Source organism: Copadichromis virginalis, linkage group LG5 (assembly GCF_057382275.1).
Source record: "Copadichromis virginalis isolate Kocher_CV1m ecotype Utaka linkage group LG5, C_Virginalis_male_GT1.1, whole genome shotgun sequence".
Classification (NCBI taxonomy): Eukaryota; Metazoa; Chordata; class Actinopteri; order Cichliformes; family Cichlidae; genus Copadichromis; species Copadichromis virginalis.
In genome coordinates, this window is record NC_140622.1 from 26,234,200 (window position 1) to 26,500,394 (window position 266,195).

Sequence of the window (266,195 nt, forward strand, 5' to 3'; positions counted from 1 at the left end):
AGCAAAGGGCTGCACAGTACATGCTTTTGTTATGGTAGTGTACGTTCTTCATCTTTACATTGTATTTTGCTAAAATATAATTTCATTTTAGGTTATTTTGTATATCGTGGAGCATAAAGATTGTTTTGCTGCATAAAATGTGACATTTGAGCAAACGTATTACATAATATGCAGTAAACATTTCATACAATTTCCCCCTTCGTAATAACTTGGTATGTGGGAAATCCTGATAGCTGTCACATTATATTACTGTTAGTCTACATTTGGTAGATTAAGCAAAACAGAAAAGTTGTCAAGCTGCACACATTAAAGAAAGCAAATTAGGAGTACAAATAAAGACCTACTGCTTTGTTTTCGGAACACAAAAGGGCAACGGAGGCTTTGACTCCACATTTGTACAGATGTTTCTGCAGAGTGGCGATGAAAACTGTATTTTTAAAAAAGTGTTTCTGTAGTATTATTATTATTATTTTAATTGCCAGGCAAAAATGAGTGTAAAATAAACCAAAAAACCCCCCCCCAAAAACACCTGATGTTTTTGTTTCCAAGTAACAAAATCAGGTTTACACTTAACTATGTGGATTTGTAAGTTTAATTGTATCTACTTTACCTGCTGGTTGTTAAGATACGGGTGCAAAAACAAACGATTAATTCTTCCAGTTAGGCAAGTTATGGCCCTAAACTAAGCATAAAGTAAAAGGCATGACTGCTCTTGCACACGTGATAGGATGTTGGCTCCCTCCTGCTGTATCTGTTGTTTGTCACACTGATTACAGCTCCTCACGCTCCCTGTTCTCAGAGTAGCTGGTATGCCAGCACATCATGCAATCCTCTACAGGCACTGAACCACCACTGTAGGTCTTAGTTAAACTCAATAAAAGGAGAGATGGTGATGTTCTGGGTTCTGCAAATTGCAAACATTAAAACTACAATCAAGACTTACTGTAATGAATAAAACAATTTGTCAAAGCTGGTCTTCACCAGCATCCATAATTAGAAATATACACATCCACTTGAGACCTTCGGCTGTCTTCAAGTTGGTGAAGACATCAAACGCATTCTTACTTGATTCAATTATCTCACACCAACATATAACACGGCATCACACTGCCACCTAGTGGTCAGGAGATGTGTGTGCAGCGGACATGAACCTCAACAGACACAGAAACACGAGGTCAATTTCTTTCTTTTGTTTTTTACTTAAAATATGCACATATATAATAATTTTAACCATTCAAATTAGAGTGTAAAAAAAATCGTTCATTTTAAAGACAAAACCGTCGCCATAGTGACATTTCTTTAAAAGGGCAGGGAGAGAAAAAGACAATCTAGACACATTCACAAATATACATACAGACCACAAAAACAACAAACAAAAAAAAAAAGTGGGGGGAAAAGGGCAAAAAGTATTCAAATAAACTGTATTAACACTTCATATACAAAATTCATAAAGTTTTTTGTGTGGGGTTTTAAGCTCAATTGCAGCCTTGCAATGTATTTTTAAGATCTCATTATCTGTCAGTGTTCAGTGTACAAAAATGTGTAATAATACACATTTACTACACAGTAATAATGTCCAAAGGCATTTGTACAGATCTCTCATGCCATGGCATGTTTTTAACATTTCACATATCAAACAGAAGATGTGTTCAGATGAGATCACTCAAGTTCCTTGAACCGTGCAAACATGGCCTTGCGTACTGCTTGTTTGTAGGTGGCATGGTCCCAAACGACAGGCTCCTTCTTCTTCCTTGGCTAGAAAAGAAAAAAAAACTCAATAAGATGTCCAGATAACAAAAACCTTTCATAATGCTAAAATCAATCAAATGAAACCCCGCACTTACCGCGACAGGTTCCGCCCCTAAACCAGGCCTCTCGCTGACTTTATTCATTTCCCTAAACACAGGAAACACTGTTAGGCAAATATGACCAGAAGCATGCTTTAAATTTATTTATTTTTACAATTCTCGTAATATTTACTTTGTTTCCCATTTTAGTCACAATAAACACATTTTGTTAATGCCTCTTACCTGGAGCTCCCAGCCCAGGTGTTTTGATGCTGTGGTTGTGAGTGATGGTGTTTTCTTCTTTTCTGTTCTGGTGATTTGGGTGCTTCTTTGGCACTCAGCTGTAGAGGATGCAATCACTTTTACTTAGACTACTGAATTATCCACGCAATACCCTCCTCTGCAAACGTTCCCACTCCACGCATGTCCACTTACTTGTCTTTCCTGGTTCTCCAGTGCCTCCAATTCCTTCTTTGACCTCTTAATTTTAAGGTGGATCTCCATATTTTGCTGTGGAAATAACAATGCAAGTTTTAGAAGCTAAATTTGTAGTATCAGTGCCAATAACTGATGATAGACAAGTCAGAGGGTAGTACTTTGTGCAGATCAGAAAGCTGTTGGTGACGGATAAGAGCATCCTTGTTGGGGAACTGCCTTCTACACAACAGACACGCCATCTTCTTCCAGTCAGTCAGTTTGTCGTCCTTTTCTTTTGACTGGCCGCTCTGAGCGGTTTTAACCGTCTCATCCTCCTTTTCTTCCTCCACCTCTTCATCGCTTCCGGCTCCATAGTCTGATGCCAGCATACCCAGGGATCCCATTGGACGCTGAAAACGGAAGCAGATGAAGATTAAACTGAGAATAACCAAAACACCAAAAATATGACCCAGGAGGAAATCTTACTTTTGACTTCTCGTCTTTCTTAGCAGGAGCAAGGGGCTTCTTAAAAAGATCATCTCCACCTGCAATCTGCAGATGACAGAATAGAAGGAAAAATGATTACAAAACAAAAGAAAGCAATAGCTGTTACTCCTGCATGTGAAATCGAGTCGACTCAATTATGATGTTTGGGGGTCCCTAACCTTCCTTTCAAATACAGCGAAACCAGCATCGGCCGATTTAGACTGCCTCTTATCGTCGTCTGTTCCGGTCTTCAGCAGAGGAGATGGAGCACGCACAGTTTCCTTTTGACGATTCTGGATCTTCGCCCAGCGCTCCATATCTTTCATTATCTGCAAATAGGAAAAAAAACATTTCTCATGTATTTGCCCCCTGCACACATTTATTTAACATTATGCACAGCAGATTTGCTACATAACTGATACCTTGACAGCAGCTAGGCTTCTTGGCTTCTCCTCCTTATCCTTCTCTTTGTCCTTTTTAGCAGAGTCGTCACCTTCTTTGTCCGGAGCAGCACCAGAAACTGAGCCGGGCTCCTGAGCTGAGCTGGCAGCTGAAACTGGAGCTGGAACCGTTGAAGCCTGAAGTGACACTGACGGCTTCTTCATTTCTAGAGGAGCATCTGCTGCTGGGTTTGAAAGAATGGCCTGGTCTTCAGCCGTCATGGTAACAGGTTGGTTATCTGCAGAGTTACTTCCTGGGACTGGGACATAGGTCTTTGACACAGCATCCCAGTACAAGTACTCCTGGGCTTGAGCATTATAGAAATACTACACACACACACACACACACACACACACAAAAAATTAAAACCTCTATTCAAATTCCCTTTGGGGTTGCTTAAAAATCTGCTAAATTAAATCAAAGCATCTTCTTATTACTTAATGATTGGGTCATAATTTTTAATCACATAAACAATCCATCTTCTCAAAAAGAAGTTGGAGGTACTGGGTAGATGTTTTAATTATGCAGTGAAATCTACAACATACAAACTCGTATTCACATTCTTCACAGCAATCATTAATCTCACTGACTAATCTCACTGATTAATCTCACTTTGCACTTTTTTAGGCAGTGTGGAGGCTCACCCTGGAGTTCGGATCGTAGTATAGCGTTGTCTCCGGATCGTAATAGAAGCCTGACGTGGCATCATACAAGTAGCTAGACGTGTCTGGAATTTCAGCTCCTGGAGTAAGCATAGCAAATGAATAAACATAAATACATTGGATGTAGGGGTGGGCGGTATAAACTGTATACGGTAGAAACGATATAAATTTGGCCAACGGTAGAGCTTTTGACTATACCACTCTCCCGCTCTAGGGCACAGCAGTATCATCTGCAAATTATGCCGGGCAACAGTAATAACTACGAGACGAAGCACTTTTGGAATATGGGAAAAGCCAAAAATGGCGCTTCCCCCACTTCCAAACCATTGATTCATTAATGCTGAATTCTCTCGCAGCTGCTCTATTCCCATGTTATTGCAGTATATTAATCACCAACCTCGTATTGTGGATGGATTATCTCAGTTGTTCTCCTGACTGAAGTTTGGTCCGTTTATAGCATCCTTCCATGCGATTGCATGTGTCCCTAACCACCAGAAACCCTCACGTTAACTTTTATCCAGTGGAAAAAGGTTAGCGTTCATCCTTCAGCTTCACTATGCTAATGTTATGCTAACGTAGCTGTTTTGCTAGCAATCATGTAGTACATCATTATATACCCGCTAGTCCAACTTCAGTAACCCTACAAACGTCACTGCTGTTTAGTTTTCTCTCTTCATTTATGTTGGAAGTGATAGCAGAGCTGTACGTTTTAATTTTTTCAAAAATCTCTCAGTCAGAACATGGTATATCATGTTTAAGTGGAAACTAGCGAGCTAACTTCCTGCTAACTTCGAACTCCGATGAATTTAATAAATTCTGTTTTCATGGATGCATGGATCTTAAACTTAATTGTTACACCTGGTAAAGCAGCAACGCTGATCATTTTATTAAATATGAAAGAATTTAGACAGTTTTAACTCTCAGTGTTGCCGCAGTGTTTGTTTGACTTTGGGACCTGGGCCGTGTACTACATAAAATCGGTTCGAAGTCAGTAAGCACAACCAGAATTCATACATAAGGTACACTGTTGATTTTTGAGAAAATTAAAGGATTTTAAGTGTGCCTTATAGTGTGTAAAATACGTTATACAGAAGAAAAGAATATATCGCGATATATACATTTACCATACATGCTTCAAATTATACCTTGATATGGATTTTAGGCCATATCGCCCAGCCCTAATTGGATGGTAGATGATCCTAAAAAAAGACCCATTTAAACCGTCTAACCATAAATGTAGGCCTGTGATCCGTCTGTGGTAGCTGCCATCCCAGAAGACTCTGTGGTCACATGAGTTCCAGCCAACTGGTATGATGGATCCACAGTTGGAGGTGCAAGATAGCCGATTCCCTTTGAGGGGTTGAAAAATAAAGACAGTTATATGGTCACATTTCAGACAGCATATTTGCAACTTTGCTCTTTTGGTATGCAACCTACCAGGGTACCGCTGGGGTCTAATGGCGGCGCAGCATTAGACATCGCAACACCTGAGGAGAAACAATAGTTTTTAAATTACAAAAAAAAAAAAAAAGAATTATAACCAACAGGAGAGACACACTAGACTGTATCTGAGAAAGAGTCACCTTGCATTCCAGTAAGAGCACCAGTAGGTGGCTGCAAGAACTGTGGAGGTTGTGGAAACTGCTGCTGCTAAAACACAGAAAGAAAATAGATCATCTGAGTTTGCATCATTCACTTCAGCTTCAGTAATTAGAGAGCACTGCACATTTAATAATGCTGACTCTTATTACTTAGATATTTGTTTTTGAAACCCCAGAACTACTACCACCTCGATAAAGATGCAGAACAGCAGTCAATACCTGTTCACATACTTTTGCATAACACCTAAACATCAATAGTCAATGTAACTCATTGCTGACAAATCATGATGCATGGCAGCACTTGTCAATTAGTGATGCTTTTCATTTTACTTTATTTATTTTTTTAAATACCACAAGATATACAAATATAATAGGGAGCTTTTTTAAATATATGACTTTATAATTTACTGTAAAGCTGATGAGCACACAGCCTTTGGTCATGTGTCTTCACCCAGACATCATGCAGAGATGTTCAAACAAGTTCATTCATAATGCACGCCCCCCACGCTGCTTTTGGATGTTCTCACTACAGACATGCCCAAACAAACAACAGTCTTTAGTCCTGGTTTGTATCCGTAGCTCCTCCTTCCTTCTAGCCTCTTTATCCATCTTATTCAGTAAGTCTGCCCCAGGGCAGCTGTGGCTACAACTGTACCTTGCCTCCACCAGTGTATGAATGTGAGAGTGAATGAATAGTGGAATTGTAAAGCGCTTTGAGGGAACCCAAAAGACGCTATATAAATGCAATCCATTATTATTATTATTATTATTATTATTATTATTATTATTCACTTTCAATCATTCCCTTCTCTCATTCCACTTTTCTTCACCTCCCTTCTCATCCTCACATCCTCCCCCACTGTCATTATCCAACTACTTTACCTTCATATAACTTTCACCCTCCTGTTAGCCCTTTATTTTTCCCACCTTGCTTCTTCGCTTTTTAACAGTAGCTGCCCTTTACAGCACAGCATGGTAGCTCAGTGACGAGTAATGCAGTCTAACAGACAAACTACATCACCTCAACCTGGGCGACCAGGTGTTTGTTTGGAGTTCTGTGTTCTCCTTAGTCATTAACATCATTAGAAATCAAAGCTCTGGAGTTTAGTAGTATTTGTACAGAACTAATATTATAAACCCTTTTAAGCTGTTATGATCTTAATGAAATTATGCACTTAAATTCACTTTGCCTACTGAACTGAGGAAGGGGTCACTGCTTGGAGCTCCCAATAAAAACAAAAAACCAAAAAGAAAACCCTTCATGAGTTTAACATTCAAAGATGCAAGTTTCTATAATTTTTTTTATAATTACCACAACTTACCCCGATTATGCTGCTGTCAGGTGGAAACCCAAGGATAGAAGTGTTTGATTTCTCAACATCTTTTTTGACACTGAAGGAAAACCAAAAAGAAAAAAAAAGAAAAAAAAAAAAAAAAAGGTAAAGATTTTATAGTGAACATGTCTGATTTGAAAATCTTTGCAACACAGTTACTTACTTTTGGTTCTTCAGGGGTTTTGCAACCTCAGCATATACTCTGACTCCATCGATATAAAGGGGCCTGGGTTTAGTGAGGAGTTCAACCAGACGTGTCACTTGCTACAAAAGAAGAAACAATGGTATGTTTCGGATACTGAACAAATAACCCCATTACAAACTCAACAAGAATGGAAAAGTAGCGATATCTGGCAGTACCTCATGGGAGTCCATGTCAACAAAGCAGAAGCACTTTGATCCAGGTGGTTTGCCTTTCACTAGACGAACATTTCTCTCATCCAAATAAGCAAAGGGATCCAAGGCTTTCAGGATAGTCTCAACTGTTGTTGTGGACTTCACATTTTTTATTATCATGGCTGTAACAGTGACAACAATTTTTTACTTTAACTGTATTAGCACATAACTGAATAAACATATTCATCCATATCAAGATACAAAGGACAACAAACTGAAGTTCGCATACTCTTGCTGTCTTTAAATACGGAGTCAGACTGTTGTGAGGGGTGATGAGGAAGGTTGCGGTTGTTCCAAGACTCTGCCTGTTGCTCCGTATCATGCTGTTGAAGCCGCTGGTCCACCTGCTGCTGCCAGGCCTCTGGAGTGAGGTCAGAGCTACGCTGCCACTGACTATGAGAAAAGGTCTCAATCGGATCCTTTGGTCTGGACCCATTCAGGTTCATCTTCAGCTCTTCCAAAGGTTCATCTGATATGGGCAATTGGGGCTCCTGGATTTGAGGTACTTTGTGATCTGATTCCTGTAGCAAGAGAAAATGCGAGCCATAAATTTTAAAAAGCATTTTTTCACGTCATCTTTTACTTAGATATTAGCTTTATTTTATTTACAAAGTCATCTTGCTCCTATAAGCTAGTACAAGTTACTATTGTTGCTGTTTTCTATTAATGTAAGCCCAATAATCAATGTGTTCTGATAATTCAGAAGAAACTGTTTTTTGAACTGAAGAACTAAAGATTCTTTATTCACTCACATGAACACGTCTTTCACACTCTTCTGGCTGGATATACTTAATTGAAGTAGTTCTAGTGCCAACCTTTATAGACCCCTGAAAGAAGAACAGAAAATACCAGTCAACACTAAACTTCCCAGTTACTCATATCTAAAATACCAGTGACACCCAACATGCACTGTGGCAGGTTTAGCCCTCCTCTCTTCTATGAGGACAAAATGGGCCATCACTAATGAAAAAGTGCAAAGCCCATGTCCATGACCCATGCTACACATGGGTCATTAGTCCCCGAAAAAACAGCTAGTTGAAAGGGGACCACAAATAAGCGCTGTCTATGGATTATATTCATTACTACTCTATCAATAGATAAAATTATCATGTGGGCCATTATAATCTCACATTTCTTGAGCCAAAGTAACATGCTGAAATGTATTTTTTGCCCAACCAAAACCCAAAGCTATGCAACTCACTATTAAACAAGAAAAGGACAGGGAACCCCGAACTGAAGAGCTAAAATAGGCAATGTTTTTCTTTCTTTTCTTTTTTGTCAAAAATAACAGATCATGCCAATTTTTTTCCCCTCTCAATCCACCAGCCTTATTAAACAGTCAGCACATGAAGTCTGAGAAGTGTCATTAGAATCAGATTATCTACAGTTGTCCCTTTCTCACATGGAGCACGCAGTAGATATGTCCACATTTGATGCATTGTCAATACTAAAAACACTCCAGAGAGTTGCATAGTCAGAGCGGGTAGGAGGCTGGACACATGGCGCCCACTGCTCCTTGCGAAGTCACCAAAACTGCACTAGTCTCACATTTGCAGAATCAGATATAACGCAGACTTAGATATAGAGAGCTGGTCCAGACATTAGAAATTTCACTCTTGGTCTACAAGACAGCCATCCACGGAAGAATAAAGGTCACTCTAAAGTTCTAGATGAGAACCAAATTCTGAGCAGATGAGTTGTACAAACCAAACATTGCCACTGTAAATAACCCATTTCCAACACCAGGCTGTATCTGCATGAGATGTATCCAAGCAAAACCTACAGTACGTATAAATGTTTTTACAAATTTTGAACCATTTATCATCCATAACACTGTGGAAGTCAAAAATGCATCTGAATGTGGCCAGTGTGTCTTCATTCCAGAGCCATTATTTTACCCCCCAAAAACTAGAGCCATCCTTTTCCTCTCCCAGGAGTTTCAAGGTGGATATTCAAATATTTGTCATTAAAACCTGACAACTGATTCCATTGGCGTATGTTTTTTTGAACGAGCCGATCACAAGCTGCTGAACATGTACAAAAATAAATAAGTTATTGGTGTAATAAAGGTGAAAAGCAAAACAGTCAACTTGAGCCAAAACAGCTACACATTTCAGCAAAAATCCAACTGGCCAAGATAAGTCAAGATCAAAGTTGCTCCAAGCAATCCAAAGGCCGATATCGAAAACCACAAAAACAAATAAATAACTGATGAGTTCAAGAGGCCAGCAAGAATTTGCAAGACTTGCATTCTGAGAAAACGTTGAAGATAAATGAAATTGAACCAAAAATATAAGACATACTGCAGAAACCTGAAGACAAGACTGTTTGCAACTGTGTCTTGAAGCTTTGTGAATCTGTATTCCCCACTTTCAGGCATTCCATGAAAATTTGTGCAGTCAGAGAATCCATCCAATAAATGTTGTGGCATAGCAGCAAAAACAGAAATGTCAACATAATGAATGACCCTAAAGGAACAGTCAGCGGCTCGATCACAAATCAAACAGCTTCATTACGAGGAAACGCCAAAATAACTTTCTTGGCGATTCAACAACAGCTGAAATAATATAGTCAAGATATCGTCCACTTATTTCAGTTTGCACCAAAGTCGTGAAGCAACAAACTACAGCGCCAAGCTGCAAGCACAGCTAAAAGCTCTCGAATGCAAAGTAGTTACAGACATTATAGATAAGTGGGTATTCACTATAATGCTTTACCTGTCCTAAAATTACAACTGGAAAAGGTTTCAATCAAGACCCCAAAATAATAATTTGAATGAAGACAGTCAGCAACACAGCTTACAGCCACCACACACAACTCCTACAAAACAAATACGGTCAACTGGTGAAAAGTGACATCTTTCAGCTACTTCAATCAATCAGTTACATTTCAGCTACAATACTGTTTTTCAACCCCAAGCCTCAAGATGAACCGACTATCACCTTCTGATATGCCTTCAAACTCTATTCCTCAAACTTGGAATCTTTCAAAGGGTGCCGGTACAGAAAACGAGCACCAATCAGCCTCCTTTTCCCCCCCATTTTATGGGAAATCCCGTGAAAATTGCTGTGTAAAATGTTAAAACTTGCAGCTGCTTACTTGAAAACAAAATGCCACCACAAGACATAAAGGCACCCATTTGTCGCAAGCAGCAAAAAATTTCCTTTGGTCTTCATAACCAAATAGAGTAAACGTTCGAGTTTAAAAAGAATAAATGTTAAAAATCATTGATTCATTGTAGATAATGAGACTAGCTTTTCATCAAACGTTAAACCATGCAAGAACTATATTTATAGTTTCTGGTTAAATACGTAGTGTTACTCGTTTGGCACATCATGGCTGAAATCTGAAAAGTTAGGACTAGTAATCAATAAAAGGAAAACCAGTTACTGTCTGTACATACTGTTTTAAAGTCGTATTTTTTCTAGATCGACTTAATAGGTTATCTGTGGCATTATTATGGCTGTGTGGATAAGCACTGATATGTTAATAAAAGAGATTAGGACCACCTATTAAAATATATATGTGTATATATATATATATATATATATATATATATATAAAATAAGAAAAAAAAGATCTTTTAAACTGTCGACATCTGACATCATCTCCTCAGCCAAGATGACTTCACTAAGAATTAAAGCAATCCCTTCCATGGTTCTCTTCCTCCCCATTTAATAAATGCCCCCTCAACCCCTAGTAATCCTGATGGAAGAGATGGCCTTCGTAGAGTGACGAGGATGGGCCACCTTGTTGGACTCCATGAAGTGGACTGCATCCTCGAGGTTTAAAAACTCCACATAGGCCGTATCGTAGCTGTAACCTGGGGACAGCATTTGAAATACAGATGGGTTTTTGTTAGTCAATGCCAGTAATGATAGTCACCCAGTGAAACATTACAAGAATGCATTTGTGAATACATCGAGACAAAGCGAGCGAATTTTCACACCTTTACCGACACCCATACCTTTTCAGGAAAACTTTTAGTTTATGCCTTTTTTTTTTCTTAATCAGTCTTCAGATGACTGACGACATTTCAGACTCGTCATGAAAGGCTTTGATAAGCCAAGCCTTGACAAACCACTGGCAAGTGAGTGTTTGAGTAGAGAGCACCATGGAGACAGAAAAATTTACAATTTGTGTTCATATCTAATCAAAAACGAAAAAAAGGCACCCATTTCTGTGAGGTGTTTTGATACATTTGACATGATCTTCACAAAAAAGCTCAGCATCATGAAGGCACTGCGTGTACAGCGACCCACTGAGGAAAACTTTCACACTAAAGCAGATGTTTAAATCAGGAAGATGAACAAAGCGCCAGCAGCGGGCTTTCCATTTCAGATTGGCAGACATCTTTTCCCCCCTGATCAGAGTACTTGGATAGCGTCCCCGAAGGACACATTCAGCAAGTCACATGCCACACGTCTTTTTTCTGACGGGTCACCAAATATCACTCTCCAAAAGCTGCTAATATTTAATCTTGCTAAGTCTTTTTAAGCGCTGGCAAAGACCCCAGGTCCTCAAACATGAAAAAGGATTGCAGAAACACCCCACCCCCCTGCTTCTTTTCACTGAGCAAGTTACCAGAGACAACCAACAAGAAAAGCAACCAAGAATGTAAAGAAATAAAGAATGCGGAGGTTCGAATGTCGTAAAAGCGAATCGTCAGGACAGACTAGCGAGAAACTGTCCCAAACAGTTCCACAAAGAAATTTCATTCTTACCTGGCACAACCTTCTTGATTTTCATCCCCTGCATTGGCACACCATCACGAGCTGCAAAAGCACCAAGAATCTGCAAAACATTTCAAAATGAGTAAGCTATGTCATGTCTGTCTATGCCAATTAAAAACACAGTATGGTTTAAAAATAGATAATGTAAAAGACAAGGTTGCATTTCTATTTCAATTACCTGCTCCATTGTGGCAGTCTTAGGAATACCAGTTACAGATATAGTATTGGAAACGTTGTCTTCCATTGATGCACTCCTGTAATCTTGATCCTTTCAGGCAGCAGCCATTAAAATATTCAAATATTATTAATACAATATATTGTTAAACAAATACTAGTGAGGAAAAACAAATTACACATACCTTGGAACCAGAATCGCTAAACTTTGAAGGTGAGATTGGTTTAGACTCTTTAAGGAGTTTCTCTGGAGCTTGAAGTTCTTCATGTTTGTAGTCAAAAACCCCTCCAGAGCCTGTTCTGTAATCAATGTCCCTATAGTCCTGATCTCTTGCCTGTATAGTGCTGCTGCTTGGGAAGTCCTGTTCGGGCCCTAGCTTACCCCTTCCAGGTCCTTGATTTGGTGGGATATCCTTCATCTCTTTAAAGCGATCAGTTGGCTCCTGAATTTCGTGTAAAGGATGATTCTTCTCCAAAGGCGGTCTTTCATCACAATTTGATTTATTGTGAATATGCTTTGGGTCTCTTTCTCCAAGCCAATGTTTACCCTCATTTTCTCTTCCTTGAGGGCCAGTAAGGGGACTTATTTGTGGAAGCGGAAGATCTTGTGGGCCTTTGCTTCCAATTGGTGGTAGACCCATGGGAGGAAAGCGATCACCACGAGGAAAGCCAAGATCCTTCCGTGGAAAGTCAACAGATGGTCTATCCCGCTCATTAAAGCCTGGTGGATCCCTAATATTCACATCTCGGCCAAAACCTACAGGTAAGCTGGGTTCAGGTACACCACCCATACCTTTGTTGAAGAAAGAGTTGCTATCCTTTCGACGGTTCTTCCATTCTTCTGCAAGTGTCATCTCTTCACCACTCCGATAATCCATAAGGGGACTGTTACTCTGCTCAGAATATTCTCTCTTTCTGATAGTGTCTACTGCACCCATAAAGTCTGACCTAGGAGGACCGACATCTGGAGGTATGTCTGGTCTTCCTCTGTTTTGTGGAGGGACATCATTATTTCCGAATCTTAAAGGAGATCGATCTCTACCTCTAAATTCAGCTGAAGGTCCGGGACGATTTCTGAAATCCATATCAGAATCAAAGCCACCCCTTGCATTGAAAGGCGGCCCTCCTCTCCTGTCAGTGTCCATCATTCTCCTGTCACGTGCAGCCATGTCCATATCATAGCGACCTGCCTCTCCCATTGGTGGTCTGTCATGCATGTCTATAAATCCATCCTTTCGCTCCATTTGATCCATGGGGAACCCTCTTCTTCCATCAACATTGGGATTGCTAAACCGTGGCATATCGTAATGGAATGGTTCCCTCTCCCTCATATCCATAAACCTGTTTGTTTCTTGAGGCGGCATACCCCTGCCTCCCATATCTACGGAGTTCCTGCCGGGCCCAGGGAGACCTGAAGAATTCATAAGTTTGTCTCTAATGGAATTTTCATAGTGCCGCCGAAGACTGAAATCAGGCTTTTCTCCAGGTCTGAAGAACTCTCTGTTTGGCTCCCTTCCTCGCATATCATGTTGGTCCATATCACGCCCCCTCATGGGTGGCCCATCCATCCTCCTCATTTCCATAGGCGGCAGATCAAGGGGTCTTGGGCCCATATGACCTATATTCATCCCATCTCTACCTCTATAGTCAGGCATGGGACGATCTCTGCCCCCAAACATTTCTCCACGGTGATCACCACTGGAATATATTAATATTTATTAAAATATTATTTAAAACAAAAAACAGGTGCAAGCATGGTAGAACTAAGTGACATCCAATGATTCAGTTTAATTGAATTCACTGAGGCTTTATTAGCATGGGTTTCATGAAACAATAGTGCAAAAGCATCAGAATTTATCAAGCTATTTGGATAGTACATCATGACAATAATCTGTACATTAATACAGTTTTATGCTTTATGTTGACAACATGAAAATACAATGTATCACATGCATAGGTAATTTAAAGTCCTTAAGTTGTGGCATGTTAATTAAGAATAGGTATTCTTTGAAAGAATATGTATTATGTAGATTTTGTAAACTTAAATATACAAAATCTGAGGATTTACTTTGTTAAAGCAACTTTTACATTTCAGAAAATGAATGTCTGTCTTAACCTCACTTGCTTAACAGTTATCACTGACCACATATAACCTTCATATCATCTTAAGATGTTTATTCTTTTCCATTTTCAAAATAGGACTGATTACATTTTTATACCACCAGCTGTATAGTTTTACACCAACTGGTGTTGGGCTAGGAGTGGGAACTGTATCGTTTCTGAGAAGGACCAGTTAGTCCCAGCACCAAATGACACAGCAGCTGTTGTGTGTGGGGAGATTTAGCATGCAGGTTTTTATAGGTTTGGAAAAACATTTGAGTGAGAATATTTAGTAGAGGTCTGTGTGCTTATCTACATGTATTTGTTTGTGGTTCTTTGTCTACATGAGAAATGCCTTTACAGACTTTTGCTAATAAAGGTTCTGACATGTCCCCCATTGTGTAGTGCTGAGTGGACCTCATTCTTCACTACTCTATAGCAATATGGATAATCTTAAGCCAGATTTGACAGTGAGCGGATATGTTTATCCAGATCAATACAAACATTCGATGGTTCAAGGTAGGTAGCAAAATGTATTGCATAACTTTTTCAAATTAATGATAGTGCCAAATCACATCAGCAGTCGCTTAAATGCGCTATAAGTTGTAAGGCAAAGACCCTACAATAATTATATAATAATCTTTCAAATATGCAAATACATTTCCTACTGCTTGCAAATAGCATTACAGATAAAAACATGTGAAATTGGGCAGAAATAAATACACAATAGCACATCTTAAAGTCAGTATGCGCTTATGACTAAATGATGCTCGTTTACCGAAAGGGTGGTCCTCCCCGTGGTCCTTGCCCTGGTCCATCCCACATTCTTATAAGTCAGTATCCTATCTGCAGAGTAAAAAAAACCCAATTTGCGTTATTATCCACACCATCTAAGCTACCTATGGTACATCGGTCATTTAATAATAAAGATGATAACTACTGGGCTTTGACAGAAAAAAAAACCAATAGGACTGATCAGAAATCTTTGAATGCACAGTCACGTGAAAGTGTCCATTTATATGTCAGGAAGAGCGCTATTAGGCCGAAACAAAGATGATTTTCAAAAGATGGCTGCACGGGATAAACATGCAGTGTGGCGTGAGTGCTAATGGTTGCCCACAAAAGAACGGCTCGCTAATTATAGCCATAGGTAGGCCTCACAAAACTACGCCACAACATAGACAAACAATGATGTCCTACTAATTGAACTGCGAAGGATTTCAACGACACGATCGAATCATTTCATCAGCGACAGTGTTTTAACTTGTAAGACCGTTGTAACAAAAGTCAGTCTACCGTAAGTGATGAGTGACGCTATCGAAGCTAACGTAACTTGGCTAACGATTAAAGGACGTTTTCGTTTTCCAAGCTTCCAACTGCGCAGCACCTTCACCAAGGCTTATTTTTTTACAGTATTATTACGTGTATATTCAGTGTATGGAACCCACCTCGGTTGCTCCTCGAGCTGAGAGTTGATACTGCGAGAATTTGTCGCTCAGACCGTCGATGGCTTGAACGAAGTGCCGAAAAATGGAGGCGTGTGCTCTTCTTCTACAGCTGCTGCAGCGCAGACTCGTCTTCTTCGTTTTTGTTATACTATACCTATGCAGGGAGAATTGCTGCCACCCAGCGGTTATTAAATACAATAATAACAAGAAGAAGAAGATGATGATGATCTCCTCCCACTGCACCCCAAAACTTTCTCTGTGGTCTTTCTCTTTTACCTCCTGTCTGGAAGTTCCATGTTCCACTGCCTTTGTCCAGTAGATCCATTATCCTTCCTCTGCACATGTCCAAACCATTTCAGCCATCCCTCTCTAATTTTACCTCTATGACGTGCTTTCTAATTTCTAATCCTGTCCTTTCTGGTCCCTCAAATGAAAATTTAAGCATCTTCCACTCTGCCACCTACAGTTCCTCCTCTCCTTTTTGTTAGTGCCTCATAATAATAATAATAATAATAATAATAATAATAATAATAATAATAATAATAATAATAATAATAATAATAATAATAATATGTTTCATATTGGGTGTCCAATTGAGTTTAGTTTTCAAAAATCACTGAAAATCCAATTTACCACAGACAATTATAGAAGCCCCATGCTAAAGTCTAAAGCTTAAAGGCACAATAAACAATATAAATATTGGCTGGGACATTTTATGAACATGCATGTGTTTGCATATGTTGCATCTATTGTTTGTTTTCTGTGTCAGCAATTATCACAGTTTTTAATTAAATACACTTTCTTGGTATAATATTACTGGAATTGCTGATCTGGTCTGACATTGGGCAAAAGGCATGGATTCTTATACTAATTGAGAAACAAAGCAAAACATAACAACACAATCAAATATCAAATACTGTATCATGTAAGTGAAGGGCAACTTCAGAAGAATGTCAGCTTGTTTCAGCAACAGGAGTATTGCTCATTTTATTCATTCACAAGCATTGTAGCAACTTGTTAGCTCAGCTAAAGGTTGCCAAATACACACAATTAAAAAAAATACACATGTATACACATACAATTCAAATATACATAGTCGTACAGAATATGGACTCTGCCATAAACTCTGAGTTTTACTAGCTACGAGTTACAACACAATAACAACTAAAACATCACTCCACACAGAATGCTCTACATCTAGTTTTCAGTGTTTTAAATGAAGTGTCAAAGAGGACGGAACACAATTATCAATACAGCGGCTAAAGACTCTAAACGGAGGCGCAAATAAAACAGCTAAAACATTTCAATGAACTTAGTAAGCATATGTAATCAAGTTGTTCCTCTTGAAACATATTCGTACATGACTGCAACAAATATTAAGGCACTTTAACTTAAAACATATGCTTTCTTATGCCTTAAAATTCTAAGTTGTCAAAAGTTGCCCGGTAGTAGTCATGGTGTCAAATTGAATCCACTGTATTTTATAAAATATTTGAATACCACTCATATTGTACAAGTTTGAAATCTTTAAGACGGCTGAAAAATAATTATTTGGACTTTTAGTTTTATATTCAATTACTTGTGAGATGGTGTGTTGCTGTCTATTTTGGAGAGACTTTTAAATACAACTCTATATATTTATTTTGAAATAAACCTTAGTATCGTTAAATTACCAACTCATAATTTTAGGCCACAAGATATAAACTCAGGATTTTAAGTTCTGAAGCTAAAGTAGCAATTTGCCAAAACAAAGACAAATATATCTATATACAGTGGCAGGTTGAATAAAGTTGAGTTAATTTCACTAAACTACGCTGTTAGTTTTTTTATAGTTCTCAAGGAAAACAAACACAACAGAAGACCTACTTTGCAACAAAACAAGGGAGAGTGGCGAACACTATTGAAAAGACTAGTCATTACATAATGCAAAAGGATGAAAGTGAGTTGTTGTGGATTAATTCTGCAAACTGGGGGTAAACTTAGACGGCAAAGACACAATATCATGATGCCAGATTTATTGGCTGTACTGCACATGGGATTGTTGCTCCTCCTTACGTGTTTGACTGAGGCCTAGTCTCCTTTTCTCTGTGGCAACATTTGAGGAACATCACCATTGCACCTTGCCTGCTCTTCCTGTCTGGCCGCACTGAGCAGGGAGAGTGCAGTCTGTGTTTCCGGAGCCTTTTCGCTGCAACCACCTTTCATGTTGGCGGCAACGCCGTCGCTGCCACCTGCTGGAGGAGCAGGAGCACCGCTTGGTGCGTTGGGGTCAGCTGGAGCCCCCGTGGCCCCAGAATCGCCCTGCTCAGATGCTCGAAGTCTCTTCATGAGAGTAGTCACTCTAACAGCTTTCTGTGAGTAACGAAAATGTAGTTCATATAAGATGATTACATACAAGGAAATACATTAGTCCATCTTTTCACTTGTGCTCATCATTGGCAACTTCACTAGCCACTTCATTAGGCACAACTGTTCAACTACTCATTAATGCAAAAATCAATCACATGACAGTATCTTCATGTATTTAGACATGTAGGCAATATCCTTTTGTGCATTGTGCTCTACCTACATACAAGATGTATTCTAATATCTGTAGGTACTTTATATATATTTATATTGTGTGTATTTATAATACAATATAAGATATAATATATAATCATGTAATATAAATCATATAAAACATATAATCTATATTGTATTCTATTTGTCGAACCCTTTTTTTGGACCATGACACCAAAAAATATCCCTAATTTGTGTACAAACTTTGGAATAAATGCCATTCTGATTCTGATCCACTGAGCAATACTGGGAACCAGTAACTCAAGTCTTGAATGCACATCAAAACTTGAACGACATGGGCTACAGAGCAGCTGAAGACCACACCATGTGCCACGCCGCTCAGCTAAAAACAGGAAACCGAGGATACATTTTTCACAAGGCTTATCAACATTGGACAATAGAAGATTAGGAAAAAGTGGCCTGTTTGATTGTAGGTTCATAATTTTGTGTAAACAACATTAAAGCATTCTTCCTTGTGTAAACAATTCAGGTTGCCGTTGGTGGTTTAACAGTCTGCGGTAATTTTCTTGGCACTTTGGGCCCCTTGGTACCAACTGAGCATTATTTAAATGCTACAACCAACAGTTTGAAAGCAAGCAGGTACCATCAAAGTGTGTCTATTCTAAGAAACAGAGTCAAATAAGAGTCATTTTATGGATAAAGAAATATGTTTTAGACAATTTATACAACTAGATATAGCCTGCTAGTTGGATCCTGGGCCACAACTGAATATAACGTATGTATGTAATACACTAAACATTACATTAATTATGTAATTACATTACAGCATTAATTTAATGATGTATACTTCATATGAAGGACTACCTTCCACTTGGCTTTGGCAAAGTTCTTTTCAATTTGTGCACAAACGCCATCCTTGATGTTCTTATCTGAGGCAGCATTGCCAGAAATCCTGAAAAAGAGTAACAAAAGAGAGATTTTCCTCCAGTGCCAATCTATTCATCAACTTCATAATTTAACTTGTATTCATGGTACTGTTTACATTTGATTTTGGTTCTTTACCATTCATGGGCTATGGCTTCTTGTGCCGTCAATCGCTGATCTTGGTCCACTTCCATTAAAGATGCCACTAAGCTTTTGGCTGTAAAAAATACAAATAAAATAAACAAACAAACAAGAAATAATATAAAAAAATATTTATACCTTGGACACATCATTTGCAATCTGCCTATTGCAGACACACATACATGCAACCTTGTTTCCAAAAAAGATAAGGAGTTGTGTGAATTCATATGGTTTACATATCACTTGAGTGCAGATGACCTGAACATCTCAACTCAGGATGTGTTTTAGAGAGACCAGCCGGATGTAGCAGTTTGAGACAGCTGTAGTAAACTAGTCTGATTCGAGTCATGTGATTGCTACTGACTCTTTTAGTACAGAGTCACACTGCTGGATTCTGTCCATTGTCTAACATCTTTATGGCAGTATGTTCAAAAATATTTAGACAGTGCTGAGTTTTGAGGTTTGCATATACAGTGGGGCAAAAAAGTATTTAGTCAGCCACCGATTGTGCAAGTTCCCCCACCTAAAATGATGACAGAGGTCAGTAATTTGCACCAGAGGTACACTTCAACTGTGAGAATCAGAATGTGAAAAAAAAAAAATCCATGAATCCACATGGTAGGATTTGTAAAGAATTTATTCGTAAATCAGGGTGGAAAATAAGTGTTTGGTCAATAACAAAAATACAACTCAATACTTTGTAACATAACCTTTGTTGGCAATAACAGAGGTCAAACGTTTACTATAGGTCTTTACCAGGTTTGCACACACAGTATCTGGTATTTTGGCCCATTCCTCCATGCAGATCTTCTCGAGAGCAGTGATGTTTTGGGGCTGTCGCCGAGCAACACGGACTTTCAACTCCCGCCACAGATTTTCTATGGGGTTGAGGTCTGGAGACTGGCTAGGCCACTCCAGGACTTTCAAATGCTTCTTACGGAGCCACTCCTTTGTTGCCCGGGCGGTGTGTTTTGGATCATTGTCATGTTGGAAGACCCAGCCTCGTTTCATCTTCAAAGTTCTCACTGATGGAAGGAGGTTTTGGCTCAAAATCTCACGATACATGGCCCCATTCATTCTGTCCTTAACACGGATCAGTCGTCCTGTCCCCTTGGCAGAAAAACAGCCCCATAGCATGATGTTTCCACCCCCATGCTTCACAGTAGGTATGGTGTTCTTGGGATGCAACTCTGTATTCTTCTTCCTCCAAACACGACGAGTTGAGTTTATACCAAAAAGTTCTACTTTGGTTTCATCTGACCACATGACATTCTCCCAATCCTCTGCTGTATCATCCATGTGCTCTCTGGCAAACTTCAGACGGGCCTGGACATGCACTGGCTTCAGCAGCGGGACACGTCTGGCACTGCGGGATTTGATTCCCTGCCGTTGTAGTGTGTTACTGATGGTGACCTTTGTTACTTTGGTCCCAGCTCTCTGCAGGTCATTCACCAGGTCCCCCCGTGTGGTTCTGGGATCTTTGCTCACCGTTCTCATGATCATTTTGACCCCACGGGATGAGATCTTGCGTGGAGCCCCAGATCGAGGGAGATTATCAGTGGTCTTGTATGTCTTCCATTTTCTGATGATTGCTCCCACAGTTGATTTTTTCACACCAAGCTGCTTGCCTATTGTAGATTCACTCTTCCCAGTCTGGTGCAGGTCTACAATACTTTTCCTGGTGTCCTTCGAAAGCTCTTTGGTCTTGGCCATGGCGGAGTTTGGAGTCTGACTGTTTGAGGCTGTGGACAGGTGTCTTTTATACAGATGATGGGTTCAAACAGGTGCCATTCATACAGGTAATGAGTGGGGGACAGAAAAGCTTCTTACAGAAGACGTTACAGGTCTGTGAGAGCCAGAGATTTTCCTTGTTTGAGGTGACCAAATACTTATTTTCCACCCTGATTTACGAATAAATTCTTTACAAATCCTACCATGTGGATTCATGGATTTTTTTTTTCACATTCTGTCTCTCACAGTTGAAGTGTACCTCTGGTGCAAATTACTGACCTCTGTCATCATTTTAAGTGGGGGAACTTGCACAATCGGTGGCTGACTAAATACTTTTTTGCCCCACTGTATATGCCTGCTGCTGTCTGAGGCTGAGGTAAATAATGGTCCTGATCCCTAAGTGAGAACATACAGGATTTTTTGTTTGGTTTTTTGTTTGCATTCTGTTTTTTTTCCTACATTTTACACAGCATCTCAACTTTTTTTAAAAAATTTTATAAACAAGGTTGTACAGTCAAATACATTGAGTGTCTCTTACCAGAGTCTGAAATATCATCCCAGTATGGGGAATCAAATTCATAATCCCCTGACAAAATCTTTAGGAAAAGATTCTTATCACGATTATCAGAGTCATCTTCTTCAGCATCATCATAAAAAGGAGGGTTCCCAGACAAACTAATGAGGTAGAAAAATGAGGATAAAAGAATAAGACTTTCTTCCACAAAACTCTAACTTAAGAAAACAAAACAAAACTTGTAATACAAGATACTCTAAGCACATTATGAGCCACTTACAGTATATACATGATCACACCTATGGCCCAGCAGTCCACAGGTCTTCCATATCTCTGTCTCGCCACCACTTCAGGGGCTAGCAGCAAAAACAGGTTTTAAGTATTTTGGCAGGTTTGCACTTTATAGTTAAAAACTAAAGCAGTACAAGATGAATTTTATTGATCTGAACTGATTTTACTCACCAAGATATTCAGGAGTCCCACATGGATCTTTAATGAGTCCATTTTCCAGTTTTGCCAACTGGAAGTCGCTGATAACAATTTTGGAGTGCTTCAAGCGATTAAAGTAGACCAAGTTCTCCAGCTGGTTAAGGAAATGAAAGTTTGTTTGTATCATAGAAAGCATATGATCTTAATGAATGCAACCTTATTACAAGGTGGTCCCTGCATACAGTAATTTATTTGGCCAGTGATGACATGCTGTCGTTTTTCACTAGGTGTCAGCAGTGCAGTACCTTAAGGTTTCTGTGGACGATTTTCAGAGAGTGCAGGTAAGCTACAGCTTCCAACACCTGCCTCATAACATTGCTGGTGTCCCTCTCTGAGTAGTAGCCTTGATCTAAGATCCAGTCAAAGACCTCTCTGCCTGTAGCACTGGCAAAAAAGGACACCTAGATTTAGTACGTCACTTTTTGATAATACTCTAAAACATTTCACAGATTCAATAAATCGTTTCTTTTGTGAGAGTTGAAGAGGTACAGTGAGCAACAAATGCCCCAAAACTACTCACAGCTCCAGGAAAATAAAGTACTCTTTCTTTGTTTCGAAGGCGTCAACCAGCTGAAGGATGTTGTGATGTTTTACCCTTTGAAGGGAACAGGAGAAAGATGCAGTGACGTAGGTGAGGTTACATGAGAAATAACTGAGTCAGAAAGGATAACAAAATCTCAGTGGTACTCTGTGAAACAAGAGCATAAAACAAGGTAAAGCTGTGTAACTGCAACAGGCAGTTTTTTCCATTACGTCAAAAACTGCCAGCATGGCATCACCACGGTCTAGCTCATCAGAGGGTGAATTTTTAGAACACCAACTAAAACAGTGCAGGCCTTAGTCAAGCAATGACAAATCACCACAATAATATGTCAGTTCTGGGTTCATAAATAATCAACATCTAATGAATTCCTTATTAAACTGATTTGGGACCAAGTATGCTGATTGTTATTATAATTTCTTGTCAGTTGCTGGTATGTTGACCTTTATTATGTATTATTTTTCATGCAAATGTGACAATTGAGTCCTTAGACATCACAATAGGCCCACCGAATGTTACGTGTCATAGAATCTCAGGCTTTTAAAAATAACGTTTTACAGGATAAGAATGGTGGGAGACCCAATGAAAAAATCCTGACCAAAAATGTTTTTAGTTCTAATTTTGTCAGGTCCAATACCCATTTGTCACTAATGAAGACCTCATCTTAAAGCACAGCTAACACACTACTTTTATTTTATTTTTTTAAAGTGATGAGCAGTAGTTTTGTTTTTTTACTCATCAGTAAACACTAGATTTAAGCTGCACCTCTTGTGCTCTAATAAACATTTACGAAAGCAGTCCATGTGGGATAAACCCATGTTTATGGTAATGCCATGCCATCTACTGCAATAGTTATGCTCACTGATCTCTCTTTTTCTTCTTCTTCTTCTTTTTCTTTTCTTTTTTTTTTTTTAGCAGATTTTCAATATGTTAAAAAGGCATAAGTCATAATTTGGCTGCAAAATAAATATATATTAAAAGGATAAATTAAGGAGTTTACTTCTCAGCTTGGTAGATGGTAAGTAAATTTTGAACATCACCGGACTTATCCTTTAAGCAAAAACAAATATGTATGAAACTTGCAATCTGACTTTACTTGACTTTACTCTGTTTGTCACTTTTGCAATATACCAAACTTGAATATTTTGGCTTTTTCACCACAATGCCCCCTTTTTGGTATTTTTGGCTGAACTCAGAGATAAATGGTCATTTCACATCAGCTTTGCTTCACTGCCAGGTGGCTTCCACACCCCTAAAGCTCTGAAATGAGCAGCGCCATACTTTACTTACATCTTCAAGATCTTAATCTCATTCTTGGCAGCTTTCCTGACTTTCCTTCCATCCTTTTTGTGGAACTTTTTGCATGTGTACATCTTTAAGGTGTTCCGGTCCTTCGCCCGGAATATCTCACAAAACTCCTCTCTGTGTCAATATGGAAAAAAAGCAAACATATATCATATTATGAGTCAAATTCCTCAGAAGTCTGTACTAGAGATGGCATGATACCACTTTTTTATGTCCGATACAGATACCGATATCATAAATTTGGATATCTGCCGATACTGATATGAATCCGATACAGTGTATTTTTTTAATGAATAAAACTGTTTGTGGGCCAAAAACAAACAAGAGAGACGGACTCGCGACAGAAAAGCTGATCAGCTGATCATTGATCAGTTTCATGATTGAAGTAGCAACAGGAGAGGGAGGGGAGAGAAGAGGCAGTCGCTCCAAATATCGGTTGTTAAGCTTAACGTGGGAATGCTTTACAAACATTCAGAGATGAACTTACACACTTGCTTTACTTCTCTCTGGGATAACTTTCTTGGAGATGAAATGCCGGTTTGGCAGCACGTAGCGAGGCTCCAAATGCTCAATCAGACCGCCGACAGGTCTCGCACGCCACAGCCGCTCTATCACGTGAGGCATACTGCTCCGACGTGCTAAGGTTCTGAGCTGAGTTATGCCATGTCGCAAATTTTGTGAGGTGCTTTTGTGATATTTAATGGATCAGATTACATTTTTTATTTCTCTCCGATATCCGATCCAGTAATTTACGTCAGTATCGGAGCGATACCGATACGCGATATCGGATCGGTCCATCCCTACTATGTACACACTTGTCAGCATTCAGATAGGGAAAAATTTACTCACGATTTAACAATTTGTCCGAGGTCATACTTGTCGGTCACCTCTGAGGGACTGTTGTAATCCTTCTTCTCCCCGAGTGTCAAACAGCCAAATGGCATGGCAGCTCGTGCCCTAGCCGGGGAATATCTTGCCAACACAACCTGCCAACGATGGGTAATAAGTGAAGAGATAACATATGAGTATAGCTTTGTTTTGAAAGATAACGGCATAGTACATAGTATTTGCTAAATACTGTAAACAACATTATTGCACACGAGTTTTAAAAGCTGTGCTAAAAATTACTTGAGAACGAAATAAACTGTTTCATTAATGACCCTAAAAGAAATAGGGGGAATGGTTTCTCAGCGATGCGTTTAGCATTAAATGAGTAAATGCAGTAAATCAGTGCACACATTTGCAGGAAGCAAAACTCTCTTTCTCTGGAATCTTTTTGGTTGTACATCTGAGACTAGGCAGGCATAATTGAGCTTGTGGGAGCAAATTATTTCAAATTACCACAAGAGAAACACAACATAAAAATTTAAAATTTCAGTAATCTTCTTCGGGGAACTCAGTGAGACCGGCAAGTGTGCTTCTTTCCATCCTGCAGTGAGTCAGCCCTGTACTGCAGGAGCAGCAGCTTTCATTTGTCTGTTTTCTGCAGTAAAGAATATTCAGGTGGATCTGACCTTGTGCAACAGCTGACATTTTTTCTGCTTTTGTATATGCTAAACTGCTTAAAATTTGGAAAAGCTGTTGCCCTGTTGGCTTTGAAATAACAAGAGAAAACACCACAATATTAACATATAAACCCGTACATGTTCACTGTCAACCAGTAGGAAGAATTCAATTATAAGAATTAAGAAAATATACGAGAAAATCTATTAGAGAATAATATTATTGTCCAAGTACTGTACTACAACAAAATAAGTGGTAGTTTATGATCACAAAACTAATGAATAACATGCAGTGTAAGCCACATGGCTTCCCAAAAAGAAGTTCAGTGCCTTCGTTCGAATACGTAACTGTGTGTCAGACAAATATTATAATGCTGGAAAATGTGAAATCACATAGGATAATTTATTAAATGCTTATCTTTTTTGGTCAATCTTCCCAAGGACACCAACAGAGTAATGTAAAACAATTTAGACTCTAATAATATAGTCTGTGATTTATACAGTGATTTTATGGTTTGAGTCAAAACACTGACAGGTTCCAACAATGTGTATTAGTTCTCCATGTTCCGTGAACAACAGCTTCCACACACATCATGTATGTGATCCATCCATCCATGCATGGGTGGCGATTGACTGATTGGAGCCCATCAGAGATGTTACAGGACGAAAGAGTGAAAAGCTGAAATCCTGGGTACAGCCTGGACAGGTTGCCAGTGTATTTTCATGCAGGTTTTATTTAACTCAGTTCTGCAGAAATCCCAGGTTCTGAACCACCAATTAATTTTCTATAACACAAATCTCGATATGTTGTAAGATAAACAACATAAATATGAGAATTTTCAGTATATGGGAAAAAACTTTTACTAAATATGTCAATCATACATCATAAATAACCTACAGCTTTCATAAATACAAAACACTTTGAGTGCACTGGTCTCTCTAATGACCAAAATAACAGAGCTTACAAATACATAACAACATAAATCCTTAACTGTAGGATAAATGACTGCATGCAGGATGACATTTCCAACTGTATGCCACAAAAAGCCCAATAAATTAAATTCACCCACATGAATTCCTCTAACAGGTTTCTATGCCAATTTCACAGCCTGGCTACATAACCCCGCTGCTTTTTTTTCATCATGAAAATTGGAGCACTTTTATGGACACAGAGTGATCTAACACTGGATCATTTGCTATAACGTGTTCTCAGAGCAACGGCATTTTGTGTCTCGCCTTTGCTTTGAATTAGTTATCTACTTTGCTTAGAGACTTTCTGTCTTGTGAGATCAGTGCAAGCAGCTGGTGGTCAAAGTGTTTACCAGCTGGGCTTCTGGTTTCAATTCTAGGTTAGAACTCAAACTTTGCTTTGAAATTACACATAACTTTAAATTCTGATAACCTGAGCTGATGCGGCTGAACAAGTCCACAACTGCCAGCTAAAATTACTGATGACATAGGATCTGTGTGTGGATAACAGACTATTTTTTTGGCAGGCCTTACAATGGAAGTAGCAGCCAGTGCAGAAGAGTGGGAGTACAAAAATTCTGACTGAGGTGTTGAGTGATAGCCTCAGTCAAGACCAGAGATAAAGATTTCTCCCGGCTGCTGCATCCAGTAATATCTGTAGTACAGCAAGGTGTAACATATTTTAAGAAGATGTTCTTTCAGTGCACTTTTTAACAATGTATTGCTTAAGAGTAATTGTGAATCAAGATAGCACCCTCGAGTCGAAGACACTGGGATGGTATAGGTGACCAAATGTTCTCAAGGAGACTCTCCAAAGACATCTATGGGAGATAGTGACGCTGCAGTATCTGAACGCCTTATCTTTTCTAGCGATATTCCAAATTTTAGCTTCTTTTTAAGCAATCTAAGAAATGACACAAGTCAGGTTAATATGTCACCATAAGGCTATTTAGTGGTTTAGTGGAAAGACACAGTTTCCAACTTCTTTATCGCTTGGATTTTGTGTTTGCAAAGTGCTCTTTCAGTAAACAAATTGATAACAATTCTAAAATGCAGCATCCTTTATTAGACTTCAGCAGATGACCTTTATTGCATTTTTTACACATCTTCTATCTCTACCTGTATGTACTGTAAAATCTTTGACGCATGAGGTTCATATCATTAGTACTAGGGTAAGCAATGCAGTAGGTAGTTACAGTACAACTATTATTAATTTAAGAGCTATGTAATTGTGTGTGAATAGGAATGCGGACACATTATGCAAGTTACCAGCATTTCTAAGTCACTGTTACTTATGTGGTAAAAAGTAATCCACCCACTCTTTGACTACAAACAGGCCACTTTTATTTTGAGCACGCTAAAGTGAAGGTGGGGGTCAACTTGGAGTAGCCAAAGGGATCAAGTCTCTTCTTTTCAGCCATTACTTTTTTGTTATTTAAGTCCATCCCAGACTTTACTCAAGGTTGTGTTTTTTCTTCAGTGTGCACAAGCAGGAGATGTTTCCTGGGGGCTGAGTGAAAGACCGAGTGTGCTGCAAACTAAAAGCACGCGATCCATCTCCTCCTGCAGAGCTCTAGCCTAAACAATTCCATACTTCAGTTTACCATTTGCCTGGTGAAAATGCAGAACACAACAGCGTGGCTCTCCTCTGTCCTAAAGGGGCGAGCTTTCACTTCTAGAGTATGGGAGCGTTTGAAAGATATGCCCAAGCTAAATCACATCCTCTGCATCAATCTGACAAGAATAATACCCAGACTCACCATTAGCATTTTCTCTCACTCAGATTGATACAACTCTGTTGTCTGGGTATCAGAATAATTTCTTTTCATTATACATACACCAGTCCTGTAAGGCTCATTTAGACCAACGGAAGAAAACATACTACGTACGTGAGGACACAAACGCACACATTTTGCTTTCATTGTTTGTGTTTATTCAACCAGAATTCATGATCTTATTTACCCTCACTTATAAAAGGGCTTGAACAAAAACTAGGCCGCAAGCATATTTAGTAAGGTCTGACCAGAGTTTTAAGAAACACGCATTTTATCTCATGGCCTCTGTTTCTCACCACACAGACAATAGCTATCGCAGAAAGACAGACAATATCATGAATGCCAAGCAGAATTAGAAGGTAAGGCGGATGTCAGACCAGTTAATACAATTATCAGACCTCACAATGAATCACAGATCCCTACACCTGTTCTCATAAGCTTGAGTCACAGGACGGCTCAGCAAACAATAAACAGAAATATGGCAAGTTGGGTAGAATTTTGTGTGCACATGTTTTTCCCCTTTCAAAGCAATCTTTGAGATAAGAAGCAGTTCTTCAGCAGAAGACAGAAAAAAAAAGATAGAAGACACTTGACTATTGCTGAGTCAGGGGTCTTTTATCTATGCTTTTTGAAAGAGCTGAATGAAGTGCTCTTCAGTAATGGGGATGTAAATTATGTCTCAAATTAAGTCGCTGAGCTCAACTTAAAAAAAGAAAAATATAACTAGCGACACCCTTGGTGAATAATGACAAAGGCAGAACGGTGTGATTAGAAAACAAATTAATAAAAAATAAAAAAAAAGATGTCACTGTCCAGCTGCTGATTGGTAGCATAAAGTAGTAGCTCAGGTTATTTTGTTTTCAGTAATAACAACTTTAATATACAGCCTACAAAGCTGACAGTCGTGATGCGTGGGGTTTGAATAGACATCTTTTTTTTTACAGAGGTTTTGCAACATTAAAAACCAAACACAAAAAACTCCCATTTCTATGCTGAAATTGGATTTAAACAAAAGTGAACAAAAAGGTCAAAAATGTATAAAGAAAAAGAAAAAATGATCCCCCTGAACTTGAATGTGATGTATAATATCTGACAAGAAACCAAGAAGCAATTTGTGTTTAGGTCTTTTCATTGACTTTGTTGTTGTTATTCACTAGCTGGAGTTGCATTTGTTTTATTGATAGTGACAGTGGGATGAAATGTATGTATGTTACAAAAATGAAACTGTGAGTACACTGAGCCATAGAGCTGCAGTCGCATAATGCTCCCACTGACCCTTTATTAAGGAAAATAAATTACATACATCTGGAACACATTACCAACTGGACATGGTCCTGCCACAAAGGGTACTAAAATATAAGCCTTTGTCTGTAAATATCATCCTAGGGCACATCTCAGCTGCCTACCACCGGTCTAATTTTGAAGAATAAGATTAATGAGGATGGATGGCACTTTTTCACATTGCGTTCCAGCAGTTGCACAACACTGCCTAACCTTAGGGGACTATTATGATTCAAAATAAAATCTTTGAGGGATGAGGCATGTCTGCGTTTTTGTTCTGCTCATGCTGATGTGAGTTTGAGAAGAAAAAAAAGCCTGGAAATTTGCATTATGCATTATATTCTAGCAGTTAAAAATGACAGCAATGTATCAGAATTTTAAAATAATCAGTGTTTTTAAGCAGTCTCACCTAGGCTGCAGTGCCTGAATGGCATGAACGTGTTAAGTTTAAATATGGCTAAAAATAATAACCATCATCTGCATTCAGTAAGTAAAAAAAAGTATGACTGTGGAGCTGGGTGGAAAAGATTTGGATATTTTATTTTATGTGTTAAAATACTGAGTTCAACACAATGCCAGAAGTTTATAAATTTTAATTTTAAAAACATCCTAAATAAAAATTAGATTTCATGAATTTACTGATTTCAGCTTGCAATTGTCTTTTTTTTTTGTAATTTAATGAATTGGCATCATGAATATGTACATGAAGTAATTTCATGTGTTTTTATGCTTCACTCATTTTGCTTTATTAAATAAACTATTATCTAATAAACCCTAAAATACTAAGACATTATATGTTCAATGTTCCTGCAGTGACATTGTATTTATAATCCATCTTATAACTGCATGTTGTTTCACTGTAATAAAGCTTTGTCTCTTTTGGTTTTCTAAGCAGCATAATTGATATGCTGAGTCATGTTGAACAACTGTGATGGAAACTGGATGATGCGTACCGATTTTCCCCAAAGCAGACGTTCATTTTATGGATACTATTTACTGTCGTTGCCTTGTTTACTTGTTTTATGTTCTAGTAGACCACTAGTACGCATACTTCACAATGTAATGGGTGTGTTTGTGTAGGAGGTAACAACTGACAACCTCTGAAGGCAGTTTGGAAGAACATAAACCTTTTTTTGGGGGGGTCTGGAGAACATTTTTTTTCTTTTACTGTGCTTTTGTTGTTAGGTTTGCCCGTGACATTTTACAGACATGACTACAAGCGTCCTTATTTATTCCTTATTTATTTATATATTCATTTTTAAATAAATGTTTCTTGCTGCTATTTTGGAATTGGATTGTTTGTCAAAGCCATGTGAGACAGTGGCAGCAGGCCAGAGCTGTGGATTTGGCCACAGCTGAGGCTCTTCAAAGGAAACTGCTTGGTGACAGGGGGCAGATGGCAGTGATAATATCTGAGCCAAATTTTATAGCTTGTAATGCTTCATTTATGATAAAAATGTCCCTCTTGCTAGCTGTGAATGCAAAGCACACATTTAAATTTTTCATTTTCCGACACATTAAGGCAGAAATGAACACAGGCGAAAGAAAAGTGTTTGTTTTGTCCCAACCCACCCAACCCCACCCCTCCTCGAACGGCAGGTCCAGTGAGGTGGAGAAAATTGTTGAGTATGAATCAGTCCTTTTTTGTGCTTGCTTGTGCAATGCACTGACTCGTACCATTCAACTCTTTTCTGAAGCATCACTGGCTCATCTTACCACTTTCTTCTGATGTTGTTTTGTTGCCATGGTTTCCAAGAGCTACAGTATGCATTGTGGCACCGTCTGTACAGAACAGCTCTCTGTGCTCTCACTGGCATTACTCCCCAAAACCACTGCCACTTCATGTGACCGAAACTCTATTAAAAGAGTTTACAGAACGAAACTTCAAAAATATTAACCGAGGTAATTAATCGAGAAAGATACTGAAGCTTATTCACCACAATACTCTGACACTATACCAGAGCGGTGTATGACCCAGTTATCAGACAGCTACTTTAACCTACTGGAATGCACCACTGCATAGAAATATTAAATTCAGTGTATAGCTTGCTACATGAACTGAAAACCACAGCTCTCTTCAGGTAAGCCCTTTCCACACTCTTCTCAGTGATGAATCTTTTACTGTTTCTTGGAAAGAAGAACCACCAAAGCAGAGTGTGGTGTGTCTACATCTCTGTTTGTAAATATATGTAAATACTGGATATTCATACATGCACATTCTAATATGCATTTCCAAATTATGCATTTAAACACAGCATCTCTTATCACTGTATCATTGTATCAAGTCTCTTGTTTTCTGCACCAGGTTTTCCAAACTTCTGTGCGCTAATTACAAATTCCCACTCCTTTAATGCTGTGTAATTGATCCAAATCCGTAATGACTAAAATGACACGTCACTGCAATCCTTTCAAGAGCCACTACAGGTATACAAGGGCACCCTTATGGCTTTCTTTTTTAAAAATGGTTTATTCTAGGAGACAGTCACTTGGACTGTTGTGCTTCTTCTGGGAAAGTGTTCAAAACGTCAAAGCACTCTCCCTCCTTCTGGGGTGTAAGAAGTGGTGGCCAAAGTAAGTGGGGATTGTAAGCTCGCTGGCTGTGAAAAGATGACAAATAATGACAAGGAGGCATGGACACCGCGAGACTGTTAAAATGTGAACTGAAGAAGTACTGCAGTCTGAGTGCAGGGAGAAGACGCCTTATGTAAATCTGGAGCGCAGTTTGAGCAAGTCTATGAACTACCGCTTCAAAATTTTAGATTTTGAATTAAGTTATGATAATGAAGAGTATATGCAAACTTGCCATCGGCAGCAAAACCGATTTCACCGTTATTAGTCTTCCTATAGGAATACACTGACAGCCCAGTAGCTCATGCAGGTTTAACAGTTTATGCATAGCTCAAAAAATGCGCTTAGCACAGGTTCGTCCGATGTCACCGATCCTGCTGTTTTCTGAAATCACGTGAGAATGTCTGCTATTCCTACCAAAATGTTTAATTCCTCCAAAAGTTTTCAAAACATCTCGGCTGTGTTGTGTTTTGGTATCAAAGACGGTCATTCGCGTTACTGAATAAATAAACCTCGGAGAACATCCCTCAACAATTTCACTTATCGTTTTTGTTTTCAGTGTTTTGCAGTCTCATGACACTAATCCAAATTACGAAAACTGTACTCACTTACCTTCAACGAAGTCAACTGGTACTCGGTAATCCAAGTCTTTGCGTAATATTCGAGTATTTGACTGCGGCTTCACTTTTCTTTGGATGCATCCACTGATGTCCCAGCGTGCTATCACAGAGATATAAGATACTCGAGCGTTTCCAACAAGTCAGCGTATTCACGGGAGTATTACGTGAACGTTTGATGGTAACCGCGGACTATGATGCAGAAAGGAGGGGAAGCGTGTGTGCGCGCGAGTGCGACCCACTGTGTAGCAGTGTTTGGAGCACTATATACGTGCACCACTGCATCAATTATGTTTTGAAAGCAAAGTATATTTAGGGAGATGTCTCAAAATGGGGCTTGGAGGAACAGGAAAAAAAAAGCTTCTTTTTTAATAGAACGAAAATCTCGTTGCTACTTCCACGAGGAAGACTGGAAGTAATTCCATTTTAAATGGCCATTTCCTTTCATTAGATTTCTTTCATCCCTGAAGAAAGAAGGGTGCAGCCTACCTTTAGGGTGAACTTTCAGTACACCTTGTGGTTAACCAAATAACAGCATATTTAGTCATGAAATTAGAGTTGCAGGAAGATACATAGATAAAGTACCATCATCAAAGATCAAGTAATCCTGCAAGATGTTTGACTGGAAAACATCTCAAACACAAGCAGCACAATTCCATCATGTATCAACGAGACTAGGGCAGTACCTTCAACTTCACAAAAACTGCAAGCTGTCTATGATATATTTTCCAATATATTTTCCAGAGTATAGCCTATACTCATGTTAAAAACAACCCGTTCTCCACCTGCTATGTTAAGCAACTGACTAGGAGGCAACATGCTTTCTCCTTTATTTCTCCACAGAGCGCATTCATATCCATTTTTACCAACTTATTAAAGTGTATTGATTTCTGATGCCTTTTAATTTGCTGTGATGAACTGGATTGAAGGTTTATGTCCATGCAGCTCGATTGTCAGATCAAACCGAAAGCCAGGGAGTACAAGAATGCCAGTCCAAAGTATCTTTGGGAAACAACTGGCAGTAAAGTGAGTAACACAAGATTAGTTTAGTACATTAACTGTATCCCTTATCCAGAGCTGCTACACAACATAAAAATTAACCTGTGCAAGAAAAAAAAAGGATCACCAAGCACAGTTTTGTTTTTCATCTCTTCAGCTGATACTGGTACAGGGCTCACTCAAGCCTCTGAAGAGGTGATTACATGAGGTAGAAATAACATTAACAACACACTTCTGGAGCAGGTGCTATCCTCAACCTCTTCACAGACCGTGTGGGTGCTGTGTGTCATGGTGAAATTGCTGAAAATGCGCAGGTTTGAAAATAAACATCTATTACGTGGTTCTTTCCGCTCATATTTTTAATGCATATAAAGTTTAGTTAGTTTAGACAACAGAAATCTGTCATTTTTAGAGCTCGCTGAGTGCAGTGAAAACAGATATCACCATAAGTAACTTTGCAATTATGTACAGGTATGCAGAGGATCTGCAGGGATTTTAGATTGTAGGCAGACTCTGTAGCACTGCCTTATATAACAGGAGTGTCTCTCCTTTCCGAAAATGAGTAATGCCGCTAAAAGGCCATTGGGATAACTGGAAAGAGTGTGGTGGAGCATCTTTAACCTGCTCCCCACCTACCCACAAAACCACCTACTCTCTCTTTTCTGACTCCCTGTAATATATGGCTCTCCAGAATTCTGGTTGTCTTAGGAGTACAAGTTGTGCTGTATCACAAATCTGAATCCTGAAATTTTATATACTGTTGTCAAAATTTATAAACTACTATAGGTTTAAAATCCTCTCTCCAGCCATCCATTAAATTTTAAAGTGGAAAATCAAGCATTTAAAGCCAAAAGAGCTCAGAAATACAGCTCCCACTAAAAGTGCTGCAAAAGAAGCACCTTTTCTAATGAAAATTAACAAGACTGCATGGAGTTTTCATCAAAAGTGAGGCCTCTGTATTTCCTGAAAACCAATATTATTAGATAAAAGATATTTGGAGAGTGTCCAGGGTGCTTGAGACACTGTCTAGAACAGTTATAAAGAATCTAGTGTGACAGCCTTGAGACGTGATACTTCCCTGTGCTTTGAGTGGTCAGCAAGTCCAAAAAAGTGTTATATAAATCTAATTCATTGTCAAAGGAGCTGAAGGACAGCAGGTCATTTTAGATATGTATAATGAAGGATTGCAACATGTGTAGAATATGTATTTACTCCACACCCGTGTTTACATTTGAATATTTGTATGTCCACATGCTCGATGCAACTGCAAGATTGGCTCTGACATCAATGTTGTCCGTGTGCTGTCACCATAGTAACAGCCTCTTAGGGACAAGGATTTTGCAGTGTGGTGCCATTTGATAGAAGAAACTGTAGTGCAAGTCATTTTGCACTAACAAATCTCACAACAGGTATCTTTAAAACAACCATGAGCATCATTTCCAGATCTAAGAGACTCTGGGGTTGGTTGTAATTTAATTCTTGCTGCTGAATTTAAATTAAAATCCAATGATTTTAGCGCCTCGAAAGTTTAGACAAACATTTTTCACATTTATTGAGTCTCGTCGGCCTGAAGACCCTCGTATCTCTGAGCTTTGGTTCACTGTGCACACTTCACTCTTATTTTACTCTTATTTAATGTTGGATATTTATTAGTTACATGTCTAATTCATTGCGTCACGATGAGAAACTTGCACAGACAGCCATTTCAAAGTGAATCACATTAATGTGGATTTCGACCTTCAGCAGTCATTGCAAATTTGGTTAACGGCAACAGACTGTATCATTTTTATGAATGCGGAATTCAGAATTAATAACTACCCATTGTTAAAGCTATTTTGCCTTGTGCATTTGAAAGAATGTTAAATATGTTTTATCTAATAAAGAGAAACACTCTCTACTTAGTTCTTTCCTGAACAAAACATGCACTATATCCCCCTAATGTGATTTATATCATTCGTAATTAACCACAGGCTTTTTAGTCGGTCATACAGTAAAAGCATACGCAAAAGTGGAATCTGCGTCATTAAGCTCGCAGGCACTATCTCACTGTGCTTCTCAGAAACTACTCAATGCTCTGCTCATCCTTATGTTACCATGGCTGCATGTAGTTAATCCAGCATTTGTAAGTCTGTGAATGGACTCAAATGGCTCCCTGCTTAACAGGTCCAAGATGTTTGTCTTTTTGTCTGTGTCTGAAATCAGTTCCTTCAGTGAAGGATTTCAAATACAGAGTGGGTTTTGTTAATACCACACCAGACATGACAAGAATTTATCCCAGTACATTATGTTACACCTTCTAGATCTTGAGAAAAGACAGAAAAAAGTTATTCCAGCAGATCAAACAATGTTGTTAAATCAGCACAATTTCTTCACTGTTTTATTGAAAAGAAAAAAAATGTATTTATTTATTTTTTCACTTCTTTGCAGAAAAGGCTTTGCTCTTAAATCCTTTTCTGACCAAAATATTTTTTTTCTTCACAATGCTGTACTCATGTTTGTAAAAAGATGAGTCAACTTATATTTTAACTTAGTTGCCATAGAAACCAAAACCAATAGTCATGGGGTCTGTGATGAAAACCTTTGAAGGACTGAAGGCATGCTTCTCAAGCATCAGTGGAGACCTTGACAGCTATTACAGCAGTCTCTTAAGACATAAAGAAAGACTTCATGTGAACACATTCCCATTTATTCAATGTAACATATAAACACTGCGGCAAAATGCAAATAGTAGTCCAGCGGGAAGGTTAATGCAGAAGACCAATGTTAAAATTAAAATAATAATGTGGAGTAAGGCAGAAAGGGTTCTAAATGAGAAGACCTTTAAATAATTTAAAAAGGACATCTTTAACTCGATTACATTACAATAATATGTTTAGTCTTGGTGCATTACACAGAATTACTCTTGTAATGATTAGAGCATACAACATGATAGTGTATGTATTCACTGTCATTTATCCATTCATACAAAATGCAGTGTTTTACATTTAAAAGTAAAACCACAAGTAAATGTTAGTTTTTAATGTTGTTTTAGGTGCTTAACACTGCCACCTCACAGAAAGAAGGCCCTGAGTTCGTATCCAAGTCAGGGTCTTTCTCTGTAATGTTTGCATGTTCTTCCTGTGCTTGTGTGGGTTCTTTCCAGGTACTCTGGCTTCCTCCGACAGTCCAAAGACATGAATGTTAACCACAGGTGTGAATGGTTATCTACCTCTATGTTAATCCAGGGTGTGCATCGCCTATTGCCCTACAACAGCTGGGGTAGGCTCCAGCCCCAACTATGATTTGTATAAGCTGAAGAAAATGGATGGACGTAAAATAATATTCAAGCTAGTCAACAAATCCAAGTTACAATAATGTTTCAATTAATACTCTAGTATCATGCATTTATTCTCCATTTATTATACTGGAGCTTTGACCTGTTCAAGTAAGAATCAGCAGCAATGTATCCCTCCCTGTGTTGTGTCCTTAGCGTTCTGATAAAACTGAATCTCAGTGAGCAAATTCAACTGGACCTCTCCATGATGTTTTAGTAATTGCGATCATTTGTGAGTTTGTTGTTTGTGTTTGTTGTTTTGACATTTAGGTAAATTGACCCTCAAGAGTAATCAGCCATAAACAGTTGGAGAAGTCATTTGAAATTTGATTGGTTTTTGCCTCCTTACAGGAAAGCAGACTCAGTGTCACAGATGATACCCTCACACTTCAAGCAGAACATTTGGTGCTCTTTGAGGTTACCATAGCTACCCAACACAGTGAGACTGGATGTCCATGATGTTGGTCAGCTGATAACTAGTGATGCATGCATGTATTCTGTGTCAAAGCAAACAGCCCATAATAATCTACCGCATCATGTGTCGAAGTGAGCTAAGCGGGAAAAATATCAGGTCATGTAACATGCTCCTAAATTTTAGTAAAGAGAGGGAAATTTGGGGGAGCAAACTTTAGTTTGGTGCACTACATTGTTTGGCACTGTTCGTGGAACAAAGCAACAACAATGAACAAATTAGCGAATTTTAAAGGTTTCATATCCTAATAAGTACTGAAGTCTCTGTGCTTGTGTTGAAAGGCAATTTATCTCTGAGTTCTCTTGCGCTAATTCACAGTTTATGAGGCTTGCCTTTGGGTCTTCACCAGCAGTTAACCACTTTCATAAACAGTGGGACTCTTTCCTAATTGCTGCAGGCTATGGTGGATGCAGAAATATTACACTTGATACACTGTTATAGTTTAAAAAAAAAAAAGGGGGGGGGGGGGGGGGTGAGCAGATTAAGTCTACAAAAAAAAGATATTGGATGTGTCTTTTATGAAACTTCAGTGTTGATGATTAATATTACAGATTCTACTTCTGCAACCCACAAAAGAATGTTACACCTATAAAGAGAAACATATAATCTGTCTACATTTCAGTTGAATGAGCTGACCTTTAATCAAATAAATATGTTCCTTGCAGGTACTGGGTGGTACCAAGAGAGAGATATAGGTCACTACAACATCCGCATAATGAAGATGATATATATATATATATATATATATATATATATATATATATATATATATATATATAGATATATATAGATATATATATATATATCATCTTCAGAGTATTCCCAGTGATGTATTCACTTTGGGAAATGCAGTATAATAATCCTTCTAATTAATCATGGGATGGAAAATAACCGTTAGTTACTCAATACTTGAATGGGTGTTATTCTCTCACATATGTATATTTGTGTTCCAGTCTGATTTTATTTATTCCCTCGACAAAACAGTCATACGTGAAAATTATGAATAGATTATAAAACATGCATAAAGCCGTTTGCTAATTTTCAACCATATCTCTCTGCCTTCCTACACACCTCTGGTATCAAATGATGGTTGTCATGGCAACAGGCTCACAAGCAACAACAGGGCTTTTGGAAGACAAATACATATCAGCATAACAGAAAATCTCTCTTATCCACATTTTCTGTCTACAAACCTGTCTGAACTCTGGTAACGAATGCTAACATGGTTCACGTGGTTCATTTTTCCCCTGTCATGAACAAATTTCCATGTAAACTCTGTAAATGTGGGCAAATTGGTGGGTTTTGGCCACTGAAAATACGTGACATTTAAAGAACACATGGAAAGTGTCTTATTGGTGTTCGGTACAGCAGGACAGGCGTATGTAATGAATGTAATGAGGAAAGCTGGCGCCTTTCTGTTTGAAGTTTATGATCAGTGTGAACTCCTTGGACTGCTCTGGTGTTTCCTTTGGGTATAAGGAGAAATTTGAGTATTTCATACTTGAAAAACAAATATAACTCAAATAATATAATTTTAATATTGAAATATAAGTAGAATTTAAATGAGCCTTTAAGATTTTTATGCTTGATAGCAGTTATGACATAGTTCTTAATTGTTATTGTTGTCGACTTGACCATAAGCTTAGCACAAGAAAGTCTGTTTAAAACATCTACTATATTGGACAAGGTATACAGCACATATACCAATGGTTTTGTCCATTCATTCCAAATTCTTTCAAGGAATTTAAATATATCACATACTGTAAAATTGCTTCCAAAACTGGGACATGGTGTGAAATTTAAAAGTTGACACATTCTCAGCAAATGTTAAGTGTGACTTTTACAGGCTGACGGAGCCAAAACTATTGCTACATTGTTCCTGGGCAGGAAACTAGCAAAGCAGGAAATTCTTCCAACACTTGTTAACAGCCTTGAAGGTAGGGGACTGGTCAGCCAGGTTATCAGCCAATCCCAGACTTTTTCAATGAAACATTTTTGCTAGTTTATACATACTTTATATTTTGTTTATGCAACTAAGACAGCAAATATTATAGCCGAATAGATAAATATGACCATTTAGAATATTTGCTATTGTACGGAAGAGGATTAGGGCCACAGGAAAAAAAAAAAAAAGAATTCTGACTTTAATCTCAGAATTCTGAGAATAAAGTCAGAATTCTGACTTTATTCTCAGAATTCTGAGATTAAAGTCAGAATTCTGAGAAAAAAAGTCAGAATTCTGAGAATAAAGTCAGAATTCTGACTTTAATCTCAGAATTCTGACTTTTTTCTCAGAATTCTGACTTTATTCTCAGAATTCTGACTTTTTTCTCAGAATTCTGACTTTAATCTCAGAATTCTGACTTTTTTCTCAGAATTCTGACTTTATTCTCAGAATTCTGAGATTAAAGTCAGAATTCTGACTTTAATCTCAGAATTTTGAGGTGGGCACCTGCAGGCTTCCAGCTTCGGTGACAGCGATGTGTCCAGTTTGGCAGGTGGAGAACTAATTCACTAAATATGGTGGATATAAGTGACTTTTTGCGTGGCCGAGGGGTCCCCGAAGATGCTATTTTATTAATGGAAGAGCAGAAGGTGAGTAACAAAAAAGAGAAATAGTTTGGTGTCTCCTATTTTTACAGGAAAACAGTTACGGTTAGCTGTTAGCATGCTTGTTAGCTTATAATGTTATATAGGAATGAACGTGTTTCACGATGTTACAGTATACTAGGTGAATTGACGTTTTAACTGTTGTTGATCGCAGGATCATCCCAGATGGGTTCGTTGCATTTTATTTTATTGTTCTACTATTTCAGAGTTTTTCAAGGCAGTTAAGCGGAGCTGTGTTACAGATGCTAGCCGCCTGCCAATATCACTGATATATTTGATGTGTACAAGTAAGTTACACTTAGTACAGCGGAGGAGAGAAGCTGTAATGAATGTTTATGCGGATATTTCACTCAGAAAAATGGGTGGCGTTCATACACAGCCACCGACACAGCCCCGGTTGTTGTTCTGACGGTGGCCGACTGACGATCCCCTCACAACATGTTAGCTAACACAAACTAATGTAGTGCATGTAACTGTGTATACGTTAGTGGTACAGTGTCGGAAGAAATGAGCAAACTGTTTATAATGTCAGAATGACATCATCTTTCTCCTATATATAAAAGTGCTGGCTGAGGAGCGCTGCCGGGTTGAACTTTGACCTCGGAGTGACGTGACGTTTGTTCGCACAACCAATAGAAGTGCAGAAAGTCGCAAATCAGGCATATTGTTCGCATAAACACAAAAATAAATAACGAAATAATCCCGATATTGTGCCAAAGACTGATTTACAATGTTACTTTGTGTTCTATGTGTAATACCTTTGCTTAAATGACTAAATGGACTGTGTATTTATGACTCTGCGTTATAGTCTTACATACATAAGTAACAGTCATATGTACAGATAAAAATGTACAGAGCTATGTACACAAGCGTGTACACAAAAGTCTACTGCTGATCGAGCTGCTCAGTGGTCGTACAGTCTCATGCAGAGAGCGTGGAGGTGTTGTCCATGGTGGATGTTAGCTTAGACAACATCCCCTCCTCCCCAGTCTGCTCAGTGGACTTTAGCAGACCGCTAAAGCTGGCCCTCCCGACCAGTTTGTTAAGTTTCCCCCTGTCCCTCTCTGCCATTCCACCACTCCAGCAGACCACAACATAAAAGACAGCAGACGCCACCACAGTGTCGTAGAACATCCTTAGAAGACGTACTACCTACATCATAACCAATCAAGTCCCGCTTTTTTTTAAATACAGAAGAGGATTTATTATTTACTGAAAGGCTATGCCTTAGTTTGCTTCTTTCATTATTGTGTTTCGCCCTGCATAAAATAGATAGCTTTTCTGATAACTACAGTCAATACTCTCCTACTGGCATTAGCGGTGACCTAAGAGGCTTAACTGTAATATTGCTTTGCAGTGTAAATGTTGCAGAAAATGACTGTCTTTTCTTTCTTCCTGTGTGCAGATTGACTGTGACGTCATAGCGCTGATGGATGACGCAACTTTGGCAAACTACATTCCCTCGTACGGAGACCGAATTGCCGTCTTCATTTTCTGCAAAAGCAAGCAACCACTGTCAAAAAGAAAACTAGGACTTCTGCAAAAAGTTCACCTCTCAAAGTGAGAGAAACAGTGGCTGACATGTCAGATTTGGATGACTTAATAAGACTGTATTTCAGACTTTCTTTCAGTAACAAAGAAATACTTTCAATTTTAGCACATAGTCATCAGACAATTATAAGTGTTCGAACTCTAAAGAGAATTTGTAAAAGACTTGGGCTTTTTAGAAGGAAGAATCAATCAAACTTGGAGGAAGTGCTAGCCTTTGTCCAACAAGAGATCATGACAAATGGACAGATGCAAGGTTATCGTTGGCTACATCTACGTGCAATTCAACATGGATTTGTGGTGTCACAAGATACTGTAAGATGCATAATCAAATTGCTTGACCCTCAAGGTGTGGAACTGAGACGAGCTCGACGGTTGAGAAGACGACAGTACAGCTGCAGAGGGCCAAATGCTCTCTGGCACATGGATGGCTATGACAAGTTGAAACCATATGGTATTGCTATCAGTGGCTGCATAGATGGTTTTAGCCGCTATGTTTTATGGATGGAGGCTTATACTACAAACAGTGACCCTAAATTGATTGCAAGTTATTTTCTGAAAACAGTTTCATGCATCAGCGGATGTCCAGAAAGGTTACGTGCTGACCGAGGTACCGAAAATGGTTGTGTCGAACAAATGCAGATGTTTTTACGGAGAAACCACACAGACAGTTTTGCAGGTGAGAAAAGTTTCCTTTACGGAAGAAGTACGGCCAACCAACGTATAGAAGGATGGTGGGCTACCCTACGCAAACAGAGTGCACAATTTTGGATGAACTTATTTCAAACTTTTCAGGATGATGGCCACTTCACAGGGGATTTTTTGGACAAAAGTCTTATCCAGTTCTGCTTTCTCAATCTTATTCAGGTAAAAGCATGTGCTCATGCTATGTAATGTCTTAGCTGCATAAATAGAAAATATAAATATGGTTAGAACATTTTTTTTCTTTAAATTAAATATGAATTTTATTTCCATTTTAATATGTCTTGATGCATGCTCAATCAGCCAGGTAAGGAATGTTTTTTGACAGAACATTTCTCACACTGAAAACGCTACATCCAGATGAACAGAATCAACTTTTTGGGATTCCATTTTAATACTTTGATGGAATTGTATTCATGTTATCAGTGGAAGTAACTGCACCTTTCTCAGCACAGGTGCATGGAGCATTTTTTTTTTTTTTTATTGCCACATGGTTTAAATTACTATGGAGTCTGTTACCTAGTGGTCCTTTGGGCACGGTTTCAGAAAGCAATCCTATCATTTGGTTAATTCTCTATTGAAAATTTATTGTAGAATCATTGCACACTGAGTATAAAGTGTTGGGCTATCTATTCAACAGCAGAATCATGCAGCACCATTCTGTGTCCATGTGCTGTTTAGTGAAAGTGCTCTTTTGTTGTTGCTGCTTGGTTTTACATTAATTAGAGGTCAGTTTCTATGTCTGTTGATTAATGAGTTAATAAGCCTCAACTTTGGCTAAATCTACTGGTACATGGTCTGTTTCATATACCGGTACTTATATTGTGTTGTTTTTCATGTAGGATGAACTTGATGAAGTTGTGAACACATGGAACTCGCACAAAATCCGGCCAAGTGGTAGTGCAGCATCGGGTCGACCAGTAGTAATGTACTCATTTCCAGAGCTGCACAGTGCTGAGGATAGACTGAAGCCTATTTCTATGGAGGATATCACTTTGTGTATGGAAGAGTGTAGCCCAAAAGGTCAACACCCCTGTGATGAAACAGTCTTTGAACTGTGTTGTCTGCTTATGGTAGAAAATGAATGGGATGCCCCAGGAGATCCACTTGGTGCTGCGGATCTGTACATTAGGTTAAGAGAAGAAATACTGCAAAGTATTTAAGGAACTTCAGTGTGTAAATGTACAAATAAATACAAAATATTTCTCTTTATCTTGATAACGTGATTTGATAGTAGGTGCCATGTCTTACAGGTACCTTTTATGCAGGTATTTCTGCACTGCATTAAATGAAAAATGTTTTTCTACATTCACACTACCATTAAACAGAAATGTTTATATATTACTTGAAAAAGCTGAATATTGTGATATTATCAATCAGTTATGAAACACATGTCAATCCTTTTAAAAGGCCATACATTAAACTGCATTTACAAATGTTATATTTTTGATTGAATCATAAGTGGTGTAAACCTGCCTACCAGTAAATTGCAATATAAATTTCTGTGTTTTGTTGCCAGACATGTGCATAGTATATAAAATATAAACTGACCAGCTCCCTGCTCATTGTTTTCTGTATCAACCTTTACTCTTAATATTCATGGCTGGAAACCCAGGCACCAGCATATGATATGCTAAGTGCCCGGGTTATCTGTGGTATGTTTCAGCAAACCATAGTAGCATTAACAATTCTAGGTCTTGACAACAGCATGTTTCTATAAACGTATCATTGTTAATATTTAAAGTCGTTATGCCTTTTGGGGAGCTTTTAGTGCAATTATATTAAAGCAAAGCTATTATAATCATTTACCCATATGAAGATCCATCACTTAATTATTAATGTATTTCACTTCTGTTAGTTGTAAGATATTTTAGCTGGTTTTTCATGTAAAATGACCACGAATCATTGCTATACTGATTCAGTGTTAGCTGTTGTATACAAGGCTCCTTCATGATATGAATCCTAAAATTATAAGAAACATACCAAAAATATTTTGACTTTTATTTGTAGTATCCCAGCAACAATGCAACAAAACAGTTCCTGCAAGTGGAACCAAGTTATTGTCCCATTAAGTGCAACATGTTTTACATTTATATTTGTGTATCTTTATGAAATATTTGAAATTAAAAATAAATGGTATTCTTCCATGTTACTGAGCTCATGTGTGGCAGTCTCTTGAATTCTGGCATGTTCAAATAGATATGGAGTTTGATGAACATATTCAAAACAACAATACAAATGTACTGTGTACAGTAACATTTTATTGGAAAAAGTTTACAAGAAACCTGTTCTTTCCAATGCCAATAACATGGCTAAAACTCATAACCGTATAAGCTGCCCTGTAACAAGAATGACTCAACTTTTAAAACAAACTTATAGATCTCATATAGTCTTGTTATGCATCAGTATACATCAGTGACTTACTGTAAAGACCATGAACACTGGCTATTGTGGTATCACATATTCCTTCAGTGTCATCTATGGTATAGAAATAAAAACAAGTGTGAATGACTGAGAACATACATGCATACAAATAAAAATGCATAATTTCTGGCAGTAACAAGACATTTTTTCAGGTGTTAAGATTAATACTATATCTGAGAACATGACAATTTGGCATTACAAAAGGATGCCTGAATAATCACAGTACTTGACCACTGCACTGAAGTGTACAGTGTTTATTTATGATCTCAGTAATCAATAACCATCTTCAAAACAGACTGAATCCTTTAAGCAGCTTGAATCAATTTGATGGATGAATAACAGGTATGCTTAGAAACAATATGACATTAAGAAAATACTGGAATTTAAAAAAATATTTTCACCAACTTTATATGGAACCTTTGTAATCAACAACAAATGCCAAACTTTGATACCTTAACCTACCTTAACTAAAAATTGCATATACTGTAAAGCAAAATGTTTTCAGACATGACAAATGCTAAAGTATAAAATTGTACTTATTCCTTTTACAATACAGTGTTGCATAACAGCATTACTTTTGCGTTATAACTATGTTCAGTTTTAGCCCTGACCTAATAAGAAAATACCATCTGAATGAATTAGTCTTTCTACTAATTACTTACAAAAGTATTTGACTGTGCTGAGCTCTCACACCACACATGGTGCATTAAAGAACGTTTAAGAGCAGTTTAATTATAGTTTATAGATCTTAAGTAATCTTTCTTCATGCTTTTGCTGAAGGTTTCTGTCTTACAGCTGGAAAGCTTGGATTTGGTGAAGACAGCTCTGGATATGGTAGTAAACAGTGTACCTGTTCGTTTTGTTTTGTGACTGTATTATGTAAAACTCAAAATGATAAAAGAAAATGAAATATTAGCCAAAACTAGACTTCTAACAGAGATGAGAAACTTCTCTCTAATTAAAAAAAGTATACTGTATAAGTTCAAAATACATAAAAATACATATTCCTAACATCTCTTTACAGTTATGCTCTAGTGTGCATGAGCAGTTCAAATGTAGCGCATTGCTGTGAGAGTCTAAACAATGTCCATCACCCAGACATTACTTTCAAGAACTGCATTAAATTCAGAACGAAAATCTGGGAAGTTTTCATAGCTGTTAGCTAGCTGCAGAACATTCCCACACGTGCGTCCGACTGGTCTTCTTGTAAACTCTGTCATATCTTGAAATTCCACATAAATACTGTTTGTTACTATAAGGTCAGATCCGGTGCAGAAACGCATAAATTTCTGAAGTTTAATGTTATCCAGCTCTCTGATGAATCTTTTGAGATGATTTTTCACTTCTTTTTGTTGTGGAGTCAAATCCACAGCAAATTTCAGCAGCTGGCACACTTTTTTTGAAGTTGGTTGCAGTTCAGAGAATAACTTGGTCAGTCCCTCCGGACTGAGGGAGATATGGGGGTCGATGATCTCCCGCCAGCAGTCAATAACAAACATTGGTTTTTGGACAAGCTCTTTGTGTGCTATTTCATCAAGGATTGTAGGTAGAGTCTCAGCAGTGATTCTTTTTCTACAGCCATAACTGTCAAGAATTTCCACAAGATCATCCAAGTCAACTGCAGAGAAATCTTTTACTGCTTCCATCAAAACATCACATTCTTGGCTGCTGACAAACTGTAGAAAGTGTGCTTTAAGATCACTGTAAACACCACTGAAAAGCACTTGTTCCATAAAAGGGATTGCAAGTTTATTTGGAAAATACTGACATTCTTGGTAACCTTTCAGGAGTATTCGCCCAACTGCCTTCCATTTTTCAGCAGGAAAATCATGGCGAATGAATGGCACTTTAATGGTTGCACCTAGGGTGCATCGCTCATAAAATTCATGCCAGAAGCATGTGAGTACATCTCTTAGTATTCCTGATCCAGTGCCTGGTTCTTCTGTGTTGTCTGGAAGTATGCGCTTCACATTCAGTGTTTTGGTCAAAATCTCCTCATCAGAGAAAGCAGTAATCATGTCATGTAAAGTGTCAGTATGACGTATGGTGATTGTTATTATGTTCTCTGAATTAGGTGGACTGAGGGGTACAAGAAAACCCTCATAGACTAATGTGTCTTCTGTATCTTCTTCAGCATCAAAAATTGGACCAAAAGTAATTTCTGGATCATCTAAAATTTCTGAACCAGCGATGACTTCATCAAAATTACCCCTGACTTCCCCCACTTGCAATGGATTAATATCACTGCCACTGCTTTCTGAGACAAACACCACTTCAGATGTCTCGCTGGCATCTTCTTCAGGATCTTTTGGTTTTGTTGCAATGTAGAAGCGTAACATTGTCAGTCTCGCTGCCTCATACATATTGCCAATAGACTGGCAGGTATCATCAGTAAGGTGGTTCTGTTTAAAGTCCCAAACCTCAAACTCAAAATCTGTTTCACATCCCTTAGGAGATATGCCATTAGGAAAAAAAAGTTTCTTTCCTTCCTGAAGAATATCTTTTAATCCAGCATCAGTGGCCATTTGAATTTTTCTAGTGCCACCTCCCTGCTTCGCTCTCACCTGTTTGGCTATTTTTCCATCACAATGTATCCATCCTATCTCAACATTGCGTGTTGCTTTTTGCTTCTTTGTCTGTCTTATTCCTGCATCTGTATGTGAAGTGTTCTCCTTTGGACTTTCTTTTCTGGTTTTCATTTTCTCACGAAGTTTTTGCAGAAGTCCTAGTTTTCTTTTTGACAGTGGTTGCTTGCTTTTGCAGAAATTGAAGACGGCAATTCGGTCTCCGTACGAGGGAATGTAGTTTGCCAAAGTTGCGTCATCCATCAGCGCTATGACGTCACAGTCAATCTGCACACAGGAAGAAAGAAAAGACAGTCATTTTCTGCAACATTTACACTGCAAAGCAATATTACAGTTAAGCCTCTTAGGTCACCGCTAATGCCAGTAGGAGAGTATTGACTGTAGTTATCAGAAAAGCTATCTATTTTATGCAGGGCGAAACACAATAATGAAAGAAGCAAACTAAGGCATAGCCTTTCAGTAAATAATAAATCCTCTTCTGTATTTAAAAAAAAAGCGGGACTTGATTGGTTATGATGTAGGTAGTACGTCTTCTAAGGATGTTCTACGACACTGTGGTGGCGTCTGCTGTCTTTTATGTTGTGGTCTGCTGGAGTGGTGGAATGGCAGAGAGGGACAGGGGGAAACTTAACAAACTGGTCGGGAGGGCCAGCTTTAGCGGTCTGCTAAAGTCCACTGAGCAGACTGGGGAGGAGAGGATGTTGTCTAAGCTAACATCCACCATGGACAACACCTCCACGCTCTCTGCATGAGACTGTACGACCACTGAGCAGCTCGATCAGCAGTAGACTTTTGTGTACACGCTTGTGTACATAGCTCTGTACATTTTTATCTGTACATATGAATGTTACTTATGTATGTAAGACTATAACGCAGAGTCATAAATACACAGTCCATTTAGTCATTTAAGCAAAGGTATTACACATAGAACACAAAGTAACATTGTAAATCAGTCTTTGGCACAATATCGGGATTATTTCGTTATTTATTTTTGTGTTTATGCGAACAATATGCCTGATTTGCGACTTTCTGCACTTCTATTGGTTGTGCGAACAAACGTCACGTCACTCCGAGGTCAAAGTTCAACCCGGCAGCGCTCCTCAGCCAGCACTTTTATATATAGGAGAAAGATGATGTCATTCTGACATTATAAACAGTTTGCTCATTTCTTCCGACACTGTACCACTAACGTATACACAGTTACATGCACTACATTAGTTTGTGTTAGCTAACATGTTGTGAGGGGATCGTCAGTCGGCCACCGTCAGAACAACAACCGGGGCTGTGTCGGTGGCTGTGTATGAACGCCACCCATTTTTCTGAGTGAAATATCCGCATAAACATTCATTACAGCTTCTCTCCTCCGCTGTACTAAGTGTAACTTACTTGTACACATCAAATATATCAGTGATATTGGCAGGCGGCTAGCATCTGTAACACACTGGTTGCATGCCAAATATCCTTGGGCAAGATACTAACCCCGTGTTTGCCTACTGGTGGTGGTCAGAGGGCCCGGTGGCGCCTGTGTCCGGCAGCCTCGCCTCTGTCAGTGCGCCCCAGGGCAGCTGTGGCTACAATGTAGCTTGCTATCGCCAGTGTGTGAATGTGTGTGTGAATGGGTGGATGACTGAATGTAGTGTAAAGCGCTTTGGGGTCCTATGGACTAGAAAAGCGCTATACAAATGCAGGCCATTTACAGCTCCGCTTAACTGCCTTGAAAAACTCTGAAATAGTAGAACAATAAAATAAAATGCAACGAACCCATCTGGGATGATCCTGCGATCAACAACAGTTAAAACGTCAATTCACCTAGTATACTGTAACATTGTGAAACACGTTCATTCCTATATAACATTATAAGCTAACAAGCATGCTAACAGCTAACCGTAACTGTACCGTAACTGTTTTCCTGTAAAAATAGGAGACACCAAACTATTTCTCTTTTTTGTTACTCACCTTCTGCTCTTCCATTAATAAAATAGCATCTTCGGGGACCCCTCGGCCACGCAAAAAGTCACTTATATCCACCATATTTAGTGAATTAGTTCTCCACCTGCCAAACTGGACACATCGCTGTCACCGAAGCTGGAAGCCTGCAGGTGCCCACCTCAAAATTCTGAGATTAAAGTCAGAATTCTGACTTTAATCTCAGAATTCTGAGAATAAAGTCAGAATTCTGAGAAAAAAGTCAGAATTCTGAGATTAAAGTCAGAATTCTGAGAAAAAAGTCAGAATTCTGAGAATAAAGTCAGAATTCTGAGAAAAAAGTCAGAATTCTGAGATTAAAGTCAGAATTCTGAGAAAAAAGTCAGAATTCTGAGAATAAAGTCAGAATTCTGAGATTAAAGTCAGAATTCTGAGAAAAAAGTCAGAATTCTGAGAAAAAAGTCAGAATTCTGAGATTAAAGTCAGAATTCTTTTTTTTTTTTCCTGTGGCCCTAATCCTCTTCCGTACTATTGAGATAAGACACTCACATATACTTTAATTAAAATGAAAAACTGATCAAATCAAATGCCTATTAATATATGTATATTGATATTTCTGCATTGTATATATGCATTATTTATGTAAATACGTGTATTAACCCATTAGTAATTAAATTAAATTAAATTAAAATCTAAATTTTGCTACCCCATCTTTCCTGTCCAACCATGGTCCAAATATTTACAGGTTTATGTAAACAATTCAGGCTGCTCCATAACAGAGTGAAAAAGAAGCTGTGTAACAATTCTGTATACATATACAAAGCATACAGTAGACCAGGTGTGAGCAATTAAGATTCCTGGGGGCCATGTGAGAAACTGGGACTGTTGTGGAGGATTGCACCAATAAGCTAAACACAGTTCTGCTCAATATTAATTTGATCTCTTTATGAACTGTTACTGGTAAGAGTGGATGTTGCAATTAAGCCCTAATTGTGGCCCGCTGGGAAAAATCAATTGCTCTGCCCTGCAGATGAACAAAGATGTATACAAGAGTAAGTACTGAGACTACATGTAAGAAGTTCCCTTTAGTGTTGGATACACTATAGGGGCTAACTTAGCTTCTTATTTCTTCTTATTTATAAACACAAAGAAAGCCTCAGATTGATCTATGTTTGTAAGAAATTTGGTTAAGGTCCATCATGTATTAGGTTTGCCCTAATAACTGGGGAGGTTGGTTTGATGGAGTTTATACTCTCTGTTGTACAACCTTGATGAACAACAGTAATGACTCAGTGTTCTTCTTGCAATAGACCCTTTTAATAACAGCCAATCTGGACTGAAAAAGTAGTTAATAACACCACAGGTGTTACTAATTAAACTAATTATGACACCGTAAAGAGAACAAAAGACACATTGCATTAATGTAATTAGGAACAACTTTGTCTAACTGTCATGTAATGTCACAATGATTGAAGTGTTAAGAGTTTATTTCAGCTCAATCTGGATGTTTAAGGTTTGTCTTATGGGTTGTATTACTGTCTGATTGTTCCATATTTAAGTTTAAATAGAAAGGAAAGCCATTAGCATGCCATGAGTTCAGGATTTTATTCTGTCACCTGAAAACACCATGGGCCAAAGATGTATCCATAAATAACCAAACTCAGTGTGGAGAAGCATAGCATAGCACAGAACAGCACAGTGCCAAGTAGGTCACATCATTCAGAATAAGAATGCTGAATAAGAACTTGTTTTTATTGTAATTATGAGCAACTAATGTACATTATTAAATCATTGTACTAAGGTAATGACGCGTTTCCTTCACTCTGTGTTATTATATTTTTAATAGGACATTAAAGGACAACATTGTGTTTTTCCCTTTGTTGGTGCATCAACGGTTAGCCTGTTCAATAATAATAAAGTCAGTAATAAGATATAATGCATGCACAAAGCACATATCCAGCATGAAAGAAGTGCATGCCCATGAATACCTATAAATCACACACAGGTTTGCAAGGTGAATCACATTAATCGCGTTTTAAACCCATTAAATGATGGTAAACTTGATGGTAAAATAAAAACAAACATAATTTATTTTATTGACAGTATTTTATCACACATTCACATTAAAGAAAGTATTTATCAGCTAAAAGGAATTCTCCATTATTTTAGTTATATAATAACATATTTGGCATATACATAAAAAATACCTTCTAGCTGTCACTATGGAAGCTAATTCTAACCAGGAATTCACAGTAGGCACAACTTTGTGAGCCTATCCACTGAAATAGAAGGAGGATAAAAGGAGTCAGGGACAATGAATCTGTGTGACTGAAGTTAAAACTGTAGGAACGTACGCATGATGTTCAGAGTTTCTATGTGCATATACATTTTCATGGTTACCCGTGCCACTGAGTCATCAGAGTGCATGAGTTTTGATGGCAAAGACTGGATATGGTATTAGAATGCATTCAATATTTAATCACATTTAATTAGATTTGTTTTGTTATCATAATAACACATTCAGCATGTGGATGAATACTGTAATCCACATGTGCGTTTTGTAAGCCAGAAAATGCATTAGCGCACTGATGACGGCTAATGAAAAACTCCAAATGGGGGGAAAAAACAAGAACAGTTAACTGTGTACATGGCCTTGTGGTTCTAAAGCACTTTCATTGCTCTGCAAATTTGTGTTTGCTTTTCAATATAATCCCATCTGTGGAGACATTCACTCAGAGAGCAGAGACAGGAACAAACAGAACACTTCTCTCCATCTGTGACCTCCCAACTCCTCATCCTCCCTCTGAATGCATTGCAACAATGGAGAAGCGCAAGGGAGAGGGAGGAAGACTGCCTCGCTATTCAGGTAGCTACTGATGGTACACAAGCTCAAGGATAGAGGACTGAGTTCAGAGAACAGACGTGCGAAAGCGTGCAACATGTATGCAAGATATTCTGAAAATAAAAGAGGGATTTTTAACATGCAAAGGACTCAGTTACATTAGTCCATTACTTAGGAACAATTTCAATAGTATCATGAAAATACCAGATCACCTATGATGTATGATTTTGCAATTAAATAAAAATGAAGCACTTTAGAGCACTGTGAAATTCATTCCTTTTGACTGCATAATATGCTGTAATTTGAAATATTGAGTAAATATTATGTCATACAGAAGACTTTAAATTTGATTTATTAAATGTTACATGAATGTATACAAAGGTAAACAAGAAGAAAGCTGATGACCCTTATGCAAACTTATTAGTAAGTAATTAAGCTTGCACAGTCTTGTTATAGAGTCATATTTCCTTTCTCTGTCTCTCTCAGCCCAGTTTTTTTCTATTTTCTGAGCAACATCTTGAAAAATAGGGAGACCTTGATCAATGATGAAAACCTCAGACTGCGAATTGCATGCACAGCCCAAACAGCTGCAGGGAGTAGCTCAACAACTGTGAATCAGGTAAGTTTCTTTTATTTTCTCTCACTTCCCCGGCCTTTTTTATACCAAGTGATGTAATGCAGATCACTTGCAACTTCACTAAATCACCATACAGTATCATTACCATTATATCAGTCACAGACAAACCGCAGGAAGCTTGTTCTGCAGAAGTTTGTTGCATCTCTGGAGTTTGAAGATCAGTCTCCAAATGCAGTTCTTTTTAATTCACTCTTGTTTATCTGTATATTAAAAAACTCAGAGGAGTGTGTCTGATCAGATACCTCCAACATAAAAAGCAAATGCTGAACATGTCACTCAGCTCATCATCATCAGCCAAAATAAACTGGCAACTGCATCCGTGACATTACAAACAGTGGAACATTTAGAATTTGGCACCTTATCCGTTCCTTCAGCTTCTAATTTTAAACAAAAATGTCTCTATTCATGTGCAGTTATTCTGGAAGATTCTACAGTGAACTTGCATTGCATATCTATGAAACTATTTAATTTATACTAAATTATCATTATTTTATTTTAGCTATGAAACTGAATACACAAAGTAAGCGTGCAAATTATGTTTGTTATGTGTTTAGATCCACTGAAATCTTAAAGTTTGTTACTTCTCTGGTCCAGTTTGCCACAGATCACACAACAGCTGCTGTATGATACTTGCAGATTTCAACCAACTCTGCTCCAAAACCGGGGCAGTGTGAAATAAAAGTTTAAATTATTTATAAATATATACTGTTCTAGACAACAAAAGGAATTTTAGACCAGACACTTTAGGGGTCTGCTCTCTGTTCAGTTGAGCTATTCCCCATCACTGTGGTTTTGGATAGGAAGGTGCTTGTGTGGCTGTGTGTGCAAAGAGAAGGAGGAACATTCAGTATTTAGTGGTTCTGAATAAACAGACCAGCTGAAATGATGTGCTTATGCTGAGGGTTGCTTTGAAATTGTATTGTTAGTTATACAATAATATTCGTTAATGATTGCCCCTCCATCATTTAACTTCTTTTCCTCCTAATTATTAATATGTATTATACGTACTACATGTACTATATTTACTGTTTATAAGGTTGGGGAAACTCAAAACATAATATCCACAACTTTTTGACATTTACTTACCTGGATGGCTGAGCATGCATCAAGAAGCTCCTGTTGGAAAAAATACCAATGTCTGCTATTGTTCTGTCCTCAGGCTTAAACTGGTATGGACTAATGCCACGTTTACATTTACATTTGGAGTTGCTGGTTGCAAACAGCATTCATTTCAACTTTAAAGTCATTATGACATCAGGAAACAGAGGTTTCCCTGATGTTTGGTATATCTGATTTGAAAAGTAAGTCAGAAATTTATTAGATTGCTTTGTTCGTGTGTGTGCGTGTATGTGTGTGAAAAACAAACAAACATGGGTACGTTCTAAAGAAAATACATTCACGTTGCATAATTTGGATTATGGGATTATGTGTTTGAGGAACATCAACATCAATCTCGGAAATATTAGGAGCATTTTATTTAAAATCCTTCTGCAAGGCCACCAATTACACAAAATTCAGTAACAGATCACAGGGCAACCCATTTTAAGCTATGTAGATGTCCTAGTGGTAGTGCCGGTCATCAGTTTCTTTAGTTTCAGTAAGCAACAAATGAGTCAACTGTGGCTTCAACTGAAGTCCATTAAGAGATCTGTTTATTCACACATAGTCGGCCGAGCACATTTACTTTCACTTTTTCCAACATACTTCACATTTGTAGTGTCTTTTTGTTGCTCAGCACATCTGCCGAAATCAACACGCAAAGAGAAATTTTGTCACAGGAGAAGAAAAAATCACTCTGATTTCCATATCATAAGAAAAACAATGTAAAAAAAAACGTTTTCGTTCCCAAAATTGATTTCACTTTTTATTTAAAATCCATGCTATGTCACAAATCTATATTTTTTGTAAAGACTGATGGTTTATAGCGCTTGTCTAAAAAAGCTTAACCCTGAGTCTGAGGAACAGTTAAGCTACGTGCTGTGTCTTTCTACTGCTTTAGGTTCATTGAGTTGAAGCTTTGAGTGCTTACTGCATGAGCTCGTGCTCATCACATACTGTCTAAAAATACATTTTTAAAATGATCTGAATAGAAAAGGTTGATAACAAAACCATTTTTTAAATTCCTGTAGGTCATTAGTAGCATACAATCAAAATAGATCCTATGCATGCTTCAGCATGACTTAAATAAAGGCATCTTACACAATGTTCATAGGGGGGAAAAAACAGATTCTCTTTAGTCTTTAGGCCAGCTCATTAGATTTTTTCCCCCCAATATCTGGACCTGAGTGTAACCAGAGCTTGTCATTATTGCTACCACCTTTACAGTACCTAAAGGCAAGGGATGGAAAAAGAAAATCTTTATTTAGATCCATAAATTATTCATAGAGTATTACAAATGCTAGATACACAGATTAGGTAGAGGCATGCAGTTTTCACTCTGGTTGAGCTAACATTATTCAGACTCAAACAGTTTGTGTTTTTCCTCTCATCTACCTGGCAGAGAACAAGCGCTGCACTGCCTCAGACCTGTGTCAATGCACTCAGCATCATTTTCATCTTTGGCTTTGATGATCCACTTTCATGAAGAACTTTTGTACTTGCTGCGGTGCTCTGAATAAAATTTTAAATTGATTTTTTAAAAAGCTGGAATGTTCCTGTTTGCCCATCTGCTGTAGGTTTTTTCATACTGTTTATTCACAATAAGTCTTTTTGGAGAAGATTATATGGAATCAAGCATTTTGTATAAAACCCCGCTTGACTGTGGAAGCTACTGAAAAGATCCGATCGGTCTTTGGTTCAACAAAAATAAATGGAGCAATAACAAAACTCAACTATCTTTGAACTGAATTCATTGCTCTTGGTGGAAAGCTAGTCCGTGAAAATAAACTATCAGTTTGAAACCACATTACAGCGTCAGTATAGAAGATTAAAATCAGTGCCCATATAATAAATGACCTTCAAATGTCCTATGTACTATGGAGATTATTTTAATTAAAAGCAAAAGACACAGAAATTCATCAAAATGCTATGCAGGTTACATTTTGCTGATTGAAATGAAAAGACCGTAATGTGTTACATTCACTCAGTGAAACTGTGAATCTGGTTCTCTGAGGTTTAGTTAAATATAGTTGTACCGATTGTGCGGCACCTTTGTGTGGAGACGACTGCTGTAGTGCAGAACATCACTGCACCAGCAACTCGAGTTTTCTTCAGAATAAGGCATTTGTTGCCCTCTAGTGATAATTACAAGCATGGATGTGTTTCCACACAGGACAAAAAGCTCACTTTCATAACTCTGGGCCCAGAGCTTTTTTTGTATGAGCGGCTCCAAATTTGTGTCGACTGAGTTATTTTACATGTGTGATGTAAGATGCACACGTGTATTCTTTTTAAATCTACATGCTACAGACCTAAATAAAACAATTTAAGTTAGCCCATATGGCAAAACAATTGTGGTGCAAATATGAAAACTGTTAACCCCTGAGCACAAGTCACTGTTCATATGCCCCCAAAGTTTAAGGTACTGATTTAGAGACATTTAGAGACACGTACTATATGTGTGAATAACACCATGTACGTACCACTCAACCCTGTTCTGCAAGTCTAAGAACAAGGCTCTATTTTACATTCATTTTGTCTCATTCACGCTCGTGTTATAGAAAATAAGTCAGCATGCTGCTTCTATTTTGTCACAAAAAAAATTTAGTAACCAGTATGAATCTTCCAGTGGGGTTTTTCCCTCCAGTTAGAGTTTATAATGCCTACAGTGTCAAATAAATCAGTAGCAAAATGTTCAGCGTGCTCGGGTTTATACACATAAACATTTTTATAAGCTGTCCTTTTCTCTTGTATGTTTTCCAACTCTGGATGCCGTGATCCTGCCAAAGAGCTTTGTGTCATTGCACCTTCAGCTGCTACCATTAGAGTCTGTGTCCAAGTCTGAGGTTGTGGCTTCACTTCCAACTAGGGAGGGGTAAGGCCTTGGCTGGTCTAAGTTGACGTAGGTAACCTTCAAACTGATGTAGTGCTCTCCTTTCAGATTGGACAGGATGCGCTGCACTTCGGTAGCCAAGCTATGGAAGGTAGGTCTACACTCAGGCTCCGGGTCCCAACACGCCAGCATGATTACATAGCTGTGGAATGAATAATTGCGTAAATTATTGAATGAAAAGCTGAGTAAGTAAAAGAGTAAGCAGGTGAAGACACTACTGAATAACGGGCATTGTTTTTTCTCAAATACAAAGTAGCATAGGATTAAATCCCTGTGATTTAGAGGTATGCAGGGTGGAATTGAGGCCACTAAAGACATCAACGTTACATAATGCCGACGTAGGACAGTTTTCCAATTTCATTGCACTATTGTACTATGTATGACTGTGCAATGACAATAAAGAGTTATCTTATCTAATAATGCCCATATGCTACGGGATAGTGAAAGGGTGCTAATTCTTACAGGGTGTCTGGGCAATACTGTGGCTGCAGAAGCCGACGTCCCTTCAACAAGTACTGCGTGATGTCATAGGGGTCCACCTCTGGATACGGGCTAGCACCTCTGGTTAACAGCTCCCACAGTAAGATGCCATATGACCACTGTGAAACAGATAAAGAATAATATATTGTATGTATATTGATTGATTGATTGGTTGAGTGATTGATTTAAAACAGGGCTGCCCAATCCCAGTCCTCGAGAGCTACTATCCTGCAGCTTTTAGATGCATCCCTACTCCAACACAGCTGAATCAAATGGCTTGATTACCTCTTCAGCATGCCATCATGTTTGGCAAAGGCCTGATAACAAGCCATTCATTTGATTCGGGTGTGTGGGAACAAGGATGCATCTAAAAGCTGCAGGATGGTAGCTCTCGAGGACCGGGATTGGGCACCCCTGATTTAAAATGATCTTCATTGGCTTGATTAATTAGGCACACTTACAACATCAGACTTGGTTGTGAACTTCTGTGTTTGCAGGCTTTCGATGGCCATCCACTTTACAGGGAGCTTCACCCTTTTGTGATCTTGAATGCTGTAGTACTCCTTGGCATAGACGTCTCTTGCCATACCAAAGTCAGCAACCTTTACTGTGAAGTTTTCATCCAGCCTGTCAAGACAAAACATCTTAAGAATGGACTATCTAGTTCAAATAACATATTTCTACTTTACATTTCTAACATGTAGACTAGCACGTGTACAACGAGTGTCAGTGAATATCAACCATGTTCTCTATGATGAGATCTAATGGTGTAAGCTTATACATGTTGAGTAAGCTATGTGTTTAACATCTAAACCAGCGGTCCCAACCTCCAGGCCAGTCCGTGAGTCGTTTGGTACCGGGCCGTGAGAGTTAAGGTTCGGGTGTGAAATTTATGGTTTTCGGGCTTTTTAGCGTTTTTTATTATTTATTTTATTTTTCCCGTGTGTTATGAATAAATTTTCCTTTTTTTAGTATCGGTACTTGTTTTATTTTGTTGTATTCATCTGCAACACCTTAAAGGCCAGTACATGAAAAAATTGTCGGACATAAACTGGTCTGTGATGCAAAAACGGCTGGGGACCTCTGATCTAAACTATCTTTCATGTAGAAAAAAGAATCTAAAATAAAAATGATTTTTTTTTTCAAAATCATGTTAATGTACATTTGTCACTTTTATCTAATACTTTTTTTTAACATTGCAGAAAATAACTAATAATTTTAAAAGATGCCTGAAAGCTGATGAATTTATTAACAAGCTTTGCAATGAACATCAAATTATTTTCATGAAATAATTTCATTTTGCTATATACAACTGACTACAACAATGTGTTCACAAATTTAAAACGGCTAAAACTGCAGAATTATTTCCCCTTATGGCCAACAACAAATACGTTTGCTTGTAGTGAGTCAAAGTCTTTCATATCAAGGCCAGTAATCAGTGCATGAGTCACACTCACATGCAGTTACGCGCAGCCAGGTCTCTGTGAACAAATTTCTTTTGGGCTAAGTACTCCATTCCCCTGGCAACCTGAAGACCAAACCCAATCAGGTCTTTCACTGTTGGATTCTGTAAAGGACAAAGAGTTTGTAAAAACAAAAAAAGAGAGATCTAAGGACAAAACTTGTAATGGCGTGAATAGAGCATCTTCACAGTCCCCACAGTTTAATTTACCCTGTTCTTAGAACGGATGAAATGGCGCAGATCTCCATGCTTCATATATGGCAGAACCACCAGGGGGAGCCCTTCTTTGGGCAGCATGATACCCAACAGTGACAGTATGTTAGGGTGGTTAAAGCCTTTCATAATGATCCCCTCTCTGAGGAACTGGTCTACTTCCTGGAAATCTGTTATCCCTGTTAATAAAACACATATAATAAAATACTTTAATCTACCAGCCAGCAGCTCACAAAACACCAATTTCTTTTATGAAATAAACTGATATTCACTTACTGTTCAGTGATTTAATAGCACAGTGGATTTCTTTCTTGTTGCTGTCTAACAGGTATCCATGATAAACTGTCCCAAAGTGACCTATATTAGAAGAAAATTGCCTTATAGGAATTCTGTGCTAAATTGGCAAATTAGTAATAACAATTGTACAATACTGAGGTTCACCTTTGCCAATAATCTGACTATCCTCAATTGAGAGCATCTCAGGTGGGATTAGCACATCTTTGACCTCTTCAAGAATATTGGAATTCAGGCTAACCATTGAGATATTGTCTCGTGGCATCAAAGGAACAGATAGATGATCAGAGCTGGCACTGTACAATAAACCCTGGAAAGCCAGTCCTGCTGAACCTGAAGTTTGATAGTAAAGATCTATTGTAATGCATTAGAGAAAAAACATAAACAGGCAAATAAATAACTGATAAAATCTGAGTACATGCGAAGAATGAAAAGCATGAAAGTATTTAATGGACTGGGATAAAAAAAAAAAGATTATCTATGCTCAAGTTTATATAATGTTCCTCAATAATAATAAATGTTCCTAAATAACTTTATTAGTCAGGTTGTTCTTTGACACATTAAACTGAATCAGTTCATGGCTTGAATCTCTCACCCTGTCTGTAGTCATCTGTTGGAGAAGAAGAATTATTGTTGCTCAGGCGTAGATTATGTGACATCATCGCTGATAAGCGATTCTCTATGGTGGCTGGAGGGGAGAATTCAATCAATCAAAATCAGTTAACAAAGAAAAATCATAGAGAGAGACAGGACAAAATACATTCTGAAGGTGTGCATATAAATTTAAAATAATAGCATGGTCATTTTTATAACAGTTTTTAGAATACACAGTTACAAGGTGCTTCATGCCACCTGCTAGAATATGATCTCAGTGGATTAGCTGAAACCTTATGTCATGAGCTTGGCCATGTAGAGCTTTTTATATATAACTTTTTTTACTAAATTGTGAATGACACAAGGGAAGAATCCACTGAGGATAATGTGTGAAGCACCGGTGAGCCGAAGGTCGGCTAAGAACGACTGACAGATGCATGTAATTAAAATTTGTTGCAAGATTGCTTAGTAAAGTATGTCAGTTTATTGAAATGCATCACAAAATAGCAAAGTCTTTCTCACCTCTCTTTTTTTTCCTTAAATTAATCATAACAATTAATGCAAGGGCAGCTCCTACTACCAGTGCGGCAATGATGCCCAGGACAATGCCTGCAATCGCATTGTTGTTGAAGCTGTCATCAAAGAGCACTGTACCCATATCATAAACGTCATGGTTCACAAACACCTGCAGCAGTGGAAAATATGATCCCTCTTGTTAAATACATTTATTTAAATATGAGTCTCCATAAGTGATTTAGGATGGCTTAAACAGATGATTCTTACCCTAACAGGCAGCCCGTTGCTGGGAACAACCAGGCCTTTAGGAATCCTGCAGGTCAGCTCATTTTGCAAAACCTGCGCTTTGCAGACCGCATCACCAATGGTCATTGTGATCTTCATACATGTTTGTACTGCATCCAATTTTTTATGCTGTTACAAATTGAAAAAGGGTTTAAATATTAAAACACAAGCAGTAATTGTTGTCTTGTGAAGAATGCAACTACTGTTCCTGAGGTTTTTGTACAAACAGCCAAACAAATGACAGAGCAGGAAAAACTGCACATGAGTGTGTGAACATACATGCAGTGAAACCTCGTCCTCTCCTGGTTTTAGAAGTAATATACTGTCATCGTTTTCAAAGGGAATGACTTGGGCATTAGGGTAGTAGGAAAAGTTACTTTTCCAGGCGTCATTTTCCCCATCTATGTGAATAGAAAGCACTCCAGTTTTAAAAATGGTATCTGGAATTTGTTCTGGAAAAGCAGGAACCCAGCACTCCATGTGTGTGGCATTTCTTGTGCCACTGCAAACCTGAGGTAAAACAAAAAAATAATATGCTGTTTGCAATCAAGTTAAAATTAATTAACTGAAAAATGTAACTGCATTAGAAAAAAATCCCAGTAAAGTTTTACAAAACCTTACTTACCCGTTGAAGACGCTCACTGAAGTGAGATTTCAGAGTGTACTCAACCACAATTTTGTTAGCAACATCAAGATTCTGACCTTCTATCACCAGCTTGGAGCCTCTGTAAGGCAATATAAATTAGCATGCCTGCTAGTTTTGATGAGGAACTTGGTGGTAAGCCTATTAGTTAGACCAGTTTAGTGTCATACCTTTGGAAACTGCAATTCGGAAACACAGAGTTTATAACAGGATTATTCTTGTAGGAAAACATCTTAGTGTCATTCACTTGAAGGCTGTCAATAATGACTTTCACAGGTAGTTCCCCAACAGCCTCAGCAGCTTCTGTGTGGCAGACGATTGAAGACAAAGTCCCCTTTCCTTCAGAAACACTGAAAGCAATAGAAATTCAAATAACCAACTATACATAACTAAGGCTACCTGCTTAAATGCACAGCAAAACCAATGTGTTGTAGCGTCTATGTTACTCACTTTTGAATGGTGCAGTTTTTATCTCCAATTTTGACATTTCTTGTTACTCCTGTGTTAAGATATCTGCCTGTTAATGTAACCACTGTTCCTCCAAACAAGGGCCCGTAATCAGGCTTGATTTCTGTTATGCTGGGTGTCTAATAAGAAACACACAAAGTAAATCACATCGTGATTCCAAAATGCATTACAGAAATTATTTCTGATAATTAGAAAACAGAGAGTTTATAACAGGGTGGTGCCATTTAAAAATTGATCTCACCACAAATGACAAGCCAGAAATCTGAGCTGTGCCTTCAACTGAGAAAATGCCCTCCACCTCTCCCTCATTCACTTCCAGAGTGATGTTGAGTCCCTGGTTTGGTGTCTCTTCCCTGATTTTGCACACCAGTCTGTATTAGAGACACAGGGAATGGCATGTCTGTTAGTTCTATGAGAGAATATGAGCCATCTGATGTTTCCCATAAAGGGATAACAAACGACTAACAGAATAAAAGACAAATCATGTGAGAGAGAAGATAAAAGTTAATGACATGCAAGAGCGTCATATTTACGAGTGGCGACTGAAAAGAGGGTCGTCAAGGTTAAGTGCTCAGAGCATTATGAGAACTCCCCGAGCTGTTTTGCGTATAGCAGCATACAAGACTATGGTCGATGATCAGCCCTTATTAAAGCTATGAAAAGTTTCATTCAGGAAAACTTATATATCTAATCTGCCTCCTGAAACCAAACTAGAACTGAGTCCACAGGAGCAGGCCTAATAGCTCAAGGCTCTACCTTCTACTCTACTTTTGGAAACTCTAGGAAAAAAAATAAGCCTGTACTCTGAGACCCAAGAGGACAACTAAATTCAATAAGGACGAACTGTAATCACTCGACCGTGGCTCAGGGGGTTGGGAATCGCATCTGTAACCGGAAGGTCGCCGGTTCGATCCCTGGGCTCTCTGTCCAGGTCGTTGTGTCCCTGGGCAAGACACTTTACCCTACTTGCCTACTGGTGTTGGCCAGAGGGGCCGATGGCACGATATGGCAGCCTCGCTTCTGTCAGTCTGCCCCAGGGCATCTGTGGCTACAACTGTAGCTGCCTCCACCAGTGTATGAATGTGAGAGTGAATGAATAGTGGTATTGTAAAGCGCTTTGGGTGCCTTGAAAAGCGCTATACAAATCCAATCCATTACTCATCTGCCTGTTTTCCTTAGTGTTGCTTTTCTGTTCTTGACATCACTACGCTGTCAGTCTCAACGCTGTTATTGTCATTCTTGTCCAATAATCTTTTTCCCTGCCTCCTCTGAGCCAATCAGCCCCAAATTATTGTTTTGCACAAAAATTTGACCAAAGATGTCACTGAGATGTTAAGAACAGAAGTTTATATGTCTGAAATAATACATCAGTTATATAACCAATAAAGAGCTCAATACCATCATTTTTTAATTAAGTCTGAGCAGCACATTGAGCAGCACTTCCAACACGAGGAAATGGACTACACGTGGGATTGAACTACTCACCTGTTACTATTGCTCTTTTCAGGCAGGACATCACACACGGTCCCCGAGCCCACAGTAACGATGTGGGTTTTGCCACTGATGATGGGCGGCCGCAGAACAGACTGAAATTCTGATCCGCACAGCGTCACTTCAGTCACACCACCAGCAGGGACCATTTTAGGAAAAAACTGGAAAAATAAAATTACCAACATAAATCAGTAGCTAATTATGTGTATGTATAATCAGTGTGACTGGAGGAACTTTATGACTCATTTTGTTTAACCATGCAATGGCTTATCACAGAGTCACACAGAGTGACAGATCTACCTCTGTTATGATGGGTCCGCAAGACTTTTTGTTCCACTGTGAGCTACACTCCTCCTGCCTTGAGCAGATTCCCGAACACCAGCCACAGTTCATGAAAAACGGAGCGTTCAAACACATGGGGCACGTCTTAAAATGTGCACACCCTGGTCCTGTAGAAGGCACCCTGAACATCTTGATCGTGGAGAGAGTAAGATGAGGGTGTTATAAAAGACATACAAGAGAAAATTCATCAAGAGATAAGCAGTACCTGTGGCAGGTATTACGAGTGTTACCTTATTTCCAACCACAAAGAGAAGTGAATCCTCAGAGTACACAGCTGCGTTCCTCAAAACTGCAGTCTCTCCCAGTGAATAGTTGGCAAAAATAATATGGTTATAGGAACTTAGAATCACCTAAACATGTGAAACAGAGAGGTAATGTCGCGAGGATTCATGGAAATCATAGCAAAAACATCTACATTCAGTACTTTATAATGCATTCAAACTTCAGCGTACTCTCCAGCCCAACACCATGTTATTACCTGGAGTATCCTCCCATCTGACGTGCCAAAATGGCCCACCGTATGAGTCTCAATCGTGTTCACCAGAACTGAAGTAAACAGTACATTTCTCATCTCACTGTTGAAGAGATCGACTCTGTAGTATGGCTTTGACACCAGAGTGGGCTTATCAGTGCATCTGCTATCAGAGTTCTGTACAAGCAGAAAAAACATGTTTACACATGGACAGCTCAAGGAGTTTCATCTTCAGCATATCTGCCTCTATCAGCACTGGGCTCATTCTAGAATAAGTACCGGTACATGAAGACGTGTTTGTGTGACAAGAAAAAGGGATGGAAAAAAATTCTTAATTGTATTCATTTATAGAGGAAGTGCTGTAGTTTCCTCCAGTCATGGTAACAAGCCGTGAGTGGAAAGTCATAAAACAGCAGTGACCTCAGCGTTGTTGACTTGGTGACTGTTTCTCAGAGTAGTTTCTGTCTTCTGCTGAAACTAAACATTTGCATGGTGGGCGTGCAAAACATGAGTTAGACTGGTTTAAAAAAAAGGTCAGCAACCAGAAAAAAAGCAGGATTTGCAAGACTGGTGAGGTAATTAAGCTGACCTGCCCCAGCATGCCCATATTTGAGTTCTCACTTCAATGTCCAATTTTTACACCATTTGAGCTTCTCAGACTTTAATGCTTAAATAGAAATGCAGTTCACTGTATTGAACACACCAGATTCAATAAGTAAAAATCTTGCCCCTCACTTCTTTCATATTCATCCTATTTCCTACTCAAATAGAGATGAGTACAGTCCAACACTGACCCTCCCCTTGAAGTTCCACATTTTTATCAGCAGGATTTATAGCTTGTGTTTCTTGGCACACATTCCCGTAGGTGTACATGCCTGTGGGAGCTCAAAGGACACAGACTGAGCGCCATAAAAGGAAAGACCACACCTTTATTTTATTTTGACGTGAGGAACCATAGCTACATTCAAGGTGTTTCAAGAGAGAGGTGTGCATGTTCTTATAAGGCTGAACCTGCCTTTACCGTCCAGTACCTTTCTCTTCTGTATTGGTTTGTGTATTTGGAAGTTGGGGAGGAAATATTCCACAGTGAAATCCACTGACCTGCTAGGACTGGAAGGACACGTGTGCTGCCCTGAGGCAGTTTGTGTCCTCTCAGTTATTTGTTTTAAAATGAAAAGAAACTGCAACTGTTTTTTTTACCAAAGCCTTGTACTACAAACAGTTCACACCTTTTCATTGAGAAAGACTGAAACTTACTGAGCAGTGACTGAAACAGAACAGAGTAATGGTGTCGCAACATGCAGGTCACACCAGTGACTCATCCATCCCTCCCTGTTCTCTCTCTCTCACACACACTCACCTTCATCAGATTTACCGCAGGCAAACATCATTTTCATTTTCAAGATTTATGGACTAACTTTAGTTTTACTTTGAATATACAATCCTTTATTGCTCAAGAAAATAATAATACTGTACTGTAGACCACTTTGCTCTCATCACAAATGACTTAATAATACAATGCTTGTCTGGACAAACCATTTCCTGTATGGGCATATAGTGATATTCTGATGACACTCGAGCATAAAAAAAAGAGTTACTCACTTCATGTGGGCAGTTCTCACATGGCTGGAAGTGGCAGAGACCTCTGGATAGCTGCTCTGTACTTGACTTACAGCAGGCCTCCTCACCAGCCTCGATTTCTTGGTTTATTTTAGTTAAAGGAAACGCACAGAGGGCTGAGTTCTTCTGAGGCTGGCCATGCTTGTTTACCTCCGCGAACACCCCATACAAAACATTTTCTCCCTCAGCTACCCTCAGCTCATCAGCCAAGTCCTTCCCAACTTGCCCGAAATGTGCTGCCTGTAATCCATTATAAACAGTACCCTTGAAAGTCCCTCTCCTTCTTCTCCTGCGCTTTGGCTCGTACCGACACTCCAAAATAAGCTCTCTGTACATCCACATCTCTGGATTAGAAATAGACAGTCGTCCCAGACGAGTCTGAAAAGCTGAATCGTTTTTGTAGGGATTTTCCCTCTGCAAGGAAAGAAAGTAGACATAATCCTTGGCAGAGAAACTGTAGATGTAGTTAATGCTGTAAGAGTCACGTAGTCCAGGAAGCACTGTCACGTTTGTGACCATGTCAAAGCCATCTTCAGTTGAAAGTGGCCTCAGCACTGATAATGACCTCCTTGGGTACGTCTGTGTTATTCTGTCATTGACAGAGGCTGCAACAAAGAAGTATGATGTCTGCCCATCTTCAGCGATCATGGCCTTGGTACCAAATGGGCTGGCCACACAGTCACGACAGTAGGTTGGAGAGTTCCTTTTTTTTGTGTATAAACATTGAGGTGCAGGAGCTTCAAGGGTAATGTCAGTAAAGTAACAGATCCCATACCGAGTACTTCCACAAATGTACAAGTATGGAACTAGATTTAGAGCAGGATCCAAAAGCAGAATCTCGTTGTCTGTATCCACTGGGTCCTCGGGTTGAACTTCTACATCGCATGCCAGACAGGTTTCACAATCAGGACTGCCTATAGGTCCAGTTTTCACCTCCCATATTTTATTCATAGAACTGTTGACTCCCACTACCGCATTCTGATATCCAATGTAAACTTGTTCATTATCCGGGTTCACTGCAATGTTCTGTATTGGTTTCTGGGTTTGGAAGTGGGGGAGGGAATATGTTACAGTGAAATCTATGGAACTCTGAGGTGTAGAAGGACATGTGTGCTGCCCCAAGGCAGTTTGTGATAGCATCCATATCCATACTGTCAACAAGGCAGTCAAACTGACCATTTCCACTTTATGGTCTGCTGTGAATAAATGCTACCTATAAGACAGTTTTCTCAAAGAAAACATTCTGGAGAACCAGCGGGAGCTCTGCAAGAAAAAGCAGAGAAGGAATGTTGAGATTTACCAGACAGGGAGCTGTACCACTGGATTCTCACATTCAGCCGAGATTCTCCACTTCATACTGTAAACATTTTAGTTTACTTAATCTGAGACACAGCTGGAGAACTGAGGAAGGAGGAAAGTATCAGCTGCTTTTTTTCTTTTTCTTTTTGAGGCTCTTGATTAAGCATTTCCTTATCTTCAGCTGCAAATGCCTCATTTTAAAAGGTAGTATTACCTAATATACGCAGTCACGACATGTAAAACCCAACAAGAATTTGCGAGGATAACGATACAATCTAAAGCGGACAAGAAACAACGCGTTGTAACATGTGGAGAAACCATGGGAGCGTTCAGCCCACCAAAACTACACAAAATACATACAGAGTAACAACTACATTACATGTGTCAAATACACAAAAGTAATAGTTATTATCAGTGCAAAACGGTCATGGAGGCTTATAAAGGACTACGTTACTGTAAATTTCATATTACGATATGACATAACTTCTAATGAAAACCATGATACTACTACAGTTAGAATCATTTGTATTAACTCGAACTGTTTGGATAGGAATCATTAACATGGACCAATAGCTGAAAGTTCTCCGGAACCAATAAAATTTAAGAAATCTTTAACAACTTCTTTAACAAATTTGAATCCCTCAGAGATACGTATGCTAGTGAAGTTCCACTCACCTGACAGCGACTGAATACCTCTATCAATGAGTTTACACTGGCACTGAATTCCCCCATTCCTTTAAGATCTCACGTCAAAAAAAAAAAACCCAAAAACAAAACAAAACAGGAAGTTACTAACCCTTCACAATAAAAGCATTCCAGGCCAGCGGTCTTGTGTCTAAAGGGTGATTTTAAAAAAAACAAATCAGGTCATCAGACCTACAGAGAGATTTGCATTTTTACAGTTGTATGGCACTGTATCGACGGGAGATCTGGATAAATTATAAGTCAAATTTCATTGAAAAAATAAATACTGTGGAAATTAATATCCTTAAATCCCGCCATTATCGTGCCAAGGTACATCTAAATGTCTGGAACAATATTCATTTGGTTATTATTACAAAACAAACGATAATTCGTGGCGTTTTTGTGCTGTAAAAATGAGAATGACACTGCCCGTTCAAACAAGTTTTCTAATATGATTCAATGTTTAATTTTTTAAACTGTTAAAGACCGGAAATGCCATCATCATTCTGACTCGCTTGACTGTGGACTGTGATATTCCCTAAGCGGGTTCTGCCCTACCAAGCCGCGCCTGCAACGAGGAAGTACGAAGTAGTTGCTAAATTTGACCATCCGCATAATTTCTTCTCCAAGAGAGCTTTGTCATATTTCATCCTGAAACATATTTCCAGTCAGACTTAAATTTTTGTGGAAAAAAATCTTGGCTTATGAAAGCAGTCTGTAGCTTATATCAGCGCCTGAGGGACATTTGCCAAAAATACATTGCTTTTGGATGAGGAACAGTTTCTCCTCAGCAGCCAGAAAGTTATGGGAAGAATGTATTCCATTCTCCTGACAGATCACCTAAAAATGTATTAGTGATATAAAACACACATGGAAAAACCTCAACTTTGCTCTGTTGGATGATGGTACATGGAGGCTGTAAAAGTTGAGGCCAAAATGACCATCACTGTCATCAGTGTGCCAACAGAAATGCTATAATGTGGATTTATACTCCGAAGTTAAACATCTACTACTGAATCCAAAGTTCAAAGTAAACATATGCTGCAGTGTCACTCAGCAGGCTTTCACTTCCAGACCTAAAACCATAAAAATCCACAAGCAACCATTACTTCTAATGTCATAGAAAAAGTCTGAGGTAGTGCAGGAGCAAAAAAAAGAAAAGAAGGTTTTTCCTTTCTTTCTTTCTTTCTTTTTTTTTTTTTTTTTAGTCAGAGTGAGAAACTAATCAAACAATCTGCCAAAAACAATAGCTGTAAGGCCATCATGTTTGCTCCTCAGCTTACATCTGTGTATCTGACAACCTGACTCATAAGACATGGGCCAAGCAAACAGACTTAGAGCTCACTGCAGTTTAGATTTTGATTTGGCCCGATATTAAATCCCCAGAAGACTGTTTAAAGTAAGGGTATTCAAACTTTTTATTATTTTTATTATTATTATTATTATTATTATTATTATTATTATTATTATTATTATTATACCATTTTGGAAGTGGAAGTGAAACTGTACCATCTGAAATGTTGTGTTGTCTATGAATTTCATCTATAACTTCAAAAATTTGGACATCCTAACAACTTTTTAAAAAAAATTATTATTTGCTAATCTTGTGTGTTCCCCAGTCACACCATACTTACCCTGGTAGCCTGTTTATTTCTCTGTCTGATGATAATAATGAGTCACTTTTGGTCCATCCTACACATACAGTACTACATTCAGTAGTTGGTTTTTTTTCTTTGACTGCTAGACTGAGATTATAGATTATTTTATTGATGCATGAGGGGATTCTGTGAGTTTCATTAAGGACTTGAACGTTTATGTATTAAATCCTGCTTTTAGACAAACATTTGATATTCAGATTTAAGGTGAGCACAGAGAAACTAGAGCTAAAGAGAAATTCAGCCAGAGAATCATAAATAATTCACCTGCACTTTCCTACTCGCAGGAGAAAACATGAAAAAGTGAGAAACGTTTATTGTTACCCAACACTAAGCTGTTACAGAGGAGACAAAGGTTACAAAGTTTCGAGTCGCCCTCTAGTGGTTACAGAAAGCGTTTGTTAGTGGGACCTTGCAGAGACTGAATCGAAACTGAAATACTTTCCTGAAAACGGCTACGTTTGTTTTTTTCTTTTTGTCACAACCGGTTTACATTAAGTTCCGGGTTTTGACTGGACAGTTCTTTCTCTAAGCTCTCTCAGATTTGCCTTCAACTGCTTTTACAAAATGTCAGAAATCTCTGAAATCGATGAAGGATTCTACTCCCGACAACTGTAAGTACCAGCGATGTTGTGCCAAAAAGTGCACACCTGCCAAAAAGTGACCGGCGGTATCGTCTAAAAAAATGAATGATTGCTGGTATTTAAATTGTTTTAAATGACTTATGACACTGTGTGTTCTTTAATCTGCACAGTTATGTTCTGGGCCACGAGGCGATGCACCGAATGGGCTCAGCCAAGGTCCTCATAGCAGGAATGAAAGGTCTGGGAGTAGAAATTGCCAAGAATGTGGTCCTGTCCGGAGTTAAACATGTCACTGTCCAGGACGAAGGAATGACAACATGGAGCGACCTGTCATCTCAGGTATCCAAGAGGGATGCGTTTGAGCTGATTGCATAAACACATAAATATACAACAAACTTTAGGAAGCCTGTGTGATGAAGGGTTACTAAACCGAGCTGATTGTGATCCTGGTAATGGGAGTTTTGTTTTTTCAAACCTGTTTTTCTTTTCAAATGTTATCAGACTTTAGGATGAAACTGTGGCACTGATATTATTCCATGATTAAATAAATCCTCAATATTTCAATGTTAAGTGATCAAATGATTGTGCACATTTAGTTTTGCTTTTCCTTTCACGACTGAGGACACCCGCCTTCTTTATCATGCGCTGGGAAACACCTGATACATTTTGAGATTTCTCTTTCACTCTTGAGCCTTGACACAGGCAAAACAACAAATTCAAACAAATTCATTTATTTTCTTTCATTGATACAATTCAGAGTCATGGGGGGATGAGTGGAAGAGAATGGATGGATAGATGGATGGATGGATGGTCAAACGTAATACAGCAGGTGGACCTTGGGTTGAGATTGTTTTGTCTTCAATTTTAATTGTTCCCAACAGTTTTTCCTGAAGGAGTCTCATCTTGGTCAGAACCGGGCTGCATGCTCGGTACAACAGTTGGCAGTTTTAAACCCGCATGTGGTTGTGGAACAATATACTGGACCACTAGATGAAAACCTTCTTCTGCAATATCAGGTATTTTAATCTTTTTCCCAACAATACTGTGCTGATGTCCACTAAGGTTAAAATAATATTTTTTTTAAATTTCTGGAACCAAGAAACTTTCTGCCCTTCATTAAATTAATATTCAATTCATCAAGGCCAAATCACAGTGCACATCAAGCAAAAAACACCTTTCTGAGTAGGGGTGCTATGTTTTTACAGGTAGTGGTCCTCACTGACTCCTCATTGGAGGATCAGAAGCGTTTTGGGGAGCTGTGTCATTCACATGGAATTAAGTTCATTGTAGCAGACACCAAGGGACTCTGTGGGTAAGATAAACTCTGGAACATGTACTAAATCAACATTATGGAACAATCAAGAGAAAACTCTCAATTGCAGTCAGCTGTTCTGTGACTTTGGGGAGAAATTTGAGGTCTTGGACCGGGATGGAGAGATGCCTGCATCAGTGATGATACAATCTATTTCTAAGGTAAAACTTTCCATTTTATTTTGTGCTAAAGCTAAATTGCAGATCCAGCCATACATTTTGAAATCCTGGTACTTCATTTATTTCTGTGTAATGTATATAACAGATCGTATGAGAGGAACCCTAAGTGAATCCAAGATATGCTTTCAAACTCTGACCATTTTAATGACTAACAAAGTGTTGCAAATAGGTTTACTTAACAGGCTTAAGAATTGACAGTTAGCATGTCTTTATTTTAGGATAATCCTGGAGTGGTGATCTGCACAGATGACCAGAAGCACGGACTCTCAGATGGCGATAACGTTATTTTTTCTGAAGTGCAAGGCATGACAGAACTAAACAATATGGCCCCCGTGGGAATTAAAGTCCGGGGTCAGTGTTGGCAATTTCTTTCCTCAAGTTTTCTTTTCATGACATTTTTAACCTCTATGACGATCACTACTCTACACTAGAGATTTTTTCTTTTTCTTCTTTATCATCTGCAGTCATTATAGTTTTATATTTTCAGCATTGGGTTTGTATTATTTTTCATTAAATTTACTTTTAACTTTTTTAATTTCAATTTACCATAAAAACCTTCGTCATTTGTCATCTCAATCATTAGGCCCGTATTCCTTCAGCATTGGTGACACTTCAGCCTTTTCTGAGTATGAACGGGGTGGAGTGGTGAATGAGGCTAAACAGCCAGTCCTGCTAAATTTTGTAGGTGCAAGCGTTTTGTTTCTACTTTAGCTTTTAAACAATAAATCCATTGTTAATGAAACAATCTCATTTTAATTGCAGAAACCACTGAGTGAGGCTTTACAGGACCATGATCTGCTGGTAATGAACGACTATGGAAAAATATCTCGGCATCAGACCCTGCACTTGGCTTTCCAAGCACTCCATAGCTTTGTGAAGAAAGAAAAGCGACTCCCTGGTCTCTGGTCCCAGGTCTGTAAATCCAGCTACGGTGTTGTAGTTTAACCATTAAAGCAATTTACAGGACTGTTTCCACTCACTTGTTGGTGCTTCTACAGTCCGATGCGGATTACCTGCTAACCATAGTGAGAGAGCTAAATGAAGTCGCACAACTGGAAGAGCTAGATGAGGTCACAGTACAAAGCCTGTCGTACACAGCCCAGGGGGATTTAGCTCCCATCAATGCTTTCATAGGAGGCTTGGCTGCTCAGGAAGTCATTAAGGTGAGGTCTGAAGAAAATGCCTGAAAATGTTCATCTTTTGGGAGGGGGGAGGGGGGGTTCACTCATCATAAACTATCACTGTTTACACTGTATAATAAATAACATTTGTATTTAGCTGAGTTGACCAAGTATTGTGTGTCTTTTGTAATATTCCTGCAGGCATGCAGTAGGAAATTCACACCTCTTCAGCAGTGGCTATATTTTGATGCACTGGAGTGCCTGCCTGAGGATCAGCCGACAGAATGCTCATTTGTGATGGTATACCTTTAAAATATAGATTCCCGGGCTATCAAACAAGCTCTCCATTTGACTGATATGAACAGCATTAAGGCGCATTTAATCTGTCTCTTTTCCTTTTCATAGAACGGCACAAGGTATGATGGACAGATTGCTGTGTTTGGCTCCGCGTTCCAGGAGAAGCTTCAACGGCAGAAGTATTTCCTGGTGAGGACTGATTTGACATTTGTCCAACAGAGGGCACACTCTGCACTGTAATGCAGAAACTCCATGTGTGTTTTTCTTTGATCTTGTCTGGTGTAAATGATGGCACATTCAGGAAAAAGCTGTGATTCAGGTGGCATTTCCTGGCATCTTTGTAAAGGGGCTCTTTAACAGTACTTGGCACTTTCCCTGTTTCCTTTAAAAGTGTGATTTTGTGCTGGGTTAACATTTTTAAGGGAGACAGTGTATGCATTTCTTTTATCTTTGTCGCAAAGTCTGCAAGACATCAGGAAGTACAGGAGCTACTGAATGCCTAATCTCTATGTAGTGATGAGCAACAACAGATGAATGACTTTCTGCAACATTGTAAAACACATCTGACAATTTCATTTTTTTCCTGTTACTTTCAAGGTTGGAGCTGGTGCTATCGGCTGTGAGCTTCTTAAAAACTTTGCCCTTATGGGGCTTGGTGCAGGAGATGATGGACACATCACCATAACAGACATGGACTCAATAGAAAGATCCAACTTGAACCGCCAATTCCTGTTCAGGACTCATGATGTCGGGGTGAGAAGCCACACAGTATATTGTATCACAATTCTGTAGTGAAAAATGTAAAAAAGTATCATAGCACATCTCTGCAAGTTAACAGGGCTTTACTTACAGGAGAGGCTTGTGATGAAGGTATTATTACAGCCTGAGATGGCTTGTTTTAGTTAGTTTCCTAAGCGGCTCTATCAAAACAAAGCTAGATATTCATCTTGAATTGATTAGCTCTTTATTATCATTTTGTTTTTAATACATTTTCTTGTTCACATACGTTATGTCACAGACTAACTTTTCCATTTTTGTGCGTTTGTCAATTGGCAGAAACCTAAATCAAAAGTTGCAGCCAGAGCTGCGTGTGACATAAACCCACAGATGAGAATCACAGCGCACCAGAATCGCCTTGATGCTGACAGTGAAGGCGTATACAACTACTGCTTCTTCATGGGCCTCGATGGAGTGGCTGCAGCCCTTGACAACGTGGAAGCCAGTGAGGACACTTAAGTCATCTTTATTGTTAATATCGCCATAGGTTCGGGACATACCCACATACCCATGGTGTGCAAAAGAAGACTAATTATGAATAAGAAAAGAGATGTAAAAATATGGGGCATGGGTATTTAAAAAATGAGGTATTGGTGTAAAAATAACGAATTATACAAATGTTATTATAGCCTATATACAGTATTTCAGTCTACATATAAGATGTCAAGTATAAAAATTATTTTGCAGTCTATAGAAATGATATAAAAACATTCACAGTTTATATTTACAGTAAGTATAAGGACTGTACATGTACATTTCTAAGCTTTAACCCACTGTTTCTGATGGTCAGGGGTCTATCTCGATGGACGCTGTGTGCAACACCAGAAGCCAATGCTGGAGGGGGGCACTCTAGGGACCAAAGGTCACACCCTGGTGGTGGTTCCTCACCTGACGGAGTCTTATGGACCGGCTAAATCAAGTTCTAGCAATGCTATCCCGCTGTGTACTCTCAAGAACTTCCCCCACCGCATTGAGCACACATTGCAGGTATAAAATCAAGTTGTTCAACTTTGTGTTCACTTTTGTTGTAACGGGAATTTATTGCATCTAATACCAGATGACCAGTGAATACAATAGTCACTACGGTATGTATTATTGGTATATAGTTTAGTAATTAGCACAAAGAACTGGGATTGTTCTGTGTGATATTAAAAAGTGTCACTAGTGCTAGATAAAATCAGGGTATCACCAAAATTAGTGCAATGCAGACTCCACCCAAGACCTGCTGAGGTAATGCTGTTAAAATTCATATTAGCTCTTAAACATAACAATGACCAAAACATTTGAAATGACTGCAGACTTTCTTTTGCACAGTGCTCTGCAAAAGAAAGTCTTTTTTATTGTGTTATTAATTCTTTTTTCACTAATCTGGTCTTGTAATTGTTTCAGTGGGCGAGGGACCAGTTTGAAGGACTGTTCAAACAGACACCTGAAAATGTAAATTTCTTCTTGAGGTAAGATACGATGATACCATCCTCGTGCGATTTTTTTGTGTTGGCGCCAAAAGCGAGACGGTGTCTTCACCAGTCTGGTGTTACTTAGCGTGGTCATTTTACGATGCTTTTCCACTTTCTTACAAAGCATTCCAGCGCACCTACAAAACAGCTAATGAAGTGGTTCAAGCTCGTTATTTAGTTTTATTAACAGGAAAACATTTGGTTGGCTTTCAGCAGTAAAGCCCTTGTAAGAAATTACATAAACAGTCTGTCTTGCCAAGTCTCCTCTCTGTAATGTATAATCCACAGCAGTTTTCTACTAATAATAGATGCATTCTTTGATAATTAGAGGCTTTGTGGTTTAGGAACCATCCATCAAATTTTAAAAAAGAGATTAGATGACAGGAAAGAGTGCTATATGATGTGAAATGGATGAATCAGTGAATCTGCTGGATTTTAATTGTGAGATTTAAGTACATGGCTAATCTTTAAAAATTAATAACCACTGTATCAAGCTTTACATAATGCGTTGACCTAATTATAACACACAGAAGTGTCATCAAAGGCAGATTTAAGCTTCCAGGTCGAAACTATGTCTGAGTACTGAGGCTCGGAGCCATCCTAATCCAGCCATGTTTTGAGATTTGTCTCTGTTTGTTTTAGTGAGATTAACTTAATCTGCCACGACAGTAAAAGCATTTACTCTCTTTCTTGTTTCTATATGGAAGCAAAAACTGGGCCTAGAGCAAAAATGGTGCTTGTGAGTTGAAACAACCATTCAAATTTTTCATATTGCACAGTTTTTTAGAGATAAGGGCGCTTGTCTACTAAGATAACCAGTTTTTCCCGGCCCTCCTTCTAGCGCAATCCTGGAAAAGTTTTCTGGGCATTTTTATGAGACAGATCAGCTACATGTCATAGTCCAGCAAATATTAAGTCATGGTTCATGAGGTTATGGAAAGGAGGTTTTTTTTGTTGCTGCTGTTTTAATGCCACACCCATACAGTTCTGTGTACAGCTATGAGTATGCATGTTCCTGTTCAGGCATGTTTTTTGTTTCCTGAGCGAGCGCATATTAATGGCGCAAGAACTACCCATGTGTGGGTTTAGAGTTGTACTGACCAGCACCTGATAAAGTTACTCAACACTGTCTTCTCCTGCCTATGAGTCGAAACACTCAGAGAAATCCCCCCTTTGAGTCACTTTCGAGACAACACTCAAAAGATTTTTAGTCATTCTCTTCTGTGACACAGGTATAAACAGTTTTGGGGGGTTTCCAGTAAGGCTTTAGTCAGGTTGACGTTGCAGGTCATGTATGCCACGTGTGTTGTTTTTAAAGTTTACTTTCAGCCAAGTCATGTTGCAAATAAAAGTTGAATCTTTTATTGTGAAGGTTCAACCCACAGAATGCATCAAACATATTATTATTACCTTTCGATAGCCTGCGCTTTGTCTTTCTGCTCAGCCAATGATTATTATTATTATTATTTGCTCTGTCACTGAATACAACTATTGCTGCTCTATTTTCCACAGGGATACGGCATTTATTAAGCGAACTCTAGATCTTGGTGACACTGAGGCCTTGGAGATTCTCGGAGGAGTGTGGAGCAGCCTGCATGACACGGAAGCTGGAGGACAGCGTCCAAAGTCCTGGGAAGACTGTGTGCGCTGGGCACGTTGCAAGTGGGAGACCCTGTTTAACAACGAAATCCGTCAGCTTCTGCACTGTTTCCCTCCCGATGAGGTAAAAAAGCAACTATCCTGGTGCCAAAAATGTAACATGTGTAATTTGTCTCCATGAACACACAGGGGCACTGTTGTGCAGGTAAGATATTTGCATTCCAAACAGTGAAACACTAAAGTGAGATATTTGAACAATAGGAATTGCATTTTTCACATTTCACTTCATGGAGTACTGCAGCATATTTCCCCAAGAGTAGATGGCAACATTAGCCCTGCTGAAAACCTGAAAAGCACTACTGATAAACAGGGTCTCTTGAGGGTCTCTGAGGGGTTTTTAGTCTGTTGAAACGTGCAGACAGAGCGGTGTCACATGTTGCTGTCATACCTTTGGTGTAGGAGGGTGCACAGATCAGTATCAACCTAAACAAACCCTCACTAACCCAAGACTTAGAACACTAACAAGCTGTTTTCTAACAGAGCTCCAGCAGTGTTTTGCAATGTTTTAATATTTATTAATGCAGCTTTTGGTATGGCATTTTTTTATTATTAAATATAAATATTCTCTTGTCTAATCATCACAGCACATGATACAGAAACTCTGCGTCATTTGTGGTTTTGGCTTTGGTTCTCTCTCTTTTTTCCCCTCCATACTTCTCTTTGTCCTAGTTACGTAAAAAGAGTTATAGTTTTATTGTTCTCGTTGAAAGTCAATTTTTACCACAGACCTTCTGGGGGAACTATGATAAGGAAGCTAATGTCAGTTAAAAGTCAAAAGCTAAACTGACCAAAGCTGGTACACGGGCAACACTGATGACTGCACGGCTACTGTGCTCTATGTTGCCACAGCATCTCAAGTTGGAAAAGCAGAAAATACAAGAAGTGACGGGTGAGAGAAGTGGATTGACTGACTGCTTTATTTTAAACAAAGCAGTCAGTCAATCCACTGACTGTAGCTGAGGTGGCAGAGCAGGTCAGCCACTAATCAGAAGGTCGGTGGTTCAATCCCAGGCTGCCTCCTGGCTGCATGCCAAATATCCTTGGGCAAAATACTAACCCCGTGTTTGCCTACTGGTGGTTGTCAGAGGGCCCGGTGGCGCCAGTGTCCGGCAGCCTCGCCTCTGTCAGTGCGCCCCAGGGCAGCTGTGGCTACAATGTAGCTTGCCAGTGTGTGAATGTGTGTGTGTGTGTGCTTTAAGCTTTGATACAATTTTTTATTTATATTTTATTTTTCCTCTAAGAGATGGGGTGAATTTATGTGAGAAGGAAAAACCAGTTTTATTTTAGTTGAAATAAGTGTGCATGACCAGGGTTGAAGGCGATCGTGGCTCTAGAGTTGGCAGTTCGTCTTGTAATCGGAAGGTTGCCGGTCCGAGCCCCGGCTCGGACAGCCTTGGTCGTTGTGTCCTTGGGCCTCCTGATGGTGGTTAGAGGGCCCGGTGGTGCCAGTATCTGGCAGCCTCGCCTCTGTCAGTGCGCCCCAGGGCAGCTATGTACAATGTAGTTTGCCATCACCAGTGTGTGAATGGGTGGATGACTGAATGTAGTGTAAAGCGCTTTGGGGTCCTTAGGGACTAGAAAAGCGCTATATAAATGCAGGCCATTTACCATTTACTCTCTAAATAACAACAAAATAGCGAAAAATAAACTGAGTTTCTACCATATCTCTCTATACCACACAATTTATATGTTTAAAAGGGTTTCTACACTCATCTGATCTAACCCTGCTTAATACTATTTAATAATTTACAACTCACTCTTCATCGGTACATAACCTGACAGTATACATGTATGACTATTGAATGAGTGTAGATGAAATGACAAGAGATTTAAAGGTATCCTGTCATAGAATTTGCTGTATTAGTGAGATAAATGATATTCAGCTCTTAAACTGCTTAATTAACAGCAATTAATTGAATTGTTGATAAATTTGGCCATGTAGTTATTTGGTTCAACTCTCTTTTTCTTAACAACCAGAACAAAGTTGATTTCAAGTAGAAATTTCCATTATTAAAGTCACCTTTATTCTTAAGTCTCTACAAGAAAAAAGAACAATTGGTCAAAGAACCTTAGGAGGCCCCAAAAAGTCTTAAATGAAAGTGTCATCCTTCTTTTTAAGGACAAATCACTGTTTTGGCCCCCTCTGACCCTGAAGAGAAAGCCAACAACATGCCTGTTTCTGAAAAGGACAATGTTGTTGGTGCCTTTTGGCTGCTATACAATGCCCCCCCTGCAGTGAAAACTGGCACCACCAGTAGGAGACTCTCTCTTTCTCGGCATATGGACCATTTGGAAACATCAAAGCTCTCAAGTCCCTTTGTTCCTTTATCAGACATACAAATTGTGTAGTCAACACACAGCTGATAACAATATTAGTGTGACTGCACCAAAGGAAGGTAGTTGACTTGCTTTGTTAGAATAGTAAAGTAGTTGTCAGGCTTTATCCAGTAAATCACTAATGCACTGGAGTCGTCATGCATTAAATATCATATAAGCTGAAAATGTAAAACCTAATCTGTTTTCTTGTGCGTTTTTGTTTGGAATATAGCGTCACCTTCATTATATGTAAGGCAAAGATCTCACCATGACAGTCATAGGTTTACTCACCAAGTTACACTTATATTTATATAAATGTTTTTAAAGAATAAAAGTGAAATGATTTTACATCTGTTACTCGCTGCAATAAAGGGATTTTCTTCTGCCTCTGTTTAGAAGACCACTCATGGCTTGCCGTTCTGGTCTGGATCCAAGAGATGCCCTCACCCCCTGACGTTTGATCCTAGCATTGTGAGTAGTGTCTGGTCCAGTTCTTCATCCAGTAGCAATCATATACATAGTAGATGGTAATGAGAAAACATACCACAGTATACTGATAACCACTCACATTCCTTCTTTATCTTGTCTGATAATGGCTCTTCCTCACTCTGACCATATAATTGAGTCTTATCTCAGGTACACACGGGCAATAAAAGAGAGATAATAATCTGCTTTCTAGACACATTCAATTCATGTTATTCTCCTTATCAGTGAATTGAAAGCAGCATTGCAGAGAAGTGAAATAATGGAACTGTACTGTGCTTGTTTGCTAAGTAGAAGTTACTGCCACTCTATGCACAATATAGATGCGCATTTTTGGGAACACTGGAGAAATTATTGCAGCTATATATTCCATTAAGGGAAGTAATTGGTATTACTTTAACATTGTTCTGACTCTATTCTCCTTTTATAATACGTTGCTTTCCACAGTTTCACCATGATGGCAGTGCTTCTGTAATAGACCGTGTTTAACTAGAATGTTAAATGTATTTTCCAAAACATTATATTTTCTTCTTCATCAAGACTATGTGATTGTTGTGTTGTAGACTACTCATATTGAGTACGTGATGGCTGGAGCTAATCTGTATGGGCAAATCTATGGGATCAAAGGGACAAGGGACTTGACCTCCATCAGAGGAATCTTAGAAAATGTCCGTGTGCCAGCTTTCACTCCCAAGTCCTCCGTGAAGATTCATGTTACTGACAAGGAGATGGAGGAGGAGAAAACACGTGAATGCGATGATGCGGGTCAGTTAGTTCAATTTTTTTTATTGTTACCAACTCGCTTTCTTCCAGCACGTCTTATCTTTACATATTTTTCTCTTTCTCTGCCACAGAAAAGGTCAGACTTGAGGAGTTGAAAGGAAAGTTGGCCTCGCCCTCTCTGAAGAGCTCAGCTCAGATGTACCCTATCGACTTTGAGAAGGTAGGGCAATAGGACAATGACACCTCTGCCTCAGACTTCAGAGAAGCTGCAGATAGTGACATCTTGATCTGAGCTGATTCAACAGTGGTTTTAGCAGGGTAGAGTTATATATTTTTAAACTGTCCCTCCTGCTTTCAAAAATTGTAGCAATATAATGATTATTGAGTCAGACAACTCAGATATAAAATGTGTACTTTTATGTGAGAACTGGTTTGCGGACTGTCAAACAGCATACACAGACTCCTGAAGGCAGACTTCCCTTAATAAAACATTGTCACTCTAGACATTAAGTTACGTTTTGCACTTGGCTGGCATTGTAAATATTCATAAAAGTTCATCTAATCTAGAAAGTTATTTAGGAGTGTAGACTAGATATAATCCCCAGTTCCCTAAGCAATCGTTTCCTTCCAATGTATTTCCTAAAAGTCAGTCACACCTTGGAGTAAAGCGATTTTCTTAATAGGACAGCACTTTCCCAGTGACAGTATCCCTAACACTCTATATTCTTCCTTGATATCCTCTGGGAAACATGGCCACAAAACACATTCAAATGAGGCAACCTCATGGTTTAAGATGCCAGCCATACACTTTGTTCCATTTGTTTTCTCCATTTCCTCTCGTCTTTCTGTACTTGTAAACTTTTGAATGCCAGGTAAAAATAATTTCAATAGTTTAGCTTTAACTACAAATGCATGATAAGTTAAAAAATTAAGCAAACATTGGTGTTGCTGCGCATTGGCCAACTTGAAAAACAAAGTAGAACATCTTGGGTCCAGTTTCAAGTTTTGACTCCAGTTAGTAGCTTAATTAATAAATGATAAAATAAATGGAAAAAAAAGAACAGGCTCTAAATCAACTATAAATCTATATCCTCCAAGACTTAGTGTAACTATTAACTCAAAATCTGTTCAAATAAAAATTAACAGTTGTAAGCATAAAAATTTTTTGCAGTAAATGAGCCATTTCCTTATAGCGCCATTATATTTGTTCAATTATTCCTCCCTACTGGAACTTTTTTCCTCAGCATCTGACATGTCCTGTTGGACAGGACTGGATCCTGTAATAAATGTAATAGCCAACATCTGGACACTGGGCATAACAAAGTCTTTTCTAAACGAGTTTACAATAAACTCTGCCCACAAAGTAGCTGTACCATATTACCCCATGAATAAGATACTGTTGCTCAACAAAAGGTAAAAGCAGGTCAAGATGCCGCTGCTGAGTGATAGAGATTGTTATTAAAAGAATTTAGAGAAGGTAAATGACTTTAAATGAGATTCTGATAACACATGCAATCAACCAAGAGAGGCTCTAATGAAGGTGCATGAGGTAAGTCAGCTAAATATCAAATGTTGTCTTGAATAAGAACAAGACTCCCAAACCCACTTCTCTTCATCTTTATCCCTCTGTGCCCTGGTCAGGCTGTGGATAGATGGAATGTGTGTAGGAGGGTTTCAAAGGCATCAGGTTGCCAGCTTGGAGCTTCCTCACAACCCCTAAAGCAAACCTGGAGTGACAGTCACCTCCTAGCTTTTGTAGAGCCGCACTAGCAGAGGCATGACCTCACTGGCCACGTCGATCACAACAGGAATCTGATTTCCACTGCTTTCTGACAGGGTACTAAGTCATATATCAGAGTGACTGAAGCGACATAACAACAAAGCAGGCAAAGCTCAAAGAGGGCACAGAGAATGACATCACTGAGTATGTCACTGGACGTGGACGTGGCTTTGAACTGTCCCACTAGCAATTTATAATGTTGTTAATACTGTTAAGCTGCCCTTCTGTTTTTTGTCATTATATGTAATTGCTGTTCATGGGTATTAAGCTTCATAGTGTTATATCTTAATTAAAAAATATTTAATGTTCCTACTCATACAGGATGATGACAGCAATTTCCACATGGACTACATTGTTGCTGCATCTAACCTGAGAGCAGAAAACTATGACATCCCTGCAGCTGATCGTCACAAGGTCAGTAATTGTATGTATACATAGTAAAAATAAAAGAAAAATATGGACAAAGATCTAAGAGATGAAGCTGAGCCGAGGGGCGAATGAGACAAAACAGACCTGCCGACTGCTCCCCCTCCCTGTAGGTCATGTTTTTCCTAGGTGCTGCACACACCTGCCCTAAAGCCACAAAAACAGACCCATCACCTATTGTTCACAGAGCAGAACTAATCACGGCACTTTACCTGTCGCCTGGGAGGTGACACCTGAGCCAGGCCTTGTACCAGCTGCCACAGTGACATACACAGCCAAGACATGAACATGGATGGGGGGGGAGTTACCCCTAGGAGATGGGGGACAAAACAGAGTTTGCCTTGTGTAATCAGACATTTCCACATTTTGCGTCTTCTTTGGAAATAACTTCTCCTTTAGTCACAATTTAACCAGTACATAATAAACATACAGTATATCAGTAATGCAAGACCACATGAGGGCTAGACTCTAATATATTTGTAACTGTCAAAGGTAAAAATACTCATCATGCAACATCATCAGTATATTGTATATATGTATGTATATACAGCTAGGTCCATGTTTTGTTGGACCAAGACACAATTTTTGTTGCTTTGTCCACTCAGTTCTGGAAAAATGTGACTAAATCTGAGCAGAGAGTAAAGACCAGTACATTTCAGAAATCATCCTGCTGCTTCTGTCAGCAGTCACATCATTAATCATCAATAGTGGCCCGGATCCACTGGCATCCATCCCTACCCATGAAATAACCTAGCCTCCATCATGTGTGACAGATTAGGTGGCATGCTCTGAATCATGAGCTGTTTCTCTCCTTCTCTATACTTTTGCCCTCCCATCACTCTGGAACAAGTTCATCTTTATGTCCATGTTTTTTTTTTTCAGAACTGTGCAGGTTCTTTTAGATATTTTCTGGCAAAGTTTAATCTGGTTTCTTGTACAACCTTGTACATTATAACGTTTTCCTTTAAAATTTGTGATTGGTATATTTTTCTTTCTATTCAATTCAATTTTATTTATACAGCGCCAAATCACAACAACAGTAGCCTCAAGGCGCTTTATATTGTAAGGTAAAGACCCAACAATAATGCAATAAAGTGCCTCATATTAAAGTTGAAGTGAAAAGCTATAAAATACAAATTCAGCACTTTGAATCAACTTCAGATGTTATATCTGATTTATATGTCCATACGTAACAAGGGGACAGGTCTTAATTGACTGATAAGCCATGAAATTACTTGTAAACATACCTGTAACTAAAATAAAAGACAACTTCTAGTACTTCAGAACTAACAGAGTAAACAAATTAAGTTTCTTTCTACCAGTGAAATGTTGTAAAACACGAGTTTATATTTGTTGGATCACGTTAGGATTGTACTGAAAGTGACTGAAGATAACTGAAATATTTTCTTGCCACTACATGACACTGCGATGTGAAACTGAACGTTCCACTGTCACCTTTGCAGAGTAAGCGCATTGCCGGAAGGATCATCCCTGCCATAGCCACCACGACAGCCGCGGTGGCAGGCCTCATGTGCTTGGAGCTGTATAAGCTGGTTCAGGGTCACCAAAAGATCAGCTCTTACCGCACGGCTTACATCAACCTGGCCGTCCAGTACTTTGTCATGTCCCAGCCGAGCCGGCCTCAGCAGTTTGAAGTGAGTAACAGCTCCATATGACCACAGCTTTATTTTAGTTATAGTGGTTTTAGGGAAGAGATCAATAAAGCTTTCAGTCACATATAGGACCTGAGTAAGGCACTTCATAAAGTCTGACAGACCCTTACTGTGTAACGTACTTTCATAATTTAAACCTGTCTATTTTGAGGATAAATCTGGTGGGTTCTTTGTAGATTCATGTCCTTCCTTTTTTAGTGGAAAGCATTAAGCCATGAATGAGTGCTCTCAGAGTAAAAACCCACTTTTGGCCCTCAGTATCTTGAATATACTGTAAGCCCATTCTTTAACTAGCTCAGTATAATCCTTAGCATATTTCAGTGCAGGCAAGACATAAAACAGATCCATGCATGTTTGGACAAATTAAGTGAATTCAAAGCAACCCTATTCCCTGAAGCCAGTGTCCTTCTGGGCTCAGTACCACATGCTAGACACATTTAAGGTCAGGTTTGAGAGAATATCATGCCAATTAATTTTACAGCACTCTTACATCTCACTGTAGGTCATCTCTGGAGGTAATCAAATACTAGACTGGAATGCTCCAGCTTTCCCACTCAGGGCACTAAACCTCTGACAGGGTCAGTAGTTGGGGTAACTGTGTCCTGTGGGGCTTGAGGGTACTCTGAGACATTGTGGGTCTGGTTTCAGCTTTGGTTACAGGGGAAAATTCAGCCTCTGCATAAAACGCTGTCATGATGACAGAAGCAGTTGTGACTTTTGGAGGTTTGGAGGTTCCAGACGTGCCTTCTTCCTCTCTCCGTTCTTACAGTTGTTGCCTGTAAATTTGTTGATGTTTGCATATACTTTTCTATTTTTTCATGCCTTCTGAAATTTTCTTAGATGTATTAACATTTCCAAAGCAGCACGGGACACTGGATAGAGTCAGTCATTAAAATAATCAGTCACAGTGACAGAGTAGCTGACATTATCCCAGCCAGAAGGTTTATTCAAGTATTCAAGTACTGAATTGGACAGATGGGCAGACATTAAATTTTTCAGACGCAGGCTCTTTCTTCATGGGTTGAGGCTCTGGGTTTTAAGCTTTTGTTTATTCAACAGAGGACCCAAAGGAGACAGGACACCCACAGCCAGAACAGCATTTTTAGAGTTAAAGATAAATCCTAAAGTAATACCGGAAGACATTCATATATCAGGAACACACATGCAATTATATGAGAAACAGAGAATGAGGGTTAGCTGCCAAACCTTCAGCCATATAATGTGGGACATAGTGCCAAAGAAAACATTTTGGTTTTTGTGATTACTTTAAATTCATAATTTATACCAAGCTTTGTAATTGATAGTCTCTCTTTATTTGTTTGTATTTACTCTTTCAATATGGCATCAATTCTAGTTTCTCATCCGTCTATTTATTGTAAAAATAGTTTGAATGTGCACATGTCATTATCATGAGTATATCAGCAACAACATATATTTTGACTAGTGGAAATAAATTAGATAATTTTATTTATGAGATTGTAATTGGCAAAGTTTTTATTAACCTTTTTAAGGGATCCTTATCACAACTGTTTATGTTATGGATTCATGAAAAGCCAATAATAATTTAACCTAAATATTGACACAGATTTTGGCCTCAGATATCCAGTATGAGACTAACTTAATCACCCGGGGTCAAAGGTCCAGGGTGTCTATTCCTTTGTTGATATATAGATATTTTTTAACAAATTGATTCCCTGTAAACATCCCCTATGCATGAATGTGGTGTAGATATTATGTGACTAGTTAAAGAGATCACATAACATAAGATTTCTGAGTCCTGCAATCCTTGATTAACGCATTCATGTGCTGAAATAAATTAGTGTGGAAATATACATAAATGGTGTACATATAAATGATTTTAGATATTATAAATTAGACAACGACACAGAAGGCAAAGCCATTTCTTTTATATTCTCTTATCTCTCTAATCTAAGATTAGAGTTTTTGGGAGACAGCCTTTGAAGCAACTGCAGGCATGCAGCTGTTAAAAATCACTGATCAGACATGCAGTATTAAGGTCTCAGTTTACTTTTGCAATGGCTAAGACCTCTCCCCTTATGAGATCAGTCTCAGTTCATTAATATCAAGTAACAACAGTCACATCTTGCTGGTTGTGCAGGTGGGCCACCCAGTGTTGTTCCAAAGTGAGTTTAATGACATTACTCCATTGCTAGATTCTGGGCAGTCATCATAACTTTACCTGTAGTGCCACAGTTCTGATCGCCTAAGTGCTTATGGAAAATGTGTTTTTAATGTGGTCATACACAGCTGTCACTAAATAACCCTTTAACTTAGCTCTTAAACTAAAATAAATGACTCCCAATGCCCCCATTGTCTTAATAATTTTCCAGGATTTCTTGCAGCTGTTTGGCGAAATATGAAAATGTCCTGGTATTTCCCTGCTGCTGTGCTCTGTATAGAGGTAGAGATATGTAAACAAGAGGTTTGTCCTTGTCTGCTCAACACTCTTTTGCGTAGAATTCCTCCCTATCTTATGTTTTTCAGTTGGGGAGACAAGGCCCAGACATCAAAGGCAGACCTAGAGTAACAAGTTCCTAAAACCTCTTTTACTAAAGGATCATAATATAATACAGCCATAGACTGCTGACTGTAATTAAAAGGTGCACATAGCCAACCATTAGTCCCATAAGTCCCACTGTGAAACCTCGAGCCAAGCATTTTGTGCATCGACAAAATGTATTGACATTTTTTTTAAACCAGACATGATGAGCAGCAGCAAGGTAGTTTTCACAAAGACTTCCATACAAGGAGACATTTTTGCAACCAAAGTAGTCTCTTTTTAGAGAAGCAGAAACATGTTTTTTATACTGTAAAAAATATGAGTTTTTCCATCTGTGTTCTGGTCCTAAAGCTGGCAGTGAACATGCCTGGTAAACACAAAATGTTTGCAGTTCCACAAAAATGGCAGAGTTGCTCACTAAAAAGGTCCCACTTTAGGTTCAGTCCTCCACCCAAGGACACTTGGCACACAGAGGAGCCAGGGATTGAAGGGCAAATACTCACACAACCCTTTCCACCAACTGAGCGACAGTTGTCCCATATAGTATAATCCATGCCAGCTCTCTCATTCAGTCAAATGTTGAATCAGCTCTGTGACTACCTCAGCTGCAAGTTTAAGGCCGCAGCAACAATGTCCTCTCTGTGCCCTTCACACAGAACAGTCAGCTGCAGCTGCAGACTATTTTCAAACATGCAGGGCCTGTTTTTTTTTTAAATTTTACAAACCAAAGCCACCTTTACGTTTCACCTTCAAGGTTACAGTGGGGAGAGTTTTAGGGGCCAAAAAAACCAACAGTGATTAACTGGCTGTACTCTACCAACTCAGTGCCTCGCAAGTGGAGCATTAAGAGATCAGTACTTCCCTTAATAGTTGGTGAGGCCAAAACAGATTTACTTGAACAAAACTTTAAAAAAAATCATGTTGTCCAATGCATTGTTTGTAAACATATCAAACATAGTAAGTATATTTGAATAATCAGTAGTGATAATAATTCTGCTTCCTAGGGACAAAAAAAAAAATCTAATTAAAACTATGTACTCTTTGTTTCTAGTTGGACTCATTTTCTGAGATTTTCTGGTACTAAGTCATTAAAGGACATTTCAAGAGCAGCAAAGATTGATGAGTGCCGCTGTAACTGAGCTGCAGCCTCACTAAAATGCAGAGAAACATCACCTGAGGCAGGCAGAGGAGGACATGTTTCAGCTGTGTGTTAAATATCTCAATCTTCAACCCCTGTAGCACCTTGCCAACGCTCTATCAGAGTACGCTGTCTTTACTTGTCTGCTAGGATGCCTGGTAGTTGTGTTCCATGGAAATACTCCGTCTTACATGCCTGTGCACACATCCTCCACACTCTACTCCTAACTTTGTGCCCTTTCACGCTTCCTCGGTGCCCCACTTCCCCACTTTGCCCTTTCAGTCTCTAATTGAATTAGCAGAGTTGGAGGCAAGACTCTGGAGGCGCTCGTCGGTCAATGGTCACACCGCTTCTTTGTTAATTACCTGCAGAAATGATGGTTATTTCCTGCCTTCACAGGAAGCAGTGCATTGAAACCAGATTTCCCAAAGAACTCTATGTAATCTTGCTGTCGGCAGAGAATCAGGAGGAGGCAAGGATTTTATGTCCATCTGCTCCAGTCTCTGTTTCTAATAAACCTTTTAGTCACAACTTACTTCTTTGTTTGGATTTAAAAATCTGAAAAAAGGAAGACTGTTTAAATTTGCTGAGTAGACATTGTGTCTGTTTATTTTTTTTATTTTTTTTTAATGTAGAAAAGAAAACCCACGGCCAACTGATTTGTGATTTGAGCGTAATTGAAGGTCACACATCTGTCACACAAATAACAGGGAATGGCTTAAAGACAGAACAAGAACAACAAAGGAGGAGATTTGCCTCACATGTGGTTAAATATGTGTTGGTCTCCTTGGACTGTGCCAGTAAAGAAATGGGGTGAATATGATCCAAGGCCTTCTGGATTCCCAGAGGAGTGCAGAGGCCATTGTGCAGTTTGTAACTCAAGACCCAGACATGAATAGTGCTTGTGGGATAATGAGTAATCTGTGATCAACATATGCGGCTTGTGCCTTCTGTTGTTTTCCACGGTTTATTTGGAGGCAGTATTGTTTTGGTAGAATGCTGTTAAGTCAGATGTTTTCTCTACTGCATTGTACTGTTATTGTTGTGCGTTAGTTGCCCATCTATCTTCTCTTTCCCTTTTTGTGTCATCAACAACGATATTGTGTCTTTGCACTGGTTGTTTATTTATGTAGCAACAGACGCAGATCAGATCAGACTGGATATAGCAGATCCAGAACATTGTTAAACACAGACCGTAGGAGGCAATAAAAGTCGCTACCCAGATCTTTTATTTAGCACAGTGTGCGATACATCTCAAAACTCACAAAACTCCATTTATTCAAACTGATAAGCCACCAGTGCTCGATCTAGCTAAATTATCCTCAGTAGTATTTTTCTCTTCCATACATTTTTAATACAGGGGCAATATGGCAGCTGCAATTCAACTAATTGTGTTCAAGTGTGTGTCGAAACTGCTGCGTCACTGGCCTTGATCTCCACCTTTCCTGTAGGATTTCAAAAACTCAGAATCTTTGAAAAGGTTGTGAATTGCTCATTGTCCACTCAAACTCTTCTGTGCAAATATTAAATTGTTTTGGATTTTAAATTGCAAATGTAGAGGACAGAATGCATGACTTTCTACGTGAAATGGGGCATAGAATTGTCTTCTTGCGATTTTTGCAGATATTTGAAGATGATACAATCATTTTAGGATGAAAGAACTTTAGCTGTTTATACCTACATTCATTTCTACTTTTGAACTATTTCAGACTCGAATTTATAGATGAAATTATTTTATTAATAAACAGGAAAGATTTACTTTTCAACACAATTGTACAATCAATTAAATTAGTCATAGCTTTATTTATGAAGCACCTTTCAAGGATGTTGCTGCAGTTTAAAGTGCTTCACATATGAGTGATAAGCTGTTAATTAGACATAACACAGTTTAATAAAACAAGTTTCTGGGTTCAAATCCAGGCTTGGGGCTCTCTGTGTGGATTTTACGTGTTCTCCCTGTGCTTTAGTGGGTTCTGTCCAGGTGCTCTTGTTCCAAAACATGCATGAGTTAGGTTAACTAGAGATTCTAAATTGGGCGTGATTTTGAGAATGGGTGCTTGTCTGTCTCTCTGTGTTAGCCCTTCAACAATTTGATGATCTGTCAAGCTGCCTCTACAAGCATTTTGTGTCCTGCATGTCAGAACTATCAGCAGATTCATGCTGGAGGACCTGAGGGGCTACATTAGGTAATGCACAGTGAGACTTATATACTGGGGTAAGATCACGAAGTTCTTTTAAAACAAGTAAGATTATTTTAAATATGGAAACTGACAGGCAGCCAGTTTAAAGACTACTACGGTGTAATGTGCTTTCTCTTTCGGGTCCTAGTAAGCAGTTTGGCTGCCAAGTTCTGAATAGCAGATACTAGAATACATTGTATTGTATACAATACATTGTTTGATATAGAGAGATCAAATACCATTAGAGTAATCAGGCATACTAGATATAAAAGCATACCAGATTTGAAAGCGTATGAACGTGTATCAGTTTCTCTGCATCACTCAGAGAGAGAAAAGGACGTAATTTAGCAGCAATGCTCAGAAAAACTGCAAAAAAAACATCAAGAAAAAAACCAAGACCTAAATATCAGACTTTACAGGCCTCACTTGGTCATTTTTATATTTCACAACAGTGCAACTAGAAGAAGATGAAAACAGTATGGTTTGTTTGGAAGGGTTGCCAGAAGAAAGCATCTTCTCTCTTAAAAGAACATGGCATTACGACTAAGGTTTGCAAAGTTGCATCTGAACAAACTCCAAGACATCTGGAACAATGTACTTTTGATAGACACGACCAAAGTGGATATGCTTGGTCATAATGCACAGTCCCATGTTTGGCAAGAACCAACTGTCAAGCATATCAGCACAAACACCTCAAACCAAATGTCAAGCATATCAGCACAAACACCTCAAACCAAATGTCAAGCACGGTGGTGGAGGTGTGATGATTTGGGGTTGTGTTGCAGCCACAGGATGTGGGCACCTTGCTGTCATTGAGTCAACCATGAACTCCTCTATATAACAAAGTGCTCTAGAGTCAAATCTGAGACCATCTGTCTGACAGCTAAAGCTTGGCTGAAACTGGGTCATGAAAGCCATCTATAAATGAATGCCTGCAAACCTCAAAGAACTGAAGTAATGTTGTAAAGATGAGTGGGTTAATATTCCTTCAACGAAATGTGTGAGACCGATAAAGTCATATAGAAAACAGTTGCTTGTGCTGCTAAAAGTGATTCTACACCTATTGAGTCCTCTGAAAACTGGAAAACTTCACGTGAGTGTAAATGTTAAAAAGTAGCAGCCTGAAAATCGATCCCTGAGGCGCCCCACTGTTTTCATTTATACGTTTGAGCAATATTAATATATATTCTCACAAATTATTTTATACAAAGATCCATCATGAAAACAGAAAAATATTACAGTATTTGTCTTAATCCCTTTCTCCCATACTTCTTGGTAATTCATTTTTCCCATGTTCCAACTTCTGTTGGAAACTCTTTAAAGCACCAATACTGGTTGGAAATGACTCAAGATGAGTGCAGGTTTCTACACTTTTCATGAGGTTGTGAGTTTTTAAAATTTACCCATCAATTCACATCCTTCTTTTTCTTTCTTTACCTTAATTAAACACAAGAAACCTCAAGAAAAAGCTAAGTTTAACTTAGATAACACTGAATGAGACCATATCCCACGTTTCCCACGTAAGTAGTGGGTGTCTGCATGGCCCATTATCTGTAACATTTTGAAACCAGTGATTTGACATTTAAACCCACTTTTTCATGCATCTTCCAGTGTAGCCATTCAGAACGACTATAAACACATCTGAATTCTAACATGGTCAGACAGCATGTCTTGAGTACTTATTACTAAGCCATTCCCTCTTATTACGTCATAAACAAAATGTTATAGTAAGGTCACAGGTGGCACATAAGTGGTTTTCCAAATTTTCACCTACTAATGATATCACGTACTACCTACTAATGAAAATAAGAAGTGTCTGATTGATTCAGATCATGATTACTCAGTTGAAAGCTAACTAAAATAGATGAAAGAGGCTGTGTAATGGCCTAGTCTTCCAGTTGGTCGGGGATTACCAAAATGGTTATAATTCATACTACAAAGGAGTAAATGTCTATACCAAAAATTAGGAAATCCATCCAGCATTTGATTTAAAAACATACATGACAAACACCTGACAGTTTGAGAAGAATTAGGATTAAGACTCAAAGGACATTGCATGTGATATTGGAGCCAGTGGGGCTTACAGGATTGAGCAAATTACCAATATTCTAAAAGGAAATTACTGGTGCCGTGGGTTCAATTCCAACATCGGATAAGAGGGAGACGCTGATTTAATGTCATCAAGAGCTGAATGTCATATTGATCTATAAATATCAATACCTTGTTCCAGTAGCCAATACATGAAAACGTTGCATCATTACATACAGCATCACATCATGTAACCAAAGAGCATGACCTTTGATTTCTAAAGCTCAGATCAATGTTACAAATAAATACGTAGCAACAAAGGGCATGTTGATCACAGAGCCCAGGGCTGTATGCTGTTATTGAACTGATCCCTGTGATTTGCAGAGAGCTGTGTCCCATTACATGCCTCATACCAATAGTAAACATCGTGTTAGTTACCATATTATTCACAGAGTACGTTCATACATGTGTCTGTGCCTGTATGTTCATAGTAGGTAATGCAGTATTAAGTGCAAGCCATCAAGAAATGGCAAAACTGAAATGTGCAGAAAGAAATTTGCACTTATTCCAAATGGAAGAAAATTATAATGCAAATGCATGTCTCACAATCAGATGCATCCCTGTAAGGCATTTTAATTATAATCCATTGCTTTATAAGTGGGAATCCATCAAACATCTGGTGTTTGAGTGTGTGTACAGGCTCCAGCACGTCAGTGGCCCATTTGTAAGGGTTTTATTGACTTAGTGCTTCTGCCCCAGGTCATTTTCAGTCAGGTGGAGTGCTGTTATCTTCTCATTGAAAGACAGTCACATTGAGATTCTGTTTGCTGTTTTACACGTCAATGGAAGCCTTTTCAAAGCTTCTCACTGCTTTTAGTCTGTGTGTCAAACTCTGCACTCTCCTGAGAAGAGTCTGATCGCTGCTCCTACCCCCGCTCTGCCTTCACCGCCTTCACCATTTGTACCTCACAAGTTAGCTGTCAAAAAGGGACCTAAATTTAAAATAAAAAGGATCTTTAATACTAATGGAGCTTTAAAAAAATTGCATGGGAATTGCATCAGGCTGGCATCCTTGTCTTCTCTCTGGGGTATGATAATTGCAGAGGGTTGGATAGAACAGTTGGAGGTCCCAGCCATCTGCTTCTTCACTGCAGCCTAAAGAAGAGTGGTGATCAATAGTGGTCAAGTAGCAGATGACACTTCCAATCGAACAAAGGGCATATTTTACATAACAGTACTGTTGTCCCACTAAGGAAAACAGGAAAACAAACAAAACTGTTTCTGATGTAACATTTTTTTAAAGTTACTCTTTCAGTTTACACTAAATCTGGAACCATGTGGCATTACAGTGATCATGGACTGTTTGGCCTTGATTAGATAGCACACCAAAGGCTTATCTTTCAGTCTTAAATGCTAAAATGGACCGAAGGACTCAGTGTCACCAAAACGATGTTAACTGGGAGATTGGTTTTCTGGTTTCATAGAAACATTGTATAAACAAGCCTTAGTGGAAGAATTTCCACTTTACAACTGAGTTTTTAGTTTTTAATGTTATTATATGATTGGTCATGTGTCATTTCAGTCATTTGGTCATTTGGTTTTGTGCTATAAGAATAACCTACTGAAAGATGCTGCCTATTTTCACTATTTTAAGTCTCACTGGTCATACAATAATGACTGTATGTTTGTATTTATGTTTGTGTCTCATCCTGGATGAATGGACCAATCTCGTTGAAACTTTCTATAGTGAGCATCAACATCTATATGGCGTATACAGATATTTTATAAAAAATACTACAGTCCCATGTATTTGTACATTTGACAGTTCAATTGAGCATTTGTGTTTAGTAATTTAGTGCCGTTTGTTTAGTTTGTGCACATTCTTAGTTTGATACGATATGTATTTTAACGGTCAGCGAAACTTTTCAAGCATCATCAAAGTAGGCCACTATAAAAACGTAAAGTCTAGAAAAAAGTGCTGCAGAGCAAACAACAACAATGTAGAGATAAGAAAAGGAAGTCTGAATGATCATCATCATGTCAAGAGACAGTTTATGAAGCAACACATTGGATATTAGTTGATCTTTAATAAAATACTATATATTGATATGATATTAATATTTATATTGTTCAATATATGACATTTAAGAAAATTGCTATATTATTACAGTCAGGATTGTTCTGGTAAATTTACCAGTATATATATCTGAGCTAACACCAAAGCCCCGCATGTAGCGCTGGGTGTTAGCTAGCATCACTGAATGATTTTTACATTTTCAAGAAAATGCATTTTACCTAATCTTAAAATTTAACTTCCAGTCTACCAGAAAAGACCTATGATATGACTAGGGATGGGTATCGTTTAGGTTTTATCCGATACCAGTACCAAACCGGTACTTTTGAAACGGTGCTGGTGCTTAAATGGTGCTCAAACCGGTGCTCGAACCGGTGCTTAAAGAATGGAGAACACACACTTTGTCCAAAAACCTCTCAAGTTTAGCTGTTTTTTTGTAAAAAAGGTAACAATGTTAGCCTTTTCTGCAGCTATAGGGGATTTATGGCATCACTCTTGGCTGGAAGCAGTGCTTAAACAATGGAAAAAACTCAAACTTTGTCCAAAAACCTCTCATGTTTAACTGTTTTCCACTTTTTCTTGGGTCATTTTAGCCTTTTTGGCCAGGATGAAGGGAGTATCTGCCATCAAACAAGAAGACAGCCGCATGTAACTACGACGGCGTTTGCTAGTTCACCTTACATGCATTAATGTAATAACGTGGTTAGCCTACTCAACGTAAATTACACACGAACAACATGAAGCTACTCATGCAGAGAAGAACGGCTGCTGCTGCCATCATCATCATCCGTCATCATTTCTGCTACACTGGCAGGGCTAGGGACCAGGACTCTCCTTTTCGGATTTTTGGGGGATGTTGCTAATTCCACGTCCGATAACAGGCACCACACCCACAGTAGATGTGTGAGGTCTCGCAGCAAGCTATCAAATACGGCGCATTTCTCGGCTTTTAACAAAATGCTATACGTCACCAGGTGTTTCATCAGATTCGAGGTGTTACCTCTTTTGGACAGTATCACCTTAAAGCACTTGTTGCAGGCTGCTGAGTTTGCATCTTTTGCTGTGAAGTACAGCCAGACTTTTGACCACTTCGCCTTGGGCATTTTTAATCTGTAGCTCTGCTCTAAAAGAACGTAAGTACCTGGGCCCGCCTACTACGCTTGCAAAGGTAAAATGATTGGCTAGAATCCAAAGTGTATGACATCTCAGGGAAAAAATCACCGAAATAAAGCACCGAAATGTGTGCTGCTTTTCAGTCTGGTTACTACCATTTGTGTCAGAACCGGTGCCATTATGGCTAAATAATGGTTATTATGAATTTCATATAGCTGAAATCTTCTTATTTCAGCTGGTCCCTTTAGCTAAGGACACAGCAGATTTTATCCCTAGCATCCTCCTATGTTACACTAAACCTCTATATTGCTTCCTTCACTGCATCTATAAACCTTCTCTGAAATCTTCCTCTTTCCTTCCTGCCTGGCAACTCCATCTTCAACATCTTTTGTCCAACATATCCACTATCCCTCCTCTGCACATGCCCAAACCATCTCAGTTTTGCCCCTTTAGGCTTTTTCCAAACTGCTTAGCCTGAGCTATCCCTATATCCTATGATTTCTAATTCAATTCCAATAAAAGTCTTAGCATCTTCACCTCCACCTCTCCAGACCATACATCATAGAAGACCTCAATACCATCTTGTAAACCTTACCCTTCACCCTTCTTGCTATCCTTTTGTCACAAATCACCCTTGACAAAAACAAAAAAACAAATATATGCTTAAACTGCAGTCAATATCACATTCAGTAATCATCAGCAGTGGAGAGCAATTTGACCTTCAGGTTCATTTAAGAATGTATCTAGCAGAGGTGTGGACTCGAGTCACATGACTTGGACTCGAGTCAGACTCGAGTCATTAATTTTATGACTTTAGACTTGACTTGAAAAAATGTTCTAAGACTTGTGACTTGACTTGGACTTTTACACCAATGACTTGGGACTTGAATTGGACTTGAACCGGTTTACTTGAAAAGACTTGATATTTTACCCCAAATATAAAATTTAACATGCATATTATATGGAGATTGAAAATGTGACGTCATTCACGGGTAGAACCGCAAAGGATTCTGGGAACTCGTGGCAAGCGGTACTAGCGCACGCAGGCTTTCAATTAAAATCAGTCACACAGCGATAAAAAGAAACACAAAAATGTCAAGAAGCTGTTGTATTATTAACTGCAATAGCCGGTCGCATGACAGCCACGGGAAGCCGACGGGTAAAGAGATCGGTTGTTATCGGATTACGACGTTGAAGAGAAATTGTTCGAGCCATGTTTCCGAAGTAACAAAGAGGCGACTGGATTGCAGCCATTCAAAGATCAAATATAACGTCCTAGAACACTCCAGCTCACAGGTTAGTCTGCTCCAAGCATTTACACAAAGGTCAGTCTGCTGTTGTAGTTAATGCGTCATTTTTCTTAACATAATTGGTGATATAGGTTACAAGCAAGTCTGGCGCTGAACAGAAATTGTCGCGCTATGCTCCTTTGTTTATTGTGCATAAATAGTAAATTATCCTGACACAATATTGCGTTTCGCTTCTGTTATTATGGTACACTGACAAAAACACATACTTTTATTCACAGGATAAAACAGGTTTTTTGTATCACTAATTGTCCAGTACGATTACAGCATACAATATTATTGTCACTGCTACATTTCTGTGATGCTACCAGAAATTATTTCCACTACTAATTAATTACCGTTGAGCTCAAAGGTTATATTAATAAACGGTTAACGAATGTGTATTTATGAAGACGATTTGTGAGACTGGTAAACTTATGATACGTACGATGGTCTTTCGTTCTACACGGTGCATTTCAAGGTCCTGCACCCATCCGTCGGTAAACTGTACCTGGGCTTGTTGCAGTGACCGGAAGTTACTAAACTTCATGAGTGTATGCACTCACTCCAAGAACCGTATAATTATAAATATGCATATAAATATGCTAAGATGAGATAGCTGACTTCATCTAACTAGCAAATGTTTTCCAGGCTACGTTGGTGATACAGTTTTTTTTAATGTGTATGATATTTTTGTCATGCGATTTTAAAGCTGGTCCTACAAGCGCATCCAAGAATAACATGCAGCTTATCTCAGAACTGTCGGTGAAAATTATTCTTGGAGCTAGGTTTAATTGAACTGCATTTTATAGAGGTGCAATTTCACAATTTGTGTATATTTTCTAAGTTCACTATTTTGTATGTGTTGAGAAAAACACAGATTTTAAAATTACATGGTCTAATATTTACATTTAGCATAACTGCAACATTATTTTTTCGTTTGTTTTTTTTAAAGACTCGAAAGGACTTGAAATTCAAAGTTTCAGACTTGTGACTTGACTCGGACTTTTACACCAGTGACTTGAGACTCGACTCTGACTTGCCTGACATTACTTGAGACTTGACTTGAGACTTGAGGATAAAGACTTGAGACTTACTTGAGACTTGCAAAACAATGACTTGGTCCCACCTCTGGTATCTAGAACATTGGATCTTATTGAAATGCTACCAGAATGTCTGTAAAAGGAAAGCTACAAGAAGCTTAAAGAGATCAAGATGAAAATGTGATCTAAAGAGACCACACAGATCCTCCATCTGCCTCCTCTAAAGCTCTCTTTGAGGGCTTCTAAAGGAAAATAGATGCCTTTGAAGAAACAGGCCTCAAGCCTCAATGGGTTGTAAAAATATTTCCACTGTTGGGATTCTTGCCAGCAAGTGAAGCTGAGACAGGAGCGTGCCTGTGCAGAAGTGGTTCTTGTGCAGGCTGAAAGTAGGAGGGCTTATCAAAGTTTTCATACTGGTCTCTGGTCGCTTCCTGTCTCCGAAAGTGCTCATTGTCTCAAAGGGCAAGATTGAAATATACATTATGAACAACACATTATGATATTTCTTCAAATGCTTGGTTCTGTTCACAATAACCAGCAAAAATGGGCTTCAGTTAGATTGGGATTCATTTTACCTCCTTATCAGGTTCATGAGCTAAACTTCCTCAGACTGCACTCCTGCTCTCATATCTGTAGATGGAGGCATCTATTTTTGGGCTCCATCAATCAATTGCATATGTTATCACAAAAGACTGTATTGTGTATCATGTCATATGTTGTTAACAGCCCTGTTAACAGTGACTAAAACCAAAACATGTAATCTAGAAAACAAGCAAACAAAATAGAAAAAGAAAACTCTCATTTTTGTTTAGTGATATTAAGCCTTTGATTGTTGGGTCAGATTTTGGCAATCTTGGTCTACTTTTGTATTTTTTTGTCCTTTTTAAAGAGTCTAATACTGTGCTGACTCACTTGAAATAACACTTTGTGAGCCAGGTCCTTCTGACCTTTTCATGTCAGTCTGCAAAGTGTACGCACAGAAAAGTAGCTCCCATTCACTTTGAGATGGCTTTTAATTTCCCACTTGCTTACATGTATTGCTAAAAGGTCATTTTTGTCTGTAGGCCATATTGATGTCAGTACTCACCTATGTTTATGTGATAATACACATTTATATCTTATGGAATCAGCTGATTACATTTAATATTATTAAGGGGTGAGGATTTATATATTGTGTGTGTTTTTTTAATCCCACGTTCAGTGTGTGTATGATTTTGGCACTGTATGTGGCCTGTTTTCACATAGATAAAATACTGTCTGTCAGGAAGAGAAGGGGGGATCACTGGGCTTCCTGTCAACAAGAGGAAGCAGCCTGCACGTTTGGCTGTTAATGTCAGATGTTGGGGAACTTCATATCTAAATGCGCACGGAGAGAGAATTTACATCATGCATTGTAGTTAATTATGGAGAAGTCACAAACACGGAGTATTTGAGAAAAGCTTCATTTCATTAAACCAAAAAAACCCTCACAGACTGTTTGAAGGGCTCTGTAGAGTGAGAATGAAAAGCAGGGGGAGGACAGATCAGAGCCAGAAATATTACACATGAAGCAAGTCTGGTTTTGTTCTGGAAAAAATGCTTCTTTCAAGTTTTATGGGGAGGTTTGAAGCTCTTTATAATAAAAAGACTATAGAGCAGATGAAAAAAAATTATATACTGTATTTTCACCATATTTTCATCAATTTGAATTTATGTCCCTCAGGCTGATAAAATAGCTATTTGCTTCATTCTCATCTTCTGAAGTTAGACTGTACACAACAGCTTAATTTGTACCACATACAACAATAGACACACAGCAGTAAACCTAAGAGCACACTTATAGCCAGTATTGAATCCTTAATAAAGTGGTTTTTGAGGTTCGACAACCTGATACTCAACTACAAGTCTCAACTGAATATGTGCAGCTGTGATAAACCACCAAGCAACACTTGGGAGGAATTTGTCATTTGCACTATTCTCAACATAACAGGAGGGCTGTCAGACAGTAATTCTAAACTCTAACCTCAAGACGACCTTTCCCAGCTTTTATAGTATATACACTATCCACTATAAGTGCATGCAGTTTAATTATAACCACTTCAGAAGTGCAGCTAAAAGTCTCTTAACAGTGTCCCCAGTCTGGCAGTTCAGTTTAAGACAAAAACAATTACTTTCTGATCCACATTTCGTTTGGTTCCCCAGAAAGAACTGTTTTGTGGGGGCATTTTTGTTTTTATTGCGGAAGTTCCATGACAGAAAGATACTGCATTTGTGCTTGTGGGAAACCGTTTGTAATTGTTTCCAGCGGCCTGTTAGTTTCCAGCATTCTCGTTTATTTTTTCACTCCTGTTGTACTGTGAATAGTTGACGTCACCATGGTAGCTGATTGGCTTTTAGTTCCCCCCCAGAGTTGGGTGACAGACTTGCGAGAGAGGAAAGGAGGAGTGGGAATGAAAATAGACTGCATGCCTGCTTTGCATTGTGTATAAAGAGCAACTGCACACAAAAGCATAGGTACACTGAAAACACACGATCTACTTTACAGTCCAACAGTGATGTTGCATGTGCAAGGTCATAAAAGAATCCTCTTTTTTTAGATGTGTTCAGGTTCTAGTTCTTGTTCTTTCCGTGGATAGTTTAGGATTGTACTAACAATTGATGCTAGTCACACGTTAACATAAGCTGACATGTCCACCCTTATGATGCACATCTTGCAAACGAAATGCAAGAAAGCATTTTAACTGCTCAAATAGAGTAGAAAAGTATTTAACTATTAGTCCATTTACAAAAGTGTGCTTTGTCTGAAAACTGGGACAAAGGACATCGACATCACGTCCAGTGAGACTTGGGTAAAAGTATGTCTCGAGTGTGTCTCCATAGCCTCAAACCTCATAAGTGGTGGGAGTTGTAAGGGCTAGTCAAAAAGTTCCCCTTGGCTGCTGAAGCAGAGATAATTGGACCCAGGTTCAGCCAGAGTTTTGGTATTCTCAGCTCGAGCCAACTTTTGATCTTCACAACTTCTCCTAGCAGACAGCGTCTGTATGTGAGCAGAGTCGACTGACTACGTGACATGTTTAGACTTAATTTCTGCACGTGAGGATTTCTGATCCATTTCCACCAAGTGATGTCTTTTTTCCCCTTAGATCTTGCATATGTGGATTATCATGTTTAGGGTACGCATATAGCGCCAAGTGATGAACATTAGGTCCAGTGGCAAATGCATTGTTTATGCTTACAAGGGTTTAATTAATCTGTCTCAATGTGCAAAGTCAAAGATTAATCCTATTGACCTTATAAATAACTTAATTTACAATCTGATCCCATGAGAAAGCGAGGGGTTTGAAGGCAGTGCCTTTTGTTTTTGGCCTCTGTTGTATTGTAGGCTGTAAAATTAAAATCAGATCAATCATTTCACTTTGGCCACTGCTCAATATAATGATATAATACCAGCAAAACTATTAAAATTCCAATTTGTTTTAGTTTATTGTCTTAAGTGCCAATTAACTCAACCTTAATGTGGCCATTTAAGGACATTTGGAAAGGTTGCCGATCAAATTGTGCAAATATACCTTGAATATCCTTAAGGCACGGTCCTTACAGTGGAAATAAGAAGAGTTCAAATAATGGATGTCTTTATACTTAGACTCAAAAACTTCAGGAAATTGAGAAAGAAAATAGTCCCTCAGATTTAAAATGTCAACAAAGTGAAGTACAATCTGGCAGTCTGTGGAGAAATTCCCATGTTGTTTCTCTTGCAACACATTTATATTCACACAGATTTTTTAGATTTATTTTTTTACTTTTATAAAGATGCAAACACACAACATCACATGGATGAATGTAGATTCTACTGGTGCAGATCATAAACTGTGAAGTTTCAAAGATGTAACTTGAGAAAAGTGCCCTTCATCGTATATGAGGAAGAAGCTTCTTGACCTTAGTGTGGCCGGTTCTAGAGTGCTGATTGTTCTCAGCTGCTCTACCAATGAAAAATGCAGTCTCTCTGTCTTTGAGCATGCAGGACTCTTGTTATGGACTTAACCATTTTCTGCACATCCCTCACAGCAAGCAGTACTTTGTCTGTCATCTTTGTCCGTGTGAGTGTTGCTGTATGTAATATGTCTATCATCAGGTTGCAGGAAAGAAATTCAGCCTGTGGGATGACTTCCTCGTTGAGGGCAGAAGAAGTGGTCAGCAGGAAATGACCTTGGAGGATCTGTTCCAGTGTATCAGGGTATGGCCTTCTTATTTCTTTCAGCAAGGAAACACACTTTCTTCACAGCGGGTGCTGCTGAGTACACGCATGATTTTTTTTTATTAACCTTTCCACCCCTCTACACAACGTCCATTATATATCCAGTATAACCTGACTTGCTATTTTACACTTACCCTCTCAGAGAAATTAAAATTACAGTGAATAAGCATTAGAGAATAAAAATCTTCTTGCTGTTGAAATTTGTAGTGGGTTAAAGACTGGCTTTGATAAGTAAACAGGTAATTGCTCCTTTTATTACTAAAACAATACTTTTGAAAATAAGATCTACAAATTCATGCAGTGAACAGTTTAACTGAAAAGCTTGTCATAACTGTTGCATTTTCCTGTTTCTGCACTGTTTTTGTCACAGTTTTTGTACCTTTTAAGTCCTCTCAGCAGTTCAGATTAGAGCTGTGCTTTGGTTGAAGGCAACTTTGACACTGTTGTACTTTAACCACGGTCTGGGTTGTCCATCTTATCACCAGTGACAAAAGACAAGAGCAGCACATGATACTGAATTCAGTCCTCTACTGTGAGGAATGGCAAGCCGTTTAATTTCAGGATGTCACTTCCATCCCAGATAGAGTGGTACAGCTGACTGTTGACCTGAATGTCGTATCCTAGAATGCAGTGATGGAAAACCCATCCTTAACATCACATTGTAACTCTTCCTGTTTTTAGTGCGATCTTTATTACTTTTCTACACTGTACATTTGATCTCTGAGTCACTGTCTTCATCATACGTATGAGATATGTTTGTTTCAACCAGAACATCTGAGCACAGCACAACCAGCCTATTTGTTAGGTGCTTGCAATCTTGCTCTGAACAGACATTTGGTTTATTGATGGTGTTGAATTTATTTTTTCTGAGGAAGCAAAGAGAAAATAAATTGGCACGTCTTCTCAGTGCTCCAGTTGTTTCTTTTAACCTTTTAACTACTGGGTTTCCTTAGTTTGCTTGTGGAGTTTTCTGAACTGCTGCAGACTTACAGCTCTGCAGACTGGTGTCCTTGCAGAAGGACATCAGTCTTTGTTACTGCGTGCACTCTATCTGTGTTTACTGTCATGGCTTATTGTGCTTATTATACTGTACTACAGATTTAATCTTGACTATTTGTCTTTGTGCAGGAAAAGTGCAACTTGAATGTCTGCAGTCTTTTCTATGGGAATTCTGTCTTATTCAATGGACACAAAGAGAGGCTGAAGAAGAGGTATGTCTTAAAACACAGATACAGTACAAACTGCCCATCACTACCTTTACGTGACCTTTGCTGCACATATAAACAGTCACAATAAGCAACAGTCTCCTGTTTGTTTAGAGGCTAATGAGGTGTTTCCTCCTAGCCGGTGAGGAGAGAGCATGTTGACACACTAACACGCATCACTAAACACAGATGACTGAAACTCCTCCTCGGGTTTCCTTCTGTTTGTTGAGGAAAGACGTTAAAGAATAAAATGAGCGTGACATTCTTTTTCTGCGTTTTAGAAGAAGCTATGGTATTTGACCCATTCAATGCTGCAGCAAATTAAAGGCATGTTTCATTAGCTCCAGGGTGTTTGAAATAAATCAGATGACTCGTGCTGCAAACTCTCCTTATCAGTTAAATAAAGACCCTGCAGGATTTTTCGATTCCTTGAAGAGAGTAGGAGGGAAATGTAATAAATCACTTTTCACCTCCAAACTTTATAGGCAATGGCTCACTGGGTAAACTGAAACATTCGATTATTAGTCCCGTCTGCCAAAATAATATTGTGAGTACTGGAAGCTCAAGTCTCTGGGGAGCTGGTGTTGTTGTTATGATTAGGTTAACCCACAGGGAGAGAGAGGTGCAGACTGCGGGCCATGTGGACAGCAGACCATACAAGATAAATGTCCTCTGGAGTATTCACTTCCTGTGCAGTCACCCTGTCCAGAGCTTGGACCAGTGAAAAGGGAACATAAAAACTTGGACAATGCATTTGTTATTGGGGTTAATTTTCTTCTATCTGCTAGTTATTAGTTATGTTTAAGATTTTTCATGCAATGTAAAGCCATGTGGAGATATATACTACAAAAGAGGTATTAGTAGGAGCACCTGATTAATAGTGAGAATATGTAGTTGTTCAACACAAACTTTGATTTCCACATTATTATTTAGAATAGCTTATGATTTTTTTTTTTTTTTTTTTTGCAGGGTGTCTGATGTAGTGAAGGAGGTAACAAAGGAAGACATCCCTCCACATAAGAAGATGCTGGAATTAATCCCGTCATTTTCTGAAGACGAGGACTGCGAGTCAGTCCCAACGATCAGATACCTTTACTTGTGATACCATCGGCACAGTTTCAGTAAATATGAGTTTCATGGATCTGCTGCTGTGTAACAAGGGGACTTCTCAGGATCTAACATTTAAAAATGAACAGATTTTATTACCCGAGCTTGATATTTGAATGATTTTCTTCTACGTTTTTATTCCTCGTGTTTTTAAATTATTGAAATGGCATGATTTTTGTTAGACTGCATTCTTTGTTGTGTTAATGATCTATGTTTAAAAAACACTGATATATCGATTTATAAATCATTTTACGGAAAATGAGGAATCTTGGCAAACTGCACTCTTTTACCTAAAGTTTTGAGAAGTTGTGAAGTTGCAAAGACATACATGATAGATCTCGCACTACTGGGCCAGTGTTGGTAATTTGGCTTAAGTTAAGGTCATGCTGTGCACAGTGTTTATGGATACGGAAGATATACTGCCATATGTTCAGAGTGGAGAAGCCAAAGTCATTTAGCAGGATTTCATCTGTCCTCAGCATGCTTCTGTACATTCCCCGCCCCTTTCTGCAGCCTCAATGTTTCACTCCACACCCTCGCATTAACAGGCTGACATTATTAGCACGCTCTTGATGCTCTTGTCTGAATTTGATTTATATAAAGTGAATCAGCTCTGTAATTTTCTCTGCAACTACTTAATATATGTCTTCAACTTTACCTTGTAATTTGCATGATGATGCAATTTGCGATTACATTCAGTTGGAACAATAAAATGCCTCTTTGAGGAACAAGTTATTTCTGTGTATTTCATGAACAGACTTCAGTTCCCCATCATTTAAAATGTTCTTTCTCTGCTGGTATTGTGCATGCAGTACTGTGCAAGTCTCTTGAGCCACCTCGCATTTCTTTATATATATTGTTTCCGAGGAGCCAGATGTTCTCCAAATTTTCAAAGTTGCCTTGAGTAATAGTTCTTCAGGCTTTCTGAAGAGTTTTTAATTGGACATTGGATGCCTTTAACTCATTTTTAATTTTGTCCTTGACTGTTTTAATCCACATTACACTAATATATGACCTATTTCAGCGTAAAAAGGCACCTAACTCAATGGATAAACTAGTGTAGTGCCTACATATAACTGACAACTTAGCAAAGAAACAATTTCAATTGTATCTTTAGGCACTTTAGATACTAGCAGATTGTTGCAAACACAAAAAACATTTTGGTGTTTTTTGAATCTATGAAACAATGCCAACAATCATTCATTTGACATTAATGAAATTTTGCCCCAGCAAGCAGATTCCTGAAGAGCGTCTTGATGCATTCTCAGTCATCCAGGTAAGTAACTCAAAAGTTGATTCTGTTCATCTGGACGTAGCGATTTCAGTGGGAGAAACATTTCGTCACTCATCTAAGTCACTTGGATGAGTGACGAAATGTTTCTCCCACTGAAAACGCTACGTCCAGATGAACAGAATCACCTTTTGGAGATTCCTGAAGAGAAATTAGCTGAAATGTGGCATATCTCTGCAAGATGTGCAGTGTGGGCTTCAAAGGAAATTGGACAAGTGGAGGACAAAAGAAAAAGTGACAGACGTACGAAAACTATCTACAGCAGATGAACAACATCTGAAAGTCCAGCAATAACTTGACACAATACCTGAGACATGTCTGGCTCTTCAGTTGATCTACCTTCTGTTTGCTGTGAAGAAGCCTTCTTAAGAAAGGGAAACAGGCAGAAAATGCTAAGGTATGCTAAATTACACAAGAACTGGACTTATAATTATTGGAAACAGGTTTAATGAACTGTCATGGTTTGGGGCTGGATTTCAGAGAGTGGTCAAAAGTGATGGAATTATGAACCCAGAAATGTATCGTCAGAAGTTGATCCACCATGCAATACCATCTGAAAAGCATCCGATTAGCTATAGATTCTTTTTATTTATTTTTTACCATGAGAGTGATGCCAAACACACTGCCAGTGTTGTAAAAGCATACCTGGATAGAAACACACATAATCCAGCAGTCACGAACCTGCCTCTCCACAGTTGCCTTATATAATGTATTTCCATATGCACGTGTTTCAATAAACTGGATCTAGTTTAGGCTTTCCTAGGAAAACATAAAGAAATGAGAAGAGGATCAAGACTTTTGAACTACACTGTGCAAGTTTTGATGCACACCACTCCCTTTTCTTAATCTGGTACAAACTCTGTGCCCTTTACACAGCTCCTAAACCTTGTTTTGTATTTGTTTTCTGTTTGTTTTTAACTAATTGATGTGATACAATAATTATATCAACGCATTTCAGTCGTTTTATGTCTGCTAAAAGTTGACACAAAATACTGCTGTGATGATGAAGCTTTAGGATGATTAAAATTATTTGAATGCAAAACATTGATTGTTTTTTGTACATTTTTAATATTCTTGTAGCATTTAGCACTGCTCAGACAAACAGGGACAGACAAATTTGCATTAAATAATAATACTAATAATAAAAATAATAATAATCAGTTTTTATTCCAAAAATATAAACACTGAAAAAACAATAGTTCTTTTGAAACGGGTGTCTGTAGGTACAGTCTTCAGATGTAGCCAATGATGTCATTGCATATGATGGGCTGCCGGCTCCCTGTCTTCATGAGAGCGGTGAACTGGTAAAAATCAGTGTCCAGTGTATGTAGACCTGTGTGGGACTGGTGAAAGAAAGGTTTGAGTCCTTGGAGTCCCACGGGACAGGACATTCGTTTAGAAGCCTCTGCACTCCTGCAGCCCTTGGTGGAGTCTCCTGGCCTCTGCCTCATCTCCACACCTTTGGACACCCCTGCAAGTTTTCGGCGCATGTTAACCAGAATGTCTTTGGCAAGACGTCGGCCTGCATTTGGTTTTTGTTCTGCTGGCTCAGGAAGCTCCGGTAGGTCCATCCAATTCTTTATTAGGTCAGCAAAACTGTTGTCACCCAGAACCAAGGGCTGTCTGTTCCTGCTGCGGCTCAGCAGCATTGTCGTCCAGTCCTGTTGCTCACTGGCCTCGAATGATGTCCAGCGCTCCAGACAGGCGTCTGATGTTGATTTGGGTCGGATACGACCAGAAGGTCCTCTGTTTGTGCGGAGACAGGCAGAAGAAGAAACTCGTATGTTTCTGGTCCTCCTCAGCACCACGCCTTCATCAGGCCAAGAAGCTTCAGAGTAACCTGAGTCAAAGTCCACACTCTTCTCACTGCTGGGAGAGCCCTGTTTCAGCCTTTCATGCTCCTGTTGCTCTTCCTCCTCTTCCAGTGGGCTGGCCAGGCAGCAGGCAGAGTCATAGGTGCTGGCTTCACTGGCATCAGAAGCACGCAGTCGAGTGAGTCGCTCTTGCTGTGCCCTCTGTTTGTATAACCGAGTGACAGCGAAAGACTGAACACATGGTTCGCTAAGTGGCCTCGGCCTGCTTATCTGCTTCAAATCCTGCAGGGATCTCCTCATGTACTGCATGTGGTCCCGGAGGCAGTCAGAAGAATCTCCTAAACACAGCTGCACAACAGGAGAGGCAGACAAACAGTTAGTGGTGCAAGGAGATTTTAAATAAAGTCTATTCCACCAAAACTACTTAAGTAAAGACAAGCTATGTTCATTCGTTGCAACAGCCAAGAGAGCTCCTAGGCCGCTTTCCAACATATCCCATCATCCCCTGGCCATTCTAGCTATATCTTGAACAGTTCAGTGTGTTATTTCCAGGACTCGGCCAGTAAGATTTTTACCAGCTGAGATCACTGTGCTCTCTGGCCTTATAAGAACTCAAGCATTCCTGAAAAACCTCAGCTTTATGGAGACCATCCCATGCAATATAAGTCCAGAAAATGAATTAAAAGCACAGGATGCACATTTCATACTGGGGAAAACTCTCCCTGCCTCCTAAATTTAGAGCGGAAGTTGAACAAAGTAGAGCTTAGTCTGGAGTGGAGTGTGAAGGCTCACATATCCTCTCTGGATTCCCCTAGTTCACAGGATGTGGACTGGCATGTATTATAAAACAGGAAGTGACAGCAACATTTTGGAATTGCACAAAGATCATGTGCTCAGTGTTAATTAAACCATCTTCGAGTAGGCAGTATAATTATATTGATGAAAAAATCCTTTAAATTTTAATCTGCACTTTGATCATTACAAAAATGAAGAAAAAACTACAATTTACTAAGAGTTTCTGGGTCAGGGAGTTGCAAAAATGCCTCCAGTCTAATCCGTAATGCTATTGTTTAGTTTTCAGGTTCTTACAATATTTGGCTTGCTGAGCTTCTAACTCCTGTCACTGTTTGTCTTGGAGTACTAAAGGTGCCACAATGCCATGATGTTATCACAGCTGTGGGTGCTGAACCATTTGGCCTCTGGGGGAGACTTCATCTGACATGCAGAGACATCCACTGTGAGATTCTGTGGTCAGTCTGCCACTTTTAAAATGCCCTGTTCTTCTTGGCTGCTTTCACACAATGGGCTAGAAGTGATTCACCCAGCTGTGTGCTTTTGGCAAAGGCAATTCCGGTTTGAATTAACAGTGACTTGGTGGATTAAAGCACTATAAAGAGAAGTTGGTCAAGAAATAAAATAAAAACAAAACAGAAAATAAATGCCAAAAAACTAGGATAAGCCAGTGTCTTAAGAAAGCTTCACATAGTGGGTTTACCAAGGGGTTTGGGGCATTTGTACTCTTAATGAAACTAATGCAGCACCTAAAACACAAGTAAACTAAAGAAAAAATAAACTTACCATTGCTTCTGAGAAAGTGAAGTTCAAAGCCTGTGTTTTTTTTTTCTGCAAAAGAAAAGAGAGTAGTGGATTAAGTTTTGAGCGTGTGGCAACTACCACCCTTCCTAAAAACACAGCGGTTTGCCAATACTCACCTCTGTATGTGGCTCCAAATGAATCGCAGCACAATCAACAACAACTCCTCAGACGAACAGCTGATCGGAGGTTTGTTCGCTCTTTGTGGGTCCTCTCTCCTCTGAACCAAATGAAGCTCCGTCGGCGGACTTTGTCGATGCTGAGCTTTTTGTCGCAGCGAATCAGCACAGCCCATTAAAAAACCAGCCAATAGTGAGTCGCCTGAAATAAGATGCCCCCTGGAGTCATTTCAGTAGTTCCCGCTGTGCGTTTCACACCACACTGTTGGGACTCCACATCTGGAGCTCTTTAAATTAGACACCTGAGAATACTCAAGTCGTCCAATTGCTATTTTGAATTTTTTGAGCACTATACATTTCCAGCAGAGTTATTATAGTTTTTATAATCTCATTTTGACTGTTTGTTTTTTTATCCGTTTAGTTTCCAGAGTAGTGCTGCTCGTTTCGGTTTAGTTGTTAGTGTTTGGAAATGTTTTTGCTATTTTCAGTGTTAATATTAGTCTTTTATTGTATGGAGGAAATATGCCAGAGACAAGATTTAGGAAGATTAGTATTAGCAACAAAAAATAACTCTGAGTTTTCAGACAAGTTAGAATAAACATGCCCGTTAAATACTCATGAGCTAAGTTATGATACAGTTTATTAGATTAACAAATACTAAAACTAAGGACATTACCTCTATATCCCCCCCCCCCCCCCCCCAACTTTACAAATAATTTCAGTTAGTTTAAACCTTTACTAAAAGTCTATTTTTTTTATTTTAGTTAAATAAAATGTTTTTTCTTCCACGTGCAGTTTTAGTTATTAATTTAGTTATAATATATATAATGAAAAAATAATGAAAAATTGTGATTTCAGTTGATAAACAAGCATTTAAAATACATTTTTTAATTCTCTCCAGAATCGTGCAGGCTACTAAAGGCCTAAAGTCCCAGGTATGTATTGATAGAAATAAATCTACATGTCGCCACCTTGTGGATCTTTTCCACAAAGCTTCTTCAGCAATGCGTATTCACTATTCTATTCTAATGGTCCTTTTGAAACGCAAAATACCTTCTGGCATGACTACCGCGCGTCATTATCTCACCTCTTTATATGCTGACAACACTCTGTATTGTAATTCAGCAAAGTTTAGGTTGCAGTCGCACTCATTTCTTTGCTTTAAGTACCTATTACATGCTCAGTTGCAAGAACTAACGTGTAAAGGATGTATTAAAATAAAAGAAAACAAGTTTGGCTTATAGCTGCAGTTTGTCCGAATGGTATTTATATAGTCTTGTTTTACCAAAATACTTTTTAGTTTAGTTGTATGATTGTCCTTTTCTTCTCAGTTTTTTGTTGATGTCTTTTTAATCAGCAAAGTGCTTATTCTATATTTTAAAGTTGCTCAATTCATTGTCTTTAGTGTCCTTCTGCTAGTGAACTGGTTAAAAAAATGAAGAAACAAAATAAAGTATTCTGAATTTTCCCTTAACACATCACACAGCAGAATAAAAGATCATGTGACCAAACCTTTATTTACATTTAACAAGTGAATGACTTTTAATGTTAACAAACAACTATCATCCATTTGTCTTGGTATTGTGGTGCATCCTAAATGACAGATTTTGTGAACTGAAGTGGAGTAGAAATAGCCCTAGTTCACACTATGAAGATAGCATGTCTCTAAAGAACAAGTGTAAACAGATATCAAGGCACAAACATATGTAAAAAGACTTGGATTGAAATAAAAAGTACAGAACGATCCATGTTAGGAACAGACATAACCACTTAAAAATTTTGCAGATATCTTAAAAGTGACACATAACCATTTATGTTTTGTTTCTTTTAAGAAGTTACTTAAGGAATGTTAATCAGTTTGTGGGGAATACAAGCTAATCTATGGACAAGTCATGCAGAACAATGCACTATAGTACAAGAGTGAATATTGATTCTGTGTAAACATTGTACAAAAAACATTTTCCCTTCATCCATTTTCATTCTCCATGCTTGTTGGTTTTCTTCTAAAAAATAAGTTCTGTTTACAGTCAAAAGGTTCATAAAATGCCAGTTAACATAAGTTAATAGAATTTTTATAAAAAAAAGGTTCATTTGACTTTATCCTTTTATTAAAATGCAAAAGTAAAAGGCAAAGTAAAATGTAAACCTAAAAGGAAAACACAATAAGAGATCCAAATATAAAAGAACGCTCAATAAGTCAAATAAATACCAAGAGGTTCCCCAACTGGTCCACGAAAATGGAAAACATGTTTTTTGTTTGTTTTTTTCCCCCAGTGTTTTGATTTAGTCATTTGGTATAATGAGATTGCAGGTCTTAATTGTGTCAAACTTTACTCTTACAACAATCATTTATTGAAGGCCAGTTACACAGTTTCCAAATGCAATTAAAAAAGCAGATCTTTTCATGTAAGTGCCTTAATTGTTATTTGATTGCTTTTGTCAAATTAGAAAGTTCTCGGTCATATATGTGTACAAGTAACCCCTGATAAGGAGCAGTAAGCTATACAGTATATAAAAACAATAACAACAGATCAGACAGATAACGTGATGGTTGCAAAACAGTGATTGTTAAAGTTCTTTCAGGTTCCCCCTCTAGGAATCAGTTCTCTTATGGTTTTCATTATGAAAAGCAGTAATCATTCATGGCTATTGCAGTCACTCATGCAGTCTGTGTGCGTCGGGTTTTGTCCTGCATGAAAAGACAAACAAGTATACATTCTTTAGACAAGTTAATGTACATAAAATAAAATGAAGAAAAAGAAGCTCCTGTTTCACGTTTGACTTTCTGATTTCTAGTGTTGATTGCAAATTAAATTTTTAGTGAAAAAAATTGCACAGATCTTGAGAAGTTAAAAAAATGCAATGTAAAAAGTAATTTCACTCAATTTAAATCACATTCAAATAAGTCACTATACAAATTCATGCTGAAAAACTCAAAGTTCCCAAGTTCTGTCTTCCCTTTAATTTTCTTTTCAGCAGACATGAACTTAATTTTGTATCACAGCAATGACATTTGTCTTACTCTGGATAATCCACTGTTTACTATTGCCGAACAACAAGGCAACCCACTTGATGCGCTCAAGCTAAATGATTTTTGCCAGCTTTTCTTACACATTACTTAAGCGATGAAGCATTAAATTAAAATGTTGCCAATTTATTTCTTCACAGTGATAAATTATTACAGCTCTAGACTGAATATTAAGTTGTGCCAGTACAGACAATACATAGCTGATGAGATCATTAATAAGCCACCTAAATGACAACCCAAATGAAAATACAATGAATAACAGCCCATTAGACTTTACGGTAACATTTCTACCCACTCTGAAGCATACCTTTAGAAAAGACCACAGTCTTTTAGGTTGTTCTTAATAATAACGTCAGTGACAGCATCGAAGACAAACTGCACGTTCTTGGTGTCAGTGGCACAGGTGAAGTGGGTGTAGATCTCCTTGGTGTCCTTTTTCTTGTTCAGGTCCTCAAACTTGGTCTGGATATAGCTGGCAGCCTCATCAAACTTGTTGGCGCCTGTAAAATATGATTTAAGAGACAAGGAAGCAGTTTATTATCAAGTTGAACTTTCTGCAGAGAATGATCACAGATGCAGTATCATTCCTGATGCTCCGCTGTGTACCTCCGTACTCGGGGAAGCAGATGGTAAGAGGGCTGCGGGTAATCTTCTCCTCAAAAAGATCCTTCTTGTTGAGGAAGAGGATGATGGAGGTTTCGGTGAACCATTTGTTGTTGCAGATGGAGTCAAAAAGCTTCATGCTCTCATGCATTCGGTTCTAAAGAGAATCAAAACTGGTCATGGCTCATGACTTTCACTACAGTGTAACAGTTCATCAGCGCTGCCACCAGGGGACAATGTTCTTCTATATTATAAAAGTGAGGACAAATATTTCAGGTACTTCACAGCATCTCTTGGCCAAATGTCTCCTGAGCACTTTCTTTAAGCAATTCAAGAAATTGGGGTTAAATAGTTCATGTGCTATAACTTGAACAAATAGCTATTACGTCTTTTATTGCATAATTACACTTCACAGTGAAGCTCAATGAGCTAATTTTACAACATGGAGCTGACTATCATTCAGCCATTATAAGGAGGGATGGGAAATGGTACATTCCTTGCAGTGCAATATAATGTAATGTATCACATACTGAAAATGAGCCTGAAAGCAGATTTATGAAGCTAGTAAAGTGATATCATCCATACAGAAAGAGGCTCACATACAAGTACACATACACACAAGCATAAGAGGGTGGACTTTTCCTTACCATCTCCTCGTCCTCTGCCAGCACCAGGTCATAAGCACTCAGTGCAACACAAAAGATAATGGCTGTTACTCCTTCAAAACAATGAATCCACTTCTTTCTCTCTGAGCGCTGGCCTCCCACATCAAACATTCTGCCAGAGAGATCAAACAAAGGAGGTAAATTGTGTGTTTGTGTGTCTATATTTGGGGAAGGAGGTCACAATAAAAAAAAAGGAGTAATGTGAACCTAACAGGGGAAAAAACTGCTATTTCAGGAAAAGTGCTGTGAATGAAGGAAGGGCAAACTTAGAGTGACATTCAATGCCAGGAAATAAATTGGCTTTCATGTTGTTTGGGGACCAAAAATGGTGAGGAGGTGGAGAGACGTCTGTCACATAATTTATCTGATAAAAGACTGCAGGGTCAGTGCAGGATAGAAGAGGCAGACAGGGTCCATATTCAGAGTAAAGCTTCAGTTAATGGAGATGCTGAGACTTGATTAAAACTCGCAGAAGAGAGGTGTGAGAAAAGCCTACGGAAAGATGAAAACAGTTCACCAGGACAACTACTGTATACATATATAATACTGGAACCCAAAATGAAGTTTCGACCAGACACAACGTGATCTAAAGCCAGCCACTGTCAATGGTGACAGCATCGGCTTCATTAAGGTGAATAGAGCAGAAACAGCACAAACGTGGCTTTTTTTGTATTGATCGCTTTCATGCATTATTTAGCTCAAATACTGAGGCTGTAACACAAAGCAAATATCAGAGATTATCAGGAAGCAGGTCACACCAAAGCCAAGTGGATACAGTTGCCTTTTTATTACCGTACCCATAACCTCTTAATATGTATTAAAAAGTGCATTAAAATGTGTTGAGACCCAAAAAGACAAAGAAATCTGCAAAAAACCCCAAAAATATAGCTCATCTTTTTTATCTACCTGCCACTCTCTTTCTCCATTTATACCCTTTGCACATTTATATAACATACTTTACATATTCACTTTACATATCTATGCATGCATTACTATCCCACACATAAGTGCTTGGGCTGGGTTAGAGCACATTTTATGTAAGACCAACAGTACTAGTTCTGTGCCATGTCAGACAAACATGTTTTATTACTAAATAATGCTCTGGTTTTATTAAGGAGGAGCACTGTGGGAAGGATCTAATTTATTAGTCAGCTCTTAGCGCAATCACAGTAATTAAGCTTTTAATTGCTGGTATAATTTGTCTTCTGATGTTTTAACATATTTCAAGCCAGGAGGGTCACTTGCCTCTTAACGCTATAAAGATTGAGATCAAAATCAAGTGTAGATTTTTTGTGGTAAACTAGAACCACGTTAACCCATGAACTCTGGAAAATGTAGAGAAAATCAGGTCCTCTCTTGCCCTTTTCACAGTCAACATGGTTCATTTCCCTCATAAATCCCCATGAACTGCTGATGAGACACCAAACACGTAAAACAGAGCAAGAAATAGTTTCCTTTAGGCACGTTTTCATGGTTGAAAATAATCCTGTGCAGAAGGCACTAACAGTGAACTCTACAGATTGATACTGCTCTATTCTTAGATGTGCAGATATCAGACATGAACTACTGTGGAGCTGGCAGGTTAAAGACAGTTTTCATGTTTGATCAGACTGAGCAGTACAGTTTCCACAGCTTTGCAAGGTGTGGTCGAGAAAGGTTCAGGGCTGCAGCTCACATCTTTCGCCTGTCTTCACACAAGGAAGGTCATACGACTCTAGAACAGGTATCTTGATATGCCGCTGTCTACACTAATTAAATGACAACATGCCCATATCTAATATTCAAGTGACATTTTTGCCTTACTGCTTTTCCCAAATTATGTTCGGCATCCCACTAAAAGTCAAATATGTGTGTCAGATTGGTGACCTATGACCTATGGTACCCTGCCTCTTGCCTATGGGGAGGGGGCTCAACTTTCAAGTGAGGGTCCCAGAACTCTCACAAAACAATGCAAATGGCTAAAGAAGTTTAAACGTGAAAAAAAACAACAACCCAATTGTGACAAAGTGAAATTATAATATATTTTTTTCATCTATATATTTATTTTGTTTAAAAAATATGTCACTTTTAATTGACAGGTTATTGATATTGAACCTTACTTGAAGTGGAGTTCCTTGAAAGTGAAGTGAGTCTCAACAATGCCGGTTGTCTTAACCCGAGTTCGTAGCACATCTTGCTGGGTCGGAATGTAATCTGTTTTAGCTATCCTCTCCAGGTCATTCAGGTAACTTAAGACAGAAAGAGAGAGAGCAAGGTTTCAAAATGACTTTACAATCTGCAACAAATGAGAGACAAAAACAACAACAGGAAGGCGTGTGGCTGCTGAGGCACTACCCAAAACTGCAATTTTTGAGTCACTTGAATAGCTTTAAACTTTTGATTTCTGAAGTGCTTTTAAAGGAAGTGTGTAAATCAGGTCCTACAGTAAAGTTATAGTCAAATGCAATGTGCATCTTTCACTCTAGCCAGTTTAGAGTTGCAGAACTACAACAGAAAAATAAAGTTTCATTATTTCTGGCTTTTTTTTATTGCTCAGCTTTGCTATCAGTTTGTTTCACTTGCCACTCAACAAAAACATCTTGTGGCCCATTTCCTCATAAATCACCACTATAAAACTGCTGACCAGCTACAAACAAAATTGATTATTATTCTCTGTAATGCGAGTTATTATATCCACAAACATTTCATATTTGCTATCTTTTCATGTGGCCTAAAAACGGCTTTTCTAGGTGTGTAACATCATGCTGATATTTAATATTCCCTCTCAGTAGATACAATGCTAGAAGTATATCACTGTGTTTCATCAACAGATTAAAACCTGCAGCTACATCTACTCAGTATTCACTCAGTGCAGAACTCATGGCTGAGTTTGTATATGTGAAATTGGTTTTGCAGCATATTTTCCTCTTGATTGATTCTGTTGTTGTAAGATTTTTGTGCTATAGCGCCTCCGGCCAACGAGTTTCCTGCAGATGGTAACACTGAATATTGGTTGTGACTCTGCCTCGGCCGCACTCATTACTAAAATTGAGCTTGTCAGAGACCAACAGCTACACTGAATACTAGTTATCTGTTGGCTTAATTCTGCCTAAGATCTCTCTAGAAGTTATTTGTCTGCTTGAGAAAACACGTCTGCACATTTACTTTGCTGACCTTAATCATTTATAATTTGCTGCAGTACGCTGCTGCATCTCAGATGTCTTTTTCTCTTTGTCCATTTCAGTTTACCAGCTGTGCATCTCCTGCAATAGAAGTGTGTAATACTGCACAAGCTGTAAGGCTCTGTATTAAATGCATTTTTTTTTTTGGGGGGGGGGGGGGGGGGGGGCGATGACACATTTTTCATCATCACTCCAATTTGCCATGGTACTTGTGGTGTGATGCTTGATTTATATTACACCTGGGGCAGGGATAGCTCAGTAGGTAAAGTGGTCGCCCCATGATCGGAAGGTCGGCGGTTCGAATCCACTTAACGGCTACCCTGAGGTACCCCGAGCAAGGTACCGTCCCTACACACTGCTCCCCGGGCGCCTGCTTAGTGGGCTGCCCACTGCTTCACTGAGTGAATGGGTCAAATGCAGAGAAAAACAAGTAATTTCCCCATGGGGGATCAATAAAGTATCCATTATTATTACCTTTAATTTTTGCTCTTATGTTCCTGGGTGATTTTTCCTTTTCCACATCCCTTCTGTATTTCCTGTCTGTGTCCTCTGCTTGCCTGTGTGAGTCCTTTGTCCTTTTCAACTCCTCATGATGCTTTTGTTGCATTTGTTTCCCTGTTTTGTTCCTTTTGCCTCCCTCATTTTGTTTTTTATCTGTGTCTTATTATCCATCGCTCCTGATGTGGATATAGTCTGCTTGTTTTCCCCCAGTCTTTGTCAGGTCATTACCCTCATCTCTGACTAGTTCCAGTGTTTTCCTCAGTTTCTTGTGCAAGCTCCTCACAGTTGGTTTGCTTGCACTGCTTTATGGATTTTATTGTATTTTTTTTCTCCAGCTACCTCAGTGCCTTGCAAAGTTCATACTAAAGATCTCTTTATTTTACTGCTTGCCTTCAGTCTCCCACGATGCCATCAACTGGGTTAAAAAAATAAAATCTGATACCAACGTAACACAATCTCTACAATGTTAAGCTGGTATAGGCCTTTGGAGTAAAATGACATCATAGCATGCAGAACAAACCCCATCTCTATACCCATTATCACATGATAAGAAATACAGTCATACTCTCCATCATATTATTCTGTTTTTTAAAGACATGTTGCCTTTAAGAGCAGTATTCAATATGAAAAGCATGTGGGGGAAAGGAAACATTATAAAGACTATCCAAGAAAGAAGGTAATTTCTTTTGTTTTTGTTTTTTATGTCAAAATTTACAACTCATATTTCTCACTTCCCCTCAGTCCTTTTTGCATTTTCTCTGCTATCTGACAGACTGCTGGTCAGTAGGGGAGTGTGAAAGCACCATGTTTGACACTGCCTGGCTTACACAAGCATTGCATCATCATCCGAGGCCAACTGGGAGCTTTACTTGCCCAGCCAGCCCACACTTCACAGAGAAACTGAGATATATATCCACCATTTCAATCGGGCTGATCAAACCATTCATGCATACTTAAAATGTTACAGAATAATTAATGAGTTAACAAAACCTATAACTATAACAAATGACTACAATTTTTGTTTTGTCTCACAGCACAGCAGCCATTACAATAGATTTTTTAAATGGCATGACAGAGTTGTTGCGGAAATATCACATAAAGCAACATTTCATACTTTTACATAGCGCTGCCACAAAATTAATCAGCATGTTCCAATAAAAAATGACCACTTGAGGGTGTTATAAGAACTATCAATTCTCAAAGTTTACTTCTAAGCTAATTTTCCTTGAAGTAAACACATTTTTTTTTAAATCTAATTTTTTCACTCCCCCAAGACAAATTATTCGGTGCTCTGCTTATCGGGTTATAGTATTAAAGAATCAAACCCAGAGAGGGAGAAATAATCACTAAATGAAAGTTAGTGAACAATCCTTCCTGTCTCTATGACTCCCAGGAGAAGTCACAAACAGGTTCAAAGCTCCCACATATGACCGAGGCTGAAGGGACTGCACATCCCTTCCAAAAAATAAATTTAAAAAAATCTCAAACTATAACTCTCTCGACCTTTATGCCTTTTGAAATAGCAAATGTAGTGATTTAGTTCTTAAACAAATCTTCATCTGTATATGAAAACAACTGATAAATTTCCCAATTAGTCACATTTCCATTTGTAGAGGATTAATATAGCGTCTGGTGTAAACAGAATGCATACTGACTGACGTACGAGCAGGAGAAGATGCTCATGGTGGAAACCTGAGACTATGCACAGTAAAAATCAGTAAATTTGCATTTAATTAACAGATCACAGCAGAAAAATATCCGCCCACAAATTCACACTCACTATGCCGCCGAGTCATTCAGCTGGTATTCTCGCGATCTTGCAAAGCAGCTCTGTATGCCGCTGTCACTCCACAGTCGCCTGATCACGTTAGCCAAGTCATCAGGGAGAATGCCCTGTTCCTCAGCAGCTGCAGCCAGGGCAAAGAGCTGCTGGGCATCGTCCTGCAGGGGGCAATAAGGACACAGGAGTGGGTTGTTAAGAACACTGCAACTAAAACCAAGGCGACAGCTGCTATCCTTGACACAATCAAACATGATCAAAGATCCAGTTGGTTCTTAAAGACAAAGAGTTACATGCTCTTATGTACAGGACATTAAAGAGTAACCGCTGTTACTTCCCCTTCTATAATGGCTGGGAGGGAAGTCGTTCCTGAAGCAAATTTCATATAACTGATCAAATGACAAAAACCCTAGTTGTATTTCTCTGGTAACTTTTTTTTAAAAATTTCAGCTAAAGCTAAGGAATAAGGTTAAGAAATATCTAACAATGGCATTTAGAAATAGAAAGGATATTTCTTCTGCCAGTACAATCAAGAGGAAAAATTACAATGGCAATTAGCTGGCAAACATGTTCTGATAGTTCTTGAATTCCTGCAAAATGGCACCACTGGAAACCAAAACATATTCTTCAGCTATGGAAATATTTAGAAACAAGCTAACCTGTGTAACATGTTAGAGAAATTTCAACAGGCAGTTACAATCGGATTTTGATTTAAATACTAGGGGTGCAACGATACACAAAATTCACGGTTCGGTTCGGTTCGATACTTTGGTGTCACGGTTCGATATTTTTTCGATACAAAAAAATGTTCATGCCTTTTTAATTTGTCATTTATTAAAATTATAAATATATATTTTAACTCAAAAGTACAGTTTTTAAATTTAACCCTAACCCTTGTGCGTGTTTTTTATTTTGACAGCGAATGCGCACCTGCGGACCACTTATGTGCAGCCCTGGTTATATAGCTCATATTGCAGCCACAGAAATTATTTTGTCCATGAAACCATAAAGCTGCACTTTCTTTTTGCCTTATAGTCTGATTTGTCATAACTTCTCCGTTTTGTGGTAAGCTTTTCTTTGGCTGTCACTTCTTCACCCTGACCTGTCTTATTTGGCTCAGCAGAACTGAAATGCTTTTACACACTCACTCACATAAGCTCAGCGATTCTCTGCGCGATCAACCTCTCACATGTTTAAGCTGCGGGAGATTTCACTTGTCATGTTTGCGTAGTAAGCTAACAATTAATAAGACGATGTCAGAGGAATTGGTGCACAAATTATCATCACTCACAGATCAGTGCTGTCGCTCTCTATACACAGTTCGCACGATTGCAAAGTGAAAGCAAAAAAACAAGCGCAAATTCAAACGCGACTTCAATATGTCACATATTGACAGTGGCTCACCGATGCCACTGACATAATTACCCAGCTACATTTCTGAAAGAATGCAAAAGCATTGACATATATTTTTCCTTCCTACAATAGCCCGACGGGCAGGGAAGAGATAGATTTTGGTAGCCCGACTGAAAAAATCGCTAGCCCCAGGACTATGGAACGCCAGGACTGCCATAATGAATTAATTAAATACGCCATTAAATAATTAATTAAATGTGGCAATAATTAATTAAAATTGGAATTAATTAATTAAATAAATAGTTATGACACATGTAATTAATTAATTATTGACACATTTAATTAATTATTTATGTATTTCACATTTTAATTAATTATTGACACATTTAATTAATTAATTATTGACACATTTAATTAATTATTTATGTATTTCACATTTTAATTAATTATTGACACATTTAATTAATTATTGACACATTTAATTAATTATTTAATGATATATTTATTTATTTCATTTTGGCAGTCCTGACGCCTGGCTCTCGTCATGAAATAATTTTATCTGTCAGCCTCACCCATCAAACTCAGGGGGCGGGGTTAACGCTGCCCATGCAGCTTCTCTAACATTTGATTGGTTGCCGTGCAAAGTAAGTCAAAACAGGTCGATCCTAGAAAATCGATTGCTTGTGTAGACTTGGGGCAGCCAGTTATCCCAGAATGCAGATCAAATCACAAGCAGCAATGGTGGTGGTGTAGTTTTAAAATACCCCGTTTTTCTGTCACCAGCTACACTTTTAACAGTGTTTTAGCCGCGAGTGTCGCGCCGTATGTCTGGTCAGGTTGTCAACATAGAACATGTTTGCAAAAGTGCTCAGATGTTTTCAGAGATTTCACTAGCTCTGCTAACAGTTAGCATGCAGAGTGCACCGAGGGGGTTACGTTAACCGGTTTGTTTACATATTCCACTCTGGACCTGGAACTCCTGTGAATCTGCGAATGCAACATGTGGAACACCACATGTTGCATTCGCAGATTCTCATTTTCACCGAACGATCGTCTCTTTCCGCCTGGTCTTGTGTCTCTGTGCTTCTGTAACATAAAGAACGAGCTGACATTTTTCTCACGAAACCAGCGATCAGCTCAACAGACCCTCAGTTTACCTGCATGCATCCTCCTCCTCATCTGTCAGCTGTTTAACACCTGCTGCTAATTCAAGAAACACGCCTAGTTACCTGGTGATAGTCACAGTTTAACTGGGCAGCCGGTGCTCGATATAACGCAATGTCAGCGCATTTTTCTGCACAAGATAAGTAAATATAGTGTTTTCCCCGAGCGCAGAGCTGCTGGAGCTCGTTTCCTTACAGAGCACTTTATAGGCGAACAGCTTTATCAGCGGCTGATGTCCAATCACCGGCACACAGCTTTCAAACCTCAGCTGAGTTTTAGCTCTCAGTGGTTAAACGCTGGACTTCATTCACTCAGGTTCTGTCTGTCGGGTCACGTTTACTTCGCTGTTTTATTTACAACTGAGCAAATCGGTTTGGCTGAGGTTAAAGTTACGTTTCATAACTGCATAGTTTCACAGACGTTTAATGGTTCACTGGCACATGTGTTAGACTGAACTATCATCTAAATATCATCTGTTTTTTAATAGTTATTCAACTGTATTCTAAGCACCAGCTGTCTGTTAGAATGTGATTTTTTTTCTCTCTCTGTTGGCAGAGGTATAAAAATGCGCAGGAAAATCTGACATGCATGGCGAACTTCACCGACGATATTTAGGGAGGAATAAACACACATCAAACATAAATGAACCATTTGTCTGTCTCCATAATTGAGAGAATTTTCTCTTCTTATGTCAACACTCTCTCTCTTTTTTTTTCTTTTTTTTTGCTTTTTCGGTCATGTTATGTTTACCTGTCAAAGGCTTGTTACAAACTATGAAACACATTGTGCAGACTTCTGGATGTTAGAAGAAAACTAATACTGCTCATGAATGAGACTAAAGGCAGGAAGGTGTCCTTTAAAACTAAACATGTTAATAGGACCTCCCTGTTTATATCATAGTTCATGATATAGCACGTGTATTTCAGTAATAGCTGAGGCCACTATACGTGCTGGCCTCATATCAAATGTGAAGGCAGACTGAGTCTATGTTTGACGTTTTTTATATCTAATCTTCCTTTTCAAACATTTAAACAGCAGCGAGTCTGCAGCTGAGGGAATACAAATTCAAATTGTCGGAACAGGTTTGCTCGTTTCTTGGATTCATTTGGTGATTTATTAAATGTATAACTGTTATTCTAATCTGCTGCTGAGTCTCTTACACTTTTCTTTATGCTGTATATTTTCACGTCTCTGGAATAGTTGGCAGTTAGATAGTCAGCTGGGAAACTTTGTGTTAACTCATGGAGCTGAGGATATCGTGGATATGCTGACCTCGCTGCGTGGTGTACAGAGCGAGGTCAGCATGATTAATATTCACAATAAAAATATTAGCCGAACATCATGAAGTCTGTATGTGTTTCATAGTGTCGAACAACCTTTGTACAGTTAAAGCCAGCAGTTACTACATGACGGAAACACCAACGTTATCTCTTTTATGTGTTTATACACAGGTCACGCTGATTACTGAACAAAAACCCAAAGATCAGATGTTAAACAGATTTATTTGCTCTCTCTCCTCCTTAAACATGTTTTTAATGTTAGTTATAATTCAGAATTGGTGACTGAAACACGTAGGACACATAAGAACATCAGGAAATAAAACCGATAAATATAACCTCAGTAAAAGAAGTCAGCGGGGGTTACTACAGCTGTGTACCGGGGCCTGCGCTTTGTCGGTGGGATTGCTTGTGAGGCGAGCGGGTCTATCCCACGCTTTGCCGTGAGACTGGGCAGACATCTCCGAAATCATCGAAACACTTTTGCAAAGAGGCTGTATCTTGACAAACCGACCAGACACATGAAGATTAAACCACTACATTCTCGGCTAAAAAAATATTAAAACGGTATTTGGTAACACACAAACAGGGTTTTTCAAAGCTCAGTTCTGTTAGCTTCCACATGCCGGTTGTTGTGTGCTAGAAACAATGGCCACCAGGCCAAAGCAATGGTTTTGACTCGATCAGCGTTAACCCCGCCCCCTGAGTTTGATGGGTGAGGCTGACAGATAAAATTATTTCATGATGAGAGCCAGGCGCCAGGACTGCCAAAATGAAATAAATAAATATATCATTAAATAATTAATTAAATGTGTCAATAATTAATGAAATGTGTCAATAATTAATTAAAATGTGAAATACATAAATAATTAATTAAATGTGTCAATAATTAATTAATTAAATGTGTCAATAATTAATTAAAATGTGAAATACATAAATAATTAATTAAATGTGTCAATAATTAATTAATTACATGTGTCATAACTATTTATTTAATTAATTAATTCCAATTTTAATTAATTATTGCCACATTTAATTAATTATTTAATGGCGTATTTAATTAATTCATTATGGCAGTCCTGGCGTTCCATACAGGACGTCGGGCTAGCGATATTGCAAGCCCTGTATCTGATTGAGGAATCACTCATCTTTGGAAAAGAGAGTTTATTACAGAGAAATGTCTCTTTCCAAAATAAAAGCTATACTATCCGCTTCTTCTGGGCTATATTCTCAGCAGCATATTAAACATATCAGGTCCCCATAAGGAGAATCATGTGCTAACAGCTGTCTAAATGACTCGGCTAAAGGTAGTAGCATGCTTGTTGTTTTGGTCTTTGCACTAGGATGATGTCGGCGTAAATGTGCAGTCATATTCGTTGTGTTCCCACTAGTGCTTTCAGGTTAATCTCGTTGAAATGACCTTAACGCCACAACACGGCAAATCTCCGTTAACGAGCTACCGCTGATCGCCCGTGCATGGGGCTAGACGGCCAACACGTTAACGAGCTAACTGCGCTAACACGCCAGCTCCCACCCATGTAATTGAGCATTGCATGGCACATCCAACATACTGTTTTACTTTAGTCCATGACGCGCTTACCTTCAGGGTCATACGTCACATGAAAACCAAAATAATTCCAAACGCCAGATCTGAATGGGGGGGGGGGGGGTCCATGTTGCAAGGAGACCTTAACTTCTGTCTCGCTAGCTTGCCCTGCGCTCTTCCTTCTGACTATGCTGTCTGTGTTGAGCGCTCAGTGGATCTGCGCTCAACAGTGCAGCCTAGGCGGAGTAGTCGAACGCAGATTCACTGAGCGCTCAACACAGACAGCATCGTCAGAAGGAAAGTTGATAAAATAAATTACAAATGTTGTATTGTTCCATACATATGCCTACCGAACCGAAAGCACTGTTTCGAACGGTTCAATATCAATACGAATAACGTTGCACCCCTATTAAATACTTATTGATAATCTTAATACAACAGTATGGACCAATGTGAGCGATATCTCTATAGAACTGGCACAAAGAGAGGAAATATTTTAAAGTAAAGTGATTATAATATCATTACAACATGTGATAAAGCAATGTGGCAGCCAATTTGGGCTGACCACATGTAAGATATATGAGATAGGTCTGTATGACTCAAAGTAACAGCATGCAGGGCTGCTTCAACAGACTGTGGTTTGATTTCCTGCTGTTTGCCACCTTGCTTGTTTCTCTCAGTTCACCATCTTCCTGTTGGCACAATGTTAATTATTTCTCTCTGACCTTTATTCTCAAGGATAGAAATTCTAAGAGTAATAAATAAACCTTGGTTTTCTCTGCACATTTGTATGTGTAACTAACTTAATGCAACTGCAGTCAGGATTTTCTAGAGTTCTGAATATGTATGGCATCATCAAAATACACAAATGGTTCATAATGAAACATTTCGTAATTGTGAATGGAAACAAACTGGACTGAGTAGAAATCTATTACTATCTCTACCTGCCATTGTCATCCAGTCAGTATACAATCATGGTCACTTTATTAGGTACACGTATTCAACTGCTCCTTAACAAAAATGTCAAATCAGCCACATGCCAAAAACCCAGTTTAGATCTAGACATGCCAACATAATCAAGACAACTCTCTGGGATTCAAACCGACAATCAGAATGAGGACGAAAGATGATTTAAGTAAGATGCTGCAAGGGCTGGTCTCAGTATTTCAGAAAATGCGCATCTACTGGGATTTTCCCACACAACCATCTCTAGTGTTTACAGATAATGTTCTGAAAAAGAGAAAATATCCAGTGAGCAGCAGTTCAAATGCCTTGTTGAAGTCAGAGGTCAGAGGAGAATAACCAGACTGCTTCAAGCTGAGAAGAAGACAGCAGTATTTCAACAAATCTCTTGCTACAACCACGTTACGCAGAAGACCATCTCTGAATGCACAACACATTGAACCTGTAACTATATGGGATAGAGCAGCAGAAGACCACACCAGGTACTACCTCCTGTCAGCTAAGAACAGGAAGCTGAGGCTAAAATTCACAACGGTTCACAAAAGTTGGACAACAGAAAACACCACAAAAGCCTGGATTCATCCTGCAGGGCGGTGTAATTGCGTGAAGGTTATTTTTATTTTTTTTTTAAATTGTTTGGGCTATTTAGTAGTGACTGAGCATCATTTCTGAATACTGTTCCTGACCCTGTCCACAAATTTATGAACATAGTGTGCCCATCTTCTGATGGATGCTTCCAACACACCTAGTTTCTTGAAACTGACAATGAGTTCACTGTGTTCAAATGACCTCCACAGTCACCAGATATTAGTTCAACAGAGCACCTCTGGGATGTTGTGGAATGGGAGATTTACATCATGGATCTGCAGCCTAAAATCTGCAGGAATTCTAGGATGCTATTGCATCAATAATAACCAAAATCTCAGAGTTATGTTTTCACCACCTTGTTAAATCTATGCAGTGAAGAATTAAGGCGAATTTGAAGGCAGAAGGGAGTCCAGTACTAACAAAGCAGCCGGTGAATGTACGTCTGTGCCTATTAGATGGTGATGTTTACGTTGGTTAAATGGCCAGCTTACTGAATTTGTGTATGTCCTTTATTATTGGTCCAGTCAATGTCTTGACTGGACCAATAGCATTACTGTTCTTTTGAAATGTGTTTATTTAGTGGTGCGTCACTATGAGTGATGCGCTCACATGCTGCCAATGAAATTGATGTTTACGATGGCTCTCTGGGAATGTGACACATTTACTAAAACTCTTTCTGCTCTTTTTAACACAGCTACAAGTTGCAGACTGCAGAATATTAGACTCACACACACTCGCCTTATCCTTCTCCTCTTTGTCATTCACTTACAAATTTGCAGGCTCCGACTGCACTTGCAGCTGCAATGAATCACCATGAAACTGCAAACACTGACTTGAGTTTCATGTTTACTTCTATACAGCAGCATAATGTGTCTGTTAATGATCCTTATCACATGCAGATCAGCTGCTACAATCAGCTCAACTGAAATCCAATATGGGGCATAATTAAAGAATAGTATGAAAGCCATAAGCGTGTGTCAATTTCTACAGGGCTGCTGCGCAAGTATGGGCAGGCTAGCACACTAATTGCTATGTGTGGGAGTGCGAGAGTAGCATCACGTACACCCAGCCATTTGACAGATCTATGGGTGAGAAAAAAAACGTCACCACAGCAGAGTCCTTAATCCTTCTATTACAGCTTCACTTACAGGATACACACACGGCCACTGTCAGACCTCACCGGCAGCTTGTTTGAAAGTTGATAAGTGTTCACAGGGTGCAGGAGACTGCAACTCAGCATCTCTTGTCTTCTGTCTGCAGGTTTAAGTATAAAAGTTTCACGGATGCCCTGTTGTGTTTAACTTAGTGTGTGTTTGTATGAGCTGCACCTAATTATTTAGTGTGTTCATTAAGTACTTCTGATATGCTCGAATTGTGCAGTCATAATAATGAAGTTCGTTAATCACCTAATTAAAGATCTGAATTAACTGAATCCAAATGCACATCTCGCCCTCACAATCACATCACATCTCTGTCCAAAATCCCATAGATATTAAATTTGCTGTTGGATGAACTACACAGACAACTTCCACATCCGCACATCAGAGAAATCATTAAATATCTTTTACGTGTCAGCCTTTGAAATTCTTGTATGGTGACACAGTACTTAGCTTAAATGTGGCATTCTTTGCAAATCCTTACTTTTAAACAGAGGTACATTTTTTTCCCCCCGAAAGCAACTGTTAATTTTTTCTACTCAGATGACAACTGTTGCTGGCAGATTTTATCAGCTGTAGCTATGGCTAATTAAATTATTTTTAGATCCATGACTTGCACGTCAAAAATCGTCTCTGGCTGCCTCTCAAATATTTCACTCTGCCTCGTTCTAAAATGAGAATGATGATGAACTGTGAAGTAGTGGATTGGATGACTTAACAAAGACCTAGAGCTTGTAAAGCTCAATAAAGCTGATTATAGAGACAGATTTACTTGATAATTCTGTGGATTTTAGCACTAAAAACAACTGTTTTCACTTCATCACTTTTTTTTTAACACTTATACATAATAAACAGCTTTAACGATGTAAGCGTTTGCCTCACTGTTTGAAATTTTGAACACATTTAATATGAACGTGTTATGTCCAGATCATTTAGAACATACCAAGAAATGGAGATCCTCAGAGAAACAATTTTTCCTGGGTCAATATTTTTTTTAACAACAAGTCAACACAAAGGCGGTTCAAGGAGAACTGATAAGCAGGTGCTTACCTAAAACCAAATATGGCTTAAACTAGGTGTTACTGCAGCACACCCAAGCGAAATCAAATGAAAACCAAGTTAGCGACCTGAAAGGCAAGAGCCTTCCAGAAGAAGAGACAGCCAGGGAGGAAACTGGTTTCTATAGAGTTCCCAAGCATTCCCAAGCCATTTCCTGATTAGGATCTGAAATAGAGCACGTAAAAGGCAGGCCTGCCAAAGAACATAAACACAAGACCTAGAGCTGTCACAAGCATGCGCTACTGTAACTCTTTATATATGACAGAAAATAAATAAATGCATAATCAATCATCTTTAATATGTGGAGTAATTTAAAGACTGACAAGCCTGTTTTCATTAGCTAGCCAGTTATAAAACCATTAGTTTGGGAGTGATTAGGTTTAGCAAACACTAACATGCAAAGCAAACATAAATGATGGGTAACAATTGTTACAAAACACCTCCAGACAAATGGGTTAGCAACAAGATCTTCCTTTTACAGTTGGGTATTCTTCAAAATAAGAAATTAGTTTGTGTTGCTGCTGAGGCTGCAGAAACCAGCCTCTGCAGTGCTGTTCAAACGTGCCCTGCTAGCAGCACTGAATTAATCCAATCTGCACCAGAGCTCTCAGTGGCTGCTGTTGCTCCTGCAGCAGGTATACTTTCAGACTCCTCTCTGTCTAGTACAACTTTAAGGAGACAGCAGATCAAAGATGGACCAGATGGAGTCAGTAAGACAAGTGCTATTTCCCTGCAGGTTGCAAAGACATATCAGGAAAGGATTATACTGTGCTCCAGTTCTGTGTAACACCTACTACATAAATCTTACTGCTGATAAAAAAAAAAAGGCTGCTGTGAACAGATGCATGTTGGAAATCACATGATACCATGTTTGTTTAAAACACTGGCACAGCCCGACAGTGGTATTGACTGAAAAAGAACTGCCAAGAACAGGAAACATGTAAGAAAGAGTCATAGTAGCCTTTAAATAATCCTATTTTACCGTGTTATACATGTCTTAGTAATGACACATACGTGTATATGTATGTATGTAAGCAACTGGGTTATTTAGCCTCTTTATATTGAGAAAAAGGACCAAGTAAATAGGGCACAGTGACTGGAAACAATGGAAAACTTGTGATTTCAATTCTGGGAAAGCACAATGTAACTCTTAAGTACTGTGCCAGATACACAGTTGCAAGATGCTGTTGATAAAGCAGGCTTTGTTTTGTTTAGCCCCAAGCGACATCCTGGTAAGTCAATGGTTAGTAAGGCCAAATTAAATTCAGCATTCTCACATAACAATGGTTTTTAGCCTTTGGTCTGGATCTTGCTCCTGAGTCTTTATTGCTCTTACACATCCCATGCTTACCAACAGATAAAGCATTTTGTAAAGATCAAGTAAAAAAGCATTTAGAGTGATTATTTTGTACACAAACGCCATGCTTTAGAAAATACATTGTGTTTGGGAGTGTTTGTGCATCTTACCACTCTGGTGGGATTGCTGTAGTCTATCTTCAGACTGGCCATGGCTTTAACAATGGCCATTATAGATTGGATGGTATTACTATAAACCACTGCTCTGTACTGCTTACACTCATCTTCTGAGTAGCCATCTTCATGGATGATCCTGAGAATATCAAGAGACATTCAAGTTTTATTTAAGTGCACATTAAAACATTGCCCACAGTATTCTCAAATGTGTGATGCAATTATGCTTGCTGAAATCATTTCTACTGTTTACCCTGTCAATTAAAAAACTCTTCTGGTGCACTTCAAGTGTAAATAATGACACATTTTTGCTTTTTGCACATAATGTGAAATTCATTTAACAGCAGACACACATCAGGATGGAATTAGTTCATGGCCGATAAGAACAGGATGACAGATTAGCAACACTTGGTTCGATGTACATGAGGGGGAATCAATTATTGTTTTAATGAAGTCTTCAAAAACTACTTCTTATGCTTCACTATGTGCACTACAAGCTCATTTGGAGTGTTCTCCAGCATCCTTGCTATAAAAATAAAGAAAAAAACAGCTTAAAGTATATAAAATGAAGCAACTTGTGAATTCTTACTGTCAGCAGGTATCCCAAAAAGTCATGCTGGAGCTCAGTGGTACAGATGACATGGATGGATGTGGGTGGCAACACAGAGTAAGGAATAGCACAGAATCTGACCTATTTATAACCTATTTATTACCTACTGCCTTTATTACCTATTTGTCACCTGTTTGACCTTATTTCTTTTAATAAATCAATGTAAAGTTGTCTGAAATTCTCTTAAAGAAACATACATGTTGATTATTACTGAATTATTTTTAAGAAGACATATTCCCAAATGCAGTTACATAGTTAAGCTGCCAGGCTCAGATTTAAGTCAAACTGCTAAACTAAACAGCTTCTTTCACACAGAAAATCAGACTAGCTCAAATTCTGTTACTGGCTAGTTAATGATTAACATCATTAATGTCTTTGTACTGTATAGTTTAAATCATTTTCTTTACAATCATTGTTACACATTAATGATTACATTAAGAGTTTTGGCTGTGTTTAAACTCAAAATATTTTTGAAGCTAAAAGCTGATTTTGTTTTGTCTGTGTTGCTATCTAGTCTATAAAAAATCATACTGAATACTCAGTGTAACATTTATCATGTCAGCATGCTGTGTAGGATGATGTGTAGCAAACGGGGTTAACACACAGTGGGACTGCCTCAACACTGCAGCATTCAGCTGATGCAGTATCCTAACTTTACCTCTTGCAGTATTATTACCCTGACTGCGACGGAACTAAGTGTTTGTGCATGCACAAGTGTGCAGCCCATCATGAGGTGCAATCACCCAGATTTCATCAGGCTGCAGAACAAAGTGCAGAGAGAGCGAAGTGAGACAGCCCCACAGTAATTCTAAAGTGGGTCTGCCCCCTGCTTTTAACAGCCTACCGATGTTAATGTTAATGAACAGTAATAATTTAGAAAACAGCTGCCTTCTTTTTGAGCTGTTCTAAGAACGTTGAATTAGCTAACTTTTCTTACTGTAAGACATGTTTACACCGCACAATGTCATCATACATGACATTATTTAATGTCATGTATGACATTAAATAAAAGGTCAGAGTCATGATTGCTTCTGTCTTCATGCTGATAAATCGATACCTCTGTACAAGTTTATAAATTAGCTTCAAAAGCAACAGACTGTTCTTGGTCCAAACTCATAAAAAATGGATTCAATGCCTGGTTAGCCCAGAGGAATGTGAATAATTAAGGCATTTAGTGTCCTCTGTGTTTATCCATTAGTGTGTGAGTATCTGTGTCATTGTGTATCCTGATTGGTGCACAAGCTTTACAAAAAGAAAGAAAGAAAAGAAAGAAATGAAAAGCCTTTGTTTTATAGACAGCATAAAAGATGGACCTAGCTACCCTGACATCATCCCCTGGTTTATGAAGTCTCGTTTTGAAGCCTCAAAATGAGTGTTTTTACCATCGTCATTTTGATTTCAAAATAGCTATATGACATGGAGGGGTCTAGCTTTAAAATTACTTGCGCACTGGACCTCCATTCTGAAACACAGGACTCCCAAGATTTACAAAAGGCTTTTTTATTCAGTATGACCCAAGACTGAGAGACTGAGCCCAGAAACCTATCAGGAAAGTGTTTGCAGAGGTCAAGATGGAGGGACATTTTCCCATAGACTCCTATTGGTCTCAGAAGCCAAGTCTATGTGTTAAGTACTTTCCAATAACCCTATACGTTCTCACATGTACAAAAAAATTCTAAACACCTGTGACCACAACATCACCTGGGAACCAACTTGAAATAACTCCACTGTATTGTATCTAAAACTGAAACGATTTAACTGTAAACTGCTCAAGTTCTCTGACTGAAACACATAAAATAAGAACAGTGAACTGTGACCGGAAGTTAACAGGGTTTCCCCTTACGGCAGTCAGTCAATACTTATTGAGGCATACCATTACAACAACCTATGCAGCACACCCCACTGTAAGTTGGAAATATTATATCAACATGATGGATAAAGTTGTGCCTATTAACCTTAGAACATGGCATCCTCATGCACTGACATTTTAATAAAGCCAATAACTTACCTCTCTAAATGTCTTGGATTTTATGAGCGTCTTAGAATTAAACAGACTGTCAGAAATCGATTATATGTATTCTTCTGCACACTTTTGTAACTGAAGAATTAAGCAGTGATAGCAATATCAGTTTACACATTCAAACTGCCAGATTTTCTTGCAGTCTCTAGCTAAAACAAATGTGTTGCTTTTAGCTTGTATTATATTTTAAATTTATTATATTTATTTAGGATTATCTCTTGTTCTTCTTTAAATATGCAGCTCTAGACCTGTCCATTTTTGGAAATGGGTCATCTGGTGTCAGCACTGCCCCCTCTTATGTAAACACACTCATTGCTAAAGTCAGAAAATCTGGGTTGACTTCCTGGGGTGTTAACCGGCATCGTGTGACCACTTATAATATGACTGTGGTTATTAGGCTCAGTGACACAATATAATTAAAGTTTATTGTGATTATAAAAAAATTTCTTAATTTGTGAGGTTTTTAAAAGACATTTACAAATACTGGCAGTGGCCAATGGTACCCCTCAGCCTCCTAGTAGAGGCACCTATCGTATGAATTTAAAAATCCCACGTCACCTTATTCTCAAACTATCGTATTCACAAGCTTTTCAGATCAATTGACCTTGGACTTCTATGCTTGAGGTCGAGGTCTATGAGATTCGAACTCTTCTGAGACCTTGAGTAGATACACCTATGGTATCAATTTAAATGTCACTCCGTTCTCGAGTCATCACGTTCACAAACTTGTCCCCCACCTGTTGGCATGGTGATGGCAATATACCACATTATACATATGTACATCCTTTCACAGCTGAGGGGTAAAAATCTAAATGGACTATCTTAAAGGGCAACATTTACTTCCACACACAGACATAAGAACTACTTTGGTTGCTTTTGTTAAACAAGGAAACAACTATTTGACCAACAGATCATAGAAAAAATGAGTAATGGGCATATAGCATTAGAGCTAATATTAGTTTGTAGCTTTTAATGGTTTTGTGATTACCAACCAAATTCCAGTGACGTGAAAAAGCTTTTGTGTTACACAGAATTTAAAAAAGGTGGAATAAACATTCCTTTTGCAACTTACTTCATCTGCTTTACAATGGTGCTCTTTCCAGACTCCCCAGCACCTGTTGGAACATTAACATGAAAGAGTTACAAAGGATCTCTGCGCACATAACAAGAATAAACTTAAACTTTAGTTGTGGCTGTTCCTGCTTTGAAAATAAGAGCAACACACAGTGATGACCTACTGCTAACATCACATTCATCCTCTGGGTTGCCTGGTTTATTTATGTTTCCGTTTGTGAGAACACGATGTACAGATATGCATGAATACTTCCCATATTCATTTCAGTGTTTATTTTTCACTCCAGAAGAAGTGGCTTTTGACTATTAAATAGTTCACAACAATAAGCCACTTATTATGATGAGAAAAAAGATCATTTAAAGGTGGCTTTGCGGCACACAACATTTTATCAGGGATGTCATATTTAGCTAGTTGGCTAATTAGACAAACTACACAGCAGAAGTTTGTGTTGGCTCTTAGTCATCCAGTTCATGGTAGTCTTAGGAGCTTGAAAAAGAAGGCAACTGGACTTCCTTAAGTTTATGAAAACATTTCACCGCTCATCCAAGAAGCTTCTTGAGTTATAGAAACAAAGTGGACACTCCCAAGTATCCTTTGGAGGTGGTCGTTGACCCACTATTGATAATGTGCATCATCACATAAGCCAAGATGTGAAAAAAGTCAATGGTCATTACCATCAGCAGGGGTAAAGGGCGAAACCACTGTGAGACTTTGCCCCATCATGTGACCTACCCCAATCTAACCTGAGGCAAGGTGTGTGTGTCCGGGATCTAAGGACCTAAAGACTGCATTGTAGGTGGCTGACAAATGGTGTGGTAAGCCACCACCTCTGTTCAATGATGTTTGTTCACAGCGACCATCTGTCTTCACTGTCCAAAGAGTGACCTTTGTCCTTCAGGTGAATGAGTGTACAGGTGAGTGTTGTCCTGTTGAGGTGTAACTCTATGTTCTGTCATGCATTTGTGGAATGATTGTTCAGTTTCTCCTATGTACAGGTCTGACCTCTCCTCACTGAAGTGCACATAGTGTATATGTTGTTTAGCTTGTGTTTAGAAAGTTTTTTCCTAGGGATGACCAAGTCAATAGTAGATCAATGTCCACTTCAAAGGGAACAACCTCCACTAGAGGTTAAATATCTGGGACTCCATACCTTTTGTTTTTAGAAATAAAGAAGCCCAGTTCTAAAGAAGCCCAGTTCTTTGATGCACGAGATTTATAAAATGTGTCACATTTATATTAGAGTTTCTATTTGCCCACACAGATGTGGAAGGGCCTACGTGACACCAACATGCTTGAGTAGAGAAAACTGTGTGCACAAATGAAACATTAGAATTTCATGGTCTTTTATGCCAAATTATATTAGAAACCCTTTGGTTTGGACTGGAAACTCTCATGTTACTTTATTATTATTATGAGTGACGATATGGAGCAATGTTAACTCCGTTCGCTTGTTTGTAGTTTGATCCTATTCCAGTATTTCAGTTAATGTCAACTGACAGCAATTTCAAAATTCCTCAGGAAAAGTTAATAAAAGCAAGAGGAAAACAACAAGCTAGTCAAGCATAAAAGTAAACAATAGATTTTGAAATAGTGAAGAGAATTCAATGCATTGCAGAGCACAGTACAGGGCACACATTGGATTTAGTGCTGAAACCACCATCTTGGTTACGCTGCTGTAAAAGCAAGAAACGCTACACCATCGGGACAGTAAAATTCCTATTCCTCTGGATCAAAAGTAAAGAACTAAAGATCCATTAAGAATTTAAAACTTAATTCTGAGTCAGCCAAGCAAAAACTGTATGTTCCTTACACAAGCAAAATCATCACGCACACAGTTCACAAGTCAGCGCTTTACTGCCTTTTGTTTCATAGCCTGTAAACCTACTTCCATAAGTTCTGAATACAGTGAGTAACACAATGAATGAATACAATGTTTCCGGACAATTGTTATCATGTTGAAATGAGGAGACACGAGCTCTTGCCATTTCTGCGCCACCATAAACTGTCCCTTCACGCCACCTGACCCAGCCCTGCCAACAGACATTAGCTTAGCCTTGGGCTGACGGACCAACTGGGACAAGCAGTGTTGCCCATTCACGCTGTCAACACACATCGTTTTCGCACACATCAAGTACTTTTCTGAGAAAAAGAAGGGAACGCAAAGGGAGAAGTGTAAAAAGCCAAGTCTTAGGTTACATTTGCTGTGCTGCAAGCTGTCAGAGAGCTGGATGGATCTCTAGGTGATTTGTGTATTTATAAAATATATATATATATATATATATATATATATATTTTATGCAACAACCCAGCAGACAAAAGAATGTGTGTTTTTTTTAAAACATGAAAAATGATCTTCTCAGTTTTCTCTTTTGAATTACTAATGCCCGCTTCTTGTTGTAGAAACCTCTAATCAAGACAAAACTGTGTAAGGAGCTGCTTCTTTTTTTCAACACCATATCTCTTAAGAACACATTGTTTTATTGCAAGGGCCTTGTCAAATCTCCTCTTTTGAACTGCCATCTACTTATATCTGGAACATTAAAGCTTCCTTTCAGATGCACAAGCATGAACAAATAACATAAATACAGCCTCTGATTTACAAGTGCTTATATAAAAAAATGTCCTGGTTAAAAATATAAGGTAGGTGGTAGAAAGTGTGATATCCACCTCTCTGTGGACACACATGTGTATGAAGGGCACCTTTCTGATTCCAGAATAAAACTCATCCATTAATATTTCAGACCTAAAGGGAGGTGGACGCTTGTGAGCAGCAGAGAAAAAGAAAAGAGCCTCCCAATTCTTCAGGCACACGGTATTACAGGAAAACCGGGGACTGCTCTTATTCTGCTTCAGGGGAAAACTTTTGAACTGATGTTGTATTTACAGGAAAATATCACTATTCCTGCAACCTAAGGGAATAGACAGTGCAAGACAAACACAAATATTTTTAATCCATCTTCAGTGTGGAATTGATTGTGAACCATTAGAAAGAAAAGCAGTCTGAATGATTTGTGTTTCCTTGTTTTATAATGAAAAATATAAAAATGCACTGTAGCCAGCAGAAGATTTTTCAGGCAGATACCAAATACAGATTTCAAGTACAGATTTCAAAAGCACACATTAAAGGTGTGATATTTGAATCTTGGTAAAGGTTCAAAAGTGTTCTAATTAAATATTTCCTGAGTAGAGTATTTTATTATTAAATATGTTCATTTATCTCTCGTGCAGGGATAGCACCTTGCTAAGATCATGGAGTGTTGTATTTCCTCCGCAGATATAAGGTAGTAGCATAAATCTTATTAAGGAGTGAAAAAAAAGTGTTACACAATGCTTATTTCAAAAGCTCAAATTATTATTTTTAATTAGCATGCGTTGCGTCTACACAAAACAGCAAAAGTAGACTAACCATTTAAGGTGGGAACAGACACTTTTTTATTGATAACTGTTTTTTAAGTAAATGTACACTACCAGTGAAAACTTTGGACACACCTTTTCATTTAATGGTTTTTCTTTATATATACCACTCTCTACATTGCAGATACATACTGAAGACATCAAATATATGAAGCAAGATATGTGGAATTATAGAAAAAATGTGTAACTCTAAATATGTTAATATTTTAGATTCCTCAAAGTAGCCACTCTTTGCTTTGCTGACAGCACTGCAAACAAGCAAGGGTTCATTTGTGGAATTTCTTGTCTTCTTAATGGGGTTGGGACCATCTGATGTGTTGTGCAGAAGTCAGGTTGGTACACAGCTGACTGCCCTATTTGACAACTGTTAGAATTCATATTCTCTGGGAACTCCTTCAAGACTGTTGAAAAACCATTTCAGGTGACAAACCTCCCCATATGGAAAAGATATATATAAATCTTATAAAGTTTGTATCTGTCTGGTGTGAAACTTGTATGAAATGCATATAAGAGTGAAAACAGATATAAGATCCCTTGAAAACTTATATAATGAAACTTGTATGTTTTGGATACTTACTAAAACAATATATGAAAGTAATGAGAAAGTGGCCACTTTCATGAGTAATCACATATAAGTTTTTACTATTTCTTTTCCATATGGGTCATGAAGCTCATCGAGGGAATGCCAAGAGTGTGCAAGCAGTGATCAAAGGGTGGATAGTTTGAAGAATCTAAAATGTAAAACATGTTTTGAGATATTTCAGACTCTGAGATACTTCAGACTAACTCCATATGTGTTCATTCATAGTTTTAATCCCTTCAGTGAGTCTACAATGTAAATAGTCATGAAAATACAGAAAAAAAAACATTGAAATGAGAAGGTGTGTCCAAACTTACATCACTGGCACTCAAAACAGTGTTTGCAAGGGTAAAAAGAGCTACTTTTGTCGTGGTCTGGGTGGTTTTCCACAGCATCAGCTCCTCCCCACTGGGTGGAGTCTTTGTTGTTCCTCACCTGATGGCAATCGTACCAGCAGTATTTATGACAGGCGCACTCAACTGGTCTTCGCCAGATTATCTGCCAACTTTAGTCAGTTCTCGGCCTCACGTCCGTTCCTTGGTGACTAATCGTGTGTATTGACCGTATCTCTGTTTTTCTCGTCAGCCTCTGAAACCCACCTACCAAGCTCTCCTGGATACCAGTTTGCTGCCGCCGGTAATCCCCAGAGGTGTGGACTCGAGTCACATGACTTGGACTCGAGTCAGACTCGAGTCATTAATTTTATGACTTTAGACTTGACTTGAAAAAATGTTCTAAGACTTGTGACTTGACTTGGACTTTTACACCAATGACTTGGGACTTGAATTGGACTTGAACCGGTTTACTTGAAAAGACTTGATATTTCACCCCAAATATAAAATTTAACATGCATATTATATAGAGATTGAAAATGTGACGTCATTCAGGGGTAAACCGCAAAGAATTCTGGGAACTCGTGGCAAGAGGTACTAGCGCACGCAGGCTTTCAATTGAAATCAGTCACACAGCGATAAAAAGAAACACAAAAATGTCGAGAAGCTGTTGTATTATTAACTGCAATAGCCGGTCACATGACAGCCACGGGAAGCCGACGGGTAAAGAGATCGGTTGTTATCGGATTACGTCGTTGAAGAGAAATTGTTCGAGCCATGTTTCCGAAGTAACAAAGAGGCGACGGATGGCCTGGATTGCAGCCATTCAAAGATCAAATATAACGTCCCAGAACACTCCAGCTCACAGGTTAGTCTGCTCCAAGCATTTCCACAAAGGTCAGTCTGCTGTTGTAGTTAATACGTCATTTTCATAACATAATTGGTGATATAGGTTACAAGCAAGTCTGGCGCTGAACAGAAATTGTCGTACTATGCTCCTTTGTTTATTGTGCATAAATAGTGAATTGTCCTGACACAATATTGCGTTTCGCTTCTGTTATTATGGTACATTGACAAAAACATATACTTTTATTCACAGGATAAAACAGGTTTTTTGTATCACTAATTGCCCAGTACGATTACAGCATACAGTATTATTGTCACTGCTACATTTCTGTGACGGGTACCAGAAATTATTTCCACTACTAATTAATTACCGTTGAGCTCAAAGGTCCTATTAATAAATGGTTAACGAATGTGTATTTATGAAGACGATTTGTGAGACTAGTAAACTTATGATACGTACGATGGTCTTTCGTTCTACACGTGCGTTTCAAGGTCCTGCACCCATCCGTCGGTAAACTGTACCTGGGCTTGTTGCAGTGACCTGAAGTTACTAAACTTCATGAGTGTATGCACTCACTCCAAGAACCGTATGATTATAAATATGCATATAAATATGCTACGATGAGATAGCTGACTTCATCTAACTAGCAAATGTTGTCCAGGCTACGTTGGTGATGCAGTTTTTTTTAATGTGTATGATATTTTTGTCATGCGATTTTAAAGCCGGTCCTACAACCGCATCCAAGAATAACATGCAGCTTATCTCAGAACTGTGAAAATTATTCTAGGAGCTAGGTTTAATTGAGCTGCATTTTAAAGAGGTGCAATTTCACAATTTGTGTATATTTTCTACGTTCACTATTTTGTCATGTGTTGAGAAAAACACAGATTTTAAAATTACATGGTCTAATATTTACATTTAGCATAACTACAACATGCTTTTTTCATTTTTTTTTTAAAGACTCGAAAGGACTTGAAATTCAAAATTTCAGACTTGTGACTTGACTCGGACTTTTACACCAGTGACTTGAGACTCGACTCTGACTTGCCTGACATTACTTGAGACTTGACTTGAGACTTGAGGATAAAGACTTGAGACTTACTTGAGACTTGCAAAACAATGACTTGGTCCCACCTCTGGTAATCCCTCTCCGTTTTGGAGCTGCCATTCTCTCCTGCCTGCCTCCCTGCATTGCATGCAGCACCCGCCTGGACCTCTCCTGCCTCCCCCCTCCACGCAACCCCCACCTGCAAGCTTGTAAGACAGCTCAGTGTACTATCCTTAGATTCACTCGCAACCCTCTGTGGGATTCCCCTGACTGCTCTGTCCTCTGTTTCAGTGCCCTGGCCCGCCACAGTTTCCCCTGCCCAGTACCTGCACCCAGTTATCCCTGCCATCTAGTTATCATCACAGTATTTTTCTCTCGCCTCAGACATCTAGTTTAAGTTCATTGATTCTAGTCTGCGCTTTCTGTTAGCCTCTGAGCATTGTAAAATAAAATCTCTTTTCGTTACACCTCACCCCTGGCCTCCGGTTTTGAATCTGCACTTGAGTCCATCCCATGTCCACGGGCCACTGCGCCTGACAACTTTACATGAATCAATTGCCATTGAGAAGGATATTAACACAGTTTTATATGTCAATAAAATGTCTGATTGCACAATTGATTTCAGCAACTTTCCCACATGGAGCTAAAACAGTTACACAAGCCCCTGCAGAGTACATCAAATAGTGGTACTAAAAGCAGTCAATTCTGTTGCTACTGACAAATCTAAAGAATATTCTAAATCTCTATCCAACTTCAATCCAGCCCACAGCATGACTTTGGAAAATGTGAAGGAGGGCATAAAATTGGGAAAAAAAAGAAAAAAACGTTGTTGTGAATTAACCAAAATCTTTAGTTTTATAATTACAAGAGTCTGGTCAGGGAGCTACCTGAACCTTTTCTCCAATTTTGCACATTTATTACTTATGACTAGAACCCAAAGTGTCATGCTGACAGATCTTTTTATTATTACATTATTAGCTTTTCTTTATAACGTTTTCATATGGTTACATCTCAGTTGTGATTTGGCACTATATAAACCTAAACCCACTAAAGATGAAAGCTGGCTGTATGTGGTCCACAATGTATACTGAGTATTTGGCATCCCTGTTCTAAATAAAGACTTGTATCCACTGCTTCAGGGCTAGTGCAGCAATGAGGGTGAACCAGCATTACAAAGATCCATCTATGCTTTGTGCCAGCAGGTGCGAAAGCCCATTCAGTCAAATAGGCTCAGAATCACTTTCTGCCAATTAGAAGAAAATCGCCCGCCCCCCGTACTTTCTGCTTCTTTAACCTCAACTATTCATAGCTGTTCCAGAGTTGTTTTTCAGTGAGTACCAGAACATGCAGCAATGGTAACAACGTGATTTGTAGCATGAGGATCATAAGTAGCCAGGCTACAAAAAATACAGCCATTTTTCTCAACACATCCAGTACCCTCACAGACCCACTTACATTTATAAAAAACTTGGCAGTTGCCTCAGTCACCCACTGCTGATGACACAAAGTGTCCATTCATGGTGTGATGAGATATTCTGAACCGGGCAAACACACAAACATCCACACATAATGTCACAGCAGAAAAGGTCAGTCATCAGTCAAAAAGCTTTTACGATACCAATCTACATCTGGCATTTTCTCGAGGGTGTTTACAGCACTGCTTGATTAAAAGATAAGGCAGCTAACGGCAAATTAATTGCTACAATTTTTATCATTATTTATACAGCATGAATGCCAAAAATTTACTGCTGTTTAGTATGACTGTAAACCATTTGCTTTTGGACTCTTAGTCAAACAGGCCAACTAAAGATTTTTGCCATGAGGAAGAGCAGTTATTCTCTAAATGTCACAGTTTTTAAAATGTTTGTTTCTGACATTTTTGAAGGCACTGTCTATAAAGCTGAGGCCCACATTTCAGATGAAAGTAGCTTTTAGTTGTTGGGGAAATAAAACTAAAAACCAGCACTGTTTTTTATTTACTATTACACTGTAACTTTTACTCAATAAAGTTACAGTTTTATATAGTTGGTTTTTTTTTTTACTTTATAATTACTAAAAATGTTCAAAATATAAAAAGCACCATCTCTGACATGCAGTTACTGTTGATTTCTATCTGCTGCTTAGACTTGTGAAAATGAGTGTTGGATCTGTCAGGGAAAGTGGGAAGCTCAGAGTGATGCTGCTTGTCTTCGGGCAAAAAGAAATCACTGGTGTGACTCAATGTCTATCAGAGGATGGCTACATTGTGCCTGGTGAAGCACTTAGACTAATGCAGAAACGAGAGGGGAGTTGTTTTTGACATACGTAGGTGTTAAAACATATGAAAAAACTGACCAAAAAAATCATAATACACAACTGACGTCTTATGGTCTTTATTTGAGTCACATCTTTTAATTAAAATTCTGAGGCTGAGGTAAGCTGCATTATAAATTGGCTCAGAATAGCTGCGTACAACAGGGAGGAGATAAGAACTCGCAGAGTCCCTTTGGAAGGGCTGGCACAGGACCTTATAAGTGTATGGTGTGGGGATTCTGAGCAGAGGTGAACCCGTTTCTATCCAACATTATTAAGAACGTAAAACAGAATTTAAAACAGAATGAGTGAGGACAATGGGGAGGAAGAAAAAGTACTGTAATTAAAAGGCTGTTAACAAAGACAGGATAGATAGGTGGTACTGGGAGTAGAGTTGGACAGTGTGAACAAGAGTGACAAATGAGCAAGAAGTGGAGGAGGTGGATGACAATGCAGAGTAAAGTGTGTGAGAGGACTGAACACACTAGGAAATGGTTAGGAGAAAAGATAGTGGGATGAGAGAACTAGCATGAGTGCTTGATTTAAAAAAAAGTAATGAATATTCATAACAGGTTATCTGCCAACTCATAGATAAATGCAGAGCTCAGGTATAAGGTGATGTTGGAATGAGAAACACGTAAGAGTGAGCTGTAAAGCACTCAGCAGCAAAAATCACTTGTTTTCTTCCTACTGCCAGCGTTGTTTCAGCAAATTAGTGTTTAGCTAAGGCCCCAGTCACACAGGCTTAAAGGACAATCAGCAACCATCTGGAATAAAATGGTCATGAATGAAAATGTGCACGCTCTGACCAGTTGCCAAGTGATTGCTGGCATTGAAACATCAAATTGCTATAGCATCATTCACTCAAGCCTAAAGACTGGTCAGTGACGCCCCATGCAACTGCCATTTCCTAGGGAAAAGTATGTATTCTGCAACCGGTTAGCGAGTAGTTGCTGGAGGTTGCTGGTTGTTACAGATATAAAGCACTGCACTGAAAACCTTTGCAGTTCCTTAGTTTGCTAGCAAATTATTGCAGTGGCCAGTATTTTGCATGGTAGGGGCAAACTATTTAATTGAGTACCTGTATTACTAGCTAACATTTGATAGGTCATTAAAAAATGTACACTGTGGTTGTAGTGTATGTTTTCTTCTTTCTGTATATTTTCTATTTTATTGTATTCAGTAAAGTTCTTTGTCCCTATGTTTTAAAAAAGTCCTATACAAATAACAATTTATTATTGTATTATTATTTTGGTTTTTGACATTATTGACTGTAATTAACAATACTTGCAAGCATAAAATTGATCTAGAAAAATGCAAAATCAAGCTAACAAGGATATAAACTACTAAAGGACTTGGTTAATTAATCACTCTGTTAAAAAGAAGTGTACCTTCAATGGATCATGCTGATGAAATGTGAGAATCCTCTTAATTTTTACATGGGGAACTGGCCTTTTGTGGCGTTTCATCAAATAACTGCTGAATTATTTCACATTCAGAAATGACACTTCAGTAATTTTCCTAGAGGAAAGGTCAAGAAATTACTAGATTACTGGATTCATTTTCCCTGGAATATAAATGCTGGTACTAAATTTCATGGGAATGCATCAAACAATTATTTGAGTCTGGATTTAGTGAAATTGACATACACTACAAACAAATACACTTCCTAGAAACAGGGAGAATAAAAAATCCATTCTGCCCTTTCAGCACAGTGTCTCAGCATCCTAACGAGGCCTATAACCACAAACACTGTTTCACATCTCTGTGCCACTCAGCCCACTGCCTTTGCATTTCTTTTGTGGAGACATGTAACACATCTCAGCATATGCCAGCGCTATAGGCCATCTATTGTTTAAACGTCTGCCATGGGAGAATGAGTCACTGGCTCAGCTGTGACACGATTCCTCCTGCTTTTTCATCCGGCCCACTGCCCCCAACCGTTGGTGTCACGACTGCTTCATAGCTTTTACAGCCAATTAAAAGTTCTTTTTTATGTGTTAATAGCATCAAGAAGGATCCTCAACAAGAGACTATTTTTTATATACAGCTCTGTCTCAATGTACTGGGTACTGGTGTGATGTTCTGTGCCATAGTACATACATACATACATAGGATTGATTCCCGGAGGATTTTCTTGAATAGAATTTGAACAGTAACATATGAACAAAACTTGTTAATGTTAACTTGTTAAGTATCATTTCTTTCTGAATTTGTAGCACTATCATTTGTATTTCTTATTGAGTCTAATTCCTGTCAACAAAATACTGCTTTTAGCATGGAATAGCTCGACCCTTCAGTGGACTGAAAATAACTGCTGACACATTGTCCAAACTCAATATCTGTTCCCAAATTATGCAAATTGGCTTAATTCAGTCTTAAGATTTGCTGCAGATTTGCTTGTTTGGTTTACTTTTACCACCTTCATAGGCATCATCTGTAGTAGAAGCAGGCTGTTGGAGCTAAGTATTGAGGCCTAAAAGAGAGAGTGAAAACAGGAGTTTATAGTGGAATCTCTGGTTGCTCAGCATGAGTATGGTTATTTATGGGAATTTATTTGTGCAAGAGAGAAACTCAATTCAAGACAATTAATCTGTTTCCTTTTTACCACAGACTTGCTTCAGCTACACTGCCCTCTGTTAGCAGGCTATTATTAAGAAACCCCGAATTTTTCTGCAGGTCTTAAGTCAATATGCTGCAGCCTATGAGTAATTTCTTGCAGACACCCCAAAGAAATAAAGACCTATATAAGCTTACTGTGTCACAATAAGCAGGTTCTAGTGGTGACTGCTGGACAAGCAGAGTTGGTAGCGCAGGTGTTCCAGCCAACCAAGCAGCTAACTCCCCACCACCACCACCCAAACCCCATTCACATGCAGAGTAGAGAGCAATGGAGGAATTTTACAAGGCTGAATGCAGTACAGTATGTTATCGCTTGAAGTGAGAAAGTAGGTCATCAGCCTTGCACGGAGCAATGGAGCTTCGCTGCTTTGCTCTGCAGAGTAGGATGCTGGCTGCACTCTGAATGTATACCCAGTGTTAAATCGCACCAATGAAAGCAGAGTGAATATAAGAAGAGAACAGATGTATATCATTTAAAGAGGATCAGGTTGGAAGCTTCTTCTGATACAAACAAATTCACAGCACATGGAGAACATGAGACAAAAAAACAAACAAACAATGGCTGCTGTAACATGACATGCAAATGTATGCAGTGCAATCAATCAATGGTGCCTGAGGAAGTGTGCTGAGCTTATAAGTGTATAGCAGACACCCACTTCATTACTGTCTCCTTATAACAGAAGCACTTCTTCACTTTTAATCCTTTTAGAACACAATGCATGCTTCAGCACCTTTAACATCCTGTTTTAAATTAATGCCTGTAAGCAGCTGGGAGGTGTCTCCAGTACTGTTCTTGATTGTTTCACACATTTCTGTGGTGACAACCTTCTCAGTCACCACTGACAAAACATCAAACTAGGGCCTAATTAGGAAAGACAATACATGCCCTTCTTTTTCTAATCTACTTCTTTTTACATGTTCCTCCCATAACAATGTAAACCACAAGGAACATGCATAATAATGCACTCTTAAAAGCAAATGACCCAGCAATTCTTGACAATTTAAGAAGGTGACTTTATTGTATCAAGTACTGGATTTTTCAAAGCCTATTACATCCCGGCAATTTAAAGTCTCAAGTAATAGTTCTCCATTTCCAGCACAGAGGTCTATCTGCCAACATTAGACCATTTGTGGGTGTTTTTCACAGTAATATGACTTTTCAGGATGAGGTTATGAATGTAGCTCTGTCCTGTTTTTTTACACCTGCAATACAGTATATATATATATATATATATATATATATATATATATATATATATATATATATATATATATATATACATATCACTGCATGTTCTGCATGCAGAAAAGAAAATGCACTAAAGAAACCAAGTCAGAGCACTGCACCTAGTCCTTTTAACTTTTTATGGGGTAGCACGCTAACATTTGCTATTAAATAACTCCCTGTAGAGTTCTCGTTTCAGCTATTTGTCAGTCCATTAAGACCTTGTTTTGGGTCATCTGTTTAAATGGAAAAATCAGCTTATCCTACCGTAGCTTATGTTTTGAATTACATAGAGATAATAGATTCTGTGACAGACTTTAAATCCCATCTTGAGGCCAATTTCTAGGAAAAGATATTTGTTTCTTATCTATGGATACATAAATTGGAATATTATTTCAGTAAGGACTGATTAATAACAACACATACGTAACTGTCTTTATGTTTTGTGTGTGTGGAAGAAAGAAATATCTGTCGATCATTTTAAGTCACCAAATATAAGTATTAGTCTTAAAAAATCTTTTTGGGCAGGCTCTACAAAATACAGTGTAAAATTTTCCAAAAATGGAATGAATGATTTCGATCTGATCCATTGCCTTGTTTCTGCATCTATTCATTTATTTCACTTCCACATTACAACGGTTTTCAGTTCATTTAATTTAATTTTATTATCACTACTCCGATCATCTTCATGAGAGCCAGTCAGCATTTCTCAATTCTTGATCCCTGTTTTTCAACACATTGTTCTGCCTTTCAGACCAGCATTCATGCCACACTACTCCTCCTCATCCCATCTCCTCCCCCGTCCAGAGAATCTCTTTCAAGGCCTCAATCAGCCATCTGCTAACTCTGCTCTAGTACCAGAATCTAGACTCCGGGGTCCCGTCCTATTTCTTACCTTCGCTTGGGAAACCTTTCTAATATGACATTTCATCAGAGTACTTGCAAAGTACTTCTGTGTATCATTAAGTATTGTTCTTTAGGCTTTAGCACAAAGAGTGGTATGAGTGATAATTTAACAGTAAGTTTTGAGACAACAAAACGCCCCCTCCAAAAAAAAAACATCTACACATTGTCATTTATTGTTAACAGTCATATCTCAAGGCTAAATTCATTTACATTTACATTTCTCTATTCTTGGTCATTTCTGATGATGAGCCACAAACATCAGCCCTTTAATACCTCATATATAACTCTGCAGGCTGGAGTGAATAAGAATGAGCTACTAAGACAGTTTGATATGGAAACAGTTGGAGGGCTTTAGACTTGGGTAGCTTCCTGACACTGATCTGGTCATTATGTAAATCCTTGGCGGAGAGAAAAGGTTTTCTCTAATGTAGTTTAAACTGACACTCAACCATATATCTGACCAAGAACAATACGTATAAAACACAAAGTTTGTAGCAAAGAGAAGGCTGTTTCTTTTGCTCTCAAATCAATCTGCTGCACCCGGAAAGTGATTGCTCATATAACAAACCACCACAACTGGTATTAGGCAGTCTGCTTACTCTACCATCTCCCTATGTTTCTGCAGACCATTATGTTAGGTTATACTCTTTAGTTAGACACACACATCAGCAATCAAATGAGGCATCTGGAGGTAAACTGTTCTACTATTTGAGGGACCATAAAATCATGCAGTATTCTCTTGTTACACCAGATTGCTGGGATACGTAAGGACACACAGTACAGTTTTAGTGCCCTGACACTCTCATGAAACCTTTTAAAAGGCAAGCAAACTCTGACAATGCAACCCCCCCCCCCCACACACACACACAAAAACCCTCTGTTGCATATAAAGATGCTATGATATCTAGATGAAAAGATGATGAAAGGTAGCTGGAGTGCAATAGAAATGGTGAGAATGTGTGAGCCACACAGCTTTACCACTTCATGTCCAGTCATGCTGCATATTATTATCATTATGTATAAAATCAGACTGTACACACCTGACAGCTCATTTCCGACTTAAATCAGAATATTTTTTTCACATTGCGATGTGCCTGTAAGATGCTTATGTTGCAGCAGCTGTTTCGTTACTGTTGACCCAATGCCTGAGAGAAATGAGACCGAGTACAGCCTCCGCCTGGAAAACACATCTAAATGTCGGCCCTGGCAGAGCTGCCCGTGGAATGATGGGTTGCCTTGCTTGTGCTGGCATTCGATTAGTTGCCATGGTTACGACACTACAGTCTCCTCCCCAAAACAAAATCCTTAACAACAAATTCACGCGTTTTCATGTTCTGAAAGTAGAAAAGATCTTTTTCCAACAGTAGAAAAATATTTGTTTAAGCGAAGGCTGACTGGGTCACAGATTCATAGCACAAACAAGGCAACAGCAGGGACTTTTCTCATTTAAGTGAACTTTTAAAATGCCTATCAGTTCAACTGCCTATGCATACAACATACATACAACAATTATGTCGACATATGTAAAAAACAAACAAAAGAGAAAAATAAAGTGTGGTATAATGGCACATGTTTTCAGGACCTCAGTATTGATAATCATTGATGAACAGTGAACTGGCCTGTTGAGAATGGAGGTGTGATGCATGTGTGGATGTATACCAATGATTGATCCCACTTTACTTCAATCAAAACATCAAGAATTAACGACAACTCAACAAAACATCACACATCTTAACAGACCTGTTTGCTGTTAAAATAACATCTATAGCTACCTCTGTCTTTCACAGAGTGGTTGTAGTTCAAGTTTCGAGTATAGTTCATTTAAATAGCTTGTTAATAGCATTCGGATCTTTTGCAGTCTGCCTCCTTCACTGCATAGTAATGAATAACTGCCAAATTAATGGCCCATTAATTTAGACTTGAGCCAAGAAAAATTAGGTCTCTGCCTTCTTCTCTCTCCCCACATCATCTAGTTGATGTCAGAGTACATCTTACACAGTAATATTATTCAGTGTAAGACAAAGTATCTTGTTTCAGACCAGCTGTGGACATCTTAATCAGTGAGCGACAATGCTGGAGTTACTATTGTCCAGCATAATGTAAACTTTCTGTTTATTATTCGTAGTAGCATACTGTGGACAGAAATTTCACTTTATAAACAAGCATAAACATTTATGTCACTCGCCATCATCAGCTAAACAGAAACAGCTATGAGGCGACCTTAATTAATAGAGCATTTCAAATCATCTCGTTAACTTCACACTGTTATACATTCTTGCCCAGTGTATGCAACAATTTGTAAGACTTGACTGAGGAATGTTAATGGCATGAAGTAATGCGATCACAGATGAACTGTACAAAGTAATGTTTTTTTTTTTATTCGATTGTTTGTGAGTGTATCTGGTGTCTTAACCCAGCATCACAGCAAAACGTGTAATAGACCCGGTGGTCCACCGTGTCCAATTCATGCTTTGCCTCTCCAAAATGTGACATACACATTAAATTACTGCATGCAGAAACTGCATTACCAGCAGGGAGAGATAATATATTTAAAGCCACAAAGTCGGTAGTGAGTAAAAAACCTATAATATAATACAATATAGATATCAGGGTCTCAGCTGTTTGTAGACAGTTTATTTGTCTTTACCTTGGAAAAGCACTAGGCTATAATGCTTCATTGTGGTTACTGTGCCTGTATTTCTACAGATCATACCTCAGTGCTACTCCTAAAATGCTATTATTACCTCGGAGTAGGAACAAGCTGTATATTACCTTCCTGAAGACCAGTGCATCATCATAAACTCTACTGAGACGTTCCCTTTTCAGCTTCTGTATGATCTACACCCTAACTGTATTATTAATGAACATTTTCATTACTACACATAAATTGTATCAGCCCTCCAAGTGGGTTCTCTGTGATCCATGGAGGTTTGTTCCAAAGGTTAACCTTTAAATTTACCTTTCTAACTTAAGAGTATGTGAAAAGTTTAACCTATAAAGCTGCTCATTACAAAAAAGACTTCCACTTGATGGTCGTTAAGTAACATCCCGAGGCAATAATTTGGGGTAATTTAACTGCATGACTTGTGTCAGGGGGGGTAGCAATACGAGTGGCTAAATATGCTTCCCTGTCTGGCAGTTACCCAGACAGCTGACTGGGGTACAAGTAGAACATGTGTCAAACAACAACAATCTCTGGCATTCAGTCTCCTGTGGATTTCTATTCCGGATTCTTTAAGTCTCTCCGTGTCAGTGCTCTGGCATCAACATTTATATGAATGAATATGGGGATGGTTTCTGATGGCTATTCCAGGAATCAGCTGGCAGACAGATCGATGGGTGAACTTTGATATAGAGCTTTAACTTGATGGACTCTACATCAGGCCCACTGATTGTAAATATTACTGAAGGTATTCAATTTAGACCGCTGCTGAGCAGACATTTTGCACACAAAAGCTACAGAGTTGATGCCCTCCAATTGGTAGAGTCCTAAGCCCTACAGCAGCTAATAAAATGGTTATCTGTGAAGAGCTTACACGCTCTGACTATATTCTTTAATATGAATGCATGCAGGCATATTTTGCTGTTGTTCAATATTCAAAATTTTAATTAGAATTTTAATTAAATTCTTTAAAGCCTCCTTTTTTTTACTCATGTTCCATATCTTGCCATAATTTTTGTCTCAAGTGTTGAGGCTGTGTAGTTAGAGTGTTATCCACTGCTCAGAACGTCAGTGGTCTGACCCCCAGCTCTCCTGGTGACCTTGGGCAAGATACTGAAACTCATATTGTCACTTATACATATGGTTGCTTTGAGATGTCACAAAGATAAAAAATAAATAAAATCATATGTGCAATGGCAGCCTTTTGTTGAAAATCTCTATATTGATCTTACATTTTTACACTTTTTTTGCTACTTTTTATGCAAGATATTGTTACAGTGCTACCCAATGTGAGTCACTGCCACATGTGAATAGCACAGGTATTATTTATTAACCGTTTTACTCCACATATGTTCTAGCTGCCTGTCGTGTCTGTCACTGTCTATGTAGGTTGGACATTTGCGAGTTACGGACACAGTGATGGTTAACGTATCTCAGCTGTAGCTCTGAAACACAGACTTGTCTCTCACACTCCACTCGTATGCCTTTTATATTGTTGCACTGTCACTGTCATCACTGCCAATGTTGGCTTATCTTCTAATGGGGACGCTTGGAACTGAGGACTTGGTAACAAAGTTGGCTCATGTACACTGCATCTGTCTAACAGTTTATAATCAGTGTGTTTCATCTGTGTCTACTACATCTGCAAAATAAAGGAATCTGACTTCATGATCGAATCTTGCACATTCAGGAATGTTCGACTGATCTGTTACTTTCCTTTGCTGATGACTGCATTTCATAAGTTAAATCTGATCACAGTTATATTTCATGTGGCCCAGTGCGCTTTAAAGTGCTCTTACACCTTTTCCAACAGTGATTACTTTCTCGCCTATTTAGAGGTGGAGCAGAAAATCATCTCCAGGGGGAAAACCAATTTAAAAGATCTGCAGAGGCCCTGTTTCCCAAGCACTGCAGCTTCCATATAAGGGATACTTAGAGTCATATCAATAAAGTTAGTATACAACTATATTACCAAAAATATGATTTTTATAGTAAAGTTTAATATAATTACCTTCAGTTACGTCAGACCTACTGAAATGACATTACTTAGTTGAAAGCAGCTGTTTAACCTTTCAGTGGTTATTAAGGAAAGATGCAAAACAATCACGGGATCCACTCACAACAATCTGAAGACGTCTTACATTTTGGGTCTCTGTGATAAGCAGCTGTGTAAGATTCAATATTTTCTTTCAGTGTAGACTACAGATCAGTGGCCAAAATAAAATAAAATAAAGATGTTGTGGTGCACAATTTGTACAATGTCTAGTATTTTCTATGTAAAATTGATTTTTTATATTTAAGGTTTGGATCTTCTCAGTCTGAATTATAAAAGAGAACTTTTAATATTTGAATTCAGGTTTCCCCTTTTTCCCCATGTGACAGCAGTTCCTTCATGTCGTGATTGCAAACCCTTGTTTTTCCAAGTATTCTGGACCTCAACTGTCTACATTATTTCTATCTCCCATCCTTTATCTCCTTCGCTGTCTCTAACTTAAGCTTTTTAAGTGTTCTTGCAAAAGGTCAAGGTCCTTCCACGTTGCATGCAGCACCTAAATAAACTGTCTCTGGAGTCGAGTGTAAGATGATATAGACAGAATATATCATCTGTCTATATCATCTTACACTGATATAGACAGATGGTGATGATTTCTGGTCATTCCGCAAGACTTTGCTGCTTGCTGAGGCATGTTTGCACTCTTACACCACTGTATGAGAGGGGATGAGTGTAATATGAAAAGATGAGGAGTGAAAGCGATAAAAGAAGTTACCTAAATTATGGATGGGGCTGAAAATAGAAAACGTGATTGAAAAATGAATTATGGGCAAGGATCTGCTGTGTCATCTGCACCAAATAGAAGATGAAGACTGATAAAGCTTCAAATTTTGTATTTGTGTGCTGTGATAAAAAAAAGTAGGTTAAATTAATGTAGCTCTTCTCTAAAACGTTCATTCATTACAACTTTACAGTGTTTGCTGGGTATCAACCACAACATTTGGTAAAAAACACAAAGGGTCAAGGGTTCTACCTTAATTCATTCTCCTCCTTAAATCCAGCCTTAGCTGAAACTGTGGGGAATTTAAAATGTATTGACCTCTGCAGATACTACACAAATTGTGAGCTCGTTTTAAAATGAGCCACAAAAGAGGGATTTTCTTTAACTGAAAACGACAGCTTTGCTCTAAATTCTGCTTTTCCAAACAATATCCGTTTTCCACACTAAGCTATAAACGTACACCCGTGGTTAAAACAGATTACTAACAGCTTTCATTATAATGCAGGGAATTACCTCTATAATAAAATGAAGTGGAGTTGTCACTTTTGGAACAACATCAACAATACCAGGAACTGTGGTATTATGGAGGAATTTATTGTAGAATTCACATAGCAAGCAGACTGCAACTCAGCTCGCTAAAATGTTGGGGAACTCTAAATGCATTTCAGAGAAAACATCATTTCTAGGGTTGTACAGAACTTGTTCTGTGGGATAATTGACAAATAATGTTGGACAGGAAAATTTGCTTTATTACTCTGCCACAAAATTGCACTATAGTGGTCTAGTAAATAATCACCCTTCCGTTTATCCACCTCTCTCACTTAATAAGCATGTCTGCTATTTCAAAGAATCATCAAAACAATTGTGGTGGTTTTTAATTTTATGTACCGTGCAGTGTGGATGAGCACCACCATATAAAGATTTAAACAGCTATTTAACATTTCAAGCATTTTCTCAGGCTGAGAAACAGCCCTGTGCTCTAAACACTGCACGGCTATTAAAATCCTTTTTCCTGTGGGTGTTCTGTTTGGTGAATCCAGCACCAAATCCTATTCCCACCACCATGGTAGGCAAGTTAGCAGTTAGCTACTGAATAAAGCCAAACATCTTGTAAGGCTTAGATATTGTCATAATATGAACACACTGCTCCAGTCTTGGCCTCTCTGCATTTTGTTCCTTATCCATTTTAGAATTCAGTTACGATTTTGTCAACTGTTTTTAAGGCTTTTAATGGGCAGGCTCCAAATTTGATCATCAACCTAATTTGCTTACATTCCCACCTTTAGGTCTGATCTGCTGGCAAAGCTTTCTTACATATCCCAAGTCCACAGAAAATAAAATGACAGAGCCTTTGCTGTTGCTGCACCTCATTTGTGGAAATAGTTACCACTTGAAATAAAAAGTTCTCTCTTCATCCCTGCTTTTAAGTGTAGGCGCAAAACCTACCTTTATTCTCTGGCCTTCCAGCTGTATCTCTGCTTGTCCCCTGCTGTGGGTTTTTGTTGTTGCTCGTATGTGTAGTCTATGTTGTAACTCCTTGATCCCAGCTTTATACATTTATAAGGTTATCATATGTGAAAGCTGTGCATTTATTTGCTTGGATTCAAGTTCAGCTACCTTATAGTCACTAAGATGGATTTAAGTAAACTTAGTCAGCTTTTAAGTAAACAAGGAGAGAAAGATATTCGTGTGATAGGCAGGAGGTTCACTGACCTTTTACTTAGTAAATGCTGGAGCAGGCAGAAGGGGCCCTAAATAAGGAGGCAATAACTGCTTAAAAACAAACAAACATGCCACCGGGAATAGCTTTATTCCACACTAATGCCTCAATTAGCTAACTTTTTTTTTAATTAACTTATACTATAAAGCCCACAAATCTCAGACTTGCAAAATAAAAAAATATAAGAATGAAAGTCTTTAGGAGACGGATGTCAGATTTGGGCAGGCGACAACTGTCATAAACACACTGGTCTGAATATGAGTGGTATGCTCACTCCCACAGATACCGAATTTAACACTCTCACAGGGTGTCATAAACCACCATCCTGCCTCAGGAAACAGCCACAACACACATCTCACTTTATCAAGCAAAGCAGACACATGGATGAACTGTCTCAGACATTATCTCATTCATAGGCCCAAAATCAAGCACGCACATACATGAAATCTGGAAGATCTGCTGTTCGACTGCTCATCGTGACTCGGAGTGAAAAAGCCTCATTAAGAAAAACTATTTGTTTGTTCAAAATACATTTTTACTTCTGAGCACAAAAAACTGTCAGCTCACTACTAAATACATACAAAAATAAATAGCATTTAAAAAATAAAACTAAAAACCAACTGCAGTATATTACATTTTTAAAAATGTGGATTTTTTGGTTTTCTTTAAGCAGAAAAACTCACCAATAGTCACTGCCTGGTGCAAAATCTACATTAAAGTAAAAACTGCATCCTAAGCGTGACTGTAGGAAGGATTCATTTCTTGCTAGATCAGCACATACAGTAAACTCGCGGAGATTTAATGAGGACTTAGTGGTGTTCGTCAGAGACATGACTAACAGTACTAAGTATATTCTTTGAACATGTGTGTAATTGTAAAGTTGTCATCTCCGGATGGGCAGCCTCACCCAGAGCTATTCTCTCCATCATGAGAATTGAGTAATGTCTGTGAAGAACTATTATTACTGTCTCCTGAGGGAGGGAATTAGAGATAAGCTGCAGTGGGTTCTGATTTCAACGAGGTTCAAGGGAACAAAGACGGTTAAAAATAGTCTCACATTTTTGGGTGAAAATAGGGAAACAGAATCTGCCTATTAGAGTAGGGAGTATCTTGCATATTAAAGTCAGCACTCATAAATCACTAATGACTTATAACGGTGTAGTTTCTGACGGTGATGATGTTTCCTTCTCATTTTTCAAAATCTTCTCTTGTCCGTTTACAGTTTCAGTTTAACTTGCTCCCTAATCCTTTTAATAGCATTTCAGATGTGTTACTATATTTTACCAGCAGCAATGGGTGCTTGTCTGCCTTCATCTAACCTTGGATTTTCACTCTCAATCTACAGAGCCAATCAGTTACTCTCAAAATTACTTGAGAGTAACTGTCATGGAAAAGTCATGGAAATAAATTGTTTACTATTCTCAAGTATTACACATTCTTTTAAATAGCTTTAAATGGTTAAAAAAAACATGAGGCCAACTCTCCATAACATTTCTGATAAGAGATATAAGAGAAATGTTTCAGTGTTTATCAGTACTGAAATGACAATTTGAAAGTGTATACATGTGACGAAGTGATGACCTTGCTTCACGAGAAGCCGTCTTATACATTTATGTAACATTGGTTTTTATTCCCAGTTCCTGCTCATATAAAGACATTCCATCTACTTACTCAATACAGAGAGGGCATGGTGCAACATGGTGAAATAAGTGTTTTCTCACCCTTAAAACCCATGAAAACTGATATGAGAAGAGTTTTCTATGGACTTTATAGTCTTTTAAGCTTCTTACTTTACGGCTCATTCTCAGGCCATCAAGTAAAAGGACATTTGTTAGTTGTGTTTTGAAACATGAGAGTTTGAATGCAACATGGCTGTTTGTGCCAGACAAGCTGATCTGAGAACAGAAACTGCTGATCTACTAGGATTTTCACACTCGCTACAACCATTGCATGCAGAACAGCATCTCTGACTGCACAATATGTCACATCTTGAAGCAGATGAGCAACAGCAGTACACACTGCACCAGGTGCCACTCTCTCAGGAAACTGAGGTTACAGTTTGCGCAGGTCACTAAAACCCAACAATAGAAAACCAAAGCAAAATAGAAAAAGTCGCGGTGGTGTCAAATGTCAGGACAGCCTACATGAGAATTTTTGCTGACAATGTCAGTACAGTGCACCTATCTTCTGATAACTACTTCCACCAGGACAACATACCATGTCACAAAAGCTTAAATTGTCTCAAACTGGTTTCTTGAACATGAGAGTGAGTACTGTACTAAAATGGGCTGCCAACAAATCTGCAGCAGTGAGTGATGCTATCATGTCACTATGGATCAAAATCTCTGAGGAACGTTTCCAACACTGTTAAATTTATGCCACAAAGCACTAAAGCTAAACTGAGTCCAACCTGGTACTAGCAAGGTGTATCTAGAAAAGTGTCAGGTGAGTGTACATAATTGTTTAGTTGGTTGGGAATTTTATTTCATGAACAGTATTTTTGGAATTAAGATACTCAGTTTGCAAAGAACAGCTGCCCCGTTCCCCTGACAGTTTGGTACTCACTCCTTCATGCTTCAGTGATTTCTATCAAGTGACTCATCTTCTCTTTGCCAAAAGAAGATGATTTTTTTTCTAAACACAAATTGGACAAATACAACCATTAGGTTTACTGCAATATGCGCTCAGTCAAGAAATCAAAAAGCAGTAAGCTCCTGCGTGTTCTCAGTGCTTTCAGTAAATTGCCACTCAAGAATATTTTTATTATTTTAACTTAGTGATGTTGCTGACATCCTGAGGAACTGATATCAAGACAGACGATAAAAGACGATACAGTGCGGCTGTGTAGAATTACAAAACAGTGATTATATGGTCAACTGAGGATTCCTTGTCAAATCATGAGGTAACAAAGAAGGAATGCTGTTCAAAATACTTGATCTCATCATGAAAAAAAAAAATTCACTCAGCATCCACAAAAGTGACATCGATTAAAAGGGTTTAACAGTGTTTTTAAAAAAAATTAAACTGGAAAGATACCCTTTTTTAAACTGAAAAGTGTCATAGTTTGTATTTTGTGATTTAGTTAATTACTGTAATTGTCGGGCTATAAGCCGCTTCTTTTTGCACAAGCTTTGGACCCTGCGGCTTTTAGTCAGGTGCGACTTTTCTATGGATTGTCCATGATTTTTGTCATATCATAAGACGATTTGTTTTGTTTGTTCCGCTGTTGTACGGCACTACGTTGCCTGGCGGAAGGGCATGTGATCAGACACACAGTATCGGGGTTCAAGAGTGGTATGTTGGTCACATGTCCATCCGCCAGGCAACATAGTGCCGTACAAGTAGCGCGAAAAACAAACTTCAAAGTAGCGCTATGCGTTCAGCGGGAGGCGTGGATGACAAGCGGCGATAAACTTGCGAAAAGCAAGTTATGCTCAACTCCACCGGTGGAATCTGACAGCGTGGAAAAGTGTGAAAATATCCACGATCACCAACGGATTTTGAAGGGCTGGACTGCTGCATGATGGAGAGGAGGACACCGCCACGGCCCTTCAGAGGGTGTTCGACTCTGACACTGACAGCGAGGATTTCTTTGGTTTTGAAAGTGACAACGAAGAGTGGATGACGTAGCCATCCTGAGCCTGTTCGTATCCGACACTGGAGGAGAGGACTTTGGTGGTTTTAGTGCGGAGGAAGATGGTGGTGAATGACTGACTTTTCTTCTTGTTAAAGCCGTGTCACTGCACCTGAGCCTAAAAGGTAGTCCGAATCTATTTTTCTGCTGTGCTGTAGGTTATTGTTATGTACTACATTTGTTACTCATTTATGAAGCACAGTACATGTTTCGTACTTGTAATTACCGCTACTTGTACATATACCTAAAAAGTTATGTAAATATGTACCCATAACTTGTTTTTCAAAATATTAATAAAAGGGGTGTGTCTCCAAACAGCCATCTCTTTCCTGACAATTCCCTTTGTGCATATTCTCTTACATATGATAAGTCAACATTGAAACACCTGCGGCTTTTAGTCAGGTGCGGCTAATGTATGTACAAAACAGGATTTTCCCCTGATTTTAGCTTGTGCGGCTATTATTCAGGTGCGCTTTGTAGTCCGGGAAATACGGTAATTTTTAAATTTTTACTAATTACTAATCTCTGCACTCCACTCAGTTTCACTTCCTTCGTTGGTCAGTTCTTCTTCTTTTCTAATTGTCTGCCTCACCCTTCTAAATATCACGGATGTTGATGCTGTCTTGCCTAACGTTACAAAATTCACATGCTAAGATCTCTGAAGCCAACAAAGTGTGTGTTTCATTTCGTTGCCTTAATCTTGAAAACTAGAACGATCTTCTCAAGTTCAATCCAAATTTTTTCTATGAAATTTTAGGTGTAAAAAAATATATCTAATCAGACATTTGCATACAACTGTGTAATAAGTAGCATGTGAAATTTTGAGTTAAGGTATCTCACAAAATATAGTTGCAGCCACATTTGTGCCATTTGAAGAAATTCCCTCAAGCCCCTTGACAGCGGGAAGCCACAAAGAAATAGTCCCAAACACAGCCCCCTGTGCTTTTATCAAAATCTTTGTGACATAATTCCTCTGGACACCTTGTAAAATATTTATGCTGTTGAAAGGCCAAATGTGTTGTTTACTTACACATCAATCTGATTCTTCTATCTGTTATGCTTGAGACAGGAAAACAAGTCTATGGACAAATTGGACCAAGAAGATACTTGAAGAAGAAGATACTTCATATTGTGAGAAAGCACAATCCAGCCACTGGTATTAAGAGAACGGGCAAATGTCCAAAAACACGTCCACCATCTCATGGATTACTGCCTGGCTGACAGATATGCCTCAGTATATGAGGCTGGGTACTGGTCTGTCTGATTTGGTGATGTGCAGTACAGGAGCTCCACAGGGGACTTTTCTGTCTCTATTCCTGTTCGCTTGTACACCTCAGGCCTTCAGTACAAGTCAGTGTCACAGCACTTACAGAAATACTTTTAATGTGTTGGAAGAGTAAAAATACCTGAGCATCCACACTGGCAACAAACTGGAGTGGAAGAAAAACACACAGGCCGTATATGAGAATAGGATGGGCAGGCTCTATTTCCTAAGGAATTTGATACCCTTCAATGTCTGCAGCAAAATGATGGAGACTTTCTAGCACTACAGTTGTGGCGAATGGAGTGTATTGCTATGGCTTGCTGGTAAGCAGCGATGGAGCTGGTGACACCATAAGACTGAATAAACTGACTAGGACGGCCTGCTTTGTGATGTTTCTTTTTTCATTTTCTTTATGAAGCTATGGTAGAGAGGAGGTTGCTGAACAAACTGTTATCCATCATGGATAATCCTGAACACCCTCTGCACCACTTAATAGGCAGAAGCAGTCCTTCCGTCTCTAATAGACTGCCACAAGCACAGGAATAGAAAATCTTTCATACCTCCTCTAATCACTTTCTATAATACAATACTCTGTGTGTCTATTGCTCCATACCACAGTCTTTTGATTTTACTGAGGGAGTTTGGCCTATGCGGAAGAGCAGTGGGGACAGAGGATCTCCTTAGTAAAACATGCACTTGATGGTGACTTATGCTATTGACTTGAAGTTGGCCTCTAGTGTTGTTAGCGTCCTGCTGTTCTTGTACAGTTCCAGGCATTCCAGGATCCACGTGTGGGGCATTGAGTCAAAGGCTTTCTTATAATCAATCCAGGCGGTGCACAGGTGATTAGCCAGTAGTTAGATGGGACTGGTACATATACATTTTAATCATAATATTTTTATATACTGCATTACAATGATGCTAAGATTACTAGCATGACTACTATTATCACTACATTTACTATTATTACTGCTATTTTACTATTGTTGGTTAATTGATATTATTATTATACTTATTCAGATGCTGTGACAAATTAATTGGTTGCTAAGCAGTTTGTAAGTAAACTTAACTATTTAGAACTTCAGGCTGCTTGTTTGCATCTGTTTCCACAAATTATTTTGAATCATGAAAAACAAACTATGTTACATAATGTTTGATAAACTGTGTATAATAAATATATGCCCTTTTTACAGCAGACAGTTTGACTTTTCTTATTAGGAAAACCACAGCACGGGACTGAAACCAAAGAAGGCAAATGAAATTCAAAATGCTGTAAGCTCCAAGCACTGTACTTGTACTTTTAAATGACTCTGAACTAGTTGCTGTCAATTTTACTCTGCCAGTCAACTGTCCTCTTACAACCTCACGTTGGTATTAGACACAAAGATTCAAAGATATATATAAATACCACTGACCGGTGCTGTGAGCAAACAGAAGTCTGCAAATGGCTTGCTTGAGATGTCAGACAAGGTGAAGCCAGTCATCAAATTACAACAGACTAAATAAAAAATCATCAAGATATGATAAGTTTAAGCAAAAGAAGTGTTTAAAAAGTAGAACGTGTCTAGATTAAGAGCAGATGTTTGTATTTAATGAGAGCTGAGCTGCTCTTGACACAGAAAACACTGCTGTCTTTTAACAGAAGTTACCATATTTGGAGGACAGGTTGCATTACTAATTTATCAGCTAATGTCAGGAACCTTGGTTAGCAAGCTGCATCCATAAACCATAGGGGGGCACCAGCTACCTATACCTGCTAATTAGTGCTTAGCAACAGACTAATATAACACTAGTATTTCAATCACCAAAACTGAAGCACAAACATCTACGCAAGTGGCAGAGAGGTCCAGTTCAGTGAGTCCTATTACCCGAGTAAGGCCTTGAAGACACCACCTGCCTGCATCCAGACATCTGTCTATCCAAGTGACCGCTCCCCCAACTTCCGAACTATTGGGTTGTTGTTGTTGTTGTTTTTTAATCATCCCTGCAAACAAAGCAGGCCTGCACATTTTATCAAATATTAATCTTGATCACAATTTTGGCTTCCCACTACTAAATGAATGTGATTAAACCAGTAACAAAAATACATGATCCACCAGCACAACACAAATCAAAATAAGTACTGAGTACTATGTACTCCTAAAAGTCAGCCTGAAGACGAGCCTTCATGTGCCGATCACAGCTATTCCCTGCACTGCGCATTTGAAGTTTCCTGAGTATAGTCTGGAGGAGTAACACTACATTAAAAGTCAGATATTCAACAGATAACAGACAAATATCAAACAAAAATCAAACGTCTGACACGGTAGAATGTGAGAAGCTCATCCCTTGAAGGACATCATCATCCGCTGTTTGAAAATACTTTGGATTTAGCGCAAGAGATGCTAACCAAGAAAAAAATCACATACAAAGAGTGCTGTAGAGTTGTGTTTGCCTGGAAACACACCACAACCTGCAGTATAATGCATGAAGGCCAAGAAAAACAATACAATATTTCATGGTGATTGCTAAAGTAAATTGCCCAACATCAGCTTAAATATCCATAAAGGCAAAGCTGTACAGCACGTAAGCATATCCATCCAGCTCACAAAGATGCACTGAGATTACAACACATTCCCATTCCATTAGGTCAAAGATAAGTGTCCACCAAACATGGGGAGTAAAAAATCTTTCTGAAAAATGGTCACTTAATGGACAAAACACAAGTCTTTACCAAAATCTGTGCAGCAGAAACAGAAAGAGATCTCACAGCCTGTCAGTATTTTTCCTATGAGCATCTGTCACGTAGATGCAACGAAAGAAGTAAAAAATGTTATAGTTTGCCTTTAGGAGGTTCACTTAGGTCAGGTAGTTAAACACCTTATTTGATGGCAAAGATGTTTTAACTAAAAAAGTTAAAAAGAGAAGGCAATAATTTGCATTAAGCTTTGATACAATTTTTTATTTATATTTTATTTTTTCCTCTAAGAGATGGGGTGAATTTATGTGAGAAGGAAAAACCAGTTTTATTTTAGTTGAAATATGTGTGCATGACCAGAGTTGAAGGCGATCGTGGCTCTAGAGTTGGCAGTTCGTCTTGTAATCGGAAGGTTGCCGGGCTCGGACAGCCTCGGTCGTTGTGTCCTTGGGCCTACTGATGGTGGTTAGAGGGCCCGGTGGTGCCAGTGTCTGGCAGCCTCACCTCTGTCAGTGCGCCCCAGGGCAGCTATGTACAATGTAGTTTGCCATCACCAGTGTGTGAATGGGTGGATGACTGAATGTAGTGTAAAGCACTTTGGGGTCCTTAGGGACTAAGTAAAGCGCTATACAAATACAGGCCATTTAAACATCCAAACTATCCATAGAGGTAATAAATATTAGCAATAACAATATTAACAACCAAGTTAAATTACTAATTGCCAATTAACCGAATTAACTGAGAGAGTGGCCTGCAAGTATATTTTTGCTTATCATGGAGTCTTTTTGGTTATCATGTTTTTACATCGCCCATATGATTTGCAAATCTTTCCACATCTTCTGAAAACAGAGCTGGAGTAAGGAGGGAGATTGCTGGTAAGCTTGCGATCATGCCAGGCAAAACAGCTTTCAGAAAATGCCCACTTCTACTGGCATTCACACAAACTCTTGTCTTGACATTAAACGCAATCCCTTTCGAAGGAGCTGACAGACCAATCAGAAGCACGATCGAGTCAAACTTAAACAGCTGAAACTGTTAAGAAGGGAAGTGAGAATGCGGTAATGAGTGGGAGGATGTATTTCCTGTTTGCATATGTATGCGACTTTGTGTGCACACAGGATGGAAATGCAGAAGGAGGAAAGGAGATGGTGCCTTCAAGATGCAGAATTTGTTTGATATAAACTGTTGCTTTGCTGTTGCCACCTATTAAATTGGCATTTTCTTCCTTGTATCCCTTTGAGAGAGATTAATGTGAGTATAAGAGTAGAGCTGAAGTGTAATCCTGTGAATGCCCACAGGTTTAATATATTGAATTAAGCTTTCTGGGAAAAATGCCAGCTCAATCCTCTAAGAAGCTGTGCAGCATGTTGACATGAGGATATCTGACTTATCTCCAAGTATATAGTGTGGGCACTTGTGTAGGCTAATTAATAATACACAACATGACTGTAGACAGATGAGCACTGAAATGGCCCCTTTTCTATGCTGTAGCTAAGATTATGTGTATAGTGTCCTGCCTTAGATATAGTGAGGTTTAACTTGCCTTTGTGGTAGTTTGTAATATTTATGGTTTTATGAGTTTTCGGAGTATTATGTACAGGCAACGTGACACGATCATTTCTGGAGTAAGAAACACTCCTTTCAGTTTCCTGAGGAGTCAACTCCAGATGTAACCTACCTACCTAATAAAAGCAATTTCACTTCTCTGGCTGCCTTCTCCCCGTCCTCTCGGAGGTTTTTGTCAATCATCTTTGACCTCTCCGCAGCAGCTTTATCCTCGGCGCTCACCGTACAACCCATTGGATCCAAACGCAGGGGCGCACCGACCGCTTGCGCAAAAAAAGAAAAAAACAATAAGAATCTCAGAGAGCTGATGGTTTTAGTGCGTCGGCCGATGCCAGGAATAACAATGGAACAGCTTTTGCTTCCAGTACTGCCTTCTATAAAAAAAACAGCCTCTTTCACTTGCAAACAAAGTCAGCTTATCCACCTGCAAGAAGTCTGTGGTCCCGCTCTTCTGGTCTACAAGAAGCTCAAAAGGGAGGCAAATGAATTCAGAACATTTGCTGTTTTGTTTTGTTGTTATTGGGTTTGTGTTTGTTACACTAAACCTCAGATTTGTATGTGGTCCATGTCGAATCTATCAAATCCCGATGTCTTGCATCCATCCACAGACTGAAATGTCCGTGCTCTCTGCTCCACGGTAGACTGGCTCACTTAGTCCTGGCCTGGTAAGCAGCGCGTCCCTCGGTGGTGGCGACAGTGCTGCAGTCTCTTTCTGTGCGTATTTAGGCTCGCGCGAAAAACCTGATCATCGTGTGACAACTGTAAGTTGTCAACCAGTCGCAGCGACGTCACTCGAGCAACTTGTCGCGATAGCCCTGTTAAATCAGGTGAGCTCTCCGCTGTAGCTCGTGTGAGCGAAACCAATTAATGTGCAAACCAGCGAGGCGTGATTTTAGGAGTGTGATGTGCAGACCGCAGTGGGCGCTGTGCCAGCCTCATTCCTCTGCATTTCCCGCGGATGCAGACTCTAGCATGACAAATGAAATGAAGGCCAGCAGTCCGCCCTCTTCTCACTGACCAACTGCGATACGCAGGGGCACCTCTCTGGTCAAGGATGCACAGAGTGCTGTTAAAATGGCTAATGAGTCTTGTCGTCACATGTTTATGAAATACCTTGGCACCAAATGAGACCGCTAGAATAGCTGACGTGCAGCGTCATCCAATGGACGTACACAGTTATAGAGTTTATCTACTCGTTAAAGACTTAAAGGCATTGCAGCGAATAAACTTTATATAGAAATTACAGATTATGTGTATGGTGCACTGCCTGAGGTTGGACACAAGCTGTTTTCCAAAACAAAACATAAAGAATCAAATTATATCAAAATATAGAATCAAATTATATTACCACTGAAATAACCAATTACATTAAAAATCTGAATCATAATCAGAAAACATTATTGATCCCCAGGGGAGATTGTGTGGGTTACAGTGCTCCAGTACAATATATACAATATATATATATATACATACATATAAGTCACTTACTAATAAATATCTGAATAAGAAAGAAGAGCATGTGCAAAAAGGGTGTAGCTATCACAGTGTATACAGTGTGTTAGGTGGAGGAGTTGTACAGAAAGATGGCCATAGTCTGAACGTGCTCCTGTGGCTAGCCAGCATGCCATGGAGTGGGTGGGAGGAATTATCCAACATAGTCTTTATCTTGTACAACATTCGCCTCTCCGACACCACCTTAAGAGAGTCCAGCTCCATCCCCACAACATTGCTGGCCTTGCAGATCAGTTTATTGAGTCTGTAGGCATCAGAAACCCTCAATCTGCTCCCCCAGCATGCAACAGCGTAGAGGATTGCACTGGCCACCACAGACTCGTAGAAAATCCTGAACATTGTCCGACTGATGTTGAAGGACCTCATCCGCCTCAAAAAATAGAGACGACTCTGGCCCTTCCTGTAAAGTGCTGTGGTGTTTTTAGCCCAGTCCAGTTTATTGTCTATGTATACTCCGAGGTATTTATAGTCCTCCACAATGTCAACATTGACCCCCTGGATTAAACAGGGGCCAAGTGTTTCCTGGTCTTCCTGAAGTCCACAATCAATTCCTTGGTCTTTGCCACGGTGAGCTGCAGATTATTCTGCTCACGTCATGTGACAAAGGAGTCGACCACAGCCCTGTACTCTGTCTCATCATCCCTGCTGATGCATCCAACCACCGCAATCTTCAGAAAACTTCTGAAGATGGCAGGTCTCTGTGCAGTGGCCTAGGTCTGTGGTGTAGACGGTGAAGAGGAAGGGGGAGAGGACAGTCCCTTGTGGTGCCTCTGTGTTGCTGATTACCTTGTCAGACACTCAATGTTAAAACAGACAGTTCCAATATAAAGTCAAATACAATTTAAGATAAAATAATCACTTCCACTGCTATAATTTGAATTATTCTAATCTTCTAAGAGTGAAAAAACATGGCTACTTATATTTATTTGACATGAGAGACACGTTCTTTATTTTAACAATATTTTCACAGCACAATAAAGGAATGGGGCATTTAAAAATAATAAATAATCTTGAACTATACCAGCTCACAGTAGGCTTATTACAGCCATTTTACCAGTCTTGGCTTTTGTTCTCTTGTAAAAAAAATAAATCAAACATTTTATTGCTGGGTTCTAATGTACCATTTAACTGCAGGGCCCTTGCTACTGCTGTAATGTCTTTAGTCTGAGTCAATATAGATGATATTCTGTTGAGTTCATTTCTATAGTACTTAAATGTAACGTTAGCTTGAGCATTCAGAAATACACAGACCTGTGCCGGTCTAAATAAAATTCTTAATGTGTTACAGTAAAAACCAGCAGTATGTTGACATAATGAGGTCAGCAGCGGCGGCTCATGATGACAAACAGTTTCATAGGAAAACTGAGCAGTTAAAATGATAAGCTTGTCTTTAAAACAGCCTGAACACCTTTAAAAAACAGAGGTTCCGGGATTCCAATATTGGTAAGATCTACAGTCAAATGCAAAAGTATTTTTTATGTATTTATGTTTTGCTTCCAACTATGTACAGCAAATGAACAGTATTTAAATGTAATGTCCTTAAGAAATAGGGGAAAAAAATCTAGCAAAGACCTGACCCAGGACCTGAGAGATGCATCTGGCCCTGTAGTTGATCTAGTTAGTGTTCACTGAAACCTCATCAGAAATATTTTGATGCATGCTCAATCATCCAGGTAAGGAAAACCCAAAAGGCTGATTCTGTTCATCTGGACGCAGCATTTCCAGTACTTACTTCTGCAGACACGTCACTTGGATGAGTGACAAAATGTTTCTCCCACTTAAAAACACTACATCCAGATGAACAGAATCAACCTTTTGGGACTGGTCAGCAATGGTCTCAGTAGAAGGTTGGCCGTCAAGAATCCATTCTTAAACAAAGACAACAAGGAGAAAAGGCTGATGCATGACAAATTACTGAACAACTGGACTAAAAATCAGCGGCAACAGGTCTTACAGAGTGAAAATTGAAAATTTGAAAATGTTGGTTCAAATTGTTGTCAGTATGTGCAGATGAGTTCAAGAGAGAGGTCCAACAGTGAGTGTTCACAGTCATCCGGGAAACACAGTGGAGATTCTGTCATGGTCGGAGCTGCATGTCAGCTAGTAATGTTGGGGATGGAATTATGCATTCAAAAAAGTCCAACAGATTTCGATCCACCACGCAGTACCATCTGGAAAGGATCTCATTTATTTTTCAGCATGACAGCGATCTGAAGCATATTGCCAGTGCAATACAAACAGACCAAGATAGCAAAACACACGATGAGGCACTAACAGTCATAGATGCCACCAATCACCAAAAGCCCAGATTTTAACATTACTTAAGTAGTGCGGGATCATCTTGACAGAGAATGCATTTTCCTAGCAATATAAAAAAGAAATGAAGAATGACTCAAGGCTTGCACATATTATTGTATTAATATCTATCAAATACTAAAATTGCCTACAAATTAAGAGCAGTACATAGTAAAAGAAAAAAAAAAACAGAAACACACACTGTCCAAATAACAATTTGTTTGAGTCAAGGGGTAAATGAGGCCAAGAAAGACAATCTAAAAACATCTACAATTATTTTATTGGCAAACTAAAATTGTTCAGCTATTTACACTTTACAAGCTACTGTAAATATGCAACACAAATATAAAAGGCATACATTTATATACATTATTTATATAAAGTCACCAAAGTCCAGAGGCATTGTTATCTACTTGTAGCGACGTTATAATTAACTTCTTGAACTACAGCTCTAGTAACGTATCACATAGATTTTCTTACATACATGATGGATTAACATTTGATATCATGTGGTGGCACATGTTTAAAAGCTATAGCATTTTAAAGCAGTAGGTAGTCAGTTGTTATTTTGGCAAGATCCCTTAAAGTAACCCCAAGATCCCTTTAGTAACTTTGGTTACTGAACTTGATGAGACTAAACCTCCAATAACACTACAAGGAGCACAGCAAGTAAATGTGACAAAGCAATACTGAAAAGGATACTGGATATTTCTTCTGCTCATGATTAGTCTGAAAAAAAAAAACCCAACTTAACCTGGAGTCAAAACTGCTACAAAAAACAGAAAATAGAGTTATATATAAATAAACTGAGAATTTGTCCTTGACTTTTCTAAAGTCTGGGAGTTGTTACACAATATAAAACCATCTTTGGGTAGAAGTATTTGTCATAAGCTTTTCTCACTTTTGACCATGAGAAAATTTTCCATTGGTTTAAAAGCTGTGAATTTATGGTTTATATTCATATATATTACATAATGTAAAGCCCCTGTAGTCTGTGAAAGCATACTCCTATGTAGTTAGTCATACCCGTTATGGGTGTTGAGATCACTTTAAGCCAAAACTTGGGAGGTATTCCTCAACACACATGAATTAAACTAAAAAAAAAGTCTTCTCTCTCTGAGCGTAATGACAGTAATCGTAATAGTCTGAGGGTTTTTTTTTTAAGAACGACTTTTTAACACGTAACACAAAACTGATTGGGACTTCAGTACGCTTCACTATAAGATGCCAAATGCACAGTTATTACTTAACATCTCTATGTGACAGTGCTGGAGGGCAAATCTCTGCTCACTACACCAAATACAGAACAGACTTGACATCATGCAAAAAGATTAACTTCATGTTTATGGCCAACAAGACCAAGCAAATTACTATCAACTAGTGAAGCAATGATAATGCGACAGAATAACAAAAGCATCATCATCACATCGATCTATCAAATTAACTCATTTTAATTTTACAGATTTCCAGCAGGCAGAGCCAAACAACAACAACAACAACAACAACAACAAAAAAACCCAACAACTCAGAGGTCAGAGGTCCAAACTGAATTACAACTAGAAACTACATTTTCTTCATTTTTACCTAGTGGCATCTAGCAATGGATGACGTTTTGGTTTTATTTGCTTATTTTTTTTTAGATATATACATCGTGTCTATACATTTGTTTATAAAATTCCTATTAAACCCTGGGTACAACCAAACTATTTACATGGCCTTTATTTATGCATTTGGAATCTGGGCAAATACATCCTTTAAATTTTAACCACGGGTGATTAAAAGTGAGCGACTAGTTGGGACAGTTTGGGAAGATGAACATTCTCTTTGATGCTGCTTAAAATTAAACGAGATCATCACCAGTTTTACGTCTTACGATAAATATAAAAGTAGAGCTACCTAGCTGTTATCTTAGCTGAGCAAAAAGACTGGAAACTGGACATAACATGCTCATTACTGGGCTTTAAACATTCATGTAGGTGTTCTTTTTTATCCATGAAAAGCGTGGCACTTGTTTAGATTTATTTTTTTTAAACCCAGTCATCATCCAACTTGTAAATTGTAGTGATGTGGTAGAGTAAAGAAATTATTTCTGAAACCCTCGAAGAAGGAATAAAATAAGGTAAATAAACTTCTACAAAGTGTTAAAGTAAACTTGAACTCTTTATATTAAGGGTCACAGTTGGCTTATATGCACTACAAAAGCATTAAAAAGGCATTTCTTTATCAAACACTTTACATTTTAACAAACAAGTGAAATATTATTTGTGTGAATTATCTCTGTATCATGATTATTGGTTTCATTGTATAAAGTAGAATTAAATATATTTCATTTGAAATTAAAAACATGTTTCTGGTAGTTAGCTAAATAAATATAAACTCTTGCTTTCATCGTATCTTTGTGTGCTTTTTGTTAAATGCTAAAAGGCACCCAGGTTTTTGAATAAAATTTGTTGATTTATGCATATGAAGCAAACAATACATACACATAATTAAATGTCAGCCATGCTCTAAGGCTTTAAAACACCTCACTATATAATATTACATAATAATGATGAGAATGAACAGTTCAGATCGCTGCTGGTGCAGGTTGAAATAATCTGTTTTCTTCTGTGCATTTAATGGAAAATAACTAATATTACATAAAAAATATGTTATTTTACTGTCTCTTGTTTATACTTTATCTTAATTTGTTTCCTTTCATACTGTCAATCATACTGTCTTTCTCTGTACAGTACCAGCTGCAGCTGTTTGTGTGTGTGAGTAAAGGGAAAACAACAGGGAAAGACAATTTCACTATCATCCCTGCATCCTTGGATGTTATCGCACTAACACAGGGTAACAAAAAACAAAACAGAACAACAACCCTGTTCATTCGTAATTATTCAAATAAAATTTTACACTCTGTTAACTTAAATAATAAAATATTGAAATGAATGGATTTTGTACAGATACATGTTAAATTACAGTCAGAAAGTGACATTGATTTCCAAGAGTGATTCCTTTCTACCCACATACTATACTGGGTGTTTTACACATTTAGAAATCCGGAAGCTGTTCTTAGCAGCCCTGTAGTGTGTTCCTGCTTACTTGACAGTATTTTCTAACCATTGACCGTTTTACAGTATGTACTCCTTCCCTAAGACTACACACAATGAAGCAGCACTTAGTGTCCTCCAACAGCGAGGCCTTCCCCTGTTGTCCAGTCGATAATAATGAAGCTCAGACTCATTACCATGAAGGAGAAACCCAAAGCGGCAAAGCAGGCAGCCTAAGAATGATGGGAAAACATTTTGGACTTAACTATCAAGAAGTTGTAAAATGATGTAACATGCATGGCAAATATTTTCATTGCCTCACCATTATCTTAGGAAGAGAGTTCATGGGTTCATCTTCCTTGGGAACAATGCGGATGTAGAAGACAGCAGGGAAGATGAAAATAAGGCAAGGAGCTGATGTGGCGCCTGAAAAATAAAAAAGCATGCAATGCTGTAATAAAACTTTGATAAGAAAAAAATACACGGGACTCATTATTATTTGTTGATGTTTGTTTTCTGTTTTCTAAATTCTCGATCCATTCGTTCTCCTCCAGGGGGGTACAAGTCACTAATCTGACACAGGGCTAACACAGAGAGATAGACACCCAATTTAGAATCACCAATTAATCTAACCGCACTAAGTGCATATCTTTGGACTGTGAGTGGAAGCCGGAGTACCCGGAGATAACCCACACAAACACAGGCAGAACATGTAAACTCCACACAGAAAGGTCCCGGGCAGACAGTGGAGTCAAACTCAGGGCCTTCTTCCTGTGAGGCCACAGTGCTAACCACCGTGTCACTGCTGCCCTTCTGTAAACTTGATTTGTAATTTATACTTTTATTCAGACTTTTTGATTATTTATACAACATATACATGTGCCTAATCCTAATCCCATTCTCCTAATCCCCTCTGTTTTACACGCTAGCACACAAAAAAGCAAAATCTGAAAACAGCTCTATTTATTATATCCTCTATTTTTTCTGCTTCCGTGCATAGATTCAAAAACAGGTAAACTCTGTACGTGAACCCTTGCTTTGAGGAAGTACCCGGTAGTCCCTAAGGTTAATGTTTTATACTTTTACCTGTAACCTATGAAACATGACCTCAGTCTGAAAACAAAGTGGAACAAAAATATTGACTTAAGCTGTCAGTGTGTCCATGACACTGGTCACGTTTTTGACATTTAATATTTGTTTGTGTGTGTATACAAATGGCAACTGAAGTTACCCATAAATCCAACCTATCAGTTCCCTTACTGCCTCTTGGAGATTTAAGCATTATACCCCCTCTTCTTGAGTCTCAGACTCCAGAGCATAAGAAAAGCATTACTGTTTTGATATTATTCCAACTTTACATTCAGTATTATACACACCAATAATGCCGAAGATTCCCAGAATGTTAGGAGCAAATATCACCAACATGTTAATAAAGGTGAGAAGAATGAGAGCGATGGCAATATGACGTAACCAGCTGAAAGATTTGGTGGGAAATATCATATGCTGGATGGCTCTACGCACCTGTGGGCAAAAAAAATCACATTAGAAACACTATAATGTTACAATATTAATTTAATTATTGAATGAAGACTGAAATAAAATGCATCACTTACTGGGAATAGCACAATGGGGACTGTCAGTGTTACAGCAGTAAGGACAGCCACTCGCACACACAGGATCAAAGTGTCGTAAGGATCAATCCGGCTGTATGTGTGCAGTAGTTCAGTCTCCACATTGCCTACAGAAATATCAACATAAACTAGTTTAGCTGCGCATGAGCTCATTACTCAGCAACTGTGGACAGCATACCATGACAAACAATCTCCACAAGAGGGCGCTTGGGTTCCATGTAACACAGTAGAGGCAAATTCTGTAAAGGATGGAATCATTAAACAAAACAAAACAAAACAAAACCCCTGATTAGAAAATCTGTCTACAGAGACTCAATTTTTCCATGAAAAAGGTTACTACGCTTTTATAGAAACCACATTAGATCGTCTGGATGATGGCACTTAATAGCTAATACACAATAACTAACAATTAACAACAAGGAAAAGCTATTCCTTTGCGAGGAAAATGATTTTTATTTTTATTTTTTGCAAGATTTGTAAAGTATAATGAACATTTTAACACTGTATCTGAGTTGCCCCTCTAAAAAAAACTAATCTCCCTAGTCAAATATTTTCCAGCCCAAACTAGATTCCTTTTGTCTTACTTAATAATAACAAATATCTATCACTGTTCTGTCCACTTGATATGAACACAGCCATTTGTATTCGTCCGCTGGTACTGAAACACCAATCGTAAAAGAAATGTCAGGGAAAATTGCCCTCACCATAAAAAGTCAGGTAGCCAAAGAGAGCTGCCAGAAAGTACATGGTGTACATGATTAAGATGGAAATGTTGGACACCTTCTGCATCTTCTTCTTTGATGGGCTAAAATCAAAGAGTGGACATTAATGCCACATTTTGCACTGAGATGTTATCAAACATTGCAGGTTACAGATGGGCGACTCACTTGCGTAGCTCAGTGTAGATGGGCAGGACCTCAGGGTGGCAAACAAAAGCGAAAGCCAAAATCGGGATGGTGTATGCTGTCTGTTAAGAGACACATAAACACATGACTGTCTATTATTAGCAGTGCAGTTGAGCTTCCCCGCATACATGTGTGGAAACTAGCAAATACATTTACAGCATCTCAGCATCTCTGGCTTTCAATATTCAAAAGCGATACAGATCCACAGATACAAACGGTTCTTCATCTCAGCCGCCTACCTGTGGGTTGATGGTGAACATGCGTGGGGTGCAGTGGGAGTCATCATCCTCGTGAACCACACCGTTGTTGTACTCATGGATATGGACTGAATCGTTCAAGCTGAGGTGGGAAGCGGTACCATTCACTGAGAACTCCTCAAAGGGGCAGGGAATCTGAAACTTCTTGAAGATGACCTGCAAATGTGGCAACATGTGGAAGAACAAACAGGAATATCATGAAAAATAAGGATAAGGTGATATGTCAGTCATTAAAAAAACATCCTCCAGTTATCAACAACTACTTAGAAAAACCATTTCAATCTAGATTAGGGCCACTCAGCCTCTAAGTAGACAGATTTAACTTTGAACCTCTGATGTCTGTATAGTAGCTCTTATATTAGCCTTATCAAACACTGACACATTCCACCAAAAATAGAGACAAGGATGGGAAAGTTAGCAACATAAAGTGTACGCCAGGAAGGCATGCCAGAGCAAAAGAGGCTCTGTGTGCGCAGTGACTGTGATGATGTGCCACTGTGTGTGTTGGACCAACTTACTGCAGTGAGAAAGAACACCATGCAGCTGAGAGAAAACCCGCTGGCGTAGCCAAGGTAACCTGAAAATAAAGAGAACGAGAAAATTCATAACTGCTCCTCAGACTGAATTCATGTGCTGTTTGGAACCACTATTAACTGCATTAGCTTTAGATGCTCCTTGTCATAAATGAAGCTACTGCAATAACATCCTGAAAATGTACAGAGTGACCTCACAGCACTGTGAGGGCAAAGACGGCATGTTTATACTGTGTATTAACGAGCAGAATATGCCGGAATTGAGAGTGCGATTATGTCAGGAGAAATTATTTTTAACTGAACAGCCCGCTGTTTTCGCTGTGAGGGGTAGGACAAGAACGCACTAATTGCTTGACTGCAATGTACATACCTTTGCCTTCAAAAATTATTAGATAAGTTGGATTAATTTCAAATAATCTTAACTGATAACTTCTAAGTATAGAAAATATTTCTTGAACACAAACTGGCAAATGCACGAGTTAGATAAATGCACTGCATGAAAACAACCCAAAACTCAAACCCACTACTCTGGAGTATAATGAAAAGGAGCAAAACTACTTTAAAGAAGCTATGTTACAACGAGTAGCTGAATAAAAGGACATTAACTGTTAATACAGACTGTAAACACATAATACTTGTTATGCAGGAACCTTGCCCAGCTGCCATGGAGATCCATTTTAAACAGAAAAAACATTTAATTAAGTTAAAAAAAAAAAAAATGTAAGTCAAACTGTAAATTTAAGTGAAGACAACATAAATATTTTATATTATTTCACTAGCTATTGATTATTAGTATATTACATATTATATTATTACTTTTTTTTTTTTACTCTTAGGGAATTCAAATAATCTATTATTTATATTGGAAAGTTAAGCCCGCTGATGATGTGTACATGGTCCTGGAAGTCTGGCTAGACTCACAGATCAGTGAATTTGGCTTTTTTATCTGCTTCAAGCTTATCTTTTATCTCTGGTCACTGTGTGTACAGAAAACACCTATACATTCATCTATATGCAATTGCCCACTCGCTTTAATATTGTGTCAGCAATAAGGTTAAAGTTGCCTTAGTGGTCTGATTCAAAAGAGGATGTTTTTGTTTTTGTTTTCTTTTTTAACAGCAGGGCAACTGTAGGGAGAAAAAACATCATCACTGTCTGATGTATGCATTAGATCACATGTTAGCTGATTCTGATAACGGTTTTGAATGACTGCTGAAAACTCATTTTTATAGGTTAGCTTTCCCTTAATCCTCATCCCTTTATTTTTGGCCATAGTTTACAACTATTTGCTTATATGTCTGAATGAGCTTCTGACCATATGTTCGATTGTGTGCCTGTTTATGTGTCTGTACATTCGAACGTGCATATTTATCTTTAATATATGGCTTTTATTCAAACTGTGGAGCAATTTGTAGCTGTGACAGTTTTCTAATATCTGTAAAAAGGTATTATTATAGCATGTTCCAACACACTAAAAGCTTTCTTTGGTAAATGGAAGTGGAAAACAGTACTCCCATAACAAAGATATATTTACATTATACTCACCAAGCTGTTTCATTAAAGCAAGGGGCAGGATGATACTGGCAGAGACCATGATGACCAGGTAGTTTCCGTTCAAGTACCACAGACTGTTTGGAGAAAAATCTAGTTTATTTTGGTAAGAGTGTGTGGTGGTAACATATTTCTTCATTCTGTACATGTAGCATAGAGTTAGTGCTGTTTTTGTACTTTTAAAAATGTCAGTGCGGCTAAATCTGTGACACAAGGCTGTTAAAAATCTGTTGGTCCAAATGGCTGATGTACCCCATTTTGTCAGGCCAACAGTAACCTGTTGGGAACACCCTTGGCCGCAAGATTGTGGAAAAAATGTGTCTGCTTATGTTACTCTCGACAGAAGTACTAGAATAGTGTGTTGCATAACTCAGATTATTTATATGACAGGTCACAGTTGCAGTAAAGCAAAACACTATGGTGCCTAAACATCTTAGGACTGAAGAAGTCAGCAAATGTTACCAGTATAAGCTTAAAGTCCCTGTCAGACACTTTATCCTCTCTTTCAAACAGAAAAAAAGACATCAGACAAGTATTAGTGTTCACATTTACAGTCTCCTTCTACAGCTCTGCTAGTTTGTCATCATCAGACATGTCCTCACTCTGAACAAATATCTTGTGAAATTCATTCAAAAAGAAATATCTCTGTTGTGCAACCTCAATAGCTGAGATTACATGTATATGTTTATTCTAAGGACATGTAGACAAATGTTAGTGTTACAGTGGCTTCGTACTTCTGTGTTAAATCTACACCGTGGTATCTGTCATATCTGCAAACCCTGCACTGTAAACTATCTTGTAACCCACGCCATAACCTACACTGTAAACTATCTTGTAACCCACGCCATAACCTACACTGTAAACTATCTTGTAACCCACGCCATAACCTACACTGTAACCTGTGTCATAACCTGTTGTTGTTGTTGACACATCCTGTGCAGGTTCAGAGGGTGCAAACCTGCAAAGGTTTATTCTCCAATTGACTAAATAACAGTACTAGTAATTATCAAAATCATTATTTATGGGTTGTTTTTTTTTTAAGTTTAATTATAAAAAATTTTTACTGTTGTTATCATCAATTTTTCAAATTTACTATTTTTCAGAAAAAGCAGAAAAAATAGTAAAAGACATTCTTATATTTTATCAAGATACCGAAATACAGTTATTTACCTACCAATCAACTGCGCCTGCTCAAATTTGGGTATAAAAACATTATTTCCTTTTGTTATTTGCCCAAAGAACAGCTCTAAATTTGAGTTTTAAATACGTTTTGCACAGATTACTGAAATATTTGTGTTTTATTGTTTTATGACAGGTGGTCTAATAACTTCTGTATAAATGCTGACACTCAGTTGTCAGGTGTTAGGGTGCAGTTAGAGATGCTGCAGAGAGTCTGACTTCTTTTATGATATAGCTTTTATCGATTTGACACTGTGATCCAGCTGTATAATAAAGGATGGACATAATATATTTAAGTTTTAAAAACATTTATTTGTCTTTAATCACTACTCAAATCATCAGTTATACTAAATGGAATGCAGTGGCATCTATATGACTTTTTTCCAGTGGGACTAATCTATCTAAGCACTTTACAGTGCCTTTTTTATACTTACCGTATCCATACAGCGAGTTATTCTGTGAACTTTAGCGCTTTATCTACCTGGCATCTGCTAAGTGAATATAAATAAATGAATGTGGTGAAACAGCATGTTTATAGTCATTTTACCTGTCTAAACTTAAAACATCAGGAGCTGTAGAGCCAAATGGTACCACACAAACATGCAGTTTAAAGTCAACTGTCTCTTAAATCCTGTGCATAGGAAAGTCTTTGTCCCCTAAAGCCTGTTTCTCACTGCTAAGCCTGTTATTCTTAACCCTGCAAGAAACACAATGAGTAGGATCGGCTGTCTGCCACAGTCCTACATGCTGGAACACAGTGTGATCTATGACACTACCAGTGTTTATTTGTGTATGCATGTGTGCATGCGAATTTGGGCGAGTCACTTAAAAGCAGGGGAAGTTGCACAAATCATAGGTCATGTCTTCTTTGGCCTTTTAGGCGGTAGGTCAAATGAGAGCAGCTTTCACATGCAGGTGCACTTGCACTTGGGACAAGTTCTGTCCAGTCAAGTCTAGAGTTCAAATCCAAGTTCAGTCAAATGAAGTCTTTGGAAGTAGACTGTGTTAGTCTGACTAGCAGTATTTTAACATTTAGCTTCCAAAGTTGCATTAGCAGTGACAATAGTGACAATACAAACAGTTTTGGTTTTCTCTCCCTCAAAATTAGTTTTTGATTTAACTTTCACTGTTCTCATAGAGTGACAACCCTAGGTTGGATTAACAGATTTTTTTATAGAACCGAATGGCAGACAGAAAAAATCAACAAAGTAGCTACTGTTTCCAAATGTCTCAGCCTCTCTGCATTTGAACATGATGGACATCACTGGACCCTTTATATTTTGCCAAAAAAAAACTTTCCCATACCCTACATAAAACAACACCAACCAATTCAGATCTACTTTAGCACTGGCACAAACTACTTAAACTCAGGCAGAGTGAAAGGCACTTGGCTGTCTCTCCACCACACGATAGCTTTCTAATTCAAGAGCCACTAGTCATAAATAAAACTGCAGACCCACTACACACCCCTCATTCCTCTTAGTTGCTGTGACGCCATGAATTTGGACAACAAGGTTCATCGAGTGGACATGAACACAGTGTGCCTCCGTTGCTAAAGGGCTGGCCCTGAGCTGACCTATCCTCAGCCTCAGAATTTGGCACCCCATTTTACACCACCTGCTGCTGTCATTTATGTGTGTGTGTGTGTGTGTGTGTGTGCAAGACATGTAGAGCAGTTACAGAGCTCAATACATCTATTTCATTTGGCTATTAGCGTTTAACGTAGGTGGCAAGTAGGTTGAGAACTACGAGAGAACTGCTGTTGTCATGTGGGTTTAGGTCAGGGGTCAGCAACCCTAAGGGTTAACTGATGGCACGGCCATAGCTGGACTGGCCATCGGGCGTACTAGGCATTTGCTCGGTGGCCCGATTATCTTTTTTTTTTGTAACGGTATAAACAATGAAAGGTGGTGGATTGGCCAGATGCTGGCCGGTGTGTAAAAATAACTCAGTTGTTTGGAGGTGGCTATGGCGGAGCTTCCACAGATTCAGTAAAATTAACAAGTGGTGGAGGCCAGCAGGTGGATGAGGGAAGGGGAGGCAGGAGGAGAGACCCGAGGCAGCCGCCGGTCCGAGTGTCAGGTGAACTGAACTTCAGCTAAGAAGTTATGACCTGCAGTCTATCTGGGTCAGATATAAACCAAGTTTCGTTTATTTTCGTTGTGCTGACTTTTTACAGTCAGTTACAATAACCCGTACTCCGTACTAGCTAGCATGACGGAGTTTCTATACAGCTGGGTGGGTGCTATGATGTTACTGATGTTGAACTTTATTTTATTCATAAGGTTAGTTAGTAGAGTTGCCAACCTTCCCGTAAAAAGACGGAATCGTCCCGTATTCAGAGAAAATATTACGCGTTTGGTGTTGAGCTGAGAAGGGACGCAGTTTGTCCTGGACTTCAGCTAGGATGGAAAAAGACACAAAGCTGGAGTTGCCTCTTCTTCTCTCATTCTCTCCCCCTCCCTCTCCTGTTGCTATTTTAATCATGAAACTGGTCAATGATCAGCTGATCGGCTTTTCTCTCTTGTTTGTTTATCTCCCACTTTGCGCCAGAAAGAGGAAACCAGCGGATGTCGCGCTAAACAACAGCAGCACGTTTAAGCTTGATCAGCTGTTGTTAGAATTTATTTAATATTAATTTCTAGTATCAGCTGATGTTTGCTGGAGCCACAGCTGTAAACCTGCTGGTCATGATATGGTTTGGTTATGTGATGAGAGGGAAACATGAAGATGAAACCAGGAGATGTCCTTACTGAATCATCAGAGCTGTGATGGAGAAACAGGTTTAACTTTTAGGTGACATGAATGAGTTGAAGGGAAGTTATGAACTGTTTCTGAGAGACAAATAACACCAGGATTCTTTTTTTTATGTAGCTGACAGCTGGTAACTGTGCAGGGGCGGATCTGGCAAAGTTTTGGCAGGAGGGCCAGGTTGGGCATTAACAGGGAAAGGGGGGCACAAAGAAATACTTTCTTATTCTCTTTTAAAATGTCAGGCTGCTATTAAATAATTATCTGAAGCTTACAACCAAAGTTTTTATCTGATGTAAAATGTATAGAAATCATACATATACCAACAAGACTGTACATCACTGTCACCACAGTGTTTGCTTTCATTCAAAGTCTTTATAGCTTTAATACCTGGTGGGCCGGTCTCTAGTCAAAATGCCTGTTTTTTTGTCCCAATCCAGCCCTGGGCACGACACGCAGTGAATTAATCTGAGAAGGTGCATTAAAAAATAAATGGCCACGTCAACGATGCACATCGGAAATCAACTCACATAGATACATTAGTTGTGCCACTTCTTAATGATAGTATCTTAGCTAACAACCCCAACTACCAGATTCAACTTGTAATTGGCTAAAAATAACTTAGCCTATCGGTGAGAGGGACGTTGTTACCTTTCCACATTCCGACACTTCAAAAGCTTCAGGAGCTTTCCACTCAGCATCAGCACCAGGGAAATACACGAATGCATCCGTAGACTCGAGACAGAATTCACAATGCGTTTTTGGGACTTTCAGGTGTATGGACCAATGTTTTATTTTCTGATCAAACCAGAAATCTTTAATGAGCAGCTAGATTTGTCTCGCATTAGCTGGCTGAGTTAATGCCAGTTAATGCAACATCAAAGCAGCTGGAATCCACAGCTGTGCGTGTTCATGGAGCTTGCATTTTCACCTGCTGGACATCACTACCTGACAAGTTTAACTGTCTTCAGAACATTGCAGAGGCCTTATTGACAGTATTTGGCTCTACATATCTGTGTGAACAGATTTTCTCTCACATGAGTGTCCTCGGGTAGCCGTCTGAATGCTGGACACTCGGAGACCTCTGTCTCTGAGTGGGAGGCCAGAGATCACACTAACATGTGTGTCTCTGTATTAACAGACATGCCATATTGGCTTAGTTTATTTTTGTTATCATTGTTGTGAGGAGACCATAAATAGCATTTGCATTTTCTGTTGTACAGTTCATTTGCTGTTATGGAGTTCTTGTTATGGATAAAAAGTTTTTGTTTCAAAACAGCTGATAACTATTCGCTGATACCTGCCAACATCTGCAAACTAATATCATTCTATAAAGTGGTTCTATATATTGTGTAGCTGTTAATATAGAGTGTTATTAAATTTATTGCTAATGCAATCATATGGCACACTGACTTCTGAGGAAATTTTAGATGGCACTCACCATCAGAAAGGTTGCCTACCCCTGGTTTAGGTTGTCTCAGTTGGTTTTAATCTTAATCTTAAGACTTAATAATGTTGAGGTCAGGATTCTGGATTGCCACACTATGTGTTGCAAGACCCCTTACAACCGAAGGTCTTTTTTTATGACTTTAAATATTTGAAGCACCTACGACTTGAACAATTATGTAATTATGAGTCCATGCATCATTCATTCCCTTCTGCTTATTGAATACAAGGTCATGGGGCGGCTGGAGTCTATCCAAGCAAGAGGAAAATTCCACTAAAATACACAAACGAGCAACAATTGGAACAAGCCCCATGCTTAGATGAAAATCTTGTGTCAAGCCCATTTAACTCAGAAGGTCTGCACATTATGCCCTGACATGTGTAATCCTGCTAGTTGGCATTATATAAATAAAACTAAATTGAACTGAATAAAGTATTCTGTTGAGTATCTTGAGCTATTGAATATCTGCCCTCAGACTGTCTAGGCTGCAGCACATAAGTATTATAGCTGCAATCCATTTTGAGCACAAGGTTTTTTTAGATTTAAACAGACAGCTGGAATCTACTTCAGTCCTCCGTGGCCTTATGCAGACCGTGTCTCTGGCATAACTCTGACGTGGACAGTGCTTGCCTCTACAAGCTGACAGTAGTGAGGATTGATGTTGTGTGCTTTAGTATCAGATGCCCAATCATGTCCTTCCTGTTGTTCAGCCAATTCCAGGCTCCCATTCTCATTACACCCCCAAACCAACTGACTCAGTAAATGCTGCAAACTGGGCCAGGCCCCATGACCCTGCACACAGTGTCTCAGCTCTGGGTCAACAACAGGCAAGACTCATGTGCTCATGTACTGAAAAGGACATAAATGACAAGACTCACTCGCTGTTGGGCTCAACCTTCAGGAAAGCTTGGATGACCAGCGGTAACTCGGATTTAACAATGTAAAGGTAGCTGGACATAGCTGTAACAAGACAAGACAGGGGAAATGTAACATGTGGTGAAGTAAACCACAGTGCAAGTACACACGCTAACCAAACAGACATCAGAAAAACCATGACACAAGTACACTTACCACATCATGTTTACATAGGTGACACAGCCGTCGCTACTACTGTGGACACTGTGGTCGCGTCCTTTGTACTTTTGGGAAATTGGATGTTTTACAAATTTTTACTACTTTCAGTATTTATCGTTGGCACCAAAACTTTATTGCTTTGAAACAGGTTTAAGATTATAACTTAGCTGAGCTGGGACGATAGACTCTGTTACCTTTCAAGCAAAAATGTGTATTTGTTGAAAAATAAGGTCAGTTTTCCGATGACAATTATGCTATGTAGCTTCTTTACAGTGCAATTGTTATACCTATGAGTAATATCTGCAACTGTTTTGGTTAGAAGAAGCAGGTGAAGTTAGTGGTAGTGAGTGGTATGACTGATCACAGTGACATGCTTATGCGTTTACAGCTTGCATTAACATATTTTCCCCTTTTCAGTTATCTGGATACAGATCGTACCAGATCTTACCACGTAGTAGCAGCAAACTAGTTATGAAATCAGTATGGGTTTATCTCAATTATGGACTAATTTAGAGCTTAAGAAGTTTTGCGAGGCACATTAAAATCACATTAAATCACATCACACTAAAACATATAATCAAGCTCTCCTACAATAAATAATTAAGTACAAGATAGAGCTGAAAAATGCATTTGAGAACATTTTTAAAGTCAAGTTTAAAGAAAGAGTGAAAAAAACAAAACAAAAAAACATCAATGACTGTGATAATCTAAGGTGACTTTCACAGATAATTTTCATGTCTTGACTCTGGTCTTAGGAAACGCCACTGTTGCCCGATGACACTCACAGGACTGACTGCTTCAGTTTCACTTGATGAAATGTTTTTTTGTTGTAGGCCATGAAATGCTTTAAATGTAATCATCAAATGTAATCTTACAATCAGTACCAAAGCTAATTGTTAGTGAAGAAAGGAAAGCAGCATTATCTTTTTGAGTCTGTTAGTAATCAAGCAGCTCCATTTTCAATTCTGAAATCAACAGGGTAAACTGTGGCTTTTTTCTTAAGAAGCTGGGTTGAGTAGTTCATGCTTAAGGAAGAAGGTATGACCTAGTTTGTCTCAACAACTCTCTGGTCAGTAAGAAGAGCAAATCTTTTTAATGTCAAAATCACAAGGAATACAGCTACTTATAAGCAGCTACTTCATTGTTAATACTCTATCATATCCCAAACTTATAAATAGGACCAAAAGCCAAAGTAATACTAATGGCTTATTTGACTATAGTTATAGGGTCTTTACCGTACAGTATAAGGCACCTTGAAGTGATTTGGTGCAATAAGCATATAACAGAATTGAATTGAAGTGAAATCAGTTTATAGCTTCAGGCCAGTGGAAGAACACATGAGCGAACATGTTCCAAACCTACACTGTCTCCTCACCTCCAATATTTTGCAGGGTGATTGCTGTGCCAGCAGCTATTTTTCCAAGATTGCCAAAGGCCCTGTACCCCAGCTGTTCATAAGCTCGGATTCCTGTAAGCAGATTACAAACAATCACAAATTTAGTTATATTTGCTATGATCTCTGTCCAAGGAACACAACGAGACGCTTTCAGAGGGGTTGACAAATGACTGCACAACTTAGATAAATAGAGAGTACGCTGACATGACTTTTTTTCTAGTTTTAAAATTTGCCTAGACAATTTTAACTCAGCGAAACCTCAAATTACAGAATAAAAAAACAAAACAAAATGTCTTTATTTAATGAGACAGGGCATTACACAAGTCGTGATGACTGAAAATCAAATCCTTCTATACAAAATTGACTTTTAAAAATACATTTAAATTATGAATACTTTATTTGTTGATAAAGTTTTTTTTCACATAACCTTTTTTTCAGTCAAGCACTCTTTGACATTAAGCGGTTTTTGATCTTTTTAACTTTATAAGCTGTCCTTTTCTAATGGCAACCACAATAGCAATCTCCAGGGGATTTTCGATGTGAGAACTTTACAACATGTAATTGTACCATTTCTTTTCAAAACACTGAGAAATGACACAATGCTTACCCACAATGCCTGAGGATTTGAGCATCAGATGAATAGAGTAGCATGACAGAGCTGCTACCGCAGTCAGAAGAAACCTGTGACAAAAAACAAAAGTCACACACTCGTTATTTTCTATACCACTATTATCCTGAAATTTGTTTTTTGATTCATGATATTTTGTGGTCATAAATTAGCACTGACTGCATCAGCTGATTGTGCCGCACAGTACATATGACCACACAAGAAAAAATCCGTTTCTGACTCCAGGTTTTTTATTTCGGTAAACCACCTGTCACCTGTCTCAAACCCGCTCTCCATACTAATCTCATTCATAAAGTGCTTTACAAATCCAAGCATTATGGCTAACAGGTGGATTTTCCAGTTTGAGTGAAGCTAACCAAACAATGAAGAACCACTTACTGCTTTAGAGACAGAGAGTGACAGCTGGACAGCATTACCTCACTTTTAACATAAAACTCATTGATATAGCCAAGGGCAGGACAAAAGTGAAAAACTGATGTTTTTTATATTTCATTTTATTTTACTGTTCTTATTTTAGGCTCCAGCACCCCCCGCGACCCTGAAAAGGATAGGCGGAAGCGACTGGGTGGATGGATGTCCTTATTTTCTCCTGAGTTATTAGTTTTGTTAGCTAACATAAACTAATGTAAGTCTATTGACCGCAAAAAAACCTACCACATGATGTCACGTTCTCTACTGGCACAAGATGGCAATAAACATGTTTTAAAAACTTGAACTTTCAGAATCCCGAAGGATTAAGCACTTATTTCTTAAATCCAGCTACACAGGCAGTGTTACATCTGTCAGCTTTTCATGATGTAAATTAGCCTTTATATGTGAAGTGTTTATATCAACTTTAATTGCAACTGTTTAAAATACTTATTCCAGCCAGATCTATAAACCTTGCAGTATCATGTATTTTCAGTAGTATTTTTTCAGTCTGGATAGATGTTTCAGTGGCTGAAACACCTGTTCTAGCATTAATGTGGTTATAATACAGACATCTATAAACATACTTATTTTGCTGTACTTATTTATTCCTTTTTTCTTCTGTATGTGTTAAATTTGGCTTGATGTAATATTACATTCTAACTATATTTGTGCTAATCATACATTATACAGTTCTAATGCAAGTACTAATAGGAAGATTCCATAAGGCTATAGGTTCCTTCAGTACAAGAGCTACTCTGTATAAACTAAACTGACTTCCTGCTTTCACCAGATGCTGAGGCCATTTTCTGCTCCAGTCTCACTTCTTTGCAGCTACTTAAACATAAACTACAGTCAGTGGAGACTGTACGGTGGCCCTGAAAGGTCAAACGCAATGCAACTTAACAACACCAGGAAATAGAAAAATGCTGTAAAAGCACGAAAAGTTGAAGTTGAAAAAAACACAGCAGAAATACAAAAAAAAAAAAAAACAACCCACTGTGATCATAAAAAAAATAATGCAAAACTAATGGGGAGATGATAATGTAACTGAGTAGCTGGGGAAGTGACAATGTAGCAGTAAAAAACAAATAGCAAGCATGTATCTAAAGTAATTGTGCAATTAAAACACACATTACCTGCATCCTTTTCTCTCTCACAACACTGAAAAATGCTCTACTCCATTAAATGTATGTGAGTGTAGCCTGTCGCATGCTTTGGTTTTATAAAAAAAGAAAAGAAAAAAGAGAAAGAAGAAAAAAAGAAAAGAAAAAAAAGAGAAAGAAAAGAAAAAAAGAGAAAAAAGAGAAAAAAGAGAAAAAAAAGAGAAAAAAAAACAAACAAAAAAAAAAAACATAAACTATATGACTAGGAAAACCTGGGTCATGGTCTAACAGCAGCTGTCTGTATGGATGCCTCTATGGGGTCTGGCGGTTCAGTTATTCTGAGCTGTGGCCTTTCTATGGCCTATGTGGCAAGGAGGCTTGGGGCCTAAGAGAGGCAATAAATAAAAGTGAACCAATCTTGGCATATAATGTGTTGCAAGACATTAAGACATATAATAAATCAGTACTATTTATAAATGCACTGAAAAGGCAGATTACTTTGAGAAGTACAACTTAGTTTACCTCCTTTCATTTTAATCACTGCATATCAGTAGAATAGCAAATCTTGAGGTCAGAAAATTGTTGGAAAAAGACTAATTGTTTTTTTTGCTGACAGGTGGGAAGCTGTCATACATTTGTTTGTTCAATATAAATGTGGGGCCAGACAGCATCGCTTAGGATGACTCCTTATACCAAGATCTCTGTGATTCCCTACATCCATGTGAGAATTCCTTTCCTAGGTGAAGATATTTCCTGAGGTCTTCACTGGTTTCTTGGCACTGCCATGAGAACGTAGTTCTAAGAATTAGTCTCAAAATAGTTTTCCATATGCTAGCTCCATAGTGTACTGGTTAACACATTTCCTTAATATACAAAAGATCCCTGTGTTGAGACCAGTAGGGGTTACAAAACCAGCCTCAAGAGGTCACAAGCCAGTCTGCTCCCATTTGGGAGTATTAATGGGAGAATTGTGCCAGAAAAGACATCCAGTGTAAAATATGTAGATCCATCCATAAGGGAGGCACTGAAACTACCTGCTACAGAACTTTCTATATGCTGATAGATATAGTCTTTTCTTTTGACAGTGCAAGAATAGACTGTCCCCATACAGTAAAAGCTATTGTACGAGGCTTGAAATAATGATTGTATCAATCTAATTAATGATAAAAGGTGAACAAGTATCCTCCTCCAAAAGGAATGTTTAAGACAATATTTGTTTTAAAACTCATTTACTCACCAAAAAAGGAGTATCCCAGTGTTGGCCATGGCATAAGCTAAACCCAGGATTCCACTACCCATAATAGCATTGCCCAAGTTGAAGACCGACATGCCAAAAGACGTCTTTCCTTCAAACTGTAAATGCAATATAAATAAATAAATAAAAAACAGAGTATACATTAAATGCCAATTTAAGATAAAACCTAACGTTGTTACCTATGTTATATAGCTATAATTGTTGGGTTTCTCACTTACATCTGTGAAACGTATGGGTTTCTTTCCGCCTTCGTTGGGCAAAAATTCCTCGTTCTCCAGTCCATCATCAGGCTCTTCATATCTAGAGGCCAGATTTGCAGGTGTTAATTGATGGCATTTCCATCCACCACTGAGAAAGTGAGCAAACATCGTCTGCAGACTCTAGCAAATCATGTGCTTTGAAGGTGACGTAATGAGCAAATATGTAGCTGAAAACCCTTGACGTAAATCTCTGCAAACATACCTGACTGTTTGAGTGCCATTTCTGTATAAGGATCCACCAGTTGAGGCGAGCACAAAAACAAGGTAAACATGCATTTAAAAAAGCAAATATTATTTATGAAGTTATACTTTATGTGGTTCACCACATCTGTTATCTTGTTCATCATTTTCAATGTTAATGGAGAATTATCATAGTGGCAACAGTAAGCAAAAACAAATCAAACATCTGCTTTTAGCTTTAGCAGTGACATTTGAATTTAAAAGAATATTGGTTAATTGGATTTACGAGATTGTGGCTTTCACACAAGTATAACTAGAGAAAGACGAAAAGGAAAGCGTAAAAAATACTTGCTTCAAGCTGTATTAAACAAAGGCAGCCATTCATAAGGAAAGAATACTCACTGATCCTCATCTAGCATTGTTTTCAATGGCACACCCACATCATCGCCGAGGTCATGACTTTTCCCGTTTGATAATATGTTCATCTCTGATTGAGAAGGCTCCATAATTCAAGCTCTGTTTGGTGTATGCGTTCGATTAAAGCAGTTCTTATGAGTGACTTGAATATCTAGGGCAGAGGTGGAAAGAACATGAGTCAGATAACATATCAGACAAGAGGCCTTATTTGTTTTGGATAAACCATTTCATAAAGACAATGTACACTTAACATGCTTAATGGCCCTCAAGACATGTGGTTTCAGCCAGCCTGTTGTAGACAATCAGCTACTTTTTAATGCTTGTGGAAACACAAGCTTTCTCTAAAAGTTCATAGACTTTTGATTAGTCCATGTGAAAAATATCCTTATATACATCTCTGCAAGTTTGTTAAACTTGAAAAGGGTGGACCTGAAGAAACCCTTATATACAATCCTTCTTTTCAGAGAGGGCCTAGAAATATGCTGTGGGGCTGCCTTTGTCTGTGCCACATCACTGAAAGCTAAACTTTACAAGCCACAAACAAGTCATTTGTTTTTGCCTAATTTTCTTTTTTAGAAATTGGAACAAAATGTTGTGTTCATGACGTTATCAAATTTTTCTATCCAGAATACATCTGTACAGCACAGGAATGACTCAGAGTCAACAGAGTGACGTTCAACATGCCTGACAACAGGATCTGACCTCATTTGTTCTTTTTCAGAAGTTTCTGCAGTCCATACACTGAACTGCAAATAATGAAATGTGAGGATGAAATATGACGATGCATGTTCTGCTTTCCAGAACTTCAGAATGGAGCAAAGCAAACAAGTCAGGATCACTAAGGCAAAGTCCACAGTCAGAGTACTTTTTTTATAACCGTATTTGCTCTTGTCTTTTATATTCCAGATCCCTCGATTTTTAGTGCTACTGCTGACATCCCCACACAATGACACTGTGGCCTTGATGATGAATATAAACATGAGTATGATTAAACGAGATGCCAGATCACTCACAACAAAATGCTTCAAATAACAGAGAAAGCGCTTTCCAAAGCAGCTATTATGAGGCTACTATAATTATACAGTTTAACAGTAGCATCAGTGTGGGGGATGCTGTATTCACAGTTACAGTCAGAAGAGAATGTCAGAGTATTTGTCATTTATCATTAGCAAGCCTGTAATTAATAGCTCTTTAAAATTTGCCTCGGACTTTTTAACAGAAATAAATACTCTTCTATACTTCAGTGAGAACTTAGACAGACAATGGTGTGTTGTTAGTAGTTTCCGCTGTGACCAGGGTAGATCAGCTCAATTGTGTTCACAGTGTCCTCTCTGCCAGAAGATCACTGCTGTGGCTATTCATAGTGTACAATTAAAGAGTGTCATTGATACAATGCCACTGAAGCTAGGAAAGAAACTTGAGAGGACACTGCGTGCTGCTTCACAATACAATCGGGTACTGAGCTCTTCAAATTTATGAATACCTTTCATCAATTAAAAAAAGAAGAAGATCTAAATCTGGATTTTAAATTAAAAAGAAAAAATACCTAACATTACTGATACCTTGCACCATGTTATCTGGTGAGTCAGTATTTGCTCAATGATACCACGTCCCTTAACGTAGCCTCAATCCCCTAGCCTAAAAACCCCTGATGTAAACACTTCCTGTTGCAACACTGGCCTTTGACAGCAATTATTTCCAGTGAGGTAAATTCAGAGGAGAAAATGTTGTGTGAATGCTATTTTCAAATTGAAATACACTTTGTGATACAAGTTATGATTAGTGTTGGCCATCACACGAAAAGCAATCGCAAACAAGCAAAAATAAATCAAACTTAGAAACGTAAACATGTAGAGCTCAAAATGTTGAGCCTCTCACGGTGAGTGAAACTACAGTCATTATGTTTGTTCATGAACAACCACAAAGCATGGGATCACTGAATTTACAGTAAACACAACAAGAGCCTATTGTTTTGTCTCGTGACTTTATCATGTTTATACCTAAATACAGCAGTGACTGTTCTGTTGTAGTCTTCTATATATCTAAAACTCAACATATATGTCTTGACCATAATGCACAGCACCATGCATGGTGAGAACAAAATGCAACAATGCAACATATCAGCTGCCAAACACAGTTGTCAAGATCATTTGGGCTTGCTGTTTGCCACAGGTCGTGGGCACCTTGCTGTCCGTATGCCAGTACTCTAAATGTGAGGCCATCTGTCCTACAGCAAAATCTTGGCCCCAACTTGGTCATACAACTGGATAATGATCCCAAGCACAGCAGCAAATCTACAGCAGAATGAATCAAGATGTTGCAATGACACAGTCAAAGTCCAGACCTCAACCTGATTGAAATGCTGCTGTGAGACCTGAACAACTCTGCCCATAAATGAATGGTTACAAATGTAAATGAACTGAAGCAGTGTTATTAAGAGGAAGAGTGGGCCAAAATTCCTCCTCAATAATGGAAGAGACTGATAAAGTCAAACGGAAAAAGATTACTTTGAGTTATCGGTGCTAAAGGTGGATCTACTGAAACATAGACTACTCTGTGTTTCACAGGGCTGCATTACGGAAGAGGATTAGGGACACTGGGGGAAAAAAGTGGGCACGTCTTTTTTTTTCTTCTTTTCCTGAATTCTGAAAAAAAAGTCAGAATTCTGACTTTTTTCTCAGATTGTTTTTCCAGTGGCCCTAATCCTCTTCCGTACTGCATAGAGTACCATGAAAAATAAGAAAAATCTCAGTTTGGTTCATCAAAAAATGATAAAACTGTTAATGCAAGAAAAGCATAATCTAACCACAACCATAAAAAAGTATTATGGTTAAGGTTATTCAATTAAATGTCAAATTATTCAAGGCTGTATTCTCTCTAAATTATTGCATTATTTCTAAAGTTACAAGTACACAATTTCCTCTTATGACCACTAAAAAACCTCATTTAGAGGGAATGAAAATAAAGGTCTTACTGTAGAAACACATGCAACAAAGTGAGTGTGCACGTGTGCACGTGTGTGCATGATCACTGAAACAAAACTGAGTGCAACTGAGAACACTCTTATAAAATAACCCATGAACATTTAAACTTCCTCATTTATTTCTTTATTCAAAAGTATGGAAAGAGCTGCCAGGGGAAATAAAAAGTCTGATGAAACTTTAAAAAGGCTACAAGAGCAGAGGTGGCCAACTAAAACTATGTGAAAACACAGTTGCAGGACAAATTGGGAAATAAAAAGTCTTGGGAAATTGGGAATATAAATTGATTCATAACACTAATCAGAGCCGCAATGGTAGTCCTACTAAGATCACACCACAGACAGCAGAGGTGAATATGAGAAGGGAAAGCGCTTCAGACTTGGCACAGGGATTATCAATGGAAGTCAGTGTTTCTGTGACAGTGTGGACAATGTTAAGGACATTGCACAATGTCAGTCTCAGCGGATGGCGTCTGACGCTTGTTTGCTATTCAACACAAAACTGCAAGATTCAATTTAGCTATAGAACATCAACATATAATTGATGACTGGATAATCATTGTTCAGTGAGCTCCTCGTGATCTTGACCAACATAAATATATTTGGCATCAGGATGTTTGGCACAAAGCTCGCCAGGACTACCATATTGTCTCAACACTGAAGTACAGAGGTGGGGGGACAGGAGCATGACTTTTATAGATGGCACCGTACATCCTAATGGATTTACCAAACTATGGACTGAAAAGACAACATAGTACCACATAATTACTAGTTACAGAAGTAAAAGGACTCAAATTACCACAAAGTTTATAAAATTTGGCTCAAATGTTAAAAACAGATTTGTATACAAATTTTATCAGAAGTGTGGCTTTGCTAAACCAGAGAATTCTTTATTATTGTGAAAAGGAGATATGATAGATATGAGGCACTTTGCAGTATATCTTAGCAAATACATATCAAATTTAAATTTTAAAAAAGTTGTTTTCAAAGAAATATCACAAGTCAAACCAGCTCCACATATTTTTCTACATTCAGAATCTTTTTTCAGAGTACAAAAAGTTAATAGACACATGAAAAAGTTTCTGAAAATTGTAGGAGATATTAGGAAAATGTCACAGCTGCTACAGCTGGGACACATCTCAGTATAGAACTTTGACAAATACAGAAAATAGTTGCCAGTGATTTCCACTTAAATGTTCCCATAAAACACAAAAGTAAACTAAAGCCAAATTATTTCTTTATACTAACACATATAAGATAATTTTAAAGAGCAGAGCTTGTCACTGATCCAGAAGCCTGAGTTTTTTAAGCGTATATTTGTGTCCCGTGAAAATTTGTGACGTTCACTCCTAAAACCATTCGACCTGTGAATTTGGTCATTTTCTTTCCAAAGAAATTACCCCGCCTACGTGGAAATTTAGCTCTAAAACCTGTTGAAATGCGGGCTGGTTCTAAAAAGGTATCAATTTAAAACTTGCTTTAACATAATTTCAATAACTCTTAGACTTTATATAGATTCCAAATGAGTTTTGTTTTCAGCAACGAAGTGACAAAAACTGAAAAGTCTCATTTTGAGCTACTATATTTATCTGACATTTGAAATGTTTGAACAAGTGGGAGGGTTAAAGATTAGCTGATTTCTTTCTCTCTTTTTTGACAATTCAAGGTTAAAAGTTCAAGTAAGAGGAGCTATTTATATATTTTTTCTTATCATTAAAACCAGAGCATCTATTCCTGTGACACTAGGACATAAAGCAGGGCATGCACGCGACAAACACGGGACAGTGGGGAGCAGGCAAGCACATGTAGATGAGAAAGGCGCATGTGGCACGAGGTTCAGCCAAGAGCGCCTGGCAGCACCAGCTCATCCTAATCCACGTGCTTCCAGGGGACAGGGGACCACATGCTCATGTCTTGCATTACAGCCAGAACTTGAATTACATATTCTTTCCATTTATCATGATAGGTTTCTCAACAACTAAAACCTTCATATTAACACGAACGTTTTAAACAGTTCAAAAGAACAGATGATTTATTTTACTTTAAACAGGCATGACTAGAAAGTATACTAAAAGTATTCTAACCATTCATTTTGAAGGAAAACTGAGGTGTTTAATTTAGAAATGAATTGCATAAATTATATATTATACAAATGTATAACGTCAAATGTATGTTAAATCAAACAGACAGGGACATTAAAGACTACATAAAAAGAAAATAGTTGCAGGAAAAAAAAAGGAGTGCTGTTAACTATAAAACATTTCTGTTTTTAGCTTTAACTACCCCCAAGTAGTTCTGAAATTGCCTTTTTGCTGAACTGCATAAATAAAGTAAAAAATAAACATGATAGACATTTATTTAAGCAACTTGATGCTTTGGTACAACTGTCTTCCATCTCTAAGGTTGAACCCTCTATAATTTCAATAAAATAATCTTGGCTTATTTTTCTTAGTCATCACATAAACGCTGCCTAAATCATTTAAAGGGTCATAAAATGAAGCACCACCACTAGAAAGCACACAAGGACGAAATTCAATGTGCAGTTGTGCAAGCAGACAATACAGTCTGTGTTTGTACAAAGATTTAGTTGAAAACATTAGGCTCAGTTGTCCGATAAAGGATGATTTGTAGAGCAATAGCAAACACCCAACAAACCTCCCCATATTTCATCAGTACGGGTTCAGGTGCACCCTGATGGTAGGTGAAGTTGTGAGTTACACATCCCAGAGGCTGACACTTTAGGATCTAGGGAACCATAAAATGTCAGATTTTATTTTAAGCCTAATTGATACATCCCGAATTGTTCCAAAGGAAGTCAGTACAAGCACCTGTACAGGTCCGAGTAGATATAAAAGCTATTATTTATGATTATTTATGCAAGTTTTTCCCAGATTCTCCTGTCTACAATCTTTATAATTAATGCTAGATGTAAAATGTTATAGACAATAATAAAGCAAAAATTTAAAAAACAGTAGGACATTTTATTTATGATTCACATTTTATTATACAATCATTATATAGTCACTGTGTTTAACACAGAAGATAAAAACACTCAAACGTACATAGGTTCATGACAAAAACACAAAGAAATAAAATACAACAGACAAGCGCACATATGCAGTTATAGAGAACAGCACCGGGTTTCAGGCTTGATAGCACAGAACGAAGTCACCATGGAAAGAAGACAGTAAAAGATACTTCAAATTAGTTTAACCAGGATGGTTCAAAGACAGCTTGAGTTATCAGTAATGTCTTGATCCTTTGAGAAGAGTTTTACATTTGTTGCTACCATGGTTTTGAACTGATTTTGCCCATTTGTAGTAAAAAAAATAGTTTAAAAAAACAAACAAAATTTTGTATCGTGTTGAAACCCAGCAAATACACAGATGTATTTTACATTGTGCAAATTATGCAATTATTATGCTTTATTAGCACTAAAGCAGTTAATAAAGCCACTGTAATGCTTTCTATAAATGACCTCTCAACTTCAACTATCTAGCAAGACAGACCAAGATGATAGCATGACTTTGTACCGTGAGAATAAGAGATTACATATATTTATCAGCTGTAATTAAGTGTTTATTAACAAACACTATTTTTTTTTGTAATCTACAGTGTTACAAAGAAGATCTTCTGAATAACAAGAATTAACCATATATATCTGTGCCATACATGAGTAAAGTGAAAAATCAGTGCAGTGCAATAATAATAAACCAACTATATTTCTTTTAATATTAAAAGCATATGTCCTACAGTTATCAAAAGGAAGTAAGAAGTAACTACAACCAGCTTTTTTTAAAGGGGCTGTTTGATTTAATTTTTAGCCAAAACAGTTTGGTAAGTTATTTAAGCAAATAGTTAACTCTCATTAATTATGATTACTTGATAAACTGCAGGACATTTTTCTGAAGCACAGTTTGGTAACCAGGAGTTTGCAGCGGGAAGTACTGAGCAATTATACTCTGTGCATGTGTTTCAGGCAGCTTTTACACTGCATCACAAGAATGTTGCATTTTTCATTTTTAACGGGTGAATTACTGACAGGGCAGGGTGTTGTTTTATTTGAACAGTTAAAAAATACAAAATGATTAAATGTGACATCAATGCGAGAATAAAGTGATTGCAGTGGAAGCATTATAGCAGGTACCCTGGCTTAAAGGCCTACGGATATTTTGATTCCTTGTTACGACATGGGGGAAAATAATAATAAATGTTTTATGTTGTATGTTTTTATTACATTGTCTCTGAGGGCTTTTATGTCTCATATTATGATTTGAACAATTAAGTGTCCCTTTTCACATTTTTCCATGAAACACTGTTTTGAGAAAGAAGGATGAATGCAGTAATAATGTTGTATGAGGAAAACCTATCAAAGTGACCACTTTAATGAGTAAATTGTAATGTCAGGCTTTTGGGATAAAACCTAAACATTTACCGAGGGAATGGGAAACCTTAGTGTTTTCTATAATCTTTCCCATATGGGTCAGTACACACAGAGCAATAATTTTGTCCATCAGATCCAGAATTTATCATTATTGTTCATTTGAAGTCCAGTTATTGTCTCTACTGAGGGAAATATCTTACTCTTTCATGTCTAACTCTATCTGATGTATGGTGTTGAGTAGATTTCACTCAGCACTCCTTGGAAAACATGTCTGCTGCAGCCAAAAATGATGCATGATGCTATGAGTTAGAAATCGAAATAATGAGCTGAAATTTGAACAGCTGCTATCTAACATTTTATTATTATTAATTGTCATTCAGGGGATTTCTTGGGGTTACAAAACATTAGACTAAATAGCCAAGGAAATTCTTTAGGACAAGTACAAATATAAATACAAAATCTATGGCTCATTGTGGAATATTTCAGTCATCATATATTAACATGTCAGTGCATATTCATCCACAGGGAACAAACTTGGGGGATAAAAGCTTAAAAAATCCACTCTGAACAGAATTAGAGCTCTCTTTTCAATCTTAACTCTCTCATAAAATGCTGAACAAAATGTATTTTTGCCACACAATATAAACAATATCAACAAACGACTATGACTTTCTAATGACTTCAATATAAATAGACACTGGCGCATGATGAAGTCTGGTTCAACCCACAAAGATTATGAGACCCATGACAAAGATAATAATAACCTGACACATGACAGTTAGACTGACTTAAATACAACATTTCACAGGTCTCTTTAATGTGACACATGAGTACAGCTGGCTGCATCCCACATGGATAAAACACTGACTTCCACGCACTGTGCACCTGTCAGGTTCCTGCTCAAACTCCTAGTCACTTTGTTCATTACACAAGGCTTATCTGCTCATTCTGCACTATAATGACCCCAGGACAAAACCCCACACTGGGGTTTCGATAGGGACCAAAGTCAAACACATACACCCTCTCTCACACTACCTGGAAACCAATTTTTTTCCCCCCCCAATATGTCACAGTCGAACACATCTAGTCAACACATGCATTTAAGCAGCTTGGGGTCGAAAGATCTTGACAGCCATTGCAGAAAAACATTCACCACCTACCACATTTCCACACATTTCCAGCAAAAGGAAAATCTAAGCCAGCCGCCTGCAGCCCACTTGTTAAGTTTTATCCTACATTAACACAAGCTGTTATGCTGATTTCAAAACAAAGCAAAACAAAACTGCAGCTTCATGAAACCACCTGGCCCAAACAGTTTTACTGTAAGTATTGTTATTATTGCTGAACAACACTTTACAGTTAAGCAGCTTTTCAACATAAACAGCCACTGTAAATTCTTAATTATATACTCAGAGCTAGAATGCACACTGTATGCAAAAATTAAAAAAAAAAAAAAAAAAAAGTGTCACTCTCACTAATCTTCCACCCATCATCTTGTTGTACTATCATTTGGTTTTCAGTTTCTCACAAAACAAATGCTCACAGTCAAGTAGCTGAAACCTGTTTATTTTAGGCATCTTCAGCTGAAAATGGCTCGTTTTAAATGTATTTATTACCTGTTACAATTTATTTATTTATTTAACTGAACTGTAGCCTCTTTATTGGTCAACACATAAGCCTAGTTTATACTTAGAATGGGATAAAAATCCATTTCACAGCATTATCTAAATTAAAATGACCACAAATAAATAAATCAAGTAACAATACAGCAGAAGTAGCCTGATACAAATCAAGACACATTCAGCTTAAGAAAACAGAAAAGCAGCGAATATTTAGTTCACAAAAACCTCAGTGACACAACATATGAAATGTAATAATGTAATCATGCTTAATCTTCAGCCCACAGTAACAAAGGCAGACTTTAAAGTGCTTTAAAGGGCTGCTCTTAGTTCCTTCTGGTGTTTATAGCTACTGATCCACTCTTGCCGTTGTTAGATGTTTGTCACCTTGTGGTGAACTAAGTCGGAAAAAATTTTAGTTTCCGTCGGATATGGTTTCGCTAAGAGGAGGAAAAGGAAAGGGCTTAGCTACTCCATACCATGTGCCTGCATGTGCTACAGCCTAAACCGCAGGGAAGTAGCCTGTTCTACAACCTGTAAGAATACTGGGACACTGGGGTCACAACATGTCAAAGTTTTACACCTTCCTGTGAAAAAAATTAGCTCAAAATAGGAATCATATAAGCGATCAAACCCGTTTCTGTGTCACATACTGCTCACGTAGGCATTCGTCCAGCTTGGATTTACCTGTTGCAACTGCGCTACAGTAACTTTCAGGCGCATCGGTTTATATTTAAGAAAGATTCACAACAACAACGGATGAGCACCAGTTTGTTGCCCTGGATGAAACGCATAGTCGTGACATCTGCTCTTGGCGCTCACTCCAGAGGGACCGAGCTACTCTTTCTTCATTGATCACCCCCTTTTAGGAAACAAAGCTATAGCCTATATATCCAAAGAGTGAAGCTACAATTTCCTTTATGTCTTCTTCATTGCTTTCCCCTTAGGTTACTATATTCCTGCGTGGTTGAATGAAAATCAAAAGATTGCAATAAAGGTTTAAAGTATTATTTTACAAGTGTCCACCTCTCAGTGAAGGCAGAAAAACCTGGAAATATGTCAGTCACAATAAGTAACAAAGCCATTCCCCTAAAAAATAAATATAAATAAATAAAACAAATAAAAAAGACAGGCTTGTGATGTCTTACCAAAAGCTCGTATCACGAAGCTTCCACGATAATTCCGCTGGTAAGTGGGAACAATCTGATGACCTCGCTCTCCTTTCGTGCGTTTCGCGTGTCTTTCTTTTCCTCAGGGAAGGTGAGAGTTGCCCATCTATCTGTCTATCTGTATTCGTGGATTTTTACGCACATTTGTACCGTCTCTTTCCAAACCAGTGGCCACAAACTGTTCTTTGAGAGATGGTCTGCATTGTAAAACCATTTGAAGCTCCAACTGTGGGGGTCGTGGTAGGTCCGCCTCCTTTGCAACCCCCGCCGCCCCCGCCGGGTATTTAGCCGCGTTGCTCGATGTAGTGTTCAGCCACTTGGTTCTGTGAGTGAGCCTGTGAGCGAATATGAGGAAAAAAATCTGACTTTCAGCAGGCAGTGATTACTCAAGTCTTCGGAATGAAGAACTTAACTGCACGGCTCTTTAGATCTGCCTGATAATAGAGGAGACGTCCTGCTAAGTTTCACATACGTGTAGTAATTGTCTGAAAGCTTTTAAAAACCCGACAGTGCCAAATACGCGCGTTCATCTTTGTCTCCCTATATTCCGCATACCGTGGTTCCTGCACTGAAAAGCTGTATTAGTACATTATTTTTCTTAAATTGTGTGTCTTGTGTTGGATCCAGTGGTTTCCTCTGCTCGCTCACAAAAAAAATTGCAAAGGTGAGGAGGTCACTTGTTTGCTTCTGGCACTCAGACAAGTGTTTACCATACTTGTCTGAGTGCCAGAATTTTATTTTATGTATTTATTTTTCTTAATCTAAATCAATAAATTGATTTGAGATGTGGCTTTGGTGCAGGTATGAGTTATTAAAGTTTAAGATATCTTATCCTGAAATATCACCAGCCAGCAGCTGCACAAATACAGACAATTATCAGAATTCAGTAGAATAGACCATAAGAGGAAACCAATGAAAGACAAAAATAGTGTAGTTGTAGATAAAATATTAAAACATAAAATAAACAAGCCTAGTGTGAAGCAAGAGTTGCAACCCAGATTGGATCAAATAACTGGCTATTACATAGCTTACAAGTATATCATAAAGGTATGGTTATACTGCAGAAATGAATCATGTAGTTTTACACTGTTGCCACGACATTAAATTATTTTAAGCAAAAGACAACTTAAATTAAATGTCACTTTAGCGTCCTCTAGAGGTCATGCTGATTGAAGGAAGATTTAGAGACGCCAATTAACAGATTAATGCTCATTCACATCTCCATAAACACATCCTTAACCCTTACACATGTCTTTGCCTTCACTGTAGGGTCCTGGTGAGTTTTGACCAAAGCCAATAATTTCTTTATAATATCAAAATCTGAACTACAGATCTGTTTAGAATGTATAAAAAGCCAACAAATAGATGATTAATTCTTAATGGGTGTTTCAGAGAGCAGGGAAACCTTATTTCTGCTTTGTTCAAGACATGAAAACACAACAGCTGTAAGGGTTCAAATATATTTTAGAAAGTGAAATGGCGATAACGTTCTAAAAATGCTGGGATTTACTAGACAACCATATAACCATTACTATCATTACTCCTCACTGCTGTTTTCATAAAAACATCACCATAACTACCATCTATATGGCTATTATACAGGGTACTTTCTTTTTTTTTTTTACTATAATCACATCTCAAAAGAGGTCAAATTTGGCCCAAACAGTAAGTAAATGTTAAATGCAGAACAGCTCAGAGGAGCCTCAGAACACAACAATAACAGATGGTGATATTTATACACACATTTCGCCTGACTTTTCAAGAGGACTGAGCATGTATTGGAGTGACTGAAACAATAACCCAGTCTGAGATCACCAATAGCCTGCACTAAATGGTGTAAGATGCATATTTTTGAGTGATGCCAAGTTTTCATCTTTTAACAAGTGGGATCACATGATCTATTTGTCATATTTGTCTTACTGCTTAACCATATGTAGAGTTGAATCAGAGAGATTTTAGCTTGGCTTTTTCTTCTTATTTGCTATGTGCTCATAGCTATTCTGGTTCAAAACGCTTCACATTTGTTCAGCAGATAGGTGCTAACATTGCAGTTTGGTGCTTAGTGAGCTTTTAGAGCCTTTTCCTGAAAACAGTTGCCTTCATCCATCACACTAGACGTGCTAAATATGGAGCAAAGCAGTAGTTCAAGGCACGGAAGTAATGCTGCAGATTTAGCGATGATTCTCTTTGCCAAGAGAATCACTGCCAAGCTTTTTCACATACAACTTCATTAGACAATACCTTTTTTTTTTTTTTTAAGCACAAGCTGGCTAACAGATCACTCATTCATTGTGGTTGTGCTTAGGAGAGGAAAGGTGGCATGTCTTGATTTGATGCTTGCTTCAGATAATCTGCTTAAAGTAATGTTTACATGAAAAGTACAAAACATTTCAACAGACTGATCAGCTGGAACATTTTTAGCTAAACAACTTGCAGTAGTTGACTAAAAAGACAAAGAGAAAAGCAGCACTTTGTGTCTCTCACGTATTTCTATAATTATTGTCCCACAGAGATAGGCATCTCTTAAAAAGTCTTTAAATGCCAATACAAAAACATGCAAAGTACACATCTCCACTCAATTTCTACAATTTTTTCAAGTCTGTTCAGTTTTCAGTTCATTAAAAAAATCACATGCTGGTTGTTTGTTTTAAAAGTGTCATCAAAAATGTAAAAAAGAGACTACAAGTTCTGTGACTGGAACTGAAGGAAACGGTTTCCAAGGCCTACTCCGTGGATCGGCTTCCTCCGAGGCGTGGACGTCTATCAGCAGAGAATGTACCTTCACCTATCAGCAGAGAATGTCCCTTAGTCTGTAACACAGTCAAATATATTCTCAAGTAATATTCAAGCATGCCATTCAGCGTGTTAGTACGAGCTCGGGAGCAGCTTGGGAGAACAAGAAAACAGAGACTGCTTTAGATTGTCTTCCCAAAGTGACTCAACTTTATTCACAAGTACAACAGTTTATATAGAGGGTAAATGAGACAGCAGATTTATCAGTTTAAACCAGTACAGACCAAGATAAGGCAGCGTCTTCCTGCCCTTGGGTGAAGAAGCATCCTTTGTGTAGTGTATCAGTTCAGCTACAATTGTGATTATCTCAGCGACATATTTTCAAGGCACAAAACGAAGAGTTCTTTCATTAGTGAAATCTGAAACAAACCATTTGGCCTTCAACAGGCGTCTAAAAGATTAAGAAACTAATGTAGCTGAGGGAGTGATCTCTGTGGTATTTCAACCTTGTACCAGCCTGTGATTCTCACACATCAATTCTTGGGTCAAAGAGAAAAATAACTAAAACAAAGGGGCCTTATTGAATGACAGAGTTTTCCTGTATAATGTCACTATAAAACAATATCCAGTAAATGCTCCCATGGTACTAAAATACCTAACAGTTCCACTCTTTTTTTATTATTATTTTTAAAAAAAAAATAATAACTCAAATAGAAAGGAAAAATCACAAATGTAATAACATAATATAAAAAGCAAATCATAAAATGTAATAGTTCACAACCTAATGTTCAATATACACATCAGGAACATCATTGGTAACATCTGGCACATCCTCAGGATCAATTTGTGCTAATTGCAAATACATTGAAGTAGCTGTACTGGTAGCTATATGGGTTATCATTGAAAATATGGCTTGCAGAAATGTGAACAGGGTTGCACTTTACAATACGAAATAGTAAATAAAAATCCTAAGGTTAATGCAGTAGATATGATTAATAACCTAAATATATAAAAAAGACAGTTCTTTAGTCGTCTCCTGGCCTGGTCCCAGGTTCGAGAGACCCCGTATAAGCGTCGTGTGATGACAATGGGCATTTCATTTTCTCCATTATCAGGATGAAACAAGTCTATCTGTCACGGTCTGGCTGGCAGATCGTGGGGAGATGGGGAAATAGGACCCAAACGCTGGACTTAATGGAATGAACAGTGGGTTTATTTACAGTGAGGTAATGGTACACCACACATTGAATCTCCAAAAGTGCTCCCTCGACTCCCGTGACGTGTCTTCTCCCAAGTGCTGGTATCCCGTGCTCTCTGCCCCTGTGCCTTCACACACCCCGTGTGTCTTGCAGTCCTGTGTTCCGCTGTCCTCATGGAGTCTAACTCAACGATCCTGCGCCGGAGGAAGCTCCATCGCTCTGTTAAGTAGCTCCCCCGACGATCCTGATCAGAAGCAGGTGTGTGGTAAGCTAGGCGTGACCAGCAGCTGGCAGGGCCACACCCATCAGGCCTGCAGGTGGCTGTCCTTCATCCTCCAGCCTCACACACATACACACACCAGCATTGAACACAAGAACACAGTGCAGCAAACATACATCCAATACACTAATAACAATAAAGGTCCACACTGTTCACGAACCCCGAGTCCCCGGAACCGGGTCCGTGACAGTACCCCCCCTCTAAGGGTCGACTCCCGACGACCCCAAAACAAAACCACAGAACAACCAACCCAGGGCGGGTGGCGGGGGGTCCAGGACGGAGGGCCCCAAAACCCCAGTTCAAATGTCCAACCACTGCCATGGTGGGAACAACAGTTCTTGCGGCCGACCCAGTGGACCGCAAGCAGGCAAAACCCGCTACGGGTCAGGCAGTGGTGGGAAAACAGTTCGGGCGGCCTACCTCCAACCCCATGATGGAAGCGGAACGCTTCAGGCGGCCTGCCACGGATCCGGTGGTGGCGGCGCTGCTCCTCCGGCGGCCTGCCACGGGTCCGGTGGCGGCGGAACGGTTCTGGTGGCCTGCCACGGGTCCGGTGGCGGCGGCGCTGCTCCTCCGGCGGCCTGCCACGGGTCCGGTGGCAACGGCGTTGCAGCTCCGGCGGGCGGCCACGGGTCCGGTGGCGGCGGCGTTGCTGCTCCGGCGGGCGGCCACGGGTCCGGTGGCGGCGGCGTTGCTGCTCCCGCCTCAGCACCACCCACGATTCCCGACGTGGCGGCCGGGCTGCAGGACGTGGCGGCCGGGCTGCAGGACGTGGCGGCCCCTCCGGCACGCAGACCTCCAGCTCTGGCTCAGCGGATCCCTCCGGACCTCCGAGCTCCTCCGGTGGCAGCGCGGGCTCACCAAGCTCGCTGAGCTCCTCTGCTGGCAACGCCGGTCCCTCCGGCTCGTTGAGGTCCGCCAGCAGCGGTGCGGGCTTCTCAGTGGGTGGCTCGCTGAGCTGCTCCGGCTCTGGCGACGCGGGCTCCTCCCGCTCGCTGAGCTCCTGCTCGGGCATGCTGAGCTCCTCCGGCTCGCTGAGCTCCTCCGGCTCGCTGAGCTCCTCCGGCATTAGCTCGCTGGGCTGCTCCGGCTCACAGTGCTCTTCCGGCTCGCCGAGCTCCTCCGGCAATAGCTCGCTGAGCTCCTCCAGCATTAGCCCGCTGAGCTCCTCCGGCTCACAGTGCTCCTCCGGCTCGCTGAGCTGCTCCTGCTCGGGCATGCTGAGCTCCACAGCTGGCGACGCGAGCTCCTCCGGCTCGCTGAGCTCCTCCGGCTCGCTGAGCTCCTCCGGCTCGCTGAGCTCCTCCGGCTCTGGCGACGCGGGCTCCTCCCGCTCGCTGAGCTCCTGCTCGGGCATGCTGAGCTCCTCCCGCTCGCTGAGCTCCTCCCGCTCGCTGAGCTCCTCCCGCTCGCTGAGCTCCTCCCGCTCGCTGAGCTCCTGCTCGGGCATGCTGAGCTCCTCCGGCTCGCTGAGCTGCTCCTGCTCGCTGAGCTCCTCCCGCTCGCTGAGCCGCTCCTCCGGCTGCGACGCGGGTATAGATGGTCGTTGATCTGGAAGTGAAGATGGCGATGCGGAAGCTGCAGGTGGCGAAGATGACGGTCGAGCGGGTGATGTGGATGGTGAAGTCGAGAGTTCTGCGGTCGCTGCAGTCTGATGGGACGCTGGTGGAGAAGTAGCTGCAAAGGGTGGAGGTGATAATGGTGCGGCAGCTACTCGTGGTAGACTGGACAGCGATGTAGAAACAACAGGCGGGTGACATAATGGCAGGGTAGTTCCAGCAGGCATATCAGCCTCCAACTGAGGATGAAGACGAGAGGCTGACTGGACTGGCTGTGCTACGGCTACAGGCTGGGCAGCCGGCTGTGCTACGGCTACAGGCTGGGCAGCTGGCTGTATAAACATAGCCCCAGAATAAACAGTTCTAGACGAAACGGTCCTAACTCCTGGGTCCGAAGGAACATCAGGAGCACAGTCTCTTGAACCAGGAGGAAAAAACTCGTTCTCAAAACTAACATTGTCATCCTCCCAAACAGGAGAAACACGAGCTCTAGGGTTCACGGAGCTGGCATTCACAGCCTTGGGGGAAACAGTCTGTTTATCCCTAGGCACGAAAGGTGAATGAAGGGAGACTCTGTCACTCACCCTAGGCGGTTGTTTGAGCCGAATCCCTGGCTTCTGCTGGAGCTGTGAGTGCTGGCTGCGTGTTCGCTGCCTCCCTGTTGAAGAGGGAGCGTCGCTGGCGGAATGTGACGAGGGCGGATTCTGAAGTGGCTGCTCCTGCTGTGATGTGGAAATGCTGGGTGAGTCAGGTGGCACGATGATAATTCCTAACATTTTGTAAAAAGCTTGTGCAGGTGTAAGCAGATTGCTGGCAGGCTCGTAGTAATCCTCCCGGGACCGGCTGGAGCGTTTTCTGCGAGACCGAGGCGTCCGCGGGGAGGAAACAGACGAGTGGGCCGACGGGTAGGCTGCCAGCGAGGAACGGCAGCACGGAGGCCCTCCAAGCACTAGTCGGGTCCCGTCAAAACGGGAGCTGCGCTTCCGCGGTGAGTCCGCTGGGTCCATAGTGGCAGGATCGTTCTGTCACGGTCTGGCTGGCAGATCGTGGGGAGATGGGGAAATAGGACCCAAACGCTGGACTTAATGGAATGAACAGTGGGTTTATTTACAGTGAGGTAATGGTACACCACACATTGAATCTCCAAAAGTGCTCCCTCGACTCCCGTGACGTGTCTTCTCCCAAGTGCTGGTATCCCGTGCTCTCTGCCCCTGTGCCTTCACACACCCCGTGTGTCTTGCAGTCCTGTGTTCCGCTGTCCTCATGGAGTCTAACTCAACGATCCTGCGCCGGAGGAAGCTCCATCGCTCTGTTAAGTAGCTCCCCCGACGATCCTGATCAGAAGCAGGTGTGTGGTAAGCTAGGCGTGACCAGCAGCTGGCAGGGCCACACCCATCAGGCCTGCAGGTGGCTGTCCTTCATCCTCCAGCCTCACACACATACACACACCAGCATTGAACACAAGAACACAGTGCAGCAAACATACATCCAATACACTAATAACAATAAAGGTCCACACTGTTCACGAACCCCGAGTCCCCGGAACCGGGTCCGTGACACTATCTTTATCAGGTTAGATATTGTGTGGTACTCTAGGCTTTCTGTTCCTGCTGGATATTCGAGTACCTTGTTGTTGTTCAGGCGGGGGATCAAAGGGCTTTCTGAGTCTTGGCTCTTTCAGGCGTTGTGTGTTAATCAGTGATTGTGTGTGTGTAGGTGTATTGGATCCGGGCGTTGGCTCGCCTGAGTCGTCATCTACTTGATCCGACGCCTTAGGTGGTTTGGTGGGGCTGGTCTTAACCCTGCTGGCATGAATCCACTGAGGTTGTCCATCTGTTAGGATGCTGGTTCTCGTCACTGCAAGTACAGTCTGGGGGCTGGAACACGCGGCCTCCCCGAGTGCCCTTGGTTTTAGCGACTTTACCAACACCGCATCTCCTGGTTTCCACGGATGGGTTGGATCTATGGAAGGGAGAGGCTGAGAGAGACAAACTTTCTGATAGTTATTATTCAGTGTTTCTACCAGGTTATGAACATAGTCAGACAATGCAGTGTCTATGTCCCCCTCCAATAGCGGTGCCCCTCTGGAGGCTGACCATGGTGTTGGAAACAGTCTTCCCATGATTATTTCAAATGGAGATAATTTGGTTGCTGCGGATGGAGTCATTCTAATCTCGCAGAGGATTTGAGGAAGTAGTTTGATCCAGGTCATTCCTGTTTCTATCATTGCTTTAGTCAGGCGATTTTTTATGGTCCTATTCATTCTTTCTAAAACTCCTGAACTCTGAGGATGGTATGGCACATGATATTTCCAGTCTATTGCTAGAGTTTTAGCACACTTTTGAATTACTTCTGATGTGAATGAAGGTCCTCTATCACTGTTAATTTGGTGAGGTATTCCAAATCTGGGTATTATTTCATTGCATTCTATCATATATTTTTTACAGGACTTTTTAATCAGCCTACTTTCCTTATCACAAATAGTATTTAACATTTCTACTGACCTGTTTTCTGGCGATAATCGTTCAGGATAGGGCTCCGGAAATACATTAGGATGCATTAAACTTATAGTTCTTAAGTTCGAGACGAAATCAGTCACGTAAGCACTTGCGCATGTTCTGGATACGTAATCATGGAAGTCTTCATTGATTCGCGAGCGTGGGTTAAACGTAACCGGAAGTGGGAGTCGTACTGAGCCGCTATTTTTATATTTTATTTTTTTCGGTTTTACAGTTAATTTTGATTTTTTATCGGACCCGTCTAAGGTCTTTGAATTATTCTGACCCATGGTCAGTGATTTCCAGAGGGGTTTAGACGCTTTGAAGGATTTAAGTTAGTTTTTATTTTTGCTGTGGCACACCTGAGGTTACTTGATTTTTTTTTGCTAGCAATTTTATGTTTTTAGTGAGCAACTTCTCACTTTTTAACAAGCAACTTCTCGTTTTATGACCCCAGGCAACTTCCTGTGTCCTTTCTGCTGGTGAGCAACTTCTTAGTTTATGACAGCAGGCAACTTCCTGTGTCCTTTCTGCTTTTATTTACAAAACAACAGGCAACTTCCTGTATTTCTATGTGGGCCACTAAAGAAGGCTCCTCAGTGTATCCCACTTGTTACTATGTGGGCCACTGAAGAAGGCCTCGTCAGCGTATCCCGTTTCTATGTGGATCACTGAGAAAGGCATAACACAGTCTTATAAAATAAAAGACGAGTGCCTACCTTCGTCAGGATCCCGCTTCTGACACCAAAATTGAAGGAAACGGTTTCCAAGGCCTACTCCGTGGATCGGCTTCCTCCGAGGCGTGGACGTCTATCAGCAGAGAATGTACCTTCACCTATCAGCAGAGAATGTCCCTTAGTCTGTAACACAGTCAAATATATTCTCAAGTAATATTCAAGCATGCCATTCAGCGTGTTAGTACGAGCTCGGGAGCAGCTTGGGAGAACAAGAAAACAGAGACTGCTTTAGATTGTCTTCCCAAAGTGACTCAACTTTATTCACAAGTACAACAGTTTATATAGAGGGTAAAATTCATGAGACAGCAGATTTATCAGTTTAAACCAGTACAGACCAAGATAAGGCAGCGTCTTCCTGCCCTTGGGTGAAGAAGCATCCTTTGTGTAGTGTATCAGTTCAGCTACAATTGTGATTATCTCAGCGACATATTTTCAAGGCACAAAACGAAGAGTTCTTTCATTAGTGAAATCTGAAACAAACCATTTGGCCTTCAACAGGCGTCTAAAAGATTAAGAAACTAATGTAGCTGAGGGAGTGATCTCTGTGGTATTTCAACCTTGTACCAGCCTGTGATTCTCACACATCAATTCTTGGGTCAAAGAGAAAAATAACTAAAACAAAGGGGCCTTATTGAATGACAGAGTTTTCCTGTATAATGTCACTATAAAACAATATCCAGTAAATGCTCCCATGGTACTAAAATACCTAACAGTTCCACTCTTTTTTTATTATTATTTTTAAAAAAAAATAATAACTCAAATAGAAAGGAAAAATCACAAATGTAATAACATAATATAAAAAGCAAATCATAAAATGTAATAGTTCACAACCTAATGTTCAATATACACATCAGGAACATCATTGGTAACATCTGGCACATCCTCAGGATCAATTTGTGCTAATTGCAAATACATTGAAGTAGCTGTACTGGTAGCTATATGGGTTATCATTGAAAATGTGGCTTGCAGAAATGTGAACAGGGTTGCACTTTACAATACGAAATAGTAAATAAAAATCCTAAGGTTAATGCAGTAGATATGATTAATAACCTAAATATATAAAAAAGACAGTTCTTTAGTCGTCTCCTGGCCTGGTCCCAGGTTCGAGAGACCCCGTATAAGCGTCGTGTGATGACAATGGGCATTTCATTTTCTCCATTATCAGGATGAAACGAGTCTATCTTTATCAGGTTAGACATTGTGTGGTACTCTAGGCTTTCTGTTCCTGCTGGATGTTCGAGTACCTTGTTGTTGTTCAGGCGGGGGATCAAAGGGCTTTCTGAGTCTTGGCTCTTTCAGGCGTTGTGTGTTAATCAGTGATTGTGTGTGTGTAGGTGTATTGGATCCGGGCGTTGGCTCGCCTGAGTCGTCATCTACTTGATCCGACGCCTTAGGTGGTTTGGTGGGGCTGGTCTTAACCCTGCTGGCATGAATCCACTGAGGTTGTCCATCTGTTAGGATGCTGGTTCTCGTCACTGCAAGTACAGTCTGGGGGCTGGAACACGCGGCCTCCCCGAGTGCCCTTGGTTTTAGCGACTTTACCAACACCGCATCTCCTGGTTTCCACGGATGGGTTGGATCTATGGAAGGGAGAGGCTGAGAGAGACAAACTTTCTGATAGTTATTATTCAGTGTTTCTACCAGGTTATGAACATAGTCAGACAATGCAGTGTCTATGTCCCCTTCCAATAGCGGTGCCCCTCTGGAGGCTGACCATGGTGTTGGAAACGGTCTTCCCATGATTATTTCAAATGGAGATAATTTGGTTGCTGCGGATGGAGTCATTCTAATCTCGCAGAGGATTTGAGGAAGTAGTTTGATCCAGGTCATTCCTGTTTCTATCATTGCTTTAGTCAGGCGATTTTTTATGGTCCTATTCATTCTTTCTAAAACTCCTGAACTCTGAGGATGGTATGGCACATGATATTTCCAGTCTATTGCTAGAGTTTTAGCACACTTTTGAATTACTTCTGATGTGAATGAAGGTCCTCTATCACTGTTAATTTGGTGAGGTATTCCAAATCTGGGTATTATTTCATTGCATTCTATCATATATTTTTTACAGGACTTTTTAATCAGCCTACTTTCCTTATCACAAATAGTATTTAACATTTCTACTGACCTGTTTTCTGGCGATAATCGTTCAGGATAGGGCTCCGGAAATACATTAGGATGCATTAAACTTATAGTTCTTAAGTTCGAGACGAAATCAGTCACGTAAGCACTTGCGCATGTTCTGGATACGTAATCATGGAAGTCTTCATTGATTCGCGAGCGTGGGTTAAACGTAACCGGAAGTGGGAGTCGTACTGAGCCGCTATTTTTATATTTTATTTTTTTTGGTTTTACAGTTAATTTTGATTTTTTATCGGACCCGTCTAAGGTCTTTGAATTATTCTGACCCATGGTCAGTGATTTCCAGAGGGGTTTAGACGCTTTGAAGGATTTAAGTTAGTTTTTATTTTTGCTGTGGCACACCTGAGGTTACTTGATTTTTTTTTGCTAGCAATTTTATGTTTTTAGTGAGCAACTTCTCACTTTTTAACAAGCAACTTCTCGTTTTATGACCCCAGGCAACTTCCTGTGTCCTTTCTGCTGGTGAGCAACTTCTTAGTTTATGACAGCAGGCAACTTCCTGTGTCCTTTCTGCTTTTATTTACAAAACAACAGGCAACTTCCTGTATTTCTATGTGGGCCACTAAAGAAGGCTCCTCAGTGTATCCCACTTGTTACTATGTGGGCCACTGAAGAAGGCCTCGTCAGCGTATCCCATTTCTATGTGGATCACTGAGAAAGGCATAACACAGTCTTGTAAAATAAAAGACGAGTGCCTACCTTCGTCAGGATCCCACTTCTGACACCAAAATTGAAGGAAACGGTTTCCAGGGCCTAATCCGTGGATCGACTTCCTTCGAGGCGTGGACGTCTATCAGCAGAGAATGTACCTTCACCTATCAGCAGAGAATGTCCCTTAGTCTGTAACACAGTCAAATATATTCTCAAGTAATATTCAAGCATGCCATTCAGCGTGTTAGTACGAGCTCGGGAGCAGCTTGGGAGAACAAGAAAACAGAGACTGCTTTAGATTGTCTTCCCAAAGTGACTCAACTTTATTCACAAGTACAACAGTTTATATAGAGGGTAAAATTCATGAGACAGCAGATTTATCAGTTTAAACCAGTACAGACCAAGATAAGGCAGCGTCTTCCTGCCCTTGGGTGAAGAAGCATCCTTTGTGTAGTGTATCAGTTCAGCTACAATTGTGATTATCTCAGCGACATATTTTCAAGGCACAAAACGAAGAGTTCTTTCATTAGTGAAATCTGAAACAAACCATTTGGCCTTCAACAGGCGTCTAAAAGATTAAGAAACTAATGTAGCTGAGGGAGTGATCTCTGTGGTATTTCAACCTTGTACCAGCCTGTGATTCTCACACATCAATTCTTGGGTCAAAGAGAAAAATAACTAAAACAAAGGGGCCTTATTGAATGACAGAGTTTTCCTGTATAATGTCACTATAAAACAATATCCAGTAAATGCTCCCATGGTACTAAAATACCTAACAGGAACATAATGGTATTACATAAGAGGAGCTAAAGAAAACAACACTACATTCTTGCTGACGTACGTCCTGCGCTTGATTTCTTCTACTATTTCCCAGCTGGTTTTCTAGGCGTGGCTTTAGGAAGTGGTGAAACACTTTACACAGCACAGAACAAAGGTGAGATATGTAATCAATTTGTACTATTTCTTACAATATATGTGTCTAAAAGAAGTGAGCTTGAGGTTCAGGACATTTCTTCCTAAGAAGTGAAAACATCAAAGGATGAAAGATGATGAGTCATGAAACAATCTGAGAGATATATCGTGTTTCATACAAACTGCTAGCATCCACATGACCAACTCTTTATGTGAAGAATTAATATCACTTTCAAGGTTTTTTTTCTGTTTTAAGATGCGTTGGAGTAATTTATTCTTTTTTTATTTTAAAATTTGTTCTTGGTTTACTTTATATTTTTCGGTTATTTACAAGGTTTATTTGCAGGTTAATGACTGCATAATTTTGTGTTTTGTTTTTGTTGTTTGCCTTTGTAAATCAGCCAGGAAGAACTGCAGGGCAATTTTCTATCTTTGTTTATTCCTTGCCAAACTGGATAAATAAACCACAAAACACAACTTTCAAGGTTTTGACCTTGGACTTCTTTTGCCTGCGTACAAAATATCACCAGAGTGCAGCAGTGGGATCAGGTGGAATTACAACTGACAATCAACTGTTTATAAAAAAACAATTTGATAATAAAAATCAATAAAGTGTTTTGTCAAAGTTTTATTTACATGTAACATACGGAAAGACTACAATGGATTTACTATATAATAAACAATTAAAAAGGGACAATAAGTGTGTCAAAAGAACAGCCAGTAGAGACAGCACTTGCACCTGCGTCAACACAGACTGAAAAAGGATTTTTTATTTTACTATATTTGACTTGGAGAATTTTATTTCATATTGTCCAAACAAAAAGGAACACTGAATTTCAGTTTTGACAACCAGGAAAAATTCTTCAAATGAGAAAAAAAATGAAGCTTCCCAGGTATATCAAGGATTATGAAACACTGAAATAACACAAAGCATTGTGGCATTTTTAGGGAACCATGGGTATATCCAGAGTAAGGTGGTATTGTATCAGTATCGGTTTGTGCGCAAATACGATTGCATTTAATTCATGTGGTTGAATTGTCACATCAATATTTTTCCCCTGACAAAATAATGATTTGGAATAAAAAAAAAACAAACAAAAAAAAAAAAACCCTCTACAAAAGAAGGAAAAATGTAATTTCAGATTTTTGCTGTCACAGGCCAGTTACTGCTATTTCCACAATTCCGAACTACAGAGAACAGCTTTAAGTTTCACAGGAAGCCACTGCTCAGATTGCAATGCTTAATTTAGCACCAAAATCAGACAAAAGAGCAGCTTTTGTCATCTAAGGTTTTTCTCTACACGTGAAAATGTGCCTTCTCTACAGCCAAGTGCTCCCACTGCATATTCAGCTGATTTTATTAGCAGTGAGATTCTGGAATTAGCGGTGCACATATAGATCTCACTGCAATATTTCTGAATTTAACTGCTGAAAACACTCAGAATTTACATTAAGAAAAGCTGCCGTATGTTATCAAACATAATGAAGACCAGAGAAAAATAACGCCACAAGTTTATTTCTGTACAAATAATCCAGATTTTGTATAAACTGTACAATCATTTAAACATGCTCAGACTAAAGAAAAAGTTGTCATAACATTGAATGACTATAAAAGAAATCTGAAAACCAGCAATGTAAATTCACTGTGCATATGTACAATTTATAAATTATATTAACTATGTCATTATTCCTACAACAGATTTTTTCTTCATTGACTGGTTTAGAGTAAGAGGTATAGTTTTTATGGATCACAGACTGGACTGATACCGTTAGGAACGTCTCTTTAGCTTCTCGTGACGCAGACACAGTGGAGCTCCACACCAAAAAGAAGCAGATTGTTGGCAGGCCATTTCAAGAAGTCACTTTTGCTTCAGACTAATGACTCATTCCAGCTCAGTGAAGCGAGCAAACATGGCTTTGCGGACTGCATCTTTGTAGGTGTCTGAAGGAGAGAGGGTGTAGTTGGTTCCTTTAGTGCCGAGTCCAGCTCCCTTTGTTCTTAACTGAGCCTGAGGAGGAAGTCCACAGAGTTGAGTACTTTCTAGAGCTGTATATAGTTACTGAGTCTGATGAACTATTACACCACAACTGTTACAAATACCTCAATTGGTGCTGTGATGCCCTGCTGGTTGCGGCCAAGACCTTTCCCCTCCTTCCAGCCCATTGCCTGCAACATCTTGTTCCCAATATTGTCACTGTTGAGGCCATCTTTAGTGGGCTGTTCATAGTTACTGTACATAAAAGAGCAGAATATCAAATAAAGCCAAGTTTAATGATAAAATAGACTGAAATCACTAGAGGAACGACATTTCACACAAATCAGTAAAATAAACAAAAATGACTGCTTACATTGCTGGCGCTGGTTGATTAAATTTCTTCTTTTTAGGCACAGGCGGTTCAGGGATGCCATATTTTTCTCTTCTCTCGGCTGCCCTGTCCCTATATTTCATCTATAGAAATATAGAAAAAGAAACAAATAAACACGGTATAATGTACAAAAACAATGTTTAAATGCATCCACATTGAAAAACAAAAGAATGACTCAGAAGTAAGTGGGTGATTCTATATTGAGCTGCACCTCAGTCTCTTTTCTCTCCAGCTCTTCCAGCTCTGCTTCACTCATTTTGGATCTGCGAAGAACTTCCAGGTTTTTCTATGACGAGACCAACGGAATAATGAGCTCTCTCCCTTTTTTTGGAAAATTTTCATTGTTAGTTCTGAAGATGACACATGTACTGTTACCTTGTGAAGGTCTGAGAGTTGCTGATGTCGGATTAGACTCTCTTTATTGGGAAACTGTCTCCTACACAGTAAGCATGCTAATTTTTTCCAGTCTGTCAGCTTGTCCTGGCTTATATCACCACCATCAGGTTCTGCTCCTCCCTCCTCAGGGTCACTGTCTCCACTGTAGGCAGCCACAAGGCCACACTGACCACACCAAGGATAACCATACATAAATATTAGCTTATTACTAAGGGTAACAGATTTTTGAATTCATGCAAAATCTGACATTATCATCTTCATACAGAAGTATAGCCAACTAAAATGAGAGATGCAGAAAATACTCACCTTTGAAGAGGTGACTGAGGTGGTGGATGGCTCTTCTTCAGGGGCCCTTAGCATCTCTGGGATGAGTCTGTCTAGACTTACCTGCTGGAAAAGGGAAGTGGAACCATTAAAGACATAGAAGCTTTACACATGCAGTCCCAGAACTTTGTTACGTATCGAAGCCTAATGAGATACCTTCTTTTCAAACAATGTGTATCCAGCATCAGCAGCTGCTGCCTCCTTTCTTTCTTCTTGACTAATAGGCTGAAAGCTACTTCTGAAGTTTTCCTTTTGCTTGTTGAGACTTTTAGCCCACCGTTCCATGTCCTTAGCAATCTGTAGGATTTTTAAAATATAGTAAAGTGCACAAAGAAACGAGTGAACTGAAAATGTGTGAAAGTTGTTTCAGGCATAATAAAAATGTTAATGCAGGACTTTGAACACACCTGCTGAGCTGTCTTGCTTTTGGGCTTCTCTTTTTTCTCCTTGCCCTCTTTCTGTTCTTTGGTGCCTGTTGCTGCAGAACCACCTGTTTTGCCATCATTTTGTCCAGTGCCTGTGCTGGCAGGTACGTATGTCTGCTTCTCACTGTCCCAGTAAAGAAACTGCTGAGTCTGAGAATTGTAGTAATACTGAAAGTAGAAACGGCAATTTGCATGTTAATTAAAAAAAAAAAAAAGGAAGCTCAATTACACATTATAAATGCACAGATCAGACAGAAAAACATGCAACTCACACAAGGTGGATGTGCACTACTTACCTGTGTATTTGGGTCATAGTAGAGGCCAGTCTGAGGATCGTAATAGTAGCCAGAAGACTCATCATATTGATAGGTGGATGTATCAGGAACAGCTGTGAATTAGCAAACACAACAGCATTAACAATGGTGGTAAAAATCTTTCTTGGCAAATTAGAAAAGACAGGGATAGAAATAAAGACGCATTCCAGATTTAACTGTTAACTAACACACAATTAATAAAATGAAAAGCTTTAAAGAATTAAGCATTAGCAATTATGTACAACATTAAACAATCTTAGATATCATGCCCCGCACATTTGGTTAGGTCTAAGGAATAACAGATTAACACAGTCCTTTTAAACTACAGGCTGGAGACTGAAGTTCTATCCAGGTTCTATACATAGAAACACTTCAACACACATGACAGTGACCTTGAGAAAACTGTCATGTTTCTATGCACGTCACAGTTCAGCAGTGTTGGTTTAAAGGGATCTTATGTGCTCATACCAATGTTGGTGTCCGCCGCCTGTTCAGAGGCTGTTAATGTCCCCGCAGTGGTAACAGTGGCAGCTGCTAAAGCAGCAGCTGGCAAAGAAGCAGCTTCAATTCCTGAAATGTGTCCAGCCTGGGGTTTTGCCTCCAACTGTTGGGCAAGTGGCAATGCCTACAATCAATAAACAGTTTATTTAAGATTATTTGGAGATTGTTGAATCAGTAACTTACACAGTATTATAAATTTATCTTATTACAGAATTATCAACCGTGTACATTACCTGCACAGCAGGCTGTGCAATTATATGGGGTTGGTAGACTTGTGCGTTCTGTGATATCACAACTCCAACTGCAGTTGGAACAATCTTTACACCCGGGGCAGCTGTAAGTTCAAAAACAAAAAACTGAAACAAAACTCAAGATCATGATGCAAACAAAGTCCAATTATTATATTTTTCAAAGTTTACAGAAAATCTGAGCATTTTTTCTAGAAACAGTAACTTAGCATTTGTTGCGCTTCTCTGAGGATGCACACACATAAATCCGAGCAAAGGGTCACAGTGGCTTGCAAAGCAGCCGCTGTGCACGCATTCAAAATCTTAACTACTTGTTAACGCCAAAATGCCTATTAGAATACAGACAAAAATGATGGAAACAACCACATTAAACATATCAGCTTAACTGAAGCTCATAAAACTATAAATTCAGTGTGAACAAATGTTAGAACAGCTTGTAGTCTTGTCTAATCACAACCACATAAAGAAAAAAAATTGGAGACACTAATTTTCAAATGTTAAAATGATACAGTGAACAATTAGCTACAGAACCAATATTTTAAACAGAGTTTAGAAGTTCTTTACCTCCTAGAATTCCATTTCCCTGAGAGGTGCTGATTGCTGCTCCTTGCTGGTAGTATGTCTGATAATCCTGGGAAAAAAAAAAAAAAAAAAAAAAAGAAGAAGAAACAGTGTTTGTACATTTATAATGTCATTATATTAGATACACCCGCACGTTTTCTCTGAATGGCTATAGAGTTACACAGCTGCCACTGAATGATGATACAGAGCTGTATCTCACTGATACTGAGAAGTCGGAAATTACCTTCTAGGTCTTGGTAATGTAACCATAATTTTCTTCTTACTAACCTGGGACATGGGAGTATAACCTTCCTGTAGGTAGCTGTACTCTGACATTCCCTCTGAGCTCTGCTGTGGCTGAAAAGGAAAACACCAATTACGACTCTGTGATATCAAAAATGGAAGGTGATAGACAGAAAAAGGACCTACCTGACTTGAGGACCACTGGGCTGCAGCAATAGCTGTGCTGGCCACAGAGAAGGCACTGACACGATTTCCATCAGGGAGTAAAAGGTCCCTAAAAAAGAAAAGGGAAAAAAAATGATATTCACCTGAGTGAAGCTCAATCTTTCTTTATATTGTGAATCAAGACAGGCAACTTGAGGAACCAGGAAAAGGTTGGCCTAAGGCTAACATTTAAAGGGTTAAGAGCATAGATGGAGTTAAACCACAGAGCCTCGCTGCTTTTAACCACAGCAACTTGTGGTGGCACAAACTAGACCTCTAATCATCACTTTCAACTCTCTAGTAAAGTCTTCCAATGTGGTGAAATCTTTTTATGACAGTCTTGAGTTGCTAAAACAACTCGAGGGAATGCAAACTTGAAGACCAAAATCATGTCAACAATTATGCGAGCAGATGGGGCTTTGTCGCATTTGCTACATCGACCTTTATGGCTAACGTTTCTTTAGTGACACCAGTTATTTAGAAAGCATCCCAGAAAAAGCCATACTGAGGCCATTCCTGCATTTAAAAAAGAAAAAACAAAACAAGTGAGGACTACTTACTTTCTAGCACTCTTGGCATAATCCACCCCAATTGTTTTTCCATCTAGTTTTAAGGGAGGCTGCAGTCCTTGAAGGATTGTTAGCAGCTGAGATGCTTCCTGTTAAAATGATTGATAATATGTTAAGTTATATACAAAACTTTTGTCAAAGGGAAAGCTTTTTCCATCTGTACATATTAAAGAATTACCAGAGGTGAAGACAGCTGCACAAAGGCAAAGCCTCTGTTCTGGCCCGTTTGCTTGTCCTTAATAAGACGAATGTTGTTGGATGATAGATTGGCATATGGTGCCAGGGCAGTCATGATGGCTTCCACTGTGGTCATAGGAGCAATATTTCTAAGGATGATTGCTGATGGGACAAAAGATGATATTTAGGGAAAGAATACTATAAATAGAGATATTTTGCTTCGAAACTAAGCAAATGAAACTGCTTCAGTAATGAAGAAACTCTTACTATCGCCATAGAAATCTCCGCTGGGTTGAGTTTCAGGAACTCCAGTGTTATTGGTCGCTTCACTTTCTGTTGAGAGAAAGACAGAAGTAAGAAGTGCATTAACACAACCTCCAGAAGTGAGAGACTGCAACACAAAAAAAAAAAAAAAAAAAAAAAAAGGTATAAAATGGTGTATAAAAAAAAAAAAAAAAAAAAAATCTCTTTAAAAGATAGTGTTGACACTATGTGCCCATTTCATGAACTACACTGTCTGTTGTGTTTCACGTTTTCTTTTATATTATTCAGGCCAATTAGCACTGATACACCTTACTAGACAGAGTGACATTCCTTAAAAATCCACATCATCTCACAGCTACAGAAACAAACTTGGTGTTGCATCCCAGCCCTGTGGACTCAGGCTGCTCAGATGTCTGCAGTCAGTGGCCTCTTGTTGATTTAACTACTTACCAGCTTTGGCTGCTCCACACCTGAAGCACTTCAGCCTCCTCCGGAAATTGTACAGGCCACACTGCAAGTAACCGTTCACATCATTTTGATTATACACCTACTAAAGCCCTGAACAGTGCTGCCTCAGAGAACAGGCAACTATATTGGTACTGCATACCATACTTACCTAAGACACAACCTAACCTTTACCACTTATCCAAATGTAGGTGTACAACAAAATAAGATGACAGGATTGCAAAATTTGATGCTTACAGGCCTATCTCAAGTGTGTGCAGTGTTCTTTAGAAGAAAATGTTGGATAATGAGACCATGAAACCGAGACATTAACTTACTGTGCTGCAGAGCCAGTCTTCATACTTGTTTCTGGGGTGACTGTAGTGCATGTCTACGGTTTTTCCTTGGATGGTCAGACGTTTCTGAAAGAGGAGAACAAAATCATCCAAGTGTTCATGGAGGGAACTCGTCTCATCAAAAGAGCAAGCAGTTTTGGAAGGGAGAGGGGACGGGGGAGAGGGACCCCCAACAGATAGCCTTTGAGTTACAGACAGGCACATGACGTGTATGTGAGCATGATGTAAAGAGGGTTCTTTTGGTGTTTGGGACCCGAGTGCCCAGGCTGAGCTGGAGCAAAGTGTACAATGTGACCCTAACAGACTTTCCTGACTGCTTTCCAAAGAAAAAAATGTATGGGCTTCTCAAAAAACAAAACAGAAGAAAATTCTGTTAAAAAGATTAAGAAAATACAAAAATAACAATTCCCAGTATTTGGGGTAAGCTTGCAAAGAAAAAAAAAGAAAAAAGAATGGGGTTACACTGAAATCTGAAAATAACTAATATAGCCATGATCTGCAAGGCAAAGATGGTGTGTTCATCAAATCTAAATGCAGATTTTTAAAGAGATCACTTAACAAAACCAGAAATTTTTCTTGAAGCTTATTACCTAGTACAATTAACTATAAAAATATATTAAAATATGACATTGTAAATAATAATATAATCATCTCTATATTTGCTCTATTGTATTCAGTTTGTTTTTTCCAGTTTTTTTTTCTCTATACAGTTTCCACACTACGTATTCAATACATTCTGGTTGCCTTTTGGGTTATTTTTCCAGATCCCCAAGATTAAAACTAGACTTGGCGATTGTGAAGCAACCTGATTGGTCTCCATCCATCGTGTAGCATCTTGCAAGTGATAAAAGTCCACGAAGGCGAAACCACGGCTTATACCTAGAGACAGCATTCAAATATAGACGGGAGGCGTGTTAGTTAAGAGTCCAAGGGCATATTATTCAAACTCTTCCACAAACTGCTTCCCGACCCAGGGCCAGATTGGTACACAATAGCCCACTCCTTAGGAGTTTTACCATAGCAAGTAATCCTGCAGAATACAACTGTTTGAACCACACTCAACATCAACATGAGTCTGCCAGCTGACTTACTCATAGCAATCAATGCTGCTCTTACTTACCTTAAATTGCTCCACAGTGTACAAGATAAGCCTTGAATCAATATTCTTACAACCTTTTCAAGTACTTTGATATAGTCATCTCCTAACTTCTATGGGAAAATGGGTCTGAATGGAAGCAGATTGGCTCTATGGTCAAAGACTTGGGGAAGCTCGGAGTCCGTCACATGACTGGTTCTCACCTGTTCTCTTTTTCATCAGCCTGACATCCACTGGCTGGGGTCCCTCAAGTTGGTCAATGGCAAAACGAATCTAAATAACAACATGCAGAGGCTGCTTAACATCATAATTCAATCATTCATTCATTAATACATTTAGAAAGGTACTTGCACAATAAAAACAAAGAAAAGGAACAAAAGGGTGCACACGACCAGTGCAACTGAATACTTACATCATCCTCAGTGACATGAGGAGACAGACCCCCCAGCATGATGGTCTTGCTCTTCTTCTCGTCCCCTGGTTCCCTTCGATAGTCCTGCTCTTGGTAGTCACCATCTGAGTGATAACCATCTTCTGATCTATCACTGTTACGACGCTTCCTCTCCCTTTGCTTTAACACAAAACAACAACAGCTGCTAAGTGTCATTGGACAATTGTTTTTTCAAATGCAGTATTTAAACCCAAGTGCTATTAGGACAAGCACCTCTGGGCTTTCTCGTGATCCTCTGCGATCTCCTTCATAACGATCACCACGTCTCTCATCACCCCAGCGGCGCATGTTGTGTTCACCACGTTCTTGGTCTCGCTCACGTCTGTCGCGCCACTCAGACTCATCACGGCACTGGTCAGAACCATATCTACCGCTACGTTCTGTTCGACTAATCCTATTCAGAAGGACATTACAAAAAAAATAAATAAATAAGTCAAACAGGAGCACAACTAATACTGCAATAAACAAACCAACTTAGCACACCTTAGTGTTCAACATGTATAACATTTCAATCACTTTGTTACCATTTTAGTTTTATCATGACTCCAGCCTTGAACAATGCATTGTCATACTCCATTGTCATTGTCAATCTCAGTTAATCTTAACACTGTCATGCCAAAAAACCAAAAAACTGCTGGAATTCAAACTGCTGTAAGTGACTTGTTGGCCGATAGTCTGTCAAACATATCTGAAACACCTCTAACGTGAATGATGACGTTTTTTTGCACTGGAAAAACGATTCTTGTGACCTGATTGAAGCAGTTTTTGGCCAGGTGAAATGTATAAATCCTTTATTCATGTGCATGAAAAATGTCAGATTTTCAATCGCTGTGACATGTTTTTTTTCTTTTAAGCTGTATTTTTTTTTTGTTTTAAAGGAAAGATTGTAGCTTCTACCTTCTGACAGGAATATGTCTGCCGGAGAGGGCACCAGAAATTGCAACAAATGTAACATATCAGTTCTTTAAAGATACTTTAAAGTGGCTGAAAGTGACTTAATTGATTGCAATGTAGAAAAAAAGCACGTACAATACACCAATATAGGCAAGAAATGTTACTCATATTAAAAAAAAATCCACAACAACAAAAACAACCCCCCAAAACAACAACACTGGCAATCACTCATTGGCAGATAATCACTTTTACATTCTTGTATTGTCCTAACTTTTTATTCGAATTACGTAACACGTTTTACGAGAGAATTTGATGGCAATAAAACTGTTTACCTGTAGTATTAACGAAAACAAATTTTGCCTTTTTTATTTTTTGGTTTAAAAATAAATTCCATGTAGTAATAATAATAATGGATTGGATTTATATAGCGCTTTTCAAGGCACCTAAAGCGCTTTACAATGCCACTATTCATTCACTCTCACATTCACACACTGGTGGAGGCAAGCTACGGATGTAGCCACAGCTGCCCTGGGGCAGACTGACAGAAGCGAGGCTGCCATATCGCGCCATCGGCCCCTCTGGCCAACACCAGTAGGCAAGTAGGGTAAAGTGTCTTGCCCAAGGACACAACGACCAGGACAGAGAGCCCGGGGATCGAACCGGCGACCTTCCGGTTACAGATACGCTTCCCAACCCCCTGAGTCGCCCTGTATGTAAGGGTTTACATATCTGGAAAAGCTGGTAGAAATCACCGCTACTTTTGTCTGCCATTTCAGCTTAAACACAACTTTTGAATATTATTTGGTTAAACATATCCCCGAAACTCGGAACATGTATCAGAAACGGGAAAAACACAGGATTCCCACTATGATAAGCCACACCTACCATGGTGAGCTGAACTGGCATTTAACGTTGCTACTCACCTTTTGTCAGCCCCCATATTTCTTACAGCTTCCGCACTCACACGACCTCTAGAAAACAGAAATAAAAACGTTAAAAATATACGTAGCGGTTTTACTCGTTTACACATAACAATTCCCCGTGTAGTCGAGTGAACTCGTTTGGCGTGAGAAAAACAAAAACCAAAGCCCTCCTTTTTCTTCATTCCATAATATGGAGCTAGACGTCATCAAACGGACGTCTCTTAAGCCAAAATCAACGGTGCTAACAAGAGACCGCGAAAGCTTTAGTTTCAACTCTGACCGTGAAGCAACTTACCAGTGTAAGCTTTTATGATGGGTTTTTTTTTCACCCGCACTATTATTTTTTCAAAACGGTAATAGAAAAATTGCGGAGAAGAAAATTCATCTCACGTCCAAAGACTTATCTGCGATGGCACCTTCTTTATCCCAAGATGCATTGGTGTTACCCGGTGCATTATGGGTAATGGAAAAGTCAGCCCCGAGTTTGCCTTATAGGCATGGAGTGGTCTCTCAGCCTGGTTGTTTTCCTCACTCTTCCGTAGTTAGTTGTTAAGACTTACTGGGGTTACATGTTGTTATAATTATCATAACAAACAAAACAAAACATAAAACCGCAACAAAGCGTATATATACGTTTATTGGTATTTAAATATAGAGCATGGTTAGTTTTTTTCGTTTTCTTGAAATTAACAAATCATTGGCAAAGAAGACTTTAAAGTAGTATCTAATTAAGGTTTAAACGTTTGAGTGGAAAAATGGTGGATAAGATAAATTAACCAATACAAGCTAGGATGAAGCAGCATGATGGCACTGTTGTTAGAACTCTTGTCTCATAATAAGAAAGTCCTGGGTTTCTAAAGTCCTTCTTTGTGGAGTTTGTCTTCTCCATAAATTGTGTATCCTCTCACAGTAAATGTGCGTTGCTACTTTTATTTTCTTAAAACGTTTGGTGGTTTAGTGAGTGCTCAGTTGGGTAGAAAAGCCTGGACGGACAACAAAGGGATATAGCGTAGTGCTGCCTGTGAGGGAAAACCCAGGACAAAATTATCACATCTCGCAGATTTCCGCCATTTCATTGGCTGTTTTCGTTACATTTTCGTAATAGCAGTATATGGATGCGTTCTGAAAGCGCTTAATCCCGCTGCTGTTAGAATTTCCCTGCAGGTTTTTCATGGAATTGAAAATTGTTAATGTTCTACTGGACACATAATTAAGTTACCGTCATGCTATAACCACGCTTTTTATTTTTAACACACGCTATTAATAATTCAATTCAACCAGAATGCACATTACTCTTTATGCAAGTATGATTTATTATTCATAAAACATTTGTTACACATTAATGCCATTGCAATGAATTCTTCTAACTGTACCAAAACCTGCATACAATAGCAATCTGACCCATTTAATATGTTGTTTCATGTCAAGCTCTAGTCTATATACACTACAAGTTTGTATAAACATTGTGTGTCTGTCCGATTACATAATAGTCATAACTAGACCCATCTTCAACATAGCAACATAACTGTTGAAAAAAAGTTAAGTTCAGCTACAATGTTATTTAAGGTAATTTATTACAGTAGTTAAATTCAGAAACATCACCAAACACTTTGCTGTACAAGGAGGCCCTTATTAAATGTAAGTACACAATAATAGTTCATCTTGGCACAGGCAAATGTTCCTCTTTTGATACAGCTTTCATTTGGAAGTGACACTGTACACAACACAGATGGTCAAACTGCAGTGATACAAAATTTATAAATCATAATTGTGCTCCAGACTTATTTTAAACCAATACTAGTGGAGCTTAGTTTTGTTTTGTAATAGAATATAATGATGCTTGAATCAATGGTAGCCAAGTTAGACACACATCTTCTGTACAAATGCACCATGAGATAAAATAACACAAAATCCAGCCATATAATATATTTTTTAAAAAAAAGAAAAAAAAAAGGTCCACATCGTCCAAAAATAGGAGGGTGGAGTCCATCACACTTAGTCCAAAACTTCAGGGTGAGAGATGGCAGGTAGGTTGGGGGTGTTATGAGTTTCAATGGCCACTTCTAGGTCAGGGTTTCTCCTTTTGTCACCTACAATAAGAGACATGTTTATGTAACGGGTATGGTTACTTGACAAAAAGACAAAGTCAAACAAAGAAATAAAGGCACTTTACATCCAGTTAACTTACCCTTGCCTCAATGTATTCAATCCTCCTCTCCAGCGCTGTCAGCTTCTCGTTGAGTGTGGCCAAACGAGATCGACACGACATGTCTGATGGAGAATTAAAAAACAAACAAACAAACTAGAACGTTTAGAGGTTACCACGACGAAGCATGACATTGTCATCAATTTTTCAATAGCTGCTTAACAAAGATGCACACCGTCATTTTGGGTTAAAAAGGTTTAAAGGGCACATCCGCATACATATTGCCCGACAACACTAGCATTAGCGGTTACGGCAGCCTGCTAATGCTTTCCTATCGTCTGTCGCATCTGGTATATTAATAAATTCATTAATACGACCGACTCTTAAAGGACAGCTAGTTGGAGCAAAATGTAAGCCGATTCCTCTTCAAAATGTCACAATCCTCCTCCAAAACAAAAACAAGCTAACAGCTAACAGCCTCGCTAACTGCTAGCTGGGAGTGGCCATTGAAAACATCAACATCAATGCTAACAGCTGGCTGAACTAGCTAACTTCAGCTAGTTTGTTAAAAGCTTACCAAACGAGTTAAGAAAGTCGGCGATCTTCTTGATGCTGCTCGTAATTACTTCTATGTACTCTCGATTCGCCCAGTCTTGGTGAATCTCTCTTTGCACTGGATCTTCCTGGCCAGCCATGTTGGACGAGTTGCAGTATCCCTCTGCTTTCACCCAGGAAGTACCGGAAAGTGTTGCGTCGATGCGAAAATATTATACAACACTTTTTCCCCCCATGAAGATTCTATTTACCGAAATTTCCTAAGTTTCCTGCATACATTTCTGAATGATATTTGTGTGTATTTTATAGAAATGAGCACAACACAATTTTTCTTTCGGTTGCTACCTTTAGGGGTCGCCACAGCGGGTCACCTACTTCCATCTCACTCTATCCCTAACATCCTTTTCTGTCACACCAACCCTTTGTATGTCCTCCTTCGCTTCATCCGTGAAGCTCCTCTGAGGATTTCATCTTCTCCTCCTGCCTGGCAGTTTCATATTCAACATCATTTGTTTGATATATCCACTATGTGTCCTCTGAACATGTCAATAGCACCTCAGAGTTGCTTTTCTAACGTTTCCTCTAAACTGCTGAAACTGAGCTGTTCCTATGATGGTACTTATTTCTAATCCAGCTCATCACTCCCAATGAAAATCTTAGCATCTTCAAGTCTGCCACCTTCAGCTCAGCCTCCTTTTGTTTTTGGAGTTCCACCATGTCCAAACTATACTAGGTCTCAATACTGTCTTGTAGTGAGAACTTTCCTTTCACTTTTGTTGCTATTTTTTGGTCACAATTCATCCCTGACATTCATCTCTACTCACTCCACCCTGCTTGCACTCTCTTCTTCACCTCTCTCATGCACTGTCCATAGTTTTGGATGGTTGAACCCAGGTATTAAAACTCATCCACCTTCACTACCTCTCATTGCATCTTCAGTCTTACACCTGTTTTCATCTCATTCTGTCTTGCTTCTACTTTTATTCCTCTTCTCTCAAGCGCATACCTCTCCCTGCTCCCTACTGTCACTACAGAGCACAATGCCTCATCTGAACATCGCAGTCCACAAAGACTCCTGCCTGATGTAAACCATCTACCTGTCCATTACCATTGCAAATAAGAAATGAGCACAACACAAGTATTATAATAACATTTATTTCTTCTTTTAAGTCAAGGAAGTGAAAATATTTGCGATCTTATTAAAGACATTCACAATGGTCGTCAAACTTTTACATTTTTATCAGAAACCCCTCCACAAAAACATTTAAAGGAGTGTCGTCATTGAGTTAAAAGGCTGAACAATCCAGTAGTGGATGTCATTTAAAATATCACAAACAAACCCAGGCCTGCTACAACATTTTTGGAACTTGAGATCTGAAAGCATGACAAATTATCCTAATATGTGTATGTGCTGACTGATCTTTCTGAACTGTTATGTTTTAAATCACCCATAAAATTTCCCAGCACACTTTATTTGAGTCTCTTAAGTAGCTCTTTAATATCTGCCTTGATGTCACTTGTCAGGAAATTTCTGCTGTAGCGCTTGTAGGGTTCCCCATCAGGACCAACCAGGAACTTCTCAAAGTTCCAGGATACGTCATTCCTACACACTGGACTCCAAATGATGTACTTTGGATCATTCATGAGACCCAGGGCATCATCGCAGGGGAATGGAAGTTTTTCCTTCAGATAGACAAACAAGGGGTGGGCATCCTTTCCGTTCACATCCACCTTCTCGAGGAGCTGGAACTTTGGTTCAAAGCCATTCCCTGGACGGACATACTTCAGAGATCTTAGGATTTCATCGTTCTTGCAGTTCTCCTGTTGCACCAAAACACAAGCACTGTTAGATAGATGTAGACATTAAAGTGGGTTTTCAATTTAACAAGCTAAATAAGAGGAATTGTAGTGTAACCTACATTTCCTCTAGAGTACTTAGGTGCACTATAGAGGCAGGCGTATTTGTATTTGAGATTTATTCGCTAATTTATACTTTGTATTGTATTTTTCTGGTTCATGACATTTTAGCAGTAAATAATCGTGCTTATGAACCTGATAAATGTATCCGACAGATATGGTATTTGGACAGATTCATATTTACCATAGAACATCTTTGACAATTTAGGATATTAGAAAATAATGCGCTGTATTATATATAAAAATCAATACCAGGAGCTTATAAATATTATAAATATGCAAGCTAAAATGTTGCTTTGACACTGATAATTTGCTAATATTTTAGTAACAATCAGAATACTTTTAATAAGACACTTCATGTAATATATTACTTTTTTAAAATATGACACTTCACATGTATTTGAACACTTACGGCCCACTTTAGTTGAAGTAAAAGATTCCTAAAGTTAAAACTGTTTCATTTCAGACTGATAACACACACGCATGTCTGTAAACTTGTGTTACTAAAATACGGACGGCTCTTAGGTCATATTTCTCACATGTCAAGAATAAGGAAGCTAGGCCTGGATTTGGCTAGTCCGGAGTTTCGGTCACCTCATAAACATTACTCTCTCTCTCTCAAGTAAAAAACAAACACGCTTTGTACCTGATGTCCAAACTGATTGCAGGGTACACCCAAAATAACGAGACCTTCGGCGGAGTAGCGAGAATGAAGCTCGTTCATTTGAGTGTAGTCCCTGGTTGTTGTTCCTCAGAGAGACGCCACATTTTCAATAAGTACAACTTTGTCCTTTAGTGCAGAGAAACGGAGAGTTTCTCCAGACAACAGCTTAGCTGTCAGGTCGTAAAACCTTTTCAAATGGCCAGCCATTGTTAAAAAAATCCAGATGATTTAGATTTCTGAAACCGTGAACTCGGATTAAAAACCTTTTCCTTATCACGTTTCAAATGTGCTCCAAGTCCAGCCCTCGCTTTTATTCTTAGGGCGGGACAAGTAGCTTATCTAACAACACCCCTCAGTGCAAATGCAAATTATTATTATTATTATTTGTATTATTATTATTAGTAGTATTATTTTATTATCGTTTTGCAGAAAGACGTAAAGCATTTAATTTTCACCTGCTATCGAAATCTCTCTCTATTTGTTTTAAATGTATTTCTTTATAGATACTGATCTATAAAGATAAAGTTGCACAAGAATTTAACAAATGTGGTAATCCAGTATGGTAATTATCATTGTTTCTAACCACTTGAGGAAGTCACTGACGTCTAAATCTCCAATCAAAATAAGTAAAGAAAAATGACATAATAGTTTTTACTTAGCAAATATTTATTAAATGACCACTGCCAATTTTGATATTGGACACGTACACAAACCTACACAACCGAAACTGCAGAAACTCTGTTAGCAAAACGTATTTCACATCGGTATGTCTTAAGAGATTTACAGTTTGTTTACAACAATCCCCCCTTTTTGTGTGCATGAATGGTACTTTCCAGGAAGTCACAGGAAGTGAATTTATTTATTGCTTAGTGAAATGACTTGAGAACTAATGACTGGAGAAGTGGAAAACACACAAACCATGCTGTTAAACATGGTGGCTTTTTTAAAAATAAGAGCCATAGCTGTGTTCACTTATGGCTCCCCCTGTGGGTAAACAATCATGTCAGACTATATGAATGTGTGTGTGGTCAGTATCCTGATATCCTGCTATCCGTTACATCTTGTATTCGGGAATCTGCTCAGAAGTTACTGTGATAACTGGCCATCAGCCAACAAGAAAGAAAGATTACACCCGCCTGCAAGTTCATACGAGGACCTCGTCGAGCTTTTTGGGGATTCGAAAAGGACTGGATCACAGCTTCCACTTTTTGGAGTGTTTTATATTGACAGTACTAAGGTAAATAATAATTAAATAAAAGGTCAAACATCTGGTAGACACAATTTTTTAGTATAGCATATCTATTAGCAATAATATAAAGTCTGTTTTCTGTAATGTCTAAATTATTATTATTATTATTTTGTTAATATTTTAAAAGATATTAACCTAAAAATCAGGTATATGTTTAAAAAAAATCTAAACAAGGCTGTGCAGTTGACCGCTAGATGGCGATGTTGCCATTCTCTTAAAATGGCATTAGACGACGAGTACCCTACTTTTCACCAGGTATAAGTAGACAACTTATGATGAGATTTATCATATTAATCCAGCTACATTGTTACTTCAACAACACATAGCCATGTCTACTTATCCTGTAGACATATTCTGTGTTTTTTAGCTGCCCAACGCTTTGCAAGACTCTTGGGACTGACTGATTTTTGTGTTTTCCCTTGAGCATTGTCATGGCACATCTGGTCAGGGTGTGGTGTGCTTTGTGGATTCAGATGTCATGGAATGTAATCCAAGTGCATTACTGGATAGCTGACTTGATACAGTCTGAAAACAGAGCTAAATGTAGGGTTTGTAGTATTTCTACTATTCATCAAGGGAAAAGTTCAATGAATAAAGGACAAATGAAAACACTAAAATGAATTAATTAGCTAAAAGTAATGTTAGAAAAATAAACGTGACAAAATCGTTGCTCTAGTCTATCTGAAGGGAGTTGAGACTTCGCGGAGTCTTCAATAAAATGAGGTGCTTTAGAAGGCCTGTTTAGCCTTAAAAAAAAAAAAGAAAAAGAAAAAAAACTTCCTTACCACTGAGACGAGAACAAAGAATCTTAGCCTTCTGTTGCTGCCTGTAAGGAAAATGGAAATACTAGGATGGCAGAAATTGATATTATCCTAATTTATTTAATTATTTCAGTAGCTTGATAGTAATGTGATTTGGTTCTATCTTTAATTGTAATTATTTATTCTTATTTTGATCTTAAGAAAAAAATATGCATCAGTTCATCCACTCATCCACCTAGCCCTCTATCCATTAAACCTGCCAAGTCATCACTGATGTCAGATTAATGTCCTTCTGGAGCCCCTTTTTAAATGTGCACACTACATCAGATGTTCTGTGAGCCAGCACGACCAACTTCAATCAAAGGTCAGACTACTAAACCTATAGAACTGTTACTGAAGCTGTAGCTATCTGCTTTATTGTCACTCAAGTGCTTCTAACAGCACAATCAGTCATTTGGCTCTTAGTGAGATGTCTGTGTATGTTCCCAGTTGATCCCTTTGTGAACTCATCTTTCCTCAAATATCCTATAAACAGCAGGAAATAATTTCTGCTGGATCTGTTTTCATGATACTTAATACTGCACCCTCTCTTGGGTCTCCGAAATCTTTTTCCCACATTTCAAAGCAAGTCCAGCTGAGCTGTGTTTGTACTGGGCTCTACCAAAACAGTGTAACAAGGAGTAGCACCTTGAAATGGTTAGTCAGAAGTTATTGCACTGCTACAGTGCTGGGAGTTGGGAGGTTCTGGTAACATTAGCGCAAAACAAAGGGCTGAGAGAACTAATATTTGAAATGCGGGTCAACAGTTCATCACGTAAAGAATGAAAACTACTCATGCTCACATTCACACCTACAGCCAATTTAGAGCAACCTGCAACATTTGTGTAATTCTCTGTGTCTGAAATTTAGTTATGTTGATTGTTTATGGAGCTAACTGAACCTTACTGACTTTAAGTGCATAAACCCTATCATAGCTTCATGCACACCAACCTGATGGCATTTAACTAGAGTTTAGCAATGAACTTTTCCCATCTCCGGTTCAAACTCCTTTTGTTTTGCTCATCCTCTTTTTCCCAAGCCATCAATTAGGCTAGCAGTGGGTCCTACTTCCTCTGCACAGACAAAGTCCTGATCTAAGCTAAAATAATTGGCGTAATGATCTCAGCTCATTAGCGTCCAGGCCTCAGGATGTCATTCAGTCCCTGCATCAGGAGCTCCAGAGAGTGCTCTCAGATAGGAGGACTGGTACTTTGTGTCTGAATAGTAAGACACTGTCCACTGATATTTGCTGTGGGAAGGATTTTCAAAAGTGCAGCTGAGAGAGGATAAGTGTCAGCATGGCTAGTCTCATCCTCTGTTCTCTCATTTTTCTCACTTTTACCTCCTTTAATCACAGCCTTTGGAGAAACAAAAGACCTCAACGAGAACTTGAGTTGGTCCTGAAATGGTTGCCATGGATACAGGGCTGGAGCAGCTCTGTCTGTTCCTCCAAATGGCTAACACATATTCTGGGCCGCACTTGCTAAATCCTCCTTCTGCACTAACCTCTTCACAGTTTCAAGGCCAGGGGCATTTTTCTGACCCAGTGTGCCCACTTCACCGCCCTCCCACCTTCACATCCAAAAAATGTGTGAGAGAGAGAACTGAGGGTAGATTGTATAGTTTTCCTGTCCAATTTGATATTCCAAATGACAAAGTGGTTCTGGAGATGTAGATTGTGTAAAAAAGAAAGTGATGGATGATAAGTGAGCTTGCAGTGAAATGGCACATGTGTCTGCCCATCTCTAGGGACCATATTAGTGTTACAATATGATGAAAGCAGTGAGAAAGGGAGCTTGAGAGGCGACTGGCCAGGAAATGTGTATCAGTTCAAAAATTGGTCTTTGTGATAAATGCTGAAATCGCTCCACCTCTTCCCCCTTCGACAAGTCATAGTACAACATTTAAAATGTAAGCCTTCCTGAATTTGAGTGTGGATCGTTAACATTTTGTATGCTGGTGGAGAAACTACCCTTTTTACGCTACTTTCCCTGCTCCCTCGCCAAAACCAGTGAAGCTGATGCGAAGCAGAGACACAACAAGTTGTGATTGCGTGAGCTGGATTTCGGAACTTTTTGCTTCAGATGAACTGTCAGTATATTGAAGAAACATCAAAAGACAGCACACTTGTGTACTGATGAGTGCAGAGGGGCAAAACAAAGGCTGTGTACAGAGGCTTGTGCTTTTTGCAGTGATTCTTTGTTCTGGACTCCCTAGTTGGAGTCCTGTGATGGTTAATAAATCCACTTGGCTAAGGCTCCCCACTGTGAAATTTCAAAGCAGCGAAAGTGTCAAAAATAGCCTTCTGCGTAGAGTCCCCCAGTTGTGCTTTTGCTGTTAACAATTGTATCAATCAAGCAATTAACTGGTCATTTTCAATCCATCTGATTTTTAAGCATTTGCCATGTTGTCATTTAATTCTGACAGCTTCAGTGAAAGCAGCCACTATTATATTTTGAACTGGTGAATACACGGTTTGTGGACATTTGATAGAGAATTTGACTCTTATAATCTTCACTGAGTATCCAGTGCTTGGTGAGGTTTATCAATCATAAAATAATGAAGGGATATTAATGGTAATATGATGTTTGCTAATAGTACATGTACATCAACGCCATTAAAAAAGACAAGAGCCCAAATCTTAAAAGCTTGATATTTATTTCACCAGAATTCTTTGTACAGAGCTCTTCTGTTTATGCATCAATAAAACAAAATGGCAAGAGAATATAATGCATGTAGCAGGCTTGACAAGCTGCCCCAAATCAGAAAAACTTTGTGTGTATTTCCCAAAAACACTAAGGCACAAACGGAACCAACAATATTTCTGTTTTGGTCTGTTTTCAGAAGAGAACATTTATATAACAAAACATAGCAATTGCTGAATAATCACCATTCAATAAAGCACATTAAATAGTATAATTTTAATTATTCAGTGTGTAATTTTGGATAATAAGTTCATAAGTGCTATTATTTTGGGGTAAAAACTCATAGACCATATCATGCCAGGTCTTCCATTAGATTCCTTAATGGCAATAATTTATATTCAGGTATATATATTTGCTATCAACTAGTTTGTTTTTTAATCATGCTAATAAAAATGTTGGCCTTTTTAAATAGTAATTAAATCAATATATTCTACTTCTGTTGGCCATTTGCAAAGTATTTTACCTCATTAATCTCTAAATCACATAATTTTGACAGTAAAGAAAGAGGTCGTTGAGCAAGACCACACTTTAACTGTGTAACAAAATTTCAACTAATGCAGGACTTTCAAGGCAAACGCTGATACTGATATTTGTTGATTTAAAATTTTGATATTGCAAAATATCAGTTGATATATATATACTTAAAAAAATTAGATACACAAAGAATAAAAAGATATCTGATGTGTAGTTGTCTATTTACTTCTTTCTTTACTGCTTGGCTCAACTGGCTCATGTGTTTGTGCTGTTTCAAACACATGTATTGCCAAAATGGAAGCTGCAGATTGCCCTGTACATATACGGTACAGATACTGATAGATTTACAAACAGCTAATACCAGTTGATAATGTAGGCCTGCTAATAAATCAGGTTCTAATGCAGAGGAGCATTTTTTTATTTTGACAAATAAAGTTAGTCAACATATTACACAGAATGCCATAACAACAAAACAAGGAGTGACACTGAACAACAATATACAACAGACAGACCAAGTGGGTATGTAAGAAATGACGGACAAGTACAGTAGTAAAGTACAGTACTTTAGATGAACTCTTTATAAATCACAACATAAACCTCTTTTTAACTAAGATCTTGGATGTAACTGTTTTAAAGTTGTTTGTTGCAGTTGACAGGAGCACTTTATTGTTATTCTTTTGTGTCTATGTTTTTTTTTGGCTGTTATAATAGAATAAACAAAATATTGTTCAAAATATACATTTAATACATGTGAGTGTGCTGACAAAATTTCTACTTACTACAAATAAAAATGAATCTGGCGTTTCATAAGACCCAAAAGATGACTCAATACCATGGTCATAGTGTTATATAATTCCTTTATTACTTGTTAAAAACTGGTCCAACCTTTTTTCACTGGCTTTTACCAAAAAACGTCAGAAATGTATATGCACTTTGCTCTGTTTTTCTTTTTTTTTTTTATGTTTGTGTATTTATTTTAAAGTTTAAATAAAGTTTTTATTAATTAGCCTCTGTAATGCACTGTGAATACCCTGAACGTAAAACTTATACCTATTGCTGTCCTGTATTTAGAAGCAGAGGAGAAAAAAGCCTTCTAATACATGCTGACAGTGCTTGAAGTAAAACATTGATAGGTTTATGAACAAATTGGATGATTCCAGCTTATTTATTACATCAGCCATCAGTGGTGCACAGCTCAGCACAGCAGGAAGAAAGTCTTGGTTCTCCCAGGAGTATTCATTTGTAAAGAGTGTCTCCCTTTTCCTCTTTTTTTAATGGGCACCGGGGTGCTCAAGATGGAAGAAAGAGCGATAATTGCTGTGCTGCCAAATGCTCCAATTAGAGCTCAGATTAATGAGCATATTTTCTGTTTAACTTTGGCACCTGGCTAACATCTCCAGATTTTTTGTTTAAGTATATTATGCAGAACTATTACCATTGCCTTGCTTTACACATCTTTGTTTTTGTGAGTCCTCAGTATGTAGAGGTTATTACATTGGAAATGTTCGTGGTAGGGGGCAATTTAGAGTTTGGATTTCAGTTTTCTGCAAATTTGAGTGGCATGAAACAAGATGATGCACAATAGTGCAATGTTCTTTCGTGCCGTGAGATTTTGCACAAAAGCGCTACACTAATTAACATTATGGATTACTCCAAAATAGCCAAATGACAGTTGTTTTGACAGCATTTATCTCTATGTCAGTGCTGCTGCTGTCATTTTGGAGGTTGTGAATAATTTGGGGAGTTGAGAACATCATAATGAGAAAGAGTTTGCTGATAAGACTAATGAATGAGGACCTCCTCCCTCTCATTTATTTATGAGTTTATCTTGTTTCTATGTTATATTTATTTATTTACACATCCTTATTTATTCAGTTTATTTGGTACTTTAGATGGTTGGACCTCATTGCTGATATGCTGTCAGTCGTGTATTGAGAAAAAGAGAAAACGAGCCTGATGAGGAGGTTCAAAAGCACTATAAGGGATCTGGCTATAAAGTGTTTGCCTTTCCTGAAATAACATGTGCTACTACTTTGTTTCCCAACACGTCGGGCTGTAGCTTCTTGATACTAATAAGTCATTTCAGTTCATGAGGACTACATCAAGGTATTGTCCCTTTGTAGACTGTTATAAACTTACCATCCAATGAATTTTGGTATTTTTAGTGACAGATCAAAAAATAATAAATACTCTTTGAAATTAAATTCACTTGAAAAGACAAGTAATAATGAGGCAAATACCTCGTTTAGGAAAATGTCCCGATTATGTACTCGGCCCTGAAAATCTCAGAAATATGGTATCTAACCAGATTCTTACTCTGGATGGCATTTCCTTGGCCTCCAGTAACGCTGTGAGGAACCTTGGAGTCATTTTTGACCAGGATATGTCCTTCAACACACATATTAAACAAATATGTAAGACTGCTTTCTTCCATTTGCGCAACATCTCTAAAATTAGAAATATCCTGTCTCAGAGTGATGCTGAAAAACTAGTTCATGCATTTATTACTTCCAGGCTGGACTACTGCAATTCATTATTATCAGGATGTCCAAAAAACTAGCTGAAAAGCCTTCAGCTAATCCAAAATGCTGCAGCAAGAGTACTGACAGGGACTAGAAAGAGAGAGCATATTTCTCCTGTTTTGGCTTCCCTTCATTGGCTTCCTGTTAAATCCAGAATTCAAAATCCTGCTCCTCACATACAAGATCTTAAATAATCAGGCCCCATCTTATCTTAATGACCTTGTAGTACCATATCACCCTATTAGAGCACTTCGCTCTCGCACTGCAGGCCTACTTGTTGTTCCTAGAGTATTTAAAAGTAGAATGGGAGGGAGAGCCTTCAGTTTTCAGGCCCCTCTTTTGTGGAACCAGCTTCCAGTTTGGATTCAGGAGACAGACACTATCTCTTCTTTTAAGATTAGGCTTAAAACTTTCCTTTTTGCTAAAGCATATAGTTAGGGCTGGACCAGGTGACCCTGAATCCTCCCTTAGTTATGCTACAATAGACGTAGGCTGCCGGGGGATTCCCATGATGCATTGAGTTTTTCCTTTCCAGTCACCTTTCTCACTCACTATGTATTAACAGACCTCTCTGCATTGAATCATATCTGTTAATAACCTCTGTCTCTCTTCCACAGCATGTCTTTATCCTGTCTTCCTTCTCTCACCCCAACCGGTCACAGCAGATGGCCCCGCCCCTCCCTGAGCCTGGTTCTGCCAGAGGTTTCTTCCTGTTAAAAGGGAGTTTTTCCTTCCCACTGTCGCCCAAGTGCTGCTCAAAGGAGGTCATATGATTGTTGGGTTTTTCTCTGTACCTATGAAGCGCCTTGAGGCGACTTTTGTTGTGATTTGGTGCTATATAAATAAAATTGAATTGAATTGAATTATAAAATACGAAATCTAGAACACTTTGATTTAGGCACACTACATGCCATGTATTCATATATATGTAAGCACATGCCAAGAATCATCAACATCAAGCCAATCACGTACATTTGCTTTGAATCACAGCATCTCAGCTATGATTTTAATGATGCTTTAAGTGACTTTGGACTTGCCATAGTTGTTTGTGGGCTGGTCTGGGTATTAAAACACTGCTGATCTACTGGGATTTTCTTGCACAACCATGTCTAGGGTTCATAGAGATTGATGCAAAAAAGAACAATATATCTAGTGAGCAGCTTCTCTGGTTGAAAATGCCCTGTTCGTGCCAGAGGTCAAAGGAGACTGGTGAGACTGCTATTCCTGCCAGCAAATAACAGGAAAATGAACCCAATTCACACAGGTTCAATAAAATTGATCAATAGACGATTGGAAGAACTTTGCCTTTTTAGACAAGTCTTTGCTGCAACATTTGGATGGTGGAGTCAGAATTTGGTGTAAACAACATGAAAGCATATTTTCTTGGCAGTCTTTGAGGCCCTTAGTACCAGCTGAGCATTGTTTAAATGCCACAGCCTACTTGAGTGTTACTGCTGACCAATGAACATCCCTTTATCACCACCGTGTACCCATCTTCTAATGGCTGCTTCCAGCTGAATAACACACCCTGTCACAAGGCTGGGCTCTTTTCAAGAAACTGGTTTTCTTACTTAAATGGTCTCCAAAGTAACCAGTTCTTAATCCAAAAGAACACGTTTGGGATGCTGTGGAAGAGAAAATTCACATCATGGATGTGCAGCTGACAAATCTACAGCAATTTTGTGATGCTTTCATGTCAATATGGAAGGTCCACCATCTTGATGAATCTACACTGTTAGGAATTAAGGCAGTTTTGAAAATAGGATCAAAATAGGATCCAACTAGCAAGGTGTAACTAGCTGCTGGGGAATGAATGTCTTGTCCAAATTTTAAATATTTTCTGTATTTGTGATATTTGTGGAGTTTCTTTTAGAAAATGGCTGTACCAGTATTCCTATTTTAATTTCATGAACTCCCTAAAGGAAATGCATAAGTGTGTATAACAGAATGAATCACTGCTAAATCTGAGGTGGGCTTACGTCAGGCAGAGGCAAGTAAACGATCGGTATCTAACCCCATGTTCAACACATGCCCTTCTGAGTCATGCTCTGAGTTTTCAGGCAGATCTAAGGTAAAATATATTATGTAAAAAACAAAAACATGATCAGATTTCCTTCCTGGCATCCCACAATTTATATGAAAGATGAACTTGGTGATAAAGTTGAAGACAGACAGAGAGAGAGAGAGAAACAATTTGGGGTTCTTCACACTTAATGATAAATGACTCCAGTGATAGCTGCTCAAGGGATTCTGTGAAGGTGAATCATTGTGACGAGCAGAGAGTTTTGTGAATATGGTTTAATTGTGAAGTGTACTAAAACAGGTGGCAACACCACAGGTTGTCTCAATAAATCTGTGTCCACTGGAGGAATGTGTTTGTGTGTCATGTCTGGCCGGCTCTACCATCTGCTTGGACGCTGTTTAAGCCTGGCTCTGCTCCAGTGGCACTTAGCCTATCTCAGAGGTCAGCTTACAGTCTGACTGCAGTTGTAATAGTATAGCTTCATATATTAGCTGTTTTTTGATAGTCTTTGAGGTGCTTGTGGTTTCCTATAATTTGGACACGTGTTTTTTTTTAATCTTAAAATAAAACAATACAGGATAAACTCAAATGGTCAATTTACTTACCTAGCTAAAATAATGGAGTCTTCTGATGTAAATCATAGGTTTACATCAAATTATCGTCTTTATGTTTTGGCACGAACTGTGCTGGAGAGCTGCTTATTTAATTCACTGGTCGTCTTGAAGTTTTAGTTTCTAATATGAAATACAACCACAGCCACACAGATATAATTTGGGTGGTTAAAGTGATAAATATGGCTTTCAACAGAATCAAATCATTTAGATATAGCAACCTTCACAAAGTCTGGCTTTATCACAGGACGTTGTACTTAAACTGCACAGATTCAGCTGTTGTGCTTAAATGAAAAAAGCAAAACAAAATATATGTATATTTAGAAATGTATTTATCTGTTATCCACTACTGGTTCTCTCAAATGTGTGCGTGTGTGTCTGTCTGTGTAGCCCCTGTGGCTATTATTGATGACTGAAAAATATTCTGTAAGTCCATATTGATCTTTTAGTGGTAGAAAGCAGACTTATAAGGCAGAATGTAAAGTATATATACTGTGCATCTGTGTGTGTGTGTGTGTGTGTGTTGCCACCCCACACCCCCCAGACATTCCCCACAACCCCTGGCTTCTCCCCCCCCCAGAGAGAGCGAAATCTGTCTTTAGAAGGTCAACTGTAAAGTCTGAATTTCTTTTTCTGCAGTTAAGAAAAACACCAGTAATTTTAAGCTATATAAAACAAATGTTATTTCACTATAATTTTTTTAAATAATTGTAGCTTTATCTGTGGGACATTTAATTCTACATGTTTGTAACTATAGCTTCAGAAAACTAGTACTTAAAATTTAATTAACACAAATAACATTGTCTGTTACTCGGTGGCTGCTTGTTGGAAATTTGCTTGCGGATTTTGCGGATTTTGGCTGTCTCTTTAACTGCTTTAGAGTATGAAGTTGTTTAAATATAGCTGTGTTTTCTCCAGTGTTAGTGTAACAGGAATGTTAGTTTCCTACAGACTCACATAACACTGTTAAAATGTAGGAAGGAGCAATATCACACAGTTGATATTTTATACCATCTGAAACATGTATGGTAATAACTGATGAACTTGAAACTAGGAGCTAAAATGTCGATAGAATATGGACTGTAAAGGGGCATCCACACAGGAAGCAATTCACCTGTCACTGTATCACCACCTGTTGATCGCTAGGCAAGGCAAGGCAAGTTTATTCGTATAGCACAATTCAACAACAAGGTGATTCAAAGTGCTTTACAGAGACATTAGAAACAAAAACAAATAAAAAGCATGATTTAAAATTGATTAAAACAAGCAAACAAACAAACTAATTAACAAACAAAACAGTATATAAAATCAAAACAGATAAAATCAGAACGATAGATAAAATCAGTAGTTAAATGTAAGTTTTGAAATTTAAGCTTAAAAGTGTGGATTTGGTGCTTTATTCAAATGCAGCTGAGAACAGGTGAGTCTTCAACCTGGATTTAAATAAACTGAGTGTTTCAGCTGATCTGAGGCTTTCTGGGAGTTTGTTCCAGATATAAGGAGCATAAAAGCTGAATGCAGCTTCTCCGTGTCTGGTTCTGACTCTAGGAACTGATAAAAAACCGGATCCAGATGACCTGAGGGATCTGGAAGGTTCATACTGGGTCAGGAGGTCACTGATGTATTTTGGCCCTACACCATTCAAAGCTTTATAGACCAGCATCAGAACTTTAAAGTCTATCCTCTGACGGACAGGCAGCCAGTGTAAAGACCTCACAGCTGGACTGATGTGGTCCACTTTTTTGGTCTTAGTGAGGACTCGAGCAGCAGAGTTCTGAATGAGCTGTAGTTGTCTGACTGATTTTTTAGGTAGACCTGTAAAGATGCTGTTACAGTAATCAAGCCTACTAAAGATGAATGCATGGACTAGTTTTTCCAGGTCCTGTTGAGACATCAGATCTTTTATCCTTGAAATATTCTTGAGGTGATAGTAAGCTGACTTTGTTATTGTCTTAATGTGTTTTTCTAAGTTTAGGTCTGCATCCATCACTACACCCAAATTTCTCGCCTGGTTTGTGGTTTTTAGATGTATAGATTGAAGTTCTCTGGTGACCTGTAATCGTTTATCTTTGGCGCCAAAGACTATTACCTCAGTTTTGTTTTTGTTTAGCTGGAGAAAATTGTGGCGCAACCAGTCATTAATTTCCTCAATGCATTTACCAAGAGCCTGTACAGGGCCTCGGTCTCCTGGTGACATTGTGATATATATTTGTGTGTCATCTGCATAGCTGTGGTAGTTTATTTTGTTGTTCTTTATAATCTGTGCCAGTGGGAGCATATAAATGTTAAACAGAAGGGGTCCCAAGATGGAACCTTGGGGAACTCCACATGTGATACTTGTCTGCTCAGATGTGAAGTTACCTATTGATACAAAGTATTTCCTGTTTTCTAAGTATGTTTTGAACCAGTTTAGTACAGTTCCTGAAAGACCTGTCCAGTTCTCCAGTCGTTTGAGTAATATGTTGTGGTCAACAGTATCAAATGCTGCACTGAGATCCAGTAAAACTAAGACTGACATTTTTCCACTGTCTGTATTCAGACATATGTCATTAAACACTTTGGTCAGAGCGGTTTCAGTGCTGTGGTTCTGTCTAAAACCTGACTGGAAGGCATCATAGTAGTTATTCTGTTTTAAGAAGTAACTGAGCTGTTGAGAAACTGCTTTTTCAATGATCTTACTTAAAAATGGGAGATTTGAGATCGGCCTGTAGTTGTTCATTTGTGTCTTGTCAAGATTGTCCTTTTTCAGTATAGGTTTTATTACAGCAGTTTTTAGTGATTCTGGAAACACACCTGATAATAAAGAAAAGTTGACGATCTGTAACAGGTCTGACTCTAAAGTCTTTGAGACCTTTTTGAAAAAACTTGTTGGCAGGACATTCTAGGATTTTGTTGCCTTGGTAACCATCATACCCTTGGGTTACCTTGGCAGTCATATATCAGTCAAGGGTGTATCTCTAGCTGTCTCACTGGAAGTAGCTTGAATTGATTGCCTGAAAGTTGAGAAAAGTTTAAAGGGCCCTTCATATGCAACACTATAGCACTGCTTCCTGAAACCCATTATTTACAATCTCCACAACAGTTGCCCATAGTGGACCTCATCACAGCCACAGAATCTGCCATACGGATTAATAAATTATCACAGACAGAAGCAGAGCAAATCAGGATGAAAGTCTCAGCCACGCTCTCCAGTGCCAAAGTCCCTCCATCCAACCTCACAATACAGGAAAAGAAGGCCGTCGCTTCCCTGAACAAGGACCACAACATCACTGTTTTACCAGCTGATAAGGGAAGATGCACCGTGGTCCTAAACACTACAGATTACCATACAAAGATCACTACTCTCCTCAGTGACAACAATACCTACGAAGCCCTAAAGCGAGACCCCACAAGCAGCTACAAAAAGAAAGTTATAGCTTGCCTTCAAGACTTTGAAAAGGACAAAATTATTGACCGCCTTACATATCACCGCCTTTACCCAGGGGATGCCATACCCTGCATCTATGGACTTCCTAAAATCCACAAGGAAGCTGGCCCACTCAGACCCATAGTCAGTAGCATAAACTCAGCCACTTATAACATTGCTAAACACCTTGCTACCATCCGTGCTCCTCTTGTGGGGAACACCCCACACCACATCAAGAACTCCACCGACTTCACCGACAAGGTCCAGAAACTTACCCTGGATCCAGATGAAACCATGGTGTCCTTTGATGTAGTCTCTCTCTTCACTTGCATACCCACCACGGAGGCCGTGGAGACTGTCAGAAAACGACTACAAGAAGACAGCTCCTTGGAGGACAGGACCAACTTCACACCCGATCAGATTTGAACACTGTTAGACCTCTGCCTCACCACTACATATTTCAAATACAACGAAGGCTTTTACAGACAAAAACATGGCTGTGCCATGGGCTTCCCCGTGTCACCTATTGTAGCCAACCTTTACATGGAGGAAGTGGAAAGGAAGGCTCTTGGTGTCATGATCCTGGGTCCTTTTGACCCAGCGTTTTGTGTTTTCTCTTCGCGATTTTGGTTCTGTTCTCTAATTGGTGTTTACCCTGTTCCCCCCGTGTGTTCCTGTTTTATTGTGAAGGTCTGCGTCTTATGTGAGTGTTTTCAGTTTGCCTCCCTGGTCTCGTCATGTTAATCACTCCCAGCTGTGTCTCCCACCTGTGTGTAATCTCCCTGTGTTCTGAGTGTATTTAAGTTGTATTTTCTGTCTTAGTAATCGCTGGTTCGTCTGTGTTGTTTCCCCTCGGTCTCCCTGCGTCTCCCCGTATGTATTTCTCCGGACCTCCCTGCATCCTCATTCTGGTTTGTCTTATTAGTTTACCCAGTTTAGGTTTCCGGTTTCATGTTTTGTCGCCACCGCTGTTTGTACTTACACCCCTGTAAATAAACACTCACCTGCACCAGAGCTGCCGCCTTTTGGGTCCTTACTACAAATCCACACGGCTTGCCCCGCAAACCGTGACAGTACGAACCAGCCACCATGAACCCAGCGGCAGTCAATCCGTCCGAGGAGCTCCAGGATGACATCGGCTACAATGTGGAGATCCTCCTCGGGCTGTGGCTGGAGAATCCTCCGTACGAGCTTCGCCGCGCCGTGGAAGGTCGGCTACAACGTCTCTTTTCCGGCCTGCCATGGCTACTGAACTCACTTCCTCCGACCATACAGGCTTTTCTCCGGCACACACCTCACCTTCTCTCAGCCACTCCTGCCTCGCTGCCCGACTCGCCGGATGTGATCTTGCCCGGCCCGTCGGAGCCGTCTGCGGGGGAGGAAACGCCGATCGCGCCGCAAGCGCGCCAACCCACAGCCGGACGTTCAGGCTTCTAAATCGCCGGCTGTGGTGAGTGAGGACTCTTTTTCATTTTCAGACTGCATGACTGTTCATTCAGGGGCTGCGTTTTGTGTGGCGGATGTCAACGCGAGCTGCTTATCGCCTGTGCAGCTACCGGCAGCTCGGTTAGCTCCCCCGCAGCCACTCTCAGCTCGGTTAGCTCCCCCGCAGCCACTCTCAGCTCGGTTAGCTCCCCCGCAGCCACTCTCAGCTCGGTTAGCTCCCCCGCAGCCAGTGCTACTCTCAGCTCAGTCTCCTGTGCCTCCTTCAGCTCAGTCTCCTGTGCCCCCTTCAGCTCAGTCTCCTGTGCCCCCTTCAGCTCAGTCTCCAGTGCCCCCTTCAGTTCAGTCTCCAGTGCCCCCTTCAGTTCAGTCTCCAGTGCCACCCTCAGTTCAGTCTCCAGTGCCACCCTCAGTTCAGTCTCCAGTGCCACCCTCAGTTCAGTCTCCAGTGCCGCCTGTAGCGCAGGCCCCAGTAGCTCCAGTGCCGCCTGTAGCGCAGGCCCCAGTAGCTCCAGTGCCGCCTGTAGCGCAGGCCCCAGCAGCTCCAGTGCCGCCTGTAGCGCAGGCCCCAGCAGCTCCAGTGCCCCCGCTACCCGTAGCTCTGGCTCCAGCAGCTCCAGTGCCCCCGCTACCCGTAGCTCTGGCTCCAGCAGTACTGGTTCCACTCATTCACTCCATGCAGGGAGAAAATTTAAGGTCCAGTCAGGGAGTTTCTCGCGCTTTAGCTGCTTCAGGCACCGTTCTGCACTCCAGGGCTTCCCCAGAGGCTAGGTCTCAGTCCCCAGCTGATTCTGGACCCCTGAAGATTAAGCAGCCCTCAGAGAACAACTCCGTGTCAGTGCTGTCTGAGCAGGGCCAGTGCTCAGCACAGCACCCATTGCCTTCATGTCTGCCAGAGGACTCCATGCCTGCTGGCTTTGTGATGGCTTCTGCTGGAGGGTCCAAGGGGCCCGTCCAGCCTTCGTCTCGTGTCTCCGCTGGAGGGTCTGAGGGACCGCTCCGGCCTTTGTTTCCTGTTTCCGCTGGAGGGTCCGAGGGACCGCTCCGGCCGTTGTCTCCAGTCTCCGCTGGGGGGCCCGAGGAGCCCGTTCAGCCACCTGTCTCAGCTGGAGGGCCCGAGGAGCCCGTCCAGCCACCTGCTGCAGCTTCATCATCATCCTCGCCGGCTGCAGCATCATCATCATCCTCGCCGGCTGCAGCATCATCATCAGCCTCGTCTGGTCCAGCCTCATCATCAGCCTTGTCTGGTCCAGCCTCAGAGCCTTCAGCCTCGTCTGGTCCGGCCTCAGAGCCTTCAGCCTCGTCTGGTCCGGCATCATCCGAGTCTTCATCCTCGTCTGGTCCGGCCTCATCCGAGTCTTCATCCTCGCCTGGTCCAGCTTCATCCGAGTCTTCATCCTCGCCTGGTCCGGCCTCATCCGAGTCTTCAGCCTCGCCTGGTCCAGATCACCATCGCCTGAGTGGCCGCCGTTGCCTTCTGCACGGCCGGCCCCCGGACCGCCATCGCCTGAGTGGCCGCCGTTGCCTTCCGCACGGCCGGCCCCCGGACCGCCATCGCCTGAGTGGCCGCCATTGCCTTCCGCACGGCCGGCCCCCCGAACCGTGTCCACATCGCCGCCGTTGCAGTCCGCACGGTCGCCCCCCTGAACCGTGTCCACGTCGCCGCCGTTGCCGTCCGCACGGTCGGCCCCCTGAACTGTTTGGACTCCTGTGCTGTCGGCCCCCTGGCCGGCCCCCTGAACTGTTTTGGACTCCTGTGCTGTCGGCCCCCTGGACTCTTCTGTTTTGGGCTCTGTTTTTTCCTGTGTTCTGGTGTGCTTCGTTTCTTTTGGTTTTGGGCTTGTTTTTTGTTTTAGTCTTTTGGCCTTCTGGTGCTCCGGTTTTGTTTTGCTTCGAGCCCTCCTTCCTGGGCCCCCGCCGCCCGCCCTGGTCGGGTTGTTTTCTGTTTTTTCTGGCTGTTTTGTTTCTTGTTGGGCTGTCTGGAGCCAGCCTTTGAAGGGGGGGTACTGTCATGATCCTGGGTCCTTTTGACCCAGCGTTTTGTGTTTTCTCTTCGCGATTTTGGTTCTGTTCTCTAATTGGTGTTTACCCTGTTCCCCCCGTGTGTTCCTGTTTTATTGTGAAGGTCTGCGTCTTATGTGAGTGTTTTCAGTTTGCCTCCCTGGTCTCGTCATGTTAATCACTCCCAGCTGTGTCTCCCACCTGTGTGTAATCTCCCTGTGTTCTGAGTGTATTTAAGTTGTATTTTCTGTCTTAGTAATCGCTGGTTCGTCTGTGTTGTTTCCCCTCGGTCTCCCTGCGTCTCCCCGTATGTATTTCTCCGGACCTCCCTGCATCCTCATTCTGGTTTGTCTTATTAGTTTACCCAGTTTAGGTTTCCGGTTTCATGTTTTGTCGCCACCGCTGTTTGTACTTACACCCCTGTAAATAAACACTCACCTGCACCAGAGCTGCCGCCTTTTGGGTCCTTACTACAAATCCACACGGCTTGCCCCGCAAACCGTGACACTTGGCTCTTTCAAAGGAAGAGTACCCAGCCACTGGTACAGATATGTAGACGACACCTGGGTCAAAATCAAGACACAAGAAGTGGAATCCTTCACTGCGCACATTAACGCTGTGGATAAAAACATCAAGTTCACCAGGGAAGACACAAAGGACAACTGTTTGCCTTTCCTGGACTGCGCTGTCCACATTGAAGAGAATGGCAACCTCAACATCGAAGTTTACCGGAAGCCCACACACACGGACCAGTACCTCCTCTTTGACTCCCATCACCCTTTGGAACACAAACTTGGAGTAATTAGGACCCTACACCACCGGGCAGAACATGTTCCCTCTAAGCCTGAAGGAAAAAAGAAGGAACACACACATGTAAAGGAAGCACTCAAAACGTGCGGCTATCCTAAATGGGCGTTCTTAAAGTCAGCAAAGAGGCACAGAAAAGAAGACCAGACACCAGCGAGGGAGGATAAGAAGGACAGACGCAACAACATTGTCATCCCCTATGAAGCCGGTGTATCAGAGAAACTCAGAAGAGTTTTCTCCAAGCATGACATCCCGGTGCATTTCAGACCCAGCAACACGCTCAGACAAAAACTGGTTCACCCGAAAGACAAAACGCCAAAACACAGACTTAACAATGTGGTGTATGCTGTACAGTGCAGCGAGGAATGCCCAGACCTCTACATTGGAGAGACCAAACAGCCACTTCACAAGCGCATGGCCCAACACAGAAGAGCCACCTCCACAGGACAAGACTCAGCAGTTCATCTGCATCTAAAGGATAAAGGACACTCTTTCGAGGATGCCAATGTTCACATTTTGGACAGAGAGGACAGATGGTTTTGAAAGAGGAGTGAAAGAAGCCATCTATGTCCATTGTGAGCGACCATCTTTGAACAGAGGCGGGGGTTTACGACACCAACTCTCTGCCATCTATAATCCAGTTTTGAGATCCCTTCCCAGGCGCCTTAACGCCCACTCACATCCTGGGCCATCTGATCTCAGGAATTCGCATGATAAGGTGGGGCCAGGTTTCACAATGAACACACCCGAAACTCTGGCTGATTGGGTCCCACACCCAGTTTCACACCTTGGCTCAGGCGATTAGAGGATCATCAGGGGGTCCTTTTGTCCCTCTGTGGGGGGTTACTCCCACTAGGTTATATCTGGGACTCTCCACCATTTGACCTTAGAACTGAAGAAGCTTCTCGGATGAGAGGTGAAACGTCTTCAAGCAACTTAAAGAAGTCCAGACGCTTTTCTTTGCAAGCTCCTTTGACTACGATGACCTGGATGACTGAGAACCTTCACAGACACATTATTTACCATCTCGCCACTGCGTTGAACAAGTCGCAGTGTAGAGGTGCTGCTATGGGAGTGGTCACACTGGACGTACCTTTGCACCAATCAAAACAAAGAATGACAGGGAACAAGTACGTATACAAAGTATAAGAAATTCATTCAGCCTACCTGTTAGTGTGGTGCACACCACTGTCTATGCATTCTCCGACCTCGTCACTTAAAGCTGGAGAATGTCATTGACTTTCTGTGTTCTCTGGTTGACACATCACTGCTAGTCATTTCCTGCCTGGATGAGTTTAAGTGTTGTTGACTTCAGAAGACTGAAAAGTATTCTGCTGGAATTTGATTCCCCTTTCAAAACTTTTTGAGTCACTCTGAGAGCAGTTGAAGAGTCAGGTAAAATATATTTGCAGGAAGGGTTTGAAGAGCATCTTGAACATTAGAACCTTAAATCTTTTTAAGCTTATTTGAAATTGGTTTAAAAGGCAAATGCTCTGAAAAATTAAACCAAAAAAATAAGACACTTATTTCTGATGTTGAAGAATGAAATAGAATTTAAAATATAGCTCACATTTAACAGAAGCAGCTGAACAACGTAAGTCTCTTTCTACATCTCTCTTTTTTGTAGTATTCGGAAGATAGCTGACACTTTGAATATCCCAAGTGGTGAGACCTTTTCACACAAGCTCATCAGCATTTAGTATGCCTGGCTTGTCATGGTAGAATGATTTCTGTCTGTCAGACACTTTGAGTCGCTGCCCCATGGTCAGGCCTGATATTTGCGCTAGTCAGACCATCGATCGGCTTGAGTGTTTTTCGTCTCTGCCTTGGCTTTTAAGTGGTGAGCTACAACACAGGCGCCTTGGCATCTTGAGATTTGGTTCGAGCATGGTGGCCAGGCCTTCAGACTGGATTGGGAACTGGAGTGGGAGAATAATACTGCTGACATTCACAGAGATCTAAAGGTTTGTGAAAGGCAGATGATGGAACATTTGTTTGCTTTAGGGCACCAAAGTTTCTTGCCAGCACAGAGGTCTTGGACTGAATATAAAGCAAGTTGTCAATTGTGCCTTAGAAAAGACTCTTTTTTTTTAGCAACTGGCACACATGGAAAGATGATCATGAAGAAAGTGTAGCCCCAGTTTTGGAACATAAGGTACTGCCTCTTGCAATTCTTACTCATGTCATCTGCATGGGCAAGAGTGATGCAAAGGAGTGCACAGATGCTAGTCCGCAGGGTCTGTTAAAAATGCAGACTTTTAGCTAACATGATGTTTATTCAGAAAGGTCAGAAAAGGTTGTTGGATTTGTATGCTGTGCATATTACAGTATCATACTCGAAAATGTAAAAGGGATGATGGGTTCATTTAGGTGTTTTTCATGCTTATTACAGGTTGTTGGGATGATTTGTTATCAAACTGTTAACTTCTATGAAGCCTTACATCTCTTCTTTCCAAACAATTGCCTATACTATATATAGTGCTAAACTATTTATTAGCCCACCTATCATAAACACAACACAGATTGTAGAAATCTGTCAAAAAATTGTTTCAAAACAAAAACCTAGACAACTGTAATTTGGCATCTTAATAAAAAAAACTAATAATGTGTCACATTACTATTTTTTTCTACTACAAACAGTACATTTTAAAATCCTTGGATAACAACAATAATTATATTTTAGCATTAAAAATGTCATTTTGATTAAAGACCTTGTGTATACTGATGGATTAACCGATTACAGATGGTTGATTTTGGCAATTACCACTGCTGTTTACTTATGGGAGCTGTGGCATAAACCTTATATTGGATGATGGTCCAATGAATGTGTTAAACTGTACTTGGGCACAAAGTCTCAAAGTGATGAAGCTATGTGTCTTCCTTGAAAGATGATGGAAAAAAAAAGTTTTTTTGACGAACCAATTTTGCACAGCGAAAATGCAAATAAAAGATTAATGTCAAAACATTTATACTAGCAGGCGGTACATAATTATATTGAAAGCCATGTGAACAAAGTGATGACTCTTTAAGATGAAAAAAAAAGTGTAATAATAAATTATTAATTAAAATCGCTTTAAAAAAAGCCTTTTTGATGGAATTGTTTACCTTAAGACCTCAATGACTATATTATCAAGTATTTTTTCCTTCTGGTTTTTCTATGAGATGCATCTTTTGTATGCGATATAATCCTTAATCAGTATATCATATTAATGTAATAAGTAAGTTATTGTTGAATAACTACCTTGAAACTAACTGCTCGCGTAGGAGCCTCAGCAGAGTTGGCCCATCAAGTGTTCAAACATGACTTTTATCATCAAGCAGCTGGGAATCTAATGTTGGTGTTAAATGTCACATCTACATATGATTGATCTGATTTAAACTTTATTTGCTGTTTTCCTCTCTCTGTGAATGAATATCAGGAAGATGGATGTGAATACAATATAAGAAAGGTAGTTATTTTTAGACATAGGGTTGTTTTTCTCTTTTTTTATGTACCAGGTACCAAGTTATTAATGGCTTCAGATGCTCTCCGCTGCTCTGTGATTGGATTCAGCAATTGTGTATTGAATATTGTTTATTGTGCTCCATGTTTGTCCTGCTTGAAATATCGAAAGGGTGAAAGTGTCAAAGGAAAATGGATGAAAAGGTTCTTCAAATAACAGATAGATGACTCAGTGGAACCCAACTATTGCTGGCTGCAGTAGGATGTGGATGATTTCCCAACGTGAACCCCATATGTGTTTTTTTTCCCCCAGCGCAAATTATTTCTTTGTAGTACTATTTGGACCACATGTTGGGTTTATAAAACTCTGCATTTAGAAACCTGGCCAGCTTGTATATCTGTGACAAGGCTCTGCTATATAAAAGAGAAGACACACACACACACACACACACACACACACACACACACACACACACACACACACACACACACACACACACACACACACTCTGTCCGCTAAAATATTTCAACAGTTTGGGTGTATCTTTTGTTGAGATAGGCATGCAAATTAAATAAATTGCTCCAGTGTCCTCTTGAGGGATTTTCTCAAAAGCAATCCATGAAACAATTGAACCATTCAAGTCAGTCTATGAGCAGGATTGGGGAACCTAACCAAGGTGTGGGGTTTTGGGACCTCAGTCAACAAATGAAAAAGTAAATGGGAAAGATAAAAAAAAGAGGCTTAGGACTTAACGGCTTTATTCAGCTCTGTGACTTTGAGACAGCCCTTGTTCATTTGTCAGAGCTGAATAAGTCTGTGTAAAGAGTGTTGTTGCTTGAGTGACACCTAGATTGTTCATGGTGGCAGCGACTACTGTCACTCATTATGCTCCCAGGCCCTTCAAACCATTTTTTCCCCTTACAGCTTTGAAATGAATTGTAGACTATAAAAGGGTTGTTGAGATACCATGCTCCATCATCCTTTCCTTCATGTGAGCAACAAGACTGTGAAAAGACTTCCTTAATACTGAAATTTTAACACTCAGCATACCCATGTGACAAAGCAAACACAGAATAGACAGGACATTTAGCATGATATAGGTCTATTAAATCTGGGTAATGAAATAAAAGCAAAATATATAAAAGGAAAAATAATTGCTAGGGAGATAAGGGATGCCTCTGATAGAGTGGTCTCCACCATTGCTGTTAATAACACACAAGCTACAGAAAATGGTCAAATGTTGCCATCCTCTGAATTACATTCTGTGTCGTTGCTGGGCATTCTTGTTTGCATTGCAGTGCCTGTTGAGTCACACATTAGGCGGTTTGACAGAGTGGCATTGTACAGCAAAAATGTTTTTGTTTTTTTATTCTAAAAATACAACATAAAAGACCTTCACTAATGTTACACCTAAAACATTACCTTTCTGAAAAACTATTAGTATATATGTGATAAAAGCTGTGCAAATCCCTTTGTAATCTGAGAAGCATGTTTTCTAAATACTGAAACCAATTTAGAGCCCTTATTTTTTGTACACTTTGCTGTCTGGCCTGCGTAGGTGTGTTTAATTGTCTTCTTTTTAACTAAGTATGATATGTACATATCCTGCTGTTGCTGCAGCAATTTTATTCATTGATATTAATAATGTGTCACTGTCAAAATGGCAACTAGTAATAACAGAGTAAAAAGCTGCTTTTAATCATTTGCAGAAGTATGTTTTGCTGTGGCACTTTTCATTTTGTTCAATGTCATGCTTTTTGCTTTAATCATTCTTAAATACACTACAGCTGGAGTTGAGTTGAATGGAGTTTAATTTAGAAAGCCACAAAACTGTGTTTATAGGCTCCCACACTTCACATTGTACTTCAGGACAAAAGCAAAGCTCTCTGTAGACCTGTGGCAAAATTTGGACAGACATTGACTAGGACAAGGGCAAAACCATTTTTAAAGCTTTGAGTTGTACCAGGGGGGCAGTGGCCTATTAAAATGTGAAATGGAAGACATGTGCAACCACCAGCACTATTCTTAGCATTGGCCATTTGGAAAAATTGAGTAGCTGAACAAGAGGGACTGTGGTCAGGGTGGCGACCGAGAACCAAGATCACTCACTCAAACAGAACTTTAGAAATATCCACTGGAGAGATCATAAACAGTATAAAACATCAATGTAGAACATGGAAAACCTACATACTTTCTGATGGGCACTGGGTGGGGAGCTACCTGCCGTTGCCAAAAAAAAGACTTGCAGTCCTTTTCAAGTCTGCAGGAAAACAGCTCTCCAACTGAGTTTATGGGCTCAGTCACTCAGGTCAGAGTTTCAAAAATGAGGACTTTTCAGAGTCATATTATTGGCTAACGAGTATTGATGACATTACCGATTATGTAAGTAAATATATTTCTAAAGGTGCTATTGAGACGAATTTCTCACCAGATGTTGGTAGCAACCTCCACACACGCAAGGAAAACAAACCATAGATGTCCATAAATTAAATTGTGTGTAATGAAATGAAAAATGGTTTGGCTCACATGTTAGTCCATGTGACCCGAGACTGTAGCAATAATTACACTTTCAAAATAACCCAAAAGGATACTGCCAAGGCATTGTTGGATGAAATGAAAAATCGGATAAGCTGCCAAAATCCAGGTGTAAAAACCTAAAGGCTTTTAGAGGACTCAAAGCTGTAAATATTCTCTCTAATATTATAGGGCAGCGGTCCCCAACCTTTTTTGCGCCATGGACCGGTTTATGCCTGACAATATTTTCAAGGACCGGCCTTTAAGGTGTTGCGGATAAATACAACAAAATAAAACTAGTACTGGTACCGAAAAAAAAGAAGATTTATTCATAACACACGTGAAAAGACCCAGGAAAACCGAGTTAACGATAAAAACGATAACAAAATAACGCTGAAAACCGATAAAAACCCTGAAAACCATACATTTCACACCTGAGCCTCAACTCTCACGGCCCGGTACTAAAGGACTCACGGACCGGTACCGGTCCGAGGCCCGGGGATTGGGGACCGCTCTTATAGGGTATTTACCTTCTAGTCAAAACACTTGTGCTGTATAAACAAAATTGAATTCCACTGCTCAGAAATTAGCTTCTACTGAGTCTTTAATAGGGGTCACAATACTAAAAAGTAAAAAAAATCCTGCGAACATAATTGTATTTGGTTTGGCTTATTCATTGTGAATGAACACTGATGCAAAAAAGGGAACTTTTTAAAATGAAACCTAAAGCACAATGCATGATTATATTAGTGTATATAGTGTATTATGGTGTATAGAATTGATTGATTGATTGGTAATTTATTTCAACATGTGAACAATATACAAGTACATTTAGAAAAGAAATGAGAGAAAAAAAAATATACTATACAAATTACATACAAAAAAACATTCTGATTAATTTACATGTTGAAAGGGAGTGGGAAGAAGTATACACTTATTTAATCCCACCCCTGTCCCATAAATTATCAGTGAATATTTAGTCAGCTTCCTTACTGATATAATTTGTAATAAAAATAGTGAACAGATTTCTGATATACTATATACTATAATATCACATCATGAATTTTTTGTTTGTTTGTTTTTAAATAGAGACATTCACTTAATTTAAATATTTTCCTTTTCTTTATAGATCGAGAAGATCATATTTTTATAACTCTTTTTGAACAGTTTTATGTTTGGACATTGCTTTAATTCCATATTCAGTTTGTTCCATAGTTTCACTCCTTGAACAGAAACACAAAAGCCTTTTCTTGTAGTACGTACCTTCATTGTTTTGAAGTTACAAAAACCCCTTAAATTATAACTTCCTTCTTTCAAAAAAAACATACTCTGAATATTACCTGGCAGTTCTTTATTTTTTGCTTTGAATAGAATTTGTGCTGTTTGGAATTTCACTATATCGTCAATTTTCAATATTTCAGACTGCAAAAATAGTGAGTTTGTATGTTCCCTATAACCTGAATGACGTTCCCTTGAAGTCTCATTCTGTCCCTTAGCATTTGTACTTTTGGAACACATGTTGGATCTCTTTCAGTATGCCAAAACAAAGAGAAAAAAAGGAGTTTGATTCATTTTTATTTTGAAAAGTAGACAAAGTCCATGTTACACCATATAACCCAGTGAAAGTCAAAAAGGACTTTCTGTGGACCCTTAAAGTGAAAATTGCTGAAAACTGTTCTCATCTCAACTCTCATCACCAGCAATGATCCTCCACACAAAATCTAGGTCATTTCAAAAGGGACAGTTGATATTTGTTCTTACAGAGTGCATAATGGCAGTGGTCATAATGATTTTAGAGAGCAATTGAAAACAGCAGGTTGCAGAGATGCATGAGAAAGATGCTGGGTCAAATTTAAGTCAGTTCAGTCATTTTGATGTTCGCCGACCATTTTCCTGAACTTTTTGATCAGAGCATTTATGTTAAATAAAACATGCAAGGGTTTAGATAAGAACTGAAAAACGTGTTTAATAAAACGGATGATAAAAGAATTCTGTCCATTTTGACAGAGACAAGAGTGCAGCTTTTAATTTAAGAAGTCCTTTTTCCATGTGTTTGTCAGTTCCAAGAGTCAGTTCCATTTTTGCAATTTCAGTTTTTTCTCTGTTCAGAAAAGTCTTTTAGCAGTAATAAGACATGGTCTTAAGATTCTGTTATCTGTCAGAGACAATCCCCTTTCCCTGTGGCTGTACTGAAAACACTGATACTATCAATCATCAGGTGAATATTATATTTGAAAGCATTTTACCTGTGTCCCTACAGCATTTTGCACTAAAATACATTGGTTCTTAAAAGCCTGAGTAAATACCAAATGATGGATCTTCTCTTTGTTTGATACATTTCTTTCACTGCTGCAAGCATTATTCAAGATAAATCTGCTGCACGTGTCTTCATACTCACTGAAGCATGATGACACCAATCTGAACTCAAACATGCCTCAGCAAATATGACTAGGATGACCCTGAAAGGACAACTGGACTAAACCACATATACTTCTATATTCTTGCATTTCTATTAGTGCTTGGAACCCATACTTGGTGCTATCTCTGAATTTCATAAGGAATATATTTTATTCAAGAATAAAATATATGATAATAAATAATAATTATAATAAATAAATGAATTAATAAATAAATAAGACCCCACAGACTGTTGAAATAAAATAACCAACATTACAGCAATAAAAGTTTTATTTACAGCCTGGTAGTACAAAAAAGCTTTGACCTCTGTCCAGTTATGAATGGGGTGATTTTTTTCTTGTGGAGAAGGTCCCATACGTCTGCTTCAGCAGTTTCTGCTTCTAGCAAAGCAGCTTTGATGTTTACTTCACCTTTGGTACATCAACACACCCCCAGCATTTCTGGTGCTAGAGTAGTTCAGTTAAAAAAATGAAAGGTAACCAAAAACAACTGAAAGAGCTGTCCACAGTCAATGTGTCCATTGCTAAAGCCCTTTTAAAAAGGCTTTAAGGCTGCCTTCACACTGTAATGGGAGAGAACAGCTCAAAAAGTTCAATGGCTGTTGGTGGCCAGCGGCTGAGTCCAGGTATTGAGAATCCCTGGTGTACTTTGTTTAATGTATTACATTTTGTTATTCTAATGGATGAACAGAAATGGACTGGCTGTTGGCTTCATTGTTCCTATTTTTCTTTCTCACTAGGAAATTGTAAATGACATAAAACAATTCCCTTTGCAGATTATTTTAATTCAAGACAGTGGGGAGCACTTATCTGCCACTTCCATCAGCTTGCTTCTAAACTGTTGTCTGTGGCACTCACTTTCTTTTGCCTTTCTCCTCAGGAGGCGGGGGCATTGTTGAGGCAGGGCTTGCATTTGTATTGGTTTCAGTACTCAGAATACTCTTTTGTGGACTGTTTTCCACTGAAAAACACACTCTTTTTTTCTTTTTCTCTCTCCCTATGGGATGCTCTCATTTTTTTACTTCCTTTGTCTCTTCTAGGCTCACTCACTCTCCTAGATACAGTAGGTGCAATGTCCCCCAAGGGATTGGAGTCATTCTAAACTTTGCATCTTTAGGACATTGAGATGCAGGAGAATGCTTTAATTTATTCCCTGAGTGCTATCTATAACATATTATTCTTTATGCTACAGCAGATAATGAAGCACCATCTCTGAGCTAAAGCCTACATGTGAATGCACTGAAATATTGGTATTTGGTCGTTTAGTTGAGTACATGCTTTTACTTCTTTCAAGTTTATTTATTTATTTATTTATTTTTATCTCAGTTGGACTTGAAATAAGGTTAATTTATTATGAAAGTATTAGATTTCTAATTACTTTGTGATTGTACATGAGCCACATTTCCTCCAGCCAGACACATAACTCTCCATTTCTCTGCCCACAGTGAGAGCATGGCAGCTGAGGTGTCATCATCATTACCCTTAAAGGGCAACGCTCTGTGGTACCCGGTTTTTTGTTTGACAGACTGCCTGTGTGCTGCTGAGGGAGAGTTAGTCTTCTTGACCTGGACATATGCAATTTGGTTTTACGAGTTATTGGATGGATGTGGCATGAATATTGTACCAGTTTTCATCGTTGTCGGAGAAAAAAGTTTAATGAGGAAATTTCATTGTGGTTGCTGCTGTTCTCGCTAATAGATAGACACTATTAGCAGAAAAAATAATTTATCCCCATGCTGTCAGCTGTTATGGAAATTGGACTGAGAAAAAAAGGAATGTAAACATCCAATTAGTTGCTGAGTCACTGGGTGCTATGGTGATTCCCACCTCTCAATGTGGATTACTGCTTGTTATATAGAACTTTTCACAGGTTAAAGACACCGTCTCTGTTTTTGACCAAAAATCCAGACCTTAAATATAACAGGAGGAGGGGCACTCACCTCAAGTCAAGAAACAATGAGTCTCATTGCAATCAGAGCTACACTAAACCTATTTTGTGCCATGGCTGACTATCTATCATATCTAAACAGGAAGGGTTTGTAAGGGTTACCATGCCAATTTTCCCAGACTGGTCCTAGAAATATATGGGTCTGAATATATGGAGTCACATTAATGCATAGGCACATGCATTTTTGTGAGTTACTCTTCTCTTAAAGAATCCCATAAACAGCAATAACATTTACATAATGAGATTTTAGCTCACTAACTCCACTTTTAATATGGAAAAAGTTTTTTTTTTCTTGTAATTATCCAGAGGAAAAATCTCTCTTTCTAAAACTGTGCAGTAGGGGTCGGTTAAAGCTCTGACTATGCAGCTGAAATTGCAGAGACATAAGCATTCCTATAAATAACTAGAGTCAATACTAACAATACATATTTTATTATTCATTTGAAGCTTGACTGTGGCAAAGACTGTGTTCACTGTGTTGGTTACTATCTTTGGTATGTTTAAAAAAAAGCTGTGAGGAAAATTTATATAAAAGGGACTTATGCCAGAGTGACAGAAGGCCTTCACTCTAATAGACTGATTAACCCACTAATGTTGCTTATCATCACGGCTGAAAAAGGCATAGGCGAAAGATGGAAAACATCATGCATCATGTAGATTGGGAACAACGAGAAGGAAAACAAGAGTTTATCTTGGATTAGATTAAGAGTGTACAACATAATGGACAGCATCCTGATCATTGCAAACCCATCATGAAGAAATCTAGTTTAGATGTGTAAAATAGAAACTGTAAGAAGTATAAAAGAGAGTAAGAGTAAACCTTGTTAATCAGTTGATTGTGCTTATAATGCCATGTGGGTGGCTATCCTCTGATTTATCCTGATAATGATTCTGCAATGATTCTTATTTTATATTTTGCTAGATAAATAAAGAGATTCATGAAAATTTGCTGAAATTTGTTCATTAAATTCCACCCATGGAAAGCGTGTCCTATTTCTTTTTGTGCTAGAAGTTAATGGCTCCTTTAGAAAGTCACCACTTGTAGCTCGTGCACAATACAGCCTTTATTTGCATCAGGCTTGACTTTGGTTTGTCTCCTTCTACGATAATAGCATACATCTGATGCCCAGATGTATTCACTGTATTTTCTACACGGCCCCAAAGTGCCTCTTTGAGGGAAAGAGCTCTTTGCTTTTGTCTATTCCTTCAACTCTTCCAGTTCCACACTGGAGAAAAACCTTTTTTCTCCTTTGTCTGTCATTGAATTGCTGCTCATGAGGGAAACTGCAGTAAAATGCATCTTTTTTAGATGTATTATTTATTTGCTACATCAGACAGATTAGGACAATATTCATCTTAGTAAGACTCACAGTTTAATTCATTAAAGGAAAACTGAAAAGTATATACAAAGCCAATTCTAAAAAAGTTGAGAAACTGTAAATGCAAATAAAAACTGCAATAATTTGTGTTTCTCATAAACCCATTTGATTACAAACACAAAATAAAAATTCATTTTGAATTTGATGGCAAAAAGCTGGGACAGGGTCATGTTCACCACTGTAGAGCGACCAATTCTTATTTGACAACAGTTTGTAAATGTCTGAGAACTGAGGAGTCCAACTGCTCCTGTTGTTTATAAGCAGGACACAGTTATTAATGGAAAGTATCATGATTTAAAATCTTGATGCGAAAGTTTAAACATTATACTCTTGTACTTAGTTGCTAACAGGTCTATAGAAATATTCATCAAATCATGATTGTTATGTAGCTTTTGTTTTATTTTTATTATTACCAGCACCTAAAATCTAATTGCAGTTAAAATCATAGCAAACATGAACATTAACAGATGAGGGTTTAGTCTATTTTCTTCTAGTTGTTTTAATATTTAGATAATCTTTCTCAATCCTGCTGACTTGTGTTATTATTTGTGCATTCATATTATAGTTTTTGTGTTTGCCTGTTTACTTCCAAGGATACCAAACATCCACTTGATTGTAGCAATGTTATTAAGTATTGTAAAGTAAACTTTAAGCCAGATTTTAAACAGATTTAAGTGATAGTGTGTATAAATATGTAAAAATCTAGTCCTTATTTTGACCACTGCACGTACTAAAAACAGCAATGAAAAACTGTATAGAGGAAATATTATTATTATTATTATTATTATTATTATTATTATTATTATTATTATTATTATTATTATTATTATTATATAAGTGATTAAATCAATATATTAGCTCTGGTTCATATGATATGGTACTTCTGAATGACCTTGAAAGTAAAAGTAACTTTAGAACAACTGAACAGCTTTGTTGTACTGGCAGCAGCTTAATTTATATATTCAAGCTCACGTGCTGTTTTAGAAACCTGTATAGAGAGGAAATCAGCTCAGCCTCATCCATCTCTCATCCACGTTCCCTAGGGACATGCTGCAAGCCGCAGAGTGACTACAGCTTGCAGGAAAAGGTATATGAGAGGTGAATAAAGGGCTTTGTTTACACCTGTCTGTGCATCTGTGTTTTCTCTAAATTCTAATGTATTAAATAATTTTGCAGAGTAACACAATACATGCATGTGAGGGAGGCATAAAAGAAGACATAGATGGTGACAATCAAAATCACAGCAAATAATTAGTCATTTATTCACAACTTATCCTGAACTGTCAATCATGGATAACAAGATGGACAAGAAAGCAAGCAACATGAAGCATAGAAGGATATAAACGTCTTTCCCCCAATTTTTAAAACGATTCAATCAAAGCAAGGTGAGGTCATGTTATGCTGGTGTTTGTAATTTCCCATGTCTATTCACTTAATAATGCTGCAATATAATAATGTTTTCATGCTGGATAAAACAAAATTACAAAAACCATATCTAGAAAAATAAAGCCATTTTATTGCCGTAGGTTAGTGAAGAAAAAAGAAAACCTTATCCTGAACCCTTTACTCTGGACTGTTTTAAGGGTTCCCCTGGGCTATGAGGTCCTGATCCTGTAGGGGAGGAGCATGGAGAAAATCAAACAAAAAATCAATAACTACACTATTCACAATCCCCATACCCACTTTCAAAAGCCTACAGTTTTCCTTAGTAACTTCTCTGCTGGACTAATTATTAGCCTTCCCTATGTTCTCATCTCTTTGTAAAAGACAGAAAATGACTGCATGGATGGGATCAGTCAGGTTGTTGTTTTACCTAGTCAGCAACGAGTGCCGTATGAGTAACCGGCTTTATGTGTGGGCACACTAATATTACAGGTGCACTTGGTTGTCACGTTAAGCTCCTAGAAACTTATCAACTACTTCTTCTTCTTCTTATATTAGGTTGACATGTTAGAATTGTTTCCCCGCTGCAAGTCTGGAGTTTGTCCCATCTTATATTCTGTACTATGAAGTTAAAATATTCATGAATAACAATTTAAACTAAAAACAAATATCCTCCAGCTGATATTTAAAGTCTCAGTCAGACAAAGTGAAAAGACTTTAGAGCTACATGATTATTTATTTGCAATCATGGACTCAAAATTTTGTCACCAGAAGATGATTAAATGATTACTATACAAATAAAATCAAAATACAATCAGAACACAAAGAAAGGCAACAAAGACAGCCATAAACTTGACGAATAATTTGTAATTTGCATGAAAAAAACAAAACAAAACAAAACCCCCACAAACAAACAAAAAAACAGAAACACGCATTATGTGCAAGTGTTCATGGGGTGATTGGGTGGCGACCTGTTTTCAAGCCCCAGTTGTGGCGCTTCGGGTTCAGCTAGTCGCTCCACCGAACATAAAAGATGGAGCGCCCAGAGTTAAAGTCTGTTCTGCTGCTGTGATTATTATTTTTGTGTACACTTATTATTTAAAGTGACTTTCTTTACAACAGAGGTACTGCTTTTGTATCATATTATGATCATATCACTAAATTTGCATTTAAATTTACATGCGTTTAAAGTAAAATTCTAATAATCTTATAATAGCAATGATTTTTAGGTATCTGGTTCATCTTTGAGAAAAATTAAAAGTTTAATTTTGACATTTATTTTATTTAAAAACATACAAACCTGTCAGTCATGCCAAGAGATGCATGAGGGGAGTGAGCACTTTTGGTTTACTTTATATTAGCATGTTCAAAATAAATTAGCATGTAATTTATTACATGCTGAGTGCATTAAGCACTCAGACAAGTGCTTAATGCACTTGTCTGACTGTAAGTATTGTCAGAAAAAGTTAAAAGTATTCCTCCACACTATCTGCCAAGAGGCAAAAGGCACTTTTATTTTTACCTTGGTACTGATGCACCTGTTGTTTCCTCCAGCACACACACAAGGAAATCTTTTGCAGTGTGATTTGTTTCAGTAGCTTTTCACTGGTAATTAAGAAACAATGGGAAGAAGACATTATGGATGACAAAGATGCACAGTTACTGGGCTGTAACCAGAAACCTTGAAGCCAGAATAATGTGGATAAGTGTGTTAGTCACAAAACTGAAAATATGATGTAGGCATAAATGACAAGAATAGACATGATATAAATATAGGTACATGTGACATTAGTCCCTGGTCTGGACCATATCAACACCACAAGGAAAATCCATAATAGTTTTTAGCATGACATTCTGGAGCCTTCTGATTTATCAAATCCATCAAAAACAATATCTTTTTATGACCACCACTATATACAGTAGTATTTATAAAAATAAGTGAACATACAGTATGCAACATAACCCACTAGTGTGTAGATGTTTTGAGATTAGAAAAGTAGAGTAGAGGTTATATGGTAATCAACCTGCTTTTGAAGCCAACCTCAAGGACCAACTACAGCTGGGAGTTTCTTTTTTCTCTCCCATATTTCTGTTTGTTTCATGTTTCAGCCCCTGAGGCTGCCACTTGTTTGCAATTTACAATTATACTTAAAATTAAGTGACATCGATGTGAATAACAGATAGCAATAATGTCAAAATGAAACATAAAGCTAGTCCTAAACAAGACTCCTGGTCATAAGTTTGTGACACTGCCACCCAGCTTTCCTCTTAAAATTAACTTGAAACACTTGCAGTTGATGGACTTTGATTATTTGCAGCATGTAGGGAAGTATAAGTAGTCACCCCAACAAGACTGGATTTTTAGGAGCGAAGTGTATTAACAAAATAATGAACGGTCTTGAATAAATACTTTTTAATGCCCCATTCCTTGGTAAATTTATATTTTGTGCTTCTCTATTTTAAGTGTGCCATTAGAGTGCTTAGTCTACGTTTAATTGTTATCTTGAGTTACTGCATTCATGAGCTTGTCCTGAATCCTTTGAAAACTTGTGAAATTTAATTTCTTGTGCATTTTTTTTTCTGCAAATAAACAGCATTCAGTCAAATTTGAATTACCCGGAACAATGTTAATACCAAACCCTTCCATTTAGCTTTTATTCCAATACTTTTTCCTTTACTTACATTTGATCATTTATTTATAGGATCCAAACTGCAAAATTCAACTTGTGTGTCATCATGCATCCATTCACATTAATATGCATTATATAGCAATCCGTGTCTAACTCTGGCTGACGAGCCAAGCCAATAAGAACACACAGATGTTTCTGAAGGAAACATGCACCAATAATTTATGTTGCTGAAATCACTCAAACTGACAATGTTGTGCCTTCACACAGCAGTGAGAGGAACACTACGTCTGTCATAATTGGGCTGAGACAGATGGTGAGAGACATGATAGGATGAAGCTTGAAAAGAACTAAAATATTCTTCCACTTTAAACAGTCTAACTTATGTGTGTCTATAGCCTTGATTATCAGATGCGCTATGTTCGACCATTAAATGGTAACTACCTGTCACTGCATAGCATTGTTTAAATCTGGAACATCAGCAAGATGCTCGGGGACTCTATGCTCCCAGGAACTGTCAAGAAATAATCATTTTTGCGAGTAGCATCAACTCTCTGTGAATTGTCATGAATTTGTCATAATGCATGAAATTATTGGGCCTGATATGCTTCAGGCCTGATAGTTCAGGTCAAAAAATAAGAAAGAAAAATAAAACGCACTAAAATGATCAAGTGGTAATGAATCCATCCATCCTTTCATCCATCAGTACATCCCTGCCACTTATCTGGATTTGGGTTGCAGGGTTAGCAATATAAGCACAGACACCCAGATTTCCCACTTCCTGGCTACTTCCTCCAGGTCATCTGGGGGGGACACTGAGGTGTTTCCAAACGAGTCAAGAGACATTATCTCTCCAGTGTGTCCCTGGTCTGCCCCAGGTCCTTCCCCTTCACTCATTAGGACATGCCTGAAACACCTCTTCTAGGAGGCCTCAAGGAGGTATCTTGGTCAGATGCTTGAATTACCTCATCTGCCTCCCTTCGATGTGGAGTAGTAGTAGTTCTTCTCTGTGGAGGTTTTCACCTGATAACCTCAGAAGAACCACATCAACCACATCAAAGAGCAGAGACGTGATCCTGTAGAAACCAAAACATAAAATGTCCACCACCCAGCTGCTCCTCGAAATTTTCTCCACAAAAGTTATAAACAGAATCAGTGACAAAGTGCATCACTGGTCCAACTCTCACCAGGAACAGGTCTGACTTACTACAGAATATCGAACCAAGCTCTCTCAACAGTTGTACAGGGCCTGAATGGCCACCAGCAATGACCCCGGCCCGTACTCTGAAACACTCCCCACGGGATGTCCACGAGATGCATTTGAATACCTTGTTCAAGTCCACACACCTTCACACAACCTCGAAAGGATAAAAAGCCGGTCTAATGTTCCACGACCAGGCTAGAGGCCGCTTTGCTCCTCGTAGATCTAAGATTTGAGTTATTTGGAAATGACGGTTTAGTGGTGGCAGTGTGTTGGCAGTCCACTGGGAGTTCACGAGCAGCTACGAACTGCTTGGTCGACCTGCAGATAGTCTATTTTGTCAAAAATATGTGGCACAACCATTATGTGGGCTACTCTTGTTTATGTTTAGGTTGGCCCATCAGCCAGCCACAGAGAAGAGTTAAGTTATAGTATACAAAGAACTGAAGTGAAATTGAGTGTTAAAAACCATGAAAAGTGCCCACTACAGCAACTATGTGTACTTTTCAAAAACCCTCTCTGTATGCTGTCTGAGGGCAAATACCTCCACAAATGGACAAAATCATGGTGCTACAAACGAAAGATAATGGACAGACTCGGCTCTGGCTGATAATGAAAATTAAATATCCACAAATATTATGTTTATTATCTTCATTATTTCAGATTTAAATAATCAGTGACACTAAGATAGTGCACTGTTGCTCTGGAATGCTTCTATTATTACTCGACAGTTAGCATATGCCAAAAGGGTGAATGTGTGAATGCATAGCTGTGCATGAGTGGAATGACAAAACATTTGGTATGAAAGGTTAATGAGCCCTGAAAACTGGTGTGGTCTCTGTCATGTGAGACTTCCCACATGTAGAGGAGTGAGGCAAGTAACTGAGGAAGGACATCAGTTTTAACAGAGCAGTGTGAAAAATGGATTCTTAATCTTTAGTTTTCGAAAATGTTTTGCAGGGTTGTAAAGAAGTGAGAGGAAAAAAGGTTCATTGTAGTGCAAATGTGCAGCAGTGATGTTCTAACATATATCTACATATAAAACTTTTCACTAATTTTGCTTGTATCCCACTATACTGAACATTACATGCACTTGCTTTTTTGTTTTGTACTGTAGCACATACTGTAGACATATGTGATAATGTAGTTCATATTTTTTTTTTTTTTTGTGCAAAAGTGCCCCACAGGGGAAGATCGAGTGGCTTACTGGATTCCGGCTTATGGTCCCTTTTACTCACCTGCACAATTTTTACGTTACTAAAGTTTGGTAGCACAAAAGAGGGCACAGACAGTACAGGTGAACACATGATTTACATTTTTTCAGCTTACAAAGAATTGTTACTCAGGACCACCAAAAACAAAAAACATGAACAAAAACAACACAAACAAACAAATAAAAACCCATCAAAGCAATAATCAATAATGGATCAGGATCAAACCTCAGGTATGCTGGTTTATTATTCTTTTTACTGTCATTAAAGCTCTGATTGAAAACATGAACAGACCTACAAAAAAATCACTTTGATGCTTGGTCAGTAGTTAGCTTCTCCATAGATAATAGTAAAATATATCCACTGTTTTATTTTACAGGTTTCTGTGACACGTTTAGAGCACAATCTTTATTTTCATACCTAATGTAAATAACACAGCATCACATCAAAGAAAATGAAGTTAGACCAAGTGGCTCTTTCCCCCCACAGTTTCATTACTTCTTTACTTACTGTACTGCCTCAGTTTCAGTTAGACAGTGTCTCAAGACAAATAACCTCAGCAACCCTCAGTGCAGCTTAGCTCTTTCCTATAACGTGAGCTGCAGTTTAACCTGCTATTATCATATTTGGTGGCGCTGCACTACTATGGGCACAGCAATGTCCTAATTTGTGGAGTATTCAGTCTGGTTTTCTGTCTCTAACTCCTAAAGGAAATATCTGACTCCTTAGCTGCTAAATTTTCCTCTATGATCACCAGTTTCAATCTAGTCTCAGTGCAAAATAAGCAAAATAGTAAAGTTGCATTCTTTAAAAGAAACTCTCAGAATAGGAAAATAATGATGTGAGGTGATGTCTTTAACTGTTAACATAAGTGCAATATTATTCATTTTTATACCCATCAAGACATGCAGAGGCATTGTGACTGATGTTGATTTCAGGAGGAAAAAACCACAAGATTTCTCTGTCAGCATGGTTCTGGTGGTTATGAGAAAACTGGATGCTAAGGCACCTGTGTTGGTGCTTGGGTGGGGCTTAGGGGAATTGGACCTTGTTACTACTGCTGGTTTGTTTATGAGCATCCCAAGCAGAAGCAAACTGTGATTGACACCTTCTTAGGTGTTAATGAAAAGTCCAGACACAACAGCTTCTGCTGGAAGTGTGCTGTCACTCACCGAGGAGCTGTCCGCAGCTATTACAGACACCTTATGGACATCTACAAAAGATGCACATGCTCTTAAACACAATTTCACCTGGCAGTGATTTGTTCCAAGGAGACATAAAACCTTGTAAAGATGACGATGAAGCAGGTTTAATCATGAGTTAATGTGGGATGTGTAAAGAAGTCTTTTAAGCAGTTCCATACCACCTATTTGCTAACGTCTTGTGGCAGAGGGCACAGCAGTCAGACTTAATGAGGAGTCCAAACATGACTTTGGATAAAAGTAAAAATAACCATGTAAACCACAACCAAATACACACTCAATTATAGCATTACATTTCAAAACTTGCAAATAACATGTTGTGACTATTTGGCTAGTATACGGAAATTTAATTAGCAATTATTTTATGAAATAGAATCTTCTGAAAATTACCAAACAGTACTGTGTGATAATTTGGCTTCTATATCCGAATTTCTTTCACAAAAGCAACTGTTATTTCGATTCTTGATTCTGACGTTTCTGCTGTTCTGACTCTCATAGTCTTGAGCTTCTCATTTGTGTTTACAAGAACCATTGGGACATACATATACATATACATATTTTTTCCCCATATTTTTTTATGAATTAATTTTGCAGACTATACTAATTTTTTGCAATTACTCAGGAATTTTTACCTTACCAATGGCAATTGAGTGGGTTGTCAGTAATGCAATTTAAACAAGTAATGCAATTTAAACAAAGTGACGTGTATCACAATACTTAAAACTAATATTACAACAATAAATGATAGTTTATTACTTCTGTCTGTGATATAGTTATTTAAGTCTTTTTAACACAGCATCAGTTGTGTCTTGCTTTTTTAATCACAAGCTCAGACTTTTCAGCTACACAACAGAATAGAATTTCCCCCCTTTTGGATTGCTGCATTTTTACTTTATAAAGCAGAGAAATACTGACTGGTGTTGACAAATCCTGTGGTCTTTATGTGTCATGGACGCAGTGCGGAGTGGCAGTGACATTCAGGTCCAAGACCTTAGAATGATAATGTGACAGATAGCCATGCTCCTGTCATACTGAGACCAACTCAGCCAGGTCAGTGGAGCATTCGGGCCACAGCGGGAGCTTCTTCGGTCCATTAATTCCCAACTCAACCACCCACTATCTCCCACACCCTCATACCAGTTCTGTCTGTGACCTGATCAGCCCCCAGCTTCAGCACACATGGCTCCTCACTATGTGGGACAGCAGTCTCAAAAAATCATTGTATCACTCTTTTGACTGCTATGTATGCTATGTGGTAGTATTATCACCATCAATATTATTATTTAATATACAGTGCATAAATACTTTCATCACTGAGACCAACGCACATTGCTGAAATTTTGACATTGTATCTACCACTGTGAGAAACTTGTAGGGGAAAAGACAAGCAACCAGTCGCAGTTCAGGAAGTCCCCAAGTGTTATCTCCACACCCTGCGTGTGTAATTAGATTACAGTTCTTTAAAAAATAAATGCGCTCCTTTCCCAGGTTTGTTGGATATTTGTCACACTCGTGATGCAGATCATTGAACAAAATTTAGTATTAGATAAGGATAACCCAATTAAATAGAAAATACAGGTTTTACATGGTAATTTTATTTATTAAAGGGAAAAAAAACTTTCCAGACATACCTGGCTGCATTCAATTTCATCAACCACTCCCAGGCATGATTATTGCCATACCTGTTTAGAGCCTGTTTGACAAAGTGAAATAGGCTAAAAGATAGATAGATGAATAGGCTAAAACAAAGTTATTGACATCTGTTAGTATAAAATGGATTACAAAGCAATTTCTAAGGCTCTGGGACTCCAGTGAGAGCCAGCATCCACAAATAGAGAAAACTTGGAACAGAGGTGAACCTTCCCTACCAAAATTATTTCAAGATCGCTTCAACAACACACTGACAAAAGAACCCAGAACATCATCTAAAGAACTGTAGGCCTCCCTTATCCTCAAGGTCAGTGTTCATGAGAGACAATAAGAAAAAGACTGGGAAAAAATGGAGAGCTCTCAGCCAGCCACTGCTAACCTTGGTTAAACCATAAGGAGGCGGGCGTGGTGGCGGTGGCGGGCGTGGTCTGCGGTGCCGTGCGGACGCACCTGCATGGCATCAGCTTGAGAGCTGCAGCCGCGTGTAATAAAATAGCTCAAAACTATGATCCCTGGACCCTCCGTGTCTCATTCACACCACAAACACCAAGGCTCGTCTTACATTTACAGGAAAAACATCTTGAAGATCCCTAAGACTGTTGGGAAAATATTCTGCAGACTGATGAGACAAACGCTGAACTTTTGAAAGGCCTTTGTCCCGTTACAGCTGGCATAAAACTAATGGCAGATTCGTAAAACGAACATCATACATTCAAAAGTTTTATTGGTAGTGTGATGGTCTGGGGCTTCTTTGCTGTAATTCATGAGTTCTGCTCTCTACCTCTCGTGAAGGAGAATCTCTCTCCATAAACTCCATAAAACACACCAGTGAGTCCACCTCTGAATGTCTCTGCAAAAGCTAAAACAAAATGATGATTCTGAAGTGGGCAAGTCAAAGTCCAGTCTGAAATCTCACTGACACCTTAAACAGGCTGTTCATGTCATGGTACCCATTTCCTCCTGCACTGGCCTGCCTTCTCTCAAACACTCTTTCTTTCTTTCTTTCTCTCTGTCTGGCTCGTTCTTTCTCTGTGTCTATGTATTTCTTGTGTTCTTCAGGGCGTGCATTATTTACCTTTGAGAGATGAGGGTTTCCTCCTCCGGGCTTCCCGTCTCTCCTGTCAAACCCTCACCTGCTGAAGATGGCTGATTAACTCACCTGCTTCTCATGTGATTGTCAAGCTGACTAGCAGTGTTGGTCAAGTTACTTGAAAAAAGTAATCAGTAACTAATTACTGATTACTTCCCCCTCAAAAGTAATCCCGTTACTTTACTGATTACTTATTTTCAAAAGTAATTAGTTACTTAGTTTCTTAGTTACTTTTTAAAAACATAATTTACAACCTGAATAGGTAATAAAGTGATAGATCTTTCAGCCCAATTCTACTTTTTCTGCATAATCCATCATATAAAATGTAATCAAATGGAAAAAGTCCATTTTTAAAATTTGTTTTATTAGTTTTAATCTTTTAACTTTATGCATCAAGCAAAAATTAAATTATGTGCAACATTCTCTTACTCTAAGAAATTTGTTTAACATTTAAACCTATTTTCTGCACATTCCAGCACATAAAATAAAATATTTTTTTGTTTTTACACTCACTCTTTCAAATAAATGCAAGTGAAACACAGCAGAAAAAAAAAATAAAATCAAAGACTCAGCGGTCCTGTTTCTCTAGTTTCACCTGTATAGCAGGAGTGGGGCAGGTGGAGGTTTGCCCTGGTGCAGGTGTGCCGCAGCGGTCAGTTACTTGTAACGTGTTACTGCCAATCTCTGCATCTCTGCCCATCTCTGCTGACTAGTTAAAGCGAGAGAAAACTCTCAGTTGTCGCCAGATTGTTCTGACTCCTGTCCTGTTCATGCTTTCCTTCAGTTTGTTCCCAGTGCTGTCCTCTGATTCTGTACAGAACTCTCTAGTATTTTGGGACCCCTTGAGTCATTTTGGCAGTGTGTGTGTGCGCCCATGGACTTACCTGCAACTCCTCCGACCACTCTCTGAAACCATTGCTTCGCAGATGGGTTTTCTCTGTGCTAAGGCAACCAGTAAATAAAACTTTGTTAACTTTTCTCAGTGTCTTGCAAATGAGCCCCATGACAGTTCATGCTCAAAAGCCCTCCATCCTTGTGGACGTAAAACAATTCTGCAGAGAAGAGGTACCAAAAATTCCTCCACAGTGATGTGGAAGACTCATTGCCAGGCATTTCAATTCCTTAATTGCAGTTCCTGCGGCCAAAGGTGGCACAACTAATTATTAGATTTAAGGGGGAATTAATCATCATTAAAATTTGAATTTTTTAAAATAATAAAATTTCTTTGATTTTC

General features: G+C 39.0%; 12 protein-coding genes and 1 long non-coding RNA gene across 18 annotated transcripts; 2 read left to right on the plus strand and 11 right to left on the minus strand.

Moving 5' to 3' along the window:
- Positions 1 to 1,175: 1,175 nt before the first annotated feature.
- On the minus strand, positions 1,176 to 15,693 carry rbm6 (RNA binding motif protein 6). 2 transcript variants are annotated; one of them, XM_085457053.1, is made up of 23 exons: positions 15,580 to 15,693; positions 14,910 to 14,977; positions 12,217 to 13,729; positions 12,036 to 12,125; positions 11,849 to 11,918; positions 10,874 to 10,947; positions 7,877 to 7,951; positions 7,354 to 7,645; positions 7,089 to 7,246; positions 6,892 to 6,992; positions 6,717 to 6,786; positions 5,377 to 5,440; positions 5,231 to 5,280; positions 5,023 to 5,143; positions 3,776 to 3,873; positions 3,113 to 3,457; positions 2,870 to 3,019; positions 2,691 to 2,756; positions 2,384 to 2,614; positions 2,223 to 2,297; positions 2,031 to 2,128; positions 1,845 to 1,896; positions 1,176 to 1,755 (listed from the first exon to the last, which is right to left on the minus strand). In XM_085457053.1, exons 2-23 carry the CDS (start codon positions 14,954 to 14,956, stop codon positions 1,660 to 1,662), a joined length of 3,936 nt encoding a protein of 1,311 aa, XP_085313179.1. In that variant the 5' UTR covers positions 14,957 to 14,977; positions 15,580 to 15,693; the 3' UTR covers positions 1,176 to 1,659. The 2 variants fall into 2 exon arrangements, with proteins under 2 accessions (XP_085313179.1, XP_085313178.1); XM_085457052.1 differs by having other exon boundaries at positions 5,377 to 5,443; positions 15,580 to 15,692.
- Positions 15,694 to 16,530: 837 nt separating this feature from the next.
- Positions 16,531 to 32,727, minus strand: LOC146709872 (caM kinase-like vesicle-associated protein). The gene is made up of 11 exons (XM_085457054.1): positions 32,452 to 32,727; positions 24,594 to 24,730; positions 23,730 to 23,861; positions 22,419 to 22,493; positions 22,144 to 22,282; positions 21,872 to 21,992; positions 21,690 to 21,765; positions 21,434 to 21,570; positions 19,162 to 19,240; positions 18,964 to 19,051; positions 16,531 to 17,931 (listed from the first exon to the last, which is right to left on the minus strand). Exons 2-11 carry the CDS (start codon positions 24,686 to 24,688, stop codon positions 17,650 to 17,652), a joined length of 1,224 nt encoding a protein of 407 aa, XP_085313180.1. The 5' UTR covers positions 24,689 to 24,730; positions 32,452 to 32,727; the 3' UTR covers positions 16,531 to 17,649.
- A 6,890-nt stretch (positions 32,728 to 39,617) lies between these two features.
- Positions 39,618 to 44,257, plus strand: LOC146709873 (uncharacterized). The gene is made up of 3 exons (XR_014920498.1): positions 39,618 to 39,835; positions 41,256 to 42,265; positions 42,943 to 44,257. It is a non-coding gene; the product is annotated as an uncharacterized LOC146709873 (long non-coding RNA).
- An 84-nt stretch (positions 44,258 to 44,341) lies between these two features.
- On the minus strand, positions 44,342 to 49,283 carry LOC146709874 (uncharacterized). 2 transcript variants are annotated; one of them, XM_085457056.1, is made up of 2 exons: positions 49,066 to 49,283; positions 44,342 to 47,376 (listed from the first exon to the last, which is right to left on the minus strand). In XM_085457056.1, exons 1-2 carry the CDS (start codon positions 49,138 to 49,140, stop codon positions 45,601 to 45,603), a joined length of 1,851 nt encoding a protein of 616 aa, XP_085313182.1. In that variant the 5' UTR covers positions 49,141 to 49,283; the 3' UTR covers positions 44,342 to 45,600. The 2 variants fall into 2 exon arrangements, with proteins under 2 accessions (XP_085313182.1, XP_085313183.1); XM_085457057.1 differs by lacking the exon at positions 49,066 to 49,283 and adding an exon at positions 48,496 to 49,037.
- Positions 49,284 to 54,127: 4,844 nt separating this feature from the next.
- Positions 54,128 to 67,419, minus strand: LOC146709875 (macrophage-stimulating protein receptor-like). Of its 2 annotated transcripts, none has more exons than XM_085457059.1 (21): positions 67,360 to 67,419; positions 65,368 to 66,648; positions 63,772 to 63,942; positions 63,524 to 63,643; positions 63,252 to 63,422; positions 62,946 to 63,112; positions 61,702 to 61,831; positions 61,443 to 61,579; positions 61,163 to 61,342; positions 60,975 to 61,074; positions 60,629 to 60,859; positions 60,332 to 60,478; positions 60,071 to 60,233; positions 59,550 to 59,642; positions 59,102 to 59,287; positions 58,937 to 59,017; positions 58,658 to 58,839; positions 58,443 to 58,552; positions 57,447 to 57,612; positions 56,968 to 57,104; positions 54,128 to 56,647 (listed from the first exon to the last, which is right to left on the minus strand). In XM_085457059.1, the coding sequence occupies exons 2-21, from the start codon at positions 66,562 to 66,564 to the stop codon at positions 56,422 to 56,424; spliced, it is 4,095 nt and encodes a 1,364-aa protein (XP_085313185.1). In that variant the 5' UTR covers positions 66,565 to 66,648; positions 67,360 to 67,419; the 3' UTR covers positions 54,128 to 56,421. The 2 variants fall into 2 exon arrangements, with proteins under 2 accessions (XP_085313185.1, XP_085313184.1); XM_085457058.1 differs by having other exon boundaries at positions 59,102 to 59,308.
- A 2,048-nt stretch (positions 67,420 to 69,467) lies between these two features.
- Positions 69,468 to 104,466, plus strand: uba7 (ubiquitin-like modifier activating enzyme 7). Its single transcript, XM_085457060.1, has 24 exons — positions 69,468 to 69,637; positions 69,778 to 69,946; positions 70,489 to 70,623; positions 70,813 to 70,919; positions 70,990 to 71,080; positions 71,317 to 71,449; positions 71,682 to 71,779; positions 71,861 to 72,010; positions 72,097 to 72,261; positions 72,421 to 72,519; positions 72,625 to 72,705; positions 73,114 to 73,269; positions 73,573 to 73,738; positions 74,084 to 74,280; positions 74,683 to 74,747; positions 76,263 to 76,473; positions 79,122 to 79,196; positions 79,772 to 79,973; positions 80,063 to 80,151; positions 82,033 to 82,125; positions 83,601 to 83,792; positions 101,305 to 101,406; positions 102,556 to 102,638; positions 103,602 to 104,466. Exons 1-24 carry the CDS (start codon positions 69,591 to 69,593, stop codon positions 103,732 to 103,734), a joined length of 3,039 nt encoding a protein of 1,012 aa, XP_085313186.1. The 5' UTR covers positions 69,468 to 69,590; the 3' UTR covers positions 103,735 to 104,466.
- Positions 104,467 to 106,078: 1,612 nt separating this feature from the next.
- Positions 106,079 to 108,671, minus strand: inka1b (inka box actin regulator 1b). The gene is made up of 3 exons (XM_085458065.1): positions 108,557 to 108,671; positions 108,423 to 108,467; positions 106,079 to 107,192 (listed from the first exon to the last, which is right to left on the minus strand). Exons 2-3 carry the CDS (start codon positions 108,423 to 108,425, stop codon positions 106,263 to 106,265), a joined length of 933 nt encoding a protein of 310 aa, XP_085314191.1. The 5' UTR covers positions 108,426 to 108,467; positions 108,557 to 108,671; the 3' UTR covers positions 106,079 to 106,262.
- Positions 108,672 to 110,054: 1,383 nt separating this feature from the next.
- Positions 110,055 to 163,225, minus strand: gnai2b (guanine nucleotide binding protein (G protein), alpha inhibiting activity polypeptide 2b). Its single transcript, XM_085457061.1, has 9 exons — positions 162,256 to 163,225; positions 132,574 to 132,616; positions 128,869 to 129,010; positions 118,295 to 118,455; positions 114,952 to 115,080; positions 112,835 to 112,964; positions 112,191 to 112,344; positions 111,892 to 112,084; positions 110,055 to 111,245 (listed from the first exon to the last, which is right to left on the minus strand). Exons 1-8 carry the CDS (start codon positions 162,371 to 162,373, stop codon positions 111,894 to 111,896), a joined length of 1,068 nt encoding a protein of 355 aa, XP_085313187.1. The 5' UTR covers positions 162,374 to 163,225; the 3' UTR covers positions 110,055 to 111,245; positions 111,892 to 111,893.
- Positions 163,226 to 165,816: 2,591 nt separating this feature from the next.
- slc38a3b (solute carrier family 38 member 3b) lies at positions 165,817 to 196,413 on the minus strand. Of its 2 annotated transcripts, XM_085457062.1 has the most exons (17): positions 196,091 to 196,413; positions 185,945 to 186,110; positions 185,565 to 185,585; positions 185,321 to 185,402; positions 185,085 to 185,200; positions 182,313 to 182,386; positions 181,685 to 181,777; positions 180,114 to 180,195; positions 173,853 to 173,935; positions 172,293 to 172,351; positions 171,757 to 171,930; positions 171,500 to 171,579; positions 171,317 to 171,417; positions 170,595 to 170,719; positions 170,358 to 170,502; positions 169,304 to 169,407; positions 165,817 to 169,214 (listed from the first exon to the last, which is right to left on the minus strand). In XM_085457062.1, exons 2-17 carry the CDS (start codon positions 186,046 to 186,048, stop codon positions 169,110 to 169,112), a joined length of 1,548 nt encoding a protein of 515 aa, XP_085313188.1. In that variant the 5' UTR covers positions 186,049 to 186,110; positions 196,091 to 196,413; the 3' UTR covers positions 165,817 to 169,109. The 2 variants fall into 2 exon arrangements, with proteins under 2 accessions (XP_085313188.1, XP_085313190.1); XM_085457064.1 differs by lacking the exon at positions 185,565 to 185,585 and having other exon boundaries at positions 196,091 to 196,412.
- Positions 196,414 to 199,548: 3,135 nt separating this feature from the next.
- On the minus strand, positions 199,549 to 202,889 carry LOC146709880 (uncharacterized). Its single transcript, XM_085457963.1, has one exon. The coding sequence runs from the start codon at positions 202,887 to 202,889 to the stop codon at positions 200,385 to 200,387; it is 2,505 nt and encodes an 834-aa protein (XP_085314089.1). The 3' UTR covers positions 199,549 to 200,384.
- A 6,540-nt stretch (positions 202,890 to 209,429) lies between these two features.
- rbm5 (RNA binding motif protein 5) lies at positions 209,430 to 220,017 on the minus strand. 2 transcript variants are annotated; one of them, XM_085457066.1, is made up of 25 exons: positions 219,869 to 220,017; positions 219,574 to 219,621; positions 217,970 to 218,150; positions 217,718 to 217,876; positions 217,509 to 217,578; positions 217,015 to 217,088; positions 216,192 to 216,275; positions 215,860 to 215,920; positions 215,413 to 215,478; positions 215,147 to 215,307; positions 214,960 to 215,057; positions 214,382 to 214,469; positions 214,241 to 214,309; positions 213,956 to 214,022; positions 213,377 to 213,477; positions 213,111 to 213,246; positions 212,625 to 212,716; positions 212,311 to 212,496; positions 212,060 to 212,200; positions 211,886 to 211,969; positions 211,559 to 211,744; positions 211,395 to 211,469; positions 211,166 to 211,266; positions 210,918 to 211,047; positions 209,430 to 210,825 (listed from the first exon to the last, which is right to left on the minus strand). In XM_085457066.1, exons 2-25 carry the CDS (start codon positions 219,588 to 219,590, stop codon positions 210,700 to 210,702), a joined length of 2,553 nt encoding a protein of 850 aa, XP_085313192.1. In that variant the 5' UTR covers positions 219,591 to 219,621; positions 219,869 to 220,017; the 3' UTR covers positions 209,430 to 210,699. The 2 variants fall into 2 exon arrangements, with proteins under 2 accessions (XP_085313192.1, XP_085313191.1); XM_085457065.1 differs by having other exon boundaries at positions 213,111 to 213,267.
- Positions 220,018 to 220,858: 841 nt separating this feature from the next.
- brk1 (BRICK1 subunit of SCAR/WAVE actin nucleating complex) lies at positions 220,859 to 222,646 on the minus strand. The gene is made up of 3 exons (XM_085457067.1): positions 222,297 to 222,646; positions 221,762 to 221,844; positions 220,859 to 221,663 (listed from the first exon to the last, which is right to left on the minus strand). Exons 1-3 carry the CDS (start codon positions 222,412 to 222,414, stop codon positions 221,637 to 221,639), a joined length of 228 nt encoding a protein of 75 aa, XP_085313193.1. The 5' UTR covers positions 222,415 to 222,646; the 3' UTR covers positions 220,859 to 221,636.
- Positions 222,647 to 223,413: 767 nt separating this feature from the next.
- Positions 223,414 to 225,179, minus strand: gpx1a (glutathione peroxidase 1a). Its single transcript, XM_085457068.1, has 2 exons — positions 224,838 to 225,179; positions 223,414 to 224,095 (listed from the first exon to the last, which is right to left on the minus strand). Exons 1-2 carry the CDS (start codon positions 225,060 to 225,062, stop codon positions 223,745 to 223,747), a joined length of 576 nt encoding a protein of 191 aa, XP_085313194.1. The 5' UTR covers positions 225,063 to 225,179; the 3' UTR covers positions 223,414 to 223,744.
- Positions 225,180 to 266,195: the final 41,016 nt, after the last annotated feature.

Excerpts from the sequence above, each read along its gene's own strand:
- rbm6 (XM_085457052.1), bottom strand. The coding sequence starts at position 14,956 with ATGTGGGATGGACCAGGGCAAGGACCACGGGGAGGACCACCCTTTCG. Across the intron at positions 5,281-5,376 it reads TGCTCTTACTGGAATGCAAG|GTGTTGCGATGTCTAATGCT; the intron begins GTGACTCTTTCT and ends GTTTCTCCTCAG. Across the intron at positions 2,298-2,383 it reads AGCTTTCTGATCTGCACAAA|CAAAATATGGAGATCCACCT; the intron begins GTACTACCCTCT and ends TTATTTCCACAG.
- LOC146709872 (XM_085457054.1), bottom strand. The coding sequence starts at position 24,688 with ATGCCATTTGGCTGTTTGACACTCGGGGAGAAGAAGGATTACAACAGT. Across the intron at positions 22,494-23,729 it reads GAGATTAAGATCTTGAAGAT|GGTAAAACATCACAACATCC; the intron begins GTAAGTAAAGTA and ends TTCCCTTCAAAG. Across the intron at positions 21,993-22,143 it reads TCGTCCACAGAAACCTTAAG|CTGGAGAACTTGGTCTACTT; the intron begins GTACTGCACTGC and ends TTCCTTAACCAG.
- LOC146709874 (XM_085457056.1), bottom strand. The coding sequence starts at position 49,140 with ATGGTGGATATAAGTGACTTTTTGCGTGGCCGAGGGGTCCCCGAAGAT. Across the intron at positions 47,377-49,065 it reads TATTAATGGAAGAGCAGAAG|ATTGACTGTGACGTCATAGC; the intron begins GTGAGTAACAAA and ends TCCTGTGTGCAG.
- LOC146709875 (XM_085457058.1), bottom strand. The coding sequence starts at position 66,564 with ATGGTCAGTTTGACTGCCTTGTTGACAGTATGGATATGGATGCTATCA. Across the intron at positions 59,309-59,549 it reads AACAGATGACTACAGACAGG|ATCTTTACTATCAAACTTCA; the intron begins GTGAGAGATTCA and ends GCATTACAATAG. Across the intron at positions 56,648-56,967 it reads CAGTATTGCCCAGACACCCT|CTATGTAATCATGCTGGCGT; the intron begins GTAAGAATTAGC and ends TTCATTCCACAG.
- uba7 (XM_085457060.1), top strand. The coding sequence starts at position 69,591 with ATGTCAGAAATCTCTGAAATCGATGAAGGATTCTACTCCCGACAACT. Across the intron at positions 69,638-69,777 it reads GGATTCTACTCCCGACAACT|TTATGTTCTGGGCCACGAGG; the intron begins GTAAGTACCAGC and ends TAATCTGCACAG. Across the intron at positions 73,270-73,572 it reads TCAGGACTCATGATGTCGGG|AAACCTAAATCAAAAGTTGC; the intron begins GTGAGAAGCCAC and ends GTCAATTGGCAG.
- gnai2b (XM_085457061.1), bottom strand. The coding sequence starts at position 162,373 with ATGGGTTGTACGGTGAGCGCCGAGGATAAAGCTGCTGCGGAGAGGTCA. Across the intron at positions 132,617-162,255 it reads AGTGAAATTGCTTTTATTAG|GTGCTGGGGAGTCTGGAAAG; the intron begins GTAGGTAGGTTA and ends ATGTTCCAACAG. Across the intron at positions 118,456-128,868 it reads ACAGCAATCCCACCAGAGTG|GACGATGCCCAGCAGCTCTT; the intron begins GTAAGATGCACA and ends TGCCCCCTGCAG.
- slc38a3b (XM_085457062.1), bottom strand. The coding sequence starts at position 186,048 with ATGGAGCCTTCTCAATCAGAGATGAACATATTATCAAACGGGAAAAGT. Across the intron at positions 170,503-170,594 it reads TCCCCATTGTGCTATTCCCA|GTGCGTAGAGCCATCCAGCA; the intron begins GTAAGTGATGCA and ends TTTTGCCCACAG. Across the intron at positions 169,215-169,303 it reads ACTCTCTTCCTAAGATAATG|GCTGCCTGCTTTGCCGCTTT; the intron begins GTGAGGCAATGA and ends CATCATTCTTAG.
- LOC146709880 (XM_085457963.1), bottom strand. The coding sequence starts at position 202,889 with ATGGACCCAGCGGACTCACCGCGGAAGCGCAGCTCCCGTTTTGACGGG.
- rbm5 (XM_085457065.1), bottom strand. Across the intron at positions 215,921-216,191 it reads AAGACTGGCTCTGCAGCACA|TGTGGCCTGTACAATTTCCG; the intron begins GTAAGTTAATGT and ends GGTTACTTGCAG. Across the intron at positions 213,268-213,376 it reads TTGCACAGCCTGCTGTGCAG|GCATTGCCACTTGCCCAACA; the intron begins GTAATGTACACG and ends TATTGATTGTAG.
- brk1 (XM_085457067.1), bottom strand. The coding sequence starts at position 222,414 with ATGGCTGGCCAGGAAGATCCAGTGCAAAGAGAGATTCACCAAGACTGG. Across the intron at positions 221,845-222,296 it reads CGACTTTCTTAACTCGTTTG|ACATGTCGTGTCGATCTCGT; the intron begins GTAAGCTTTTAA and ends ATTCTCCATCAG. Across the intron at positions 221,664-221,761 it reads TTGAATACATTGAGGCAAGG|GTGACAAAAGGAGAAACCCT; the intron begins GTAAGTTAACTG and ends CTCTTATTGTAG.